General features: G+C 33.6%; 1 long non-coding RNA gene and 1 pseudogene across 6 annotated transcripts; one reads left to right on the top strand and one right to left on the bottom strand.

The window, feature by feature from the left end:
* Positions 1–79,216: 79,216 nt before the first annotated feature.
* Positions 79,217–80,747, top strand: LOC100928362 (annotated as a pseudogene).
* A 35,866-nt stretch (positions 80,748–116,613) lies between these two features.
* LOC116422355 lies at positions 116,614–275,467 on the bottom strand. 6 transcript variants are annotated; one of them, XR_004232955.1, is made up of 7 exons: positions 275,392–275,467; positions 265,058–265,200; positions 262,035–262,042; positions 231,292–231,395; positions 211,474–211,579; positions 209,481–209,569; positions 116,614–117,059 (listed from the first exon to the last, which is right to left on the bottom strand). It is a non-coding gene; the product is annotated as an uncharacterized LOC116422355 (long non-coding RNA). The 6 variants fall into 6 exon arrangements; XR_004232958.1 differs by having other exon boundaries at positions 265,058–265,104; XR_004232954.1 differs by lacking the exon at positions 262,035–262,042.
* Between the last annotated feature and the right edge of the window lie 12,891 nt (positions 275,468–288,358).

The following is a 288,358-nucleotide window of genomic DNA, read 5'->3' as shown; positions in this document are numbered from 1 at the left end:
TAATTGAAGGTGATGGAATTTTAGCTGACTTTCTAGAATTTGTAATCGATTGATAAGCAGAGGAAAAAAGAGAGGAGGAACATCCCAAATTTGGAAAACTGAGAAGAGGCACATAGTTAGAAATGACTATTGCATGTTTCTGGATGAATGGAAAAGGTAAAATAAAAGTTGAAGAAATATATATGGTATGGCCCTTTTGTTAACCGAATGAGCCACAAATCAGATAGGTCCATAAGAAAAGGTCAGGAAATCACTAGTTGGCAAAACATTAAAGCAGTAGTAATTTAAGGACATGAAGGTAATCAGTTTTGAGAATCTCCAATCTAATGATTGTAGTGTATTGGAAATTTAGCAATGATATCTCAGATCCTAAATCTAGTTCTCAGAAACAAATGAGGAAATAAAATGAGAGTCTAGTTACAGAATTGAGTACTCATCAAGAAGCCAAAGTAGAGATGAAATTACTTGAAGTGGAATATTAATTGGAGATTTTGTCATGAGGAACAAAGAAAAAGCCCAGTTATTTGAAGTGGACTACAAGGTGAGCAACAAAGCTGCTTAGATGCTACACCTGATAGCAAATAACACCTACCTAAGAATGTAATTGTTTTGGAGTCTGATCGTGGGTATGAAACTGAAGAGTAGTGTTAAGGAATTTAAGTTTTATCACCTAGAAAGTAAAAGGAAAGGAGTGAAAGGTGAGTGGGTAAGAATATAATAAACCATTGTAAATAGAAGCAGAGCATGGAAATCATTCAAATGAAGGGTTTTGCTTTAATGAAATAAAAGAATGAGTTAACTTCAGAGTCATTAAAACATGAAGCATTAGAGGGATATCCTTGCATATCTCTACATCTTCTAGTATTACCTGTAATATCTGTAAACAAGAAGAGAAAAGAGATAGTGGGGATGATCCAGGGTCAAATAGGAACATGGCAAGGACAGATGAAGGTCAAATGGAAGGATAGGGAATATGATAATAGAAGCACTTTGTATTCATAATCTCATTTAAACCTCATAGTAACTTTATATTCCTATGGAGATTATATTCATTTTACAAAAGAGAAAATTAAGTTTTAGTGATGGTGTTTTTCCCGTGGTTAGTTACACAATTTGGAAGTATCAGAGGAAGGAGTTGGACCCCAGTTGTGAAGATGTCAAAACCATTATACGATTCACATGTTACTCTAAGTATGCAGTAATCTATCCATTTCATATTGCTTTCACTTTATTCTAATGTTCATAGCTTTCTCTTACCCTCAAATTCTGAAGTTGCCTCAAAGGTACAAAATGCCCTTTCTCGAAAGCAATGTTATATCTACATACTCATCAGTATACATGGGAAATTCAACCCATTTCCAGTGCAAAATTACAGGATTTTAGTCCTGAAAATATCCCATAAGGAAACAGCTGTTAAGAACTGATACCAACATGAGCCATCTAGTCTACTGTAAAACTTATACTGCATGTATTTTCCATGTTTTGTACATAAGCTATCTTTTTGTTCTCCTTGTGACTCCTTTCAGTAGCAATTAAGAGCTTGTGGTTTTGAATTTGTGAGGCTTTTTTATGTTAACAAAAAAGCTGATGGTATTGAAAGACTAGATTAATAGGCTCTATAAAGATGGCACAAATGGCAAAGATGGAACTTTCATTTCCATAACACATCCCAGAAACTCACTTTTATTACCAGCACAATCTGCCACTAGCTTTAAAAACTGCATATTTTTTCTTATTCCTATTCTTTTCTTTTTCCTCTCCCTACCTCCTCCTCTTTCCCCCAGTCCTCTGCAGGACTTTTCACTCATTTCCTGTCCCCTCCTTTCTTCTCATCTTTACTCTTATCCTCTTCTCTCCTCTCATCTCTACATCTACTTTTGAGGCTATTGGGTTTTTGTTTATTTGATTTTTGGCGAGGCAATTGGGATTAAGTGACTTGCCGAGGGTCCCACAGCCAGGAAGTGTTAAGTGTCTGAGGCTGGATTTAAACTCAAGTCATCCTGATTTTAGGGCTGGTGCCCTATCCACTGTGCCACCTAGCTGCCCCAAATCTATCACTTTAAAGAATTTATTAACCCCTTAGTCAATTAATAGAAGAAGAGATTATGCAATATATGTAATGTGGAACATAGATTGGGGATAAATGAACAAAGAAAAAGCTTGCATGATTAGAGGTCATTTCTAATTCTCCAGTTTAAAATAAAATTGAGTACACAATTCCCTAACTGGACTTTTAGATAATATTATAGATTCTTATAAATAAAGAAATAACTATGTAATTAAACCTTAAAAATCTTAGATATGGGAATCCCTGGACAAAGAAATCTATTCATGATTATGAGCATCTGTCTGACAATAGTTGATTTCCAAACTTTCTTTTTGAGTGTAACAATTTTAAAATCTAATAGCAGTCAGAACAAAAACAATAAAGCAAAAAAAATTGGAGGAAGGGATTGACTTCCAGTTAAAATTGTGATGCAAAATATCTCAAAGGAGCCCAATTATCCCACCAACATGCTAGCAAAGATCTAAAAAATGTTCCAAAAAGGGAAATAAAGAAATCTAAAAAAAAAAAAAAAAAATAGCAGTAATCTGTATTAGTCAAGATTGCACAAGAAGACTCCTGGAAGCCCGGCCATGTTGTAAATGGAGACAAGGTAGGAGAAGAGAAAGCCAGTACAATAAACTATGGCATAGAAGCAGTAAAATCTCAGCCCTGAATTGTTAAGAAAATCCAAAAATAAAGACAGTCCTGACTGCTCTCTTTGAAGGGAACTAGAGCAATGCAAGATGTGCTTACCTGGAGCTTTTCAAGAAGACTTAAATCTGTACCTCCAATGGCCTTTTTGAGAGAAAGAAATACTGCTGGGTCAAACAGCAATTAGTCAGTCTACTCTAGAGCCACAAAAAGACAAGTGATCAAAGAGTGGAAGTGATAAGGTATTTATTATCAAATACAACCTGGAAAAGTTTTAGAAAAGATGATTCAAGAATGAGAAGACTTTCTGAAAACAACCAAATTTTTAAATCATAAAAGAAAACTTCCTGACTTCCAGGGATAGGGCCAAGATGGTGAAGTAAAGCCAGGAACCTGCTCAAACTCTTCCAGTGTCCCTGGAAAACCACATGGAACCAAGCCTCTGAGCAGAGTGATGGGATGAAACTACTCTCTGGATCAAGATAGTCTGGAAAAACTTCAAGAAAGGATAGTGTCACTGGGGTGAAAAGAGTGTGCCATCTAGCTCAGACAGACTCTAAGAAAGCCAGTAAGAGAGAATCTTAATCACAGCAAATCAGCAACTAAAACCCTCAATCCTGGCTCAGTAGAGGAGCCAATCAGCAGAAAACTCTCAGACTGGCTAAGATGGCAGAAAAAGATAATAAATGTTGGAGGGGATGTGAGAAAAACAGAACAAAAATGCATTGTTGGTGGAGTTGTGCTTGCCATTCTGAAGAGCAATTTGGAACTATGCCCAAAAGGTTAACAAACTCTTCATACCTGTTGATCCAGCAGTGCCACTACTGGGTCTGTATCCCAAAGAAAACAGAGGAAATGACCCACATGTGTAAAAATGTTTATGGCAGTTCTTTTTCAGGTGGCAAAGAATTGGAAAGTGAGTAGATACTCATTAATTGGGGAATGACGGAATAAGTTATGGTATATGAAGACTATTGTTCTATAAGAAATGATGATTATAGAAAGGCCTGGAAAGATTTACACAAATTGATGTAGAGTAAAACAAGCAGAACTAGGAATACATTGTACACATTAACAGCAAGATTGTGTGATGATCAACTATGAAAGACTTTGCTTTTCTCAGCAGTTCAGTGAGCCAAGGCAATCCCAATAAATTTTGAATGGAAAATGCCATCTACATCCAAAGAAAGATTTATGGAAACTGAATGTAAATTAACACATACTATGTTCACTTTTTTCCCCTTTTTCTTCTGTTTTTTTAATCATGATTTTCCCCTTTTTTTCTGATTTTTTCTCCCAACATAATTCATAAGTAAATGTGCTTTAAACCAATGAATATACATGTGTAACCAAAAAAAAATTTTTTTAGAAATTGAAAAAAAGAAAAAGAAAAATTCCCTAAACTACTTGAATAAAAGGATAAAGTAAGAATAGAAAGACTTTGTCAACCACCTTCTAAAAGAAATCCCCAAATGAAAACATGAAGCTATGTCATTGTTAAAATCTACTTTCTAATTCAAAGAGAAAATATAAATCAGAAAAAATTACAATACAAAGGAACCACAATTAGGATCATACAAGACTATGCAGAAATGCCATAATGAAAGAGAGAAAAATCCTTGAACATAATATTTCAAAAAGGCAAAAAATGGGCAAAGGGAAGATTTACAAGCAAGAATAATTTACTCTGCAAAGCTGAATATATTCTTACTGGATTTATTTAAAAAGGAAAATTTGATAGAAAAGAGGACTTTGAAGTATTCAGATGAAAAGACCAAAACTGGAAAGAATTTTAAAGATGAAAACATACATGAGAAAAGGGAATACTAGAAAAGGGAATACATTTGGGCAAGGAGAAGGGAATAAACAATGACAACATGTTTACATATGAATAGAATGAAAAGAAACTGTCACTTCAGAATCCACATTAATAGCAAATACAATAAAATTACATGATTTGTTCAAGTTAAAACCAAAAATGAAAAAGCTTTTTTAAAATATCCATTTAAAACCAAGAGTTAGCCTAAGCAAAAATCAGTTGATGGCTTTCTCAGAGAACTAGGAAAGGTAAATTAAAATACTCATTAGAACAATTAAAGAAGGTAAATCATCAGAGGCAAGGCAATAAATTATGTTTAATTCTAAAAAAAGTAACCCTTTGGTAGTTATAGGACAAGTAACCATATCTGCAAATTAACATAAAATTGTAATTTTATGACATGAGGAAGACACAACCATTGTAAAATATTATCTCATTAATTGTTTTCTTGCATTGCTCTAAAGATGATTTTATTTAAACTTTTAGTGTTCTCTGAGAAAGCCTTCAAGTCATCTTCAAGGACTCTTGCTTTGCTATGTTTATTCCCTTAATTTCTTTTGTTTTCTTTTAATACAATTGCTAGTATTTCTAGAATTGTATCCTACAACAGTAGTGACAATGGACATTTTTGCTATTGTAAAGGACATTATTTTTTCCCTATTATGTAACTAGTGGAAAGAAATTCTTGTTAAAATTATTTGGTACTTTTTTAAATAAAAAAAATGATCAACAGAATATATTAGGTTCTATTTTACTTTTATCTGACTGGCAAAAAAAAAAAATAAGGGGGGAATGGAAAATATTAGAGATCTGTGGGGAAAACAAGACACATTAATGAAGGTATGATTTTGTCCAATCATTTGGGAAAGCAACTTGAAACAATGCCTCCAAAGTCACCAAACTATGTATAAACCTTAGCCCAGTTATGCTACTAGTAGACATATTCAAAAGAAAACAAAGGACCAAAAAAAATCTAGATGTACATATTTGTACATTCTCTTTATGGTAGCCAAAAATTAGAAACTAAAGGTGTGTCCTCCTATTAGGGAATAGATAAACAAATTATGATACATGAATATAATGCTATATCATTGTACCATTAAAATTGTTAAATGGATGATCTGAAAGAAAGTGGGAAGATCTCTATGAATTGATACAAAGTAAATTAAGCAGAACTAGGAGAACAATTTATACAATAAATTATAGAGAAAAAATAGCTTTCAAAGGTTCTAGAACCATGACCAGACCAATGATAAACTAAGAGTCTCAGAAAATGAAGATAAAATGTGCCACTCATCTCCTGTCAAACTTAAAATGCAATAAAAAAGGATATTTTTAGAAATGCCTAATGAACAAATGTCATAACAAACCATGTAGATATGTAATGAAGAATTTGTGGATTTTTGTTTTTGCTGCTTAATGAGGTAGAGGAGTGTTAATGAAAAGATAAAAAAGTTCTTTTTAAAATATTCATTTCTTTAAAAAAAATCAAAAACAATTAAAATAAAAAATAGAAGGATAGATACATGATCACTAAAGGTATTTGCCAGAGCCATGGCTGCAGAAAAGTACAACAGGACAGTTGTGAAAACCTCAAATTGAATTTATTATTAAACTTAAAAAGAAAGGTAAGATGTGGTGATCTACAGGTTCACTTATAATCCTTTTATTTTTTTATTCAGAATTTTAGAAAAGAAAGCAAAGAACATACTCTTTTATGATTTGAAACACGTGACAATAGATGTAGAAGGTAAAGAAAAAGAGACCATAGGTTCTTTACACTGATCTGATTTGGTATCAAACTAGTGAATAAAGTTTGAGCACAGAAGTACTTTGAATCCAAACATTCAGACTGTTTTAGGAACCAGGAATTTCAGGGAAGATCTAGAAGGCATACATATTTAAAAATTCACTAATCACATGAATTTGTTGTTAGTAGTTATGTTGAACTTTTTGTCATCCCATTTGGGATTTTCTTGGCAGAGATACTGAAGTGATTTGCCATTTACTTCTCCAACTCATTTTATAAATGAGGAAGCTTATCTAAACAGTGACTTGCCCAGGATCACACTTCTAATAAGTATCTGAGACTGGATTTCACTTTATGAATTTGAATTTTCCTGATTCCCAGCCTTGTGCTATATCCATTTGCAATCTAGCTGTCCAAACAAGAGAGTTTAGAAAGAAGTTAAAATCAAAAATTCTTAGGTCAATGCTAATCCAGGGAATTTTGCCTCTACTCCTAAGAACTTTTGCCTTTAATTTCTTTCTAAATTTCCCTGGTTACTGAATTTTCCACATTGAGTTGTAAATGCAAGAAAGGTTAAATAACAACCAAGACTAAGCATATAGAAAATGCCACAAATGGATTTCAAACCTATCCTTTTACTTAGGTCTGGTATTCTTTCCATAACCATATAATATAGAATGTATTCTATTTTAGGGGGGAAAACTATAAAGAAGGCATCATAATTGATATGCTATCAAATTTATTGTTCAACAATATTAAACTTTTGAACTCTCCTCTGGCCACCTAACCATGAAGCCACTTCAACATCCTTTTTTGTAAAATGAAGATCAAATTACCTACTATATCTGACTGCAAGGGCGGTTGAAAGGAATGTGTTTTGTAAATCATCAAGTTCTATAAAAACTTGAACAATTATAACACTGCAATGTAGAATACTGTTTCTGCATAGAAGTAGGAATACCCCAGTGGGCCTTTGGGGCACAGCTCATTAGAAAGTCAAATATGTCTAGTCCCTACATTTCATGATATCAAGGGCATTAAAATATTTTAAACAAATCAACCTAGGTAAATCTTCTAATCCTCATTTATTCTTTTGACTTGCTGGAAAAAGTGGAACAATTCTCTTTAATCATAATACCAGTGGCACTCTATATCTATAGAAATAACACATATAGAATGGTGCTTGGGGCCAAGTGTAAAAAGATAAGGAGAGAGATGGAACAGAGTCATTTAAATGCTTTTTCAATCAAAGCACATACAAGAAACCATTTATATACTTTTTATTATCTTAGAGTAGGCCATTTTATTCTAATCCTGTCCATCAAATTACATTTTGGAAAGGGTTCAGGGTACTTCAACCTGCCAAATCCAGGCTTTCTCTAACTATTATATATCCATTCAACCATCTTTCATACAAACAGAAGCAAACATTTTTATTATAAATTTTACATTATCATTATGCCAAAGCAGTTTTCTAGTCCTGTGGAAAGAAGGGATAGTCAATTTGGATGGTTGCCATTGATGAAAGTTTCATTAGGATAGTGTGATGAAAGGACCATTGGATTTGAAATAAGAAAACTGAGTTCAAATCTTAGTTTGGCTATTTTCTATGAGTATTACCATATGTAAGTTTCCAGGCCTCAGTTTCCTCATCTTTAAAATTAGTAGTTGGAGTAGATGATCTATAATAAGATATAAAATTTGGGGAGGGATCCCAATTAAATAAGAAGGAAAAAAGAGCTAAATAAGAATGCATTTGTAATGAAGAGGCATCCTGCATAAGTTTCTTTTATTTTCCTTTTTTTTCTTTTTTCTTTTTTTTCTTTATTAAAGCTTTTTATTTTTTCAAAACATATGCATGGACAATTCTTCAACATTATCCCTTGCAAAATCTCGTGTTCCAATAACCCCCTTCCCCCATGCCTTCCCTTAGATGGCAAGTAGTGCATGCAATACATGTTAAACATGGTAGAAATATATGTTAAATCCACTATATGCATACTTATTTATACTATTATGTGCCACACAAGAAAAATCAAATCAAACCAGTAAAAAAAAAAGAAGCAAGATAAAATGCAAGCAAACAACAAAAGGAGTGAAAATGCTATGTTGTGATCCATACTCAGTTCCCACAATCTTCTCTCTGTGTGTAAATGGCTCTCTTCATCACTGAACAATTGGAACTGTTTTGAATCATGAAATAAGTTTCAATCAATATATGGAAATGTAGATGGAAAAAGAAGGAAATTTGCCTCAATAATTCAATAAGATAGATTGGACATAGTCTATTAATTGCCTTAAACATCCACACTGCCTTCCTTGATTAATATTTCATGTCAGCATCTTGGTCCATAAATAAAAATACAAGATTTGTAACCAGGAAGCCATGAGTTTGAGTCCAGCCACTTAGTTGCTATGTGACCCTGGCCAACCTCTGAGAGCTTTAGTCTCTTTATCTTTAAAATAGGGACGATATGACAACAAGAAGATTATATGATGATCAATTCTGATCGATGTGGCTCTTTTCAACAATGAGATGATTCAGCTCAGTTCCAATGGTCTTGTGATGAATAGAGCCATCTACAACCAGAGGGAGAACTGTGGGAACTGAGTGTAGATCACAACATAGCATTTTCACTCTTTTTGTTAGCTTGCATTTTGTTTTCTTTCTCATTTTTTCCCTTTTAAATCTGTTTTTTCTTGTGCATCAAGATAATTATATAAATATGTATTCATATATTGGATTTAAAATGTATTTTAAGATGTTCAACATATATTGGATTACTTGCTGTCTGGGGAGGGGATGGGGGAAAGGGGGTGGGAAATTTAGAACACAAGGTTTTGCAAGAGTTGATGTTGAAAAGTTATCCATGCATATATTTTGAAAATAAAAAGCTTTAATAAAAATTAAATAAAATAGGGATGATAATAATAGCATCTACCTCACAGGGTTATGGTGGTGATCAAATCAGATAACCCATATTGGCAGGCACTATGACTACAAGCATAATTTGCTCCCTTTCATAGAGAGTCATAATCAACTGGAGCAGTTAGGTGGTGAAGTGGATAGAATGCTGGTTTTGGATTCAGAAAGATCTGAGTCCAAATCTCACTTCAGGCTAGTGATCCTAGACAAATTGGTTAACCCTTTTTGTCTCAGTTTCCTCATCTTAAAAAAAAAAGATCTAGAGAAGGAAAGAGCAAAGTATTCCACTAGTTCTATGAAGAAGAAACGCTGGCCATGACTAAAAACAATTAGATAGCAATACACAAATATATACATACAGACATTTATAAATATATACATAAAATATCACTGTATTTTATTTGCTAGCATTTTATTATCTATACATTGGTTGATTTTATATTAATATTCAGTAATTAATTGATTTATATAAATAATATAATCTAATTGATTTGTTTATTATTTTCTTTTTCTGCATTGCTTGCCACTTTGGGAAATCAGAAGCATTCATCTGTTCTGTATAAAGAATTAGACCAAATGACTTTACATAATATGGGAATTCTGTTTGATGCAATTTACTTGTGAATTGCTGTGCTTTTTTTACCCAGAAGATTATTATCAGATAATCTACATTCTTTAAAATTAGTCCATTAAAATTGTCTAATTTTCATTTTATCCTCTTTGATAGCTTATAAATTTATATACAAATGAGTTATTCATTCATTATGTTATGCCTTCAAGTATTTCTTTATAACTATATACATAATCTGATTATTTTTATTTCTTATAAATTCCCCTTTTCACTTCTGATTTTAACAATTTTATTTTTATCCCTACTTTATTATACAGAATTTGCTAATTGTTTATCAGTTTTATTGGTCTTTTCATATAACAAATTATTCCATTTCTTTAATAGCTCAATTGTTTTTTTAAATGCTAATGTATTTTTTTCTTTTTTAAAAAAAGAAAAGCAATATAGGGGAATAGAATCATTTTTTTTTTCTTTTCTTAAAATCATAGATTTTGAGATGGAATTGATTTTAGAGATCAGGAAGTCCAACTACCTTATTTTTATAGATAAAATGAAGTCCAAGTAGTAGGATATCTTGCCCAAAGTAGCACAAGTAATAATAATAATAATAATAATAACATTAATATAGCACTTTCTATGTGCTAAGTGGTACAGTGGAAAGAGTGCCAGACCTGGAGTCAGAAAGACTCATCTTTTTGAGTTCAAATCTGGCTTCAAACACACACTAGCAATACTAACACAACTGAAATAATGGTTGAACAACAATGATAGTGCTAGGATACTATGTTAAACACTTTATCTCATTTCATCTTCATAACAGCCCTAGGAGGTAAGCACTTTTATTCTTCCCATTTTTTCAGTTAAGGAAACTGAGACAAACAGATTAAATGGCATGTCCAGGGTTACATAGCCAGTAAATGTCTGAGATCAGACTCAGGTGTTCTTGACTCCTAGTTCATTCTGTCATGGATCTTTTTGATGATGTCTTTTATGGCTTTGGTATACAATTTATTGTTGGCAATATGTTGTTATAGGAACTATTTATGCCTTCTGTATATCACTCTGTAGTCCTTGGAGAAACTTGATATTTTAATTCCTTATTTACCTGATATGTAGTCATATTGCATTGTTGGGACAACTCTGAAGTTTAAAAGATGTGTATTTGTTCCAGGGAGAAGCTTGCACAAAATGCTGTGCAATTTCCCAAATGCCATCCAATTCATAATCTTCCTTTTATTGAATTCTAAAGCCATCCATTATCCATCTGCAAGAACCAAGATATGTTGAAGAGTTGCTTTAAATCATTATTAATCAGAGAAATGCAAATTAAGACAACTCTGAGATACCACTACACACCTCTCAGATTGGCTAGGATGACAGGAAAAGATAATGCTGAATATTGGAGGGGATGTGGGAAAACTGGGAAACTGATGCATTGTTGGCAGAATTGTGAATGAATCCAAACATTCTGGAGAGAAATTTGGAACTATGCTCAAAAAGTTATCAAACTGTATATACCCTTTGATCCAGTAGTGTTACTACTGGGCTTATATCCCAAAGAGAACTTTAAAAAAGAGAAAGGGATCTATATGTGCCAAAATGTTTGTGGCAGACCTTTTTGTAGTGGCCAGAAACTGAAAACAGAGTGGATGCCCATCAATTGGAGAATGGCTGAATAAGTTGTGGTATATGAATGTTATGGAATATTATTGTTGTGTAAGAAATGATCAGCAGGATGTTTTCAGAAAGACATGGAGAGACTTACATGAACTGATGCTGAGTGAAATGAGCAGGACCAGGAGATCATTATATACTTCAACAACAAAACTATATGATGATCAATTCTGATGGACATGGTTCTCTTCAACAATGAGATGAACCAAGTAAGTTCAATTGTTCAATAATGAAGAGAACCAGCTACACCCAGTGAAAGAATTATGGGAAATGAGTATGAACTACAGCATAGTATTTCCACTCCTTCTGTTTTTGTCTGCTTGCATTTTTTATTTCCTTCTCAGGTTTTTACCTTATATCTAAGTCCATTTTTTCTTGTACAGCAAAATAACTGTATGGATATGTATACATGTATTGTATTTAACATATACTTTAACATGTTTAACATGTATGGGTCTATCTGCCATCTAGGGGAGGGGATATGGGGAAGGAGGGGAAAAGTTGGAACAGAAGGTTTTGCAAGGGTCAGTGCTGAAAAATTACCCATGCATATATCTTGTAAATAAAAAGCTATTTAAAAAAAAAGAAAGAAAGAACCAGATATGTGATTTGAGGGAACAGCTCAATGGTCCAGTGAACTATTAGGTTGAATTCTTCAGTGATACTTATCACTATAAGTTATTCTGTATTTCTCACTATCTCTCACCACAACATCCCATTTACAAACAGTTATCTGCTGATTTTACTCTTGTAACTTTTCTCAAATGTGGCTCTTTCTCTGTTCTGACACTTCTACCACTTTAGTGCAAGCCCCCATTACTTTATGAATGCATGTCAGGCTATTCCTAACCAGATGGTATCTTTCCTTACCTAGTCACCTCTATGACTCTTCAGATGTCTACAGATACACGAGACAAGATAGTCACCACACCCAATGAAGGTTACAGTTACACCCACACACTTTATTTGGTACAGCTCATGATGTCTCTCTTTCTCCCTCATCCCTTATGCCTGTGACATTTCTCTTGCTAGAAGACTTAGTACACACCTGTACGTAGAATACATGCCCAGGTACCTCAACCACATCCTAGTTTGTACTGTTAGCCAAGGCATTGTGTTATAGGGAGCATGAAAAACAGGTGGGGTAGAAGTTTTCAGGGCCTAACAGCATCCCCTTTTTGTATATAAGGGGCTTGTCTTTCTTTGAGAGGGACTATCAGGTCAGCCTTAAGTTGCTATGCAAGCTTACGAAATATATTCAACAGCAAGTGTAAGAGACGGGGAATACAAAGCAAGATAACCAAAAAACAGAGCCCAGTAGATATCAATAATATGACCCATTGAGGCAACTGAAGTTGCTGATGCCACAGCCAATAAGTGGACAGTGGAGGGATGTGGGAAGAGAACCCATGTCCATGTTCTTGTCTCGTTGTTCAGCATCAGTAAGGGTTGTCCAGTTGAGGGCGGGTGCTGGAGGCAGCAACAACAGGGCAGCCAATGCTGTTACCAGCAATCTCAGCATCCTTGTCCTCTGACAGCTTCCTCAAGGGCGTCTCCTCCTTCTCCTCCTCCTTTGTTTGGCTCTCTTTTTTTTGCCCCAGTATTCACAAACACTAGGTTGGGACTACATACCAGCTCCAGGTTCTGTTGCTGCATATCCCAGTCCCCACACCACTATTCTACCTGGCCCTTCCCATGTTCCTTGAAAGGTTTTCCAGACCACATGTGTCCCTTCCATATTTATCTGTGCTCTTCTTTCACTGGGGAGCCCTTTAAAATAGTGGGAAAATTGCATGGTTGGGATGTTATGATTTTTTGAAAATTGCAGGAAATTGTGAGTGTAACAGGCCATATCAAGGTCAGTCTATGTGAGCCATAGCCTTTGTTTGCTTATTTCCCCATCTCTTTCTTTCTGTTTAATAAGAAGGGTTTTTAATGTCCTATTGACCCTTTCCACTATAGCTTGACCAGTGGGATTGTGAGGAATGCCAGTGATGTGGGAGATGGAGAACTCTTGAAAGAAGAGTGCAAATGTTTTAGAGGTATAAACAGGCTCATTATTTGCCCTTAGGCTCTTTGGGGGAGCCGGAAAGAGCAATACAATGGGTCACATGTGCTATGGAGTAGCAGGCAATTTCACCTGGATGAAAGGTAGCCCACAAGAACCCAGAATGTGTGTCCACTATGACATGTACGCACCAGGATTTCAGGTGTGTGATGTCCATCTGCCATAACTGAGTAGGAAAGGTGCCTTTTTTGTTAATAGCCATAAATGATGGGGGGGAGCGGGGGTGGAAGGGAGCACAGAGCACACACTGCTTAATGATCTCAGAGGCTTGTTGCTTTGTGAAACCATAAATCAAATGTAGGGTCCGTTCTGATAAATGAAAGCGCTGGTGGGCCAAGGCAGCTGTATCCATAGAATAAAGGAGTGAGTCTGTTATTTGATTTCCTTCAAATATAGGGCCGATACCATCAGTGTAGGACCAAACATGCATGATATATATTGGTTCAATTCAGTCCAACAGGACCCGCTGAGCCTTGAGCAAGAGAGAACATATAATAGTATGTCGGGGTTCATCATAAGCAGTGGGCAATCTCACAAGTGCTTGGGCTGCATATTGAGTATCAGTAATGATATTAACTAATTGGGGGAAGTAAGAAAGCACACAGATAATGGCATAGAGTTCATTCTTTCAGGTGGAGTCATATGTGGTCTCAAGGACCCACTGCTATTTAGTTTGGGGGCAATAAATGGATGCCTTGTTATGTTTGGTGGCATCGGTGAAAATTTGTGGACCTTCCACTGGGACTTTATAAATAGGTGAAAGGCATGCCTAAGGCAATTGTTTATACAGTGTGCCAAAGAATAGAGTTTCATAGGCTGCAAAGGTGTGTGGAGAAGTATTTTGGCCCATAGAAGGCTGTCCTGTGCTAGCATCTGTAATTCCTCTGGACGTAGGGAACAGCTTTAAAGGGATTATTTCCCAGAGAGCCAGATGGGTCTCTGACAACATTCCAAAATGAATAAAAGTAGCATTTCTAGCATCTGAGTTATAACCTTTTTGGGTCTTTGTGGGTAGAGCCACTCAATGGGTTTTTTCCCCTGATGAAGAACAGCAAACATTGGCTTGTCAGCTAAGACAGTAAGCTCTAGCTGAGCATTTGTCATAAGTGATGCAATCGAGGCAGTATTTGTGTAATAGTCTCTTTTGTCTCCGAGGTTCACTTGCTAGAGGAGATCAATGCTGGGTCACCTCTGAGGATTTCATAGAGGGGTTGCATAAGAGAAGGGGGAATGGGAGCTATAGTTTTGGCCCATTGCAATGTCCCAACCAATTTTTGGAAATCATTACAAGTAGACAGATTCTCAAGCTGCAACTGGGGAGGCTGAAGAGAAACTTGGGTATGGGTCATTATTCTTACCAGATATTAAAAAGGCAAATATGACTGGGTTTTTTTCTGGGGAGGGATAAAGATTTGCTACATTTAAAGCAGTTACTACAACTGTATGGAGGCAAGTCAGGCCTAATTCTTCATTGAGGAAATTCCTCCTGGCATGGAGTTATAACTTTTTCTATAAACCACAGGCACAAGGTGGGGCTATTTTGCGTTCCCTGGGGGAGCACCTTCCCCTGATAATGTTTTGTAGGAGCTACACAATTAATTGAAGGAACAGTAAATGCAAAGCAATGGTGATCATTTGGGTGGAGGGGCATAGAATAAAAGCAATCCTGAATATCCATAACTACTATATGCATATCTTTGGGTACCATGGCAGGGTTGGGAAGCCCAGGCTGAAGGTCCCCCATGGGGGTCATTGCATTTTTATTGCCTTGAGATCAATCAACATTTTGTACTCCCCACTTTTCCTTTTTATCACAAACGCTGGGGACCTGAAGAGGCTAAATGATTCTTCTATGTGTATGGCTGTCTGCTCATTTGGTTGTGGATTGTGTCTGACCCAGGTGGTTGCTTCCTTTTGAAATGAGGAATCCCAGATAATGTTTTGGCCAGGCCTTAAGCATGTTGTGGCTCTGGAGAGAAAGTCATTAGGAATAAAGGAAGTTCTTTTAGTTAAATGGTCTAACATTTGTATTACAAAAGGAGAATTTGGCTCATAGGAGGAGCAAGCACTTTTGAGTTCCTTTAGCATTTTGAATGGGACAGGAGTATACTTTACCTGCCCTGAAGGAAGGTCAGTGTCCAAAGGAGAGGCACTGAACTCTGACTCCCAGCCTTCCTTGTCTTCCCAGGGTTCCTGAGATTGAGCAATATTTAGGGACTTTTAGAGCACTGAAGTGCCTTTTGGAACATCTCTAGGGGCTGTCAAGGTTGGGTCTACAGGTGAAGTGTCATGGATGGCATATCTCCACACCCCCTTCCTCCAGAGTCCAAGGTGGGTTTTATTATGTACTCAGACAAACAGTCAGTAAACCATGTCACTGCCTCTTCCAGTGCTACAATTTGGGTGCTTTCATTTTCTCTATTACCCAAACGAATTATGAGCGATGGGACTGATAGTGAGGCAATTGTCACTGGTGCCAAGGGATGAGTGGGGGAACGGGGAATGGGAGAGTATGGGGGAAGGGTGGGATATAAGGGCGTACATGGGGCTAAGAGGGGATTAAAAGGTTTTTTCTTTAACTCAATGCAGCTTTCCTTTTCATTTAAAGAATCCCCTGTCTGAGCAGTGACTCGGCATTTAAGGGGGTTCTTTTCCGGCCCTGTAAAGGTCGCTTCACTATGCTATAAAGTAGGAAATCCTGATCTATCAACAGTCCGAGGGAAGTATCATCATAAGACGTCATCTGATGACCGACTGTCTCCTATTTTTCAGGATCTACCCCCGGTATGCTCTATCCACAGACACTGAAGAGATGGTTTTTACAAAGCACCTCATTTTTTCAAATATACCTTAACCCCCTTGGCCAACTTATATACCTGCCATGTATATACTTCTGTGGTGCTGAGTGTGATGACTGGGGGCTCTGATGTCCTCCCCTCCCCAGAGCTAATCAAACGCCCCTGGCTTCTAAGCCACCCCGCCCTAAGTTGTAGGGTGGCTATCCCATCCTTCCCTGCTAAGCCGAGGAGCGAGCCTCAACCTGCTGGTACCTGCCCACCCATTCAAGGTTCCTGTCCAGGGTACTACTTGTTAGACTATTCCTAACCCGGCCTGTACCTTTCCTTACCTAGTCACCTCTACTACTCTTTAGACGTCTTGTTATACACAAGATGAGATAGTCAATCACCACTGCCAATGAAGGTTGCAGCAGGCACTCTTTATTTAGTACAGCTCATGATGTCTCTCATGATGTCTATCTTTCTCCCTCATCCCTTGTCTCTTATATCTTTCCCCCAACCATCCTCCGTTTCCCCTGTCACATTCCTCAGCAACAGTTCTTCCAATGGAGGGGAGTGCTTACCCCGTTCTTGGCACATACTCGATGCATGACTGACTGTGACTTGTCTTGCTAGAACACATAGAGCATACCTGTCAGCAGAATACATGCCCAGGTGCCTCAATCCAATTCTGGTTTGTACTGTTAGCCAAGGCATTGTGTTACAGGGGTCATGGAAAACAGGTGGGGTAGAAGTTTTCAGGGCCCAACAAATGCACTCTTCATGGATCTGCCTGCTGAAGTCTTTCCCCACTCTCATATATCATCCCTTCAGCCACTAAATTGATTTTCATAAAATGAAGGTTCAACTATATCACTCCATATTCCCTACTCAATAAACTCCATTGGCTCCCTATTCCCTCCAGGAGCAAATACAAAATTCTCTTTTTAGTATTCAAAGCTCTTCATGACCTAATCTCCTTCTACCTCTCCAATTTTCTTATACCTTGCTTATCAATATATATTCTTTGATACAGTAATAATGACTTCTTGGTTTTTCCACAAGTTAATCTATTTCTCAGTTTCTCTGGCAATCCTCCTTGTCTGAAATGCTTTCCAACTTCTAATCCAAATATTGATCTTCCTGGTTTCTTTTGAGTCCCAAATAAAATTTTATCTTCTATAGAAAGCCTTACCCAACCTCTCAAGTCCTTGTTCTTTTTGTTGTTCAGTCATTTTAGTCATGCCCAGCTCTTTCAGATTCCATTTAGGTTTTCTTGGCAAAGATACTAAAGTGGCTGGTTATTTTCTTCTCCAGTTTATTTTACAAATGAGGAAATTGAAGCAAATAGGGTTAATTTACTTGCCCAGGGTCACATTAATGTCTCTGGTCATATTTGAACTCAACAAGATGAGTCTTCCTGACTTTAGGCCCAATACTCCATCTATTGTATCTCTTTCATTTAATAGGTAGGTAGATGATAGCAAGATAGCTAGGTAGATATTGCTACATATTGTTATAGAAATTTGTTTACATGTCTCCCCAAATTGATTGAAAATTTTTTTAAGGTAGGGAAAGTTTTCTGTCTCCCTGTTTTGTTTTGTTTTTATCTCAACCACTTATAGTGCCTAGTACATAATAAATGTTGATTGGCTCATTGATAAGGTTCTCATTGGACCCAACCAGCATAATGGCATCAAGAAACAAAGCATCTGAAGAAAGTCATCATCTTTTGTAAATCCCTCCTCCAGTTGAACTCTAAAAAAGATATTCTCCACAATGGTACCAAACAACTTTGTTGAGTTTCCTGTTTTATATCTCACTCGATTATTAATAATCAGATAATCATCCACTAAAGTTAGTTCTGTTTTGTTTATCAAAGAATATTGTCCAATTTTTTTCAAATACTAGTAGGACACCTTTTTGGAAGAGAGCTTCTAAGGTGGTAATTTGCTTCAGTGAATCAAATTATGAGATTTTTTCATATATATATTCTATATCTTGTAGTGAATTATGTAAGTGTAAGGATCTAGTCTACTATAGAATGTCATCTGGGGGAGTCTACCTGTTCCCATTTCTTTTTCTTTCATAAAATCAACTCTGGATTTGTCTCACATATATTTTATAGAAGTAAAAAGGTGGGTATATATTGGAATTATTGTTTCATTGAAAATAGCATGAAAAAGACAAAATTGTTCGGAGATAATTTTACAAACACGATTTGTTGATAGCTTGAGTATCAAGATGCTTTCTATGCTTGGTAATGGCTTGTATGCTACTGTATACTTTAGATGAATGAATGAATATTCATTGAAAATTCCAGAATTTTTTTTCTTTTTGCATTTAAACAGATATAGACTATTACACATGTTGTCAAGTCAACATGTCCTACAACATCATAGGGTAAGATTTGCCTTTGTACTTAGAAATCTGAAGTATTTTACTTTCTTTGCTAGTTTTCCAGTTGAGTCTACTTTTCCTGTCAGATGACTTTGCTATTCCATTTGGATTGCTCTTGAGTGATCCACTGGATGTATTTTGAAATACAAACTAAGAAAATCTGCCTAGAACTGTAAGAGAGTCATCTATGATACAGGGATATCTTGAGAAATTTTAGTGTGCCCTATGTAGAAAAGGATAGACTCACATTATCAATAGTGCATTAAAACACATTCTTGTTTAAAATCAGTAGTTGCTTATTCCCCTTAACTTACACTATCAATCATTTAAATGGAGGAGGGGTTAGTAATGTCCTCCAGATGCTCCTGTTCATGAATAATACTATGCTGATTGCATCAAATTCCAGAATATTATAGGATCTCCTTTTTGAAATTCATGCTTACTCAAAGGAAATTAGCCTAACAATTCATACAGGAAAAACTAAATATTTTTTAATGACTCATAGCTATATTATGATAGGCAACTGAATGGTCAATCCATTGAATTAGCACATGATTACATTTATCTTGGGACAGACACTATAGATGAACAGCTTGAACTCAGAATTGAATAGGAAGAAGTAAATCTGCTAGAAAAAAAACTGCACTGAAACTTGTTTCAGTACAGTTTTCAAATACATGTGTGTATGTACATAAATAATATGTATATATATTCATGCATTTTTGATACTAATGTAGTCCTGATAATTATTTACGGTTGCAAATATATAAATGCACAATCTTAAAAGAATAGAATTTGGACTTGACAACAATGGCAATGGAGAGTTGCACACAAGGTACAAATAGGACTCAATGGGAATATATTTATATGGTCCTATATGTGAATATATGGAAGTTCTGTGATTTTGCCTGTATAAAGTACTCCCAGAGTGGGGATTACTTTCACAAATGGAGATAAACAATGCATCTTTGGCTAGGCAGATAATTTTCAGATGCGTGGAGCGCATAAAATCAAGTAACTGGTCAATAGTCACAATGATGACAAATGTCAGCTGGAGAATCTGACCTTAGATTTTCTTTATTTTCTGGAGCAGTATGCTCTATTTTTAGTCCTGTCATTTCTGTCTTCAAAGCATATTTTTTATATTCCTCTTCTCTCCACTTAGTCATCACTGTGATACAACCCTTATCAACTCATACCTGGACAACATAATAGCCTACAGGTTAATTTCCCTACCTCAAGTCTCTCCCTACTCCAGGCCATCCTCCACGCAGTATGAAAAATGATCATTCAAAAATGTATAGCTAAGGCCATGTTCCTTCCCTATTACCTACACAATTTAATATAAAATCCTGTATGGTTGGTAAAGTTTTTCTGAACCAGACCATGACATACCAGCTCCTAATTTTGTTCTTTTTCACTTTTATATACCTGGTCTGGCCTTCCTTCTGAACTCTGACTCCTATATTCTTTTTTTGTTTTTTTTTAACCCAGCTCAAATCCTACTTTCTTCAAGAAATTTTTGTGGTGCCTTCCTGGTGCCACCCTTCTGAAATTACTTGCATTTGGAAGGTATGTAGCCTGTTTGGTCACACACAGTTGCTTATATGTGATCTCCCTCACTAGATAGAACGTGAACTTCCTGAGACTGTGTTTTGCTTTAGAGGTGGGACAATCACATATCCAGAACCCAGAATAACAGAGAGATAGCCCATGTTCTGCACTGATACCTATTTGAGTGAGAATGCTTATAGATGATATATAGAAAGGCTTAAACAATATAGCAAAATTGTAGAAATAATGGCTTGCAATCTGCCCCACTAGAGGTAATACTTAAAAGAGTAAGATCATTGATCTTGATGAGTTGAAGTATATATTAAAGATGGTATCAAGAACAGGTAAAGTTGCAGGGCGCATTCTTCCTATAAGAATTGTCTCAGGAGAAATAGTACTCAAAATAAGTTGTGATTGATGATAAATACTGAGCAAATTAAAATAATCTGTTTGTACACTGAAGACACCATTATGCAGGCTTCTGCAAGCAATTTTTCATAGTAGATGACATTTATCTTTGCATATGTTTTAATTGGGAAAAGGAGCAATATAAGATTGCAATGCATTTGATTTGGTAGAGGGAACTATCACCTTGAAATCTCTCTTATAACAAGGTGTCTTCCATCCATATATCAAAATTATTCAATTTCATAAAATACATGATTATATAGAGAACCTTGTTTGACCATCTTTTGATGATAAAAATCAGGTAAAGCTAAAAATAGAGAGATGCATTTGTTAGTCATTGTCATGGAGGACAAGAGTCCAAGCTGAATTCCCTAAGGATACCTATTTATGGTTAAAGGCTCCAGATTCTCCTGTTTTAAGATGATATCATACTAGTAGCATTAAATCTAGAGGCCTTTTAAAACAGCTCTATAAGAACACAGTAATGTGACCTAACTATCCACTTAGAAAACATCAAGTAGATAAAGAGTTAATCAATTAACAATCATCTATTAAATACATATGCACATCCCAGACACTATATTAGGAACTGGGAATATAAAGATAAGAATTATATAGTTCTTGCCCTCCAGGGCTTTGCATTCTGTTAGGAGAAATAACACTCAGATATTGTAATCATATGGATATATATCTTTTAAATATAAATTTAAAACATAATAAAATATAATTCCTAGAGAGGAAGCCCAGTGCCCAAGATTGTACTAAGTACTGAAGGAAAATAAAGATTCTAAGTAGAGATAAAATGATAGCACATGCCAGGCATAAGGTATGTAGGGGTAATACAAAGGCAAAGAGATGAGAGAGCTAATATTATAGCTCATTTTTATTACATACATAAATTACATATAATATTACATGCATACAATATAGATATTATGTAGTGCTTACTATGACAGGCACTATGCAAAGTGCTTTACAATTATCATTTCATTTGATCATCATAGCAACCATGAGAGTTGCTTTATTTTCCCCATTTTACAGATGAGGAAATAGGCAAACAGGTCACACAGCAAGTGTCTGAGACCAGATTTTAACTCAGATATTTGTGTCTGTAGGCCTAGAACTCTATTCACTATACTACCCAGCTTTACCTAAACATTATCTTATTTGATCCTTATACCAACCCTGTTAGAATAAGAGGGTCAGCTCCTTATTCTCATCCCATATATTTAATTTGTTGCCTAATCTTGTTTCTACCTTCACAACATATCTCATATAAGTCTCTTTCTCTCCACTCACAGTTATCAAACTGGTGTTGCCCTTTGTTACTTCAAACCTGGACTATTACAAAAATCTTTTGATCCCTCCCACAAGTTTTCCCCCACTCCAAACTATCCTCCACTCAGCTGCCAAAATTATCTTTCTAAAGATCAGATCTCATTATATTGTCACCAGCCCTCTCCACAAATGATAAACTACAGGTACTTCCTATGGCTTCCAGAACACAACATAAAATCCTGTGGCTCATAAAGTCCTTTTCTTTAAAAAAAAAAAAAATTGTCATATTTCAACAGTTCTTTAATGCAGAGCTTTCTAGAAGCCTGATAAATATTTAGTTACTTATACCAATTTGTACTCTAGAGTCTTCACTTTTTTTCATTGCTTCTCCTATATTTTTTTTTTCCAATTGAGTCATTTTTTGGTTTGTTTTTCTGTTTTGACTCTTCTGCCCTTCAGGAAAATAATTACATTTTCATTAAATCCACTAATGTGGATTCAAAGGACCATAAATAATAGGACTAAAATTAAAAAGAATTTCATAGGTCAAACAGTCTAGACACTTTATTTTATACATGTGGAAAATGTAGCCTAAGGTGTCTATGATTTAATTAATGTCACACAGATAATGATAGGTGGGATTTTACCCAGGTAATAATAATGATTATGATAGTAGTAATAATAATAATAGTAACTAAAATTTATATGGCCTACAATGTGTCAATTACTGTGTTAAGTGCTTGTAAAATATCTTATTTGGTCTTCACAACAACACTGGAAAGTAGGACTATTCTGAAGCAGAGATTGAGTGACATATACAAAGTCACAAAACGAGGTGAGTATCTAAAGCTATATTTGAATTCAGATCTTCCTGACCAGAAGTGGCAGTCTATTCTCTGTGCCTTCTAGATGCTCCATGTCACTGATTCCATGGCAAATATGCATGCTAAAATTCTGCATCCTGATAAAGTTTCCATACGAATTTCTAAACTATTGGATATCATCATCATTTTGTCCATATCTGTCTTTGTCATTATTCTGACATTTTTTCGGTTGTGGTTACTAATTACATTTTTTTTTTATTTTTAAACCATATTATTTATTTTATTTTGTTGATAATAGTATAATTCTGTTTCTGATGTTACTGTTGATAGTATTTAAGTATCTAGAACATTGTCCTAGTTAATTTCAAATAAATGTTGAAGGTTTAGAGTAGTTTTACTCCTTTGGAGGCATTTATATTATAATTTTTAAGGGTAATAATGAGAAATTTGGCTCCCTTTTAACCTTATAATCTTCCAGCTTGTTAAAAGGCTCCAATCACCTGTAAGGACAACATGCCTTTTCTAGTTCCCTAAATTTACCAACTGACACATATCAGAAGCAATGAGAGCTTCAATGTTTAACATATCTCTAGTAAATAGTAGAGTAGGGAGTCTTTAAGAGATTTAGTCTATTACCACAAGTTGATATAATTATAAGATGACAAAATATTAATGCTTCAAGCCATAATCACAAAAGATAAGATGTTAAAATTGTAGAAAGTATGAAACTTTGGGTTGAATAAAGGAGTAGTTGGTTCCCTATTGGCTGGCAGAAAATATCCATGTTCCAAGGTAGCCCTGAAAAAGTAGCTGAGATAGATCATCAAGGTCTGTTTCAGACCACAAATAGCTTGTGGAAGAGAATTCTTCAGATGGGGAAAAGGATGAATTTCTTTTTTCTCTTCACACAGAATTTGGCATCTTGTCCCAAGCTTGTTGCCAGAAGAAGACACAATATCCAAAAGTTAGAGAGTTGAGATGAGAAGAGCTTAAGACATAGTTGAGGGAATATAAACTATGATTCAGAGACAGTCACTTGAGGCCAAAAGTAGCTTCAAGGAGAATGATTCTTGATGAATGGCAGAAAAGTGAGTCAGCTAGGAACTCTAAGAGAGCACACTCTGACAGTTGAGAACTGCAAGTTTCATGAGGACTAAAAAAAAAAAAATTAGGCTATCTAGATCAGATAGTTTTTTAGATGCAAATTGCCCTGGTCATATGCATTCACTTCATGAGTATTCTACTGCATTTTATTCTGTTTAAACCCAGAGGTGCCATGTATATTTGTGGGAGAGTGTGCCATAGGTTTATGACATAACATTTTGTAGTTACTATTCTCATTGTCATGTTAATCAGTTCTCTCTCTTTTTTTAATAACTATTTTTAGTGACTCCCATCAGTGGGGACGTTTAAACTATTATTTGAAGGGGATACTGCAGGATAGCATGGACTTAAAGAGTAGTAGCTACTCTTGAGAAATAGCCTCAAGGCTGTGCTATGTTTTCAGCTCTTTTCCTTTTTGTACTTTATATTCCTAGTTGATTTTCCCCTTTAAAATAATCATTTGAAAAGGAGGCTACTCAAGTTCTACTTCATATGCTAAATTCTAAACTGTATCTTGGAGCAAGTGTGCTATATACTGGTTATAAGTTGATTTTGCTATTGGCAGAAAGTCAATTTTCTTTTCAAAAACAAATTAATAAAATAATATCATCACTCAGAAAAGACATACATATACTTTCAATCAATAAGTATTTTTATTTAGCACCTATTATGTTCCAGGAAATTTACTAGATGTCAGGGATATCACTACAAAGGTATGGCAGTCCTTAAACAATCTAAAAACGCTTACGAAATGAAACAGATTTACAAATAAATAAATATAAGATTTTTTTTATAAATACATAATTATCAAGGATCACTGCTAAAACATAGAAATCTACTTTAGGAAAGTAACACTGGAAAAAAGCAAATTAGAGGTTCCAAGAGACAGTGGGAGAGAAATCTAGTTATAGAGAAAGTTCATGCAAAGACAAAAAGATATGAAATGAATATTGTGTGTCAGGAATAGAAAATGTTAGTTTGACCAGAGCCTTTAGTGTCTATTATGCACTAATGCTATATACACATTAGGTATGTGGGTAGTTCATGCTACACAATTCATATGGCTAGAGACAGAGTAGTTATGTTGATGATGAGTCTAAATATTTCTAGGTGAAAAGTTTGTGAGTTCTCTGCTACATTTGCTAACAAAAAAGCTCACAAAATTGACCCAGATGAAGAGATGCGAACCAAAAATAAAGTAAAATTAAAGAAAAACAATTGTCAGATATTCTGTCCCAAATTTTGATTTAAAAATTATATGGTCCCAGAAGATTTACATGAACTGATGCTAAATAAAGTGAGCAAAACCAAGATAACATTGTACATTATAACAACAAGAATATGTGATCAACTATAAAAGATCTGACTCAACAATGTGATGATATAAGGCAATTCCAATAGACTTAAGATGGAAAATATCATACACGTTCAAAGAGAGAACTATGGAAACTGAATGTTGATCAAAGCATAGTATTTTCACTTTTTTGTTATCGTTTCCCTATTTGTTTTTCTTTCTTGGTCTGAGTTGGTCTGATTTTTCTTTCACAAGATGATAAATATGGAAATAGTTTTAAAAGAATTATGCATATCTAACCTATCAAATTGCTTGCTGTCTTGGAGAGGCAGAAAAGTTTGGAACACAAAATCTTACAAAAATGAATGTTGTAAAGTATCTTATATGTGTTTGGCAAAATAAAATATTATTGAGAAAAAAATTTTAAATTTAAAAATAAGATAGAAAATTCTAGGACAGCTCTCCACCATACTATTCAATTCTGGTCAAACAAAACTTTTAACAAACATTATTATTGTCTTTACAGCAAGCAAATATTTTGCCAACCAATACTATCAAGAAAAAATACAAAGGCAAAAACTAATAGTATTCTCGGCCAAAGGAAATAATACATGGTAATGATCAAGCGGTGTACATTCTAAAGAAACATCTGCAAAACTCTGGAATTTTCTCATGATATAAAAAGAAATGCTTCTTGTAAATCCCAATTATCTAAATAAATACTAACCAACAAAAGAAATCTTTTCACCTTTGAAATGTTTGCAGTGGCTGTTCAGACAACCTAATAAAACAAATTTCTTAATAGATGTTTTTTTTTTTAATTGAATTATAGCCTTAGAGGGGAAATTTTCACATTAGGTGTTCTCCACAATAATCAAAGCACATGTCCAACAAGAACAATGAACAATAACAAAAGCCACCTTTGTTAGCTGTTGGCTGCTGGCTGTAGCTGTTTATTTTGAATCACTAATGTTTAATTTATTTTGAATTCTAATGGAAAAGACAACACAGAAACAACTATATACAAACAAGATATACTATGGATAAATTAGGGGCAATATCAGAGGGAAGAATCTAACACTAAGAAGGACTAGGAAGGACTTCTTGCAGAAGATCACAGTTTAGTTCAACCTTTTTTAAAATGTGAAGAAAACTCGATAGTGAAAATGAGAAGGGAGAAAATTCAAGGAATGAGTTATTGTGGGCCAGAACTCTGAACTTGAAACAAGGATTCTTACAAGGTGCTAACTCAGTGGAATTGATAAAACAATGGTTATCTAGTTTAGAATGGTGATTAATAATTCTCTAAGTTCAGTATGATTGATTTTATCTACAACAATTAATGGTTTCCTAGTGATATAATGATTGGCTTATACTCAGTGTAGAACATATAAGTTGGGACACACTCAGCCAGGGTCAGAGCCAGGCAAGGGGGGGACTTAGAGACAGATTCATTCTATCGTCCACCTTTGGGGTTACTTGAGGCTGAAATACAAGCCCTCGGACTTAGAGAGATTCATTCATCCCATCTCACATCACCTGTGGTGGCAGGGCTCTCCTCTTTAGCTTCTCCACTGAAACCAAGATTTCGGAAGGCCTCTTAAGGAAGCTGGTCCAGGCTCCAGGCAAGGAAACTAGATTGTGAAGGAGATAATAAAGGATTTGGATTGTAACACCTGGCTTATATCGTAGTCATTACTCAACTGAAAAGAAGGCTTCCCCAAAACCTCCAGAAAACCTAACAGGAACATTACAGGTTATCACCAGCAAAAATGATAAGAGAAGGCTCTAATATGCAAAGATCAGTAAGGAGTCCAGAGTCATTGAACTGCTGAGTATGAGGGAATAAGGTGTAAAAAGACTAGGAAAGTAGTAAGGGGCCAGATAATGAAAGTCTTTGAAAGGCAAACAGGATTTTATATTTGCTTCTGGAAATAATAGTCACTGAAATTAATGAGTAGGGGAGCAATATAGGGAGAACTTTTGTTTAGGAAAAGCAATTTGATAGTTGAGTGGAGGGTGATTAGGAGAGGAGAGAGACTTGAGGAAAGGAAAACAACTCATAGGGTAGTATAATAGTAAAGACATGAAGTAGAAATGGCCTGAATTATGACAGTTGTGGTTTCATAGGAGAGAAGGGGGCATATGCAAGAGATGTTACTAAACTATTAATGACAATATTTAAATATTTATTGGGTATATAAGAGGTGAGAAGAAGAGGGAGAAGTTGAGTGGCATTTAGTTTGCAAGCCTGAGGACCTGGAAGGATGTTAGTATGATTGGCAGTAATGGATAAGTTAGAAAGAGAAGAGGATCTAAGGACAGTGAGAAGAAAATAAGTTCCCTTTGAAGCACAATGTGTTTAAGATGTCTTGAATATTCAGTTTAAGAACTTTAATAAGCAGTTGGAGATGTGAGAATGGAGCTTGGGAAAGAAGTTAGGGCTGGACAAGTAGTTCTAGATAATCTTCAAAGAGAGGTTAATTGAAACCATCATAGCTGATGAGATCGCCAAGTAAAATAATCCAGAGGGAAAAGAGAAGAAAAAATATTACTATGACTATCACTTTTTTTTTTCTTTTGAAAACAGTCCAGCTGAGTAGCTGGACTAAAAGAATTAGTGATTCAATGTTAAATGAGCAAATCTTCAGTAGGATGCCCCAGAAATCTGTTCTTGGCCCTGTAACTATTTACCATTTTTGCTTACACCTTAGATAAAAGCATAGATAAGCATTTGATTTGTAGGAAACACAAAATTAGAAGTGACAGCTAACTCAATGGAAAAGAGCATTAAAAACCATTTTGATGAACTAGAATATTGAGCTAAATCTAATAAGATAGAATTAATATGGATAAATATAAATGAGTATATTCAAATTTCAGTTTTATTGATATAGAAAAGAATGGTTAGACACCCGTTTCTATGGGAAAATATGGGAATTTCAGTGAGCTACAAGTTAAATAAAAGTTAACTCTTACAATGTCTGCAAAAAATAAATAAAAGTTAATGTTATCTTGACCAACATTAGCAAGAGGATAGCTTTTAAAATAAGAAGATGGCAGCTCTCTGCAGTCTACCCTGGTCAGACTATATTTGGAAAATATTAATCAGTTCTGGATACCATAATCTAAGATGAAAATGGTGATAATGGAAAGTATTCAAAGGAGAATAATTAAGATGATGCAAGGTCTTGAATATATGTCATGTGAGGATCCGTAGAAAGAACTGAGGATATTATGCTTGAAGAGAAGACTCTTTTCTCCTCTGTTTTCACTGCTCAAGAACCTTAACTCTAAACAACCCAACCTGACAGAGATCAAGAAAAAGCTCGGGGAGGAGGGGGTTTCAGCAGGGACAGCTGCATAAAACTCACATATATGCTTTCATCTATTAATTTGGCAAGTTTAAAAAGTATAAATTCCTAGTTCTGGCTATTAAAATAAGTATTATATAGCAAAAACTTATTGGAGTATTTAAAGGTCTGTCAAATGGAAATAGAATTTGATTTGTGTTCTTGGTTACAGAAGGCAGAATTAGAAGAAATTAGTGATATTTGTAAAGAGGCAAATTTAAGGCAGATGTCAGAAACAACTTTTTTAGCAATTAGAGCTGTTCTTTGGTAAGTTTGTGAGATGCCTTAGAAAGACATAGCAAACATTGAAATGAATCATGTTTGCTGTCTCAGAGGCTATGTCTACATAGATAATTTTCTGCTTCATTTTGGCTGTGTATTCATATTCAAGAGTCACTGAGTTAATTTAGGAGAAATGAAATATGCAAGAGTTTCTCTTCTAGTTGCACTTCTGGTTTTCCACAAAATGGCAATTTTATGGAATCGTGGCAGGGTATGCAGTGTGTGAGCAAATTTGAGGTCAACTAAAATTTCACAAGCATCTAGACTTCAGAAAAGGAAAATGTGGACCACAAAATAATTAAAACTTTTATTTTCAGGATTCCCCTTGGGAATGACACATGTAGGAAAAGTAAGTAGATTTAAGGTTATAAGAATGTTCTTTGAAATGAAACTACTGAACAATTCAACATTTATTCCATACAAACTAAGTACACTAGGCACTGGGGGAGAGATAAGTGCAACCTTTAGATGTTGCTGTAGAGAGTAGATTTGGTAAAATTAAATTGATTAAATGAAATTTACTTCATTTGGGAGAGCAAAAAAAAAAGGGAAGGGCCATTTCTTCCCAGATCATGTATATTTCTTTCTAAGGGGCTTATATAAGGATGGTGCCTTTTCCTCTGGTTTTCCCTTTATCTTTATTGATCAAGCAAACTAACTCCCAACAACCCAATCGGATAAAGATCAAGAAGAGAAGCCTGAGAATTTCACCAAAGGCAGTGGAACAAATCCACATAGATTTCTTTCCTCTGCTAATTTGGAGAGCTTAAAAATACAGATTCCTAATGCTGTTTTTTAAATTATTATTATCACATAGTCCCTGAGCTTCCAAGTTAGGAATATTTTTCCCCTGACATCTCTTCCCCACTTCCTTGCTCCCAGACACATACTACTGGTCAAAGACTAGGATCTCTGCCCTATCTCAATCTCCATATAAATTTCAATTAGGTATTTTCTTCCACTAGCACTCATTTTATAAGCAGGCCAAATAAAACATTTCATGACCCTTCATATAAATACACATATATATGATACATTCAGATATAAATTTATAAAGAATGAAACTAAAATTATAAAATAAAATAACAAACGAAAGCATAGCAAAGATACCCATTGGTCACAGACACCAGAGACATTCAGTCAAAAGGAAGGAAAGAAAGGAAAGTATTGGGGCGGGGGGGTATATTTTAGAGTTTTTCCACAGTTCTAAAAAGAAAAGGAAGGGTCCTTGGTCCAGCTTAGTCCAAATTATGTGATTCCTAGAGTGGAAATGACTTTGAGGATGGTCTGCTAAATTAAATCCCCATTCCTGGAATTAATGTTACAAGATGTTTTCAGGGATATGAACACCATCATGCTCCCACTCCTTGCATTACCACAATCTAATTTTCTTAAGCTTCTGATCAGTTCCACTTCTTTTTTTGTTTCCTCCCTACTCTACGACCTCATATGCTTTTACAGTCTTTCACTCAATCTCCCAGTAAGTTCAGCATCCCCAGCAAATGTCCAATGTTCTTCAGGGTCCTGGACTATATGGCCCAAGATACCTAACTAGTCCATAGATTCCTCATCCTTTTCTCTCAAAAGTATCAGATATTTTCAATAACATGTCACACAAAGTATAAATAGGACATAGTTTTTGCCCTCATGGAGCTTACAGTAGATTATAATTCATATTTTTAAAATAGAAATTCACTAGCATCTTTTTTTAAAATTTCTTACATCTCAAGGGGTTCTTCCTCACATCCCAGAATACAATTGTGGAACAATTAAACTATAAAATCTTGTAAGGATTCTTCTGCTTTAAAATTCTATAATTCTGAAATCAAATGTCTTCTACTCCTAAAAAATTTTCTAAATCTAACACACAAAAGAAGTAGAGACATTTAGAAAGTGAACTTTCCCTTCAGAAAATTGTTCCTGTATGACACTTTATGACAAATTTGTCAAAATGATATTTTTCACTTGACAAAATTTCAAATTGCCCAATCTACATATATTTGCTTTCAAGAATTTAGTTAAAAACAAACCCATTTAATGAAGTATGTAATAAAAGTACATATATTTCCTAGTATGGTCTTAATGGCACTCTTGGCACCAAATGACATTCTCCTCATATTCATAACAGCTTGAGAGCAGAGTTAGTGTGACTGTCTGTCAGACTTTGTAGAAAGTAGACTTCAGTGGCATCCATTAATTTTTTTAATGCATACTTTTACATACCCTGACACTGTATTTCATTCAAGCTGGTGTTTATGCAAAATTTCCCATTTAATTACTTTGCCTTGAAACTGAGTAAACCTTGTATTTAGTCCAAATTCAATAATCTCTTCACTTTGCAAATAAAGTAGGGTTAAAGTCACTATCAAAAAAAAAAGATGTCAGTAGGCTAGGTTTCTCCTTCCCTCCCTCCTTCTTTCCTTCCTTCTCTCCTTCCTTCTTTCTTTCCTTTTTTTCTTCCTTCCTTCCTTCTTCCTTCCTTCCTCTTTCTTTCTTCCTTCTTCCTTCCATCTTCCTTCCTTCCTCCTTCCCTCCCCTTCCTTCCTTCTTTCTTTCCTTTTTTTCTTCCTTCCTTCCTTCTTCCTTCCTTCCTCTTTCTTTCTTCCTTCTTCCTTCTATCTTCCTTCCTTCCTCCTTCCCTCCCCTTCCTTCCTTCTTTCTTTTTTTTTCTTTCTTTCCTCCCTCCTTCCTTCCTTTCTTCTTTTCTTCCTTCTTTTTTTCTTTCTTTCTTCCATCTTTCCTTTTTTCTTAACATGTCCCTCCCCTAAAAACAAAGTATAGCCAACTAGTCCAAAAAGGCAAAACCTCTCATCATTAACCACTCCTCATCTTTGACATTTTATTTCTGGTTTTGTGACTTAAAAAGTTGGAAGCTGTATAACATTGTTGTAAGAACCATAATGGCTCTAGATCCAGAGGACCTGCATTCTGGGTTTACATCTAGCCTATGATGCATACAATTGCTACTTATGAAACCTGGGGAAAGTCACCATTAGTGAGCCATAGTCTCAATTTTCACATCTATAAGATCATTGGAATAGAAAACATTGTTACTGAAGTCTTTTCAGGTGCTTGATCAATATTTTATATTGACTATACAGCTTATGAAAAGTTACTAATAACTAATTTATTTCCAACCTGAAATATGTGTTCCTTCAGGAAATTTGGGAAATTTCTTATGAGTGATTTTATGAATTGTTTTTTTGAATAAATTCATCACCCTGTTTCAACTAACATTCAATTTTATTTTTCATGTATGTGTGATAAGCAAATTTTAGTAATTATTTCCCTCAATATTCAATAGGCATATGAGACTTACTAAAAACCAAATATCATGAGGAACAAATACCATTAAGACTCTTAGACTAGGCCTACCACAAAAGAAAATTGTATTTGATCAAACTCCTCTATGAAATGTGGTGATAAAATGGATTTTCATGCAATCTACTTGTTTTCCTGAAAGGTCTTTCTAGGAATAACTAGACTGATCTCAGGAACCAGCCCTTGATGTCCTTGTTTCAGAAATGATAAAAGTAGATGAAATACTTTAAGAATATAGGAGCTTTCTTCAGGATTTGGGTTTGGGTTTTGGTGCCAGTAAAGTCATGTATTTTTTTTAAATAGATATTAATTTGTTGTTGTTGTTGAGTTGTGTCCAGTCTTCATGACCCCATCTGGAATTTCCTTGGCAAAGATACTGGAGTGGCTTACCATTTCCTTCTCTAGTTCATTTTACAAATGAGGAAAGTGAGGCAAACAAGGTTAAGTCACTTGCTACTTTCTGATAAATGCCTGAAGCCAGATATGGAATCAGAAGAATAAGTCTTGCTAATTTCAGATTCAGCACTCTCTTCCCTAGGTTATCTAGCCATCCTAAGGAAAACATCAGAGAATTTCTTTTGCAAAAGATAATAGTAGACTTAAGAGATTTTGATTTTAATGTACCTAATTTACTGCATTTTATAAATGAAATTTTGATCTAGTTGAGATATATAAGGCAGTTGGGTATAATTCAGCATTGTTAAACTCAAATTGAATTGGAGCCCTGCAAGCAGCATATTGCCTTAGGAAATCACATGTTATTATTACTTATGTTATATTGTATCTTTTGTTTATTTTGTTAAATATTTTTTGATTACATTTTAACTTGTTTTTCAGTGGCTTGAGATCCTTGAGCTTCAAATGGATGATACAGTTAGTCTAAGAGAAAGAATAACATAAATTCAAGTCCTGTCTTTAACATATATCAATTATATGACCTTTACACAAGTGCATGAGCTTGGACTATCCCAGACATCTCTCTAAGATTAAATTATATACACATTTCTCACAAGATGGAGTTGTTGGTCTAAATGAACTTTAATGTATTTTAAAATACTATCTTTCATCTGTTTTCATTTAATAAGCATGAAATAAATACTCACTATGTGTAATACACAGTGCTAGGCACTACTGGTGAGGCTGTGGCAGTTGTACAAAGAACAATACATGGTATCCATTTCCTGTTTTGGGGGGGGGGGTGGTTAAAAGTCTAACCTAGTTTTTACTTTTTCACTGAAACACATTTCATCTCAATTCTTTCCCTTCTAAAGGAACCTGAAAATATTGACCCAATTCCCCGGATAGTGGTAGATAAAAAGATCTAGATTATTAGAAGGTACCTTTAAACTGCTGTAATTCATCTCTTTATGATCTCATTTATTATCTCAGTTACATCTCTTTATGATCTCATTTGGGTCTTAGTTTTATTTTTTTTTTCTTTTTTGGAAAAAAATACTAGAATGATTTGCTTTTTCCTTCTCCAGCTCATTTTAGAAAAGAGGAAATTGAGGCATGTAAAGTTAAGTGACTTTTCCAGGATTAGACATCTAGTGCATATCTAAGACCAAAGTAGAACCCAAGAACATATTTTCCTGACTCTAGATCCAACATTACCTACTGCATCACTTATCCATCCAAATCAGATATACCTTATAGTAATATTAATATATATATATATATATATATATATATATTTATATATATATAAAACTTAAAAATTTTGAGAGGACTAAATTTCAGTAAATCAAATAATGTAAATTCTACAGGAGAATTTCTTGTCAAATCTTCTTATGGGTTCTTTCTTAACTGGAAAAAATATTTATAGGATAGGAAATTTCTTCATTTGCTTTTTCTTTCATGTATATATGTCTGAATTCCTTAAAGCAGGGCACACTAATATTTTCATTTTATAATCCTTTTTCCCATTTTCATTATTCAAATTTTATGCTTTTGAGAGTTGTCACAGTTATGGGAGTAATATAAATAATTAATAGGGGAATTTAAAAGGTAAGCTTGAACACAAATTGGGAGCAAGATGAAATGCAATCTATTTGAAGGCAGCCATATTGAGTGCCATTATTTCTAAATCTTTAGTCAAAATTACAAGTCATTAAAATATATAGTCTGTCTCAATAAAGAGTAGTATTTCTAAAAAGATAAATAATAAACAATGTTTATCAAGGTGATATAATTGATACCTATATATAAAACTTATTTCCAAATATAGCATCATTAAGACAAAGGTAAGAACTATTGTAATTAGAATTCCAAGAAATACTCAGTATGGAAAAAAATACATCTTTGTGCACCAGATACACAATATGCTGTGACCTCAAAATCAGGTGCAAATTTATAACGGGACTCTGTGTGATACAATGGAAATCATTCTGGATTTTACCCATATCCTGTGTCACTTAATTAATTTGGGCAAATCATTTAAGTTCTCCAAACGTTACTTTACCCATTTTTAAAATGGGTAAGTTGGACTAGATCTCTCAGTTCTTTTCTATGTCTATGAAGCCAATAGGTTCTAGAATACATACATACATACATACATATGTGTGTGTGTGTGTATACATATATATGCCTTTGTGTATGGAACAAGACCCCACCACCTACCTCCCAGTTTTCATATTTGCTCTTCATTCAATGGAGCCCAAATGGTCCACCATGAACTAGAACCTATTATTTACCTTCTAGCTTCTTTCTTTGCTTTCAGAGAAGGGCAGCAAGGCTATCTTCATGGTACCAATTCCTGTTTCCTGATTAGGACTCAAGACTCCCAGGGCCTTACCTCCACATATGCCTGCCTATTATAAGAGTACTTTTTCCTAGGCTTTACAGTATGTAGTATTATCATCTATCTTAGGGTTAGGTGCTGGGGGAAGACCTTCAACAATCTATTCACCTACTTTCCCTGAAAGACTTTTTTCCAAATACTGGTACTGTTAATCTGACTATTTTCATTCTTCAATGGTTAGTATACTTTCTCTGAATTATACCTGGTTCTCATCCTCAACCATCCATTCACTCTATCTACCTCAAACATTCCCTTTTCCCAAATGTCCTGCCATAGATCTGTCTTCCTCTCTGGAAGAATCTTACATAATTAACAAATTTTCTTTCATCTTAAATTTCTTACTTTGATCACTTTCTATAGTCTGGCACTGACTGTAACTTAATCTCTCTCCTTCTGATTCTCCTTACCTTATCATCCTTTTCTAGAACCAACTATATACTTTCTTTCATATTCATCTACTTAGTGATCAAATATCACAAATTGAACACAGGAGAAAAAGAATCTGGGCACATCCAGATCATCATCCACACATGATAAAAATTAGGATAATAGCACCCCTGTTATATGGAAAATCTGTAAAATTTTTGACCCTCTTTTCATACCAAAAAAGAAGTTTGAATTTTTTTTCTTTTTTTTATGGAATATAGTCCTTTATTACAAAATTTGAGTTAAATATTTGGACCTGTAATATATATAGGTTAATGTAAAGTAAAAGTAAAAAAAAAAAAAAAGACTTGTGAAAATTTAAAAATACAAAATAAATATAAAAAGTAAAAGGGTACTGAAGGTTGGGAAAGAGTGGAACATTCAAAGTAGGAGGTAGGAATAATGGAAGTACAGTCTCTCATAGGTTGGTGGTCTTATGCCAATCTGTGACATAGTGAGATCAAAATGGAGAAAGTCAAGGTATAAAAAGATAACTATACTTTTATCCTCCCTTTACCAATTCCAGAGTATCCCTCAAGTTATCTTGCACATATATTACCAGTATACAGTTCTTTTCATATTGTTGTTCCTCCATTATATAGTGAATTATTTGAGGACAGAGACTGTTCTGGGGTTACTTTGTAACTCCAATGCTCAGCATAGTTCCTGGTACATAGGAAGCACTTAATAAATGCTTATTGATTGACAGATCAAATAGCTCACATAAAATTCAGTTGTACAAATTTCTTCCTCTTTTTCTTTTAGTGATTACTACTGTCATTTCTCTCCAGAGGTTTAAACCCAAATGAGCATTTTTTGTTTGCTAACAATAATATTCTTTCAGTTACTTCAGAAGTTACTTCAAATTAGTGTTGTCTAATAATGTACTTCTAAGGTCATCTCTTGCTAATTATTCAATTACCCAGAATAGAAGACTGACCTCATACTAATTTGAAGACATATCCTTAAAGGAGGGTTTTGCTGTATCCTCTACTGCATTTCTCTTATAATCAACCAGAATTTTTTTTTCTGAATTGATAAATACAATTTGTAAATTATGTTACCTTGTATAGGGGTCTCACTCTGTGATATCTAAATGTTAGTTCAAGCATGCCTGGAAATTTCTTTGTAGGTATCCCAGATAACATAGACAGAATTGGAGAGTATTGCAGATGTATAGGCCAGGTTAAGTCAAGACATCCATGAGGATATGGCTCACAATTTCTAGTGTATCTAGTGAATCAGAAATGATATACACAAATGATATTTAAAATGTGTCTTGGGGAATTGGAGATATTTGGGGATAAATAGGGAAGGAGAAAAAGTAGTGTAAGAATGAAGGTAGAACTTAAGCTACCAATTAGAATAGCTTTTTCACTTTCCAAGGAAGTCTTTCTTTCAATTTTGTTCACCTAAGTGCAATTTTCAGAAGCTGATCTACCTTCTTTCACAAGATCATCCAGATTCAGAAGTCCAATTTCTTGTACTGCTCTTGTTTATGAAACATCAGAATCTTTGTTCCAAAGCCTTTAACAGAATTCATGATTTCTGTATTCAGAGATTAATAAATACATCTTTCCCTGGACGATTTTGAAGACAGCACTCTGGAGTCCTTAATTAATGTCTGTTGCTTCAAAGTACAGTATTCTTCTGGATATGATATAGTATCTCTAAAAATCTGTGACAATACAAACCTTTTTCTGTCCACCTCAACACTTTCCTAGATGGAAAACAAAAAGAAGATATATTTTAAATTTTAATTATTGATTGGGGGGTAGGGGGGAATGTCACTTAAATATGTACATGGAAATATGAAGATTGCTATTTAAGGAGCCCATGATTAAAAGCATTAGGGTTGTGTCTACTTATGCATTATGCAAAATCATGTACAAAATCAAAGCAATTATTATTATAATCCCAAACAAAACAAAACTATATTTGCATCTCAGCTGGCATTGACATTCAAAGGGATGAGGCATATTAAATGGAAAGATACATATTCATTTTGCATTTTGATGCCTTTTAGTTTTTATTTGTTTTTTTATTTTTATTTTATTTTCAATACGATGTATATTTTTCAATATATTCTTTTTCTCTCTTGTCACAAACCATATCTTATAATAAAAGGGCAAGGGTAGGAATCAGAAAAATCAATCAACATATTAAACAAGTCTAAATTTATTTGCATGTTTTCCACACTTGTGTGCAAAGAAAGAAAGGAGGTCATATTCTGAACTCAAGTTTAACTTCATAGCATTAAGTTTTAATTGTTTTGTTGCTTTTCCATTTGCTTTGTTGTAGGTATTATTTAACTTTTTCTGCTTACTTCACTTTGCATTAGTTCATGTTTCTCTATATTTTTCATATTAAGCATTTCTTACACTTTAATAATATTCCATTACACATACTAAAATTTGTTTAGCCATTCCTTAATTTTTGTCATTTGTAAGCCATTTGTAATCACTGGAGGTTTTCTGGAAAAATCTGGACTATCACTTCTCTATTCTTCTAGGGATGTTATAAACAAGATTAATCCTGCTAGAGTGAATCAGACTAGATGACTTTTAAAGATCCCTTTCAATTGTGAGATTGAATGATTCTATTAATTAATTTACACTGATTTCTTGATTCATTTTTTTTTACTAACATGACAACTATATCGCAGATACCACATTTGCTATGGAGAAAGGGATACAAAACATCTTAGCATCAAAATAAGTTATTACATAAGAAACCTGAATTATACTTGGATCATAAGTCCAAATACTATAATATTGACTTTAATAAATGTATGTTCCTTAGCTTGAAATGTTTTTGATGTTATCATGTCTCCAAAAAGTCTTTCAAAGAAGATTCTATGTCTAAAAATTACATTTCTTTTCAACACTAATTATAGAGCTATAAAAGTTACTCTTAAGAAAACCTTGGTAAGGTTATATAAGTGTTGGCTAAAAATGTTCAATGAGCTTTGTCTCACTTTCTAACTCATTTTTGTTCTGTTTTAAGAAAATAAAGGTAAGTATCTTGAAACCTTTTTAAACATCTTTACTTCCTACTTGGTATACCATTATGCCATTCACGATATTTTCATTACATTTCCAATGTTTTTATTACTCATGCACTTAGCCCCAAGCACTTTGGTAACAGGCATTTCATGAATAAAATGTACCAGTATCTTTAAAATTTGTAAGCAGGATTCCCCAGGTATTTTTGAAATATTGTATTCTCTTGATATTTCTCATTCAAAGAATAATTTATACTCTAGGGACCCCATTTCATTTACTATACATGCCACTATGATTGGAAAACCCACATTAAACAAGCTGGGAAAATTCTCATTATGCCAAGCTGACAAAGTTCCCAGGAGAGGTGGAATATGTTTGTTCAAGCCTTCATTTTATGGGAAATATACATTACTTCACAGTTCAATGGACAAATGATTGAGATAGTCCATCCCTATTTAGCAACTCTAAAATGAACTATGCTCCTATATCAGACATATATCATTCAATATGTGGCAAGTTATAAGGAAACTTTTTCTATCACTTTCTAATTATTTGTTAAGGGGTGAGTAATAGGAGTACCTATGTAGGTTACCTTTCTTTAAAAGATAATGAAAGCACCTTTTACCCTTAGTTGGCTCAAGAAACTAAAGTCTCAGACTGTTGACATCATTTCATGATCAACTGAATATAAAGCCATCACATTGTCTCTGTTGATTTGCTGGTAAATTATGATGGGCAACTCAGGCAAATTTCACTCCACTAAATTAACTTGGGTAGTCTTGTTAAAAGTCTTTCAGCTATGTCTAAGTGGCTTTTTGTAAGTTACTACATGACCTAAAAGTGGCTCATTTTGCTATAATGTCAATCTAGACTACCATGGGATTTTCCTGAGTCAAACCCAGTTCTACGCAGTTTTTTTGTTTGTTTGTTTTTTGTTATTGTTGTTTTGGCTATGCTTTCAATTTGGGGTTTTTTGATGAATAAGAAGACCAAACTGGATTGCTAAATTTCATGGTATTTTCTTACACAGTAAATCTGGGTAAAATTTTAGAGGGAATATTTATGACTGATTTCAGCAAAACAAATCTCTCAGGGTATTCATTTTCAGTTTTATGAAACAGAGATGGAAATCCTCTTTACATAACATATAAACTCTTTGAGTTCATAAAATTAATATTAGCAATGAGTACCAGGCATAACAGATAATTTCATAAAATATTCAGTTGTTTTGACTTAAAGGATATAACCAAGTACCCAACATTCAAATAATTCTGATAATATTTGGAAAAGCATGAAGTAGCCAACTCATTTGTCTTCTTGTACAGCCAGTTGGATGAATCTTTCCAAACATTATGCTGATGTGAGCAACATTGACTTTTCTTCACACTACATTTGGTTCCTGACACAAAGCACATACAAACCATTTAGTTAGAATTCATTATGCCTTAAACTCAAATGAACAAGCTATAGAAATAATGGTGAGAAAATTCAGGGCTATATTCATATAAATCCTTTCTCTAACCTCTGAAATTTTAAATATTACCTAATGGAATAATCATATTTGAGATTTTAAGCTAGATGAAAAGAACCCAACCTAATAATAATCAACCATTATCAATGTTTATACATGGGATATTAGAAAACACATATGATATTAATAGAACAGTATATGAAATCTTGCTTTTTATTAAAAAATGAATGACATCTTGATGGACTTTTTCCAGATAAAGGAAATATTTTTGTATTACAGTCAGTAAAATTCAGCTAATTAATTCCAAATCCTTTTTGGGTCACATGTTTTGAGCAGCCCCTAAAAACCTGTTATATTTAGATCATAAGTTAGAGTGAAGTATACTTTGATCTATATACACTTTGACCTCAAAGTTTAACATCATTAAAATGAATTTTTAAGTATCTCTAAATAAACCACATTAACTTTCCACTAGCTGCAAAAAGTGTAATGGTAACATAGGAATTTCATTATGCCTCTTATGATTGATGCTTTTATTGACATACTTTCTGAAATAAAATGAGTTCCTTATGGAGATCATTACTTTGCATATTTCTCTCACTTGAACATTCTTTTACTTTTGTAGAAACATATTTGTGAGAAAGGGAGAGAAGTTATATATGAAATGTTTTTATTCATTTCCAATTAGGATTACAACTTCACAAGAGTTGAACAGGGGCAGCTAGGTGGCCCAGTGGATAGGGCACCAGCCCTGAAGTCAGGAGGACCTGAGTTCAAATCTGGTCTCAGACACATGACATTCCTTGCTGTGTGATGTAAAGGGCTGAAACTCTGAATAGGTGCACTGGAATCGGACAACCAAGCACTTAAGGCTAATTACCTATTGGACAATAACTCTCTATTTAGCATGTTTGGAATTTCTCTTCTCACAAGTAATGCCAGCTCAATGCTTGGGGTTAAGAGATTTGAAAGGAGGGATTAGGGGGTAGAGTGAGATGAGCCAGAGTCACTTTGGAGGAGGACAATGAGAAGGAAGGTTAGTGGAGAGTTTGTGGCAGTTTTGTCCATCCCCTTCACTTCTCCCCATAAAGACCAAAGTTTTTGCTTATCCTGATAAGCTGATTCTGAAGCCTCCAGGGAGCTAATCCGGACTTCACAGTGTGACTCTGGACAAGTCACTTAACCCCAATACCTCAGCAAAAATACAAAAAAAAGAATTAAAAAATTAAGTATATCACTTGCTTTTTTTGTTAATTCATCTTCCAAAAAAGCTTCTAAATTTTATAAATTATTGGTTTGATTTCTAGACCTTTATGATTTCCCACATAAAGTCTATCTTTAATTGGTATTTAATACCATTTGGTATTCATTTGTATTTTATTTGGTATTCAGAATAAAGGCCATTAAATTGTTCTCATAGATATAAAGTATTAATGGTTTCATTCTATGCCATTATTATTGTATAGTCTTTCTAGTCTATTAGTTGAAAATTTTATGTTGAGAATCCAGTTGCCTGATAAGAGTCTTCTTTGTGGGGTCAAGTCCATTTGTTCACCTTATCCCTAAAAGAGTACACCTAAGAGAATTTATCTCTAATAAATAACTCTAAATGTGTGACTGACTCTAAAATACATATGAGATATATGTATCTTTATATATAAAGAAATAAATCTTTAAAACTTGTTAATCCCAAGAAAATAGTGATTTTGAATTGACATATTTCTAGTGAGATTACCTAGTATTCTGTAAAAGTTGGGTCTCACTAATCTCTGTTTAAAACAATTTAACAATTTAATGAAACTAATACATTCTCAGATAAGTATAATTATCCATACTTAATGTAGGGGGATATCTAAGAAACAATGAGTCTCAGACTCTGCTCAAGAACTGTATATAGCCAGTAATTTCTGTTTAAAAGTCTAGACAAAATTATTCAAGAAAATAGGGGTAAATCCGGGTCTGAATTTCCTAGAACCACAGAAAAATTTAGTTTTTAAAATTAGCACCCAATCTATAACATTTACATAACACTTACTCATTGTGTGATCCTGGGCAAGTACTTTAACTATGTTTGTCTTCATTTCCTCATTATAAAATGGGTTAGAGAAGGAAATGGCAAATCATTCTAGTATTTGCCAAGAAAACCCCAAATGTGGTCATGAAGAGTTAGATACAACTGAAAACAATAAAAACATAGGCTTTTCTCATTCCTCCTCCTTTTTACTTTTCTTGAACTTGACACTATTAATTATTGTTTCTTGGTTTTCCCCCTAATTCTATTACTGCATACTTAATTTTCACCTACTCTTATTTTATTGGTCATTTTATTGGCCATATTATATTCCGTAGGTATGTTCCCCAAGTTCCATTGTAATCCCTCTTCACTTGTCTTTCTACTTTCTTACTTGGTAATCTCATCAGTTTTCATGGCTTTCTCATCTCTATGCAGATGATTTTATATGTCTGTGTGTGGCTGTGTGGGTGTGGGTCTGTGGGTGTGTATTCTACTTACATATCTATCTATCTATTCACACATATGGAAAGAGATAGAGATTTTTAAACTTGTTCTCTCCCATGATTTCAGTAACATAATCACTCTTTATTCAGCATATTAAGCTGAATGTTTATCAGACATCTCAAATCCATCACATCCAAAAGTAAATTCATTATCTACATCTTGCCCCCAATCAAATTCTTCTAATTTCCAAACTTTGATAATTTTTTTTAACTATACTATTATCATTCTAATCTCCCAGGTCATCAACTTGATGTAACTCTCCCTTATCCTTATATATACAGTCTATTCCCCAAACTTTCCATTTCAGTCTCTACAACATCTTTCACATTCAGTATCTTCTCTCCATTCACACAGCTACCACCATAGTTCAGGCTTTAAATAACTCTAAAATACTAAAATAATCTTGTAATTTCTGAAATAAATTGCTGACATCAACAAGGCAATGGGCACCTGTTATGGGCTAGAACTCTGAACTTGACATAAAGGATTCTTATAAGGTACTAAGTCAGTGGAATTGATGGAGAGAATAGTTATCTAATTTAGCATGGTTCAATATGATTGATTTAATCCTACAAGGAGATGTTATGGGCCAGAACTTGAAACTTGTGCTAAGTGGAATTGAGGAGACAATAGTTAAATCTAGTTTAGCATTGATTTAATCCTGCAACAAATAATGGTTTCCTAGTGATATAATGAATGGTGTATACTCAGTGTGGAACATATAAGGAAGAAGCTCTCAGGGCCATAAAAGAACAAGAGCACTAGAAGCTCTAGGAGGCTGAGACAGATTCATTCCATTGTCCACCTTTGTAGTGGCTGGAGGCTGAAGCACAAACCTTTGGAGTCGGGGAGATTCAAAAGCCAGAGAAGGCAGGCGGGAGCTCAAGCTCTTGGAACCAAGGAAAGAGATAGGCCTCCAGAAAAACTAGCTGAGCCCGTGAAAGAGAAAACACTTTGAAGGAGACAATAAAGGATTTGGACTTTAACCCCTGACTGCACTTTTGGTGATTACTGAACTGAAATGAAGACTGCTCTCAGAGACTCCAAGAAAACTTCAACAGAGAACATTACATTTTAAAAAGAATAGTTCAGACACCCTAGCATTGGTATATTCAAACATACCTTGTGTAAAAGAGTGAAAGCAGTAATTATATTCAATTTTAGTCAATTTTTGTTATCAGCAGAATACTATAAATAGAAAGCTGGGTCCTAATACCCACATACTTTGAGGTGGCCTGTGAAGAGTTATACAAAGAGAACAGAGTTAAGTAGTAACAGTGAATATTACAAAATATTACATGTGTTCTCTAATCTCTGTGGCAAGTCAGTGAAATTTGACTTAGTGGATTCCCTAGTACTAGAAGAATATAAAGAGTGGATTAGACCAAAGCTGAGAAAGAAATAATACATATTATCACTGCATGAGTATGATATTGGATGTGCATATCTAGGCTCACTAGATATAGAGAGATCTATATCTCTAACTTCTAACTGTTCAGAGAAATCTAGGAAAATTCCTTTCTTTGAGATGAAAGCAGGATTCAAGAATCTGTTACTTGATGGCATCATCACAAAAATACAAGCATTTATATGAATCATCTATAGTAATGGGGGTAAAGAAGACCAAAAAGATAGATATGCATGTAGACTAGTGTACTTTGAGCAAAATAACCAAAGTAGATCAGTATACCATAAGAAGTCAAGAAGACCTGAATTTTCTGTTAGGTAGCCAATGAATCACATTGCTGGAGATACACAATGATTTGTCATATAGCAGAAGAAGACAAGATAAGAGCTTCCATCTGCCGAGATAGATTCAATAAATTCACATATATACTCCTTAGCATCTCAAGGGAACTTGCTATTTTCCAAAGACTGATGGAGAAAGTAGTTAGAAATACAAACTTCCTGTTGGTATTATCAAAGTGTTGGTGCCCTGTGATGATATTATTGTTTTTGGAAAGATTCTAAAAAAAATATGAGGAAAGACTGATGGAGATATTGAAGCTACTGGAGGGAAATGAGTTTCAATTGGTTATGATTTTTATAGAGACTTTATCAATTATGCAGGACTCATAGTATCTCAACAAGATGTGAGCACTGAACCAGAAAATACAGAAGTACTTCTAACTTTGTCATATCCAACATACTGTCATATTCAACATATTGAATGTTGAAGATATACAGATGAAAAGGTGTCTTAACAGTCATATTGTCCTTTGAAGACAGGTGAATAAACAAGTAGAATATGTCATGGAAAGAACTAAGATGAATTTGGACTTCGAGGCATAAAAGAAGACAGAAGATCCTGGTGTGCTATGTATGGTCTATGGGGTCATGAAAAGGCAGATCACAACTGACTGTATAAACAACAATACGATAGCAGAAAACAAAAACACTTTAAAATATTTTGTTGATGCTTCATACATAATGATATTGGCCTATGAAGGTTCTAGCAAACTTTTTGTCCTATATTCAAATGTCAGCTTGGGGTCCTTAGAAGCAGTCCTATCAAGATGGTGATGGCTACAAGAAACTAGTTGCATTTTCCAAAAAAGGTTTGTACAAGAATAATATTTATTTCTCCTTATATAGGGTAGAGCTTTTAACTCTATAAGATGATTGGACTGACAACAAGGCACTGACATTCTGACTAATGCTATCAGATTTCACTTGTCAGACATTTAACTGTCAGGCAGAAGCATTAGCCAACTACAAATTTAGCATATAGTATCAGTTAGAGAAGGCTAATATGTGCATAGATGTCCTGTCCCAAAGATTATGTAATACTGAAGCCATGTTAACTACTAAAGAGGGAGCGAAAAGGTATATGTAGTAGCCAAGAAGCTGGATTACAAACAGATTACAGTACTACAGCTGAAAGCTTGGAATTTCTATCAGACAGCATGCCTGCAACTTATTTGAACCTTCCTTAATTGGGCCAACATATTTTCCCCTCACAATTATCAGAGAAGGACTGATGAAGAGATCTAGAGATGTAGACTAATGTAGACTAATCACCTTCATCTCTTATGAAGGCTGATTGAGACCTGAGAGAAGTAAATCAAACTAAAAATGAGGAAGCAATGCAAAAGGACTCAAGTGTTACTCCCCTAAAAATTACTTAAAAGGATACAATACTATCCCTAAAATTGAGATGGGGAAGAAGTTAGATATGTACAATGGAATACTAAAGTAGATGGCTATTGATTATATACATGGTACGAGGAAGAAGTTGGTGTTACCCAGAATACATAGCTATCTGACCAGAAAAACATTTCATGTGAGATTTGATATCTCATTCAAGAAAAGACCCAAGCACTAATTAAAAATGGATTCTGGAAAGATAGTAGAATAGGTCAGAAAATTTCAATTTCTCCAAGTTTCCATCATAAAGAAAACAAAATTGCATCTCAGGATGAATGTAAATCATTGAAAAATAAATAAGCCTTGGAGCAGAACAGGAGTCCTCCTGGGACATATCCAACTTCTGCCACTATCACAATTAACTAGGAAAGGAGATTCAGACTCTTAAACAGAAAATGACACTTTGAAAATCGGGAATTTAGCAAGGGGAAGATAGTGAAGTTATGGAAATATGAAATAATAAAATTAAATATAAAGAATAAAAAAGATGAGAATGGGAAACATCTTAACAAGAAAAACAACAGATCTGAGGAATATATCAAAAATATATATAAGATCAAAACAAAAAAGAATCATGACACAATAATACAAGAAATAATTAAAGAAAATTGTCTTGAAGTTATAGAACAAAAGTGAACCAACACCACTAAACAAAAAAATAATTCAAATATGCTGGAGCTACAAGTAGAATCATCAGAAAAATTAAGCATAAAATTGAATGGGGAAAAAAACAGACATTTAAAGAACTGTCAGATTTTTAGGATTTTGTCTCAAATCTGGAATCAATAGAAAATTTAACATATAAGAGCCAACATCAAAGAGTAATTTCAAGGGATTTCAGTAAGGGCAAACTGTTTATGTTTTATACATGTAAATGTAAAACAATATGTCTAAGATTAATATTAGTAATTTGGTTATGCAAAAGAAAATAATTTGGTTATCCAAAATCTACCAAAAGAGTAGAACTGCGTATGATATGGCTCTAAAAATCAAAAGTATTTAGGAAAAGGTAAAAATAGTAATTACATTATACAAATAAAATGAGAGCAAGAAATTGACATAGAGCAATTAGATTGTCAAGGAAGACTGGTAGTTCTGACAAATCTACTCACATCAGGAATGGGTCAAAGAGGGAGCAATACATATTATGTGTGTGTGTGCGCGCATGTGTGCGAGTGTGTGTGCATACCAAGAAGGTTTTGGCACTGTCCAAAATCTATAAATAAATAAGTGGGGAAGGAATAGGATAAGGTGGGGTATAAAAATATGTACAGATTAACAGCAGTGGGATAAGATGTGTAGATTAATGGGAATGGGATAAAGAGGGAGGGAAAGGGAAGAAGAAAAGGGGGGTAACAGAGCTATTAAGTAATAGCAAGGCAAATTAACAGGCAGAAGTAAAGTAGAAGAGAGCAAGGATAGGAAATAGATATACAAACACAATAACAATGATCAAGACTAGAATTTATCAGAAAAAAAAGTAGGATAGCAATTATTGATCTCAAAGTCAAATTTTTAAAAGACTCAATTAAAAAGAGAAAACTATATTCTATGTTAGCCATATTAATATTAGTTTAGATATATGTGTATATATATACATACACAAGTATATACATATATATATATATATGCATGTGAGTTTATGGATGTGTGTATATACATATATATGTATTTGTATATATGTGGATGTGTACAGATATAGTGTGTATTCATACACATACATATGTAGATTGTGTTTATATGTATATATATACAAATATATCCATGCTTAATTCTAATTTTTTTGGAGGATCTAGGGAGGAGGAAAGGTGAAGAAATAGAATAAAGTAAAAAGTGCACAGCAGAAAACAAAAGAAAACCTACAAGGAAGCAAAGAAAATATGGACAGTTATGAAAAGAATGTTTTCTATTATTATATATGCTTTTTGAAATGGAAATTTATTGTTACATATTTTGAATCCTCCCTGATGTTCTGCTGGACACATGACAATTTTTTTCCTATCTTTCTTTTTCTATTTTCTTATTTTGCAATTAAGTTTTGAATAAATAAATACATTTTAAAAATTTAAGTAATTTGAAAACATGGATTTATTGATTCAAGATGATTTCAGATGTCACCAAGGTGTGTAAGCTTTTAACTCACGTGCAAAAAAAAAAAAGCACTATCAACTCTTGCTGCACATTTTGAGAACATAAGCATTTTAAAAGTTTTTGGCAACTGTTTGCATTGACTTCCTATCCCTGTAAGAAAATCGAAAGAATATAAGCCCTATTGCTGATGACTTACCATTTTACATAATGTATACAAGAATACCCAATGAGAAATCAGAAACATTTCATGGTTAATAAAGTGTTGTAGAATAAGTATTTCTATTAAATAAACTTTCTGTCAATATTCATTCATTCCAAAGCAGAGACTTTAAAAGTCCATTACTCAAGGAGACATAAAATTTGGCTGGTATTAAGATGTCTAAGAAAATACCTTGTCACCCTCAGGGGAATATACAACCTGAATGTTTCAATGACACATTGTTGAAGACATTAAAAACACTTAAACCAGTTTGAAATTCTCTGTGGAGCCAATATATTTTCTTTCCAGTACGTATATACAACTTCACCAAGTTTAACATCACTGGCTTTCAATCCTATCTGCTGAAGTTTGGGCATAAGCTATTCCTCTCTATTGATTTTTCTTTGGAGTCTCTGGGGATATAGAGACTGAAATCATATACAACATACACTTTTTGCTCAAAAAGGAACTCATCTACCAACAATTTCAACTCAGAAGAATTCTGACAGAAGCAATGGCATAACAACCGAGTCTGTTATCAAGTCCTTCAACAATATGACAGTTTTGTTGAGAAATATTGTTATTTGGGAGTTATACAAGCAATTTCATTTTTAAAAGTGGAAAAACTTTTATTTTATAAAATTGTCCTAAGGTCTGGCAGGGGCCTTGAAAAGATCAAGGGCCTTACATCAGCACTACTTATTGCCCATAGGTTAGTTAACTGGATTCCCTGACTAATAGGTAAGCACTGAAGGGACCCTCACTTCAGCAGTAGTGAGGCAAAAGAAGTATCAACAAGTCTCCCAAATACTTTCTGACAGTAAATTACTCAAAAACAGATATGAAATGATTGCACTTTAACAGCAATGTATTTCAAAAATGGTAGAGGACTACACTTTTAGGTAACACTTTTTTCTGCTTTGTGTTTTAGGTATATTGACTTTTAGGATTGAAATACATCCATTGGAGTGTAATAACATTATTACTAGTCTTGGTCCTGTACAAATTCAAATCTATGAAGACGTGACTACTTTTCAGTTGAGCATTATAATTCGCTTATTTCTAACAACTGGCTCAGATGAACTAATTAGCAATACAAGTCAGCAAGTTCCAGAAGACCTGGTATTCAGCTAATGAACAAAGTAAACATTTTTCCAATATCCCAATGAAAAACTAAAGAAATCGTTACTCATGTGACCATATGATAATGCTATAGTAATATTTATTTACATAATACACACATTATACATAACTGTATGTTCATTGATGTGGGTGTTTATTAATGTACATTTGAGTATGTTTCCACATTATTATTTTCTTGTATGTTAATTTTTGTGACTACAACATACCTATATTATAGTAGATACCTTTGCTATTTGTATATAAATTGCTCTTTCTACATATTATTTAGTAGACACTAATATTATTTCTTTTCTTTTCCTTACCATGTATATTTGCTTTTGTTATATAGTTATTTATATAGTGTTTTGACATGTACATATATTATACCCTGAATGTAATTTAGACCTATAGATATGGAAACAACTGGCAAGTTATGCTATGCACTATTGGATATGTTTATTCATGTATTGTTGATCCATATGGATGGCACCTTGGGTGATCCTGGAATACTCAATTAATCCTTCTCATTTTGTTAAGTAATTATTTTTATTTTGATACTGTAATATGCAATTTCAGATGTCAAGTGTACCAAAGCTTATTTTGTAATTCCAAACCCATGAAGGATTTTAAGAGAGTATTGAGATGATTTTTCAAAAAACAGTGAAAAGCTCTAAAACTTGGTTGTATGGGAATTGTGGTCCAAGCAAAGAGCTTAAGTTTCCCTCACTTGGAAGATAAGGATTTTGAAAATTTAGGAAGGAAAAGGTTGGCATGGAAAGTCTGAGCTTAGAATTTTCATTACAGGACATGGAGTGAGGATGGTAATAGCCGCATGATGGATGAATGTCAAGGTTCAGTCAGTGAGAGAGACAAACATAAATTGTAATAGGCATTTTGTTAAAAGAGTTTAAAGATTAAAGACTGAGCTTTTCAAAGCATCTGTTACCTTTGTTGGCTCCTATCTTTGCAATTCAAACTCCTGGGAATGGGGTATGCCAGATTAGACAAAAGCAGGTGACTATCAAACTCCAGGAGATCTGTGAAGCCAAAAAAATTTTTTTTGCTTAAAATCCTTCTGGCTTGTAAGTAGCAGGTATTAATGCCAAAAGTCTTCTTTGATACTTAAATTGCTCATATTTCCTGGTTTGTGTCATTTTTATATAGCAGTAAAGAACTAAAAACTAAATTGGGGAATGGATTGAGGATTATGATATTTAATTTTAATAGAACATTATTTTATAATGAGAAATTTTAAGAGACAGTTTCAGAGAAACCTTAAAACATTTTTACAAACTGATTCATTCATCAAGTTTTTCTTTTCTCTTTCCCCTGATCTTGAGGGACAAAAATAAATAATAAAACCTTTGTAACAAGTAAGCACAGTGGTGGGGGGTGTGGGGAGAGAAGAACCAAGATGGCGGAGAAGGCACACATGACTTTCTAAGCTTCTCTCATACCCTCATTACTAATTATTAAAATCAACCTCAAAAATAGTGTTTGATTGATAAAATTCATGAGGATTGGAAGTACAACAATTTACCAGCTGAAGATAATCTGGAAGACTGCCAGAAAAGGTTTGTCCTGAGTGGTCAGGAGCAGACCAGCACAAGCTAGAATAGAGCAAGAGGCTAGCATATTGAGCAGACCCCAGGTGGGAGTGATCTCTGTGGTTGGAAAATTTATAGAGAGCAGTCTCCCATAGATTGGGCTGTTCTGTTTTGGTTGCAAAGCAGTAGACTAGCAGAGAAATTAAAGCCAAAAGTAGAGGGTATTCTAAAAAACACCAGAACCTAACAGGATCTGACTATACCCACCCAAAACCAGAAGTGAGTGACTAAGCACAGACCACATTATAGCTGTACAGCAGCATTCTGCAGCAGGGACTTTCATGGGGGGGGAGGGGGGGAGAGCAGTCAAAAATCCGCATGGCAGGGGGTGTGCAGCCTGGGACAGCCTCTAATCTGCACAGTGGGGGGCTAAGCCTGGGGCAATAGAATTTCCACAGCAAGACTGTGATTCCCAGGCAGAATCACTTCTGGTGCCATGAAGGATAGGGCAACTGCTAATATCCAAAGTGGGCTTTTGGGGGTGGGGGACAGTGAAACTTTCACTGCTCAGCCTCTAGCCCCAAGGGAATTGCTAATCCTCACACTGGGGCTCCTCACAGGGCACTTCCATAACTTGGCCCATAGGACCCAGGCCTGAATCACTTCTGGTGTGGAGCTTTTCCCAGAGGACCCACGCAGCTCAGCCACACTTTGCAGCCCATTGGCTAGATAGCTTCTGCCTACCCTGCTGAAGAAGCTGGTAACCTCCTTGCGCTGAAGGCACATCCTACAGGCTTTAAAAAAAATGAGTAAAAAAAAAAATCAAAAGAACAATTAATAACTTCTATACAAAAAGAGAGCAGGTTTTCAATCCCAAGAAACTAATAACAGACACTCTCCAGACAATACCCCAAAGGGGGATGTAACCTGGTCCCCATCACATAAGGCTCTCCTAGAAGAAATTATAAAAAAAAATCTTAAAAGAGAGCTAAAAGAAAAATGGGAAATGGAAAGAGAAGCTATGCAAGAGAGTAACAACTTCCTGAAATGTAAATTGAAAAAGGTAAATAACTCCCAGGAAGTGCAGGGAAATAGAATTTGTGAAGTGGAAGAGGTATAGAACTCCCAGGAAGGTAGGATTTATGAACTGGAAAAGATAAAGAACTCCCAAGACAGTAGGATTTGTGAATTGGAAAAAGAAAATAACTCAGTAAAAAAAAAAAATTAGTGAAATGGAAAAAAATTCCATAGAGCAAAACAATTCATTTAAAACCTCAAATGGACATATATACAAAAAGAAGTAAAAAAAGCTAATGAAGAAAATAACTCATTAAAAATCAGAACTGAAAAAATAGAAATGAATGATTCATTGAGACATTAACAATCAGTCAAGCAAAACCAGAAAGAAAGAAAGAAAGAAAGAAAAAAAGAAAAATTAGAAAAAATGTTAAATATCTACTTGGAAAAACAAAAGACCTAGAAAATAGATCTAAGAGAGATAATCTGAGGATTATTGGACTTCTCAAAAATTATGTTGAAAAAAAAGAGCCAAGATACTATTTTACAGGAAATCATCAAAGAGAACTGCCCAGATGTAATAGAATCAGAAGGTAAAATAGACATTGAAAGAATTCATCAAACGCCTTCTAAAAAAGACCCTAAAATAAAAACTCCAAGGAATATTGTGGCCAATTTCGGAACGATCAGACTAAGGAAAAAATATTACAAGCAGCCAGAAAAAAATAATTCAAATACCGAGCTTTTACCATAAGGATCACTCAAGATCTAGCTGCTTCCACTTTAAAAGATTGAAGGGCCTGGAATCAGAGACTTTGAAAGGCAAAAGAACTTGGAATGCAGCCAAGAATAAACTACCCAACTAAGCTGAACATTTTCTTCCATGGAACAAGATGCACATTTAATGAAACAGATAAATTCTATTTGTTTCTAAGGAAAAAACCAGAAGTAAACAAAAAATTTGATCTCCAACCATAGGACACAAGGGATGCAGAAAAAGTAAAAAGAACACTTGAGAACTGTATTTCTGTTGTGGATACACATAAAGAATACATGTATAATTTGATTTTACTGATATAACATAAAAAAGGGAAGTAGAAATGGAAAGGGGATAATGTCAGAAAAAGGGAAAAGGGGAGATAAAAAGAGGGAAACTACATCCCACAAAAAGGCAAAGGAAACCTATCATGTCTGAGGGAATTTAGAGAGGGGGAGGAACATTGTGTGAATCTCTCACCAGAGTTGGCTCAGAGAGAAAGTAATTGACATATTTGGTTTAGAGAGAAACTTCTCTCACCTCATTAAAAAGTGGGAAAGGAAAAGGAAAAGAGTAATAAGGGAAGGGTACAAGAAAGGGGAAGGGATTCAAAGGGGATGGGAGGGATCCTAAAGAGGGAGAGCTGTGTGACACAAGTGGTGCCCATAAATTTAATACTGGGAAAGGGGGTAAGGATGGGCAAGAAAAAGAAAAGCATAATCTAAGGATATTAAGATAGCAGGAAAGACAGAATTAGTAATTTTAACCATAATTGTGAATGGGATGAACTCTCCCATAAATAGGAGGTGATAGCAGACTGGATCAAAAATCAGAACTCTACAATATGTTGTTGACAGGAAACACATTTAAAGCAGGGAGATACATACAGAGTAAAGGTAAAAGGCTGGAGCAGAATCTATTATGCTTCAGGTGAAGTCAAAAAAGCAGGGGTAGCCATCCTTATCTCACATCAAGCAAAAGCAAAAATTGATCTAATTAAAAGAGATAAGAAAGGAAACTATATCTTGCTAAAGGGTAGCATAGACAATGAAGCAATATCAATACTAAACATATATGCACCAAGTGGTAAAGAATCGAACTTCCTAAAGAAGTTAAGAGAGTTGCAAGAAGAAATAGACACCAAAACTATAATAGTGGGAGATCTCAATCTTGCACTGTCAGAATTAGATAAATCAAACCACAAAACAAATAAGAAAGAAATTAAAGAGGTAAATAGAATATTAGAAAAATTGGTATGATAGATCTTTGGAGAAAACCAAATGATGACAGAAAGAAGCATACATTCTTCTTAGCAGTTCATGGAACCTACACAAAAATTGACCATATATTAGGACATAAAGACCTCAAAATTAAATGCAGAAAGGCAGAAATAGTAAATGCTTTCTTTTCAGATCATGATGCAATAAAAACTACATTCAACAAAAAGTTAGTGGTAAATAGACCAAAAAGAAATAAGAAATTAAATAGTCTCATCTTAAAGAATGATTGGGTGAAATAGCAAATTAGACACTGTGAAGACCGCATATTTTAAAATCAGCTGGAGTCAGGAATTCAGGTTGGGGGAAAATCATCAATCTTTATTCTCAGTGAAGAAAGATTGGAGGTGGAAGAGAATGGGCGATAGCAATGTGTGCAGCAGAGTCAAGAAGCTAGCTAGACCAGCAGCCACACAACCAGCAGCTATGTGCATGGAACCCAGGCCCAATCTCTCCCCGCCTCTCTTCCTGTCTCTCGGCCTCCACTCACCAAAAGCGTCATTTCCTATACAACACATCAGGACTTGCACAGAGAGTGGGCGGGGGCCATTCTTTATCCAAGCATGTATATTAATAGAGTATAGTCCAATTACTATTTAGCCTCACGTGCTTGGGACCTCAGTGCATCAACTCAAGCCTCAGCCCATTACAAGACACAATTAATAATTTCACTCAAGATAATGACAATGATGAAACATCATACCAAAATTTGTGAGATGCAGCCAAAGCAGTAATAAGGGGAAATTTTATCTCTTTAGAGGCTTACTTGAATAAAATAGAGAAAGAGAACATCAACAAATTGGGCTTGCAACTTAAAAAGCTAGAAAAAGACCAAATAAAAAACCCCCAATGAAATACTAAAGTTGAAATTCTAAAATTAAAAGGAGAAATTAATAATATTGAAAGTAAAAAACTATTGAATTAATAAATAAAACTGAGTTCATTTTATGAAAAAAAATAATAAAATAGATAAATCTTTGGTAAATCTGATTAGAAAAAGGAGGAACTGTTAGTCTTAAAAATGAAAAGAAAGAACTTTCCACCAATGAAGAGGAAATTAAAGCAATAATAAGGAGTTACTTTGCCCAACATTATGCCAAAAAATTTGATAACCTAAGTGAAATGGATGACTACCTCTAAAAATATAGGCTTCCCAGGTAACAGAGGAGGAAATAAATTGCTTAAATTGTCCCATTTCAGAAAAAGAAATAGAACAAGCTATTAATCAGCTCCCTAACAATAAATCCCCAGGACCAGATGGATTCACATGTGAATTCTACCAAATACTGGAAAAAACAATTAGCCCCAGTGGTATATAAACTATTTGAAAAAATAGGGAATGAAGGAGTCCTACCAAATTCCTTTTATGACACAGACATGATATTGATACCTAAACCAGGTAGGTTGAAAACAGAGAAAGAAAATTATAGACCAGTCTCCCTAATGAATATTGATGCTAAAATCTTAAATAAGATATTAGCAAAAAGACTACAGAAAATCATCTACAGGATAATACACTATGATCAAGTAGGATTTATACCAGGAATGCTGGGCTGGTTCAATATTAGAAAAACTATTAGTATAATTGATCATATTAATAACCAAATTAACAAAAACCATATGATCATCTCAATAGATGCAGAAAAAGCATTTGATAAAATCCAAAATCCATTCCTATTAAAAAATACTTGAGAGTATAGGAATAAATGGACTTTTCCTTAAAATAATCAGTAGCATCTATTTAAGACCATCAGTAAGCATCATATGTAATGGGGATAAACTGCAACCATTCCCAATAAGATCAGGAGTGAAACAAGGTTGCCCACTATCACCATTACTATTCAATATTGTATTAGAAATGCTAGCTTTGGCAATAAGAGTTGAGAAAGAGATTAAAGGAATTAGAATAGGTAATGAGGAAACCAAATTATCACTCTTTGCTGATGATATAATGGTATACTTAGAGAACCCCAGAGATTCTACTAAAAAGCTATTAGAAATAATCCACACCTTGAGCAAAGTTGCAGGATACAAAATAAACCCACATAAATCATCGGCATTCTTATATATCACTAACAAAATCCAATAGTTACAGTTACAAAGAGAAATTCCATTTGAAGTAACTACCAATAGTATAAAATATTTAGGAATCTATCTGCCAAGAGAAAATCAGGAACTATATAAACAAAACTACAAAACACTTTCCACACAAATAAAGTCAGATCTAACCAAGTGGAAAAATATTAAATGCTCTTGGATAGGGTGAGCAAATATAATAAAGATGACAATACTACCTAAACTATTTATTTAGTGCTATACCAATTAGACTCCCAAAAAACTATTTTAATGACCTAGAAAAAATAACAACAAAGTCCATATGGAAAAACAAAAGGTCAAGAATTTCAAGGGAACTAATGGAAAAAAATCAAATGAAGGTCACCTAGCTGTACCAGATCTAAAATTATATTATAAAGAAGTGATTACCAAAACTATTTGGTATTGGCTAAGAAACAGAGTAGTTGATCAGTGGAATATGTTAGGTTCACAGGACAAAACAGTCAACAACTTTAATAATCTAGTGTTTGACAAACCCAAAGACCCCAATTTTGGGGGTAAGAACTCACTGTTTGAGAAAAACTTCTGGGAAAATTGGAAATTAGTATGGCAGAAACTAGGCATTGATCCATACTTAACACTGTACAACAAGATAAAGTCAAAATGGGTTCATGACCTTGGCATAAAGAATGAGATTATAACTTAGAAGAACATAGGATAGTTTACCTCTCAGACCTGTGGAAGAGGAAGGAATTTATGACCAAAGAATTAGAGATCATTATTGATCACAAAATAGAAAATTTTGACTATATCAAATTGAAAAGTTTTTGTACAAACAAAACTAATGCAGACAAGATTAAAAAGGAAGCAATAAACTGGGAAAACATTTTTACAGTCAAAGTTTCTGATAAAGGCATTATTTCCAAAATATATATAGATTTGACTCTACTTTATAAGAAATCAAGTCATTCTCCAATTCATAAATGGTCAAAGATGTGAAAAGACAATTCTGAGACGAAGAAATTGAAACTATTTCTAGCCATATGAAAAGATGCTCCAAGTCATTATTAATCAGAGAAATGCAAATTAAGACAACTCTGAGATACCACTACACACCTGTCAGATTGGCTAGAATGACAGGGAAAGATAATGTGGAATGTTGGAGGGGATGTGAGAAAACTAGGACACTGATGCATTGTGGTGGAATTGTGAATTCATCCAGCCATTTGGGAGAGTGATTTAGATCTATGTTCAAAAAGTTATCAAACTGTGCATACTCTTTGATCCAGCAGTGTTACTACTGGGCTTATATCCCAAAGAGATTTTAAAGAAGGGAAAGGAACCTGTATATGCAAGAATGTTTGTGGTAGCCCTCTTTGTAGTGGCCAGAAGCTGAAAACAGAGTGGATGCCCATCAATTGGAGAATGGCTGAATAAACTGTGGTATATCAATATTATGGAATATTATTTTTCTGTAAGAAATGACCAGCAGGATGATTTCAGAAAGGCCTGGAGAGACTTACACAAACTGATGCTGAGTGAAATGAGCAAGACTAAGAGATCATTATATACTTCAACAATAATACTATATAATGATCAATTCTGATGGACGTGGCCCTCTTCAACAAGGTGATGAACCAAATCAGTTCCAATAGAGCAGTAATGAATTGAACCAGCTACACTCAGTGAAAGAACTCTGGAGATGACTATGAATCACTACATAGAATTCCCAATCCCTCTATTTTTGTCCACCTGCATTTTTTATTTCCTTCACAGGTTAATTGTACACTATTTCAAAGTCCGATTCTTTTTGAACAGCTAAATAACTGTATGGACATGTATACATATATTGTATTCAACTTATACTTTAACATATTTTACATGTATTAATCAACCTACTATGTGGGAAAGGGGGTAGGGGAATGAGGGGAAAAAATGGAAAAAAAGGTTTTGCAATTATCAATGCTGAAAAATTACCCATACATATATCTTGTAAATAAAAAGCTATAATAAAAAAAGAAAAGAAAAACAAGTAAGCACAATCAAGCAAAGCACGTTCCCAAATTTGGCTATGTCCAAAATGAATGAGAACCAGGAAAATATTATACATATTATAAGATCAATTTTGTAAAATAATTCTGAAAGGCTTAAGAAAGATCAATACAATGAACAAATCAACTCTAATTATAGAAGACTGATAATGAAGACTGCTATGAATTTATTGACAGAGAGGTGATCAATTAATTTGTAGCATTAAGGGCATATTTTGGACATAAAATTATATTTCGCTTGTCTATGCTTATTTGATATAAATGTTTTATTATTTCTTTTTCTTTTCCCCAGGTCAGAGCGGAAAGGAGAAAGACTATAGGCTTCATAATTGGAAAAGATGTGCATTGGTTTTTAAAGAGAATTTAAAAATTTTGTACATTCATAAATGTTTGTGTTATTTGTGTATGTTCTCATTACACATGGAAAAGACAAGAGAAAGACCCAGTGAATGGGTTGTGGTATGGAGAAAAAAATATGATAAAGAAGACAATCTTTCTAATTTATGGTGCCAAATGAATTCTTTTCTGCCTCTTTCTCCAAATTAAGTCTCCTGCGCTAAAATGGCAAGAGATCATATTATTTAGATTTTTGATTTATTCATTTGTTTTGATAAAATTCTAAAAAAAATCAGAAATAAAATGGTTTTTTTTGCCCTTAAACTAAAGAACACTGTTGGTCACTGACAGTCTGCTGAGTAGAAATGGGAATTGTTGAGTCATATTATCTTCCCTATTGTTTCATTTCCTCATAAGTCTTCCATAGATCAAGTGTGATGACAATGGAATAGATTCAACTGATGGAAAAAGAATGGTATACTTTGGGAAGAATGAATTCTCCCATATTACATGGAGGGAAACAACAGGAAGAGATAAATAGCTCTTCCTTTTCCTTTTGCTATCAAACTTATGAAAAAAGTATTATTAGCTGGTAACATAAAAAAACTAGTTTTATCTCTTAAAGATTAATACCTAATTTAGGTATTTAGAAACTTTCTAATTTAGAAACCATGAAACTCAATATTATTTATATAAACTCTCAGGATTACTAATCTCTGACATGTGCTTTGAAAGGAAATAGAAAAAGCCAAAGAAAACCAAAAAGAAATGAAGGTCCAGAAACTCCCTCTTAAGTACTCCTCAGAAAACAAAGGCTACTTGCCATGTGGTTCTCCCTCAAATTTCCATTTTCTGCTTTTCTCTGAGAGGGAAGAAGAAAATCTCTCTCTTCTCCTTGCTACACTGGAAAATAAAAGGGGCAATGGATAATTAAGGAGAGGGGCTTCTTGTGCTAAAAGACTAACATTTTTGTTTGCAGTTGTAATCTGACCTCAAATACTTACTAACTTTATGATCCTGAGCAAGTTACTTAAAACTGTTTATCTCAATTTCTTTATCTATGAAATGATCTGGAAAAGGAAATGACAAATCATTCCAATACCTTTGCCAAGAAAATCTCAAAAGGGGTCACAAAGATTCTGAAACAAATAAACAACAAAGTCAACAAATATTATACTCACTCTATGCCAGGTATTATGCTAGGTTCTTTACAAATATTTCACTTGATCCTCACAACAACCCTGAGAGATAGGTGCTTTTATTATCCCCTTTCACACTTGGAAAAAATTACGGCAATCAGAGTTAGGTAACTTGCCCAGCATTACACAGTTACTGTCTGAGATTGCTATGAATTTAGGTTCCTGAGTTGGGCTCAGGGATCTGTCCAGCAAACCACCTGACTGCCTAGAAAAATATAGACAATTATCTTTCTCCTAGAATTCCTACAACACATACATCTCTACTGTGTGCTTTCTCTTTACCTTTTAGATACAGGTAAAAAGGAAAGGTTCAGAATTACAAACAGAACATTGAGCTTCCATTCTAATTCCCATAACCTCTGAATTGGAATGGAACTGCAGTATTTGTACCGATGTTATTCAGACCTAAGGACTCCGGCGCTAAGTGCTGAGGAAACAAATAAAAAAAGCAATATGAATCTTGCTTTATAAGAAGTTTTATAAGGGGCTTATATTCAAGTTAGAGGAGAAAACATATGCTTCAATGTTGATAGAATAGTTCAATCATCCTTGGGGTATTTTGGTAGAGCAGACAATAATGCCCAAGAGTCCTTAGAGTCAGATGACAATGTCTTAGAGTTTAGTTTTGAATTCCCTCATATCTGCAAGTATTTCTGCAATCAGAAGACTGAAAACAGCAATGGGCAATTCAGGAGGAAAAATTGGAATCCATATTAGTCAAGGGTCACTTTTCTATACTCAGCACATAAAATTATTTAGGAAGCAATTTTCTTTCAAGGAGATATGAGGAAAAGTTTATGAAAGGATTTTCAAGATGATGCTCAGTTATTGGCCAAGAGCCTGACCAAAGGAATTTCAAAAACTTCCAGGTGTTGTACTCCACAGGGCGGTATTTAAAGTAGGTCTGGGAAATATTCCTGGCAGTTGTCCTAGCAATATTTAATCATTTCACATATTCCTGCCGAATGAGGCAAAAAGAAATTTTCCTTTCTTGAGTGAACATGATAATTTTTTTATTACCTTTCCCCCTACAGCAAGAAATATTTTCTTTTGCAAAATGGTGATGACAAGAGTAAAGACTTTTCTCTTGGGAAAGTCAAGTATATTATATATGGGGGTCTTAGTCAGCCAGGAAGGGTGGGCACTTTTTTCAAGCCACTGGACCCTATTCTTTCCTTTCTGCACTGTAGCTCATTTTCTCTGCCCCCACTGATATGATTCTCAGGTAGTTAGCCAATATAATAGGTTATTTTTAATCAATCAACTTCTAGGAAACTTTTTAAGGTCCTAAAAAATTATACATTTACTACTGATCTGCACTTCTAGAAGTATTACCTCATCAGAAGTTCCTCTATACCACTGTAATCACAGTTCTGGGTAAAATAAAAATAGTAATAATAAATCAGCAGATAGATCAGTAACTTTCCTATGATGTATCCTGCATTGTTGAGTGAATGAAAGAAGGGCACCAATGACTATAGGAGTGTTGTAGTGTCAAGCTACCATGGCTCAAAATATTATTTTGCTTTGTGCATCCTCCTTTAGAAATTGTACTCACAAAATACTAAATGATTATGTATACTTTTCCAAGTCCTCATCTTCCTATATATGTTTACAAAATCCTTGCATTTCTATTTTCTGGCTGCAAACTCAGTATATAAAATGGAACCATAACTTTTAAATAGCATTCAAGACTATGTTAATCACATAGAATCTTCAGTCTATGTTAATTATATCTCACAATACCCTCTGTTGATGATTAAGATAATAAGATATAAGGACATTTACAACATTGTTATAGTTTGGTTTGCAAAAAATTACTTCCCAAATCTCTCGTTTTTTGCATAACATATGGCATTCTTGATTTTGTCAGCTTCTCTTGAACATCTGCCTATAAAATTGAATTTCTTTGGACATGAATGTACCCAAAGGCTTCAAATTGTTCAAAGAAATCAAATAATTTAATTTTTAGAATTACTTATTTTTTTTCTTAATGCTTAACTTGCTCAATGGGGGGGTTGGAGGGAAATCTTTCTTCAATTTATATGTATTCCTATTTGAATTACTACTGTGAAACTCAGCTCAAATTCTATACCCTCCAATATAATAGCTGATATTTCCATAACATTTTACAATTTGTAAAGTAGTTCATAATGCATTTCATCCTCAAAGAATTTCAGTGAAGTTGAAGCTAGAGATGTTATTGTCCCTATTACAGATGAAGAAATTCAGCTCTGGGAAATTCAGTGAGTTGTGTAAAGTTACACAGTTAGTAAATGTCAGGGTTGAGATTCAAAGCAGGTCTTTCTGAGTCTACATCAACTATGTAAACTAATACTAAACTATGATGATCATTCTATGACCTTCCCAATGAAAAATGATCTTTCTTTTATTAAACATCACATCACATTTTGTAATACTCTGCTTCTTATTATATTCAAAAGCACCATTATTCTATGATTATTAAAGAATCAGACATGATTGAAATGACTAAAGAACAACAACATTGTATAGCATTATATATTGAAGCAGAGAGGATGGGGGGAAGTTGTACATATGCATTATATCACCCAGGTTCAACTGTAAACTTCATGGACAGTATGGCAGAGTTTTTAAACCCTAGACTAAGAGTGAGGAGGACCTGAGTTTAAATTTCACCACAAAACCTTACTAATTAAAAAATCATGTGTAAGTCATTCAGCTCTCAAGACTTTAGTTTCCATATGTGTAAAATGGAGACAATAAAATAATACTCATATCACAATTATTGTGATTTTGAATGTAGCATTCTGAAAAAGCTATATAATGTCAACCATTTTTATTTATAAAGAAATGGGACATACTTTAATCATCTTTATTTCTCTCTTCATACTTAGGACAATTATCTGTACATAGCAGATATATAATATATGTATGAATGAATGAGCAAATTAAGCTGAATGCATTCTGTTTCAAAAAAAAAAATCAGTGACCTCTAATTCTAATGCTATGAAATAATTTGATAATTGCCTGATGGCTTTCTTTGTGTGTTTTCCTAATTTGTCTGGTTCCTTCACATTAGCAATTTCAAATAGATACTTCTTTGCATAATTCAGACTCAACACTTAATATTTCAGAAAAATGATTAGTACCATGTATCATCATGTAATCAGGCCCATTTTAGTAGACAATAGATCATGTGAAATGATGAGTCATAGAGATAGTATAGCTGAACAATTTACATATATATTCAAATGCATTGTATACTCAAAGGATCATAGGTCTAGGCCCCATGTTGATGTCAAGGGAATTTTAATCTAAACACAAGATATTACTCACAGCACTATTACTTACTTCTGCAGTCTACTGATACCCTTTCCAATTAGTAGTATAGTTATAGTTCAAGAGTATCAAAAAACTTGCACCCTCTAAGAGTATAAGTATATTTTGTAAAGTTTTATTGATTCATTAAGGGAAAGGAATGGCTCATAGTTCAACTCAACTCGATTTGACTTTAAGACCTAAAATCAAGTTCTCAAACATACAGATTTACTTTCTCATATATGACTCTGCCAATGACCAGTCTCTTATTTTCTTCTAAACAATTGTGATTAGTCATTAATTAATTCAAATTGGGGGGAGCATAGGCATCCCTCAGATTGAGAGACCTTAAATATTTGCCATTTATTGTCTCTGACAGCCTTTTCCCTTTATTTCCTTCCCTTTTAACCAAGCTAGCACCAAGTCAGATTCCATTCTCCTTCTTTTAACTTTGAGGTCCATATACTTTTTAAAAGTGAAATTGAAGTTTCAAAAGTGGAATAATAAAACTCTACAAAATATGCTTATGGTCTTAGAATGTGCAAGTTTCTGAACACTATGCTGGGAGCCACTGTGATGGAATAAGTCACGAATAGCTGTAAGCCTCCCATGTTCATCTCTAGGCAACCATAAAATACTGCCCCAAGACAAATCCTGTGGCAATCCAGCAAGGATACAGGGTAAATGTAGAGTACAGGCTAGCTCTCTGGAAGGCTTCAGGGTCAGCCAGAGTCAGGATAAATCAAAACCTTTGGTCTTTAGGAGGAGAAGTGAAAGAGGCAGCCAAGTAGAATCCTAGATTCAGGAGTCCAGAGTCACCTACTTCTCTCCTTGTCCTGCAGCCAAGTGACTCTGCCTATCTCCCTGCCCCTCCAATCCTTGCCTCTGATTATTTTAACACCAAACATTCAGCAAGCATCAACACTGAGAAGAACCATTTATCCAAACATATGCTAATAGAGTCATTGTCTCACATTGAATAGGTAATTAACCTTAAGTGCTCAGTTGTCTGATTCAAGCATACCTTTTTGGAGTTTCAACCCTCTACAAGTAAAACACTCTTTATTCCAGGAAACTTGGAAGATCAGCAGAAGGAATGCAGGCTACTGGGTTGAGGTGCAGTCCAAGACAAGAAGCTCCCCCGAGAGCCAGCAGCAAGCCCTACCTCAGGAAACCAGCAGCAGATTCTAAGTTTATTGTGATGGAGCAGGTGAATACCACATCAGGACCTTCCATGTGCCTGAGCAATACCAGAGGAGCCAGTGCACTTCAGCTCTGGAAATCACATGTGTTTCAGTGTAGCCCTATACAAACAGGCATCCTCCAAATGTCAGAACACCACATGCTTCACTGTAGCCCTGGGAAAACACAAAAATATCCTATAGGTCAGATTCCACCATTAGGATCCCAGCTCTGTACCAGACGAGCTGCCAGATACTTATAGCCTCCAACAGCACTTCCTCACCCAGAACTAGACATAAGGGTCCTCCATGGGATTCAGGATGACATCAGAGTAGCATCAGGTAAATAGTCAAGGCCTATAGCCATTGAGACAAGAAGCCTGAGACTATGTTCCTTCCACCTAAAAAGCAGAGCTCAAATTGAAAAGATAGAAAGTTATTGTGGTGACAGGGAAAAATAAGACAAACTCAAAAGAGGACAATAATGTCAAAACACTATAGGCAAAACCCAAAGATAAATAGGAAGTGGTCTCAAGCCCAGAAAGAATTCATAGAAAAGTTCAAAAAAAAGCTTTAAAATTATATGAGTGGTAGAAGAAGAATGGGGAAAAGAAAATGATACAAGGGAATTATGACAAAAAGCTAATGGCCTAGAAATTTGTTTAAGAAGTAGAATTAGTCAAATGAAAAAGGTAATATAAATATCTACTGATGAAAATAACTCGTTTAAAAGTTATATTGGCCAAATGGAAAATAAAGTACAAAAGTTATTCGAGGAAAACATCACATTAAAGGTTAGAATTAGGCAAATGGAAGCTAATAATTTTAGAATCAATTAAATTCAAAAAAATGAAAAAATAGAAGAAAATGTAAAATAACTCATGGGAAAATCAACTGACTTGGAAAATAAAAGCAGGAAAGACAATACGAAAATCATCAGAATACATTAAAGCCATAATCAAAAGGAAAACCTGGAAAGCATCTTTTTAAGAAATTATCAATGAAAACTTCCCTGATTTCCTGGAAACAGAGGGCAAAATAGACATTGAAAGAATCAATCAATGCCCAAATAAAAACTCCAAGGAACATTATAGTCAAATTTTAGAACTATCAGGTCAAGGAGAAAATACTAAAAGTACCCAAAAAGAAACATTTCTAATACTGGGGAGTCACAATTAAGATTACACATAACTTGGCAGCTATAATATTAAAGGATCAGAGGCCATGGAACATGATATTCTGGAAAGCAATGGAGCTAGAACTACAACCTGGGATCACCTACCCAGCAAAATTAAACATAACACTTCAAGGGAGAAAATAGAAATTCAATGAAATTGAAGGATTTCAAGCTTTCATAAGGAGACCAGAACTAAGCCCAAAAATTGATCTTCAATATCAAGATCCACAAGAAGCATAAACAGGTAAAAATGGAAAAGAAAACATAAGGGATTCAACTGAGCTAAAATGCTTACAGCCCTACACAGGAAAAATGATATTTGCAATTCTGAATTACTGTCTCACTAATAGTACAACTAGACATATACACACACACACACACACATCTATGCACAGAAGGTATGGCTGTGAAGTAAGATATTAAATGTGAGATTTTCAGGCAATCAATCAATTAGGTTTGTTTGTTTGTTTTTAATCCATGTTGTCCTTAAAATTCAATTTCTTGGCAAAGTTCTCGATCAGTATTGCCTTTAAATAGAAAACCAGGTATGTAGCCATTAAATCCATGTCCAAAGAATATGGTTAAAATAAGAAAAGATATAGCCATTTTGCTGACACATAAAATATTCTCCCACACCAGCAACTTTGAAGATGAACCCAGAGGAACATATTTATATACATATATACATACATACAAACATACTGAATGCATATACTGGCTAATATTTTATTGACAAAGAACTATGACGAAATTCACAGTATGTTGTTCTTCTTTTACTTATATGATGAAAGTAATTGTGTGTTAAAAGTAAATTGTTGAATGTATCAAATTTTAAAATTATTAGCTAAGTTTGGATTCTAGTCATGAAATATGACATTTTAACATATTTGTTGCAAATTCAAACCTATACATTATTTGGACATGAACAATTAAATATTAAGGGCATTATTTTTAAGAAAAACTATCATGGTTAAAATAAGTAAGTGATTAATCTTAAAAACAAGTGCATATATCAAATATTTGATAAGGATTCTACTCAAATTTTCCCTATAATTCATCTCTAGTGTGGCATACAAAGAAAAAAAAAAAACACTTGGTTTGGATGACTATGCATATGCACTTCGTTGTAATGTGAGGACTGTCTCTACCTTTCATTTATATCACCAGGACTTGACACAGTGCTTTGCATTCAGTAAGTACTTAATAAATGCTTTTTTAATTCCTGCATGAATCCGTTCATTCCAAATGCAAAAAATGTTAAGAAAGATTAGTCTCTATGATTGCTAGTTGCTTTACCTAAACAAGTATTTTTTAAAGGTAGAACAAAAAAACTTCATTGAAAAACACCTAAATAAACTTTTTTCAGAGTATGAGAGTATATAATGAGGATCTGTGTTAATTTTCAAGAGAAAAGCAAGAAAAATACATTCTAAAAAACTCCTTTGAAACACAATTTAAAAATATTTCCTAATGAAATTGAAATAAATATGGCAGTTGAGATGTGAAAAGCTTGCTTAATAATGTCTTGGAAATTTCCTTATAGCTCCAGTTCCAAGGATTTATAAAGCAATTTTTAGAGTAGTAGTAACTCCCAAGCTAGCATCACTGGTACTTTGTGCCCATAAGCTATTCTGATATTATAATTTCATTGAAACTTCCAGCAAACACATAAAATCAAAATTCACGGGATTTTGGGAAATCCTGCAAGTTAATTAAAATGCCATTTCCACTCAAAAGTATTTATTTTGAATCTTCAAATTGTCATTTTATATTCTCTACATGACCTCAAGGAACCACACAATTTTCATATGTACCTTTAAAAAACTGACATAGCAGATGTATCTACCCAAAATTTGGAAATTAATTCAATTCTATTCAAGACAAGTTTATTGATATGTTTTAAATTCATGGCAAAGGGAAAGATGGATATAAATCTGATAAAAAAAAAATTTTATTGGCTGAAGTCCAGGAATTATTTAAGCGATGACTCACTCCAGAATCAACTGTATTGTTTTAGCCTAGTTCCTTTCCTATAGAGAAAAAAACCCTCAGATTTTGTAAGGGTTCCATGTATTTTTATCTTTGTTATTTTGGATGCAGTTGAATTTAAAAATAGAAAAATGCTGATTCTAGGTATAAAATGAATTCTTCAAGAGAAATGTAGTTTTAATTAAGTATGATATATTTCTTCCCTTATGGAAAGATAAAAGTAAAGACAAAATAAATTTTTCTTTGTCCAGCCCTTCTCGTTACTCCTCTACCTCAAATCTTAAGATGAACTCATCAGAGGAGCTGTGAAATATTTCTCCTAAGTTTCTTTAAGTATTTATTGTGGACTTGTCTGATAGAGAGCTTCAGCAGCTTCTTCTTCTGAATGTAAGAAGATGGGGCAACTGTGGATCTGTCTCATGATTGTGATACTTTACTGAAAAACACTGAAGGGGGAAAAGTTAATACAATGTTCACTTATCAGAAACTATAGCCAGGAGGCAGATTCTTGCTAGATCATCATGGTGTCACGTAAAAGCAAAAGTTAGCTGACCTAAGAAAAATTCAGAAAATAGTAGCTAACTGAGAGACTAACAAATGCTCCAGGCTATAAAATAGCAATGTCAAAATGACTGGGGACCATGAGGACAAGGAATCATAATCAATTCCTCTCCTGTGGATAACTCCTTCGACTACTAAATGAAGAGAAGTAGTTCCAATGAAGGACCAACCTACAAACTACGTCCAAACACCTATCTCTGAGGCATCTAACAAAGAGAGAAGCTGAGTCAAGATGTTGCTGAGCATGGCACTGAATCTGGATTGAACATTAGGATATAGAGATTGCACTAAAGCTAAGTTAGAAAAATTAAATCCAGAAGCAGCAAATTTTCTGTTTAGCTCACTCTCATTAGAGTTCTCAAAGTGATAGAAGTCATTCAGAGCATCTATCAACCTGGGGATAGCAAGCACCTGCAATATCCCTAAGTGTTCCATGGGCAGAGAACCGAGGTCAATAAAAGCAAAGTACCTGAGAGCAAGTTTCTTCACTACAAACAATAAATTACCAAAAATAGCAGTCACATCAGAAATTCTGGGACTATCTGAACTAGGTTAATAAATGAAACATAGAGCATAATATGAGAAGATGCTATCTTACATAACACAGAGTTGCCTAATGTTCCTGGAGGGCATATTGCATTCTGAGGAATATGGAAAGCAAATTATGGTGCACTTGTGCAATTATATGGCATGTAAATTTAGTGTGTATGAACATTATATTCTATATATGTCAAAAGTTAATGTATTTAATATGGACATTTCACATACATATGCACATATATTTTGATTCAGACTGAGATTTTCTCATTTTTGTGGTTCTGACACTTATGGTGTTTATTATTCTAGAGAATATCTTGGTCCTTCAATTCCTCACACAATTATTATTTTCCTCTTTTATTAGCACTATTATTATTTAATGGGTGTAAGATAAGGTTGATCTGAATTGATTTGCTTTGCATTCCTCTTATTATTGATGCCTAGGAATAAATAAATATATATATAACCACTGTACCATCTAGCTGCTCCTGGAGTATTTTTTAAAATACTTTTTTTAAAAAATAGTTCGTGGTTTGCCATCTTTATTTGAAAAGTGCCTTTTCATAGCCTTTGACCATGTGTCTATAATAGCAGAGTTCTGATTCTTATATATTTTTATCAGTTTTTTATATATCTTATAAATCAAATATATTTGCTATGAATAATTTTTTCTAAATTAATTGATTTGAAGGTATAGTCAAAATGGTGGAGTAAAGTCAAGGACTCATTTAAACTCACCTCCAAAAACCTTTAAATAATTATTCTTAAAATACTAATAAATGCAATAAATAAACAAATACAAATAATGACTCTAAGCAAATTCTGGAGCAACAGAATCCAATAAAAGACAGAGTGAAATAGTTTTCCAGCCAAACAACTGAGAAATTCAGTCTATTTCATGATTTTCTTGCATTGCTCTCATTTTAACCAGGCTGAAGGTAGACTGCAGTAAGGCTCAGGGCCCACCAATACAACACTCACCCTAAATAACCAGGAACAGGCAGCAAAGCAATGGTAGTTTCCAGACCTCTCAGACCACAGACAACAGGTAAGGTTTGTTGCATAAGACTGAAAGTAAAGCACAGTCTGGCACAGGCCACACAGGCCACACCAGCACTGCCTTGGCACCACAAACCAATAGCAGGCATTGGAGGCTACTGAATTAGGAGCAGCAGCTTGTGACTTCCAAAGCTTTAAGGATATTAAACATTTGGTGAGAAGGAGATTATGGGGGTTTCTTTGCTAGCACTGATGCAGGACTCTGTTGCATTCCTCATATTCAGATCTAGGTCTCAGTTCTGTTGGCAGTCCCAAGGTAAGAAAGAGCACTAGTACACCAGAGCTTACAGCACAGTGGAACAGGAACCATCCTCACAATTCTAGGACAGAAAAAAATGCCTGTGGTCATTTACAGACCAGAGCACAGGTCAGAAGAGTAGTAAACACATTTCTTCTTAGATTATACCAGCTTGGAAGCACTGAAAACTTACAGGTACTTGGAAGTATCTCTGCTAACAGCTGCACAAAACCCCTGAACCTTAGAAGGGTGTACCCTCTATTCTGGAAGTAAATCCTTATTTTAACATTTAAAAGTGAAGTAATAGGCTGGGGAAATGAGCAAACAACAGGAAAAGATTCTGACCATAGAAACTTACTGTGGTGAAATGGAAAATCAAAACACATACTTGGGAGATAACAAGTCAAAAACCTCCCAAAAAAATATCAAATGTCCTCAGGCCAAGAAAGAGTTCAAAAAAGGTTTTTTTAAAATTAAGAGAAGTAGAGGAAAAATAGGAAGAAAAATGAGACCCATGCAAAAAAATCATAAAAAACAAATCTTCAGCTTGGTAAAGACAAAAAACACTGAAGAAAATAATACTTTAAACACAGACTAGTCCAAATGGTAAAGGAAGTACAAAAAGTCAGTGAGAAGAAGAAAGCCTTAACAGATAGAATTGGTCAAATGAAAAGAGAAGCCCAAAAATTCACTAAAGAAAAAGACTCTTTTAAAAGTAGAATTGAACAAATTGAAAAGGAAGAACAAAATCTCACTGAAGAAAATAATTAATGATTAGAATTGAATAAATGCAAGGGTAATAACTATGTAAATATTTGTTTAAATAAAAACAATATAATAAAACCAAAAAATGAAAAAATAAGACATTGTAAATAGCTGTCAGAAAAAAACAATTCATATAATAGATCCAGAAAAGATAATTTTAAAATTATTTGACTACATGAAATTCATGATAAAAAAAAATCTTTCAAGTTTTTTTTTCCATTTTCAGCTGCTACTAATTTACCTTTCAAGAAACAATCAATGAAAACTGCTTTGATATTCTAGAACCAGAGGGTAAAATAGAAATTGAAAGAATCCACTTATTACTTCCTGAAGGAGATGTTAAAATGAAAAATGTATGTGGCCAGAGAAAAAGAGAGGTAGAATGGGGTAAATTATCATAATCACAAGAAAAAACTTTACAATGGAAGGAAAGAGGGGAGAGGTAACAGGGATGAGTGAACCTAATTCTCATCAGAAATAGCTCAAAGAGAGAATAATATATTCACTCAATTGGGTATAAAATCTATCTTATCCTAGTAGAAAGAAAGAGGAGTGAGTTAGAAAGGAATACAAATTGGGGAGGGGGATAATCAAAAATCAAAACACTTTTGGGGAGGGACAGAATGAAAGGAGAGAATGGAACAAACAGGGGGAAATAAAGTTAGCAAGAGTAATTGGGGAAAAAATGAAACAACTTCTTATTTTTCAAACATATGGAAAACTGAGTGAAATTTATAAAAATAAGAGCCATTCCCCAACTGGCAAATCATCAAAAGATATGACCAGATTTCAGATGAAGTAATCATAGCTATCTATATTCATATGAAAAAAATGCTTTCACTATTGACTAGAGAAATGCAAATTAAAATAATTTTGACATGCTACCTTATTATTAGATTGCCTACTAGGACAGAAAAGGGAAATGAGAAACATTGAAAAATATGAAAAAATGAGACACTAATAATGCATTGTTAGTGGATTTGTGAACTGATTCAATCATTTTGTAAAGCAATTTGAAACTATGCCCCAAAAAATCTAAAACCAAGCATACCCTTTGACATAACAATACTACTACTAAATCTATATCTCAAAAGATATATTTTAAATCCAAATTAGTTAACATGTGCTGTCTTTTATATTAAGCATAAATCTAACTTTTTTTGAAACTACTTTCTAGTAGTGTGATTGGCATGGCACCAAATCTATAAATTAATTTAGACAATATCACTATTTCACTATATTGGCTTGGCCAAAACCACAAGAATTCATCTCTCTCCAATTATTTGTCTTTATTTCTATAGAAAGTGTTTTGTAGTTGCATATTTTTGAATACTGAGGTAACCTTAGTAATCCCAGATATTTAATATATTCTGATGTTAATGTGAATGGAATTTTTGTTTTCTAACTCTTTCTTTGGTCGTTAAGTAGTAACTAGAAAGTGTATTGGTTTCATAGGCTTGTTTTATATTCTGCTACTTTTAATCTCTAACATCTTTAACTGATTCTCTAGGCTTTATTATTTCTTATTCTGTTAATCTGAGTATTTTTATATTTACCTATTTGTTGGCATATAATTAAGAAAACAGTATCTATCCATTTATTTTATTTCTTCCTGATCTGGGATTTTGTGTGGGTGGGTGTGTATGTGTATTGAGATACAGATAGACTTGGTTCTCTCTTTATAGAATTCAATTAATGAATAACTATGCTTAGATTTGTCTAAGTCTGAAAAGGGCACATAAAAATTAACCCAATTTTTTTTTTGGATTTTGGTCTATTTCTCTCTGTAGTTAAACTGGATTTTCCTCTTAAAACTTTCTATACCATTCAGTGCATATATATTTGATGTTGATATAATTACATTACTTAATGATTTTTTAAAAGCACAATGTAATTTCTCCGCTTTTCTCTTTTTAATCAACTAATTTTACTGTTACCTTGTCTGAGATCATGATTGTAACAGCCTTTCTTTTTTTTTCCCTAAGGCAAAACAGATTCTATCTTATTCCTTTTGAGTGTATCTTTATGTTCAAATGATGTTTTCTATGAAAATATATTTTTACACTGCTTTCGAATCCATTCCATTATCTTCTTTTGTTTTATGGATAATTTCATTCCATTCAAATTCATAGTTATGATAATTAATTGTTCATGTCATACCTTTCAAATCCTTCCTTTCTTAAACCCTCACCCTTTCTTTTTAAAGGAAAATAGGAAAGAAAAATCCAAAAGAGCTTTGGATTAATGTTTGTTAATCTATAATTGGAGTAGTATGTTACCACACAGTTCTTTCTTTTCATTTAGCCCAGGTCTTTCATTTCTCTTTACAATCCCTACTTTATAATCAATTCCCTTTAGATTGTTTCAATTGTATCTATTCCTTCCTGATTTCTACTCTCCCTTTTTAAGTCCCTGTTCTCTCTTTCTATTCTCACTTCTGTCCCTATTGATTTTAATGTATTTCACATATTTCCATTCTATATTTTGTTGTGTTTCTATATATGATGAATCTTTCTTTTCTAGGGAGTATAAAGAATATGAGATGCTCTTTCTTCAAATGCATTACTCCATTTTTATATATTCTTCTGATGTTCCTCAATTATGGTGAATACTTTCTACTTCAATCCTCTTTATTTATCCATGAATGCATTCTTTTTAAACAAATCCTCTCAATTTCAAACAACTAGAAGGTAACTGGATATCAACTGATAACTTACAAAATTGACAAAGATTATTGAATTGACAAATTACTAACAGGATGGGAACTTGGAGCAAATAATTTCAATCGCAACATAAATTTGAACTCAGTTGAAGCCCATCATATCATTCTTGTTCTTAATTTGTTTTTTATGTGTGTTTGTATGTATATTTCTGTGTGTCAGTGTGTGTGTGTGTCTGTGTCTGTGTGTGAATCTGTGTCTGTGTGTGTATCATTTGGGTCAAGTTTGTTTACAACTTTACATTTTATTTTTGATTCTACTATTGATGCCATTGTAAAAATTATTGACCTTTTTAGTCTAGTTACTCAGCAAGCATTTATTAAACACTGTGTGCCAAGCTCTGGAAATACAAATACAAACATAAAGAGAGTTTGTGTTTCCAAGGCATTTATATTCCAATGGGGGAAAGAAAACAAAAAAAGAAGGTGAAAAGGATGGTGGGGGTAGGGGGGAGGTGGGAAGGGAGGTACTTTCACAGAACATGGTAACGAAAGTCCAGAGAGTCAGGAGTAGGGACTAGTGGGGATTTGAACATGGATATGCTGGGCATTATCCTTAGAATGGAGATTCTGGAAAGAACCAGTCATCAGAAAAAAGCTTCAGGACAACATATTCTCAAGGAGTAGACTGAACTTGAAGGCTGAGAAAACTTTTGTGTTAAGGTAGAGAAAATCCAGAGAATCAGGAATGAAACTGTATGAGGAAATAACTGATTATCTCTTTTGACCTTTCTAATAATAATTAAAATAATCTGCGAGGAATTTTATTCTGGCTTTCCTAAAGAATCCAGAATCCTGCCATTCCCAACTTCCACTAAACTGAAAGTCTCTTAATTGGCAATATAAAAACATCAAGCCATTAATACTTGTCATAGAAAGAATACTGGCTTGATTTCTAGGGGTGACACCCTAGGTGGTAGAATAAAGGAAGCAACTGATCTCTCTCAACATTTTCCTCCATACAACCTTAAAATAAAGATTCAAATTGAATTATTAAGTAGAAGAATAAACAAAAGATCAGATTGAGACATATTTCCAACCTCAGACAATTTAGGAAGTCAGAAGGAAGGGTCTGTCATACTAGAGGGGGAACTAATCTAGAGCTCACCTGGTATCCTTAGATGTGGACCTTAGAAGCAGCAATAGCAATAATGGCAATTTCAGGAGCTTGCAAGCCAGAGATGTTAAAAAGATTAGCACCTGGTCAGAAAAAAATTACAGGAACCCCTCTGCTACCACTTGACAAATGACAGGGTGTTATTAAGCAGCTCCATTATCTATACCTACTGCCAGGTCACAATTGCAGGACAGAGAACATTTGCAATCACAAAAGAAGCAGGTTTCCTAAGAAGCAGTATCATTTTCAGTACCAAAGGAGTAAGGCCCCTGAGGAACAGGATTGCTTTTTATTTCAAAGGATCAGGAGTTCTTCCTGAATAAAGACCAGAGCTCATAACAAGAGAACAGTTATTATAGCTCTCCCTTTCCAGATCCCCAAACTTGGAAACATTGAAAATTTCCAAAAATCCAAAACTAGCTCTGAAATCAACAGTATAAAAAGTCTGGAGTTTGGGGCAGTCTCCCCCTCCTCCTACACATTCCAGGAACATTTGGACTTTAACATAAAGTATACGATTAAGAAATAGGCTAGAAAAAATGAGCAAACAACAAAAAAGAACCTGACCACAAAAATCTATCATGGTGACATGGTAAATTATGAAAGATCATGATAAATCATGAAAGATCAATATGGATCAAGGATACTGAAAGGTCAAGATACAAATTAAACAGATGATGTCAAAACAGCTATAAGCAAAACCTCAAAGAAAAAATCCGTGAATTGAAATAAACACAGAAAGAATTCTTCAAAAAGCTAAAGAATAATTTTCAAAACCAAATAAGAAAGGTGGGGTATTAATTGAGAAAAGAAAATAAAAGAAATAAGAGCAATGGAAAAATTATTAAAAGATGAATAATAGTTTGTCAAAACTGGCACACAAATGCTGAAGAAAATAACATTTTAAAGACAGAATTGAAAAAAATGGAAAAAGAGATACATGCTCACTTAATTAGATGTGGAAGTAAAAGTTAACTACTCCATGGGAGAAAAAAATAATAAAGCAAAGTCAAAAGAATCAAAAAATAGAAGAAAATATGAAATATCTCATTGTAAAAACAACCAACTTGGAAAACAGCTTAATTAAAGCAAATTAAGAATTATTGAACTGCTTAATATAGACATTATATTTCAAGAAATCATAAGGAAAAACTGCCTAGATATCCTGGAATCAAAGGATAAAATAGAAATTCTTTCTATAACACTAATAACTACTTGAAAGAGATCCCAAAATGAGAACTTACAAGAATATTGTAACCAGATAATAGAAATCAAAAGTTAAAAAAAAAATACTTCCAGAAGCCAGAAAGAAAACATTTAAATATTGTGGAATTATAGTCAAGAACAGATAAGTAGATAGCAGTGACCATGTCAGTGCAGTGAAGCATTTAGAAGATGATATTTCAGAAGGAAAACCAGCTAAGATTTCTAGATAGAATAGTGTATGTAGCAAAACTGAATATAATCTTTCGGGGGTGGGAGGAGGGGCAGAATAGACATTGAAATAGAATAGTTTCAAGGATTCCTGATGAAAAGTTCAAAGCTGAATAGAAAATTTGACTTTCAAATACAAGACTTAATAGAGGTATAAAAAAGTAAATACAAAAGAGAAATCATAAGGGACTCAATAAGGTTAAACTGTTTATATTCTTGTATGAGAATATACTTGTAATTCCTAAGTACTATATCTTTATTACAACAGTTAGAAGAACTTTATACAGACAGAGGGCATGGAAGTAAGTTGGTAAGTCATCAAAGAGATGATATCCAAAAAAAATGGAGAAGAAGGGTGTACTGAAAGAAAAGGAGAAGGGAAAGGAAGAATAGGAAAATTCTTATATAAAAGAATTATGCAAGGAATAACTTTTACAGTGGACAAGAAAATGGAGGTGTTTACATTGGGTAATACCTGAACCTTACTTTAATTTGAATGAGTTCAAAGAGGGAAGAACATATTTGTGTCTATCTAAAAAGAGATAGATAGAAACACATACATATACATGTATGTGTACATATGCATATATATGTCTGTGTATATATGTATGTTTGCATGTTTACATATACATACACAATTACAATACAATTGGCTAATCTATCTTACCCAACAGGGATGTAACAGGGGAAGGAGAAAAGAGAAATGGGAATGATAAAAGGGAGGGCATATTAAGGGGGACAGTACTCCAAAGGAAAACAGATTTTTGATGACTTTTTTCACAACATGGCCAAAATGGAAATATGTTTTACATGACTTCACATATATAATTGATTTCATAATGCTTAACTTCTCAGTGGGTAGAAGAGGATAGGAGGAAGGAAGAGAATTTGGAATTCAATTTTAAAAATATTTAAAATAAAGTTTTTAAAGAAAAATAGACAATATGAATAATTTTGTCAAATTGTCAAAGAACATAGACTTGTGAAAATGGCATATAGGCCAATAGGCAAATGGCATTGATGATGGAGGAGGAAAAGAGCCTCATCTAGAACCCAGCTTCTTAAACTTTGGTTCATGACCCCATATGAAGTCTCTTAAGTGAATGTGGAGGCTATGAAATTATGATTTATTAACAATATTTATTTTGTATACCTTTATATTTGGAGTCATGTAAAAATTTCCCAGGGCAACAAGAGATTATGGATGGAAAAATCTTAAGAAGCCCTAGTGTAGAGCATGAGTTGGGAATGGCAGCTTACTAGAATATCATAATGGGGAATACTAGCTAACTAGAAAAAGAAGGAAAATAGTGCTGGTCTAGAAAGTGACATTTTTGCTCAGGGCCAATTCTGGTATTTTGTGTACAACTGGAATGATTTTACTCTGCTAGCATAAATGCTAGCTAACATTCCAAAATATTTTTAATATTACAAAGGAAATTAAAAAGAGAATAAATACATCATCTTGAAGAATACATTTCTCTATTGGTTTGCTTTTTCTACTACATACTCTCTTTTTAAAATTTGTGCCGCTTTGTTTTTCAACACAAGTAAAAATAAGATACTTAGGTTCTAGATTTGTGCTACATTTTTAATCAAATCATGTTTAATCAAATTGTGGCTGTAGGGAAGGGAGAAGAGGGCCTAAGAGGGAAAGAATAGTTGATTACTTACTTAGTAACCTAGAAATAATTGTCTTTTTCAGTCAGCTCTTATTTTATGGGGGAAATGTAATTCTAATTAAAACATGAACAGAGTGTTTTCAAGATTTTTCTTTGACCTCTTTAGCTTTTGGAATTTTTCTGCCAAGGGTGACAGATTGCAAATGGGATCTTGGAGTTGTTCCATATCCTTATAAAGAATTTTAACAATAGTTAATTTAATCTGCCCTCTACGGAAACATCATGTTCACCTGAGTCATTCATGTTGTAATACTGAATCAAATTTTATTTCTAACCCCATCTATAGGAGGAATACAAGATGTTCTAAGAGGAACCTTAGTGGAATTATTCCCTTTGGCAGCTCACAGCCATATACCAGGTTAGAACTACTAGAGTTAATTATAGATGATCCCAGAGATCAAGTTCATTTTCCCTTCCCAATGTAATTCCCCTCCTGATTCCATTTCAGAGTTTTCAGACTTTTGTCACCATTCCTTATCTGCAGTGTTACTCTGGAATTTCCTTCAATGTCTAAGGCCTCCTCAGTTTAGAATATCTATTTTTCTCTTACCCTGGCCTTCTTACCCTGAAATATCCCTTACCATCCCCATCTTCTCTTACTGATAAATTTCTCTAAGGGCCTCTCTTTTGGAGAGGGGCCCAGGCTAGTCAATATTTATTTTCTTCCTGGCTCTACTTCTGACTTTTTGGACCTTGTTCACAGTATGCCCCAATATAAAGAATTTCTTTGCTCTTTCCCCACTGTCTATCACATTTTCTGGATTGTCTCCATCTATCAGTATGAAAACTCCTTGAGAGGAGGGATTGTCTTTCTTTTTTGTTTGTATTTCTATTATCAGAACTTAGCAGAGTAAGTGGTAGATAGTAAGTTCCATTATTGTACTGCTTTAAATGCTATAAGTAATTTTTGTTGAGTTAAAACCTGTTTCTATACATTGATATTGGTTCCATTCATAGGAGTTGTATAAAAATAGGTCTATTCTTTTAAAATTATTTACTTAATTCATTTATTTTTAATATTCTTTTTTTAAATTTTGAGTTCTGCATTCTTCTCCCTCCAACTCCTGTCCTATCCATTGAGAAGCCAGGCAATATAATATCAATTTTACATGTTAAGTCATCCAAAACTTATTTCCATAAAAGCCATGTTGCCAAAAAAAGCATGGAAAATAAAGTGAAAAAAAATATGCTTCGATCTGTACTCAGAGTTCATCAATTCTCTCTTTGAAGATTGGTAGTATTTTTCATCCTGAGTCCTTTAGAGTTGTATTGGGTCATTTTATTGATCAGAGTAGTTAAGTCATTCACAATTGATCACTGTTACAATACTGCTGTAACTATATACAATGTTCCCAGATTTTTCTAAAACCATCCCCTTTATAATATTTTGCAATAATATAGTATTCTATCACAATCCTATACTATAACTTATTCAGCTATTACGCAACAGACAAGCAAAGAGTGAAAAGACCATACTTTTCAGAGTATAGTATATAACCCAAGACAATATTCCAAATGTGGTCTGATCAACACAGCTTAGAGTGAACTTTACTTTGATCTGAACACCATTCTTCTATTAATGAAATCTAAAGTTAGATTATTTTTTCAGAGGTTAAGTGTTAGTGCTAGCTGTTATTTAGTTTAATCCATTTAATCACAAGATCTTTTTTTTCCACATGAATCACTTTTAATCAGACCACAACCATTCACTTATACTGAAATAATTGGTTGCTTGAAAATCTAAATTCAGAACTTTACATCTATAGCTCTGTTAAAGTTCATAACCTCTAGTAAGCAGAACCAGGAACACATTTTACACAATAACAATAAGAATATGGGAAGATAGACTTAGTTCTTCTCAGCAATGCCATGATTCAAGACAATTACAACAGACTTGTGAAAAATGCCATCCACATCCAGAGAGAGAATTATGGAGACTGAATATGGATCACAGCATAGTATTTTCACCTTTTTTGTTTGTTTGCTTTTTCTCTCTTGTGTTTTTCCTCCTTTTGATATGATTTTTCTTGCACAACATGACAAATATGGAAATATGTTTAAAATGATTGTATATGCATAACCTAGATCAGACTGTCTGCTGTCTTGGGAAGGGGTGAGATGCAAAAGGAAGAAGGAAAAAAGTGTAATATAAAATCTTACAAAATGAATATTGAAAACTATCTTTACATGTATTTGAAAAAATAAGATACTATTGAGAAAAATAAGTAAATAAAGAGTCATATCCTCCCATAAGGTTCTCCACAAGCTTCATTATATGTTATGTACTCATCAATGTAAGAATTCCTTCCTTCCTCCAAGCAGGCTCCACTGTGCAGCTGCAGTTCTCAAAGCATTTCTGCCTCCCCACTGCACCAATATGAATACTGTTGATTTCATGGTCCTGCAGCCCCTTAATTACCAAGGCAGAAGCAGAGTACAGCCAGTTGACAGGGGCACTGAGAAGGTGGATGAGCCAGCCATGGGACAAGTAATAGTTACTTTCCATTGTTCTGGGGAGAAGGAAGTAGACTTGGCACTTCAGAGGGTAAAAGCTGTTTTTAAAATATGGAGGAAAAAATCAGGCATGGAGTGTTCCTGAATCATTCTGGAAGCTGCCAGGATAATTAGAGAATGGAAAGATAAAATAGCTATTGTGGAGACCATCAACAATGACAACTCTATCGTTAAGGCTCAATTAGATATTAATACTTCTTGGCAGTGCTTAGAGTATTATGGAGCCTTGGTTGTTTCCATGGCAGGTGAGCCATGTACAGCTGCCTGGTAGATCATTTGGATATACCAGACGGGAACCTTTAGGGATATATATTGGAATTGGAGCATGGAACAACCCTTTCCAGATTGCTAGTTGGACGTCTGCCCCAGTTTGGCTTATGGTAATGTCATGATCTTCAAGCTTTTGCCCTTCATGCCTGTGTCAATGTTGCTTTTGACTGAAATTCATACTAAGGGTGGAGTGTCTCCTGGGCTTTACATTATGGTGAGATGGGGTTGCCACAGGCCAGTTTCTATGCCAGCACAATGATGAAGCCAATTTTTTTTTCTACTAGTAGTGTGCCTACTGGCAAGAAGATTATGGAGATGTCCTCTAAAGTGTCAAATCTAAAGTGTCACTCTGGAGCTTGGCAGCAAATCTCCCCTCATCATCTTCTCAGATTGTGTTATAGAGAATGCTATGAAGGGAGAAATGATGGCCAGCCTTTTCAATCAAGTTGAAGTTTGCTGTAAGGACACGAGCATTTGTACAAAGAGAAATTCTAGATAAGTTTTCACAGAGAAAGTAGTTAAACAATCCTAAAAGATAATGATTGAAAATCTCTTTCTGGAAGACACAAGAATGGGCCTCCTTCATCAACCAATAACATCTGCAATGTCTTTGGTGTCATTGAAAAGGGAAAGAACCTGGGTGCTAAAGTGGTCTCTGATGGAGACATGCATATTACAGACGATCCCAGAGTAAAGGATGTATACTACAAGGAATTTTGTGTACTAGGAAATTGAAAAGATTCACCTGTGTGCAAAAAGCTATCTTTGGTCCAGTCATGTCCATTTTGCCCTTTAACACAGAGATTTTGAACTTGCCATTGGTGTCTTCACAAGTAATATCCAGGAGGCTCACTAAGTTTGTGGCCAAACTTCAAGCTGGAGCATATTATGTTAACAACTACAACATTGGCCTGGTGGAATTGCCCTTTGGTAGCTATAAGATGTCAGCAAATGGCAGACAGAATGGCTGTTTGACAACTGAGCATTCATTATCCATAACGAAAGATGGCTGTGAACTCAAAATGGGTAATATAGAGTTTGTATTCTGATGTGCTGAAGCAAAGATCTGTGAAGACAGCACCACATGATAGAGACACGAGATGTTTACTCTTTGTCCTCTCTAGGAGAGCAGAAATGCCTAAAACTTCAAATGACTAGATCCATCAGTGACATTTGTTGCTTCTGTTTTAAAATTAGTAAGATTATTATTTTTATTAAATATCCTAGTCTCTCTGTGTTGTTGGAGGCAGATAGCTTAATAAAAAGTAGACAGTCAACTCTCCTGCTTAATACAATTTTTCATCTATAGTACTGAACATAATTTTTTAACAGTAGTCATGTTAAGGATTTCTTATTTTCAGAGCCATTATGGAAGTCTCTTTGACTTTATTCTTGAGATATCCTCTTCTGGCAAATCCTTAAAAGAAAGTTTTCGTATGTTAACATAAGAATGAAAAATTCATATTAAACTGAAGCAAATAAACCACAGTGGAATTCCATTATATGAATATCTAGGTTTTCTGAATTTAACCGTGTGTGTGTATATGTGTGTGTGTGAGAGAGAGAGACAGAGAGAGAGAGAGAGAGAGAGAGAGAGAGAGAGAGAGAGAGAGAGAAGAGAGAGAAATAACAATTTCTTACTAGTTCAGGACCTCAAAGAATCTATTCCTTGGAAGAGAGTGTGCAATGGGAGTTGTAAATTTGCTATTCTCTGTCTCAGTTCCCACATTCCTCCCTCTCAATTTGATGCTACAATAACATCTCCCCCCTGTCCAGTGTGATTCTAGAAGGTCCTCTTCACTAGATATGCAGAGTCTGTATCTTCTGCTTGGGCTGGTTAAACTAACAGGACAGATGGCCCTATTTGGCTCTCCTGACATTCCTCGTCTCTGAGGAGTTTTCTTTGTTTTCCTTTTGTAATGGTGACATAGAAAGAAGAAATCGTTATGTCATGGAGTAATCACTTTCTAATGGAATTCCACTTTGTGAAACCTGTTCAAGAATATTTTTTCACAATCTTTAACTTTCCGGTTTTTGTTTTTCTTCTATTTATATAAAAGTCTCAGTTTGGGGGCAGCTAGGTAGCAAACTGGATAGCACACCAGCACTGAAATCAAGAGGAACTGAGTTCAAATGCAGTCTCAGATATTTAACACTTGCTAGCTCTGTGATCCCAGGCAAGTCACTTAACCCCAATTCCCTCTCTCTCTGTCTCTTTCTCTCCTGTCTCTGTCACATACACACACAACAACAACAACAACAATAAAACACAAAAGTCCCAGTTCAGCTTCTGTCCTAATCAGTAATCTGACTAGTCAGCATGAAAAATAAAATTTACAAGCAAATCTAAGATCAGAAACAACAAACAAACAAACAAACAAAAACCTTCCTTTCTACCACTGAAGGTTTCACTCTGTCTGTGACTACTCATTCTGTTATTTCTCCAAAATCCACAAAAGGAGCAGAAGCAATATTTCAACCCCTAGTTAAATACTTTTGTTTTATTTTATTTTTTGTTAAAATGCACTGAAAATACCCTTATGACTTACCAACAAAAGAAACCAAATACAGAGACTCTTTGTATAACTTCTGAGTTATCTGAAGACAAAAGAACTATGAGTAACTCCAGATACACTTTGATGATTGACTGGTGGACTATGATAGCCAATGCAAGCTGGGGACCTTCACTTTCCTGAATGAGCTTGGTGTTATCTTCAATGAATTTCCTTGTTCAATATACTTCTATTGCTATGGTTAACCAAACCTTTGGTTAAACCAGTGAACAATCGACACAAGTATCTCATTTCATTACAATATTAAATAAAAAGTACCACAGAATTGGCCCAAGTAAGGCTCAGGCCAGAAAAGCAAAATATCCACCTAATAGTCTGGGAAACAGTTTTGTTTCCCATCCAGCACTGGATGCCAAAGGGGCATGGAGGCAGGGCTTATATTTTTCTAATGAGATTCTTTATATTTCTTCTCTTAATTTCTCATTTACTGATGTTAAGTGAAGTTAGCAGAACAGGAGAACACTATACACAGTATCAGCAAGGTTGTAATGAACAACTATGATAGACTTAGTTCTTCTCAACAATACATTGATCTAAGACAATTCCAATACACTTGGGAAGAAAAATGCCATCTGCATGCACAGAGAGAGATATGTGTAGACTGAATGCAGACTGAAGCAAACTATTTTCACTTTTCTGTATTTGTTTCCTTTTTCTTTCTTGTGGTTTTTCACTTTTGTTATGATTTTTCTTTTACAATATGACTAAAATAGAAATATGTTTAAAATGATTGTACATGTATAGCTATACCAGATTGCTTGCTATCTTGGGGAGAGGGGCAAGGGCAGAGAGGGGAAAAGAAAATTTGGAATTCAAAGTCTTAAAAAGATGAATGTTGAAAGTTATCTTTACATGTAGTTGGAAAATAACACACTATTGATTTTTTAAAAAAAATTCTCATTTGCCATATTACAATTTGAGTATATCCATCACTCCCCTTCCTCTTTCCATTGAAATTTGAGCATTCTTCAATTTCAATTTTTCATAAAGGATGGGTCCTGATAAGTCCTTGAAGTACCAATATAAAATACATGTAAAGGAGCCTGAAAAGAAGATGTATGTCTGCTACATTTAATAGGATAAAGATGATGGGTGTGGCTGATAGCAGTCCCTCCCCCCTCCACCAAGACTGTAAAATCCTCACCCATTGGTAAAGAATTCAAAAAAGATACTTGCATAGTACAAAGGGAAATATATCCTCTGTCTCAGATTCTGTTTGGTTGACAGAATTTATTCTATAATGTCTAGGTCTTGACTCAATTTGGGTTATTAATCTCTCTCTATTTATGCTCTCTCCTATAAATCATGTTTGAGCTGGCTAAGTAATTCTGTTTCAGAATATAAACAAAAGTACTGTGAAATTGGAGAGTGAGAGTGAAATGCATTTATCTGTCACCAATATATGCTTTGCAAAGATTATACTCAGATAAATCTTCTAGTTCTATCAGATTTTCCATTACCCCCAAATCTCTGTCTTTGTGGCTAATATGAAACACATACAAACTTTTTTTTAACAACAGTTTTATATAACAAAGATAAGTGTAATGAAAAAAAAAAAAGAACCAAAAGATCAAAGGAGAGAAGAGACACCATTTTTGAATATACACAGTTAGCACTTGGAACTTGGGGAAAATAGATGTTATATCATATACCAGATATTTTAAAGTCTGTCTTTTCTTTTACCTCCTCTGGAAGTATGGAACAATTAAATGTAGTCACTTCCTTTCCTTAACTTGAAGTCATGGAGAAGGAAATTGTTTCTGAAGGGGGACCTGAGACATCTCACCAACATGATCTTCTAAACATAGCATAGCACAAAACTTGTTAGCATCTCTTTCATGTGGGAGTAGCTAAAAGGTATAAATCAACCCCTGAACCCCTGATCAGCTTCTTTCCTTTCAGGTTCTTCCAGAAATCGCATCAAAACAATTTCACAATCTGAACTTTCCACAATATCACTAGTTGGTGGGTCCTGGGCAAATATCTCTCTCATTTCCATGCTTGATTAAGGTCACGCAAATACTGTCATCTAATTAACTTTTTCCCCTTTCATGAGAATTTTGATGCTGATTGTGGCATCCAATAGATTAGTTATGTCTACCAGCTTTGTGTCTTCTTAAAATTTGAGAAGTATCATTTTATTTCTTTATCAAATATAGCATAAAAGTTTTACCCTGGACAATGGAGAGTTTTTATACTATTTATAAAGATGCTACTCAAGTAAATGTGTACTTCACAGTGAACTTAACAGCCAGAGGGTAAAGTGAATACAATGCTAGACACTTAACAGTTGTATAACTCTGCACAAGTTACTTAACCTCTATATGCCTCAACTACTAAATTGTAAAATGGAGATAATAATATCTACAGTCCAGCATTGTTGCAATATAAAATGAGATATTTCTAAAGTATTTAGAACATTGCCTGACACATTAGGTGCTTAGTAAATGCTTTTTTTGTCCTTCATTGATGTGAATGTTACAAATAAAAGAGATATTGGATAAGTGGGGGAAGAAGCACTCAAAATACTCTGAGAAAGAATACACAAATTCATGCAGAGAGAAGAAAGAATGAACCAGATTCATTCATATAGCTGAAATTAGCACTCATTAACTGACACATATGCCTGTCCTTAAGGCACAGTTTTCTATAAAGACAAACAGGAATGGCCTAGGATTGATGATCTGACTCAGTTACTGGTTTAATTATTACCAAAAGAAATTGTTGGATTCCTCAACAGTAATGCTCTAAGTATTTTTGAACCAGAGACTTCTTTGTCCACATTTCTTGGACTCTATTAGCTGATATAAATCATCATGGCTCCCTAGAAACTTGCCTATTCAGATCTGTATTCACGGAATATTGTCTCATCTCTGTTTTCCAAGAGAACATGAATCCTTGGTAGAGGATCTATTTTCTCTACTTGTGATTGAAAAAGTGAATAACAAAAAAGAATCAGTATGAGTTGGTTATTATTTCATTTCTAAGTATCCACAAATCATTTTAAAATCACTTATTCTGAAATTTTGCAGGGAATCAATGTAAAACTCATCATTCTTTTTTTTTTACTTTTTGAAAATCATAGCCACTGAACATAAAAATATAAAGCTGCAATCCCTGTCATTGGGAACTTGAAAGCTGATGATTCACTTGAACTCTGGATTTCCAGGCTAACTCAATGCTAAACTGACTAGATAATCCTACTATGTCCAGCATCAATATGATGAATCCCTAAAGGCAGGAGTGACCAGCAGGTTGCCCTTAGAGGGTAAATCAACTTAGATTAAAAAAAAAAACAGAGCCAGTAAACTGAGTGGATGCCCATCAATTGGAGAATGGCTGAATAAATTGTCATATATGAATATTATGGAATATTATTGTTTGGTAAGAAATGACCAGCAAGATGATTTCAGAAAGGATGGAGAGACTTACATGAACTGATGCTGAGTGAATGAGCAGGACCAGAAGATCATTATATACTTCAACAACACTACTATATGATGATCAATTCTGATGGACTTGGTCCTCTTCAACAATGAGATGAACCAAATCAGTTCTAATAGAGCAGTAATGAACTGAACCAGCTACACCCGGCAAAAGAACTCTGGGAGATAACTATGAATCATTACATTGAATTCCCAATCCCTCTATTTTTGTCTGCCTGCATTTTTGATTTCCTTTACAGGCTAAAATAGTACACTATTTCAAAGTCTTATTCTTTCTGTACAGCAAAATAACTGTTAAGACATGTATATTTATATTGTATTTAATTTATACTTTAACATATTTAACATGTAGTGGTCAACCTGCCATCGGGGGTGGGGGGGGGGCAGAAGAATGGGGTGAATGAGGGGAAAAAGTGGAACAAAAGGTTTGGCAATTGTCAAGGCTGTAAAATTACCCATGCATATAACTTGTAAATAAAAAGCTATAAAAAAAAAAAACAGAGCCAATCACAGCTTCTATGGGACCTATGAGAATATTCATATTAATTCTTTGTAAGATAAAGTAAACACAAATGGGAAAACAATATATATAATGTGTATAACAAAATGGAAACAATAACAGCTGTAGAAATTGAAGATGATATAATTTAAAATGACCAATTTTGGTAAGTTATTAAAAATCCTATTGATTTTTAATAATAATCATTAGAAGAACTATTTTGTAGCAATTGAGCAATTCTGGGAACTAAATGTTAGTCATTCTTTGTGAATTAATATTCAAGTAAACATATTGAACACCTACTATATGTAAGGCAATATGATCCTATTGCAACCAAAAGACATTCCTACAGTTCCTAAACAATTCTCCTTCTAAAACTAAAAATATATTTCTCAAAATTTATTGTCCTTCAGTGAAGAAAGTCTTTCAGGACCACTGGAAGTAAAAATTCTCTAAAATGAGTTGCCTAAAGAAGTTGCCCAAACTAATTTGAACTTAACAAAATCCCACAAAATTTTGGAAAAAAAATCAATGAAACATTTTTGTGTGGCACAAAATCCAACACTTGCTTGTCAAAAAACTTGCTAACTGTTGGGAAACCAATTTAATCAATTTTATCAGGTCAAGATAAGACTTCTGAGTTAGCCTGATATAAGTGGAAACACAAATGTATAATTGCTAAAAACACAAAAACGTATCAAAATAATTTTTTCACATAATTGGAACACAACATAAAAAGGGTGGTAATTTTCATTGTTTTTGGCAATAATGATAAAGATGATGAATTTAATATTTACTAATCTCTAGGCTCTTTATAATTTAAATGATGAATTACCTAATTCACAGGAATCTTTGGCAGAATATGTGATAGAAAGGGTTAATCCTATATTTGCTTCCTACTTAAATCCTATTTTTAAATGAAAGAACAATTTTAGGAGGAATCTGGAGTATGCTTTTATAGTCCTGGGAATTTTCCCATCTCCCTTCCTCCATTCTTACCCCACTTTCAAGAATCTCCTCTTTCCCAAATTCCAGGCTGCAGTAGTGTACCAAATAAGCCTCATATAGGCAGTCACCCATAACCAATCAGATCAATCAAGTTGTTCTACTAACAGTATTTCAATTTAATTAAGTCTGAAGCAAATATTATCCTTGCAACCTGGCACTGATTTCCTCCCTTCAACCCAGGTGCCATTTCACTTTGAAGCCTGACACTGTTTTTTTTAATATGTAGACTGGAAGGCACATTTTAAACACAGAAGAAAAAAATATGCAACAAAGCCTTTATAATTGTTGATTGATCCAAAATTTGAGGTTTCTTATAAGGTTCTTTTGTGTAGAATAAAGAATTACCAAGATCTCTACTATTCCTTAAGAATGCACAATCCCATTAAATACCTCCCATATGGAATGATTATCCTGAAAACAATCATGTTAGATATTAGTAAAAATGGAAAATATTAGCCAATAAGTCATAGAGTCATCTTTACCCTTCATTTCACATGTTCCAACTTAGAATATTTTTCTTTACTTTATCATAGAAAAGGAGGGAGGGTGTTCCTTTTATTCCTAAGGTATACTGAGTCTTGAGCTATTTACATAGCACCAGGAATTAAGCATCTCTATTCACAAGGCTATAAAGAAAAGTCAATCGATTATATTCAATTGATCAATTTTACTAGGAAGATGCTAAAATTTTTAAAAGGGTCTCAGAGGTCAGAGGGACAATGTAAAGAGACTGAGAGACTGAAAAACTAATGCAAGGAAGGTAATGAAGGAGACCTAGGAGGAATATTAATTAGCAAACAGCTACACTCTTTTTAAAACTACAAACTGGGAAATACAGATATTCTTTTTTTGTGATAATGAAATCCTATGATTCTATTGGGCTTCAGCACAAAACCCTATTTTCCAGGGATTCCAACTTTCAAAAAAGTTCTAATAGCTAATCAGCTTTGTGTTCACAGCCTTTGCCCAATATTAACCCTTACTAAGCAGGCAACTCTACATCCTCTCCATCATCATCCCTGTCTCTTAGGGCAGAGTTGGATGGAGAGGTTAGAGGGGGGTAAAGGAGACAGAATAATTTCATTGACCTGAAACTGAGAATTCTAATTCAGCCTGTCATTGCAAAAATGGTTTGAGGCAATCTAGATTCACTCAAGGCTCAAATTGGAATAATGTACAGCTCTGCTTGTCATCACTGCTTACCAAGGACTTGCTGCCTCCACTGGAGTCATTGACAATTATAGCACTATCACAGCCACAGTCTTCTGGAGACAGATTCCCTGAGGCAGAGACTGTCAGTTCAGACTGGAGACAGTTTAGTCTTTCTTGTGTACTCAGGCAACATTCAGTAGATAACTGAGGACAAGTCATGAAGGAAATGCTAGTGAATTTGTACATCATCCTGACACTTCAAAGACTTGCATCATTTGGACCCTCCCAGGAATTCATAGCAAATATTGATTGCCCTGTTAAAAGAAAAGAAAGTAGCTTTCATATATATATATATATATATATATATATATATATATATATATATTAATGTGCTTATCTTCATAGTATTCCTGAGAGCTAGGTGTGACCAGTTTTCTTATGCCCATTTTACGGATGAGAAGACAGATTCAAAGTAAAAGAAGAGATAATATTCAAATATATATCATAGGCTCATAGATTGGAGCTGGAAGGAGCTTAAGTATTGATCTAGTTAAGTCTGTATTTTGTAGATGAAAATTGACATACAAAGTAGTTATAAGTGGCTTATCCTATGGATAATAGTGGACTTTATAAGTACTTACTCTGTGCCAAGCATTGCATGTTAGGGATGCAAATATAAAATCAAACAAGACACTCTCTACTCTCAAGGAGTTTACAATCTAATGAAGAAAGAGAAAACATAAAGGAGATTTGGGAAAAGGGAGGGAAGACAGAAATATTTAGGAAGCAGCAATTAGGCCTAATTCCAGGCAAGAAAAAATGAAAGTTCACTTATAGGGGAAGGAATGGACCTAGGGCTGGAGTCCAAGGTTGGAGAGTTGAGAACTAATGGAATTCTTTTCTTCTCTTTCTATATTACCTCATTTGGTGATTTCATCAGCTTTCATGGATCTAATTATCATATCTATGCTGATGATTCTTAAATCTGCCTATCCTTTAGCCTCCAATCTCTAATTGCTTTTTAGACATCTCAAACTGAATTCAACATGTCCAAAATTAAACTCATTCTTTCTCATTAAACCCCGCCCCAATCCCTCCTAACATTTTTTTCACCTTATTCTCCACTATTCACTCTCTAATCCAGTAACATTAGTCACCTGGCTGTTCCACCTAAGACCTTCCATCTTTTAACTCTAGGCATCTTTTCTCGCTGTTCTTCATGTCTGAAATGCTCTCCTTTGTCATCTCTGTCTTCCCTGATTTTCCTCATGTCGCAGCCCAGTGCCTTTTCTTTCTTATTTATTTCCTATTTATCCTATACAGTATTGCTTGTATATATTTGTATTCTTGTCTACCTCTATTATTGTGAGCTTCCTGAAGACAATAATCTTTTGCTTCTTTTTAGGTCCCCAGCACTCAAGTACAATACTTGGCAAATAGTGGATGCTGATAAATGTTTACTATTTAACTGAGGTAAGGATAATAGCTGATTATTGGCAGCATGGTGAAGAATAAGGTCCCAAGCAGAGATTTCACTGTACAGGTAGCAAGTGGAGGAACAAAGATTTTAGCTGAAGTGACTTGACTGGAAATCTGGAATTTTTCATCTACACCACACTACTTTCTGATTCTAAATTCAATGTTCTTCCCTCTCCCTCGCCATAGTCATATCTAACTGTAAAAGGACAAGATGTTTCCACTCCCTGCTCTCTTTTACCCCACTACCTTGAAAAGCAAAAAAGGAAGTAGAAACAATCAGTGAAATGAATGAAATCACAGGTTGCCACAAAGTAACAATTATGATAATAATAGCAATATAAATAATAATAATTAGCATCTAGAAAGTGCTTTATAACTTGAAAAGTGCTTTACAGGTATTATTTTTTTTATTCTCACAGTAATCTTAGGAGATATGTTACAGTTATACCCATCTTACAGATAACAAAATTAAAGTAGCCAAAGGTTAAATAACCGATCCAGCCCAGGTGCTAGAAAGCATCTACTAGCAAGTTCATCTTGACACTAGGTCCAATTTTATCTACTGTGCTATCTAGCTGCTTCAGATTGCTTAATAATCCCAGTGTTCATGTTTATTTTATTTTTGCTGATAGTTCCATAAATATATAGGGTTTTCTCACACTAGATTATGTTGCTAAAAACTGGTCTAGTGTTTATTCTCAATATTGGGGAAAAACAGGAGTGGATGTGGCTGAAGAGAGAGTAGACCCCCACTAACAAGTTCTCTGTAATTCTGAAGGAACTGAAAAAGATGTCATAGGAAGTTTAAATGTCCTTAATCTATCAAAAATAAGTAGATACAGAGAGAGACAGAGAGAGAGAGAGAGAGACAGAGAGACAGAGAGAGAGAGAGAGATCTATATACTCTCAATATATCTATAATATAAAATTATATATATATATATAATATTTATTTAACTATTTATATATGTAAATATAAAATATTTATTTCTATCTCTATATGGATTTTATAGCACAGAGATAGAGCTGTTGTTGAATCAACTCAGTCATTTAATGTTCTATTACCTTATTTGGGATTTTTTTTTTGGCAAAGATACTGGAATAATTTGCCATTTCCTTCTTCAGCTCATTTTATGGATGAAAAAACTGAAGCAAAGACGGTTACATGACTTACCTAGGGTTACACAACAAGTAAGTATCTGAAACTGAATTTGAACTCAGGAAGATTACTTTATGCCAAGTACTCTATTCATTGTGCTACCTAGATGTCCACATAGAACTAGAAAAATAAAGAGATATCTATCTTTATCTACACTCAAATAGATCTAAATAGATAGATGGGGAAGATAGATGCCCATATGTGTATATATATATATATATATATATATATATATATATATATACATACTTATTTATATATGCACACATAGAAAGAGATAGAGAGACAAATACAGATAGAAACTCACAATGTAATGGGGCAGAAAATGAGTATACCAATAACTCTGACATAGGAATGAGATAAATGCAAATAGGTCTGTGCAAAATCTTACTACCTGTATGAAAGTTGGTGAGTCATTCCTCAGTTTCCTAAACTGTAAAATGAATAGGTTGGACTATATGGCCTTTGAGTTCTCTTTTTACTCTAGAGGAGTTATTAACTCAAAATTCATGATGTTTGAAAAAATATTTTGATAACAATACTAATATAATTGGTTTTCTTTCTAATTTTACATATTTTGTTGTTCTGAGAGGAGATACATAGATTTCACTAGATTGCCAAAGCAATCCATGACCCATAAAAAAAGGTAAGAACCCTTGCCGTAGAGCTACAAATGCTATGAAATTAAGTACCATGAGAAATTTTATAATGGAGAAAAATATTTGCTCATGATTAAAAAGGATTAAGCCTTGGATTTAGGAATATCTTCAAAAAAAGTAATACCTGGAGTACTTCCCCATTTCTAATTCAGTGGCCTTCTCACTCTGGCAATGCTTCCACTAACTCTATGGCTCTCTCTCCTTTTCTGATTAGAGAGTTACTCCCAAGAATTTTTATTTGAAGAAATACCCATTCCAGCCACATAGACATATTCACTTCTAAACTGGTTCAGCTTCTCAACTTTTCAGACCATGCTTTTCATCTCTCATTTATAAGTATTGTCTTTCTCTATTAGAATGTATGTAATATGGCACCTGACATAAAATACTTGATAATGCTCTATATAGCTATTATCTATCTCTATCTATGTATCTATCTATCTGTCTTTCTATCAATCTATTTAGGATGAAATCAATTCTCAATGCTATTTCACCATATTATTTCACCAAATCAAAGTTATGACTTTGCAGAACTTTGTTGTCTTCAGGCAAAAATAATTACTCTTTAGATTATAGATACTATATTTTGCTTAACTAGGACTGTCCTTTTCTTGTTATAATCACTATACAATGTGAAGCCAAATTTGAACTCAGGAAGATGAGTCTTGACTCTGGGCCCAACTGTTGTGGCTTTCAGAGTATCATGAATTATGTAGGATTCAAGCTCAATGCAATAGGCAAACAGGAACTATTGGACAAATCACTTTTGACCAACTAGCTAGTGAAGGTCAGTATGCAGAGAATTCAGAACAGATTTATTATCCCATAACAGTGTATGAGCAAATTTCTAAGGCTACAATAAAAGCTTGGAATTCTCTCCCTGTACAGAAAGATGGAAGTAAAGCTTTCACAAAAATAGACCAAGGTCCCAATGAACCTTTTACAGATTTTGTGGGAATCTAGTAACATCTAAACACCTAACACTAGCCACTTCGTCATCTACCTGTCTGAAAATATAACTACAATTACAAACAAGTACCAACCCTCATCAGTAGGGAAAAGTGCTCACCTGGGTCCTCCTTATCATTGAATTTACAGGTTCAGTCATTATATATTTGAATTTTTAAAGTAAGAATGCAATATTACCCATATATTTAGATTGTAAACTCCCTGAGGGTAGGAACAGCTATAGTATTCATCTTTGTGTCCTTAGAAATTCATAGTACTTTTCAGGTAGCAGATATTTAATGTTTTATTTAATAATTGAATTGAATAACGTATCTAAGAAATATATATTATTAGGTGTTATCTGTATATAATAGACTTCAATTCCAAGGAAATCATAGTACTTTAGTAATTATCAATGTTTTGTCTTCAACTTTAGCAGAGTTGCTCAAGAAAAGAAGAACAAACCTATTTTCAATAATGTACCCAGCTGAAGTAGGTTTAACATATAGTTCTTCACACATGGAGATGATCACAGGGGATAATTCTTAAGAATCCATTAGTGGTCTAAAGTGGCTATCTTTTTTGCTCAGTGCTGAAACTGTCAAAATATGAAAAATTCTGCCACTTGCTTCAGTTTCATAAATATAGCTTGGAGACTTTTTAAACAGCTCTTTAGCTTCAGCAACATGGGGAAAAAAAGATAAGCACTAACTACCTACTTAATCAAGGCAGTAGCTCAGACTTCTAATTCAGAAGCAAGATTAAATTCAAATTTAAAACATGCCATAAAAACTATGTATTTGGTAATAAGTTTAAAACATATTTCTTTTATTAGATCTTCTAAATTAGCCTCCAAAGGAATACAGAAATACTTAAATATTGTTTTGATGGAATTAAAAAAAACAAATTTGCTTTTAAATTACTTTTTAAATATATGAAAAATTATTTGTGACAAAGGAAAAGAAATGTGGCGGAGTCTGACATTCTCACAAAATTTTCAGAGAATATATATTTCAAAGAGTTCAGATGAAGGATCCCATGATCTAAAATGTTATAACAGACATTAACCCAGAAGGTTAATGGGATATTTTCAAAAATGAAATCCTGAAGACACAAAGAAAAAAGAAAGGACAATGCAAGGGAGTCTAAAAAGAATAGTGTGGAAACTCAGAGGACTCATGAGCCAAGTTAGTTTTAAAAGGCTTGTGCAAAAGATAAAAAAAAAAAAACAGGAAATGGAGGATCAATACAAAAGATAGATATGGTCTTACAAAATGTGTCATGAGAGCAAAACTGAAGAACAAGATGTTGTTGAGGAATACTAAGGATAACAAAAAAAGGTATGTTGTTTTGTTTGTTTTAAGGTATGTTGAGAGAGAGAGGAGAATCAAATAAGATATGGGACTGTTTCTCAGGATAGGTAGTACCATAACAGATAATGGAAGAAAGACAAAACTCAACTTTTGTTTTGATACTGAAAGCCAAAATAAAATGCATCATAGAAAGGTGAAACTTAAACTAAGTGGAGGAGAGAGAGAGAACAGAATAACATTCTAGGCACTAAATCAACTCATAAATTTGAACACTACATACTATTTGAATAAAAAATTGAAGAGTGGGACAGCTAGTGGCACAGTGAATAGAGCACCACCCCTGAAGTAAGGAGGACCTGAGTTCAAATCTATTTTCAGACACTTAATATGCTTTAGCTGTGTGACCCCAGGCAAGTCACTTAACCCCAATTGCCTCAGCCAAAAAAAAAAAAAAAATGAATTGAAGAGGTATCACCGGACTAGAAAATGGCAAATACTGTCCCAATTTTTAAAGCAGGGTAGGGGGCAATCTATAAAAAATTGTTATTGAACTTGACTGGTGTCCCTTTTTTGTGTTTCTATACTGGTAGTTACAGCAAATGCTATAGATGTGGATTGATTAGATATCATCAAAACATGTGCCAAATTCTCTTGTTCTATTTTTACAAAAAATCTGGCAAGTACAGTTAGATGGAACCAGAAATGGCTGTATGTCCCAAACTAAAAAATAAATGGTTCATTGTCAATATAGAGCAGACTATAGGTCATTCTTTGGCTTTGTGTGACTTAGCATTTTTACACAGGAGCAAGTATGTATTAAGTGTTTATTATGTTTCAGGTACTATGATAAGAACTGGGGATGCAAAAAGAAAAGAAAAAAATTCTTTGTTTCAAAAATCTAACAGTCCTGTGGTAAAGACAACAAACAAACCATTATGTGCAAACAAAATGATTTGGAGATACCAACAGAGAGAAGAAAGGATTTTAGCTGGGATGTGAAGGAAAAAAAGGTAGCCAGTAGGCAAAGATGAAGAGGAAAAGAATTTTAAGCCTGTGTGGTGGCAGCAAAAGTGCCCAGAGTAGAGAAATGAAGGGCCTCATATTGAAACAAGAAGAAAACTTGTTAGCAGAGTATGGGGGGGAATAGGAGGGTGATGAGCAACATTTAAGAAGACTGGAAAAATAGGAGGGAAAGAGGTTATGAAAGACAATGAATGTCGGACAAAGGATTTTATATTTGATCTTGTAAGGGATAGGGAACCACTGGAATTTATTGATGAGGGAGGGGGTTGTGACATGGTCATGCCTGGGACTTAGGAACATCATTTTGAAAACTGAGAAGACAATGAACTAGATTAGAAATAGAGATATTTGAGGCATGGAACCCAACTGAAAGGATATAACAGTGGTTCTCAAAGTATGGTCTAGAGAATCCTGGGGATCCAGGTCCAGAAATGAAGTGAGAGAAGGGCCTAAAGGGGTTATGTATGAGAGATTTTGCAAAGGGTAGATTAAAAGGAGTTGGCAAGAGATTGGCTCTTGGGTGTAAGAGAGTTGAAAATATCTATGGCATTGAGTTTGAGATGTGTAGCAGGAGAAGCAAGATGGAGGTCAGAAGAGGGAGATTAGTACTAGACAAGTAGATTTCTGGAGTTTTCAACAGAGATAATAATGAAATAATAATATAATAAAAGGGCTCAAGACAGTTCCAGGAGATACTCATGATTAGTAGATCTGACCTGGAAGAATTGCAGCAAAAGAGAATGGAAAGGGTTGCAAAGCTATGGGGAAATTTGAAGAGAGCAATGTCATGGAAATGTTGATAAATGAGAATATCAAAAAGAATAAGGTGATAGATCAATAGTTCCAAAAGCTACAGTAAGCAAAATAAGGATAAAGATTGAGAAAATACATGGGTAAACTTTAGAGAAAATGGTTTTGGTCAAATGATAAAATATGAAATCAGACTGTGAAGAGTTAATAACAAAGTGAGAGGAAAAAAGTGGAGGCACTTATTTTATTGACTTTCTCAAGGAGATTCACCACAAATAGTAAAGAGAGTTATGGAATGAGAGTTAATAAGGATGGAAAGATCAAGTACACAATTTTTGAGGACAAGGGAGACATGAGCATGTTTATAGGCAATAGAAAAGCAACTATAAGCAGAGAGAAATTAAGTGCCATTTGACAAGAAGTGCTACCTCCCCATGTGAGATGAGTGAAAAAGCAAATAGTGGAATAAGGTATCTGAGTAGATAAATGAGAAAAGAAAAGGGAACTCTTGGCAAATAGCCTCAATTTTTTCATACATGAAGCAAGATTGTCAACTTAGAAGATAGGAAAGAGGAGCCACTAGAGATATGAGAAGGAATTTTAAAAGTTTGAAAGAGTCACTGTGACGAGTGGGTTAGTGAATTGACTAAGAGCTCAGGTAAGATTATATAACATAAATTTGTACTGGATCCAGTTATCACAGTTTAATGATTTTTCCAGCTTTGTTCAATAACACATGAATAGGAGTGAAAGCAGTGTATGGTGAAAGTAATAAAAAGTAGAGGCTTGATTGGGCAAGATCAGTGATAAGATTAGAGAACAAGAGATTCAAGAGAAGAGAAGAGATGAACTGGTTTATCAAGATGTCATGGTAGATATATCGAGTGATGACTTGGGAAAGAACTGAAAGATTAAAAGCATTAGAATTTATGGTGAGAGCAAAGAACAGGGTTTGGGGTTATAAAGCAGAGGAAGAAGACTAATAATGTGAGTAGATTAGGCAATTTCAGCATTTGTGAATATGAAAGTGGTAAGTTTAGGAGTGACAGCAAGATCAAAGTCGTAATCTTCACTGTGTGAATGAAGAGTGGAGAAGTCATGGAAATGCATAAATTGAGGCTCTACAATATTACAGTGTTTGAAGGAGTATACATATGTATAAGTATACATGTAAGTAGCCCTCTAATATGAGGGTAGCATCTGGAGAGGAGAAAAAGACTATAAGCTAGGTACTAACCTCATCGAAAAAAGGAAGGAGGGTGTCCTGGAGGTCAGGAAACAAAATCTGCCAGGATTTTGACTGAGATGAAGGCATAGATGACCTGATGACCTTTTTCTCAGGTAACAAAGCTGTAAGTGATAGTTAACAAATTTAATAATTGAATTAGAATCCAAATAGAATCAAGATCCATCTTAATCTTGAAACATTTTGGGGGTAAAAGTAGAAGACTATTGTTAAGGATTTTCAGGTGATGAAACTTTCATGCAAATTAGCAACCCTATAGTTTAAAATAGTTGTGAAGGAGAATATCAGAGAGAGACAGGTCTTGTTCAACAGGTTCTGGGCAGTTCCCTTTCAAATCCAAGATCCTATGAAATCTGTTAAAGATAATGTATGGCAATGAATCCCTTTCCCTGTTTCATGAGTAATACTCATGGAAGTCCCTTTATAGTAGATTTTAATTGTACTTTCTATGTCCTTTGAAAGGGGTTATACTTTAAAATAGACACAACTTTAGAATTCCTTATCCTGAGCAGATTTTCTAAGTAGTCCTGTAATAAATAGAAAATTGAAAAATCTCATTCTCTACTATTCAGACCATTATTCCAATGAGTTGTGGTATTGTGAATGAACTTTTGATTGTGTCTTCTATGAGAATCATGGTTACATTAATTAGAAGATGATTATAGAATAAATGACAATAAGTATTTGAAAACATCAGAATTGGTGGCACATAAAAAATCCATGTAAAAAAGTAAGCAAAGAAGCATTGAAAGTAAAAGGAATTAGACATCTAATATAGACTAAATTGCCATACATTTGGACCAAAGTTCTATCTGCATAGGACAACCAGAGAAGAACTAACATAGTTCTTTGCATTAAATTCGGATGTTGATGATGATGATGACAATAATGATGATGATGATGATGATGATGCTAACTAGTATTCAGATAGTACTTTAAGATTTGCAAATCACTTTACTCATATTATCTAATTTTATCATCATAACCACCCTGGAAGAGAAACCAAGTTTAAATTGCTTACCTAACATAACTATTAAGTATTTGATCTTCCTGATTCCATATCCAATACAATATCTACTTGTCAATAATTCCTCCATGATTTCTCACCCTAGAACTGATCCTCTTAAGCCAGTAAAGTAGTTTATCATTCAAATTCTGCAGGACTGATTTTAGTAATTAAAAGAGCTAAAACATACTGGGGATAGAAAAATATATAGTCTTGTTACTATATTGACAACTTTGCATTTGTTGATTCCTTGAGTTTCTAGAAACCAATACTTGGCTGAATCTTATGCAAATATTGATTTTGACTAATTTGAGAGTCATAATGTGGAGTATAAATTAATAGAATGCTGTTGCTTAGTTGAGAAAAGTTCATTTTTTTAATCTTTACACTTAAACAGACCTAGACTGATAGACTTTTTGTGAGTAATTTTCCCTGCAACTTCATAAAGGAATATTTACTTGTGTGCCCAGACTCCTAAGTATTTTATTTTCTTTGCTATTTTAATAACTGAACCTACTTGTCCTATCTAATGAGCTGGCACTTTCATTTAGATTACCCTTGCAGTGTCAGGGCTCCAGTGAGGAAAATTTCAGGTGCCCTTTGAAATAAGGATCTAGAGGAAATTTGCCTGAAACATTAATGGGATTACCAATGGCACAAAAGTCTCTAGAGACATTTCACTGTGCCCTTTGTAGAAAGGAAGAGATATATAGAAAATTTTGCTACCCCTCAAGTTGGATGTCCTTGGATGCTAAAATAATCATGAAAGAGTTTCTATCTTGGGGAATTTTATTGTCTGAGGATTACTGAATTACTCTTAATCAGTCCCATATCCTAAATCCCCTTAAGCAGAGCTATATATGGTCAGGAATACTCTATATGGATCAAGTTTCTATACAGGACAAGTAGCTGATATTTGTTGTTTTGTTATTTTTGCTTTTTCTTTGTGCCTGTTAGTTGAAGTAGGATTTCAAGTAAGGCATTTATAATCTTTGGTAAACTTTGTGAAATAATGTTGAGTCTGAAGAACTTTTTATTTGGGGGAAACTGTGATTTTTACCCATATTTGTGGGACAGTGTGTGCCAAATTGACTGTTTTGAGATTTTTCCATATGGCATTAGGGAAGCACCTAAAAGGATTATGTCTATATCTTCCCACAGATTCCAGAGGTTTCCAAATTTGAGGACATGGACAATGCATTCAAAATGAATTTCTATCTATTTTCCAAGGATGGCAAGTGTTTGAAGCAGGGGAGAGTGTAATGGATTTTGTTGTATGACGGTACTACCTAAATGTTGTCATATAGGTGAAAGATGTTGCAGGCTCTATCTAAGAGACTGAACTGGTGCATACTTTAATTCTGTATTGGTGTACTATATGGTTGGAAATAGCCTTTTCCCACTGGCTTCAGAGCTAGAACTGTCAGAATCATTTAAAAAGCCTTACTGAGAAGATTATGTGTACGTCTACACACATTCAATGCGTATGTGTGTGTATATATATATAGTATATATACACACACATACGCATTGAATAAAACTAAGTCTACTGACAGCTGATGACACCATGTGTTAGAAAGGTTTTAACATGCTTATTCCTTCTCTTTCTCACCCTTTGGACACATGAGTCTAAAAAATGGGCGTAGGTCTTATTGGCTTTTTCATTCATTCTTTTTTGATTTTTAGATACAGTGAATAGATTCTTGAATCTGGTATAAGAACATGAACAATGGGGATCCAATCATCCAGGAATCCAAGCCAGATGTTTCATTGATTCCATTACCAGCACCATGAAGAACATGAGTCTGGCATCATTAGCCTACCAGAAGCTGACTCTGTAAGTTTTAGATTTTGGTGGGAAGAATGCTATGAAGGAATTGAGATAAAAGTGGGTTATACTATGCTCTTACTATGTCATTGAAGCAAAAATCCCTTGGTAAATGCTAATTCAAATGCTAAGCATAATGAGATTACTAGTCATCAGGTCCCTAAAAATTAGTGGGATGAACACAGCTGAGGAGGCTCAAGTCAGGAATAAAGATTCTCTAACCCCCTCAGGATACCAGAGAATAGTGAATAAGATAAAATGTAACAGTTCTAGCCCTGTGGGGCCAGAGCTAAACTATGTTACACATAAAATTGATTCCAACTATTTGAATTTTTCAATCACAATTATAATGAAATTCTATTTAAACTTTTGAGGGCTTATGACATATTCAATACAATTGATCAACATATTCATATATCATGATGTAACTTAGAAAATAGTATAAAAACTAGAGTAACTGACCATTCCAATTAATGTGCCCTAATACATCCTGCCTAGTGCAATGGAATTTTCTATTCTCTAATGGTTACAGAAGTCTTTATGGCCAAGATGTCTGTTATCTAGACTTGCTATTTGAGATCAGCTCCCAAGACAAAATGGTTCACAATTTCCCCTTTCCTCTATCAGCAGGATCAGAGTATATACTTGCCTTTTTATATTATCTTATTTGCTACTGAAACTTCTCTTACCAATGATTTCCATTTATTATCAGAATTACCAAAAAAGTACATAGCACAGTGAGAAGGTACTAGCAGGTAAGGGGCATCCTGAAAGATTTTATGTTAGTAATGTCATTTGAATTTCTCTTTAAAGTATAATGGGAATTCTAAGAGGTAGAAGTAATGAAAAGTTATATTCTATACTTGAAGGCAGTTTGCAGTCCCAGAAGCAGGAGATGGAGTGTCATCTGTCAAGAATAAAAGGTTTCATTTCATAAATCATAGAGTGCATGGAGAAAAGTAATGCATAATAAGAGTAGAAAAGGAATTTGGACTTGAATTGTTAAAAAATAAATAAATAAAAGAATAAATTACAAAGAAACTCATGTATGATTCTAGAAAAAATGGGGATCCCATTAGAATTTTTGAGAAGGGGATTAGTGAAATGGTCAAAATTGTGCTGTGATATGTAGTGATATGTAGTGTTTATATTATAGTATATATAGTGTTTATAATAGTTTACTATAATTATTACTAATTACTATAATAGTTTACTATAATATATATTATAGTATAGTATATATAGTGTTTATATTCAAGATGAACTGAAGAAGAGAGAGATTTGAAGAAATGAGATCAATTTAGGGGTGATTATAACAATCTAGGCAAGAGAAATAGGCCCAGTTCTGAAGTATGTTAGCAGAATTGTAAATGGCTAGAAGGGGATGGATATAACTGATTGGATATGGAAAATGGAATTTGAAGTAAAGAGTGAAGAATTATTCTGAAATTTCTAACCTTGGTGACTAGAGTAATGGTGGTACTCTGTGCTAAAATAGGAAAATTCAGAAAATAAGTAGACATGGGGAAAAAGATATGAATTGTGTTTTGGACATATTGAGTTTAATTGGCTCTTATCATGCTGTTTCACGTTAGATTATGCTTTTGCAGGAATAATTAATGATACTGAGAGAATATATATGTCTTTCTACCTATGCATATATCATTTGTAAACTCCTAAAAAATATACTGAATTCATTATGGAGGAAAAAAGATGTCTCCTCAATTTCTTCTCCTAAATTTATAGTACTAAAGATTTAACTTTAAATAATCTAAGAAAAGGCTATTGCTGTTTTACAATTGTAAAATATTTTATAGGAAAAGACAACTGTTTCAGTTAGTGTTTTGAGGTAGTTTTCTTTTCTTTTTTAAAGAAGCCTTGAGAAAAATTTGTCACTCAATATATATATTGTCTTATGAAAATGATGCTATTAAACCAACTTGAAAATGGCATATACTTTGTATTTTTTATTGGATGGTGATGATAGTTTTTTCAGATCTAGTCATACTTTCTCTTCTATATCCTTTACAACCAAGAGCTGGTTCTGAAAGGAGAAGTATTTAATTTCTTTATTTTACTGTAAAATCCATACACCACTGAGAAGATAATTGTGAGTAGGTTGAAGAAAGACTATTGCACATTTATGTAATTTCAAGGATTCATACAATCTGATTATTCTAGAACCTGTAATTAATAACACATACTGTATTAAATTTCCAGAGAAAATAATGTAAGATGGAAAGGAAAATGTGGTTTATTCAGTTTTGTCCGATTCCTCATAGGCTGACATGGAGTGGAGAATTCTAATATATCCAGCTATATTTAAAGCTCCAGTTCTACTTAAATTAAGAAACGTTTTATCCTTCCTTTAAAAAGATCACTAAAGCAATAGTCAGAAAAAGAGAAGAACATAGTAAAGTTCTGATGATTTAATCCACTATTCCCAAACACTTAGGAAAAAAATAATTTTTTGGCAGTACATGAATATTTCATAGAATGTACATATAAATATATTTTGTTGTAGAGTTGTTTTTCAGTAATATCAAACTTTTAAAGACTCCATTTGAGATTTTCTTAGCAAGTAAGTATCTGAGGCTGAATTTGAACTCAGAAAGAGGAGTCTTCTTAGGTAGACTGCCCTGGATAGATAGATACACACATATAAATGTAGGTGTAAATTTTTCGTGTAGATGTCAACTATATGTATATATTTTTGTATCTGTGTATCTTCATAACCACATACACACACTAACATATATATATATGTATATATATATATAGTATATACATACATAGTATGTATGGGAAATATTAAAATCCAAATGCTATCTGTCATAAATAGAAATCTTTTAACCATAAAATAATGTCTATGCATCAAAGAGTTTTAGGATTCAGAAACACTAGACATAAGGAGCACACAATGACATAAATATAGGCCTCCCTTTATACCTTGACTCTTTATGGACTAGGATCATTGAGCTGTAATCATCATAATTCCTAGGTGCTCATTTTTATTCTTGAACCACAAAGGAATAAAAGCCTGACTAATCATTGGAAGTACAGTGGTATATTGATCTCTAATCCCCAAAATTATTCAGCATTCCACAAAATATGTAGAATGCTGCTATACTTTTCCAATATTTCTGAATTACTGCATTTCCGAGAAGAAACAATTAGTACTTAGTAATGAAAGTTTGATGCCCTTCAAAATGTGCTGCCATTAAACTATTTACTCTCTACATCTGGATGATAGCATGCTAGAAAGAATACAGGGCTTGAAATTATACAGAGACTAAAATCTCAGCTCTGGAACTTATTGTGTTGCTATACTTGTGTGACTTTAGCAAGTCAATGTACCTCTGAACCTCAGTTCTTTCATCTATAAAATAAGATGCTTGTAATAGATGATCTCCAGGATTCCTCCCAACTTCAAAATATGATTCCAAGAGATTTAAGCACATCTTTCAAATGCTTTCTTTAAAAATATAATCTGAAATATAAAAACTAAAAGGAATTGTGTGTACTGCATATTTGGACTAAGCAACAGAACTACAATAAGAAAAATAGTTTAGATTTTAAGCTACTCCAAAATTTTTAAAACCTTTTCCTTATAATAATCTTTAGGTATAAATTATACAGATATTTTATTCCCATTTTTCAGATAAGGGATATAAAGATCGGAGAGATATAGTAACTTGCCAATATCTAAATGGTTATTAAATAATTATTTCACTGAACTCAGAAAAAACTTTAAAGAAACTTCTGTATGTAAGGCACTCTGCCACCTGCTGGGAATATAGCAAAAACAACAAAATAGTCTTAGGCTGCTGAATCAACCCTGCAGCCCATCCTTGAGAGGTCTGTGGCACCTGTAAAGAAAGCAGATGGAAAATGAATAATGATAATTATGAGGAGGTAAAGTAGCAATATCAAAGGATATCAAAGGGAAAAAGTCCAATTAATAAAAGTCCAATAATGAAATAACCTGATAAAAAATATCCTAAAAAGAGGGGAGGGATGGGCAGAGGGGAAAGCAAAGAGTGGAGGAAGAAGACAAGGGAGGGATCCATGGGTGGGGAGAGGTTAAGTAACAGCAAGACAAGGAACATAATTAAAGCAGAAGAGTTATTAGAAATAGGAAAGGAGATAAACACAAACACTGCGACAAAGATCAAGAGCAGAATTCATTAGAAAAAAAAGTATGGCTAGTAGTCACTGATCTTAGGCAAAGTCAAACAAAAGATTCAATCATGAGAGAAATCTACATTATATCTCAGTGATACCAATATTGTTTTAGATGCATATTTACATATGGGCAAATGTGTGTGTGTGTGTGTGTGTGTGTGTGTATCTGAGAATATGTTTCTTTTTGTTTTTCTTTTTTCTATTTTTAAAAATAAATTTAAATGAAATTTTAAAAGACAAAAATAAATAAAAAAGAATATCCTACCAAAAAAAGAAAAATTAGTAAAAATATAACAAGAAAACAAAATATGATTAGTAAATCTTATAAAGGAAGGAAAATGAACCAGTGTTATCTATTATAAGGCAAAACACTGTGGATACTCCAAGGATATGGAACAAGAAGAAGAAAATAATGACTTAAAAGAAAAATAAAACTCACAAATGCAAAAAATGGAAATTAATTAGATCAGAAATTAGAGCTCTGAATTCAAAAGTAAAAGGAAACATTACCTTTTCTGTTACTTCCTCAATTATTACTTTTTCCTCTTTTTATTACTGATAACCAAGAAGAAATTACTATCAATGAGACATCCAAAGTGAATATCAGGCAATCAGATGCAATCATTTTCAACCCTGTTATGTCAATTGGTAAAATAAATTTAACAAATATGGGAAAAAAATAAAATAAAAACAGTGCAAAAGTGCTAAACTGAATGGTTCAGATCATATTTGCTTCTAAGAATTTAGAAGATCAATGAGGTCTTAAGTGATCAAAAAGGGGATGACACAGTAGGAATAGAACTTGATCTAGTCCTTTAAAACTTAATTTTATTAAAAAAAAAAAAAAAAAAAAAAAAAAAAAAAAAAAAAAGCTCCCTCAATTCCCCATTTCTAGTAACCCAAGTTCTATGGTAGAAAATGATTTGAACATGTCAGCTTACCCATAGGATGCTAAGATCCCTTAACCTTTCTGGACTTTCATCTATAAAATGACAACGTTGTCTATGATCAAGTGATCTATGTCTAGCTGTTAGGTCTATAAAGTTTAAAAAAAAAAAAAAGGTCACATAGTCCAACCCTCTAACTTTACAAATGACTTAACTGTGGATCAGAGATATTATATTACTTGTCTAACACTGTACCACACAGGGATCAGATGGAAAAGTCAGATTTTTAATCACAATTCTTTGATTTCAAATCCAGAATCTATTCCTATTGTGCCATATCATTACATATACCTATTAAGTCAATACAATGCCCTCTTATTTTTAATTTTAGTATAGTGGTAATGTGTTTTACACCTTAGATTTTACCTGTGGCAATTTTTCAAAATGTAACTCATCAATGTCAGCTAAGAAAAACTCCAGCAGTAAATCCAAGAGCATTATAAACAAAATGTTAAATGAATATGCTCACAAGAGCAACTTTAAAAAAAATTTTTTTTTTCTGGACAAGGTAGCTACCTAGTCTACATATTTCATTGATTTCTGCAGGTAGTCAAGCTGCCAAGACAGCTGGAGAAAACCAAAAAAGCTTATTGGATCTCATATTCAAGCTTTGTCTTTACCTAGGGAAAACAGCTGAGCACTTCAAGTACCTATTTACATAATAACAACAAACTTGCATTTCAAAGGCACACTTAGTTCAGGCATACCATCTTCATGGGCTCATAACAATATGGAATAATAGTTCATCCAAATGATTTTCTCAATATTTATGCTGGATTTGAATTTCTCTTGCATAGAAAGGCAGTCACCATCCAGAGTTAGAATTAGTTTCAAATGCTCCAGCGAACTAAGCTATCTTCCCCCTCCTATTATTTCAAAAGACCATCATTCCCATTGTAATGATCTGGCATCTGCTGAACTATGGTGTTAACTCAAAGGGTAAACTAGCCAGCATATTTCCCTCCTCCCCAAATATATAAGTAAGCTACTACAATCCTTCTGGTCAACCAGGTTTGCAACTTTGGTTATCCTTGACATTTTTAACTCTCCTTTACCCTTGATAGCACATTGAGCACCAGGCCTTGCCAAATCCTCTTTCTGTTCCCTTTTCTTCACTTACAGGGCCACCAAAGGTAGCCTCAATACCCGAGTCCCATAAAATGATTTCAATTTATTTTCCATTTGTACTGTTCACATTATGTACACAATGTGTAATGCTGTTTTCCCCCAATAAAATCTTTCTTGATATCAAGAGCTATTTCTAAAAGGAATAACAATACATTTTCTTTATATCCCTTATATTTAGAATAGTTCCTGGAATATATTATGAAAAAGTATAAGGGAATGAGAGCATTGAGGGAGGGAACAAGCATTTATATAGGCCTACTATAGGTCAAGCACTGTGTTGAGTGCTTTTTTAATGTTGTTTTGGGTTTTTTTTTTTTTTTAAAGAAATATTATCTCACTTGATAGTGTCCCTTAATCAACCATTTTTGAATGATTATTTCTTCTTACCTTTTGTCTCCTCCATTCCTATCTATATTCCTGCTAAATTGATAATACTAAAGCAGGTCTAACTTTACATGGTCTAAAGAGGTCTAACTATGTCACTCCTTTGCCCAAGAAGCTTCAGGGGTTCCCACTTGCCCTTAGGGTAACATAGAAATTCTGTTTAGCATTTCAAATCCTTTACAATCTGGTTCTGGCTGATTATTTCTAGGTCTAATACATGTACATTACTCTCCTTTATGTACTCATGTCCTAGTCTAATTGACCTACTGAACTTGTTTATTTTACTGGAGAAGGAAATGACAAGCCTCTGTAGTTACTTTGTCAAGGCAACCCCATGGGTGGTAAGGTCCAGAAGGGATATCTTCTCTCCTAGTCTTAGATACCAACAGCCTGCTTTCAAGGTTCAGCTCAAGTGCCTCTTCCAATAATTAGTCAATTAATAAACTCCCTCTCAAATTTCTTTTACTTAGTGTCTATTTCTTACTTCTCTATGTACATAAATTTTCTACCCAAAGAATCTGAGTTCCCTGAAGGGAAGAACTATAGTTCCATTAACGTCTCTGTATCCCAGCTCCTAATAAAGCAGCTGGCCCGTTTTGGGCCCTTAATAAAAATTTCCTGATTGAATGAATGAATGTAAATTTTATCTGTAATTAAATAAAAGAAAACAAACCAATATCATCATCCAACATCTTCTAGATTTTTCAGCACAATCTCTTTGTGTGGCTGATGTATGTATATATCTGCATTGCAGCACATTCATGACTTTGGTTTCTGTTTGACACTATTTTTATTTCCTCTCTTTTTTAAAAAACCTTTGGTTAATTTTGCTTTTCCTTTCTAACTGAAGCTGTCATCTCCTTTGTCTGAGGAAATTTGTTGGCATCTCATCAATTGTGTTACTCCAAATTGCAGTCTCCATTTAAAGGTGAATGACTCCCTATACAAGTATACTTAAAGTTCCCAGAAGAGGGAAAAATACTGTTATATCAGCAGTTCCTCCTAGGCTGGAATCCTAGTGCCCAGGCGCTGCTTCAAATAAGTCAATTGAAACAAAAATAGGATAGCCAGGGGAATTAATTTATGAAGACTTTTACTGAAAAAATGCTTTAAATTCTCTCACTGCCTCCTAGTAAGGGAATGATTTGGTTATATTTTATCATATCTTCATTTCGTGTAACCTCTTTTGAAAGTCATTCCCACTCACCTCTGGTGACAGATAAAGACCCTTTAAGTGATCATTAGTCCTTTATCTGCAAACTACCACACCTTAAAAAAAAGTCAAAAACTAATTTCTAAAAATCTCTTCATGAATATTTTTAAATAATAAAAACAGGAAATGACTTGCATTATAAATCCTGATAGTATTTCTATATCTGCTGTAATTTTAAAGGAAGCCTACAATTTCAGAGTCAGAAAAATCCTGAAAATAATCACTTAATCTATCTCCCTTTGACATTAAAGATAGGTGAATGAGTGACTTGCCTAAGATCTTGCAGCAGTCAAGTTCCAAAGCCAGAAATAGAATCTGGGATCTCAGGATCCTAAATCACTTCTTCATGCAAACTCGATGTTATTTCATGATAGTTTTTACAAGTCTTATAAAGACTTTAATCCATTAAATCAAAAGGATGGATATTCAGGTCCTACCTTGTCCAAAAGCAAAAATAGATATGGAAGTTCCCTATTTTCTTTTATATTCTACCTTCTCAAAAATGTGTACTTTGAAATTACTCAGAAAATAAATTCTTTGATTGGTCAGATAATGTCAACAGAGAAAAACAAAGGCTGTAGAAACATCAGTGGTAGGGATCAGAAATAAGGGAGATGATTGAAATAAATGGAATAAAAGTTTTCAGAGAAGGAGAAAGAAACTAAGTTGAAATATGAATGGAAAGTTGTTTAGAGAAGTAAAATTAATATGGAAAAAGCATATATTATAAGCAAATATTTTAAGTACTATTCTAAGTAAATGGAAAATCAAGAGAATCCCTGCTCTTAAGGAACTTACCTTCTCATTATATATATAACACATATAGGAGTTCAGCTGTATGTAAGATAGAAGGGCTCAAAGTTTTTAAGATACATTAACAAGTAAGATTATAATGCCTGGGAATCTGGAGGGTACAGTGGCAGGGTAGGTGGTAAAACCTAGTAGTCTTACATCTTAGAATTTTAGGATAATGTTTGGTGATTTCCAGATCATCTAAGCAATATAATCATATCCTACAGGCAATGGAATGATGTGATGGGGCAGGAACTTTGGAGAATTCTGGTCAATCACTGTTTGAAAAGGGGGTATCTGATGACTATAATAGAGTGGTAATTCTAGAGAGATAGGTTTAGAAATAATGTACTGCTAGTAGAGGAGAATAAAAAGGGGATACTTGAATGAAGGTTGGAAGGTGAGGACTTCCTGAAATTCCAACTACTACTAGATCCTTCCAATAGAATGTGATTTAAGATGGAAGGGAAAGGAACGGAGAAAACCACAGGTTCCTGAAGTGCATCCTCTGGATGAAAGGGAGATCATATGGGAATACATTTTCTGAAATTATCCAAGCTAAGTTCCTGAAACAGGAAAAAAAAATATCAAGGATTCTGTGTTCTACTATTCTCTTATTTTACTTAGTTTATAAAATCTTTATTACTTTACTTTTATTGAGAGTTTTTAATTTTACATTACTTTAATTTTCAAATATGGCCCTCTCTCCTTCCCTGCTCAATGAGTCACCCCTTGTAATGAAAAAATTCATTTAAAAAGAGAAGAAAGATGCTAACCATGGCCAGCATTTCATCTTATTTTCCCCATGGCATTAAGCACAGAAGAAATTTATGCTAACATGACTTTAAAGATGGTAAGGGATCAAATTTCAAGAAACATGAAAAAAAGATAGAAAATAGTACAAATGAGTTTTTGCAGAAATAACAACCAAGAAAATGCTAGCATATTTATGACAGGCATGTGTGCACATATGCCTCCCTCATCTCCCCATAGAGTATATTTTTCTTCTTTATCCCCAACATGTAGACTAGTTCCTCAAATATAGTAGACTTTTAATAAATTCTTCTTGAATTCAATTGAACTCAATTCTTATGAGAATGGTTCATGCATACTCTGTCCTTGATGAAAAATTAAGAATGGAACACATTTAGAGACAGTTTTCTTCAGCAAAAGACATCTTTACAGTCATAAAAACTGATAAAATTACAGAAAATGTAATATTTTGTTCTATTAAATTTTAAAAGAATTTTCTCATTATAACAAGATGCAACATTGAAAACTCTTCAAAAAAGTATCTCACAAAATAATTAGTTATGCAAAAATCTCTGAAGATGTAGAAAACTTCATTCAATGATCCACTGAGTTTTGAGATAAAATACATACACACAAAGCCATATGCGTCACATCTATATAATATGTGGATCACACTAAGCTGGGTCCAGCATTGAATAAGAAGAGGAGAGCTAGCTTTTTTAAAATTTTGAAATGCATTTAATAGTACTAAAGCTATTTTCTAGCACAAAAGTTCATCTCATTAATATGAACAGTTTTTTTGTTGATGTCATCCATCTTAGAAGCTGTAATAATGCCATGGGAAAATGTATTTTTGGTATAAGTAGGATGCAGCATATATCAATGATACCCTCTCTATACAATATAGCACAAAACTCATGACCAAGAACACATGATGAAAAAAGGAATTGGGCCAGTTATATTGCAAGAATAGAGGACAATAGAAATATAGTTCAAGTGATCTAAAAAGTGATTTTAAAAGAACCAGATCCTCTATGAACAACTGATATAAAATCATAAACAAAAATCACAAATGATGAAAAGTATTTGGATCTATACCAGTAAATGTTCATGCTGATGAAATTACTAATGCAAAAATATTTATTTCAACAATATCAATAATAAAGCAAATAAAACAAAATATATGGCCTTATCTTAAAAGTGAACTTAAGTGAAGATTGGACACAATTTTTTTAAAAAGCTACCTTTCTTACAAGAAGTCAATCAAAACCTTCAGATAAAAAGATGTCATTGCATCTATTAGAAAAGAAGCTCCCTGAGAGCACAGGTTACCTTGGTTTTCTATTTAAATCCCTGATGGTTAGGAGAAAGCTTTGCATATAATAAGCAAATGTTCTTTTCTTTTTTTCTCCCTTTCATTTACTTTTTCCTTAACAGGGAAGAGTTGTATTCAAGTCTTCACTTGACAAGTGTTTGCTTTGTGACCATGCACAAGCTAATTAAACTCTTAGTGCTCTGCCTCACTCTCTAAAACTATAAATTGAGTAGAAAGTGAAAACCTGAATTAGTAGAAGGAATTTATTCATCTGAGAGTTCCCTAAACAAATAAAATCTCACGTTCAATTGTTGTCTGCTTCCCAAAGAGAAATACTAAATATAGTTAAAATTAACATAGAAATATGTACTTCTATTTTGAAAATTAAATTGTATCCTTTCTTTATAATATATTAAGATAAATTTACATTGGTTCATCTACATAAATAAGAGTATACTCATTAAAATTTGCCAACATGGCAATAATATGCTATTCTTTTGTGATACAGAAAATAAAATTCTAATATTCTAAAACAATCACGCCTATCCTTTTACATACTTGAGTCCCACCATAACCTAAACTCTAGGCAACAATGAACCTCTTTAAGTGTAAATCATAATTTGACTGTCCAACAAAGAATACTAAACATATTCATCTCTCCTCTTAGACAATGACCAAGACAATCTATTTCCTTTAGTTACTGCCTATTTGCTGCCTCTTATGACAATATAAAACAAATGGGCACACAATTTAAAAAGTGGCAGCATCACAGTGAAGAGGGTTAAGAGAACTCATACTTTATGACCCTATTCCCTACCAACAGAGTACGCCATTTTGATATGTAAGCTACTAAAGTATGTCCTTCCCATCTTGCTTATCCCACTCTTAAATTTTCCCCTTTTTGTATGATTCTCAGAAGCTAGTATCAAAATTAAAACTGGTACATATTTTAAAATTTCACTGAAAGCACAGCTAGTCTTAAGAATTAAGAGCTATGGCATCAGAATTATCTTTAATAAGCAAAATTCATTTTAAATGTTTCAGAAATAGCATTTTTACATGAATCATACATGGATATGTGTATTTAATCATATATGTTTACATATATTCATCTGTATATCATGGCTATCAAAATTAACATAAATACATAGACACATCAAACTGCTAAGAATACAAGTCTGATTTATCACCAAAAAAATGAAAAACTTAAACACAAAGATAATACCTTATATTTCTTTTGTATCATACCCCCAATAAAGTTAGCTTAGTGCTGACTGTTGAATAGCAAGAATGCAATAAATACTTGTCAATTAATTTATCTTGCTACTAAAAGACATAACAAAGAGAAAAAATTATCTATAGATTTTCCTATTTTCTTACTGGAAAGCTAGACAGATTAAAGTGCACAGTTAAGCCCTAGGCCAAATAACAGCTCTGCTTTTCCAAGGGATTAAGTTCTGGGGGAAAAAAATCAGTAGGAAAGGTTATGTTTGGTAGTGTCTTTGAATTTAGCCTATTGCAAAAACTAAAATAATAATTTAAGGTGGGACTGAATATAAGATGAAATTTTACAAAAAGTTCCATCATGGAAAGATAGCGCCTATCCAAGACATAAGTGTTCTTTACCAGAGTAACCATAGGTTGTGCTCACAAGAGTTAAATGAAAGAGGGTAGGAGGACAAGATAATCTTCATTATTCTTATTTTATAATAAAAGTTTAGTCTGAATATATCAAGTACCTTGTGATTAAATCTTAATTGTTTTCATGATTACAAGCTCCAGTTTTCCAAGTTTTACTAGTTATACTGCATTATTTTGCTAGTTTCAAACTAGGAAAGAAACTTAAAGAACATTACTTACTGTAAGGGAGAAGAAAGAAATAAAAAAAGGCTAATTAAGGCTTTAGTGCTTTGCTTTTCATCAGAGTATTCTCAACTGAGCTGTAAGAACCCAGCACATTTTCATCCAGTTACAGTTTAAAAAAAAAAAAGGCTAATGGTGATCCATTTGGATTCCTGTCCATTGAAGAATTCTGTACTAACATTAATAATAGAAGTTTCTGTACTTGCGAATATAAGGTATTCGTTTAAAGAATCTGCTCCAAAAGATGTATCTTCTTTAAAAGCACTAACATTAGGTGACTAAAAATTAAGCCATAAAGATACCTTTTAGAATCATATCCAAAATACAATCATAATTCTCACTGCTGAACCAAATTAAAAGGCAATTCCAATATCATTATGCCCTACAAATATTACCAGCCACATTAAATACACTGCAGAACTTTTCACTAAAGACTTGTTAAAGGAATTAATGCATGAAAAGGATAAATCTAGACTTCCACAAAGTCTCAGTATCAGTATTACTCTTACTCAAGAAAAAGTTAACTATAATAACATCAATTTCAAATGACCAAAATATCAACTTTATATTCATAGAGCTTTATTCTGTGTTGATTATGATGTGAAAGCATTTTTCTGTCATGTCCAACACTATGATCCCTTTTGGGGTTTTCTTGGCAAAGATTCTGGAGTATTAGTCATCCCCTTCTACAGCTCATTTTTACAGATAAAGAAACTGAAACAATAGAGTTAAGTAATTTTCCCAGAATCACATAGCTAGTAAGTCACAGAAACCAGATTTGAACTCTCTCCACTGTGCCAACCAGCTGTCCTCTGTGTATAGAGTCATATGTAAATATATGATAAATATGTATTCTATAAAATGAGCTGTAAATATATACTTAGTATTTATACAAGGTATACTCAAAGTCTTACAGATAGTTAATGGCACAGTACTAGGCTTGGAGCCAGAAAGACCTGATTTCAAATCTTCTGATTCCCATAATGCCTGGTACTATCTAATGCTCATTATTTTCTACTTAGAAGAATTTTAAATTTCTTAAAACCACACTATAACTTTGAGGATACCCTGTATCTTGTTTTATATATTTAATAGTGTTTACATGTGTTTGTTCAATAGAATGTATGTTCATTAAGACTCACTTGTGTATACCTAGCACAATGTCTGCCACAAAGATGGAGCTTATGAAATGCTTGTTGATTGAGTTATTGATTAATTTGTCCAATATAATGCTGAGGATAAACATGAATTGAGAAATTCAGAAGTGTTCACTAACATCATGGAAGAGGTTCTGCTTGCCAAGAACTCAAAGTAGAGAGAGATTTCCTCTCTGTTGAGTTTTTCCAAATGCTATTATTTAAAGACTGCATCTTACTAGGACCACCAAGATCCTGAAAGCTTAAAGAAGGTGTGTATTAAAATCAGTTTGAACCAGAGGAAACCAATTATTAAATTTTCAGTTAAATTTTCAGAAAATTTTCTCTTCAAAAAAAAAAGACAAATGTTACAAATTGGGACTTAATTTATTGTTATGTTAATTGTTTAGACATCAAAAGGTAATTCAGAAAATGTTATTGAAGTAGAACAAACTTAAAATTATCCTGTGCATACATACATTTTCCAGATAGCTAGTTATTAAACATTTACCAACATACACAAGACTGTAAGCCACCAAAGTGTCAAGCCTCTAAATCTACCATTACAACTTTATAAAATCAATTCTGTAAATCATTTTAGAATACTTGGTGGGGAAATATCCAAATAAGATGCTCCGTGATAGCCTCATTTGATGGAGTGAAGTGAGTTTTCTGCTTCAAATGTAACCCTTTGATATTTTGGATTTGTTTGTTGATGCAAAGAATATTTCTGAAGCTTCTAGCCAAGTTTGATACTTGGCACTCCACTGAAGGGTATTACCTTTAACTTGATTCAGCTGGACTTTATAAAACTAAAGTTTTCAAAGAAATCTCAGTTGATAAATGTTAATCAATTTCCATAAAAATTCATGTATGAATAAAAGGTAAGAGTGGAATTAAATAGGTTCATTAAGAAAGTTCATAAACAAGTTTTCTTTTTCTTTCTTTCTTTCTTCCTTCCTTCCTTCCTTTTATGTTTTTCTTTCTTTCTTCTTATATTTCAACTGTCTATGGCAGATATCTACCTGTTCCTCCAGAAACTCAAACATAACTGAATTTCATCATCTTTATCTCAAGCCAACTACCTATTGTGCATTCTGTTAATAGTACCTATTTACCTCAAGTCCAATTACCTATTTTCCATTTCTGTTAATAGTACCACCATTACTCTAGGCTTCCAGGTTCATCTTCAAAAATAATTTTTGTCTCCTCTTTTTCCTTCATCCCACAGGTTCAATTAGTTGTCAAATTATATAGTTTCTACTTCTCTAATATCACTTGCATTAAACCTCCCTCTCTTACTCCTCCTTCACCAAGTTAATCTAGTCTCTCAGTTATTCTTGCTCAGGTCTCCAAACTCTGTCTACTCTAATCTGTCTTCTACACAGCTATTTGAATGATCTTCTGAATAACCCCAAAATGACCATGGCAGTCTTCAACTAAAAGTTATTACCTACCAAATTGTCTAAAATTCCTCATTCTAGCATTCAAAACCTACACTATCAGATTCCAACCTACCTGTTTAGATTCATTTCAAATTTCTCTTCATCACAGAGTCTGCATTTCATGAAAACCAGACTATTCTCTATACCTCATCTCTGGACCTAGAATTGACTACCCCAAAGCTCTGTCTTATAACTAAAATACTACCTTTTCCTGGCAACCTACCCTGACTACACCTTTTAAAACTGCTACATTGCTAGGATCTGTCCTTTGTAATTATATCAAATTTCATAATTATTTTCATACTTTCCCTTTCTGCCAATCAAATCTATGCTCCTTGTAGGACATAGACTGTTATTCTTTATCACTGTATCCTCATTTCAGAGGCTGACTTGGGGCTGACTCAGAGTTGGTGCATATTAGAGTTTTATTAAATTGAACTTTACAAGCTATATTTTACATAAATTCAAATTAATCATTGATATCATTGATTTTCATGTTTTCTCAAACAGTAAAGAGTATAGCCTATCTATGACTTTCAATCTTATGTGACTTTTGTTGATGTCCTCCCATAAGTATACAGAATATACCAGAGATTTTCTTTCTTTTCTCCTAATATTATAAGGATATCAGTAGATCAAACTATGCTTCAATCTGTACCCTGAGACCATCAATTCCCTATGAACCCATAAAAAAAGCTTCAAATGGGGTCATGAAGAGTGGGACATAAATGAACAAAAACAATAGTAGCAACAATCGATATATTTCAAAAAATTAAGAGTTTACTATGCTCCAAATACTGTTCTATGTATTGATGACACAAAATAAAGAAAGTTCTTGCTCCCATAGTTTATATTCTAATAAGGAGAGTTAATACATAGAACTTATGAGTTCAAGAAAGGTGAAATCACAGGGATAGTGAGTAAAGATATAGTGCAATCAATTGACAAATCCTTTCAGAAATAAAGGTAATGTACACATGTCTTACAAACATGAATAGTAACACAATAGACACTATGGTCATATGGTTAGGACTGATCTCTTGTAGTGGACTCTACTGATCTTTTTTTTTATTTTTCCTGTCCACTACATAAAGGTCTTGTCTTTTTTTAGATCACAAAAGCTAATAGTTAGATAGATTTTTGCATATCTTTTCTCATTTGATCCTCTTAATTAGACTATAATGTAGAATTTACATACTTTATTATACCATTTTGCACATAAGAAAACTGAGGGTTAGCAGATTATGATGATACCAATATTCAATTGGAGAAAGAAGATTTGAACTCAAATATCTCTTATCTCAATCATCTTTCCATTACAGCACTTTACCTTTCACTTTCTCCTGCTGCTACTATATAAACTATAAAGAGCACAATATTGAACATAATTCAATTTCTGTTTCTGCCTTTGCTGAAGAGAGAGAGAGAGAGAGAGAGAGAGAGAGAGAGAGAGAGAGAGAGAGAGAGAGAGAGAGAGAGAGAGAAAATTTCAATATAGATTCATGGTTAAACTGAAGTGTCCAGTCCAGGTATATCCCTTCCATTTTTCCAATAGTGTGATCCACTCATTTATAGCAAACACTTATTCAGAGCACAATTAAAATCAGGACATTTTTATCTGGAGACAAAAGCCATTATAAAAGAATAAAGAGCAAATAAGCAAGATTTAAAAAGAGCAAGAAATAACTGGGGAATGGCAATTCTAGTCCACAAGGTAATAGTGGTGATGCAAAGTAGAGAGAAGAATAGAAGTGATGAATTTCCCAAGTCCCAATGCTACAGCAATACTGTCTAAGACAACATTTTAAATAGATTAATGAGCCAAACAGGGCTCCAATTGCTCATGATTTTATTCAGTAAGGGTTAGTAGTACCTTTCCCTTTCATTCTGCTAGCTGCTAGCCTAGCAAACATTTTCCCTCTCCAAAAGTTTCCCTAGTGGTGTCAGGCTTCTCCTTCACTATCTCCAGGTGGAAAAAACTATACTTTCCATCAATCCCTTGTGCTCATATAAATGCAACCTTATGTAAATGATTTCACTAACCTTTTTTTTTTTACTTTGTTAGGGAAAATGAAGAAAGGAGGTGAGCCACTTGGAATAGGATCTTAATTCACTTTCTGCTTGGATAGGTCTTTCTTCTCGGTTTGCTGAAATAATACAAGCAAGTTATTCATTGTTAAAACACTTGTAATTCAGTAAAACATTGAAATCAGATCCCTTAATTGCTGAGGAAAGCTTTAATTCCATCAAAAGATTCTGGAGATAAATTACAGACTTTGTTTTTATCACCATGGCTCCAATTCCTAATTACCTGATATATACAAGTTTTCTGTAATTAAATTGTTAGTAGGTGAAGTATCTTTTTGACTCTACTAAAATAAAAATGGGATTTATTCATCCTGATGATAATAGCCTTGACCATATTACTCCCTGAAACTTCATTTTTATATGATGCCTCTTAAGGGATAAAAAAATCTCATGAAGGATTATGATTAGTAGCATTATAAAAATGTGTTCATGATCAAGAAAGACATAGATATTAATTATTCCACAAATGACACTAATTTAAAAATTTTAAGCAGGCAAGATGAAATCACCCTAATACAACTATTTTAGCTCAATGTAGAAAATAATTTTCTGTTTGCTTTAGCTGTCCATAGGTAAAGAGGATTGCTTTGTAATATATCAAGCTGAAAGTATTCTGTTTGTCAGAATATTTGCCAAGATTATTATAGAGGGAATGCTTGCCTTGATGGATTGAACTGACTAGAGTCTGAGGATTCTTTTAACTATAATGCCCGTTGATCCAAAATATGACCTTGACTTTTTTGAACTAATATTCTCCATCATTCCAACACAAGATCTTTATTCAAAAGTTTAAAATCATCCTCCCAATCATCAACAAGAGAAGCAGGGAAGAACATCTGTATGAAAGAGCTCTGCTATCCCCTTGTTCAGCAAATAGAAGGTCAGGGGAAGGCAAAAAAAAAGTATTATGTGCATATAATTACTAAAAGCAAGCACATTCAACTTGATAGAGTTAGATAAGAATATGGGACATTAAAATCACCTAATCAGTCTCTGATTTGCAAGAGGGGTAACAAAAGTTGGAATTCTAGACCCAGCCTACTAGACATGACAAATTCAGTTTGATTCATGATGAGCTATCTCAATAGTCCTAAAAGTAATAGAAAACCTAGAATACTCTGGCTGCTTACAAATCTATCTTGACAAAGCAATGCAAACAGAGCCAAGGGAATCTTGCAGTCACAACTAATTCTGCTGCACTCATATAAATAGCTATTTCTTGTTCCTAACCTCCAATCTTTATTTAGACTGAAAGTGAATACTCAGCAAAACCAAAATGTCTGGATTCGTTCATGGTCTTTAAAATTTGAATGAATTTTATACAAATTTCTTTTGTCCCTAATGAAAAGTTATTAATCAAAGTATGTCTGTAGTCCTGAGGGGAATGTTTAGAATTTTAATAAATGTCATCTAAAAAATTAACAAAAAAAGTAATTAGGAAGATTTATTACATGATTTCCCATCACCTCCATGGTCAAAACTAAAAGACAATCTTATTAAAGGATAAAAATTACTAAGAAATCCATATTTGATAAATAAATCCTTGTATCAATCCTAAGGTTGTGAAATGTCTATAAGGAAATACTAGATAAATATGATTTTTTGTATCCTTTTAAAAAGTGAAAGTATCCTTCCACTTTTTGTAACTTAAAGTTTATTAAAATCTTTAATAAAATTCTGTCTCTGCCTCCCCTTATTTAATAAATGAAAAAAGTTGTTCAGAAGACACTAATTCAATTTATTTTTAAGTATTTCAGCTTTCTGGAGAGAGAGAAAGGCTAGATTGTAGGGGAAAGTGATTGACCTCTTGAAAATCTATGAAGAGATTGATATAGTAGCTCAAATACATGGTAATAAGAATCTATAAAGGGATATAGTAATGAGATTGAAGAGAAGATATATGCTAGAGATACTAATAGGTAGTATGAATAGGAATTGCTAATTCATTGGATGTGGGAAGTAAGGAAGTAAGAAATATCACATATGACACCCAGGTTTTTAGACATGGAACAATGAGTCAATGTTGATGTCATCTACCAAAAAAAAAAAGCAAATAGAAAAGTAATATCTTTAAAGAGTAAGATAGTAAGCTGAGTTTTTAATGTGCTAAATTTATGGTACTGGTCAACTATTTAGATGGAAATGTCCTCTAGGTAGTGTCCTCTATCAAAGGAAAGGTCAGAATTGATGAGATTTTAGAGTCATTTGCATGGCTTCATCTGCAGAAAGCCAAGGGAATGAATAAGATTTCCAAAGGAGACCATGTCAAGAGACAAGAAAAGAAAAGTTCCTCCTGGTGAGGAGGAACAGGGTGAAAAGAGAGAGAAAAGTATACACCAGAGAGAAAACTGGATCTCATAGACAGTATTTTGGAATTTCAGCAAGGCATTTATCAAAGTTGCTGATGCTATATCTGAGCAAAAGAAGGAAAGAAGGAAGAAAGGGAGGAAGAAAAAAAGGAAGCAAAGGAAAGAGAAAGCATGTGTTTAATGTCTACTACATGCCAAACACTGTGCTAGGTTACTTATATGTTATCTCATTTGATCTTTACAACAATCCTTGTGAAGTAGATGGTATTATTTGCCCTGTTTTACAGATAAGGAATCTGAGGCTGAGAGACCAAGTTAGACTTGCCCAGGGTCTTATAGTTATCCTAGGTAGGATTTGAACTAAGATCATCCTGACTCCACTTCCAATACTCTATCTAGCCAAATGCACTATCTAGCCAAAACCCAGAATGTTAAGTCTTTAGATATAATCTAAAACAACCCTCTTGCTTTTCAGAAAGAATCAGAGACACAGAGAAAAGAAATGATTTTTTCAATATCAAACAATAAGTCAGCATTCAAGACATATCTAGAATCTAGCCACATCTAGAATGGCAGCAAGGGGGTATAATAATAAGAATACTTAGAGTAAGGAAAATCTAAGTTGAAATTCTTCCTTGGACATTTAGTAGATGTCAGATCCTGGGGGAGATTACTTTTTTTTCTATAAGATTTAACTATTGGATTTCATGATCTCTAAGATCTATTCTAGATATTGTTCTATAATCCTGATTGAACCTCCCATTAATCTAATTCTTCTATTAATTGAAATAGAGATATAGAAAAATTACAAGGTAATTTTGTGTAAATAAATGTATTGTCCCCTTTAAGAGAAAATAGCATGAGAAGAAACACATTTTTTTAATTTAAATGTTGAAAGACACAGTTTTTCTGAGAAACCAAAAGATAACTAACCCCCTTAGAAAAAAATGTATTCAGGGACTCTGAAAACAGAGCAATGACAGACATAACAGTGGCTACAGAATACTATAATCTCTTAGCTAATTCACATGTGACAATTTTCAGTTTTACGTTAGAAACGAGAAATTATAAAAAAAAAAAACAATTTGGTGACTGTAAAAGATTTAATAAAGTCATGATCCACATCACATTAAAGATGGTCTCTGCTTATGAATGATCCTAATTTGAGGCATTAGATGATGTAAAAAGTAATAAAGAATGGAAAAGTCAAATAAAAGTGACCCAACAAAAATAGTAGAAGGAAAAAAAGCTAGGAATATAAGGAGCAAGAGACAAATGACACAGGAAGTGATGAGAGGAACTGCTTGTAGAAGGTAAAATAAAATAAACTACCAAGCACTGAGTCATCTGAGGTGGGGAGGAGGGGATGGAAGGGAAGATCTGACTGAATCCTGATTGTCTATGAAGTTTTTGAAAACTCATTAGAAATAAGCCTGATGATGCCATCATGGGTAGGGTTGTTTGGGTTTATTGTTTTCTAGGATCATAAAAAACCTAAAAGGGAGAAATTTCTTTGGGTTGCCTATGTGGTCTCATCATTCCCTCATATGAAGGTAGAAGGGTCATAAAGAGGGGGAAAGATGGGTTTTGTATTAGATTTGTTGTAAGCAAAAGTATGGCTTCACTAAAAGTTACTTAGATAAAAATATAGGGTTAAATTTGAAGTTGGCCTCCAATACTGAAAACTAGATTATTAGAGGTAAGTTATTTAATTTCTTTGGATCTTATTTTCCATATCAACAAAATGGATACAATAGTTCTTCATAAGGTTATTGAAAGTCTTATGTCTTATAATGTATTTCTAAAGTCTTGCTACCCTTTAAGTTCTATATACTTGCATTGGCTAGGATCTCTACATTACAAGGGTCACCAGGGAGGTGCTCAGCAATCACATGTGTAAAGTTCAGACCTGATGACCTTTACTCTTAAAAATTGTTTTCTTATCACTAACCTTGAGATTCAGTTACCTGGTGAAGCTTTGTTCTTTGCTAATAATTTTTCTCTATATAGTTTCTAGACTCAAGACTTTTCTTCCCATTAGAGAAAATAAAAAGCAAAATAGTATTTGAATATAGCTCTGTCCTCTTTTCATATTCTGTCCCTGAGATATCTATTCCAAGGCTTTGATCTATCTCTGGGCCTCATCATAGCTTAGTTGTTCCATGTGTATTTGTATTTGCCTTCATTTACCTGACCTTCCTTCTAGCTTCTAAATATGTCTTTTAAAAATCCAAGTTGTTTGATTAATCCTTTCTTGAATCACATTCATCTCTTTGCTCTATCACATTCATCCTCTGCTCTATCTCATCAGAATAATTTGTATTTTAGTTTTTTTTTTCTCTTGAGTATCCTATCCCCTTTATATTTGTAAAACACTTAATACTGTGCCTATACATAGAAAGCACAATGTATATACTTAGTATCCCTTCCTTTCTTTGGCTTAATTCCATGTAGAAGCTTAATCTATGACTTCCTGTTTATCCCTTTCTTCATTTTTTTGGAATCCACTGTCATAATCTTCAGTACATGTATCCACCCATGCCCTTATTTGTTCTTTATGAACTTTATAAAGTCACGATAACAAGGGAGATCATTGTACTCTCTCTCTCTAAAATCTACCTTTCCTTCTAATGCCCTCACCAACATCCTTCCAGTGGAATCATCATGTTAGAATAATCTTCAACTCTTCTTTGCCCAATCCAGACAGCCGTAGAATCTTGTCAATTCTTTCTCCATCATGTGTCATGTGTCTCTATAAACCTTTCTCTCTACTTATGTGACCACTACCAATGTTCAGGTCTTCATCTCTTTATCTATTGATTAGTCTAAATTGGACTGCCTCCCTCTAGTTTCTCCTCTCTGTAGTTTATTGTTCATATCAGTGACAATTGATTCCTGAAATACAAATCTGACCACATCACTTTCCTATAGAGGGATTTTTTTTAGTTCTAAGATAAACAATACAAACTCCTTTATTTGCCTTTTAAGTCCCTTTACAACCACACGCTAACTTACTCTTTCATACTGGTTTCCCCATTACTACAACAAGTTCTCTATGTACTACTCAGATTGTCTAATTTGTATATTCTTATAGATGACATTCCATTTCTTGCTTCCTTGCATGTTTACAAGCTGCTGCTCATGCCATCAATGGGCTATCTCTTGCATTTATTAAAATCCCTACTATAAGTTATTTCTCCGTTAAATTCCACTTCTTATATAAAGTTTTCTTGATTCCCACAGTTGTTAGTGCTCACCCCTCAAATTACTTTGTGGAGAATATTATATCTATGCTCTGCAATGATTGCTTTCCTCCAGTAGATTATAACCTCCTAAGGGTAAAATATGTTTTTGACTTTATATATCATTGGTGTCTAGTCTGATACCCTGTACATATTATATAATAAGAAATGCTTAAATAGATAATTTTAATTATATTAAATTAAAAATTTTCATACAGAAACCAATGCAGCCAAGATTAGAAGGAAAACAGAAAACTGGAGAAAAAATTTACATCCAAAAATTCTGATAAAGGCTTCATTTCTAAAATATAGAGAAAATTGACTCAAATTTATAAGAATATAATCTATTCTTTAATTGATAAATGGTCAAAAATATGAACAATTTTCAGACAAAGAAATTAAAACCATTTCTTGTCACATGAAAAAATGTTCTAAATCACTATTGACTAGAAAAATATAAATTGAGACAACTCTGAGGTACCACCATTTACCTCTCAGATTGCCTAAGATGACAGGAAGATATAGTGATAAATGTTGGAAGGGATCTGGAAAAACTGGGATACCAATACATTGTTGGTGGACTTATGAACTGATCCAACCACACTGGAGAGCAAGTTGGAACTATGCCCAAAAGGGCAATCTAACTGTGCATACCTTACAGTCTAGCAATGTCTCTACTGGTCTGTATTCCAAAGAGATCATAAAGGAAGAAAAAGGATCCACATGTGCAAAAATATTTGTATCAGCCCTTTTTGTAGTGGCAAGCAACTGGAAGCTAAGGGGATGTCCATCAATTAAGGATGGGCTGAATAAGTTATGGTTTATGAACGTTATGGAATATTATTGATCTATAAGAAACAGTCAGGTGGATGAGTTCAAAGAGGCCTAGAGAGATTTACATGAACTGATACTAAGTGAAGTGAGTAGAATCAAAAGAACATTGTTCACAGCAACAAGATTATGTGATGATCAACTCTGGTGTACATGGCTCTTTTCAACAATGAGATGATTCAGGCCAATTCCAACAGACTTGTGATGGAGAGAGCCATCTGCATCCCCCTTTGTGGGGACTTAATGAGGATCACAACATAGCATTTTTGCCATTTTTGTTGTTGTATGTTTGCTTTTTTCCTCTTTTCATTTTTTTTCCTTTTTGATGTGATTTTTCTTTTGCTGAATGATAAATGTGGAAATATGTATAGTAAAAAAAAATGCTCATTGTACAGATAAATAAGTCATTTATTTTCAAGGTTTCCAATATATCTCTTTGCCATTTGTCAAAAGGTTCTATTTCTCCAGCTCTATATTCAGTTTAAAAACCTTTTGATCATATTCATAAATCTGCAGACAAACATGTTCATTTTAATTTGATGGATTCCATTTCTGATCAGTATAATATAATTCTTCTGCCTTGAAAATCTGTACAAGAAAGTCAAATTCCCCTTCTGATACCATCTTAAGTTGTCTTTTACATCATCCTATGTTATCTTTCTATTATAAAATAACTAAAACAAAACAACAATAATTTATTTATAAAGTACTTAAAGATTTACAAAATGCCTTCTTCAATCAGTAGCAATTTTTTTAAATTGCCTTTAAATTAAGATCCTCAAATTTCCTGCCCCTAAATTCTTAGTCATTAGAGATGCTTCCTAAATTCTATCTAGCAATATCATTTGTCCCCACGTTAACTATAAGATACAGATAGTATTTGACAGATTTTAATTCTCCATCAAATCCTAAAAACATAATCCCAAAAGATTTTATGCCACTCAGTTGCTTATAATCATCTTGCTTTCTGCCCCTTGTCAGGGGATTTCCAACCACTTGGTATTCATCTTTTCTTTTCATAATCAGTATTACTATTTGTATCTGTCCTAGGGAATATTGTGAATCCTTATTCTCTAGAGCATCAGAAGATGTTTTCTGCTTAGAAGGATAAAACTTTATTCTTTCTTGAAAGAATTTCAAATCTATGACATAAGAACAATAGTTCAAAAGCTTCCAGAAAAGGGGTTAAATTCTCCTTTGGCTTCTTAGATCACTTTTTGGTGTGGGTTTTTATCTTGAAACACTATTTGAAGACATTTCTTTTTCCTAGATAAGCTGAAGAGTAAAAGAGCATTTCCTCAGTCCTTCCACCTGATGTACACACATCATCATCATTAATTGACTTAGGAAAAAAAAAACAAACAGCACAATTACTGCAAGTCACTGAAATATTTCCTTTGCTTTTTATAACATGTTGAAACTGAGCTCTTTACTTTTCTTTGGCTTTGCTAATTCATGCTGCTAACTACTGCATCCAGCTGTTTGTTTACCACACCTGTCTACTCCACTGGGTGCTCCAGGGCCTAAAGAGTTTGTGCAAGTGTTTAAAGCAAAGGTAGAAATATTTCCTGACCTTTCTCAGCTTGTCCAGATGGTTTTGATCTATAGTTAACATATCCTTGCCAATATCCTGTTGCAAACAGGAATCATATCTTAAAACTCCTTTCTTTTTATGATTAAGGAAACTGAGGCACAAAGATATGAAGAGTCTTGCTGAAGTTCATAGAGTTAGTGGCAGAACATAACTAAAACCCAAGTCTCCTAATATCTACTACTTTAGTTGGGAATTGGACAGATTATGAATACATCTAAACCCTGAAGACTCTTTCCTCAACTCTTTTAATTTCTAACTAAGAAACTCAACTCTTGTTTCTCATGTAAAGAATAATTAAAAGACATATAAGGCAAGTAGGTGAAAATTCTTTGGCTTCTTTGAATGAGCTCTTAGGGTCATTCATTTTCTGCACCTGGTTGGAAGGATTTGAGTAGAATCTTGATCACTGGAGTTATCTTAATCCCCAGTGTTTAATATTTCTTGCTCATCCTGAACATCCAACAACTCTCTTCTGAGCACTGGTCAAGTATAAGTTAATCCAAAATTCAGAGATTTTCTGTTGTGCATTTCCTAGGGCATTTAAAGTTTAAAGTAAAGGCCAAACATAGATTTGAGATAAGCTCCTGAAATGTCCCTGGGATCACATGTCTGCAGGAAAAAAATTATTAAAAAAAATAAACAACCCTGGAATCTTTCAGTTCCGAGATTACCCATTTACTGTTACAACTTGTACCAGGTGGTAGACACTGACTGAGAATCTGGCATCCACAATCTGAATTTATTGCAAAGGAAGAAATCCATGTTGGATGTTCATGGAATAGGTAATTTGAACATCCTTCTTTGCAAGATTCACTCACTGTTCACCGATTTTTTTTTCTTAATAGAATTAAAGAAAATTATTTAAATGACAATTCTTTATTAGTTAACAAGTAGCTATTAAAGAATATTACAATATGATCACTATTTTATCTTTATACTATTTGGTATTAAAATCTATATACATATATACACATATACAATATATACACATTATGTATATGTGTATATAACATATGAATATGTACATGTATGTACACATATATGTATTTCAACTACATACATAGAAACAGGCATATTAAATTACAATTTATCTTCCATCCCCTGGCTTTTGATATTTAGTACATGACTATTCATTTCTCAACTCACCCTTTGCAATATGGAAAGAACAGGGTATATAGAAAATTTTAAATGACCAAAATACTTTCTTTTTCTTAAAAAACTAATATAAATGATTTTGTATTCTTCAGCAGGATGCTGAATTAGAAATAGTTTCTGTCCATAAATAAGTGTCACATAACACCACATGAAGCATAAAGTTTGAAACTGCATTCTCATGGATTGAGTGGTGATTTTTTTTTTTGCAAGATATAAAATACTGGTAGTCAGCTTTGCCTCAGGGAGCCATCATTCAAAAACAGTCTTGTAGGAGATGACAATTCCTTAAGGTATTGCATGATATGAAATCCCTCCTTTTAATAATGCTTAGCTAAACTACAGCATATCATTCCAGTGCTAACTGCATTCAGAAATGTGGCATGTGGGCACTGGGAGAAAGCTTTGTAAATAAGCCAGTATTTTCATTTAGTTATGATTTATACCCCACTTGTCATCTTGAATCCAAAAGGATTGGAGGCAACATGCAAATAAGCTAGATAAATCTTTTTAATGCATTCAATAGTATCTCCTAATATAGAGCCTTCTCCCTCTTGTTGTAATAAAACTGCTTTTGGTGTATTTTTCTTAAATTATGATGCCACATTTTCTTAAGTGATGCAGCCAGTATTTTGCCAAACTTTCATTGTAATCATTGATGTGCTGCTTTGTTTTCTTTGCTTTGGTTCATAAAGCTTTTTATTTTTCTCCTTGCTCCCACTTACTACTACCCATGTTCAAAAATCCTTTGCAATATAATTTTAATTTGCAGATATATTGTTGACATATTTATGTACATTCTTTGTTTATCAGTCATATCCTATTTCCCTCCCCCTTCAGCACCACTATTTTCTCATTTTCTACCATAGTTTATCATTCTCTTCTGTGTTCAAATTTCCATATGTCATATGTGTGACACAAAGCTGAAGTAGCTTAGTTTATAGGCCATGAAATTTTGATGACACTTAGGTTAATTTTGCATGAAGATCAAGGAACCAGTGCTACAGAAAGCATTCATAGAAACTACTTAGCCAGTGGAAGATAACTGTCTCATTGAACTGCATCCAGCACTGTGCCTGAGATTATTTCCAATTATATTAGGCACCATGCATTTCCCTCAAATCATTGTTTCTCTTCCCTGAAGCTTCAGTGTGATTTTTAAGTGGCAAACTCTATGGAATTGATTGATTGATTCATTGAAAATATAAAACTCAGCCTAATGGATCTGGAAGATTCTAGCTGAACTAAAGAAGCTTAACTATTGAAACACATATTTTTCCTCTTTATGATTATTTGTCAGAATTCATTTGTCAAATGCTTACAAAAACTAGAGGTTTTCTGAAGGTCATTATATAAGTAAGACAAGCATGCCCAATTCTAAAGACATTTTAGAGAGTGAACTACAGATGTCTTGAGTATTATCATGAAGAAACAGGGAAAATATCTTTTATAAGTACAATATATGTGTGTACCCATGTGTACCCATGACCTGAAGTCTGACCTTCCACTGTGAAAAGGAGAATCAGGTTTGAGCATACATCTCCAACACACTGAGGGAGGACAAGGTCTTAGGACAGGTAGGGCTAAACAATCTCTCCTCCAAAGTCCAAAAAGGATATCAGTCTAGAACAGGGGTCCTCAAACTACGGCCCGCAGACCAGATGCTGCAGCTGAGGATGTTTAACCCCTTCACTCAGGGCTATGAAGTTTCTTTGTTTGAAGGCCCACAAAACAAAGTTTTTGTTTTTACTATAGTCCGGCCCTCCAACAGTCTGAGGGACAGTGAACTGGCCCCCTATTTAAAAAGTTTGAGGACCCCTGGTCTAAAATGATATTTATCTGCACTCCTCCAATATTTCTTATCTAGGGACATAAGTCCAGATTCAGAGGAAAGTCACTTCTCTGGTCCTCTTAAGGAAAAGGATCCCCTCACCAGATTAGCGCCTTCTTACCAAATGCTGCTTACACAAAAGACTGTCATAATAGCAAATAGCTAGCAAACCCATTTATTGAAGCTAAGAGAAACTAGAGAAGTTATACAAATTAGGATATACTAAATCAATAACATGAAGAAATGAGCTCTTTGACTTTGAACAGAATGGATATTATCTCAAAATGGGAGAGAAAGAACAAGATAACTGGCTTCTAAACTACATGGAAGGGAGCAGATGAATATTATAAAGGCAGTTTATTATAAATGTATTTATAATCATTATCATCATTTTGAATTATGAGACAATTTTCAGATATAGTTCCCTATTCACTCAATCAGCACGTTCTTAGGCAATTCTATTAACCTGTCCCAATGTAGTATACATTACCATAACAATTCCATTTTGGTCTTTAATCTTCCATTACATCTGTAATCCCAACCCAGGGTTTAATCAAAATATCATAACTCATTACGAATTTTAACTTTCATATAGCAACCAGTATTTTTCAAGTATCATGTTAATATTTTCATAATATTTATCTTTAATGTGACTATTTGACCAAACATCAAGTTGCAAATCACTAACTGTAAAAAAAAGTTCCAAATCAGCAAATATGCATCAAGTAATAGCAACAGATCAAATATCAACAATAAATAACATTGTATTGCACAATGATTGGAAGTGAAATAATACTGGCATATTATCATCATTAATTAACAAGTAATGCTATATAGGTATTCAAGAAATCATAAAAGTTCATATGCAGAAAGGAAAAACGAGAATAATCCAAATGAAAAGAAATACAGAAATAAAGATACAGATATAAAATCTAGCAGACAAATTCAGTGAGAAAGTCGCATAATTAGAAAATAAGTATACTTCAAAAAACTATGCATCCATCCAGCAAATGCTATATAAAAATTGAAAAAAATAAACAATTTTTTTCTCAAAGAGCATGTGTAGAGTTATAGAGAACAAAGTATGAATTAACAAAAAGCACAAAATGAAAAATTAGAATAAAAAATTTGAAATTAAGTATCTTCAATGAATATAGCAACAACATAAATTCTCTCTGAGCATAATTTCTTACATTATCACTGAATGCACTGAAGATAGCTAGATAGATGCATGTATCTATGTCTATAAATAGAGGAATCTAGATGACTCAAGTGGATAGATCACTAAGCCTGGAGTCAGGAAGTCTGAGTTCAGATAAGAATTCAAATTTGTTGTATGACTCGGAAAAGTCATTTTCCCTGTTTGCTTCAATCCATTGAAGAAGGAAATAGCAAATCATACCAGTATCTTTTCCATAATAAACTCATGGATAGTATGGCCTGAATCATACTATAAATGACCAAACAACATAAATCTACATGTGTATGTCTCTTCGGATGACTGAGTTCAGAAAAGTTTGCCTATATAAGTTAAAGGCTTTTCTCTTGCATGGCTTTCCATCTTCGGAATGAAGATAGGTTTGCTTTTTCCACACTTCTCCTTTAGCTATAAAAGGATATCACTTTATCTTAGTGATATCAACTCCACTCTGCCATTCACCAGGGACAGATAGCTTAAGAGAATAAAAAAAAGAGTATGAAAATGAGAAGGAATTTGCCTAAGTCTTCTTCCCTCAAAGAAAAATGTATATCCATAGGTCCCCTAGATTATTTTTTTCATGATTGAATAACCTAGAAGGAAGGTCCAGAGTAATCTGGTTTAAAAAAAATTTCTATTGAAAAGGCTTAAGAATTATCAATATAATCTATTAATACCAAAAATAAAAACCCCAAAGGATTTTCAGATAGATATATGTATATAGACCCCAATTAAGTGTCAGAAGAATCATTATGGCCTTTTATGCAAAGAAATCTGGGCAATCCAGATTGTTCTATCTCTCTGTTTCTGTTTGTGTCTGATTTTTTAATACTCTTTCCCTTTTCTTTCCAGAACAAATGAAATTATGCTTTATGTTTTAATACAATCTAAGAGTTCATATAACCAGGTCTCAGGGCCTTTCCTTGATACAAGAAAATCAGTGTCAATACCTGTTTATAATAACCAGGTATTAAATGAATATGTGTCAAATTCAAATGTAAGGTTAGCTACATGAGACCATATAGATGCAAAGCTGTGACTCAAGTTTCTCTAAAATAACAAAACAAAACCAAAAGGGTCTACTTGTTGTTCAAGTTGATGGAGAAAATTCAAACCTCCAAATGCATAAAATAGAAAGGTAGAATAGAGCCTAAGAAATTAGGTATAGAAAATTAAAATCACATAATAGTAAATTCCTAAGAGTGTAGAATTCAGGGATCCTCAAACTTTTTAAACAGGGAGCCAGTTCACCGTCCCTCAGACTATTGGAGGGCCAGACTGTGGTAAAAACTTTGTTTTGTGGGCCTTTAAATAAAGAAACTTCATAGCCCTGGGTGAGGGGGATAATCGTCCTTAGCTGCTGCATCTGGTCCGCGGGCAGTAGTTTGAGGACCCCTGCATAGCAAAAGTAAGATGGAAGTCAGCAGAGAATTGTAGCAGCCTACATTTTGGGAGAATCAACCTCACCAAGTCCCTTCATAGGTGAAGTTTTTTTCTCCTTGTTATATGAGGGGAACCTAAGAAATGATCAGTGTGTGTAGAAAATTTCAAGTTGCCCATGGTAACTGTGTATGGGACCTATGAAAATATTTTCAGGCCATGAGTGGACAAAAGGAAAAGGCAAGAGTTTTATCAAAATAAATAAATAGATGAATGAATGAATAAATAAATATGTATTTTTAAAATATTTATTTTAACCCACATCTACAACTATTCCATGAAGTTCAGAGTTGTACTTCGTAATTCTGTTTTATTTGATGAAATATGAAGACCTAGAGTATCTGTGGTTCATTAAATCAGATGATTAAAAATAATAAATATGTATATAACAATTAATGTTTGCCAGTCAGAAACAGAAAAACATTGGTTGATGTGAAGAGGTATATATGATAGTAACATTTATGTAGCTCTTACCATGTGCCAGACTATTTACAAATCTATCTTATTTGTTTCTCACAACAATCTTGGAAGGTCAATGCTATTATTAACCTCATTTTACAGATAAGAAAACTGAGGCATAAAAGGTTATATGACTTGCCCAAAGTCTAGGCCAGAATTCATAATTTTCCTGTTTCTAGGCCCTATGACTCTACCTGCTGCCTCCCCTCTCTGCCCCAATTAGTAAAAGTGTCAATGAGGGTGAAGCTATAGATATAATTTCCACAGGAGTAAGGGCCTTATTCTCTCTTTCAAAGCATTCTCAGAATGTCTTGAAAATATTTATCCAGGATGATAAGTGGATTGTGGGGGAAAACTGAGCGGAAAGTGATAGAATGGATCAATGCAAATATATCTCATTATTGGAGAGAACAAACCTTTCTGACGGTAGGTCAATGGCATTAGTTTTGTTAGTTAAGGCAACATTTCACCCATTATTGAACACGGGGGTAAAGGAAGGTGGAATTACTAAAACAATTCCCATTTCTTGCTAAGCTTTGTTTTAATTACAAGAGAGAATAAATAGCTCAACAATATTCTCAGATTAGATGTCTGCTCAGCATTTGCAAAAATACTAAGACTAGCAAGGATGAATTAGCCTAATTCAGAGACTAATAACATTACATAGTGAACTGTCATCACAATGTTTACATGTAATGTGTCTCAGAAAAGCAAATGTGGATTAATTGTACTTAAGGTTCTTACTTCCATTTGAAAAACAGCTGAAGTGGTTGTAATGGTTTGTACTCTGAGTCTCAGAATTTGTTAACTTTAGCTATCAAGTATGGCTAAAGAATATTAAAAGCACACTAGTCAGAAGCTCTCTTCTGTGATATATACACAGAGCTGTCAATTCCTAAAATCAATGCTCAAGTTTCTTCTTCCAGAATGGCAAGCCAAAGGAAAAGATAGAATAAAATTACAGTTTTCATATTAAGCATTTACTCTGTACTAAATAATATAGTATCTGAAGATGTGATATTCTTTTATAAAAAAGAAAATACTATTATATAATCCTTCAATTCTAACATAGAATGCAATATAAAAGTCATGGACTAGCATGCACAAAAACAATATTTTCCTTCTCTGCTGCTTTCCTCAAAGAGTATTTCAAAAACTCACTTCTTAGAAACAATTTTAAAAGTGGGTTTACTGCAGAGAAAAAATATTTCCAATTTGACCTCTCTTGTCAAGGGAAAAAGGACAATATGATAAACACACTAAGGTTTTAGGATCTCTGCTGATATATGGCTTCAGTAGTTTTCAAAGTTTATGACCTGAGGCCCCCTTAAAAATAAAATGTAATAAAAATTTTTTAAATCTATACTTTTAAAAATTTCTGAATATGCCCTAAGAAGATTTTGCTTGTGTGACTTATATATATGTTGATTTTTGCCACATTAGAAATTAAATCTTAATATTATTACAAAAATAATATTGAAATTTCAGACTCCCTGTAAGAGCTTGGGGAAGTCCCAGGAACCATGAATAACACTTTGGGAACCATTATACTAGTTGACTATTTTAGTCAAGTGCATAGACCTAAAGATATCTAGTTTTATTGAACTTAGAATCATGTAATGCATGAAGAAAACAAAGTGTAATTGTACTGGAAAGTAGGTCAGGAACAAATTGTAAAGAAATTTAAATGCTAAGTAAAGGATATACTTGAGCCTATAAGTCATCATAGGAAGCCACTAGAATTTAGTGAGAAGTAATATGATCAGAACTGTGGTTATGATATATATATAAATTAGAACACATATAACATCTTTTGTTTAGAAATGTTTATTGGGGATGCTATATACCCAGGGTGACAGATATTATTTGAGAGTCACCAGTAGAAGATCAAGAATATTCATATGACTGAAGCCTTCTATTCCTCACCAGAGAAAAGTTGCATAATAGGTTTGAAGTAACTACCTATTTTCAGATGTGACCAATGCATTGAATTTTTACTTTAGTACAAGCATCTTAGTGATGTAGTGGATAGTAGTGGCCTTAGAGTCAGGAAGACTCCTCTTCCGGAGGTCAAATCCAGTCTCAGACACTTACTTAGCTATGTAACCCTGGACAAGTCACTTAATCCTGTTTGCCTCAGTTTTCTCATCTGTAAAATAAACTGGAGAAGGAAATGACAAATCATTCGAATATTTTTGCCCCAAAGGAGGTCATTAAGACCCAAATGAAAACTGACTGAACAAATTAAGTATTTGTTATAGGGGAAAGAGCTATTGAATTCAGTTCATGAAAACACCACATGCCCTCCAAATATCTTTCCTTTTTATACTATTATATTCCTTGCATTTCTGTGATTTAAGCTATTCTGTCACCAAAAAACATTTGTCTAAAATGCAAATGTCGCTGAATAGAAAGCAGAATAAAACCTCCAATTTAATCCAAACAATATTTATGAAATGCTTATTATGTTTAAAACTAGTACCAGGCACTGCGGATACAATGGAAAAATGAAAAAGAGTCCTTGCCCTCCATGATCTTATAGTCTATTCTGAGTATACAAATAGGAAAATAAAAGTTCAAAAACTACCTGCGGGAAACCACACATCAACAAAGCCTAAAAGATGCCAAGGATTCTAAGAGTTGAAGGTGAAGAGAGAATAAATCATAGTTCTGAGGCAGGCCAAAAATAAACCAATTTAGGGGAATAGCAAGTGAACTTATTTAGTTAGAAAAAGAGCTTGCTTTAAGATGGGAAATAAACCTAGCTTTATATATATAAATATAACCTAGGTTAAGGTGTTTTCATATTATCCTAGAGATAAGAAAATAGTGGACAAGGATGGTAGCTGAATGAATGGGGAGAGAGGGACAGATACGAGATACATTGCAGAACTAAAATTGATAAGGTTTGGTAACTAATTGAATTTGGAGGATAAAGGAAATTGAAAAGTCAAGGATGAAGCCAAGGTTTTGTATACAGGTAACTAGAGAAGGAATATGGAAGTAGGGAAGGGAAATGACACCAGAGAGAACATGCAAAGTATAATTTCAAAAATAATCAGTGTCATGAAACCCCAAGGAGATAAGAGAAATATTCATGATCAGTAATGTCAAATGTTACAGAGAGTATAGGAAAGATGAGAATTGAGAAACAACCATCAAATTTACCACTTATTTTTAAGACCTTAGTAGAAATAATTTTATCAGGGTTTTTAATAGGAATTATTTCTTGCTTAATGAGCACTTAATAAATATTTTTTGGAATGAATATATTAATAAATCAAAGTAAGAAAATCAGCTGAGATAATGAATTTGAGAATAAACAACATTACATAAGCATATGCTTTGAGACTAAGCATAATAATACAAATGCTGAAGAGTTAATGAATGACTCTAGAAACCAAAAGAATAGATCATAGAAGGGACCTTAGAGATTACTGAATGGAACTCCCTCATTTTATAGATGAGAAAATTAAAGCTCAGAAAGGTTATGTTAAATAATTATTCCAAGGTTATATGACTAATTTTTCCAGGGTTATATGACTAATAAGCCTCTGAGATAGGATTTGAACTCAGGTCTTCCTGAATGTAAACTTAGATGAGTTTCTAGAAGATGAGACTGTGAAAATTTAGTGAATGACCTGATAATCAGAGAGAAACTGAGACTATTGAGAATACAGAGTAAGAAAAAAAAAAAGAAGGTAATCTAGGGTCACCTAATTTCAAATAAGAAAATTAATGAGGGCAACTTCCATTTACTTCATAATTTAATAGGAAAAGGTCTTGACACTTATAATAATCAAGCAAAATTGAAAAAAAACACCCTATTGGAGTAATCTCCATTATCCTTCTCTTGCTATACAATTAGAGTCAGACAGAGAGAATTTGTCCACCAGAATTTGCTGCACATACTTTTAGTGTCTGACCTAGAATAGTCCTGTGTTCCTTTCATCAGCTTAGGCCATGCATCTTAAGAGTTCATTTCGCACAGAGTACATTTTCTTATCATTAATAAGAAAGAAAGAAAGAAAATATGTTACAAAAAATAAGTCACCTTAGTTTCACCGCAATGATTTGAGTGACCAATTATTCATCCATCCTGGAGAAGAGATCCATTTTAGTAAATTAATTATTGAATCTGTAAAGTACTTTCATGCTTGGAATCTATAATGTGAATTGGCTTTATCATAATTAATGCTCTTGAAATGGACCCTTATAAAGGCGCCCTCGAAGATCAGATTTGACAGCCTAGTTGCCCTATTTGGCTCTTATGTACTCAAGATCTTATTTAACAAGCTAGAAATGAACTTGAGAGTTATTCTAAATAAGAAGATCTAATTAGCTATAATGGTTCTTGGCCAACATTTGTATTTATCTCAGAATAGTTATCATGGGAAGAAAACATCCTTTACTACTCTAGAAGATAATATTTCTGAAAATCTTCCTACCCTAAAAAACTGTTTAATCTACTTTTAATCAAACTGCCAAATTATTAGATCATTTCTGTCACCACTCCTGCACTGAAATTATTGTCTCAAAGGTCACCAATGACCTCCCAATTACCCAATACAATGGCTCTTTTTTAGTCTTCATGCTCCTTGAACTTTCTGAAACTATTAACCTTTTCCTCCTACTCTTTCCTTGCTTAAATACTATACTCTCATGATTCTCCTCTTAGCCTGCTAATCATTCCTTATCTTCTTCATTGACATCTTATACTTTTTCCAGCCAATTAATGCATGTTTTAACTAATACTCTGACCTTGTACCTCCTTCCTTCTCTCTGTACAAACTTTCCTATGGTGATTTCATTAACTCCTATGGTCTCCACCTCTCTACACAAATGTCCTTAAATCTGTATCTTCATTCCTGATTTACCTCCTGAACTAAAGACATAGAATGACAAAGGATTTCAATTGGTGAAAGACTTGGATGAGGAAGTGCTAGGCAGAGGATGTTTCAGGCTCAAGGGCATAAATTAGACAGCTTCTCAATGGCACTTGCAACAATTTTATTACCTTTAAGATTATACTTTTAGAAGCACATTATCTCAAGGAAATAGGAAGGATACACTAGCTGTGGCTGATTAAATAACACAACTAATGGCTGTGAAGAGAAGGAAGAAAACCTAAGAAGCTCTGATTATTTTGGTCAACAAGGTAAACAGATACATTAATGTATACTATTGATATTATAACTAGATCTAAGATCATAAGCTGCAGGACAACTATCAGTCTGCTTGGTAAAGGGATTCCTTCAACAAAAACCCCTTAAATTGATGAAGACACAAATCTAGACCAAAATAGCAATAACAGCAACAAAGAAAGACACTGTGATCTGAAGACTGAATAATATTTGGGGGGTATGGTAGGGAAAGAATAATGAATCAGGAAAGAGGATGTAACAATAAATATAATTCCTCTATTCAGATAGCAGGGAAGGCTTCATCTGCAGCAACCTCATTCTCCAAAATTTTTAGCTAAAGCTATGTAGGATTACAAAATAACTAGGGATTTCCAGGAATACTCATATGAGTTTCTAATTTTTGGCAATAAGGGAAGGATAGTCCAAGAAATGTATAGAGAGATCTTGCTAAAAGTGCTAGACCTAAAATCAGGAAGACATCTTCCTAAGTCTAAATTTGGCTTTAGACACTTATATAGCTGTGACTTTTAGCAAATCACTTAATCCTATTTGCCTTAGTTTCCTCATCTGTAAAATGAGCTGGAGAATGAAATATCAAACACTCCAGTATCTCTGCCAAGAAAACCTCAAATGGAGTCATGAAAAGTTAGACATGACTGAAAACAACTGAACAACAAAATAATTCAGAACATCTCCACCTAGTTTCCCTGTTAGTACCTTAAATTCAACAAATACACTAAATTCAAAAACCAAGTTTATTATCTTTCCTCTTTAACTTGATTTTCCTTTGGATTTGGAATTATATAATCCTAGACCATAGATCTAGATCTGAAAAGGACTTTGATCGTCATCTAATTGAACTTCCTTTTTTATAGAGGAAGAAACGGAGATTAGAGATATTGGCTGATTTTCCCAAAGTCAGATAGGTAGCAAGGGGAAGACATAATAACTAAATTCAAATATATAGGTACTAAAACTCTAAGTTAAGCACCAATGATGAAGATGGTGGTAGTAATGATAATAGCTTAAATATATATAACATATTTGTGTTTACAAAGCTTTATAAATATTATCTAGACTTTTCATCTATTATTATTTAAGCTTTAAAATATCCCTTTAATCTTTATAATCTCGGGAAGTTTTTATCATCTCCATTTTATAGATGAAAAAACTGAGGCAAACCAAGGTGAGGTAATATACCCAAGTTCACAAAGCTAATATGTATCTGAACCAGATTTGAATTCAGGTCTTTTTAATTCTAGGTCCAGTGGCACCACTGTGCCACCTACTTTTAATCAAACTACCTTCAAATTTGTGCCACCTACCTTCAAATTTAGTGTTCTTTTTTACTTTTCATTTTCATTTCATTATTTCTGTCATTGGAATGAGCAGGTTCCCATGTTCAAAGTTTAGTTATTATCTGTGATTTCCCAAGGATAGACAATAATCTTCACACCATAGACTACTAAGGGCATAGATTTAGAATCAGATGGAACTTTAGTGATCAACCAATCTTACTCCCTCATTTTAGAAATGAATAAAGATTGCCTTAGATGCATAATTAAATGATCACAAAATGCTAAGTGCCTACTATGGACTTTGGTAAGTAGGTGATGGGTATACAAAGATAAATATGTATCTGGAAGATATATCCATACATGGGCATGTATAAAATGGAATCTAGATAACTTGAGGGGAAAGCTCTAAAAGTTGAGAGTGTCATGAAAGGATGCATGAAAAAGGTCACTATTGAGCTAAATCCTAAAGGAGCCTGGGGATTCCAAGAGAAATATGTGAAGAAGGAGTGAATTAGAGTACAAAAGACAATTGAAGCAAAGTTATAGAGATGGCTCCATGGACTAGACAATGGAACAAAGGAAGGGAAATAAAATATAATAAAGCTGAAAAGGTTGGTGACAGGTGTTGACGAGGTTTAAATATCAAGCAAAGGTGTTTATTCTTGATCCTGAAGATCATAAGGAATCATTTGAGTTTATTCAGAAGAAGAGTGATATGATATGATCTGTGAAAATCACTTTAGAAGTGTGGAAGATGAATTACAAAGAGTGGGAAACACAATTAGGATACTATTGCAACAGTTCAAGTGAGAGTTCATAACAACTTGAAATATGTGAAGGCTATATGGTGGAGAGAAGAATATGAATACAAGAGATTTTGTGGAAGTAGAAATGACAAGATTTCACAATTAATTGCATGTATGAAATGAAAAAAAGTAATGACCCAATAGTTAAAGCAAGGTACAAATCTGGATGAAAAAAATGGCAGGAGGGGGTAGAAGACAGGGGAGGGTTCACTGGGGCCGAGCAATGATAACAAAGGAAACTAGAAGATAAAAATAAAATAGAAGAACTAACAGGGCTATAAAACAAAATATAATATGTATACTGTGTATATGCATATGTGTACACATGTACATATATGTATACATACATATAAACATAAATTTATTTGTGCTTAGTTATAAACTGCTTGAGGGATGTGGGGGGAAGGGAAGAAAGGAGGAAGAAAGAATAAAATAAAAAGTGCATAGCAGAGAACAAAAGAAAACCTACAAAGAAGCAAAGATTACAGTTCTGAATACAATGTATTCCACTATTCTATATGCTTTTCCCACTATTATATATGCTTTCTTGAAATGGAAATTTATTGTTACATTTTTTGCATCTCCCCAATGTTCTGCTATGCTCATGGAATTTTTTTTCTTTTTCTGTTTTTTTTTTCTAGTTTCTATTTGTTTAATTTTTTTTTTAAGCATGGTGGTAAGAAGTAATCAAAGAAAATTGTCCAGGAATGATAGAAATGAAAGAAATTAGAAATATAAAAATATCCACCAACAATTGACCTGAAACAGATCTCAGACAAAGCAGACAAATTTAATCAAGAGAGAAATCTACATTATATGTCAGTCATAATAATATTGTATTAGATGCATTCTATGTGTGTAGAAATGCATATGTATATATGTGTGTATATCTGTGTATGTGTGCATGAAAGTATGTGTGTATGTGTGTCCATGTTTATCTGTGGCCTACTGGGGGGGGGGGTGAGGATTATAGAGGGGAAAAAAGAATAAAGTAAAAAGTGCACAGGAGAGACTAAAAGAAGACCCTACAAGAAAGCAAGGATGGATAGTCATGAAGTCTTTTATATTCATTCTTGAAAAGGGAATTGATTATTACATATTTCAAATCCTCCCTGATTTTCTGCTGAGCACATGACAATGTTTTGATCTTTTCCCCCTTTTTCTGTCTTTTTTTTCTTATTTTGTATTTAGTTTTAATTAAATAAAATTTTTTAAGTATGGTGGTTGGTTCCACAGATTTGAGGAAGTTTGGAAGAGGTATGCATTTAGAAATAAAGACAAATGGATTCTCTTCCTGGTGTGGGCTCTTGAACTTTAACAATTACAATAGTTTGCTGGTTACTCTCTCCACCTTCAAGTCTCTCCCCACTCCAGTTCGTTCTCCACTCATCTATGAAAATTATCTCCCCAAATGTTGACTTCCAATTCAACAGATTCTAGTGGCTCCCAATTATCTTCAGAATCGGTATTTTTTTTTAAAAATCCTCTCTTTGGCAACCAGTCATCCTGACTTGTCCATCCACACTTCAGTCTTATACCTTACCCCGCCATACACATACTGCCCCGTACTTTTCAATTTGGTGACATTGGTCTCCCTGCTGTTCTTTGAACAAAATAATTAATTCCTGGCTATACTCATTTTTACCAGCTGTCTTCCCATGAGTGGAATTCTCTTCCTCATTTCTACTTATTAGTTTTCCTGGATTCCTTCAAGTTAAAATCCTACCTTCTAAAATAGTATTTTTTTCTAGATTTTAATTCAGAAGCCTTCTTTCTGTTGATTTTCCCCCCTTTTATCCTACATATATAATTTGTTAGTACATTCTTATTTCCATGTTTTCTCTTTAATTAAATCATAAGTTCATTGGGAATGAGGACTGATTTTTATAGTGGCTATGTGACTATAGTAGAAAAAGTTTTGGTCTCATCTGGGGGCTAGTCAGAATGAAGAATCAAGGATAACAGCAACTCTGAGAACCTGATTGGAGTGAGTGATGGACTTAACAGGTGAATTCAAAGGAAGGGCAGGTCTGGAGAAAATGATAATGAGTTTTATATCGATTATGTTAAAGATGTCTATAGGATATTGAGTTCAAAAAGTTTAATAGGCAGGGTAATTAGGATATACAGCTCAACATTTGAATAATTACCACAGAGATAATAATTGAATTCACAGGAGCTAATAAGTAACAGATGGCTCAGGTAGAACCTTAGGTCTAGAAACTAGAAGACCTGAATTCAAATCTGGCTTCAGATAATTACTACCTGTGTGACCTTGGACAAACTTTTTAAACTATATTTATATCAAATCCTTTAACTGTAAAATAGTAATAACAATAACACTTACCTCCCAGGGTTGTCCTGAGGATAAAATGGACTAATATTTGTGAAGTACTTAATCCAGTACCTAATACTTATAGACCTTTCCTTCTTCCCTCCCTGCTTCCCTTCCTTCTTTCCTCCCTCCTTCCTCCTTCTCCCCCTCCCTCCATTCCTTCATTTCTTCATTCCTTCTTTCCTTTCTTTATTCCTTCTTACTTAATACAGTACTTAGTACTTAATCCAGTACTAGTATTTATAGACATTCCTTTCTTCCTTCCTGCTTCCCTTCCTTCCTCCTTTCCTCCTCCCTCCTTCTCTCCTTTTCTTCCTTCTTTTCTTCCTTCCTTCCTACCTTCCTTCTTTCCCTTCCTTCATTCCATCCTAATGAGATAATTAAATGAGAAAGTATTGAGAAAAAAAGGAAGAGGAGCCAAGATAGAATTTTTGGGAACATTCAGTTAATGAGCACCATGTGCATTCAAATCCAACTAAGAAGATTAAGAAGGAGCAGTCAGGAAGGTAAAAGAAGAAACAAAAAGGAGAAAAAGAGACGCAAGACTATCCACAAGAAGGTACCAGCAGTGTTAGATTCTGTGTAGGAGATAAGTATTGAGAAGGGAGAATGAAATTCTGTAAATAAGAGATTGTAACTTTGGAGAGAGCTATTTGAGGTGAATGGTGAATTCAGAAGCCAAATTGAAAAGCATTAGAAGAAAATGGGAGGAATGGAATGGGGACACTTAAGTATATATGTCTTTTTCAAGAAGTCTAGCTGAGAAGGGAAGAACATATACAAGAGACTATAGTATGTAGAGGAGAATATTAAAAAACTGTATTAAAAAATAATGAAAAAGTAAGGGATTGTAAGGCTAGGAAGAACTTTAAACAGAAGAGTTTATATCTAATAGGAATGGTAGGATCTAGTGAGGGTGTTTTTAAGGATGGTGGAAATATGGAACATTTAGAAGATTGTTACAATAATCTAGGCAAAAGGTGATATGAGCCTGAACTAAGATAATGACTGTAATTAGTAGAGAAAAAAGATCTTCCTTCTATTAATTATTTCTAATTTGAACATTATACAGCTTGTTTTTACATAGATATTTACATGTTTTCTCTTTTATTATATAGTGAACTACTTGAGAATAGGGAATTTTTTTAATCTCCTGCAATTAACACAGCACCTGGCACATGTGTTTCAGAATGATGCCATGGACTACAGCATGATAATATTGTCCATGAGGATTTTGGCAAAGATTCTGGAATAGTTTGTTATTTTCTTCTACAGTGGATTAAGGAATATACAGGTTAAGGGACTTGCCTAGGTCAATACAGTAACTATCTGAGACTGGATTTAAACTCAGGTCTTCCTGACTCCAAGCCCAGCATCTTATCCACTAAGCCACCTAGCTGCCTCTACCTGAGATACAATAGAGAAAATTTTACATTGCTGAGAATTAAATTTTTTCTGGAAATGCAAAACTTCCCAAATGGAGATAGAAAATTGTGATGCAGTATTGCATCATACTTCATCATGAAAAGGTAAAAAATTTACATATCAGATAGAGATAATTAGCTTCAATGGCCTGGCATCTCATCATTATAAACTAATGGGCTGTAATCAAAGCTACATATGGAAAAAGGGACTTCTTGTCAAAATTACCTTTAACATTCATTGTGATAAAAGTATAATTTCATGATTAAGAATTCATCAAAATCCTGTAAACTCAGTGCCAAATCAAGCACAATAAGTGACTGAAGAAAAAGGAGAAATTGCATATTAAAGGTATTTTTCTAAATGTGAATAAATATAGCTTATTATAAAAATCAACTTTAATTAATTTACTTCATATCACTAAATTTGAACACAATTCTTTAAGCCACTTTGATTATTATAAATACCCAGATTAACTATAACGGACATATAAAAAAATTGTTATCTGCATTCATAGACCACTCTTTCTAGAAGTTTGACAATGAAGTTTTATCTTGCCATTATCCACAAAAGTTCACTTCTATCTTTATGAACTCTGAAATGCCTTTCTCTTTATCTTACAATACATGTACTAGATCTCATTTCCCTCCTGTCCAATCAAGGAGATTGCATCTTTCATCATTTCCCAAACTGCTCCCCTCCAACATTCTTCAGCTTTTCTCACCTAGTTCTTCTTAAACATGGCCAAGTCTCCTCTATTCTTTTTTAAAAATATATTTTATTAGATTCTACTATCTTCTCAAGCCATCACTCTATATTTTTCCTCCTCCTGTTTTCAACTAAATTTTCTGAAAAAAAAATTGTTTTCATTTAATGCTTTCACTTTTTCTCTTCTTATTTAATCTTAAAACCTTTGCAGTTTGACTTTCTATCTTACCATTCAACTGAAACTGCCCTTTCAAAACTTATTAATGATCTTTCAATTACTATATCTTATGACCTTTTCTCAGAACTTATCCTTCCTGGCCTATCAGTTGCTTTTGATAATATCGTGATCCATTCCTCATGGACACTCTCCTCTTTGTGTCTTTTTTTTTTTTTTTTTTTTTTTTTGGTGATGCTATTTTCTTTTGGTTTACCTCCTACCAGTCTGACCACTCATCATTCATAGCATGACCCTTAATAGTGGTTATTTCCTTAGGTTTGTCCAAGACCCTTGTCTCTTCTCTTTTCATACTCTTTCTCTCGATAGCCTCTTCAGTTCTCATGTGTGTCAACATCCTCTCTGTGCAAATAACTTCCTTCTCCAGGTCTAATCTCTCCCTGAGCTTAAGTCTACTAACTTATACCATCTATTGAACATTTCAAACTGGATGTTCCAAAGACATCTTAAACTCAACATGTACTAAATAGAATTCATTTTCTTTTCTTCCTTCCCCTTTCTCTGAGTTTCCATATTTCTGTTGAAGGCATCACCATACTTCTTGCATCTTAGGTTTATAATATTGGTTATTATGAGGTTGCCTAATAATCTGGCTATTTAGGAAGTTTTTACTTTTTTTCCTCACCCTATCCCACATCCAATCGATTTCAAAATCAAATTCTATTTTCAAATATTTCATATATGCTTCCTTTTCTCCTCTGACACTGCCACTAGCCTAGAGCGGACCCTCATCAATTCACAATGGAACTATTTGTAATAGTTTATTGGTTGATTTACCTTCCTCAAGTCTTAGTAAAGTCCTCAAATTTTAGTAAACCTCAGTGGTACCTTATTATCTTCAAAATCAAATACAAATTCATCTGTCTTTTTGAGTTGACAATCTGGGTCCTTCTTATCTTATACTTTATTTCTCTCCAGAAATTCTACACAATATTTCTTTCTGTTCCACAAATAGTACATCTCATTTCCCAACTCTGTCTATTGTCACTGGCTGTGTTTTGAATGTGCTCCGAAGTAATCATTGCCTCCTGTATTTCCTGTCTTCTTTCAAAACTCAGCTAAACTTTTGCTTTCTGCAAGAAGTCTAAATACATTCCTCTTAATGCTAGTACCTTTGCTCTTAGATGACAATCAGTTCAACCTGTAATATCTTGTTTGAACAGTTGTTTGCATGCCATCTTTCTTTCTTAGATTGTGAGCTCTTAAAAGAAGGCTCTGTTTGTATCTCTAACATTTAGCCTGGAGTTTAGAACAAACTTGTTTCCTTGAATTTTTTACCAAAATTCTTTTAATCATGTGGTGATGAGATCTTCTTTGGCTAGAACTATGTGATTTATTGATTTAAGCACTTTACTCAAAACAACCTGACTTCCAACTCCAACACTATACTGAAACAATTACAAAAGTTTTGAATGATCTGTTTTTTGTTTTTGTTTTTGTTTTGCTTTGTTTTTTCTAATCCTCATCTTCCTTGTTCCTAGAGGAATTCATCATTTTTGATCACTTCTCCATATATTCTTTTCTCCCTTGACTTTGTTGATATTGTTCTTTTCTGTAAATCTCTACTTGAGTAGTTATGTGACACTGAACAGGACACCTAAACTAACAGTCATAGTTAACTCACCTATAAAATTGGGAAGATAATAATAGAACCTATCTTGCCAGGTTGTGTGAGAATCAAATAAGGAAATACACAGAGTATCCCAGGAGTCTTTCAAAGTTTAAAATAGTGCTAAGACCTGTGAAAACACTTGTGTATATATAAAAGTACTTTACAAACCCCAAAGTATTATATAAATTATACATACACGTATGTATATAAACCAGTTTATATAAGAACCAGTGTACACAATCAGTACAAACACATATATTTATGTATTTACAAATATATGTATATATGTGCATATATTATTATAGACATATGTGCATGTATATACACACATATTCATTGCTCAACATTCAAAACTCATATCCTCTTCCTCAAAAAATCTAAATGCTAAAAAAAAATCTACCTGTTCCTCCAAATTTCCCTACTTCTCTTGTCACCTGGGTTTGCAAACTCAAAAATTACTGTTAGTATTTCCCTCTCCCTCCTTCAACCCTCACTTCCAATTAAATATTAGGTCTTCTTAATTCTACCTCTTTGATATCTCTTGTACAAATCTTTTTACTGCTCAGCTGCCACACATTATTTCAGATCCTCATTACCCCTCACTTAGACTATTATTATAATGTCTGCATGAGAATCCCTACTTTCAGTCTCTCCTCTTCATAAAATGGCAAAAAAATATATATATTCTGAAATATCCTTAAGTCTAATATTTAAAGCCCTCCACATTGTCTCCAACCTACCTTTCCAGTCTCACTTCAGAGTGTTCTCCTTCCAGTTCTATTTAACTCATAAGCTATTCACTTGAACTCTGCTTTCCATGACCACCTCCAAGCATTAGTAAAAACTGTCCTCCCATACCTAGAATGCACAATCTCTTCAATCCTACTTTTTAGAAATCTTATCCTGCAAGATCCCAACAGCCTTGGTACTCCACTTCATCATTACTCTTTGCCTTTCTGATTGGAGGTGAGGCTGTGAACTCTACAACCTCCATTTAAGGAAAGAATTTGCTTCTTTATTTCTCACGTACTTGTACTACTTTGGGTCTTTTTCTGACTTTTCCACTATTCCCTCCTTCTCCTAATCCTTTTCAGCTTCTTTTTGTATGTTGTCTTTCTTCCTCAAACGTAAGTCCTTTAAAGTCAATGACTGCCTTTTTTTCATATATATGTATTTCTCTTTGCTTAGCACAGTGCCTGGCATATGGTGGATGCTTAATAAATATTTACTTAACTTCAAGGGTACCTTCTCTTCTCTATAGCCTTTTCTGATGCTACCTGCTAAAATGCCTTTTCCTTTCTCAGTTATTCCCAGAACACTTTATCAGCATCTTCTATTTACCTCTAAAATTTTCTACCAAGTATCAATTATACTTCTCTACTCTTGCTATGGAATGAATTTCCAGAAGAAAACTTCCAGAGAGATTTCATTTTTGTCCCTGAATTCTTATTACTTAAAACAGTGCCTAATAATAATAATAATTAATAAAAAATATTATTCAAATTATAACTGACTACTAACATAGCACTTTGTGGTTTACAAAATATATTATACATTAATTCATTTTATCTTTGCAACATCTTCAAGAAGGTAGTACAGCAATTATCACAATTTTTAAAATGATGAAATTGAGGTTAATAAGTGATTCATCCACAGTCACACAGTGTTAATGAATTTCATAGCTGGGAATCAGACCTAGAGTTTTCATAACTTCAAATATAGGTCTCTTTCTACTAACCCATGCTATATTTATGCACATGTAACCATTTGATATATGTTTATGGACTTGAATTGTCTCTATCCATACATAAAGTGCCAAGCATAAAGTGTTAAGATCTAATCTATGCTTAAATAAGACTCTTCAAACAGCAATGTGAAGAATAACATTGGAAGTATTAGGTATTTACATTGACCATCAAAGTAGGAGTTAATGAGGAATTTTACTAGAGTTATATCAGTGAGTTAGAAAGAATAGGATCAAAACAAAATATGTTATGTATCTGGAAGGGAGAAGTCTCTATAATAGCTTTTAAGAGGTAAATAAGAAAGAAAAATCACAGATAACACCAGGGATTTAAATGTGGGAGACTGGGTCACATCACTGATAGAAATCAAGGCTAAAAAGAGGACTAGATTAAAGAAATAATGCAGAATGACCCAAAAGTCTCTGGACAGTTTTAATTATTAAGTAAGAAATGTCAGTTCTTAACCAAAATATAAGTAGGTATGTGTAATGAATAGCAGGACAAAGAGAAAGGATAATTGAGCTCACTAAGTTGCACCCTAAAACAAACCTTCATCATTGCTCACTTGAACTATCATAATAATCTCCTAATTGCTCACCCTGTTTCAGGTCTCTTGTCTTTCCAATTTATACTTCATTTTGCTGCAAAAAATATTTTTTTCTATAATGTGAATGGAAAGACAAAAGAGATCTAAAGAAAGAGAGAGATTCAGAGTAAATTCCCATTTCTTCTCTATGAATGGTTTAGCACCACATTATTTTTACCCTGAATATATTACCATATTGAAGAAAAGGAAGAACTTTTTGAACTTAGTTACTTAGGCAGTGCAACCAAAATTGTTGGGTAGAGTAGGATCCCTGCATCTGAGAAACTTGTAGTAGATTCAGAAAAGCTTTCAAGTTTGGCCTTTTTATCAGAACTGCACTCTTTAATCCATGGAATTTTTAGGAGTACTTTCATACTCATGCTAAATTGAATATTATTAAACCAAAATATTCTTTAGTCCAAGCAAAAGAAGGAACCAGATGACATTCATACATATGATAATTGAGGAATGTAAGTGCAAAGAGCCAGGAATTTGAAAAGAAGCATAATTTTCCATTATAAATACAATAGATATGATGTCTATGCCTTATGGTTAAACATCAAATTCCTCCTACTTGAATTCCTTGAATTTCCAAATGTTCCTCTGCAAATATCCTGAGGGGGGTGTGTGTGTGTGTGTGTGTGTATTAAAGCCACTCAAAATGCCCTGACTCAAGTTAAGATGGGAATATAGCCTACATTCACCAGCACCACTAAAGTAGAGATTGTGAAAGTCAGTTCTGCCTTCCTGAAAGGTAGCAGGCAAATTAGCCCACAAAGGGAAAAGAGAGAAAATAGTTATAAATCACCACTACATCAAATCTAGGAACTGAACATGTAAATCGCTGAGCGGCGAAAAAATATTCTTCCCAAAGACTGAGCTGAGAATGTTTGCTTATACCTTTATAAATGCAATTCTGTCAAGCTGTGAAATAAATACACTCCCATCCTCATCCATGGTAGTGCTTTGGGATAGGCAAGAAGCCAGCCTGAAGAGTCTCCAGTGCAATCTCTTTCCACATGAAGGATAATCTCCAAGCTTCCTCCTGGGATTGTAAATAATCTCTAATCATCCCAGATGGTGTGAATCTAGACTTATCAGTGACAGATAATAAATCAGAGCATTCTGATGTGTGCTGCGCTATTAAAGTTCCAATGACTTCACACCAATGGGACATTCAAACTGCTAAATAGCATAATTAGTTACAGATAATTCCAAAACATTAATCATGTTTGGGATAAATCCTTAAAATGCATATTAGAAAATGGTCCTCTTCTGTGTTGGGGGGGTGAGCCTCAAGGGGGCTAATCCTATGTCAGGGTAATAAATTAGCATTTTAGCATCCAAGGTGAACAGCATTATTATGAGCCAAGAGAGAACTGATGGTCCACAAAAATATTTGTAACACAGCCACCATTTCAGTTTCTCAATATGTTTTTTTTCAAAAACCAGCCTTTTGTTATTACATTCATACATGCATACAAGAGACTTTTAAATTGAACTTAAGTCAATTCAGCCACTTTGGGAATGTGATTTTACCCTCATCACATAACAATGCAGTTCCAATACTTAGTAAAAGATTGCTGGGGTTATTCGTTTTTATTTGGGGTAAGAAGAGGCAAAGGTTGGAAATATCTTTCTTTGAGATTTCCATTATTCCCTTTTGGTCTTTTTTGGCACACATCTTCAGGATTCTCAATTTGCTACATATCTGACAAGTCTCCCATAAGAATGCTGGACTTAGTTCTATCTCTTTGGCAAAATTTCTTACCTTGGAATTTCCCTCTCTCTTTTTTTTTCCCATCACAATTTACCTGGCCCATGTCTCAGAGGTTGAGGAAGGCATGTTGGACAGACATAATAAAGATACAGAGTTAGGAGGTAGAATATCATGTGCAAAGGACAAATAAGGCAAAATGTTACAAGATCATCAAGTATGAGAAGGGAAATAAAATGCAAGAAGACTGGAAAAGAGAGAGTGTGTAATTGGTAAAGAGTTTTAAAGTCAAATAGAGGATTTTCTATTTTATCCTAGAAGTAATAGGCAGTTTGGGTCCTTTCTTAAATAGAGGTGGATGATATAATCAGGAATGCTTTAGGATAATTATATGGATAACTAAGGTGGGAATGTGAAGAAACTTGGCTATCACACTTGGCTAGCAGCTACAATGCTATCATAATGGTCCAGACATGAGGTAATAAGAAGCTGCATCAAGGTAGGGGCTGTATTGGTAAAATAAGGGGACATAATAGAGAAATACTATAAAATTAGAAACAATAAGATAGCAAAAACTGCATATATGAAGATGACACAAGTTGTGAACCTGGGTGACACAGAAGATAGTGATGTTCTTGACATTGGTAGGGAAGTTCAGAAGAAAAAAAGGTTTGGGAGAAAAGTATGATTTATACTTTAGGCATTTTTAAATTGCTTTCCGTACATCCAGTTCTAGATTCCAAAAAGCAGTAGATGATACAAGAAGCAGAAGAATCATTATGGAAGTCACCACTCCCAAGAAGTATTCACTACCAAAATTCAATATACATATAAACAATACACTCCACATGATTAGCCAACATAACTAAGCCCCAAACAAGGAGTCTTGCACTCCATCTGAAAAAGAGTGCTCCTCTACTTGATAGTTTTTCTCCAAAAGACCTTCAACATGAACTGAACTAGAGAAATTTATAGAACCATTGAGGCTTTTTAAAATAATTGTAACCTGGCTGCTAGTATCAAGAAGACCTTTGTATATATGGCATCCTACTTCTTTCCGATTCATAGTGTTTGAGACATATGGTTTCTCATCACTTGTAGCACAACATTTAGAACTACCTGAGCTTCAAGGGAACTTGGTCCTTAATCTACTGACACTCATTCTAACAGTTTCTGAGAAATGGATACAGAATTAAAATGATTCCAAAAGACCAGGTAGGGAGTGAGGAAATTCACACATGGAGTAGAGGAATGACCAGATAGAGTAGGGGCTTTCAAAAGTAAATATTCACCACCGTGGTTGCAAATGTCCAAAGTAAAATTTTACCAAATTTACCAAACTGTCCATTCATATTTTAAAAACCAGACAAAAGTTCTTTAAAGGAAGAAACATCATCATCCTTCTCCCATGATGCTTCTGTTCCTATTATCCCTGAAACACTTAATTGTGTAGCTCATTGCCGTTGAATGTCCAACAGCCCTGTCAGCTATACTTCATTGTAATCTGAACTAGAATAAAATATAATTGGGAAAAACGGAACAAAATTATGAAAAATATAGTAGAACATAGAGGACATAAAGTTTACTGATAAGAGATTACAAGAATAAAATTTCTAATGTTAAAAACAATACTAACTGCAATCAATGTCATCCCCATCAAATTATCAAAGGAATAATTTATAGAAATAAATAAAATATATTTGGAGAAATAAAATCTTTCAAGGAAGCTGTATCAAGAGAAACAATGAAAAGAATTATAGAGCAAAGGAGAACATTTATAAATCTAAAACTGTATTATAGGGAAGCAATCATTAAAACTATTTGGTATAGGTTTTAAAAAATAAAGAGGTAAATCAATGGAACAGACTACCCAAGAAAGAATCAAAAACAATGGGACTAAATTATTCAGTACACACACAAAAAAAAAATATAAATTTTTTTCAGAAAAAAATTCCTGAAATAAATTACTTACATAGTCCCAATTTAGAAGAAGCAACTGATCAATTACCTTAGAAACAATCTCCAGAGCCAGATGGATTTACAAGTGAATTCTACTAAACCTTTAAAAAACAATTAATTGCAATACTATGCAAACTATTTGGAAAAATAGGGAAAGAAGGAATCCTACCACATTCCTTTTATGACACAGATAAGGTGCTAAAACCTAAATCAGCTAGGGTCAAAACAGAGAAAGAAAAGTATAGCCAGATTTCCCCAATGAATATTGATGCAAAAATCTTAAATAAAATATTAACAAAAAATATTACCAGGATAATACACCATGACCAAATAGAATTTATACCAGAAATGCAGAGCTAGTTCAATATTAGGAAAACTATTAGCATAATTGACTATATCAGTAACCAAACTAACAGAAATTATATGATTGTCTCAATAGATGCAGAAAAAGCATTTGAAAATATCCGACACCCATTATTATTAAAAACACTTGACAGTCTAATAATAAATGAACTTTTCCTTAAAATGATCAGTAGTATCTATCTAAAACCATCAGCAAGCATCATATGTAATTGGGACAAACTAGAACTATTCCCAAAAAGATCAGGGGTGAAACAATGTTGCCCACTATAACAATTGCTATTAATATTGTACGGAAATATTAGCAATAAAAGAAGAAAAGGAATTAAAGAAATGGGTAATGGGAACACCAAATTACCACTCTTTAAAAAAGATATGATGGTATATTTAAGGAATCATAAAGAATCAGCTGAAAAACTACTAGAAATAATTCACAACTTTAGCAAAGCTACAAGATACAAAATAAATCCACATATACCATCAACATGTTTATATGTTACCAACAAAATCCAGCAGCAAAAGATAAGATAAGATAAGATACACTACTAGTGTTTTCTTATCTAGTGTCTACACTATTTGACAAAAAATAATGGGAAAATTGGAAAGTAGAATAGCAGAAACTAGGCACTAACCAACACCTAACACCCTATACCAAAATAAGGTTGAAATGGGTTCATGATGTAGACATAAAGCGTAATATTATAAGCAAATTAGAAGAACAAAGGATAGTTTATCTCTTACAGAATAAAAGTCATTCTCCAGTTGATAAATGGTCAAATGATAAAAAGACAATTTTCAAAAAAATTAAAAGCATTTCTATTTTATATGAAAAAATGCTCCAAATCACTGTTGATTAGAGAAATGGAAATTCTGAGGTACCACTACATATCTCTCAGATTGGCTAAGATGACAGTAAAAGATAATGATAAATGTTGGAGGGGTTATGGGAAAATTTACCAATACATTGTTGGTACAGTTGGGAACTGATTCAACCATTCTGGAGAACAATATGGAACTATGCCCAAAGGCATATCATATGTCTTTCATATCATATGATATGTCCCAAAGGACTATCAGGGACTTCCAGCCAAGATGGAGGCAAGGAGGCACACAGCTGTGTAAGCTCCGCATTTTCTCTCAGAATCCATCTCATTACAAGCCTCTGAATTAATGTCTGACTGAAAAAGAACCCGCAAATAGTTACCAAGAGAAGACATTGTTGAGATTCACCAGGAAAGGTCTGTTTTTGCTCTAAGGGAGGGACGGTTTTAGATCGAGCACAGGCTGAGGGCAGGCAGCAGCAAGAGCTCGGCAGGGAGCTCACAGCAGAGCAGACCGGAGAGAGTTGGGGTGTGATCTCAGCCGTCTCTGTGGGGAGAGCTTCGCTACAGGCTTGGATACTTTGGCCTGGCAGCAAGTTAGTAGCCCAGCAGAGAAGATAAAAACACCGGGGCTGAAGAATACAACCCCAAACAACTGGAGTTTCCCGGGACCTGGCCACCCCTCCCCCACAGCATCTCAGTACGCTCTCAGAGTCTCAGAGCATGGGCACAGCACAGTCCTGCTAATGCCTCACTGCTGCCCCCACAGTCTGTAGAGGAGGCTCAGTAACACGACCCAGCCCCTCCCCCAAAAAAAGCAGATTCCATTTGGGTTTTTTTTCTTTTTTTCTTTGCTAATTTGTCTCTGATTCTTCTCTGACAAAATGAGCAAAAAATTGAAAAGGACCTTAACGATTGACAGCTTTTATATGGACAGAGAGCAGACTCTAAACCCTGAGGAGACTAAAAACAGACTGTCTCCAGGTGAATCTCCACAGGAGGAGATCATCTGTTCCTCAGCACAGATGAATCTCAAAGAAGAAATTAAAAAGGCTCTCACAAGAGAGCTAGAAGAAAAATGGGAAAAGGAGAGGGAGGCTTGGCAAGAGAGTCTGGAGAAAGTGTCCCATTCATTTAAAGACAGAATGGATAAAGAAAACAAATCCTTGAAAAATAGGATTAGTGAACTGGAAACAGAAAATAGCCCTCTAAAAAACAAAATTGGCAAAATGGAAAAACATTCCATAGAACAAATTAGACAATTAGAAAAAGATATTAAAAAAGTGAATGAAGAAAATACTTCATTGAAAATCAGAATCGAACCTTTGACTGTAAAAATATTTTCCCAGTTTATTGCTTCCCTTCTAATCTTTTCTGCATTAATTTTGTTTGTGCAAAAACTTTTCAGTTTGGTATAGTCGAAATTTTCTATTTTGTGCTCAGTAATGATCTCTAGGTCTTCTTTGGTCATAAAGTCCTGTCCCTTCCACAGGTCTGAGAGGTAAACTATCCTGTGTTCCTCTAATTTATTAATAATTTCATTCTTTATGCCTAGGTCATGAACCCATTTTGACCTTATCTTGGTGTACGGTGTTAAATGTGGATCAATGCCTAGTTTCTGCCATATTAGTTTCCAATTTTCCCAGCAATTTTTATCAAACAGTAAGTTCTTATCCCAAAAGCTGGGGTCTTTTGTCAAAGACTAGGTTGCTATAGTTGTTGACTATTTTGTCCCTTGAACCTAACCTATCACTGATCAACTAATCTATTCCTTAGCCAATACCAAATGGTTTTGGTAACTGCTGCTCTATAATATAATTTTAGATCTGGTACAGCTAAGCCACCTTCATTTGATTTTTTTTTCATTAAATTCCCTTGAAATTCTTGACCTTTTGTTTTTCCATATGAATTTTGTTGTTATTTTTTCTAGGTCATTAAAATAGTTTTTTGGGAGTCTGATTGGTATAGCGCTAAATAAATTGATTAGTTTAGGTAATATTGTCATCTTTATTATATTTGTTCGCCCTATCCAAGAGCATTTAATATTTTTCCAATTGGTTAGATCAGACTTAATTTGTGTGAAAAGTGGTCTGTAATTTTGCTCATAAAGTTTCTGATTTTCCCTTGGAAGATAGATTACTAAATATTTTATATTATCAGTAGTTACTTTAAATGGAATTTCTCTTTGTAACTCTGACTGTTGGATTTTGTTAGTGATATAGAAGAATGCTGATGACTTATGTGGGTTTATTTTATAACCAGCAACTTTGCTAAAGTTGTGGATTATTTCTAATAACTTTTTAGTAGAATCTCTGGGGTTCCAGGAGCATATATTTAAAACCATCAGTAAGCAGCATATGCAATGGGGAAAAACTGGAACCTTTCCCAGTAAGATCTGGAGTGAAGCAAGGTTGCCCACTGTCACCATTATTATTCAATATTGTATTAGAAACACTAGCCTTGGCAATAAGAGTCGAGAAAGAGATTAAAAGTGTAGGCAATGAGGAAACCAAACTATCACTCTTTGCAGATGATATGATGGTATACTTAGAGGACCCCAGAGATTCTACTAAAAAGCTATTAGAAATAATTCCTAACTTCAGCAAAGTTGCAGGATACAAAATAAATCCCCATAAATCTTTAGCATTTTTATACATCACCAACAAAATCCACCAGCAAGAGATATAAAGAGAAATTCCATTCAGAATAACTGTCGACAGCATAAAATATTTGGGAATCTATCTATCAAAGGAAAGTCAGGAATTATATGAGGAAAATTACAAAAAACTTTCCACACAAATAAAGTCAGATTTAAGCAATTGGAAAAATATTAAGTGCTCCTGGATAGGCCGAGCAAATATAATAAAGATGACAATACTCCCTAATCTATTTATTTAGTGCTATACCAATCAGACTTCCAAGAAAATATTTTAATGATCTAGAAAAAATAACAATAAAATTCATATGGAATAATAAAAGGTCAAGAATCTCAAAAGAATTAATGAAAAAAAAATCAAATGAAGGTGGCCTAGCCGTATCTGACCTAAAACTATATTATAAAGCAGCAGTCACCAAAACCATTTGGTATTGGCTAAGAAATAGATTAGTTGAGCAGTGGAACAGGTTAGGTTCACAAGACAGAATAGTCAACTATAGCAATCTAGTGTTTGACAAACCCAAAGATCCTAACTTTTGGAATAAGAATTCATTATTTGACAAAAACTGCCGGGATAACTGGAAATTAATATGGCAGAAATTAGGCATGGACCGACACTTAACACCGTATACCAAGATAAGATCAAAATGGGTCCATGGTTTAGACATAAAGAACAAGATTATAAATAAATAGGAGGAACATAGGATAGTTTATCTCTCAAACTTGTGGAGAAGGAAGAAATTTGTGACTAAAGACGAACTAGAGACCATTATTGATCACAAAATAGAAAATTTTGATTACATCAAATTAAAAAGCTTCTGTACAAACAAAACTAATGCAAACAAGATTAGAAGGGAAGCAACAAACTGGGAAAACATCTTCACAGTTAAAGGTTCTGATAAAGGCCTCATTTCCAAAATATATAGAGAACTGACTCTAATTTATAAGAAACCAAGCCATTCTCCAATTGACAAATGGTCAAAGGATATGAACAGACAATTTTCAGGTGATGAAATTGAAATTATTACCACTCATAGTAAAGAGTATTCCAAATCATTATTAATCAGAGAAATGCAAATTAAGACAATTCTGAGATACCACTACACACCTGTCAGATTGGCTAAGATGACAGGAAAAAATAATGATGATTGTTGGAGGGGATGAGGGAAAACTGGGACACTGATACATTGTTGGTGGAGTTGTGAACGAATCCAACCATTCTGGAGAGCAATCTGGAATTATGTCAAAAAGTTATCAAACTGTGCATACCCTTTGATCCATCAGTGTTTCTACTGGGCTTATATCCCAAGGAGATACTAAAGAAAGGAAAGGGACCAGTATGTGCCAAAGTGTTTGTGGCAGCCCTGTTTGTAGTGGCTAGAAACTGGAAAATGAATGGATGCCCATCAATTGGAGAATGATTGGGTAAATTGTGGTATATGAATATTATGGAATATTATTTTTCTGTAAGAAATGATCAGCAGGATGAATACAGAGAGGCTTGGAGAGAATTACATGAACTGATGCTAAGTGAAATGAGAAGAACCAAGAGATCATTATATACGTCAACAACAATACTGTATGAAGATGTAATCTGATGGAAGTAGATTTCTTTGACAAAGAGACCTAATTCAGTTTGAATTGATCAATGATGAACAGAAGCAGCTACACCCAAAGAAAAAAACACTGGGAAATGAATGTAAACTGTTTGCATTTTTGTTTTTCTTCCCGGGTTATTTTTACCTTCTGAATCCAATTCTCCCTGTTCAACAAGAAAACTGTTTGGATCTGCACATATACATTGTATCTAGGATATACTGTGACATATTCAAAATATATAGGACTGCTTGCCATCTAGGGGAGGGGGTGGAGGGTGGGAGGGAAAAATCGGAACAGAAGTGAGTGTAAGGGATAATGTAAAAAAAAATTACCCTGGCATGGGTTCTGTCAATAAAAAGTTACTATAATAAAAAAAAGGACTATCAAATTGTGCATACTCTTTGATCTACAGGGCCTGTATTGCAAAGAGATCATAAAAAAGGGAAAAGGAACCATATGTTCAAAAATTTTTGTAGCAGCCCTTTTTATAGTGGCAAGAACTAAAAACTGAGTGGATGCCCATCAGTTGGAGAATGGCTGAATAATTATGGTTTATAAATGTTATTATTATTGTTGTTGTACTATTAGAAATGATAATCAGGATGATTTCAGAAAAGCCTGAAGAGACTTATATGAAATGATGCTAAGTGAAGTGAGCAGAACCAACAGAACATTGAACACAGCAACAAGATAATGATGATCCACTGTGATGGACTTGGCTATTTTAAACAATGAGGTGATTCAGTCCAATTCCAATAGACTTGTGATGAAGAGAGCCATCTGCATTCAGAAAAAGGACTGTGGGAACTAAATGTGGATTACAACATAGTATTTTCACCTTTTTGTTGTTGTTTGTTTGCTTCTGGTTTGCTTTCTCATCTTTTTTTTTCCTTTTTGATCTGATTTTTCTTTTGCAGAATGACAAATGTAGAAATATGTATAGCAGAATTGTACATGCTTAACATATATTAGATTATTTGATGTCTAGGGGAGGGGGGAAGGGAAAGGAAGGGGAAAAATTGAAACACAAGGTTTTTCAAAGATGAATATTGAAAATGATCTTTGCATATATTTTGAAAATAAAAATAAAAAAAAGAAAAGAATTCCTTATTTGATTAAAAAAACCCTGGGGGAAAAACTGGAAAATCACCTAACAGAAATTAAGTTTAGATCAATACCCTGCACCATATTGCACAATAGATTCTAAAATGATACATGACCACAATATTAAAGCTTATTATTATTTTTTCAATTAGAAAAGAAATAAATTAGATGCCTCTCACCGGTATGGGTATTCTTTGTGAAACAAAATATACAGGCAATTAGAAAAGCAAAAATAGTAAATTTTCATTACAGAAAACTGAAGACTTTCTGCTCAAACAAAATTTAACATTTAGGATAAGAAAAAAAGCAGGCAACTGAGAAAAGAAAATGTTGTGCCAAAAATTTCTTAATGGTTTGATATATTTGGTATATAAATTGGGGCAGCTAGGTGGCATAGTGGATAGAGCATCAACCCTCAAATAGGAGGACCTGAGTCTCAGACACTTAGTAGTTCCTAGCTGTATGACTCTGGGCAAGTCACTTAACCCTAATTGCCTCAGGAAAAAAAAAAAAAGAGAAGGGAAGGGAAAGAAAGCTCTGAATTATTAAATCCAAACAAACTTAAAGTTTCAATTCACCCTTCAAATTGACAAAGAAAAAGACAAAACTGGTCAATTTTGGAGGAATCTGGGCAAGGTAAGCATGTTAGTTCATTATTGAGAGAGGTATGTGTGAAGATCGTGTATTTTTAAATCAGCAGGAGACAGGAATTCAGGTTAGGGGAAAATCGTCAGTCTTTATTCTCAGTGAAGAAAGATCAGAGGTGGAAGAGAATCGGCGATAGCAATGTGTGCAGCTGAGTCAAGAAGCTAGCTCAACCAGCAGCCACACAACCAGCAGCTCGGAGTCTCCAACCCAGGCCCAATCTCTCCCAGCTTCTCTTCCTGTCTCTCTCTCTGCCTCCACCCACCAAAATCATCATTTCCTATACAACACATCAGGACTTGCACAGAGAGTGGGCAGTGACCATTCTTTATCCAATCATGTATATTAATAGAGTATAGCCCAATTACTAGTTAGCCTCACTTACTTGGGACCTCAGTGCATCAACTCAAGCCTCAGCCCATTACAGGTATGAATCCTTGCATTCATTTTTTAAAGCAATTTGTAAGATCATTTTCTGGAACCAAAATGACTGAGTAAGCAGTAAATAGGAGTGACTTTCTAATATTTACTTCCAGGCAGCCAAAAACCAGGCACCCCAAGACATGTACTGGAACAATAAGATGGAATGAAAGAATCTTTTAGCCCAGGAAACTTGCACAATCAATAGGAAGGGTCCTTCTCACTCAGATAGAGGCAGGAAAGATTGCAGGACAGGAAGCTTCCCAGCAAACTAGCAGTAAGTACCACCTCAGCAAGCCAGCAGGAGATCCTATGACTCAGAGGGATGGAGCAGGCTAATGCAACATGCTTCGGTGTAGTTCTGGGTAAACAACCATCAGCCAAAGGTCAGACCACCCTGTGCTTCAGGGCAGCACTGAGGAAACATTCAAATACCCAGAAAGACTCAGTATATGCCAAATACCACCACTATGACCCCAGCTCAGCACCCAGTAAGCTGCCAGCATCTACAATCTCTATCACCAGCCATCAACCCATCCCACATGCTTAGTGCAACACCAGATACATAGGTTCCCCATAAGCCTCTGGGCAATATGAGTATAAGACCAGGTAAATAGCCTGGATCTGGAGCTACTGGCAAAAGAAGCCAGTAGGAAGTAACTGGGAAGTAACTGGTAACTGAGAGAAGACCAAGACAAAAACTCAGAAGAGGACAACAGTATTTAAACCCCAAAGAAAAACAAGAAGTAGTCTGAAGCCCAGGAAAAAAAAACTTTTAGAGGAAGACAATAATCATAGGAGAGGTCAAAGAAAATTTAAGAAAAAAAATGGGACTCCTGGGGGCGGGGCCAAGATGGCAGAGATGAAACACATTTCTCTCTGACAGCACAGAGACTTGGGTCATTGCTAACAACTCTATGTGGCAGAGCCAACACCAGGAATGAATCAGCACTGAGACAGTACAGCTGCCATTGCTTGGAAAACTCCTGCCCTAAAGGCAGACCTTAACTTAATTTTTAAAAAATGAGTAAAAAAGTAAAGAGGACTCTAACAATTGACAGCTATAATAAAAAAAAAAAAAGAAAGGAAATGAAAGTGATGCAAAAGAATTATGATAAAACAACCAACAGCTTGGAAAATTGCTTTAAAAGAAGTATTGGACAAATGGGATAGGAGATACAAAAATCTACTGAATATAATAACTCTTTAAAAGAGTACAATTGACCAAATGAAAATGTATAAAAGCTAACTGAGGAAAACAGCACCTTAAAACTTACAACTGAAAATATGAAAGCTAATGATTTTGAGACATCAAGAATCAATCAAACAATTTTTAAATGGAAAAAAAAATGTAAAGCACTTTATGGGAAAAACAAGTAATCTGGATTAGATTACAGACTGAGGAGAGAATATCAAGATCACTAGTCTACCTAAAAGCTATAATCCAAGGGAAGACCTGGATAGTATCTTTCAAGAAATTATAAAGAAAAACTGTCCTGATATCCTGGCAACAGAAAACAAAATAGACATTGAAAGAATTCACCAATCACCTTAGGAAAAAGATCCCAAAATAAAAACTCCAAAGAACATTATGGACAAATTTTAGAACTATTTGTTCAGAGATAAAAAAAAGTGCTACAAGTGACCAAAATAGTTTTTTATTATAGCTTTTTATTGACAAAACATATGCATGGGTAATTTTTCAACACTGACTCTTGCAAAAACATCTTTTCCAACTTTTCCCCTCCTTCCCTCCACTCCCTCCCCTAGGTGGCAGGTAGTCTCATACATACTAAATATGTTAAAGTATATGTTAGCTACAATATATGTATATATATTTATACAGTTGTCTTGCTACACAAGGAAAATCAGATTTATAAAGAAGGTAAAAATAACCTGGGATGAAAAACAAAAATGCAAGCAAACAATAACAGAAAGTATAAATTCTATGTTGTGGTCCACACTCATTTCCCTGTGTTCTTTCACTGAGTGTAGCTGGCTCTGTTCATTATGGATCAATTGGAACTGATTTGGATCCTCTCATTGCCGAAGATAGCCACTTCCATCAATTCCATCAGAATTGATCCTCATATTGTATTGTTGTTGAAGTATATAATGATCTCCTAGTTCTGTTCATTTCACTTAGCATCAGTTCATATAAGTCTCTCCCAGCTTTTCTATATTCATCCTGCTGGTCATTTCTTACAGAACAATAATATTTCATAGCATTCATATACCACAATTTCCCCAGTCATTCTCCAATTGATGGGTATCCATTCAATTTCCAGTTTCTAGCCACTACAAAAAGGGCTGCCACAAATATTTTTGCACATACAGGTCCCTTTCCCTTCTTTAATATCTCTTTGGGATATAAGCCCAGTAGTAACACTGCTGGATCAAAGGGTTTGTATGCACAGTTTAAAAAACTTTTTGAGCATAATTCCAAATTGCTTTCCAGAATGGTTGGATCCATTCACCACACCAGCAACAATACATCAATGTCCCAGTTTCCCCACATCCTCTCCAACATTCATCACTATCTTTTCCTGTCATCTTAGCAAATCTGATAGGTGTGTAGTGATATCTCAGAGTTGTCTTAATTTGCATTTCTCTGATCAATAATGATTTGGAATACCTTTTCATATGGGTAGAAATAATTCTGATTTCATTATCTGAAAATTGTTCATATCCTTTGACCATTTATCAATTGGAGAATGGCTTGATTTCTTATAAATTTGAGTCAATTCTCCATATATTTTAGAAATGAGGCCTTTATCAGAACCTTTGACTGTAAAGATGTTTTCCCAATTTATTGCTTCCCTTCTAATTTTGTCTGCTTTAGTTTTGCTTATACAAAAGCTTTTTAACTTGATATAATCAAAATTTTCTATTTTGTGATCAATAATGATCTCTAGTTCTTCTTCAGCCACAAATCCCTTCCTCCTTCACAATTCTGAGAGGTAAACTAGCCTATGTTCTGATTTATTTATAATTTCATTCTTTATGTCCAAATCATGAACCCATTTTGATCTTATCGTGGTGTAAGGTGTTAAGTATGGATCAATGCCTATTTTCTGCCATGTTAGTTTCCAATTCTCACAACAGTTTTTATCAAATAGTGTATTCTTATCTCAAAAGTTGAGATCTTTGGGTTTGTCAAACACTAGATTGCTCTAGTTATTGACTACTTTCTCCTGTGAACCTAACCTTTTCCACTGATCATCTAGTTTATTTCTTAGCCAATACCAAATGGTTTTGGTGACTGCTATTTTATAATACAGTTTTAGATGAGGTACAGCTAGGCCACCTTCATTTGATTTCTTTTTCATTAGTTCCCTTGAAATTCCTGACCTTTTGTTCTTCCATATGAATTCTGTTGTTATTTTTTATATATCATTAAAATAGTTTCTTGGAAGTCTGATTGGTATGGCACTAAATAAATAAATTAATTTAGGGAGTATTGTCATCTTTATTATATTTGCTCAACCTATCCAACAGCACTTAATATTTTTCCAGTTGTTTAGATCTGAGTTTATTTGTGTAGAAAGTATTTTGTAGTTTTGCTCATATAGTTCCTGACTTTCCTTTGGCATATAGATTTCCAAATATTTTATACTATCGACAGTTATTTTAAATGAAATTTCTCTTTGTATCTTTTGCTGTTAGATTTTGTTAGTGATGCATAAATATTCTGAGAATAAATGTGGATTTATTTTGTATCCTGCAACTTTCCTAAAGTTGTGGATTATTTCTAATAGCTTTTTAATAGATTCTCTGCAGGTTTTCTAAGTATGCCATCATATCATCTGCAAAGAATGATATTATTGACCAAAACTTTGAACTTGAAACAAAGGATTCTTACAAGGTACTTAGTCAGTGGAACTGATAGTTATCTAATTTAGCATGGTTCAGTATGATTGATTAAATCCTACAAAGAGATGTTATGGGCCAGAACTTGAAACAAGGTACTAAGTGGAATTGAAGAGACAATGGTTAAATCTAGTTTAGCATTGATTTAATCCTACAACAAATAATGGTTTCCTAGTGATATAATGATTAGTTTGTACTCAGTGTGGAGAATATAAGCTGGGAGCCTCAGCCAGAGAGAAGCCAGAGGGAGATTCAGAGACATTTGGAGCGAAGGGAAAAGACTGGTGGCAGGAGCTTAAGTTCTCAGAACCAAGGGGAGAAATTCAATTCAATCTTCGATCTTCCTGGTGACTGGCCTGGACTCTTGCACATCCCCCACTAAGAATAAGGCCAGACTGAAAGGCTCTCCAGAAAGCTGCCCAGCCCCAGGAAGGAGATAATAAAAGATCTGGACTATAAGAAAGCTAACCGGGCCCCAGGAAAGGAGACAAGACTTTGAAGGAGACAATAAAGGATTTGGACTTTAACACCTGACTGCATTTGTGGTGATTACTGAACTGAAATGAAATCTGCTCCCAGAGACCCCAAGAAAACCTCAACAGAGAACATTCCATTTTAGAGAGAACATTACAGAGAGATAATTTGGTTTCTTTATTACCTATACTAATTTCTTTAATCTCTTTTTCATCTCTTATTGACAAAGTTAGCATTTCTAACACAATATTGAATAGTAATGGTGATAGTGAGCAAAATTGTTTCATTCCTAATTTTATTGGGAATGGATACAGTTTCTCACCATTACATATGATGCTTACTGGTGGTTTTAAATAGATGCCACTGACTATTTTAAGGAAAAGTCCATTTATTCCTATACTTTCTAGTGTTTTTCATAGGAAATAGTGTTAGATTTTATCAAATGCTTTTTCTGCATTTATTGAGATGATCATATGTTTTATTTTGATATAGTCAATTATGTTAATAGTTTTCCTAATATTGAACCAGTCCTTCAATCATTGGTGTAAATCCTACTTGGTCATGGTGTATTATGCTGGGGATAATTTTCTCTAATCTTTTTGCTAATATTTTATTTAAGATTTTTGTATCAATGTTCATTAGGGAGATTGGGCTATAATTTTCTTTTTCTGTTTTTGTCCTAGCTGGTTTAGGTATCAGTACCATGTGTGTCATAAAAGGAATTTGGTAGGACTTCTTCATTCCCTATTTTTTCAAATAGTTTATATAGCATTAGAGTTAATTGTTCTTTAAATGTTTGGTAGAATTCACATGTAAATCCATCTGGTCCTGGGGATTTTCTCTTATGGAGTTGATTAATAGCTTGTTCCATTTCTTTTTCTAAAATGGGACTATTTAGCCAATTTACTTCTTCCTCTGTTAATCTGGGCAAGCTATATTTTTGAAGGTATTCATCCATTTCATTTAAGTTATTGAATTTATTGACATAAAGTTGGGCAAAGTAACTCCTAATTATTGCTATAATTTCTTCTTCGTTGATGGCAAGTTCTCCCTTTTCATTTTTAAGACTAACAATTTGATTTTCCTTTTTCTAATCAAATTTACCAAGGATTTATCTATATTGTTGGTTTTTTCATAGATCCAACTTTTAGTTTTATTTATTAATTCAATAGGTTTTTTTTTACTTTCAATTTTATTAATCTCTCCTTTTATTTTTAGAATTTTACATTTAGTGTTTGACTGGGGTTTTTTTAATTTGTTCTTTTTCCAGCTTTTTTAGTTGCAAGCCTAATTGATTGATTTTCTCTTTCTCTATTTTATGCATGTAGGCCTCTGGAGATATAAAAATTTCCTCTTATTACTGCTTTGGCTGCATCCCACACATTTTGGTATGTCTTTTCTTTGGAATGTCACCCATTCTCTTGGGTGAAATTATTAATTGTGTCTGATTTGCTGTTTCACCCATTCATTCTTTAGAATGAGATCATTTAGTTTCCAATTACTTTTTAGTCTATTTTCCCCTGGCTTTTTACTGAATGTAATTTTTATTGCATCATGATCTGAAAAGGATGCATTTACTATTTCTGCCTTTCTGCATTTGAATTTGAGGTCTTTATGTCCTAATATATGATCAATTTTTGTATAGGTTCTATGGACTGCTAAGAAGAAAGTGTACTCCTTTCTGTCTCCATTTAGTTTTCTCCAAATATCTATCATAACTAACTTTTCTAGTGCTCTAATTACCTCTTTAACTTCTTTCTTATTTATTTTGTGATTTGATTTATCTAGTTCTGAGAGTGCAAGGTTGAGATCTCCCACTATTATAATTTTGCTGTCTATTTCTTCTTGCAGCTCTTTTAACTTCTCCTTTAGGAATTTAGATATTATACCACTTGGTGCATATATATTTAGTATTGATATTGCTTCATTATCTATGCTACCCTTTAGCAAGATATAGTGCCCTCCCTTATCTCTTTTAATTAGATCAATTTTTGCTTTTGCTTGATCTGAGATAAGGATGGCTACCCCTTTTTTTTACTTTACCTGAAGCATAGTAGATTCTGCTCTAGCCTTTTACCTTTACTCTGTATGCATCACCCTGCTTCAAGTGTGTTTCCTGTAAACAACATATTGTAGGATTCAGTCTTTTAATGCAGTCTTCTATCTGTCTCCACTTTATTGGGGAGTTTACCCCTTTCACATTTATGGTTAAGATTACTAATTCTGTATTTCCTGCCATCTTCTTAACCCCAGATTATGCTTTTCTCTTTCCTTTTTCCCTTACTCCCCTCCCCAATATTACACTGTACAAGCACCATTTGCCTCACATAGCCCTCCCACTTTAGGATCCCTCCATTCCCCTTAGAGTCCCTCCCCTTTTCTTAAACTTTTCCCTTTCAGTTTCTGTATTCCCTATTTATCCTACCCCTTCCCTTTTCACTTTTCCCCCTCCCACTTTTCAATGAGATAGAAGTCTCTCTGTAAACTAAATGTCTGATATTTTCTCTTTGAGCCAATTCTGAAAAGAGTTAGATTCACACTATGATTATCCCCCTCCCTTCTTTCCCTCAGATATAATAGGTCTCCTTTGCCTCTTCATGAGATGTGGTCTCCCTCTTTTTACCTCCACTTTTCCCTTTTTCCTGATACAATGTCTTTTCTACCTTTAGATCCTTTTTTATATTATAATAGTAAATCATATTATACATGTACTCTTTATGCATACCATAACAGAAATACAGTTTTCAAGAGTTCTTTTTTACCTTTTTATGCTTCTCTTGAGTCCTATACTTGGAGGTCAAACTTTTTGTTTAGCTCTGGTTTTTTTGTCAGAAATATATGGAATTCACCTATTTCATTATATGTCTATCTTCTTCCCTGGAAGAAAATGCTCAGTTTGCCTGGGTAATTTATTTTTGGCTGCATACCAAATTCCTTTGCCTTTCAGAATATCAGATTCCAGGCCCTTCGATCCTTTAATGTGGAAGCTGTTAGATCCTGAGTGATCCTTATTGTGGCTCCTCAGTATTTGAATTGTTTTTTTTTTTTTTCTGGCTGCTTGTAATATTTTTTCCTTAGTCTGATAGTTCTGGAATTTAGCCAGAATATTGCTTGGAGTTTTAATTTTGGGATCTCTTTCTGTAGGTGATCGATGAATTCTTTCAATGTCTATTTTACTTTCTGTTTCTATGACATCTGAGCAGTTCTCTGATGATTTCCTGAAAAATTGTGTCTAGACTCTTTTTCATCATATATTTCAGGGAGTCCAATAATCCTTAGATTGTCTTTCCTAGATCTATTTTTCAGGTCCATTTTTTTCTCTATTAGGTATTTTACATTTTTTCTGTTTTTTCATTTTTTTGGTTTTGTTTGACTGATTTTTGTTGCCTTGTTGAATCATTGCTTCCATTTGTTCAGTTCTGACTTTTAGTGTGTTATTTTCTTCATTTACTTTGTTTTTTACTTCTTTTTATATTTGTCCAATTGGATTTCTGAATGAGTTGTTTTGTTCTATGGAATTTTTTCTTTACATTTCACAAATTCTGTTTTTTAAGAAGTTTTTTTTTTCTGTTTCACAAATTCTGTTTTTCTGGGAGTTGCTTTCTTTTTCCACTTTATCAAATCTATCTTTTAATGAGTTATATGCTTTTTCTATTTCACTATGTCTATTTTGTGTTGCCTTTTCCAGACTTTCTTGCAAGGCTTTCATTTCCTTTCCCCATTTTTCCTCTAGCTCTCTTTTAAGATTCTTTCTAAGTTCTACCAAGAGAGCCTTGTGTGATGGGAACTAGGTTATTTCACCTCTTGGAGCTTTATCTGGAGACGATCTGTCTTTGGTCCCCTCAGGGTTTGAAATCTGTTCTCTTTCACCATAGAAGCTGTCAATTGTTAGAGTCCTCTTTACTTTTTTATTCATTTTTTTTAAGTTAAGTTAAGGTCTGCTTTTAGGGTGGGAGAGATTTTCCAAGCAATGGCAGCTTTGCTGAGTTAGTGCTGATTCACTCCTGGTGCTGGCTATACCATGTGGAGTCATTAGCAATACCCCAGGGCTCTGTGCTGTCTGCCCTGGTGTTTATGGTTGGAGTCTGCTCCGGCACCCTGAGATTGCACTGCTCCCAGACTCTGAGCTGTCTGTGCTGTCATTTGTGGTCAGCTGTCAAGGACTCGTTTTTCTCTCCTGCTTCTGATTGAAACAGACCTTCTCTGAGTCTGCTTCTTCCCGCAAATTCTCCACCCCAGAAGTCACACTGCCACACTTAGATTGTTCTGCCCCTGGGCTCTGCTCAATCTGTGCTGGTGTTTGTGGTCAGCTGTTTGTGCTTTGCTGCCTCTTTCCTGTTTCTGATTGAAACAGATGTTTTCTGGTCTGTTTCCTACTGCAAATTCTCTACCCCAGGACACTGAGTTATCTGCACTGGCATTTGTATTGGTTGTCCTAGCTGCTCCCCTCCCATTTCCAATTGAAACAGACCTTTTTTGGCAATCTTTAAAATTGTCTTCTGCTGATCATTTGTTGCATTCCCAATATTTGTGGGTTCTGCCCATCCAGAGATAATTCAGAGGCTGGATTTTGTAATTATTGTAAGGGTTATAAAGAAGGTCAGAGAGAAATGTGTGTTATCTCTGCCATCTTGGCTCCTCTGACAAAATAATTTAATGTTAGAATTAGGATTACACAGGACTTGGTAGGTGCAATATTTAAAAAAAAAGAGGTCATGGAATATGATACTCTGGAAAGCAAGTGAACTAGCACTACAGCCAAGAATCACTTACCTAGCAAAATTAAGTATAATATATCAAGGTGGAAAAAGATCATTCAATGAAGCAGAAGGATTTCAAGCTTTCAGAAGAAGACCAGAATTGAATCAAAAATTTGACCTATAGTATCAAAATCCAAGATAAACACAAGCAGGTAAAAAAAGGAAAAGAAAATGTAAGGGACTCAATAGAGCTCAACTGTTTATATCCCACACAGGAATATAATACTTGTAATTCTTTAAAACTGTATCACCAATAATACAGTTAGAAAGAATTGAATAATAGATAAATTAGATAGGTGGCAGATAAAGAGATAGATAGATAAAAAGACATATTATATAAAGTAGATTTGAGGGAATGATATGAAAAAATTAAAGAATGAAAAAGATCATGAGAGTAGAAGGATGATAGTACAGTAATGTAAATTATTTCACATGAAGAGGTAAGAAAGACCTATTACATTTTAGAGGAAGATGGGAAGGTGAGTGATGAGCATCATTTGAAATTTACTCTCATCCATATTTGTTCAAAGAGGGAATGAAATACAGAATCAATTAAATACAAAAATCTATCTTACCTGATAGAAAAGTAGGAGGGGAAGAGATTAAATAAAAGAGGGCTGGGGCCTGACAGAAGTGATGGTAGATGGGGGCGGGGGGGGGGGTGGAAGACATAAACAAAACACTAGTGATGAGAGAAGAGACAAATGAGGAAAGAATAGGATGGAGGGAAATACACAGGTAGTAATTATAACTGTAAATGTGAATGGGATGAACTCTCTCATAAAATGGAAGCAGATAGCAGAGTCGAACAAAAAAGAGAATCCTATAATGTGTTGTTTACAAGAATTACACACTTGAAACACAGACACAACAGAGTAAAGATAAAAGGCTGGGGTAGAATCTATCTTGCTTCAAGTGAAGTAAAAAAACAAAAGCAGGTGTAGCAATCCTGCTTTCAGACAAAGTAAAGGAAAAAATAGATTTAACTAAAAGAAATAAGAAAGAAAACTACATTTTAAAAGTACCATAGAAAATGAAGCAGTATCAATACTAAACATATATATATATATATATATATATATATATATATATATATATATACGTACATACATATATGTGTATGTGTGTGTGCATTAAGTAGTTTTGTATCCAAATTCTTAAAGGATAAGTTAAGTGAGTTATAGGAAGATATAGTAAAAACATACTAGTAAGGGACTTCAAATGTCCTCAGCTTGATAAATCCAACCAAAAAAATAAACAAGAAAGAAACTAAGGCAGTAAATAGAATATCAGAAAAGTTAAATATGACAACTCTCTGGAGAAAACTGATGGTAACAGAAAAGAAGATTTTTTTTTCATTAGCACATGGTACCTACATAAAAACAGACCATGTAATAGGCTTCAAATATAAACTTCAAAGTCAAATTAAAAAGCACTATATATTAAATGTATTCTTTTTGGACCATGATACAATAAAAATCACAATTAGCAAAGGACAGTGAAAAGATAGACTAAAAATTAATTGGAAACTAAATACTATATTTCTAAAGAATAAATGGTCAAAGTACAAATAAAAAATCAATAATTTCATGAAAGACAATAACAATGAGAACACATACCAAAATTTGTGTGTCCAAACAAAGCAGTACTTAGGGGAAATTTTACTTACATCAACAAAATAGAAAAAGAATAGATCAATGAATTTGGCATACAAATAAAAATAAACTTGAAAAAGAATAAATCAAAATCAAATTGTTTATCAAATTAGAAATCCTAAAAATGAAGTAAGATTAATAAAACTGAAAGTTAAAAAAAATGAACAAACATACAAACTATTGTGCTAATAAATAAATCTAGGAAATAGTTTTATGGAAAAAAACCCAATATGACAGAGAAGTCATTAATTTGATTAATTAATTTGATTTTTATAAAAGAAAGAAGAAAACCAGATATACAGTATCAAAAATAAAGAAGAAACTAAAATAATTATTAGGAAATGTTTTGACCAATTACATATCAATAAATCTGACTACAGGAGGGAAATCAATGAATATTTACCAAAAGATAAATTACCAATATTAAGAGATCAGGAAATAGAAATTAACTTCAACTTAGGGGAAAAAAAATTGAACAAGCTTTTATGAAAACTCTAAGAAAAAATACCCAAGACCAGATGGCTTCACAAATGAATTCTGACCAACATTTAAACATTTAATCCCAATAGTATATGAATATTTGGAAAAAATAGGCAAAGAAGGAATCCTATCAAACTCCTTGTATGACACAAATCTGATGCTGATGTCTAAACTAGGAAAACCTAAAACAGAGAGATAAAATTATAGATCAATTTCCCTAATGAATGAGGCAAAAAATTTTAATAAAATACCAGAAAGGTGATTACAGCAATATATTACAAGGATTAAACACTATGGAATTTATATCTGGAATGCAGGGTTGGTTCAATATTAGAAAAACTATCAGCATAACTGATATATTAATAAAAGAACCAATAGAAATCATATGATTAGCTCAATAAATGCTGAAAAAGCTTTTGACAAAATGCAGGACCCATTCCTATTAAAAACCAGGAGAACACAGGAATAAAGGGAGCATTATTAAAATGACAAACAATATCTATATAAAACTATAATCAAGCATTTTACTTAATGGGATATACTAAAAGTCTTTCCAATAAGATCAGGGAAGCAACAAGGATATCAATTATCCCCAATATTATTCAATATAGAACTAGAAATGTTATTTATAGCAATAAGAAAAGAAAAAGAAATCAAAGAGATTAAAATAGGAAATGAGGATACAAAATTATTTTCAGAAGATATGACAATACACTTAGTGAACTCTAGAGCATCAAAATTGTAGGATATGAGATAAATCTATATAAATCATCACTATTTCTCTATATGACAACCAAAGTGCAGCAACAGGAGGAAAAAAAAGATAATTTCCATTTAAATAACCATAAACAACATAAAATACTTAGGGGTCTACCTGATAAGACAAACCCAAGAACTACATAATTATAAAACACTTTTCATGCAAATAAAGTTAAATCTAAATAATTTGAAAAGTGTCCATTATTCATAAGTAGGTTGAGCTAATATAATAAAAATGACAATTCTGTCTAAAACAATTTACTCCTTCATTATCATAACAATCAAACTATTAAAAAATATTCTAAATCATAAATTCTTCTGAAAGCTAAAAAGGTCATTAGTATCATGGCAACAACAAGACTATACAATGATTAATTCTAATGGACGTGGCTCTCTTCAACATTGAGATGATTCAAACCAGTTCTACTTGCTCAGTAATGAAGAGAGCCATCTACACCCAGAGAGACAACCATAGGAACAGAGTGTGGAACACAACATAGCATGCTCACTCTCTCTGTTGTTATTTGCTTGCATTTTATTTTCTTTCTTGGTTTTTCTTTTTCTTCCTTCTTGATCTGATTTTTCTTGTGCAACAAGATAACTGTATAAATATGCGTACATATATTGACTCTAACATGTATTTCAACATATTTAACATGTATTGGACTACCTGCCAGCTAAGGGAGGGTGTGGAGGTAAGGAGGAGAAAATTTGGAACAAAAGGTTATGCAAGAGTCAATGTTGGAAAAATTACCCATGCATATGCTTTGTAACTAAAAAGTTGTAATTAAAAAAAAAAGGTCAGGAGTATCAAGGATATTAATTTTTTTAAAAATATTAAATTGGCCTAGCAATTCCAGATCTTGAACTATATTATTAAGCGGTAATCATCAAAACTATCTGGCGCTATCTAAGAAATAGAATGCTAAATCAGTAAAAATAGATTATGTACACCAGACAGAGTGGTCAATAAATATATTAACTCAGTGTTTGATTCCAAAAGATCCCAATTTTGGTCATAAGAACTCATTATTTGATAATAGGATACAAAGTAGATATAGAGAATTACATCACATCTGTATGATAAACTCAAAATATGTGCATGATTTAGACATAAATGATGAATATTCTATCTATCAGGTCTATAGTGAAGAGAATTCATAACCCAAAAGAGATAGAGAATATTATGAAGTACAAAATAAATAATATTAATTGTATCAAACAGAAAAGCTTTTGCACAAACAAAACCAATGCAATCAGGGTTATAAGAAAAGCAGAGAGCTGAGAAACAATTTTTACAGCAAGTGTATCTGATAAATTTCTAATTTCTCAAATATATAAACAACTGATTCATATTTATATTAAGACAAGTCATTCCCCAATTGACAAATAGTCAAAAAACATGAACAGGCAGTTTTCAGATGAAGGAATCAAATTTATCTATAGATATATGAAGAAGTGCTCTAAATCACTAATAATTAGAGGAATACAAATTAAGACAACTCTGAGCTACTACCTCACACCTACTCAATTGACTAATGTGACAGAAAAGAAAGGGAAGTGATAAATGTTGGAGAGGATGTGGGAAAACTGGAATACTATGATGGAGTTCTGAAGTGATCCAAACGTTCTGTAGAACAATTTGAACTATATCCAAAGGGCAACCAAACTATGCATACCTTTTGATCCAGCAATACCACTACCAAATCTGTATCCTGAAGAGATGATTTTTAAAAAGAGGAAATACAGTGGAGCCTGCCCCAGCATAGTCCCAGCCCCAGCCTGAGCAGCAGCAAAGCAGTTACTTTAGCACACTAAATCTTTCAGCTGTGGTGAACAATTGTTAAGACAATCCTAAAATTCCAGGGCAGAAAAGAATGCTTGTGATCAGATTCCTAAAAGTATCTCTGAAAACAGCTGCACAAAACCCCTGAAGCTTGGGACAGTCCACCCTCCACCCTGGAACCCAAGCCCTACTTTAACAAAGAGTTAAAAGTCAGCTAATAGGCTGGAAAATGAGCAGAGAACAAAAATAGTTTCTGACCATAGAAAGTTACTATGGTGACAATGAGATCAAAACACATACTCAGAAGAAGATAACAAACTCAAAGTTCCTACATCCAAAGCCTTCAAGAAAAATAAGAATTGGGCTCAGGCCATGGAAGGATTTTGAAAACCAAGAAAAACCAATGGAGGAAAAATTAGGAAAAGAATTAAAGTGATGCAAAAGGAAATAATAAAGGATAATGAGGAAAATGCCTTAAAAAGTAAAATTGATCAATTGGGAAAGGAGGTACAAAAGCTCACTGAATAAAATAATTTATTAAAAATTAGAATTGAGTAAATGGAAGTTAATGACTTTAAGATAAATCAAGATACACTAAAGCAAAACCAAAAACTAAAAAAAAGTTAGGAAAAATGTGAAATATCTCATTGGACAAACAGCTGACCTGGAAAATAGAAGTAAGAGAGATAACTTAAAATTTATTTGTCTACTTGAAATTCAGGATTAAAAAAAGATCCTGGACATCATCTTTCAAGAAATTATCAAGAAAAACTGTCCTAATATTCTAGAATCAGAAGGTAAAATAGAAATTGAAAATATCCATAGATCACCTCCTGAAAAGAGATCTGAAAATGAAAACTCCCAAGAATATTACAGCCAAATTGTGAAACTCCCAGGTTAAGAAGAAAATATTGCAAGTATTCAGAAAGAAACAACTCAAGTATAGTGGAGCAACAATCAAGATAACACAAGATTCAGCAGTTTCTACATTAAAGTAGATTAAAGTATATTAAAGGAGGGCTTAGAATATAATATTTTAGAGAGCAATGGAGATAGGATTAAAACCAAGAATCACCTACCCAGCAAAATAGTATAATCCTTCAAAGAAAAATATGAATATTCAATGAAATAGAGGATTTTCAAAATTCTTAATGAAAAGATCAGAATTGAATGTTTGGTTTTCAAATATAGGACTCAAGAGAAGCAAGAGGAGTCAAGAGGTAATCAAAAAAAGTGATATAAGAATCTTGATTATGTTTATTTGTTTACATTTGTTTACATTCCTACAGAATGAAACTGTAACTTACTAAATTTTTCTCAATATTAGAGCAGTTTGAAGGAATATTAATATAGACAGAGGACACAGGTGTGAGTTGAATATAAAGGAATAATATCTTTTAAAAAGATTAAATTAAGGGGGAGACAGAGGAATTTACAGAAAGGGAAAGGGAGAAGTGGAATGAGAAAATTATCTGCTATAAAAAAAGGAAAGTAAAAGCTTTTACACCGGAAGAGGAGAAGGGGATGAGTCAACCTTACTCTCATCAGAATTATCTGAAACAGGAAATAACATACATACTCAGTATAGGTAATTATTGCAGGAAAATAGGAGGGAATGAGATATGGGAAGAGAGGATCCTGATAAAAGGGCATGTTGGGAGAGGGAGTGGCCAATAGTAAAACACTTTTGAGAATGGGCAAAGTAGAAGATGGTGGAGAGCAGACCAACTTTCAGTGACCTCTTCTGATCTTCTCTCAAACCAATAGTAGATTAAGCCTCTTAAGAAGAAAAAGAGTTCAAAGGAATGAGAGTAAGTAATGAGGAAACCAAATTATCACTTTTTGCAAATGATATGATGGTATACTTAGAGAACCTTAGAGAATTAACTAAAAAACTACTTGAAAAATTCACAACTTTAGCAAAGTAAATCCACATAAATCATTAGCATTTTTATATATTGCCAACAAAGTCCAGCAGCAAAAGATACAAAAAGAAATTCCATTCAAAATAACTATCAAAAGTATAAAATCTGGGAATCTATCTGCCAAGGGAAAGTCAGGAACTATACAAACAAAACCACAAAACACTTTCCACACACATAAAATCAGATCTAATAAAAAAATATCAAGTGCTCATGGATAGGTTAAGCAAATATAATAAAATTAACAATTCCTTCTAAATCAATCCACTTATTCAGTGTCATACCAATCAAACTCCCAAGAAATTATTTTACAGACCTAGAAAAAATAACAACAAAGTTCATCTGGAAGAACAAAAGGTCAGGAATTTCAAGAGAAATAATGAAAAAAAAAAAAAAAAAGCCAGTGAAGGTAGCCTATCTATGCCAGACCTAAAACTATATTATGAAGCAGTGATCATCAAAACCATTTGGAACTGGCTAAGAAATAGATAGCATAGTCAATCAGTGGAATAGGTTAGGATCACAGGACAAAATAGTTAATAATTATAGCAATCTAGTGTTTGACAAACCCAAAGACCCCAGCTTTTGGGATAAGAACTCACTATTTGAGAAAATTTCTGGGAAAATTGGAAACTAGTATGGAAGAAACCCACACCTAATATCACATACCAAGATGGGATCAAAATGTATTCATGATTTAGATATATAGAGTGATATTATAAACAAATTAGAAAATAGGATAGTTTATTTACCTCTCAGATCTGTGAAGAAGGAAGGAAATGAAGACCAAATAGATAAGTTTGATTATATTAAGTTAAAAAGTTTTTATACAAACAAAACTAATGCAGACAAGATTAGAAGGAAAGCAATAAAGTGGGAAAACATTTTTACATTTAAGGGTTTTGATAAAGGCCTTATTTCTAAAATATATAGAATTAACTCAAATTTATAAGAATTTAAGTCATTCTCCAATTGATAAATTGTCAAAGGATATGAACAGACAAGTTTCAGATGAAGAAATTAAAATCATTTCTAAACATATGAAAAAGTGCTCTAAATCACTATTGATCAGAGAAATGCAAATTAAGACAACTCTAAGATACCACTATACATATCTCAGATTGGCTAAGATGACAGGAAAAGATAATGACAAATGTTGGAGGGGATGTGAGAAAACTGGAACACTAATACATTGTTGGTGGAACTGTGAATGGATTCAGCCATTCTGGAGAGCAGTTTGGAACTATGATCAAAGGGCTATAAAACTGTGCATACTCTTTGACCCAGCAATGTTTTTACTGGGTCTGTATCCCAAGGAAATCATAAAGGAGAGCAAAAGATCCATATGTGCAAAAATGTTTGTAGCAGCCCTTTCTGTAGTGGCAAGAAACTGGAAACTGAGTGAATAGCCCATTAATTGGAGAATGGCTAAATACATTATGATATATGAATGTTATGGAATATTATTGTTCGATAAGAAACAATCAGGAGAATGATTTTATAGAGGCCTGGAGAGACTTAACATGAACTGATGTGAAGTGAAATGAGCAGAACCAGGAGATCACTGTACATGGCAACATCAATATTATATAGGACAAACAATTCTGATGAACATGGCTCTTTCTAACAATGAGATGATTGATGCCAGTTCCAAAGATCTTGTGATGAAGAAAGCCATCTATGCCCAGTGTAAGGATTGTGGAAACTGACTGCGGATCACAACATAATATTCTCACTTTGTTTGTTGTTTGCTTGAATTTTGTTTTCTTCCTCATTTTCTTTCCTTTTTGATCTGACTTTTCTTGTGCAGCAAGATAATTGTATAAATATATTTACATATATTGGATTTAACATGTATTTTATCATGTGTAACACATATTGGATTGCTTGCCATTTAGGGGAGGAGGAAGGAAGGGAAAATTTGGAACACAAGGATATGCAAGGGTCAATGTTGAAAAATTATCCATGCATATGTTTTGAAAATAAAAAGCTTTAAAAAAGGGAGAGAATGGGCAGAATGAAAAGAGAAAGAAAATAGAATAAATAGGGGGAAATAGCGCTAGCAATAATAATTTTAAAAAGAATTTTGAAGCAAGTTTCTCTGATAAGGCCATATTTCTCAAATATAGAAGGAATGGAATCAAATTTATTTTTAAAAAATGGCCCAATTGATAAATAATCAAAAGATAATTTTATGCTCAAAGGACTATAAATTCATAAATATCCTTTGACCTAACAATACTATTATTAGGCATGAATAACAAAAGAAATTTTTAAAAGGGAAAAAAAACAAGAAAAAGTAGCTATTTGTACTAAAATGTTTGTAGCAGCTCTCTTCTCTGAACAAAGAATTGGAAATTGAAGGGATGGCCATCAATAGGGGAATGGATAAATAAATTGTGGTGTATGGTTGTTATGGAATATTGTTTTTCTATGGGAAGTGATGAGCAGAATGCTCTTGAAATAAAAAGTCTGTAAAGTCCTCCATGAACTCAAGCAATACTTTATACAAAGTAATAGCAATGTTGTGGGATGACCAGCTGTAAATGACTTTGCTATTCTCAGCAGTACAATCACCCAAGACTATTCTAAAGGACTTATGGTGAAAAATCTTCTCCATACCCAGAGAAGAAACTGTGTCTGAATTCATATTGAATCATACATTCACTTTCACTTTCTCTCTCTCTCTCTCTCTCTCTCTCTCTCTCTCTCTCTCTCTCTCTCCTCTCTCTCTCTCTCTCTCTTTCCTAACTTTATTTTTCTTGAGAATTTTTTTTTATTAGGGTAGGATATCTATGTTTTCTTTCACAACATAACTTTTATGGAAATGTTTTACATAATTTCACATGTGTTTTCTAACTGGGGGCTGGAGCTGGAGATAAGGGAGAGAATCTGGAACTCAAAAGATTTTTTTAATGTAAAAATGTTTTAAATGTAACAGGGAAATACAAAATAAATAAATAAGATTAAAAGTTTAAAAATAAATAATAATGACACAAAAAGTAAAAAATGGGAAATGATGTACATAAAAATATTTACAGCAGTCCTTTTCAAGATGGCAAAATATTGGAAAATGAGGGGATTCCCATGAAGTGGAGAATGCTGGAAAAGTATATGAATTTAATAAAATACTATTGTGTGTAAGGTTCTGGTTGGTTTTTTGAAGGTCTTGGGACCAACCTTCATTTTAGCAGAGTAATAACCAGGAGAATAGTCAGGGATAAAGTCCATAAGTCTTTACTGTCTCCTTCACAGTCTGTTTCTTTCACCTGGAGCTCAGCTAGCTTTCTGGAGGCCCTCTGGAATGGGTCTTGGTTTCCGTGCAGAAATGCAGGAGAGCCACCACAAGGCTGACAAAGATGGAATGTCTCTCTTCCAGTCCTTCTTGGCTCTTATATATGCTTTTATAAGTACATCATCATAGGTGTCAATCTTGTATACTAAGTACTAAGTACATGTAAACTAGAGAATTATTATCTTAATTCCACTGAGTTAACACCATGTTGTAGGATTAAATCAATCATACTGAACTAGAGAACTATTAATCACCATGCTAAACTAGATAACCATTGTCTCATCAATTCCACTGAGTTAACACACCTTCTTTCAAGTATACTTCTCTAAAGTTCTGCCCTTTACCATTGTGCAGTGAAAAATGACGAATACCAATCTTTTAGAAAAACCTGGAAAGACTTGTATGAATTGATACAAAATGAAATAAGCCAGAATTAGGAAAACACTGTACACAGTATTAGCAACATTATGTGATAATTAGCTATAAATGACTCAACTCTTCTCAACAACAAAATGATCCAAGACAGATGCAAAAGACCCATGAAGGAAAATGCTATTTCATATAAAGAATTGATTGACTCTGACAAAGCATGTTTTTTTCACTTAATTTATTATTTCTTGTGCTTTTTTTCCTTTGGATCTATTTCTTCTTTCAAAACTTTGACTAATATAAAAATAAGTTTTATATGATAATGATGAGATCTAGATTTTGGGGTTCACAGTTAGGGAATCAAATGATGAGATTAGATTCAGGGAAACAAAATGATGAGATTATGGTTCCTGATAGTCAGGGAGTTAGATGATGAGGTTAGTGGCAGGTTCGGGGTTCAGGGAACCAAATGAAGAGGTTTGGCTCCCCTAAATTCCCTTTAGGATTCAATGCAGGGTAGGGAGTTGTGAGAACCCTCTTTTGGCAGCATAGAGAGTCTTTGTAAATGAATTTAAGAACCCGAAAAGCTAGACTGATAAAAAGAAGTTTATTATTGGCATTGGGAAGTCAGCCTTTGCTAGGCATGAATAGAAAGGCTGAGTCCTTAGGGGCAAGGTCCCAACAGAGAGAGATAAAGTCTTGTTAGGGAAATAGGTGATGGAGATAAAGAGGATAATGCTGAAGGAGAATATTATTTCAGAGGGCAGCACTTTCCTTGGTATAGCAGGGCATGGCATGGCATGGCATATTAGGTCTTCTGCAAGGACTGAGTTTAAAATTGGCTCTTTTTATAATAGAAGCCTTGGCTACAAGCTGGGTTTTGCTCTTGATGGAGGCTGGTGGATGGAGTTTGAGCTGGACTCGGAATAGACAATCTTGGAATTGAATGGGTGTTTCTTCAATTCAATAGGGAGTCTCCAACTCCAGACTCAACCAGCCCCACCTAGATAAACCACTTTATTTGATTCCTGGGGCGGTCTCTCGAAGAGGCAGGGTTCAAGGAGAATCTCTCCTTCAAGGAGCTTCAAGTGCTTAACCTCATGACTAATTCCCAAAGTCAGAGAGAGAGAAAGAGAAAGAGTTTCTGGGCTCCCCTCATCAATAGCATATGTATAAACTTTATCAAACTGCCCACTGTCTTTGGAAAGAGAAAGGGGAGAAAGGAAAGGGACAGAAATTTGGAACTCAAAATCTTCAAAAATGAACCCTGAAAATTTTCTTGACATATAATTAGGGGAAATATAAAATACTACTTTTTTTTAAATCCCAAAAGATTAAAAAAAAAATAGCAATTTGCAATTGTGCAAATAAAGTAACTAAAATGCTGATACCATTTAATCTAGAGATTCCATAATAGTCCAAGGGAATATTGATAAGAAGAAAGTTTCCATATGGTCTAAAATATTTTTAGAAGCACTTTTTATGAACAATTTTTTCTCTGTGTTTACATAGGTTATAAACTCTTACAGATGAGTTTGATGTGTTTTCAGAAGACATTTGAGCTTTGAGCTTAAATTTACCGAGTCATATTTTTTTTGTTATTATTCTTGTTTTTAAAGTCAACAGACTACAAGCTCCCTCTGGTTTTAGACACATAATGAAATCATCTCTTTCAACTCATTTATCAGCCTCTTGGGGGAGACTATGTGCATTCTCTCTCCATTTAGCTCCAACTTCTTTGTGTCTTCTCATTTACTTTATTGTGGGAAGGCCAATATGGATATGTTTTTGTTCCTTCTGTACCAATAATCTGTTTGTTGGGCAAAGTTCTAACACTTATAATGACAACAATTAGTATTTGTAGATAGGCAAGAATTATGATTCTTAGCAACCCATGGCTGTGATACATAGCTTCATTCTTTCTAAGCCAAGGCCTTAAATCATGCTTCCCATGGCCATTTTCTTACCATTTCACCATGGGGATCCACCTTCCTTCCTCTTGCTTTGGGAATAGTAATAAATTTAATATTACTATTGTTTCTGGAAATGGTATAATCAATTACCTATGGCTCCACTCTTCATTCTGGTGACTTTTCAAAATCAATACATTTTATAATCCACCATCATCTTTTATGCTTTTGTGATACACACACACACACACCTTCATTATAGTGTAAGCTCCTTCAGAACAGGGACTATCTCTCTTTTGGATTTGAATCTCTAATACTTAGCATTTAATAATTATTTTTCATTCATTAGTTCATTTTGATATCATCACTATGGAATGAGAGCAATTGAAACTATTTTGTGTATTTATGGGCTACTATAATAAAAAAAAAAATTATTACTGAGCAATTTACTGACTGGGGATAAATCCCTCAACATTTAGTTACATTAATCCTCAGAGTGACCTAGTTTTAAAGTTTTTCAAACCTGAAGCCTAGGACAATGGAGTACAAATTTGTACTCCATTGTCCTAGGCTTCAGGTCCTAAACTCACAACTAAGATTCAGTGAAAGATCAGTATATGATTTTGGGGAATAGTCACTTTACAAGATAGGAACATAACTTATCCAAAGCCACAAAGTAAGTCCATGGCAAGGTAACAGCAAGAATGAAGCTCTCTTCAGTCTTGCTCTAGTGTAAAGTTCTTTCTACAATACCTAAATAATTCATTCTAATTGAAAACCTTATTGTCCCATTGACTGAAAGTGCTTATTTGTCAGAAAGAGTCAGTAAGTGGGTTCCTGGTTTGCTTTTTCTATTAAAGCCTGTTTACTCACTTTAAGGATGCCATCTACTGAAAGAGATCATCCATATTGACCTTCAGAAAATTGATGTCTTTACTTTATTTTCAACTATTGCTTTTAAAACCAAGTGGTGAAATAAAGTGGTTTCAATTACCTGAGAAAGCATTGCCCTCTTTTAAATGTAGAATGAATTCAAGATGCTAAAAAAAGATTGAATTACTGTTTTCTCCTTGATTTCAAAAAATCTAACAATGTGCAAAAATAAATTTTCTTGCTCATTTCTATATATTTTATATTCAAAAATCACAAATTGTTGATAAATATTAATTCACCAAATAAATATATTCTTTCTTTGTCTGTTGTTTGTACAGTTGAGTAATACAGGAATGGTAAAGGAAGGAATTCTACAAAGATTAGTGGATTCTTATCTTTTTGTGTTTGACCAGATGGAATTTGACTTATAAATTAAAGACTATGATGATGACTTGAAATCATACCCTCCCCCAAATTCCAGATTAACATCTATTTCCATAGACTCTTAAGAGAGAATGACATTTTTTAAATTTTAAAATACAGAATAAAAATAATCCTCCAAAGCAGAGAAAGTATAAGTTCCTTTCATATCCCCTACAATGCCTTGCATAGTCTTGAGCATGTATTTGATACCTGCCAAAATACATATCTTTTCATTTCAATTCAGTTCAACATCTGGAGCTCCATAGTAGCAATATATAATGCAGGAATAGATAATAAGAAGGGCTGAGAAACTTGACTATCTAATCTGTTAAAATACAGAGAATCAGAAATTTTTTTTAGTAGAAAGATTACTTAGACAAGAGAAGCATTCTTTCACTCTCATACTCTCCACCACCATCTCTCCTTTCACAGAGAATTGATGCTTATTGCAACAGGAATATAACCCTATTTCTTTTGTATTCCATTTTTAAATTGAGATGCCTTGTAAGAGACCCACATAGCTGCCACTCACTCTATTTCAGTCTCTTCATATGTAAAGATGAGAAGATCCTTCTATCAAACAGCAGCAGGCCTTCCTTGCCAATTGTCAGGTTTTCTGCTCTATTTTTAAAACTCAGCACTTGGTAGTAGAACTAAACTGTTCTTTTGGGAAAGAGTCCAGGATATAAAATTAGATGATGGACAGCCACCCAGTTTAGTGAGTTTAAAGTATCTTTTTTTCCTAAGGCTGTGTTACTGAGGAATAGAAAATAAGACATTAAAAAGTAGCACTCTGAATAAACTCTAAAATAATGAAAGGATATGATGTCAAGGAATCTTTATGAGAAAAGGTTTTTTTTCAATAAATCATGCATTTTTGGTAAATAGTAATTCAATAACAAATTTCATTTTGCTAGGAATGGTCTTCTTTGTGATGCAAATTTGCACAAATTCATTAAGGAAATGGGATTCTTTGAAAGTTAATGATTATCTTAAAGGGGTTTTTTGCACCTTAGATTTTCCTCAGTCATATAGTTTGTTTTATGCCACTCTGTTAAAGCCTGAGATAGGTTTTTAAGGGTATCATAAAAAAACTGTGTATTTTTGTAAGGGGACATGACTCCTTATTGTGCCTTATTGGCACAAATTGCTAAGCTTTGTGAGGAAAAAATAGATTATTTTAGTTTACTAGATTGTTTAAGAGAAGACCTTGTGAAGAAACAGAAATACAAGCTGCTAATTTTTGAATGGTTATACTTTCTTAGACTTCGTGGGTAGAGAAGCTGAGAGACTGAAATGTAGAAAGGTAGGAAACAAAAAGTCTTGTTCTTCACAATGTAATTCTGTTCTTTTCCCAGTACACCCTACCTCTTGTTCTTTAGAAGAATTGTGCATTTAAACTCAGACATATAGAGAAAACATGATACTTCTAGTAGGATAAGTATTTGCATATGAAATATCTACATTAAATGATTATATAGGAAATTTGTAGTCCACAGAAAAGCTTTGACTATTGAAAAAGTTTTTCAGACATTCATGTCTGTTAAATGTAGCAAGTTTGCTAGCTCCTGGACTAGATATAACTTCTTCCATAAAAAATGAATTCCCTTTCTCTGGGATTCTCCTTGCACCCACTGATCTGGTCTTTATTCTATCACTGATTCAAAAATACAACTTCAGAGATGTAGCAGGACTGAAGAACAAGGAAGTAATAGCTCAGGAATGATAAAATCTTTATACCTGAGCTGACCTTGGACTCAAAAAACAAATCCAGAGGCAGAATTCAGATTCAGCAGTAGTAAGCTTCATAAAGAGGCATAAGCACAGACAGAGACACAAGGATACTTGTAGATCTGGTGAGAAACTGCACATCCATATAGCATTTACAGGTAACCATGAAGTCAGTGACAGATGAAGTCCAGAATAAGTAATAGCGTTTTGAGAGACAGAAAGAAGTAAACTCTTGAAGGCCTTGATGAAAGGAGAAGGCACAGAGATTCAGTGTCATTTAGACCTGTAGTAGGGCAATGAGCTATATGTCTTTAAAAGGGAAGAAGAATAAATATAGCAAGAAATTTCCCATATGGAGAAGCAACCAAGATTTAACCTTATGTTGGCTTCATAAATCATGGAGACTATAGTTCCAGAAGGGAAAAGTAATCCAACATAGGAGAAGGTTCCTTGTTACTGGCTAGAAAAGGGAGGAAAGTTATCCTAATTATTGAGATTCTCACGTAAAAATCATTCTGGGTTTTATCAGATTGCATATAATCAATCCTATATCCAGTGTCTTGTTAGTCTATATGTTTGGAGGACATGAAAAACTTCACAAAGAAATAATTATTCTTTTATGGTCCCAGGAGAATTCCTGAGTTGAGGAAGAGGTAAGAATGACATTTGGGACTCTAAATCAAATTCTGAATTTTTTTTTCAAAGGAGAACCTAAGTTGGAACAAAATTAATCATATAGATTCTGATTTCTGGGAGAGAACCTCCAAGGTGAATCTACTCTCTTGCACCAGAGCCCTGAGCCTTACTGATGCACACATTACATAAGATCACTTAATATATGCTAGATAAAACTTTGATGAAAAGCAATATTATTTGAAAAGTATTTTCAATTAGCTGTTCAAGGCCATTAGCAAAGAGTGAATTATAAAAAGCAAGGAAAAAGGAGGTGGGGTGGGGAGCAGAGACAAAGACAGACACAGACAGAGAGAAACAGAGATAGACCCAGAGAGAGAAATGAAAGGCATGTCAAACTATATAGTTACCAAATGATGAAGGAGACACCTCTAAATTACATTTCATCTTAGTATTTCTACTAAACAAATCACTTAAAATCTTTGCCTCAGTTTTCTCCTCTGTGAAATGTAAATATCTATAGCTCAACTGCTTGGCAGGTTATTTAAAGCTCTTGCTAATATAAGTGTAGTGTTTTTTTCTTTTTTTTTTTTTTTTTAAGAAGCAGCTAGGTGGTGAAGTGGATAGAATTCAGGGCTTGGAGTCAGGAAGGCTTATATTCCTGATTTCAAATCGGTTTCAAACACTTACTAGCTGTGTGATCCTGGGAAAGTCACTTAACCATCTTTGCCTCAGTTCTTCATCTGTAAAATCAACTGGGAGAAGGCAAAAGCAACCTGTTATATCTTTGGGAAGAAAACCCTAAATAGGGTTCCAAAGAGTTGGTCATGACTGAACCAAAAAGAAGTGATTTGGGGGGAATTCTAGAATTGTTAAGATAAGTTATTTGTTATCTATTGCAACATCCCTTCAAAAACAAATCATTAGTTCTGTCCTTGTCAGTAAAGAGACTTCTGTATCATAACTCTGTTCTATGCAATTTATAAATCATCCAGAAACTCCCTGCTGGCTACAATTCTGCCCTTTCAGCCATAGGGTTCAGTAACACAAAATGCCATCATGTTTCCAGCTCATCAGACCATATTATTAGAGCTATTACTGCTTTATAGCCCCTTTGGCCCAAAGCACAAATGTATCTGAACTCAAGTTTGGAACCTCCAACCAAGCTTATCTCTTGTATTCTTTAACTTTACTTTGTTTTCATAGTGAGGTTTGGAAGGGAATTGGTGGCAGAACTTTATCATAAATAGAAGATTGAGTTCATCTTCTTTTTAAAAATTCATACAGGGATTCTTCAGAAGAACTGGCCCAAGCCACAATGCATGCTAGGAAAAGGTTGAAAATTATGCCCACTTGTATGGTCCATTTACCAGAGGCTTTAAATACATACAGCAACACATGTGGCTTGATGTAACATGATAAATGCCTAAGTGATCCATGGAGCAGTTTTCTCATATTAAAACATGTGCATCATAAAACATAATATTAAAAACTATAGGAGCAGATAAGTGGTGCAGTAGATAAAGGCCTGTGATGTCGGAAGAACCTGAGTTCAAATCCAATTTTACACAATAACTAGCTAACCTCATTGCCTCAAAAAAAATAACATTATATATTTCCTTGATAAGAATCATGAATCTTGAACCCAAGTAATCAACCGACCTTACCTCCTACCTTACCTCCCTATTGTATAAACTCTATCCTCCAGAACATAGATATAGTGTCTTTCATATTGTTGTATAATAACTAGGAACCTGATTGATTTAAAATGTTCTATCTGTACCCTAGAATTAGAGTTTTCAACTATTCTGAAATCTCATAAAAATGAGATGCCTTATATGGAATTTTTTTCCATATAAGTTGCTTTTCTTCTAGTTTCATTTCATCAATTACTTTTACACCATGATAGTATTACAAAGTGAAAATGGTTCTCAAGGGACCAATTATATACATTCATCTGCTCACCCTACACTCTTTATGGCGATTACTTTAAGACAAATAGAACAAAATTCCAATTATTATAAAGTCCCATTCATTTCATTTCTTAAAATCATTCACCTTTCAGATGTATGATTTTATAATCACGTTTGTATAATAGAAGTGATACATGGGGCTGGGTTTTGTCAAATAGACATTTAAAACACACACATAAACAGAGCATAGTTTGGATCAAGATACAGAGTTTATTAAATAGACATGTTCTGCATTGTCTATGACTATGTTAAAACACATAAATATGTAGAAAAAGAGACAAGCAATCATATGAACTTGGCACAAATTCATATTAATATTCAACAATATTTATTGTGTCTACTGTGTTTAAGGCATGATACTAAGTATTAGAGATAAGCAGATAAATAAATCACTGTCCCTGCTTTTCCTGTCTAATACATGAGAGGAGATAAGTATGCAAATAACTGTCTCAAGATGTGCTTATCTTGTCCCTTACTAGGAATGATAGCATGTACTTTTTAGAAAGTATAATTTTTAGAATGGTTGCAATGGTTGTTTAGAAATGGGTTTTCCCCAGCCCCACCACACACACACACACACACACACACATGCACACTCCACATTTCTTCCTACTGGGGTCCTTTACTCAAATGGATTATTTACCCAAAGCAGAAATTAATCCATTCCACCCCTGGAGGAACAATAGAAAATCAAGGAGACTAAGATCAGGGGTTATGCAATGAATCCATGTGGTGCCAGTTGCAAAAGAGAGACCAGATTCCCATTAACTGTCTGTAGCAGTAGTTCTCAAACCCTTTAGAAGGTTACCATGATGATCTAAAGGATTCATCCTAAAAACTCTTTAATGGAGACACACATAGTAAATTATTGCCCAAAAGCTTATTGTGAATAACATATCAAATTACTTTAAGGATTAATAATGTTTTTTTTTAAGTATTCAAGAAGCAAAAATAAAATTGGGAACTACTCATCTATAGTATTTAGAATACTCTAAAAGTAGCAGAATATTTATAAATTATCTTCCAAAAGAGACTGCTTTGTGTTGGAGACACCAAATAGTAGGAAAGAAGTAAATTAACATAAATAGTAAACACTATCTCATCACCAAAAATCTTCTTTATAACGTCTATAGGATCCTAGTCTATTTCAGAATGAAGGGTCACTGTCTGCATCCCTCAATTTTCATGCTACAAAGGGAGTATAGGAGCCTGAACTCTCAAACCAAAGGAAAGAGAATTTGGAGGAGTTGTGTGAAAAGCTTATGCTACTTTCCTGTTATTCTCCTGGCATTTCTCTTTTAAGTGAATTGTTTTCTCTTTCCCTCCCCTCCCCTTTGTCCTGAGTCCTCATTACCTTCATGGATCTGGCCTTCACTCTCCCACTGACTGAAGGACACTTCAAAATTGTAGCAGGATTAAAGATTCATCCTTTTTTCCCCATCACTCCTTTATCAACACACACACACACACACACACACACACACACACACACACACACAAAACATGTTGTGTGTTTAGTGGGAACTGATAAGATACTGGATGAAAATTCAGCCTTGTAAACAATAAAATTAAAAATCAAAACAGGTTTTAAGAAGCTGTATGGCAACTTTAGGAATATCACATTATGATAAATAAACTGAAATATGTTTGCTGTATTTTGAATACAAAGATATATGAGTTCTAAGGATGAAGCGGCAACTGAGATGGGCTTTGAGAAGGGGACAGAATATCCAAAATAACAAGGGGTCAAAATAAATATTATGCATTCCACAAATGGGAGACCATATAAACAATAATGGAAAGGTGGGGTAGTTAAGGTAAAATATCTGTGAAGGGATATCAAATGAAAAAAGACTGAAAAGAATATTAAACTCAGATGATAGAAGACCTTGACTGTCAAGCTCAGAAATTCTGGGTTTATGCTACAGACAATATGGTTAATATTGTTGTTGTTATTAAGTCATTTTTCAATCATGTACAAAACTCTATGACCCATTTTGGGGTTTTCTTGGGAAAGAAACAGGTGTGGTTTGCCATTTCCTTCTCCAACTCATTTTCCAAATGGGGAAACTGAGGCAAGCAGAACTAAGTGACCTGTCCATGGTCACACAGCTAGTACCTGAGTTCAGATTTGAACCTTGGAAGATAAGTCTTGATGACCCCAAGCAACATTGTATCCACTGTACCATTTAGTTGCCCACTTTATAGGCCATGAGGAACCATTAAAAGCTGTGGCCCAAGGATACAGTAAATTAAAAAATTTACATCATGAAGATTACTCTGCTAGTGATAGGAAAGGAAATGCAGAAATATCCAGTGATGTCTTATTAATAAGGAACAGAGAACTTAGATTGACTGCAAAGACTAAGAGGTATGGACTGTATCAGAAGAAGCACCCCTCCCCCTGTTATATATTCTCTTACATTTCAGGACTTCCTTTTCACTTTGTCTTTGTACCTTCTTCCAGAGTACAGCAAGGTTGGGGGAAGGGAAGGGCAATTTGTACCCCCAGAGTTGATGATGACTTGTGGCAGAAGCATATGGTAGTGGTAGACATGTGCTTGCACACTGTCTGAAAAGAGAGATCTTGAGAGTAGATTTTTTTTCAGCTCAACAGATGGTATAAATCAAAGCACTGATAAATTTCCTGCAGGAGTATGACAGAGGCAGACATGAACATGCTCACAACCCAAAAGGAGAGGACAGTATACATAAATCCCAAGTGGTAGAAAGGTAAATTTAGAATTCTATAAGCAGTGTGATCTCAGCATATAGCCCCCTGGCCAGAGAAGGGAAATCAATTGGATAACACCTCATGGATAACAGCAAGTTTGAGAATTTGGAGATCAAAATTTCTAGAGAATGAATTCCTGTTGCACTGTGTTCCCTAGAGAGTATCTTAATGGTATGCTAGTTGGAGAGCAAAGCCTCTGTGAGTTATGTGAATATTGTAAATTGGGGTAGGAGCAATATCCTAACCCCTACTTTCATGCAAGTTAGGCAAGTTTTTGTTTTTGTTTTATTCCTTAAAAAGTATTATGGAGAAGCAGAGCCAAGAAAGTGTAGTAAAGGCAGGAATTCTCCCCCAAGCCCTTCCAAATACTTTTAAATAAAGATTCTGAACATATTTTAGAGAATTAGAACCCCCCAAAAAAGACAGAATCAAATAATTTTCCAGCCAGACAACTTAGAAGGTCAGTAAGAAAGTTCTAGGACACACCAGCATAGCCTCAGTCCCAATAAAAAAGGAGCAGCTAGATGATGCAATCAATAGACCAACCCTGGAGTCAAGAAGACTTGAGTTCAAATGAGTGTCAGACACTTATACTTACTAGCTGTGTGACCCTAGGCAAGTCATTTAATCTTAATTGCTTTGTAAAAACAAACAAACAAACAAACAAAAAACAGAAACATTCCCTGGGGCCAGGGGCAGCACTAAGCAATTTCCAGCTCATTCAGGAACACCAGAGACACCTTAAAAGGTTCCCAGGAAAAGTTTGTCTCCCTAGGGTAAAAAGTCTTGGAGAACCTGCAAACTAGGAACAGACCTTGGGAGCCATAGATGCAAGATACAATCCTGGTTCCCAGTCCCAGGGTAAAAAGGAGAACTAACACATTAGAATTTATAGTCAGAATGGATGGGGGACCCTCCTCTGAGTTTCAGGGCAGAAAAGAGTGCTTGTGCTCACTCATGAACTAGAGCATAGTTCAGGAGAGTACAAATATTTCTCCTTGGCCCACACCACTTTGGAAGAACTGAAAGCTTATGGGTTCCTAAAGGGACCTCTGAAAACAGCTTCACAAAACCCCTGAAGCTTTGAATGTCATACCCTCTACCCTAGAAAGAGAGCCCTCCTTTAACAAAGAGTTAAAAGCTAAGTAATAGGTTGGGAAAATGAACAAACAACAGAAAAAGATTCTGACCCTATAAAGTTACTGTAGTGACAAGGAAGATTAAAGCACACACACTCAAAAGAAGATAACAAAATCAAAGTTCCTATACCCAAGAAAAATAAGAATTGGCTTCAGGCCATGGAAGAGCTCAAAGGGGATTTTGAAAATCAATTAAGAGGAGTTATAAGCAAGATGGTAGAATAAAAGCAGGAACTCTTTGACCTCTCCTCCAAATAAATCTAAATTTCTTTAAATAATGGCTCTAAACAAATTTTAGAGCATCAGAACACACAAAAAGATGGAGTAGAACATTTTCCAGCTGAAGACAACTTCGAAGGTCAGCAGAAAATGAATGACACCAGGTTGGGAGGTCAGCCTGCAGACCCAATGCAGACCATACTAACAGCTCTAGTCCCAGCCCTGGCTCCAGGGTCAGCAAAATAGGAACAGGTTGAGAGACCTCTGAATCAGCAGCAGCACTTCTAAACCTCTCAACCCAGAGACACCAAGGATGACTTGCAGGTTGATAGGAAAGATTTGTCGGTAGGATAAGAGATCCTTGGGAAACCAGCACAACAGGAGTGGGAATAGGCAGCAGTGGCCAGCTCCTGGAGGTCTTAGCTCACAGGGAGTTCCTTTACTAGCAGTGTTTTAGCACACTAGAGCTTAAGAGCTACAGAGGAGCAGGGACACTCTTTTTATGTATTTTTTTTAATCTTAGTGACTTTATTTTTTAATTAAAGCTTTTTATTTTCAAAACACATACATGGATAATTTTTCAACATTGACCCTTGAAAAACCTTGTGTTCCAATTTTTCCCTCCTTCCCTTCACCCCCTCCCCAGATGGCAAGTAATCCAATATATGTTAAACATGGTAAAAATATATGTTAATTCAATAAATGCATGCCTATTTATACAATTATCTTGCCACACAAGAAAAATCAGATTAAAAAAGAAAAAAATGAGAAAGAAAATAAAATGCAAGCAAGCAACAACAAAAAAGAGTGAAAATGCTATGTTGTGATCCACATTCAGTTCCTACAGTCCTCTCTCTGGATGTAGATAGTTTTCTTCATCACAAGGTCTTTGGAACTGGCCTCAATAGTCTCATTGTTGAGAAGAGCCATGGCAGGATCACTTAACAGCTACAGGACAGAAAAAAGTGCTTATGGTTAGATACCTGGAAGAATCTTTGAAAACAGCTGCACAAAACCCCTGAATCTTGGGACAATGCACACTCTACCCAGAAATAGAGCCCTACTTTAACAAAGAGTTGAAAGCCAAGCAATAGGCTAGGGAAATAAGCAAAAAACAAAAAAGGTTTCTGATCATAGAAAGTTACTGTTGTGACAAGAAAGATCAAAACACAGAGGTAGAAGGACATAACAAAGTCAAAGTTCCTACATTGAAAGCCTCCAAGAAAAATAAAAATTTATCTCAGACTACAGAAGAGCTCAAAAGGATTTTAGAAAATTAAGAGAAACAGAGGAAAAATTAGGAAAAGACTTTAGAGTGGTACATAAGGAAATACAAAAAGTTAATGAGAAGAAAACTGCCTTAAAAAGCAAAATTCGCCAAAAGAGAAAGGAGGTAGAAGAGGTCACTGAGGAAAATAATTCCTTAAAAGTTAGATTTGAGCAAATGGAAGCTAATTGGTCTATCTGAATGCTATGGAGGGAAAAGAGCCTAGAAATCATCTTTCAAGAAGTTATCAAGGAAAGCTGTCCTGATATGATAAAATGAGAGGATAAAGTAGAAATTGAAAAAAAAAAAAAATCCACTGATCATCTTCTGAAAGAAATCCCAAGATGAAAACTCCAAGGAATAGTATAGTCAAAGTTCAGAATTCCTAATTCAAGGAGAAAATATTGCAAACATCCAGAAAGAAATAATTCAAGTACAGAGGAGTCACAGTAAGGATAACACAAGATTAAGCAGCTTCCACATTAAAGGATGAGAGCACTTGGAATATGATATTATGTAAAGCAATGGAACTAGGATTATCACCAAGAATCATCTACCCAGCAAAACTGAGTATAATCCTAAAGAGAAAAAAAAAAGGTGAATATTTAATGAAATAGAAGACTTTAAAGAATTCATGTGAAAAGACTAGCATTGAACAGAAAATTTGACTTTCAAATACAGATCTCAGGAGAAGAAGAGGATGTAATCAGGAAGGAGAAATCATAAGAAATTTAATGAGGTTAATCTGTTTATTTTCTTACAATGGGAGGATGATATTTGTAATTCATAAAAATTTTCTATTAGGGCATTTTGAAAAAGTACATATAGACAGAAGGCATAGGTCTGAGTTGAATATAAAAGGATAATATTTTTTAAAAATAATATTAAGGGGTGAGAGAGGAATGTACTGAGAGAAAGGGAAAAGGAAGGGTAGAATGATGTAAATTATCTACCATAAAAGAGGCAAGACAAAACTTTTATAGTGGAAGGGAAGAAAGGGAGGGGCACAGGAGTAAGAGAATCTTATTCTCATCAGAACTGGCTCAAAGAAGAAATAAAATACACACTCAATGTGGGTATAAAAATCTATCGGAGCCTACATGAAAGTAGGAGAAAGGGGGCTGCACTTGTGGTTATTACTCTGACTGAAACAAAGACTGCTCCCAAGACTCCCAGAGACCCCAAGAAAACTGAACCAAAAGAGAACATTACATTTTGGCAAGAACATTACTAGTACCCTTCCAATGGAAGCTGATGAATATTTGAAAGGCTTATTTATTTCTGTATCTGTTCAGGATCCCCTGAAAGTCCTTTCTGTCATAGAAATTTTCTCTGGGAGTGAAATGAAACTAACCTATGCCTGAAACGTAACTGATGCTTTGCTTTTTTAAGAATTGAAGATGATTTTTAACTCATATTTGGGGGAAATAACACATGAAATGGATTCAAATTTTATTAGGAAAATTCCCTAGAGTAATGCCAGGAATAGTTATTATATAAGGAGATGGAACATGACACTTTTGAAGGTATAAAGCAAACATTTTGTCCTGTTTAGCATTGTTGGGAGCAAGGATCAGAGGTGGAAGTAACTTGAATTTCTGGTTATAGGTAGAATATTGAATGAAAACACAAATCAGGAAAACTATTTAGGAAGCTATTCGTGGGTTATTAACTTGAGATCTGTGAATTTTGGGTTTTTTAATGCAGTATTTCAAATAATTGGATTCCTTTGCAATTGTATGCATTAAAAACATTATTATTAGAAAGGTCCAAAGGCTTCACTAGACTGCCATCTATGACACAAAATAGGTTAAGAACCTCTGGGTAGGAGTTAATGAGAGTTTGAATGGGAATGATAAGGACTGAGTGAATATTAAAAGATTTTAGGGACTGAAATCAAATAAGATAAAACAATTAATTAGATATGGAAGCTGAAAATGAAGTAAAGAATGATAATACCTTTAAAAGAAAAATAGGAAAGTTAGTAAGAGAAGATTTTCCAGGCACATATTGAGGAACTACTGAGCTTAGTTAGGAACATGTTAAGATTGGAATGATGGTAGCAGGAGTTAAACAGAAATATCTAGCAGGCAGTTGAAATATAAGTTTGGAGATAAAAATTTCAAATGATAGAACTTTAGAAGTTATTTTCATAAATGTAATACCTAAAGCCCTAAGAATAAATGAGATTCCCAAGTGAAGAAGTGAAAGAAGAGAAGAGTAAAACCCTGAAAATTAATATGTTTTCAGATTATGTACAAATATTATAGAAATACTTAAAAGAAATATTTACATTATTTGGCATAGGATTATTTCAAGTGAATCTTACCTTTCTTTCCAATGTTAGAAGTAATTAAGAAAACACAAAGAAACATTCAAGTCAAGCATAATTTGAATTCAGCAAGTTAATGTATAATAAACACCCAAATTAATTACAAAAGACTCATGAAAGAAAATGCTATTTGCATACAGAGTTCTTTATCATCAGTTCTTTAACTGATAAATAGAAGAATGTATAGACTGATTTTAGATATATATATGGTATAAGTTATATCATATATATGTATACATATACATTTGTGTCTAACAGTAGGTAAAAACATCTTTGAGGCAAAAAAGGGAGAATTACATGGTAACTTTATTTATATATTTAAAAGGAATAGCAAGTTGTACATAATAAATTTGTGATTTCATATGCAATCATCTTTTTTTCATTTTACTGTTATAGAAATGATTGTTTTTACTTCCTAAGTTGAGAATAAAATAAAATGTTAAAATAAAATAAATACTAATTATAACTATAAAAAGTTTATGTACCTTGTACTTTCTCCTGGGAGAAATTAGGGTATTTAAAAGTAATAAACACCCTATCTCTATAGATACCCAGAACTAATAAATGGTTGTGATGAGATATAGCAATAACATTATTCAAAGATTAAATTTTGGAGGCTAGAGGAATAGGGGAATTAACATTTATTAAGTACCTACTGTAGATTGGATATTATGCAAAGTATTTTATAAATATTGCTTCATTTGATATTCACAACAACCCTCTAAAGTAGGTACGATTATTATTTCCATTTTACAGTTGAAGATAATGAGGCAGATTGAGGTCAAATGGCTTTCTCAGTCACATAGTTAAGTGTCTGAGGCTGAACTTGGACTTAGTTTTTCCTAACTCCACACTCTATCCACTTGGTCTACCTTGATGATTTTTAATCTACATTATAAAATATCAATTTGAAGAATGAAGGCCAGTTAAACCATTTCACCAGGGAAAGTTCAAATTTTTAATAATTTTTTCAAAGAAAAATCTCATGATCTTAAAGGCTTATCACAATTTTCCTCCTCCCAAATCCCTTTTCTGCTCTCAAGCTTTGAAATAAAACAAGGAATTTAGCTATTGTGAGTTGAGAGTAAGGAACCATATAAAATTCCTAGAATGACCATACATCCTAATAAACATGAAGTGCTTTCTTATGGATGTGGTAAATAGCACTATGAGATAGGCTTAGAAGCAGTCATCTCTGAAGGATAGACAAGTTCAACTGCAGGCACATTACTGAAAAGTTGTATCATGCTCCTAAATTTTTTTAGAATAAAGGATCTCTATTTAAAGGTTCAGTGAAATGCATTTAAGAAATCTCTGAATAATCTGTTTTTTTTTATGTTGGGGCTATTTGAAACATAGAATTAAACTCACTCTTCAAATAACTGTGTGTGTTTCTTTTCTCCTTCCTTTCAGGCTGTAGGCAGAACTAATTTACATGAGAGTGAAGAAAAAGAATAAAGTCTTCTAAAAAAAAAAATACCTTTAGGTCATCTCCAGACAGGGAACCCCAGCAGGAGTGTTCCTTTTTCCCGATTTTACAAACTGGAAACAAATAGGCCTACCTTGTCTGCAGAATTCAAAAGCTTATTTTTGAACTTTCCAATTTCCTTGTTTCATGAAAAATTGGAACTTTAGGGTTTGACTTCATTCTTTGCCTTCATGGTGTGACTGTTTGAGGCTAGTTAAATACAAGAGCTTTTTAAACAAGCATGAGATTATGAGTATGAAGTAATAAAGAAAAGTTTTTAATCAGTGATATATATTTAGTCATTGTGCAAATGTGAGCACTAACCAGGATTCTTTCTTAGACATTCTTGAAGGGCTTCTTGAGCCCTTTCATATATATGAAGCATATATATGCTCCATCTTTCATATGGAGCATATGGAGAGCATATATATGCTCTCCAAATAATTTTGTCATAATGAGTCAGCAGTTTGGGTTTTTTCTTCTCAAAACATCAAGGAAGTTTATTTTTAAAAAACATAATTTTCTAATCCAATCATTTGAAAATTATTTCTGGATGTAATTCAATAAACATTTTTAAGCAGTAAATCTAAAAGGCTGGAAACAATAAGGATACAACAGGCATCTAAGTGCCTTCTAGATATACAAACTACATATAGTACTAAGGGAAGGTGAGAGCAGGATAAGTCTTAAAGGCTTGTCACAATGTCTGATTCTTCTCCCAAATTCCTTTTCTGCTTGTAAGCTTTGGAACAAAACAAAATTTAATGGACCAGGTAGTATAGTAAAGAGTTAACAATATAGCTATAATGCTATAATATTACATGATTAGAGTATTAGAGAGATATATGAGGTTTGAGAAGAATGTGGTATATAATCCCTGAAGTCATGAAGATTCAAATTCATGTCCTGCCTATAATCTATATTAGCAATATGACAACAAGGAAACCTTATAACCTCTCAGTATACTTAGATGTTCTCTAAAACTACCAATAATTATTGATGTTCATTGGTGAAGGCAGTTTCCACACTGGAAGACCCCTGAAAATTAAACCACAACTCAAGAACATGTGAGGTTTAAAAGGGAAAAGACCAAGCAATCAGGGGAAATTTTCTAGATACTTGAGGTGGGTTTTAAAAACTGGATATGAATTTAATTAGCAGAGTATATTGAGGTGATGGGGAATACCAGGGAAAGGAAGATCAGTCTAGGAATATAGATCAGAATGTGGTCCTACAGTATTAAAAAGGCCAATTAGAGAGAAATGTAGAATATAAGGAGATGAATGATAAATATAATTCCAAAAGGAAGATGGAGCCAACTGGAAGAGGGCCTTGAATATCAGGCAAAGCCATTTGAAAGCAATAAGGAGTCACTGACAATTTCTAGATGGAGGAATAATATAACAGAAAAGAATGATAATTCAGGATATTATATGATATTATATACATGAAATACATATATATATGTATATATAGATATAGATATAGATAAAGACTAGATCCAATGATTTGCCTAAAGATTAACAATGTATCAGATAGGTGATAATGAAGCCCTGCAAGTGGAAAAAGGAAGATCCTAGAAGAGAGACAAATTTGAGAATTGTATAAAAAATAAATAGATAAAAAAAAATTGTGTAAGAAACAAACAAAAAAAAAAAAAATAGGACCTATTAGCTATTATATAGGGCAGCTTAAATGGCCCAGAATATAGAGTGTCAGGTAGGGAGTCCAAAATATAGAATATTAAGTGAACAATGAAACCACAAAATAAAATAAAATCCAAGAGAGTCCAGAATACTTCACACATTTAAAAAGAATCTCTGTCTAACCCTACTTCAGATAGATCCCCTTATTTAATAACAGTTCAATATGATGTCTGAACCAAGTCACCATACTAAGTTGCTGGGTTTTTTCCCTTCATTTTTAGAGCCAAGAGAATTCATGCACTGTTGTTCAGGTGCAGAATTTATGCATTGCCTTTCTGATTAATATTTAAGAAGACTGTTTGGCAGTAGAGGTTCTAAACATGTTTTGTGAGGACTTGGCAAAGAAGAAGTTGAGTAATCAACAATTCACCAAAGACTTGTGAGGAAAAATATTCACATTCAATATTAATCAGTGAAACTCTGGGTCATTTCTCCTACCCATCCTCTAAAGTAAAGTCTACCCAGGTTGCTGATAGAATGTTTTGATAGTCTCAGAAAAGTGATCATAATTGGGAAATTTAAAATGGGAGCAAATTGTTATTGTCCTGGGAGTTATGTCACCCACTGTTTCTGTGGAAAGCTACCTTTAGAAAATGAGCCAGGTACAGGCACTTTAAAAATCACTGGCATTTCAAGTAGAATGTTTGCATCAGTATTATCTGCATGGTCCACAGACATTGTGTCATCTTGTTTAGTCTTTGCTAAAAGATATTCCTTAAGTGGAGTTAGCATCATGACTGAGAACCCAATAGATGAACTGGTTCTATGAGTAATAATAAAGAAAGGCAATAGCACATTTTGATCCCTTCTTTGTCTAATCTCTATATAAGCTGTACTCAATAGAATTCTGGTGCAGCCTGTGTAGTTTCTCCACTAAGGGAGTCACTTCCTTCTAGTATAGGATTTTGGATTGCCAACCCTGTGCAAAATTATGAAGTGAAGTGTTTTGGGCATATTCCCCAGGCCAGCAGCCTTCAATGTTATTATGTCACTATCAAGTTTTTCATTTAATAGCTGGTAGACCCTGAATAAATCAACTTTCTGATCCTCTTTTTCCTTTGTATTTAAAATGAGGACAAAAATAGCACCTACAGATATGTTGCTCAGTCCAATTAAAAAAGCATCCAAATATTTATTAAGCAGTTGCTATTTACCAGACATTGTACTAAGCCCTAAGGCATAAAAAGACAAGTAAAAGTCTATCCTCAAAAAGCTTATGTTCTAATGGTAGAAATATAGGGAGTTCTAAAAATCTTTGTGCCCTCTTAAGCTTTAAAGACTGTGATTGCTTAAAGCTGCCCTAGGATTTGGGGTACACACTGTCTGCAAAATATACACAAAATTGGAAGAAAGAAGCAGAGAGAAGATCAGATAAGGCTTCACGTGGGAAATGAAAGTTTAGATCAAGATGAATAAAACCACAGGTTCCCAGGGAGGAGAGTTTTCTTAAAGTTATTGTAAGAGTCAAATGAAATAATATTTGTAATGTTTTGCAAACTTTAAGGACTTATATAAATGCCAGTTATTAATATGAACATTATCATCACGGATAATACTTTCAGAGACTCCAATGAGACATTCCATTAAGGCCTGTCTTCCCTGGATAATTAATTGAGTCCTTTTCTTTTCACTTCCTCCAAAAACTTGGGACCTATTTCTATATGCTGAGAATAAATAATATTCACATGCAACCAAGTAATGGTCAATGTATCTGAGATCCCAAATAATATAGTCAACAGCAATAGGCTTGAAATCAGAAGGACTGGACTACATTTTTTTCTTCTGTTGCAAAAAGAATCCCCAAACCCAAGAAATGTGTGGCAGCTTGGCAGTCATATATTCCATCCCCAACAAGAAAGCTAGGTACAAAGTGGATAGAGAACCAAACCTGGAGTCAAGAAGATTCATCTTGCTCTGTTCAAACCTGGCCTCAGAGACTTATTAGATGTGTGACCAGGGACAAGTCACTTAACCCTATTTGCCTCAATTTCATCATCTGTAAAAGGAGCTGAAGAAGGAAATGGCAACTCCAAACAAGTCCATGTAAATTGTACATTAACTGAAAAATAACTGAACAGCATGAATCCCATATATGGCATCCTTATGCCATCCTTATGCTAGAAGACCTTCAGTGATAGGGAACTCATTGCTTCCTTAGGCATCTCATCCCACTTCTTAATAACTTTAGTTCTCAAGAAGCTTCCCACACCTCTTGGAATATAACAAGTATTTGATAAATGCTTCCTTCCTTTTCTTTACATTAAGTTGAAATCTCCTTCCCTATTGCTTTTATCTACTGGTTCTCCTCCTACATTCTTAGCAAATCTAAATCAGCACATCTGATTTCCAGGATAAACATTTCTAAATCTTTATATTACATGTTTTTGTTTTTGATATGCCCTCTTTTGCATATACTCTACCTTATACTTAATCATTATGTAACAGTGAGCAAGTACTTTTAATCTTTCTGAAACTCAGTTTTCCCGTGAGAAACAGGGATAATATGTATACTCCCAACTTCACAGTTTTGTTAGGGTTACATAAAATATTGCACAAAAAGTACTAAGCATCATTATCATTTTATCAAATACCACAATATGAAGTAAATGAATCTATTAACATTTATCAAGAACCTACTATGTTCCAAGCATTGTGCTAAGTACTAGGGATACCAAAATAAAGGGGGAGGCTAAGACAATCAGTCCCTGATCTCTAAAGGAAAAAATAAGACAAAAATAAGGTAAATAGAAGGTAATCTCTGAAGGAATTTAAAATTAAAGAGAACTGGGAAATATTTATTGCAAAAAGTAGTTCTTTAGTTAAGATTTTTAGGAATCCAGGAAAGCCAGGAGGAGAGAAAGAATTCAAGGCATGGAGACATTCAGAGAAAATACTCAGACATGAGATAGAGTGTGGTGTGTAAGAAACAGCAAAGAGGTCAGTGTAAAATATGTATCTGGTAAAATATGTGGGAGTACGTAAGGCATGTTGTTGTTGTTATTGATGTTTGTCCTTCGTTCTTAAAGAGGATGACATTGAGGAGGAGGTGCCATGACATGCAGGTGAGGATTAAAGTGAGGGAGGCTGTGCAAGGTCATCAGTCTTACTTTCCGCTCCAGAGCCATCCAAAACCAAGATATAGATCAGGACGACTGGAGATGGCCTGGATGTGGCAGGAGATGTTGGTCCTTTAAAGTTAAGATCTTTAAAAGGTCTCAGTTTAACTGAGATAACCACCCATTCAGTGAAGAAAGTAAGAATTGAGGCAAAGAATAACCTCTTTTAGGAGGAGGAGAAGGAGGAAGAGGAAGAGATCATCATCATCATCATCATCAATCTGGGAAAAGGAGAACCTCAGGGTTTCTGGCCAATACAATAGAAACAGTTGCATTCACTGAGTCAATCAGAGCCCAAACAGTAACCAACTGGGGTTTGCTCTGGAACCTATTATTGTAAGGCATAAGAAAACTGGAAACGCAGAAAAAGGCCAAGTTAACAAAGGTTTTATGTTTGATCCTAGAAGCTAATAAGAAGCCATTGAAGTTGATTAAATGGAGGTGGAGGGTGAGGAATAGCATGAACAAATATGCAAAAAGCTTAGCCCAAAGCGTGGTAGGGGTATTAACCACTAAACCAAGAAATCAGCAGTTATGTTTTAATAAGTCATCTTCCTACCATACCTCAAATTTTCTCAAAAACCTTTATAAATTGATGAATTGTGGAGTGATCCTCCTTTATTTTATTTACTATTTTCCCCAAATACATTCAAAACAATTTTTTACCTTTATTTTTAAATTTTTTGAGTTCTATGTTCTCTCCCTTATCCCCACCCACAATTAAGAAACCACATTTTCATAGTCATCAAGTTGTGAAAGAAAGCATATATCTCTTACCCAAATGAAAATAAAAACCTTCAAGAAAAATTAATTTTAAAGAGAGAGAGAGAGAGAGAGAAGATTTTCCTTCAAAGTAGTTGTGGTTGATTCCACCACCAAGAAAAGCAAAATCATTTACAACTGGTCATCCCAGAGCATTGCTATTATTTTGTATACAGTACATTACACTTTGCTTGAGTTCATGGATGACTCTCCAGATGTTTGTTTGTTTTTCTGAAAGCATCCTGATCATCATTTTCCCATAGCACAATAATATTCCATTATAAACACATACCACCCTTTATTGAGCCATTTCCCAACTGATGGGCATCCCCTAAATTTCCATTTTTTTTTCTGTAAGAAGAGAGTTGCTATGAATATTTTTTGTACATATAGTTCATTTTCCTTTTTTAAATCTCTTTTGGCATTCATGCTAGTAGTAATGTTATTAGGTCAAAGGATATGCATGAATTTATAGCCTTTTGGGCACAGATCCCATCTTTTGATCATTTATCAATTGGGGCATAGCTCTTATTTTTTAAAAATTTGACTCAGTTCTCCATATGTTTGAGAAATGAGGTCTTATAAGAGGAATTTGCTGCATTTTACTATTACTATTGCTAACTCTATTTCCCCCTGTTTATTTTCAACCTCATTTCACACCTTTTCCTCATCAAAAGTGTTTAGGTGTTGACCACTCCCCTAATAGGCATTCTATTTTGTCACTTCTCCCCTTCCCAAATCCTATTCCCCTCCTATTTTCCTGCAGGTTAAGATAAATTTCTATACTCTTATTGAGTGTGTATGTTATTTCTTCTTTGAGCCAATTCTGATGAGAGTGAGGTTCACTCACTCACCTTCTCCTCTCCCTCTTCCACTACTGTAAAAGCTTTTTCTTGCCTCTTTTTATGTCAGATAATTTGCACCATTCCACGTCTCTCTTTCTCACAGTTCATTCTGCTCTCACCACTTAATTTCAAGGGTGATCCTTCTTTGGAAAGAAATCGAGATTTCATTGATGCTCATTTTGAAGAAGGTTAAAATTAAGTTCACCAGAACTATGGAAATCCTTTGGCAGAGGTATAGAAATGAAAGCAGTCATCAAACTTAATATCATCCCATAATGTTCTGACAAAGTAAAACAAAAAACAAGCACACCAATGCTATCCATGAGATTTTCTTGGCAAATATAGTGGAGTAGTTCACTATTTTGTTCTTCAGTGGATAAAGTCAATCAGAGGTAAGTGACTTGCCTAAGAGTCAAACAGCTATTTAAGTTTCTGAGGCCAAATCTGAACTCAGGTCCCTGACTCTAGGCCCAGAACTTTATCAAGTGATCCAACTAGCTGACATCAATCTAACATCTAGAAACTTACCATTTAAAATTAAGGATGGCTTGGGGGTGACTACTCCAAAATGCAGTTATGATGATGTCTGTTTTAGGTCTGTTTTTAAAATTATGCAGAATGCTGATATATGAGGGTTACATAGACCTTGTTTCACTTCAGTAACATCACTATAAATTTATGGTCATGTGAAGGATTTCCCTAGTACTGATGACATTTATTTTTAGCCTTCTTCAAAACAACCACCAATGAGGTCCAGATTTCTTTCCAAAGAGGGATAATTATACAATTTATCAGTTTATAGAGGTTTGTAAAGGACTTTGAGATATGGTAGGAAGATGATTTATCAAAAGATAACTTCTTCATTCTTCTGGCTTGATGCTTAAAATCCTCACCATTCTTTGGGTTAAGATACAGACCTAAAACAGACATCACATCTGTCCTCTGAACAGTCACCTTCAATTCATTCTTAACATCAAATGGTAAATTTCTAGATACTTAGGGAACCCTGAAGCTCATTACAAATGCTTTAAAGAGTAATTAGCCTCTAGAGGATACATCTCTTGCTTGCCTCTAGTCACCAAGGAGCCTAGTAAAGCACATGAGGCACTGGACTGAGATGGAAATGTACTAACTTGATCAAGCATATCTGATTTGTTGTAATACGCTTTATAATTTCAGCTCAACAAAATTAGCCACAAGCCACATTTAAATCATCTCAAAAGATTAAATCTTTTCAAACCAAATACTGCATTTCAGGGAGAAGCAATTTTCAGCAGATGGAGAAAGGGAAGAGAAGAAAAAGAATCTCAAATAAAAATAATAGTTCACAAGTCTAGCCCAAAAGGCCATTTGGTTCCCCATAAATTAAGTTACAAGAGACAATAAGGAGAGACACATGGAATGTAAAATTCAGGTGATATGTCCTTCCAGCAAAGGAGGGCATGGCCCAGAACTATTTTATTTATAAGGACTAGCTTGAAATTGATAAATTGTCGCTAAGATGCTAGAGAAAAGGCAGCAACTTGACTGAGTTCTATTCCAAACTCCCTTAAATTCCTCCAATGCCTTTAAATAATGAAATAAAAACAATTTCTGGAACAGCAGAACCCACAAATGGATGGGGTGAAATAATGTTCCAACCAAAGAGTACTTGGAAGACCATTAGAAAAGGTCTGCCATATCTGGAGCACAGTGGAGTACACCCTGGCACAGATCATACCAGCACAGACCCTCCCACAAACCAAAAATAGAACTTGGAAGCCATCAAATTAACAAGGTCAGCAGCTACTTGGTGGGTATAGCCCACAATCAGTAAGGGGATTGAATGACTAGTAAGAAGGGGATTACAGGGATCTCTTTGCTAGCACTGATTCAAAACTCTGTTGCTTTGCCCATATCAGATCTGAGTCAGAGTCTTGAGCAAGGAAGAATACTAGCAGACCAGAGCTTGTAATCACAATGCAGCAGAGAGCCATCTCATGATTCCATGTGTTTATGGTCACTCACACAGCTCAAAAAAGTAATAAACTCTGCTTAGATCATGCCACCTTAGGAGAACTGAAAATGTATAGGTCCCTAGCAATATATCTGAAAACAGCTGCACAAAACCCCTGAAGATTGTGACATTACACCCTCCACTCTGGAGCAAAAACCTACTTTAACAGAGAGTTAAAAGGCAAGAAACAGGCTTGGGAAATGAGCAACAGAAGAAAAATTCTGACTATGAAAAGTTATTATAGTGACAAGAAAGATAAAAATACACATTCAGAAGAAGATAACAAAATCAAATCTCCTCCATCCAAAACCTCCAAGAAAAAAATATGAATTGGTCTCAGATCATGGAAGAAATTTAAAAAAAAATTTTTTGGAAATCAAATAAGAAAAATAAAGGAAAAATTGGGAAGAGATATGAGAGTAAAGCAAACAAATCATTAAAAATGAATCAACAGATTGGTAAAGGAAATACACACAGACACACACTGAAGAAAATAACATCTTAAAAACGCATGAGGCTAAATGGTTAAAGAGGTACAAAAATCCATTGAGGAGAAGAATGCCTTAAAAAGTAGAATTGGTCAGATGGAAAAGGAGGTACAAAAGTTCACTGAAGAGAATAATTACTTAAAATTTAGAAATGAGCAAATGAAATCTAATAACTTTATGAGAAATCAATAAATAATAAAAAACTAAAAGAATGAAGAAATAGAGGACAATGTGAAACAGTTCACTAAAAAAAAACTGACCTTGAAAATAGTTTCACAAAACATAATTTAAAGATGATTAGACTATCTGAAAGCCACAAATAAAAAAAAACAAAAAACTAGACATCATCTCTGAAAGAAATTTGATATTCTAGAACCAAAGGGTAAAATAGAAATAGAAATAATCCACTCATCCCGTCCTGAAAGATATTCCAAAATGAACATTCCAAGGAAAATTATAGCCAAATTTCATAGAGCCTAGATACAGGAGAATACTGGAATACAGCAAGCAGCCAGAAACAATTCACATATCATGGAACCACAGTCACCATAACATTGAAGGGAATGACATTTTTAAAAATTAAGGGATGAGAAACAAGAGTACATTGGATTCAGAAGGAAGTAAGAGATAGAATAGTATAAATTATTACACATGAAAAGCAAATAATGTACAAAATCAGAAATATATAGAAATATATCTTACCTGACAGGGAAGTAGGAGGGGAGGAGATTAACTGAAATGAGTGAGACTCGGAATGAAAAAAGGAAGGGCAGGGCAGGAGAGATAGTAGACAGAAGCAAAACAGTGGTGAGCTGGGAAAGAGTGAAAAGAAAGAGGGGACAAATTGAGGGAAGAATAGGAAGAAGGGAAATATGTAGTAATCATAACTGTGAATGTGAATGGAATGGATCATAAAATAGAAGCAGATAGCAGAATGGATCAAAAACCAGAATACTATAATTTTTGTTTGCAAGAATTAAACACTTAAAACAAAGAGACATAAAAAGAGTAAAGGTATAGCAATTCTGATCTCAAAGTAAAAGAAAAAGTAGATTTAATTAAAAGAAATAGGGAAGAAATACATCTGAAAGATACCATAGGGAATGAAACAACATCAATGCTAAATATATATGCACCAAGTGGGATAATACGCAAATTCTTAAAGAATAAATTAGGTATATTACAGGATGAAATAGCAAAACTGTACAAATGGAGACCATAAATGTCCCTCTCAGAACTTAATAAATCCAACCAAAAAAATAAATAAATAAACAGGATGTAAATAAAATATTAGACACCAGAAACAGATTTGAAGAGCAAAAAACAGTCAGATATATGAAAAGGGGGGAAATTCATGAAAAAAAAACACAAAATAAATAATTTTGATTATATCAAATTACAAAGTTTTTGTACAAACATAACTAGTGCAACTAAGATTAGAAAGTAAGCAGAAGGCTGGGAAACCATACATATAACAAGTATCTCTGATAAAGGCCTAATTTCTCAAATATATAGAGAAATAAGTCAAATTTATACAAATGCACACCATTTTCAAATTGATAAGTGGTCAAAGGATATGAATAGGCAGTTTTCAGATAGAGAAACCAAAGTTATCTATAGGCACATTAAGAAGTGCGCTATGTCTAAGTTACTATAGATCAGAAAAAATGCAAATTAAAACAACTCTGAGATACCACCTTATACCTATGAGATTGTCAAATAGATTTTTAAAAGGGACAGGTATAAATGTTGGAGGGGATTTAGGAAAAAATGATATATTAATGCAATGTTGGTGGAGTTGTGAACTGATTCAACCATTCTATAGAATAATTAGAAACTATGCCCAAAGGGTTATGAAATCATATATACATACCCTTTGACCTAGCAATACCACTACTAGGACTGTATCTCCAAAGAGATAAAAAAAATAAAAATAAAAAAGGCCTAAATAGGCAAAAACATTATAGCCTCTCTTTTCTGGGAGCAAAGAATTGGAAATTAAGGGGATACTCATCAATTGGGGAATCACTAAATAAATTGTGACAAGTGATGATGATAGAATACTATTGTATTATAAGAAATGACAGTTCACTTCTCTACCCACTAGGTTACTTAGCAATACTCTGAAAATGCAGGGATTAGAATGGAAGTTTGAACTCAGATCACCTTTTTTTGTTTTGTTTTTGTTTTTTACAAAAACTTGATAGATATCTCATGAAAAGGGTACTCTGAAACCTAATGCAGAAAGCCAACATAATGTAGTAGATAGGAGCTGAAATTAATCCAAAAGAATTGAGTTCAAATCCTGCCTCAGATACTTATCAGTCATGTAATGCTTCATTTCATTTGACCTCTAAGGACTTCAGTTTCCTCACCTGTCAAATGTGGAGTTTGAACTTAATAGCCACTAAGATCCCTTTGGGGTCTAAATCTTCATTATACTCTTGTGACCCAAATTTTTTATTAGACCCTGTTGATAAGTAACTCAACTTTTTTTCTAGCACTGGAAGCTGTTGCCATTATCCTAGAATCTAGTCCTTAAATAAAAATTAATAAATAATAAAAAATTCTGCTTTTAATGACACTCTGCCATTAACTATTAGCAATAACTTAGATAAGTCATCTAATCTCTCTCAGACTCAACAGTCTCATATTCAAAATGAGAATTTAAGACTAAATTATCCCAAAGTTCTTTTTTGGTTCTCAAAATCTCAAATATCTTTTAAATTGAGATGACTTTTTTTCTTTTTTTATTTAATTGTTCTTTTTTACTAGTTTATAATTATTAATAAATATGGATATTTGGCATGCAAGAAAAAAAGATTTATACATGAAATTGTGAACTTTTGTTATATACTTTTTAAAAAGTGAATATTTAGTTTAATATGGTAATGAGCAAATTACCCAATTTATTTGTCACATCTTCTGAACTTTTTGGTTTTTTCTGTATATATTTTTAAATTTTAATATTCTTTTTTTTACACCTCTATCATTATCCATTAAATTATCCCCTCCAACAGAAGTTTTCCATTTTAAGAAATATAGTTAAGCAAAGTAATTCAATATACTAGCCATGTCTAAAAATGTATATCTCTTTGGTATCCTGGTCCATTGCTTTTTTGCCAAGATTTAATTTGCCTACTTAATCATTAGTCTTCTGAAATCATGACTAGTCATGACATGGATCAAATTTATGAAGACTTTCAGAATTGTTTCCTTTTTTACTATTATGATCTTCATAAAAATGTTCTCTTGGCTCTGCTTATTTAACTATCAGTTTATGAAAGCCTTCCCCACCCTCTCTGAACTGGACATATATACCATAGTTTTCCAACTGTAGAAAGCACAAGTTTGTTTGTTTTTTAAGAATTCTTCTTTCAGAAGTCACATTTTACTAGAAGCTTCTAAATACCATGACATCTCCAAAAATAACCTTATGTATAATGTTCTCAGGATGACTCAGGGACCAGAGCACCCCATGGTCTTTAGACTAAGAAATACTCCTCCCAGTCTCCTTCAGAGTCAACTCTATAATACCAAGCTTCTAAGATTTTTGGACACAGAATTCCCCCAAAAAATTCCTATCTACCAATAGCTCCCAATGTATTGAACAAATGCAAAGAAAAGATTAAATTACAGTGCAGAAAAACAAAATTTTCTGACTAGCTTCTATAGATGAGGATGTATTAGAATATTAAACCCTAAAAAAATTTCCACATACATAGTGATAATAATCACTAGGAATATTATCTTGTACTCTCTCTTCTTATAATCCAAAAATTAATCTCTGAATTAGAGATTCTGTTCTTCCAGGGTACTGAAAGACTGCAATAAAGTTTGTTTGCAAAGCAACATGACCTATAAGAGAACAGAAAAATGCCACCAGCAAGGTAAAAATAAAAATCTCTGTTTTTGTATTTAAGGTTATGATTAGTTTTGTATTTTTACTTCTGTCTGTATCTAAAGGTCATGACACTTCATAAAAGACATTCATCCAGGGTTACCTTTAAACTTGCTTCCATATACACACTCCTTAATATTTCTCCTTTCTAGCCTTAGGGTCAGCCATTCTTGGCCAGCTGCTCTTGTCCATCTCCTGGTTCAGGTGTGACCTGCCACTTTCCTTAGTTCCTTGGATCCAAATAAAGCCAGATGTACACCTAACAATTAATTCTTAGAGCATACAAAAGAAAAATCAGAGGACTCTATCTTGAAAGGCTTTTTTAAAAAAATCTAATCATCTTCCCTATAAGTATTCTATTTATCTATTTTGGAGAAGCTGAAAAGATAGTCACATGGAGATAGATGCTACCCTCTTTGTTATGTCCTCCCAAACTATGAAATATAATGATGTATAAATCACTAATTCCAATGCTGATATACTCCATATATTCCAAATAACATACCTTAAATCTCTACAAATAATGCTTTTGAGTAAAACATGAGAAAAGACCTGCCAAAACAAAAACTTCAAAAATTAAAATGGAGAAAAAGAAAGGCATGATTTTGAAAAATAGAACTGTTAATTATACAGGTGTAGATCTCTAAAGGAATTTAGAAGTTGGCAATCTGCCTACTTCCCTTATTCCCAGATAGATCTATACTTATCATATGCTAGAAAAAAACTAGTACACTATCTTAGAAAAAGAAAAAGTCACTTATATTTGAAAGCAGTACTGTAACAATGCTTTTAAAAAAAATCACAAATACCTAAAATTCACTCTTAATAACTATTAAATGATCCCTTCTTTTCCACAATCCAAGCCATAACATTGCAATTGAAGGAAAAGTTTAATCCCATTGGCACATACTTATTCAGCATTTGCATAAACAATCTTTACAGAAATAAAAAAAAAAGCTTCTATCCTTTCTCCGTCAGAATTCTTCTCTCTCTTTGCAATGGTAGAAAATGCATATTTCTTTGAATGATTTTTTTTTAAAGAGTAAATAAGCCACCTTTAACATAGGGACTCTTGAACCTCACATCTCCCTTACAGGACAACACAGCAGGGTTAATGGAAAAAGAAGAAAGGCCTTATATCTGACAGTGATTGAACCTCAAAGTCACTTTTAAATTCCTTGAGAAAAATGTCATTTCTAAGCAGAGCAAAGAACTGTGGAGGCACAATGACTTGTTGGGATATGTAAATGTAGCCTTGGAAGTCCATGTAAAGTAATTATGTTAAGCACTTAGTGAAATGCTGAGGTCATGTTGAGGGTTTTAAAATGAAAAGGCTCTTAAAGGAAGGGAAAGATCCCTAGGGAATGATTTTCTATTCCTGTGGTGATGGGTTCAAATTTTTCATAACCTTTATAGGTAGAAATTAATGCTCTTCTTGGCTAACCCAAACTTTTATAATTGTAACTACCCTATAATTCTTTTGAGTTAGCAAAATAAAATATAAATAATATATTATGTCACTCTACATAACCTGCTGAGCTAGCAGTCAAGACAGAAAATGTATCACATATTCGCCAAAATTTCTAGTTTTAAGGGCTCATTATAAAGAAATTGTTGTGCTGCAGATTGTAACCTCCTTGGAGGCAAGGACTAAGCCTTGGTAATTCTTTTGTAATAGACCTAGAATTGTGACACATAAGGGGTGTGTATATGTGTGTGAGTGTGGGTGCACATGCATGCATGTGTGTATGCATTTGTGTGGTTTAATCTAAACCCATGATTTCAATGATGTGAAAATTTCCCTGGTATAAAAATTTTTTTTCCTCTTTTGTAGATCATGTCTATAACATGATTTTAGTGAGATCCTCAAGCCTTGAGTCTCAGGTTAAGTGACCCAGGTTTATCCAACATTATATTTCAGAAGCAAAACATGAATTCAGGTTTTACTCCAAATCTGCTTCTCTGCCCACTAAATCACAATACCTTCCATTTTGTGATGAGCTTAACAAATGTTTTCATTGTGACTGATGGCCTAAGTATTGATCCCAGTATGATTTCAATTTCCAATTTCTTTATCATCAAACCAATATTATAGGCAATATAGAGAAAAAAATGTTTTTGGAAGAACAATATGAGAGTCTTTCAATTAAAATGGCTACTTTTCAATTGAGTTTTCTTAAAAGTTCAGTATTATAGTCAATCTGCAAGCAGGTTAGGTTAGTTGATAACTTCCAATCTACTTTGTCAAAAAGAGGGGAAAACCATTGGCTACTTCTCATTAAATTTATTTAGATGAGCTAAACAGAGAATTCTCTTTGACACTCCTACTATTCTGTTCTAGATTATCAACAAATCTGCTACTCTACCTTATTTCACACTGGAAAAAGGCTTCCCTTTAACTGTGTTCTGGTACAAATGTATCACCAAATTGATTTCTCTTCCAGGTCCTCAATACCTTAGTAAGAGAAAAGAGAAAAGAATAGAACATAAACGGGTCAAACTAATCTGTGGGAAAAACCCCTTTTGGGAATTTAGAGACTTTCCTACTTAAAAATTCATTTGGCATAGCATATCTGACTTGTTTCAAGGATTTCTGAACAATGGTCAAGAGATAGTCTAATAAAAGGTCAAAACATTTCTATTTGAGTTCTATGCCACTAAATCAGGGTTTCTTACATTTTTTCCACTCAGGATCCCTTTTCGTCCAAGAAATTGGTATATAAAACCAAGTATGTAGGCATATAAAATAGGTATGCAAATCAAGCATTTATTGACAATAAATTATTTAAAAAATTATTTAAAAACAATTCTTTGGTATACATATAATTTTATCATTTATTAAAGAAAAAACCATTTTGCATAATAATGAGGTGGATGTGCCTGTTTATTTTTATATAAAGAATTAAATCTTGTAAAATATTTGATATTTTTTACTGTTGTCAAATTTTCATGACTCTCTCTCCTCCCCCCGGGTGATTATGACCCACAGTTTAAGAAACATGAGTCTAAATTACTTCTAAGGTCATTTCTAACTCTGTGGTGTTTGCCTCTGATTGGCACTAATTCTCCAGTTTTGTCATTTACAAACTGATCTTTCAAAAGCGTTCACAGAAATATATCCCCTGCTGCTCATGCTTTTAAAAATAATCCACCTCCATTCCATTCCACTTTCATCCTTTGTGCAGGTCCTGAGAGTTTTGTTCCCTAGCCTGAGGGTGAAGCCACTTGAATTTTAAGGGATCTGTCCTTAAACTTACTTCCAACATAATAAGTTTATTTAAAATTTTAGGCAGACACTACTACATTTGGGGAAAGATTTGGAGACAGTAGTTTGTATCCCCTTAGAGCTAACATGAAACTATCTCTACCAAGTAGGCTGGGAAATTTTTCATAATACCAGGATTATTGTTCTTCAAGGAAATAATTAATGAGAACTAGTGAAGAATCAAGCCAAGTCAGTAAAATTTAATGGAAAAAGAAGTATTAAAAGCATAAAAAGAATCTTGATTTTACTAACTGTGTGACTTTAGGCAAGTCTTAGGCAAGACTTAAAATCCCATGATCTATCTCAAGAATACATATTTTTAAATTGTATCTGTAGGCAAAGGTGCTTGTCTTCAGCCTCCCTGTCTGTTATTTGCTTTCAATCTCCTGTCCTCATCTCTACTTATCAATTGCCCAAAGCAGTAGCCTCATAGTTCTCAGACCTTATCTCTTTTTTTATCTCACTTTCATTAAAATTTAGCTGAATTATATCCCATTTCTCCTAAATTCTACTATAGATATCAGTTTGTCAATCATATGCCAAACATGTTGTCATTATTGTTCAGGATTTTTTTTTCAATCAAATCCAATTCTTTGTAATCCCATTTGAGGTTTTCCTGATAAAGACATTGGTATGGTTTCCTATTTCCTTCTCCAGCTCATTTTACAAGTGAGGAAACTGAGGCAGGGTTAAGTAGCTTGCTCAGGGTCACACAGCTAATGTCTGAGGCCAGATTTGGAGATGGGAAGATGAATTTTCTGACTCCAGACCCTGCACTCTATCCATTGTACCATTTAGCAATCCTGTTGTAGTAGCTTTCTATACCCAAATGAAATGGGAATCCAGTTCTCAAATATAGACCATTGATTTATATCTGCTGTAAAGAAAACTGATCATTGTTAAACAGGACAATCTCAAATTCATTTTTTACATTATCACAAAATTATAGAAATTGACAAGACTTTATGGATCACTTAGTCAAACCAATAACCAATCAAAACCAATGCTAATCAGTGATAATCCCCATAGACCCTGTATCCAGCCAAGCATCTATGAGATTGCATTTATTTATTAGATTTATGAGGTTATCTTACCTATTTCAGAACTTGTTCTTGGCCAACAGTAGTGATTTTTCTCCCTTTAAATAGTCTTTGAAGAGTTTCAATCTATTTATTAGCTGCTACTTTTTTTTCTTTAGTACTGGAGAATAGAGAGAGTAGAAAGAAAGGAAAATTAGCAATTTTGACATCATCACATTTTGAGTCATATCAACTTGTCAATTCCTGTAACACTGATAAACAGTTCCCAAGATCAAGGTAAATATGGGATAGAAGATGATGTAAGAAATGCATAGAAATCCAGTGACTACACTTTCTTTTCTCTTTATCCTTTTTCAGGAAATGATGTCATCTTTGAAGTACATAACAATGTCAATTAAAAAAACACTGGTATAATTATTTATGAGCTAAGAAAAGAAAAGAAGAAAAAGATAGGAGAACCTAAAAACATTCTGGTACCATTTACATGCCATAAATCTTTCTGGAGGCTTATCTCTAGGCAGTAGTTTTCCTCACATTATTTCTAAAGCAAATATACACCTGTCAATCTTCAGACTTCATTATAATTAGGCAAAACTTAAAAGGGCAGCTCTGTTAATCACTTTCATGTACATATTCATAATTCATCGATTCAACAATTTAACCCAGCTTTACCATCATCAGTCATGTCACTGTATATAGGATAATACAGAAATCAAAGCCTGAAATATTAAACACCATAACTATATTTATTGACTTACAATCTGTGGCAATAATTTAAGTCAGGGGCCAGTATTCTAAGTATTTAACATTTGGCCAATTCATCATGATTATTGTCAAGGTTTTCTAATCAGCTAAAGTCAAGGTGACCGGTGTTATCAAAGAAATAAATTTGTTCCCATCTAATGGGGAAAACAAATTTCACCCCACTTAAAGTAAATCAATTTCCTCAAGGAGACTTTCACAATCGCCAATAGACCAGACCAATTGCAGTATAAGCCAAACCAGGTCTGCTTTGACATTTTTCTCCAGGATATGGAACCTAAAGCAACAAAGATTTTTTTTTTAAGCCTAGAATTCTTTCCAAGTTATGCAGTGGAAAGAGCAATGGTTTGGGACTTAAAAGGCATGGGTTCAAATTCCAGCTCTATTATAAACAATCCTATGACTTTGATGAAATAACTTAATTTCTCTGGACCTTAGGTTTTCATCTGAAAAATCAGGGATTTGAAGGCCTATTAGGTCCCTTAAAGATCTATTCCCCAAGAATCAGATGTTTTGGCAAGTATAAGTGAGGGGTAGATCACAAATTTGCTTTCTATATCCATGCTTCTGCATTAAAGATTCAAAAATTAGTCTTTAAAGAAAAATAAATTCTTGTTATTGTTGCTGCTGTAACTATTAGTTTTATGAATAATCCATGCAATGCTCCATACCTGCAGTCTTTCATCTCTACAAAGAAAGGATGGAGTTACATTTACTCATCTCTTATCTCCAGAACCCATCTAGATCATAATAATGGTAAAGACTTTAGTTTTATTGTTTTCTTGGTTCTTCTAACTTTATTCTCCATTAACTTGTATAACTCTTCCTATGAGAACCCATGGGTCATAGTAGAAAAAAATCTGCACTTAGAATCAGCAAATGAAGGTGCAAATCTGACCTCTGATACTTATTGGCTAGATGACTATGGGCAAATCACTTATACTTGGAGCCTCAGTATCTCTTCTCTAAAATGAGGATAATAATACTTAATACTGATTACTTGGGAAAGAAGAGCTCTGTAAAGGTTAAAGTTTATATGCTTTTACTATACACAATGGCAGTAAGAGTTTAAGGGTTTTAAAATGTTACTAATGAAACTAAACTAATTTATTTGCCCTCAAATTTCTCACCTTTGATTGAACTAATAGAATATAGCCTTTGATGTCAGGGACTTTTGTTTTGATCTTTGTGTCCTCAGCACCTAGTAAATACCTGGCACTTAGTGGAAATTTGATAAATGCCTTCTGAATGCAAATGAACTTTTCCCAAAGTGAACTTCTTCTGTCCATTTTTAATAGTGACATAATGTAGAGCTCCTTCTTTTTTTCTCTACACTTCTCTTTAATAAAATTTAATCACTTAGTCAATAAGCATTTATTAAGCTCTTATTATGTACCAGGCACTGTATGAAGTTCAAACATGACTGTAGCTCCACAATATCACCATCCTCTCAATCACAATTTTATATATCTAAGAAGTTGTTAAATCTGACCAATTAACTTTTCATATAATGTCTTTCACAGTAGCATTTTCACAATATTGTCAAACCTTCTCTCTTCATCTATCAATTTTACAGATGATGCTATTGTCATAAAAAAATGATTTCTGCCTTTCAGGGGAGAGAAGGGAGGAGTGTGAAAGGAAAAGTGGAAAGAGGAAAGGGGTAGGGGAGAAAAATAATCAGATCATTACATAGGAAGAAATTGAGTAGACAAAGGAAAAAGACAGAGCATTCTAAAAAAGAATAAATACTATGAATAAAGAGTTAGAATTGAGAATTATTGGGTATATATGAGAGATAGTTGTCTAGTAGCTGGAGCATAAAATATGTGTAATGAACAGAGAAAAGTATGATAGTATTTTATTGTGAGGAGCCCGAAATATCAAACCAAAGAAGGGGTTTGAACTTTGCTTAGTAAGCAATAGGGAATTTTGAAGGATTTTAAATAGAGACGTGACATGACTTAGATCGTAGGAAAATGTCAGCTATTTTGTAGCTTAGAAAGTGGAAAGAGAGGATGAAGGAAAAGCTCTTGTTTAAGGAATAGTAAAGAGAACAATGTCATTGAATATAGGGATGAGTAAGATATAAGATAAAAAAAAAAAAAAAAGGAGGAGACTAGGTTATGAAAAAATCTTAGCAAATACCTGGTACATAGTAGGTATGAAATGCTTGTTTCTCATTATACTTCTCTTTTTTTTTCTTTTCTGAAGCAATTGGGGTTAAGTTACTTGACCAGGGTCACATAGCTAGGAAGTGTTAAGTGTCAGATTTGAACTCAAAAGCCCTCCTGACTTCAGGGCTGGTGCTCTATATACTGTACCACTCACCTGCCACCCAGCTACCCCCTCTTGTTTCTCATTATAAAGAATTTTTGGGGAATACCTTGAAATTCCTAGTCTACTAGGATCTTCAAGTAAAAATTTTCTCTGCTCAGCTGAACATCCCCCTGAATCTCAGGAGAAAGGGTCAAGTTGGATATGTAGACTTAGGAGTCATCTGCATAATTATACATGCCATGGATGTGAATGAGACTGTGAAGGTAGAGAATACATGGTAAGAAAAAAAAGTAGCCAAGACCAAACACTGCAATCTACCTTTATGGGATGGGAAAACGATGAAGAGGGAACAAAAGAAAGAGTATTGAAATATTTAGCAAGAAAGAAAAAAAAACAGAAGTTTATAGTATCTCTGAAGTTAAAGAGGCTAAGATTTAATAAGAAAGGGCATCAGTATCAAATGATGGAAAAATATCAAGGAAAACTAATACTAAGAAACAGCCAGTGGACTTAGATTTAAAGGATCAGTGGAGAACAATGGAAGAAGAATTTTAGTACAGTGGTAAAGAGAGAAACAGATTGAAAAGGGTAAGGAAGTAGTGAAAGGATTGGGAACATAAAGCACTTTGTTATTATAAAGCCCTATATAAATGTAAGATGTAACAACCTGAGAACAAACACTGTTTGCTAAGATAGGAATCAGTTTGAACTTCATGATTTTTAAGTTTACCAATGTAATAAATTCTTTGCTGTTCAATTTCACTTCCAGCTAGCAAAAATCTTTCTCCTGGATTTTAGAATAAGGTTGGAAAAAGCTTTTTTTTTTTTTTTTTTAATGGCAATAGCTTACATAAAACAATATACTAATGAAGAATAAAAATGTAAATGAATCAGAAAGGTTTAAAATAAATTTCCCCTCACAAATCCACTTATATTTAGACAAGTGGGGGAAGGGATGCATCTGACAAGATATTTTGAGTTTTAATGAATATGAAAATTTTATGAAAAGATGTATATTTTTCTAAATCCAAATATCCTCATATTCTTTTACTGCCATCAAATAGACAGCTTAAGAGTGATAAATATCTCAAACATAAGGACATCAATCTTTATTTAGCTATAGGTTTTATTTAGTTTGTAGCTTCCTTTTTATTTTCTATTAATCAAGCAAGAATTTTAATGCCAAGATTAAAGAGTATGCCAGAGGCATTGTAGTCTGCCAGAGGCTTAGACAGAGAATTAGGAAATTTAAGCCTCTTTCTGGCTTTTCCAATGACTGCATATGTGATATTAAAGAAATAACTCCCTCTCTTTACCTCAGTTTCCTCCTTAGTAAATGTCATTTAAAAAGAAAATTTCAGAACAGTGATTTCATTGGCATAAAGAATTCTCAAAGATACTCTCTTCCAATGCAGAGAGAGTTATTATTTTCATAAGGCAAACATAGTAAGGATTTTTATGATTTTTCATTAAGGATAATAGTATTTTTAACATCTTTTCTACTATTAAAAATAATTTCCTATTATAAACATAAATAAGTGAATCAATATACAACTATATTCTATTTAATCAAATATAGCAAAAAAACTCGCTTTAAGAGATAGGAATAGAAAATATTACACTTTCTCAAGACTATTTTGACAGCATGATAAGGCCACTAAATTCAGAATCAGAATGTATTTAAGACAAATTAATTATATGACCATAGACAAGTCTCAACCTCTCCAAAGCCATTTCCTTTTCTGTAAAATGATGATAATAATTCTTGTATTATCTACATCATCAATTATTATCAGATAAATGCTTTGTAAACCTTAAAACCATATATAAATCATTATTATTTGGAATAGAAAAATCTGATTTCAAAAGAGTATTGGCTCTGGAATTAGAAGAGGTGAATTCAAATCTCATCACTGACACAACCTGTAGGATGGTGGGCAAATCACATCACATTTTTAGGATTGTTTCCTCATCTGTAAAAGGAAAAGTTGAATAAGATAAGAGGAGCAGGAGGATGTGGAAAAAGAGGAGCAGGAGGAGGTGGAGGAGGAAGAGGAGCAGGAGGAAAAGGAAGAATAATGATAATGCTGATGACAACCTTGATAACAACAATGAGAAGGTAAAAGAGGGTGAGGGAAAAGGGGGAAATTAGATTAGATCTCTAAATCTCCTTTCACCCCTAAATCCCATGGTCCAATGACTTCAAATAGCTTAGACAAGTATCTTGGCATTAGTCCTTTTTACCCCTCCTCCTCACAATTCATATTCATCTAAAACACTCTTTATTTAGTTATGTCTCCCATTAATTTTTCAGAAAGAACAAAGTAGGGGGAAAAACCTTAGGGAGAAAAAGGGATCCACATACAGTGGGGCAAGGACAAGTCCTCAATGTTCCCAATTTTACCCCTGCCTGGTTTTTGTTCCTGTGACCAAATCATTTAGCCTTTCTGCTTTTTTGTTTTCAATCTGTACTCCAGAGAAAACAATCATTCCATAAGTGCATACTAAAACCATAAATGCTAAATAGTAATTTTTATAGAACTCAATGGACTTCATTATCTTCATTATCTACTGAAAAATACTGTCAGTGGGGGAAAGGACCTGGAGTAGAAGAAACTTTCCAAGATCTTCCAGCTCTCGTCATTGGCAAAAGTTTTAGTTTGTTTAGCAATAATATAATTCATTAATTCATTTGACAAATATTTATTGAGCACCTGCTGGGTCCTAGAATAAATTTCATTTTCCTCTATTGTTTATAACACTGTCATCCAACAGCTTCTAATTTGTATAGTTTCACTCCCTAGCCATTTTTAAAACTCCTAAATAAAGCAGAATCCCTGCAATTCATTCAGAGAAAGTAAATAGTAACATGAGGTAATCTTTATTTAGTCTTTTATAGTTCCCTTTTCATAGAGGGCTAAGTAAGACTAAAAATAACCATGTTGATCATTTTTGAAATAATGTCAGTAATCTGGGTTCCTTATGTGATGGAGAGTTAGGTGTTTTCTCCAATCTTCACAAACTATAAAACTCCTCAAAAGAATAATTACACACAAAAGGTAAACTAATTTCAGCTATTTCTTCTAATAACTGAGGAACTAAATGCTAATTCTTAATAAGTTCATTCATCTACCCCATACCCATAAGGCCCCTTCCTTTAGCAGGATGGCACTGGCTCATACTCTGTAATTCTTTGTTGTCAGTGAAGTATTGGACAATATATCCACTGCCTTTGCCCTTATTCATCATTCTGTGACAACAAGCAACAGAACTCTGCTCTACTCCTACCCTGTGCTTGATCTGATTGCAAGAATACCATGTATGATACTCAATGCTCAACTAGAGTGCTATGGAACAAAAGGAAATGGAGGAGGTGACAGTGTGGTTTGTGGTTTGTGGTTTGTGGGACTCCACCAGATCTGAAAAAAAGAGGAGTGGGATCCAGCTGAGGTGAATCCTATCCCCCAAGAGGTCATTTGAGGCAGCACCTGAGGACTATGAAAAGTAGAAAGAGGCTAACACAACTTGAAGGTTCAACTCTAAGGAGATTTGGAGCCATAATAGAAGGAATCAGCAAGTTAAAAGGGGAAATATATAAATAGAAGATGAGAATTTTAAAAGCTTAGTTAAAAATTTTGATAAATTAAATGGGAATATAGTAATAATAGTAGCGAAAATGGCTTCAGGAAAATCTAAACTAGTCCAAACATCTCTGAACAAAAATTTCAAGAAGACAAAGGGAAATAAATCAATTTATGATTAGGCAGCTACCCAAGAAACATAGAATAAGAATAGATGTTTCTGAATTATTTGAGAAAAAAATAAAAATCATTAGTGAAGAATTATGACCTTTACAGAAGAAATAATTGGTAGAATAAAAAAAACTTGATTCACAATTATGTCTCTTCCAAAAAATGAAAGAGACAAGTGATTGAGAAAACAAATCTACATAATGAAAGACAATCTGGAAAAAGAGAAGATAATAACAATAACAATAATGATGATGTTTTTAAATCATGATCTTTATGCCAGAGAAATCAAAAGATATTGAAAATAGGATAAATAGAGACAATTTAATAATTATAGGTTCCCAGGAGAATATGACAAATCAAGAAATCTAAACACTATAATGCAAAAAAATAATACAAGAATATGACCCAGAATTTCTGAACACAGAAAACAAAATGCCAATTGAGAGAATCCACAAATTACTTCAAGAAGGGGAAAAACTATAATGCTACAAATTCTAAGACAAATAGAGGTTAAATTTTAAAATCCAAGTGACAAACAACAAATTCTGCAAGTGACCAGGAGAAAGACCTTCAAAAATAAAGTGAAGGAAATTTGTATAACAAAAGACCATTTCGTACCCTCAAGAAACTGTAGAATGAAATGGAATGTCTTCCAAAGAGCAAAGAAACTCAAACTGAAACCCAAGGTAACATATTCTGAAAAGCTAAGACTATTCATCCATAAAAAAAAAAAAGGACATTAAATAAAAGAGACATTTAAAACATTCCTTCCCCCCCCCCAAAAAAAAAGAAAGATATGAATTGATTTGCTTTTCATATATTCCAAACAAGCTACAAACATTAAAAAAGGTAAACAAATATTAATAACCAAGGAAGGCACATTATGAAATAAATTACCTTAGTCAAGGTTGGGGGAGAGTATAAAGAGAAAAACATCTATGGAATTAAAAACAGCAGCAGCAGCAACATCAATAACAACAGCAAAAGGACTATATCACAATATTCTTTCTAAAATTTCACACAGACACAAGAATGAAAGCAAAGCTTAGAGATGACTGTGGAAAAACAGACTTGAAACACCAGAGGCTAAAACTTTACAAGTGAATCAAAGCATTTTGTGGGGACTAAACTGCAGAATTGGAGGACACATTAAAAACTGTAGGCACAATGGAAGACTAAGTTGAAAGAGAATGTATACATAATCAAATCAAATTGATGGTAAACAATAAAGGGAATATTTCTATAATCTCTTAGAAAGGCCTTCTTGAGAATGTGCTAAATGACTAAGTGCATAAACCTAAATGCAGGAAGATTCAACTTCCTGAATTCAAATCTGGTCTCAGACAATTACTAGCTGTGTAATCCTAGGTAAGTCATTTGACCCTGTTCACTTCAGTTTTCACATCTGTAAAATGAACTGGAGAACCAAGAAAACCCCAAATGAGGTCACAAGGAGTTGAACACAATTGAAAAGACTAAGCAAAGACAGAAGAATGGATGTGGCCACTGAAGAAGACTTGAAATATAATTAAAGAAAACAGAAGTCTTAATTCAGTGGTAGGATGAAATCCCATTGAAGGACATTCCCATAGAGATCATCTATAATGAGAAATGGGAACTTTATAATGTGTATAATCTGTAGGCATTTAATAAGTATATAGACACACCATTACTCAATGAGAAAATGTTGATAGATAGCATCCTATCTCAAAACAAGGGGAATCAGAATTCCTGAAAGCAATTGACATCTAAAAGAGTGGGAGAACATGGATTCAGAGAGAAGATTTCATGAAAGGTGAGGATAAATTTTATCACGAGGAAAGCAGTTGGTGGATAGCAGGCACAATGGGTAGTGCCAGTCCTAGAGTCAGAAAGCCCTGAATTTTTGGACCCATTTACTTACCGTATGACTCTGAGCAAGTCATTTAACCACTATTAGTCTAAGTTTTCTCAACTGTGAAATGGGGGTAAGAGTAGCATATACTTCTTAGGGTTGTTGTGAAAATCAAATGAGATAATAATTTGAAAGTATTTACCTGGCACTCTGTGCCTGGAACAGAGTAAGGACTATATAAATATTACCTATCATCATCATCATGAGAGGATAATAATGAACTACAAAAATAGGGCAAAGGAAAATTTCTGCCCTAAAACAATAATTCTTTCCTCTCTATTTCTGTGCAGGAACTTAGTCTTAGTCAAGCAAAATAGAAAAAAAAAAAAAAAAAAAAAAAAAGGGGGGGGGGGGGAAGGGGGGAATGGACAAAAAGGAAAAGGGGAAAAGATACAAAAATTTTGAGGAGAAGAAGAAAGATTGAAGGAGCGATTTCTTTTTTACTGGACTGCTAAGCCAAGAGAAGAAAAAAACAGGGGAAGAAATAGATAAACGGACTAAAGGGACTTTAAAAAAAAAAAAAAAAAAAAAAAAAGGAATTACTCATGTAAGTAAAACTCCAAAACTAGGGAAAGAAGTGGAAACTGGGGGTAAGTAAGATTGAGAGTAAAGAAATGAAAGCCTCTAGTAATAGAGTTGCCTTAAAGTAGATTAAATTTAAAAATATATAGAGACAAAGTACTTTACTGGGAAAGAGGAACAATACTAAAGTAAAATTCAAATTCATAAAAAAATATTTAGGAAAAATGGAGAAAAATAAAAACCTAATTTTCATATCTGTAAATGTTAATGAGAGGCCTACTTGCATAAAATAGAGGAAGATAAGGTCAATGAATTGGGCTTGCAACTAAAAATGCTAGAAAAGGAACAAATTAAAAATCTGTCAAACACTAAATTTGGAATTATAAAAATAAAAGGAGAGATCAATAAAATTGAAAGTAAAAAAACTATTGAATTAATTAATAAAACTAAGAGTTGGTTCTATGAAAAAAACCAACAAAATAGACAAACCCTTAGTAAATCTGATTTTAAAAAGGAAAGAGAAAAATCAAATTGTTGGTCTTAAGAATGAAAAGGGAGAACCTGCCACTAATGAGGAGGAAATTAGAGCAATAATTAGGAGTTACTTTGCCCAACTTTATGCCAATAAATTCGACAACTTAAATGAAATGGAAGAATACCTTCAAAAATATAGCTTGCCCAGATTAACAGAGGAAGAAGTAAATATCCTAAACAGTCCCATTTTAGAAAAAAAAAAAAAATAGAACAAGCTATTAACCAACTCCCTAAGAAAAAATCCCCAGGACCAGATGGATTTACATGTGAATTCTACCAATCATTTAAAGAACAATTAACTCCAATGCTATATAAACTATTTGAAAAAATAGGGATTGAAGGAGTCCTACCAAATTCCTTTTACGACACAGACATGGTACTGATACCTAAACCAGGTAGGCTGAAAACAGAGAAAGAAAATTATAGACCAATCTATAATCAATATTGATTACTAATCAATATCGATGCTAAAATCTTAAATAAAATATTAGCAAAAAGATTACAGAAAATCATTCCCAGGATAATACACTATGACCAAGTAGGATTTATACCAGGAATGCAGGGCTGGTTCAATATTAGGAAAACTATTAGCATAATCAACTATATCAATAACCAAACTAACAAAAACCATATGATCATCTCAATAGATGTAAAAAAGCATTTGATAAAATCCAACATCCATTCCTAATAAAAATACTTGAGAAGATAGGAATAAATGGATTTTTCCTTAAAATAGTCAGGAGCATATATTTAAAACCATCAGTAAGCATCATATGCAATGAGAAAAACTGGAACCTTTCCCAGTAAGATCTGGAGTGAAGCAAGGTTGCCCACTATCACCATTATTATTCAATATTGTATTAGAAATACTAGCCTCGGCAATAAGAGTCGAGAAAGAGATTAAAAGAATAGGCAATGAGGAAACCAAACTATCACTCTTTGCAGATAATATGATGGTATAGTTAGAGGACCCCAGAGATTCTACTAAAAAGCTATTAGAAATAATTCCTAACTTTAGCAAAGTTGCAGGATACAAAATAAATCCCCATAAATCTTCAGCATTTTTATACATCACTGTTGACAGCATAAAATATTTGGGAATCTATCTACCAAAGCAAAGTTAGGAATTATATGAGCTAAATTACAAAAAACTTTCCACACAAATAAAGTCAGACTTAAACAATTGGAAAAATATCAAGTGCTCCTGGATAGGTCGAGCGAATAAAACAAAGATGACAATACTCCCTAAACTAATCTATTTATTTAGTGCTATACCAATCAGACTTCCAAGAAAATATTTTAATGATCTAGAAAAAATAACAACAAAATTCATATAGAATAATAAAAGGTCAAGAATCTCAAAAGAATTAATGAAAAAAAAATCAAATGAAGGTATCCTAGCTGTACCTGATCTAAAATTATATTATAAAGCAGCAGTCACCAAAACCATTTGGTATTGGCTAAGAAAAAGATTAGTTGATCAGTGGAATAGGCTAGGTTCACAAGACAAAATAGTCAACTATAGCAATCTAGTGTTTGACAAACCCAGAGATCCTAACTTTTGGGATAAGAATTCATTATTTGACAAAAACTGCTGGGATAACTAGAAATTAGTATGGCAGAAATTAGGCATGGACCCACACTTAACACCGTATACAAAGATAAGATCAAAATGGGTCCATGATTTAGGCATAAATTAGAGGAACATAGGATAGTTTATTTCTCAGACTTGTGGAAGAGGAAGAAATTTGTGACCAAAGATGAACTAGAGACCATTATTGATCACAAAATAGAAAATTTTGATTACATCAAATTAAAAGGCCTTTGTACAAACAAAACTAATGCAAACAAGATTAGAAGGGAAGCAACAAACTGAGAAAACATCTTCACAGTTAAAGGTTCTGATAAAGGCCTCATTTCCAAAATATATAGAGAATTGACTCTAATTTATAAGAAATCAAGCCATTCTCCAATTGATAAATGGTCAAAGGATATGAACAGACAATTTTCAGATGATGAAATTGAAACTATTTCCATTCATATAAAAGAGCGTTCCAAATCACTATTGATCAGAGAAATGCGAATTAAGACATCTCAGAGATACCACTACACACCTGTCAGATTGGCTAAGATAACAGGAAAAGATAGTGACGAAAGTTGGAGGGAAAACTGGGACACTGATGCATTGTTGGTGGAGTTGTAAATGAATCTAACCATTCTGGAGAGCAATCTGGAATTATGCCCAAAAAGTTACACCCTTTGATCCAGCAGTGCTACTACTGGGCACTATTGTATTGGAATTATATTATACTAGAGATACTAAAGAAGGGAAAGGGACCTATATGTGCCAAAATGTTTGTGGCAGCCCTGTTTGTAGTGGCTAGAAACTGGAAAAGGAATGGATGCCCATCAATTGGAGAATGGTTGGGTAAATTGTGGTATATGAATGTTATGGAATATTATTGTTCTGTAAGAAATGACCAGCAGGATGAATACAGAGAGGCTTGGAGAGACTTACATGAACTGATGCTAAATGAAATGAGCAGAACCAGGAGATCATTATATACTTCAACAACGATACTGTATGAAGATATATTCTGATGGAAGTGGATTTCTTTGACAAAGAGACCTAATTCAGTTTCAATTGATCAATGATGGACAGAAGCAGCTACACCCAAAGAAAGAACACTGGGAAATGAATGTAAACTGTTTGCATTTTTGTTTTTCTTCTTGGGTTATTTTTACCTTCTGAATCCAATTCTTCTTGTGCAATAAGAGAACTGTACAGTTCTCCACACATATATTTTATCTAGGATATACTGTGACATATTTAATATGTATAGGACTGTTTGCCATCTGAGGGAGGGGGGTGGAGGGAGGGCGGGGAAAAAAATCAGAACAGAAGTGGGTGCAAGGATAATATTGTAAAAAATTACCCTGGCATGGGTTCTGTCAATAAAAAGTTATAATTATTTAAAAAATTAAAAAATTAAAAATTTTTAAAAATAAAATTTAAATTAAAAAAAAAAAAAAAAAAAAAAACATGACCAATGGGGGGAGGAAATGTTAATGGAGTAAATATTCCAAGAAAATGAAAATGAGTGAGATTGAATTAGAAAACAAAATTCTACATTTGTAGCTTGTTAACAACAAGGTTTAAAATGATATGAACAGAATAAAAATAAAAGGTTTTAACAAAGTTAACTATGCATCAGGTAATTTTTTTTTTATTTCAGTAGTATTTTATTTTTCCAAATAAATATATGTAAAGATAGTTTTTGACATTGATTTTTGTAAGACTTTGTATTTCAAAATTTTCTCCCTCCAAACTGTCTGGTTCAGACAGCATTTAATAAAAAAAAGCTGGAGAAATATCTAGAAGCAAAGCAAAGTTTATTATATGATCTCGAGAATGGGATGTCCCACCCATCGAGCAGACAAAGAAGGGAGGAAGCGCCTTAGGGGGCAGGGTCAACACTTTTTATCCCAAAGGCAAATACCCCCTCCCACCACTGACTCTCATCCTTATTGGCTGAGGATCTTACATTCTAAACTCGGGAACTACCCAAGAAATTGAACTTGACCAATAAGTACATAGTTGCCCATAACAAGGGGACTTAAGTATGTCCTTAGGGGATAACAGGGAGGGGACTTAAGTATGCCCTTGACTTGATGCTTAAAGTCCTTCAGGCCTACTCCAACTCTGAAATAGATGAAGCCTTAATCAATTTTCACAACTGTCTTGAAAGATCTCACCTCATCTCGTTCATTACCTTCCCTGCACTCTCTCCAAGACAGCAAGCAATCTAATATAGGTTAAATATGTGCAACTATCTTTGCATGTATTTGAGAAAATAAAATATTAAAAAATAAAAAATGCATTTGTTTTAATTGTGATAAAGAAAGTAAATCCACAAAAGCCGAAAAAAACTGTGTTTCATCCATATTTAGCTCCACAGTTTTCTCTCTGGATATGGATAGCATTTTCCAACCCAAGCCTAATGGAAGTGCTTTGTTGAAAAGATCCAAGTCCATCACAATGATCATCACATAATCATGTTATTGTGGTTAATGTTCTCTTGGTTCTGCTCACTTCAATTATCATCAATTCATTTAAGTTTTTCCAGGCTTTTCTGAAATCAGCCTCATCATCATTTCTTATAGAACAATAACTTTCCATTACATTCATATGCTAGGAATTATTCAGCCATTCCCCAATTGATGTGCACCTATTCAATTTCCAGTTTCTTGCCACTACAAAAAGGGCCACCAGATAAATTTTTTTAAGAAAAACATAAGATTTTTAATCATTTCAGCAAAGTAAAAACAAAATTCATAATGTAAAAAGAGATTAAAAAAAGGAAACTACATTATACTGAAATGAATCCCAAACTAATATCAATAATAAATTTATATGATGCATATGCCTTCAGCAGCTAAATCTGAAAAGAAAGAATTAATTAAATTATCAGACATAATAATTACACAATAGCAGAAGAGTTTAATGTCCACCTACAAATTTTGGATAAAAATAGCAGAAAGATAAACAAAAGGAAAAATATAGAATTTAACATATTCCTGGAAATTTTGAAGTAATGCATATTTTTAAATGGGACTGCTAAAGAGTATATAGATGTAGATAGAGATATATATTTTTCAACACCACATTAAACTTTTACAAAAATTAATCATGTATTAGAGTATAGAAATATCACCAAATAAGCATAAAAAAAGCAAAAGTAGTGAAAAGAAAAAAATATTTTATAAGCCATAATATAATAAACATAGTAATCAGTTCAAGGAACACAAATGAAACAGAGATCCAAAAAAAATGAACAATTCATAATGCGTACATTGAAGAACAAGCCATAGAAATAATTGATAATTATCTTAAAGAAAATTATGATGATGTCCCTAAAACATGTTAACAAAATAAGAAAAAATTATTGAACTTAGTATGCAATTTAAAAAATTTAATAGATTAACAAACAGAAGGTGAGATGTTAAAATTAAAGAAACTATAGGTAAATTAAAAATTGAAAAATTGAACATTAAAAATACTCTAGAAAAATAAATACTAAAATCTACCCTTGAAAAGATTACCAAAACTGAAAAACTTTTAGCCAACGTGATTTTTTAAAACAGAAAAAGGACTTAACAAAATAGCAAAGTGAAATCACAAAAAAAATTAGGATGAAGATAATTATCAGAAAGTACCATCACAATGACATGTAAACAAAACTAATCATACAAAAGAAATAGAGGAATATCTCCCAAAGTATAACATCCAAACTAACAGAAGACCAAGCAGATATCATCAATGATGCATATAAAATTGAAAAATTGAAGAAAAAAAGCTCCCCACCAGATTCCTTTAAAGAGACAAATATAGTCCTAATAACTAAGTTACAGAAAAAGAAAAAAGAAAACTATCAACCAATATTATTAATGAATATCAGATCAAATTTTTTAAATAAAATCATGTCAAATAAACTACAGAAATGCACTTAAGAAAAAGTTTCTTACAAACAAGCTGGAGAGATTGTGGGAAGATAAACCCACTAGCAAAATTCTTGATAAAGCTTTGAGTCACCATTTCCATTTTTGAAAAATTTAGAATAATACAAATAATGGGACTAAAATATTCATACTCTGTGACAGAGATCATTATTGGGCTTATCAATAAAATGTTGTTGATAAGAATAAAATCCCTAATATATGCCATATTTATAGCAGCACTTTCTACTATAGCAAAAGATTACCAAGTAGATGTCCAAGGATTAGATAATGATTAAACATATTTTGAATATAATGAATGTAAGAGAGAGAATACCACAATTACATCCTAAAAAATGAAAAAGGGTAGAATTCCTTTCTATTTGATTAAAGCTCCTTATTACACAAATATGTGATATACTATTTTAATATCCAGAAGACATTAAGACCAAGGCTGGCCTTAGGATTAAGCAGAAAAAGTGGTTTATTTCATAGTGTAGTAGAAGGACATTGTGTTACAGGGATAACCCAAAGCTTCAGGGTTTCAGTAAGGAATGTCCTAAGGTAGCCACTGCTAAACATAACCTTTCTCACTGATTCTTCTGCCAAGTTTCTGAGAAACAAGAAAATTCTAGGCAATGTGGTACAGGAGATGAAGTCAGGTCCAAATTCTCTCATCTACTACCTTTGTAATCTTGGACATGTAATGAGGTAGTTAGACTGAATGACTTTCATTATTTCTTCCAGTTCGAGATCTATAAAGAAGAATCTCTTCCCTCTGAGGTCTAGAAGGCAACAGAAATGCCATGTTATACCATTAACTATAATCCATGCTTTAAATACTTATTTCAAGTGTTTTAGAAATATAGCTCATGGCAGAGAATCCAGAATTGACTGCTAGGCAAAAAAATTAAATAAATAGTCAACAAAGCTATTACTTTGATCCACTGACTTAGTAAATTAAAGGGGGATGCAGACACCATACACATTAATTTGGGATTTGTTTGTTTCTTTAAAAGAGAGCATTAAAGAAGTGCTAAATTAGTTCCTCAGATTATTCCCTCTCAAGAAAAATTAAGGCAGCTGCCATGAATAATATTTAAATTTTTTTCTAAAAGAAAATCTTTAATAATTCAAATATTCTGGTAGCTTAGCAGAAAAACTTTACAAAGATTTAGTTAGTTAAGAATTTTATCTATTTAAACACAAAAGTGATTTTTTTTTTGCAATAACCATTTTGAATGGGCATTTTTCTAAAATATATCACATACTTCCCTGTCCTCCTAAACAGAATATGCCAAACAGAATTTTATCTATTCTTCATGATCTAGATAATCATTAGGAACATTAGTAATTATATTACAATATGAGCAGCTAGATGATATTATATTAGTGAGCAGAGTATTTTTCTCAAAGTCTTGGAGATGAGTCAGGAAAGGTCCTTTATATAAAATAGAATTTGAGCTAAATGTTAAATGAAACCCAGGAAGCCAAAGTTCAAGGTGAAGAGAAAAAAGCATTTTAGGTATGGAAGACAGCCAGGGAAAATGGGTAGAGTTGAACAGATGGAATATTGTATATGAGATTAGTGTTAATTGATTTCAACACATAGAGTAAAGTACTTCCAATATAAAAATACTAGAAAGATAAAAAGGGACCAGGAATGAAGGAGTTTTAAATGCTAAGCAAAGCAGTTTATATTTGACCTTGGAAAAACAGAAAAATCACTGGACTTCATTAAGTAGAGGGGGGTGACATGATTAGACTTGTGATTTGGAAAATCAATTTGGCAATATAAATTGGAGTATAGAAAATAAGAGACAAGCACATCAAATAAAAAGCTATCATAACAGTCTAAATGAGAAGTGATGGGATTTGAATTAGGGTGGTAGCTATGCAAGTGGAGAAAAAAGGATTTATGGGAGAAATGTGAAGTTTAGAGTTGTTAAGGACCCTGGAAGTCATTTAGTATGAAAGCATGAATCAAAAATACTATATTCTACACCAATGGTCATTAAGATTCTGCTTTCATATCTTTCCAATGAGTAGCACAAGATAATCAGCATTATAACCTATATCAATCCCCCCCACACCCTTCTAATAGACTGTTTCTATTATGTAGGGTACTAGGATACCACATAATAAAGCAAGTTAGAATGAGATTCAAGTAAGTCTTAAGTGAAGGTCTAAAGTATTTTTTCTCCAAGTCTTGTAGATAAGCTTTGCATGTACAAACTCTTTGACATCTATTTTGATTACTCAGAGGACTTTTACATTTCCTTTCCTGGTTCTTCACTATATTACAGATAAATGAGCTTTTCAAATAATCAAACTTTGGAGAGGTGAGGTATTAGCATATTGTATTCATAATTGTATTTTTGTTAAGGGAAATTTATATATTTTTATGAAGGGAAATTTAAGTGAATAAAGCTAAAATGAAATTAGTTTGTGAATTTTTTGTATAGAAATTACTATATGACAACAGGTTCTAACCAATTTATGATTTATCATAAGAATCACAACCCCCTAAATTTCTGTGACCATGTTCAGAAGAAGAAGAAAGCTAAAATTTTGAGGAAAATTAGAAAACTATAATTTTTAGGCCCACCAATACCCTTCTCTAACTTCAGATCCTGATTGAGAAAGATTGAAATCTTACAAGACAAAGAACTTCATTACAAAATGGATATACTTCTGAAAATGGCATAAACTATCTAAAGTCTCAGCAGAAGCATGGTCCTAGGTAATAAGAAACAAAACACACACTCACACATGCACACACATACATGCAACATGTATATATTATATATGTGTACATATTTATATATACACACATGCATATGTACGTGTAAATATATACACACATATTGTATGTGTGGAAATACATATATATTATATGTATATATATATGTATGTATGTATCGAGATAGATAGATATTCTAAGATACAACCTCTTACTCTCCTACCCTAATTTCAGCAATGGCTTCTTTGTTGCATCTTCAACTCTACTTTCCAACAATTGAGATGCCAAAATCCCTGGGCCTAGAGCCAGGTCATCTTTACAACATGGACAAAGTAGGCAACGGCCCACACAGTTTGATTTGAGAATATTATGCCCGCCTGCAACTTCCCACACAAAACTGTCATTCTACTACCTTCAGACAAGTATTCTTTTGTGTCTCCAAGGTTTTTCATCTTCAAGTCCCTTATTAAAATGCAAATATTCTTGAAAGATGTTCCATTTTAAGTCTTTATAAGTTAATTCCTTAGAACAATAGATTGTTAGAGCTGGAAGGGACCTTAGAAATTCTAGTTCCCTTAATTCATAGAGGGGAAAACTGAGTTCCAGAGAGGTTAATTTGGTAGGCCAAAATTAGTTAACAAGCATTTAAGTACCTTCTATGCTGTAGGCACCATACTAAGAGTTTAGGACTAAAAGGGAAGGAAGGAAAGGGGAGAAGAAAGGAGGACAGGGTAGGGGATGGGAGGGGAGGAAAGAAATAGTTCCCATTCTCAAGAACCTCATAGTCTAATGGGAAAGACAATTTGTAAACTATGTATTAACAAGACATATCCAGGATGAATTGAAATTAATCTTGGAGAAAAAACACTAAGATTAAAAAGGGCTGGGAAAAGCTTCTTGCAGAAAGTAAGACTTTAGATGAAAGATAAACCAGAAAAGGCAGAAGGTGGATGAAAAGAAGTCTACTAGGCACAAGGAAGTCATAATGGGATGAATGATCATTTGTACCTGCCTTTAATTTCAAACTGCCTAGCTTCCTTTACTACTTCATCATTGCATTGTAGTCATGGATTTGATTTCAATATCTTTGAAACTTGCATTTCAGATTAGAAATAAAGTATATAAATTTATCATAATAATAAATTATTCAAAACTGATTTCTACAGAATGTGCAGACCAGTTCAATTCATTTGAATAGACATATATTTAATATTCATTGTATAATCAGCATTGTGTTAGATACTCTCAAATATGCAAAGTTCAGAAAAGTCACAATACTTGGTCCAATTGATCACATATTCTATCTAGAAAATAGATATATACATAATAGGCCCTCTTATAAGAGGGGAAAATAACTCCATGGCAAGAATTTGTAGGTTAAGTCCAATTACCTCTCTCATGTAATTCTATGTAGGCAACTACATACTTATTGCAAAGGACCAACTTTGTCTTTCTAATTATATTATAATTTTGTCATGACATAGTCTTGAGAGCTGGTCCTTTATCTCCCTCAGACTATGGACTGCAACCTTCTCAAGCGCCTGGCCATTCATATAACAGAACAAGTCTTTTTTTTTTTTTTTTTTGCTCTCTTTTAGGTACTAAATGAAGAATTCTTTTCTGAGCGAATGTCTGAAACCCAAGGAAGTTATATTGCATAGTCTGGAGGAAACCAAGAACTATCTCTCAAGAAGTAAGTCTATATTGCATGAGAGATTGTGTATAGAACTATTTCTAAGATCTTTTTTTTATGATAGCAGGAAAACTGGAAACTAACAGAAAAATCTAGGAATAAAGATATGGCTGAATAAGTTGTGGCATGTGAATGTGATAGAGTGCTATTGTGCTGTAGAAAACAGGTGATTTCAAAAAGATATGGCAAGATTTACCTGAAATGAAGGTCTGGAAAAGTCCTCTTGAAGAAGGTGGGATTTTTGCTGACACATGAAAAAAGGCAGAGAAGCCAAGAAGTTGGGATGAAGAGGGAAGAGAGCTACAAGGCAAAGTGACATAGACAGAACCAGTAAAATAATCTGTATAAAACAATACCAATTCTAAAAACAATTTTGAAAGCTATGAAAACTATGATCAATACAATGAATATTCATGATTCCAGAGGACATGCCATCCACTATAGAAAAAATGACCATTTTATGGTGCAGAATCTTTCTTACATACAAATAGCCATTGAGGATTTTTTTTTTTTTGCTTGAATATGCATATTTTTATAAGAAGTTTATTTTTATTTTTTTTCCAATGGAGTGATGATGGGAGGAAAATAACATTTCTATTCATTGAAAAAACAGATCGAGTGAGTGATAGATATATAAAATTGTATAGTTTTTCAAATAACATCACAATATTATATTTAGTTAACACTTTTACTTCTTTGCAAGAAATATCTGACAAAGGAGTAATATGCATCTGTTTGTAATCTAGAAATAAAAACAGAAATAAAACTTTTTTTTAAAGTCCCTGTAATGCTTCATAAATTCCATCAAAATGTACATAGCCCATAAAATCGTCTATGCTGAATATTAAAGTTATGTAACCAGTAGAGGGCACTGCTAACCACCAGTCTGAGCCTATTTACCATTAAGCGCAGTAACTAAGTGGCTTTTTTGCTCCCCCTTATGACTATATATTCTACTTAATGCTAAACAGCTCTGAAGAAATGCAAACATCTCTATGTCTCCAGAGAACTGATAACCTCTTTCTCCCAGTTCTTCCTTTTGCTGGGTGACAGCCACTTATCTCATTAGTTTAAGGGTCACAGTCAGTAAAGATTTGTCACATCAGACTGGCTCTATATCTCCCATATTACAAGGAAAAATTCTTCCATTCTCATTCAATTGCATTTCATTAAGACCTAGTGACAGTAGCAAGGCATAATGGAGTCAAATGTTTTAAAATCCCATATCACAAGATTCTTTTTATAATAGAGGGAAAAAAACTGAATGAAACAAAGTAAATCTTATAGAACTATATCCTAAGGCAAATGAAATAGATTTCATGATAAAGATTAAATGAAAAATTATATAAAATACTGATGACATTTAAAGCAGTCAAACAAATGAATTTGTATTTAACAAAATCACAAATCCTCTTGGATTAAACACACTAATTAAATGAGCGTTCACTATTTTTATTTCAGATACTTTTGTCCTAATATTTAAAAATTATACAGAAAACCATGCTAATATACATAACCTTTGTTTTATTTACCATAGAGATAATATCAATAAAATGAAATAAAATCATTATTTGTTTTAAAAATATCAGGTAACTGTGCCCACAGTTTCTTCCACTCTCAGATCTCCCACAACCAGGTTATAGAAACACCTTGAACTCTAAGTTTTAGAGTAGATACAGTTAAATTGTTTAACCCTATTAGCTTTTCTCTCCTCTCTTCCCCCAAAGAACAGAGGAGGTATGGAATAAAACATGCTTCTCAAATACTATTTAAATTTTGATACCTAGGAGGGTCACAGTCAAGCTAGCTGAAGGACTAATAAACTTAGAATAATATGATTCTTCCTTGAAGTATAAGAACATAGATTTGGGACCACCTGTAGTACAGAAAGAAGTTCCTTGTAATATCTATCAGCAGTTTGGAGCCAATGGTCGCTAAGGTCTTTTTCACCTCCAAATCTATAATCCTATAATCTATGACTTCTTTCTACCTACTTTTTCATTTATGTGATTCTTCCAGGTTTTCCTGCCTCTCTATTTGAATTATAAATCTATTCCTATTCAAAGGAGCTGCAGTTTCATAACAGAAGATTGTTGGCAGAATCAGAGCAAACTCTCTCCTCTATCCATTCATACTGGCAGCAGAATATTAAGCAATCATTCCCACCCCCAAGTAACTCTATGATCCATAAATCTATTTCAGTTTCAAGTTGGAAGAGACATGAGAGTTTAGCTACTCCAATTTCCTTATTTAACAAATAAGGAAACTGAGTCCAAAAGGGTTAAGGTAAGTTTAAGGTCATGGAGGTAATAAATAGCAAAACTAGGATCTCTTTGGCACTTTTTTATAGCAGATCAGCTTTATGGGCCTACCTTCCAGATGCTTTATCAAATACTTGATAAGTGGACATCCTGAGACATGAGCCCATGATGATCAAATGAGACAAGCATTACCTATGCAAATTACCTGTACTGCAAAACACAATCAGTAATTTATTATAACATGTTACCTACAGTTAGACTGTTCTAAATGTCTCTATTGTCAGAGCTGCAGCAGGAATTTTGCACTAATGGGACAACAGAAATAATGATGGGGAAACAGATTGCTCCCCTCAGTCCCCAGTTGACTAAATGACCTGTCAATCATCATGAATCATCCAATCATTATTTTAATGGATTGTCTTATTGTGACTAGTTGAACTTCTGTTGAATGGCAAGACAGATATCCAATGACTTGAAGTAGAAGAATATGTGATTTACTATCCTTCCCATTCCCCCCACTAGTCACCAAAAGAAGATTGTAAATAGAACTCTGAAGATGCAAAAAGGCATTTACAAAATAACAGTAGACATTTTGTTGTTGTTTAGTCATGTCAGACTCTTCATTATCCCATTTGGGGTTTTCTTGGCAAAGATATTGGACTGATTTGTCATTTCATTCTCCAGATCATCTTATAGATTATTTGAATTCAGGTCTCCCTGACTCCAGGCCTACTACTCTATCTACTATGTCATCTCTCTGCCCAGCAACAGATATTACCATCTGATTAATATAGAGATAAGAAGGGAGGGAGTTAAAATAAAGGTGGGGGGAAGAAAATTCTGGGGGAGGGCCAAATATCCATAATGGAGCAACAACTTCAAAGTAGCAAAACAATTTTCTTAAAGTGCAAGTCTGATTAAATCAAATCTCCCAAAATTCCCTTAGTTTCTATGGACACTAAAATCAAATATAAAAACCTATTTAGCACTTAAAGCTTTTTAGTTTGTCCTCTTCTTACCTTTCTAAGCCTTTTAGATAATTTTTCTTTCCATGAATTCTACCATCCTACCATATTGTCTTACTTATTGTTCAGCATACATAATGATAATCTATTTCCCATCTCTCTTGTCTTGTCAAGGGATAGATACCCTATCCCACCTCCATTCCCCTCAACCTGTAATTCACTGTTGCCTCACCTTCCCTTCTTTCAAGACTCAGCTCATCTTTTACATAAAGCTTTTCCTGATCCCTACTCTGGTTGTCCTCCCATTGTCTGTACACTGTCTAATAAAAGTAACTTGAATGTTTGTGTATATATTTATGTTGTACATATATACCTATCTCTATTTTGGAATGTAAGCTCTTCAAGAGCATGAACTTTTTCATTCACTATATTGTATTACCATAACTTAGTATAGTGTCTGGCACATAGCAGGCATTTAATAAATGCTTTTCAATTAATAGATGGATTGATTCATTCATTACAGCTTTGTCCATCTCCAAATAATTAACTCAAATTTTCAATTAAATCAGCCCATGGTAAGAAACCTATCATTTGCATTGTAAATAATACCAGGTCCACTTTGTATTTTGATCAAGTTTGGCTAGTTTGATTAGAGTATAAAATCACCATCCATAGAAAATTGCTCTTTAATCCAAGGAACATTTCCTCTCCTTCACAAAGAGTCTGCTATGTGATGGTAAATCCTCTTTGATGAAAAGATGAAATTCTGATTACCATCACTACTTAGAGCATAGGAACTACCTAAATTGCAGGGAGAAAAATGGCAGTACATGTCTATTGTACTCTTAGTTAAGACTCAGGAAGAAGCAATTGTTCATTTTTCTCATAAGTTTCAAACTTGTGCCAGAAAGCCAAAACCTCAATGACCTTCACATCTGATCTTTTTACCAGAAGCAGTTCTGTTACCATAGCTACTGCCCCAAAATTGTTAACACATTGCTTGACTGGTATCAACTTAAACTTTTTACACCTCTGGTGCCTGATGTTCCCAGAGTCCATATAAATGCTAAGTAGTGCCAGTTTCCTTCAGAATGGAATATGCAGTCACCTCTGAAGTATAATTTGAGGGCTGTCCAAAAATTCTCCCTCTGATGATGCAAAGGCAAATCTTAACAAAGTGCTCCAGGTCATCATAGTGCCCATCTACTTCATGGTAGACTCTAGTATATTTTGCATAATTTTACCCAAATTTATAGAAATGTGTTTCATTCTTCAAGTTCATGAAAGACAAAGTTGAAGGGATTTTAGAGGTCTTCTAACCTAACCCCAGATTTTTACAATTGAGAGAATTCTTAGAGTGGCAAAAATGCCTTCTTCAAAAACCATACAGAAATTAAATAAATAATTTATTTTGAACCAAAAGTCCTCTGACTGCAAATGCAGCATTCTTCCCACAGTGCCACACATCCTCTCTGAATAATTTGAAGGTTATGTAATGAAACAATACCATTTATCAGTTGTGGAGCTCAGTACACTTCTCCAACTTCTTGAGTTTGACCTGGAGAGCTTGGTCTTAGGTTTTTCAAATAAGGGAAGGACACACTTATTATGATCTGGCACCCTAATCTCCCTCTTATAATTCTCCCACCCTTTCCCTCTTACTTACCTTAAAAGCTGAAAAAAAAAATGATTCTGAATTCTAAAAGTGAATTAGATTGTAGATCCAAAGCAGGAATTCCCCTGGCCTAAAGGGTCAATATGTCAGAACTGAGGAAAATGATAATGAAAAGAGAGACAGAACACCAAAGATGAATTTCATTTATTTATCGATTTTACATAGGCCCTCAGATCTGCCCCGAGGCAAAAGCATGAAAAGAAATTAGGATCATCTGTCTATATTCCTATTTCAGTTTAGAAATATTACAACCAATTTCTATAAATTCCTGCCATTAAGAAGTTTATATTTGAAAAGCTAAACAAATAGAAGTGAAAGTAATGGAATATCACTGTCCTGTAACAAATGATGGCATAATGACCATAAAGAAGCAGACTTTCCTGAATTTAAGGAATCAGAAAAACAACATACACAATGTTAATGGAAAGAACCACCACAAAACAATGGAAATTGAATTTGCAATGCCACAAAGAATAAATCTGGCTTCAATGAAAAAATATGAGGATACACCTTCATTTTCCACTCCTCTCCCACCACAATCCAATGCATTGGAGAGTGTGGGGTGCAAGGATGTTTCACATTGCTTATAATGTGAGAGTGGATAATAGAGAGTTTTTCCCAGATCCTCCATCTCTTCATTTGCCATCCAGCTGTACTCTTCATAACTTTGTCACATCATGGGCAAGTACACTCCCAGAACATTTTTCAGGTTTTTTTATCTTTCTTTTTATCAGTGCTTAACACAGTGCCTAGAACATAACAAATATTTAAACTGACTGACTGAAATTTATTCAATGTGTTGGGCTGGTTTTTATTAAATATTTCTCTTCCTCTTTTACTTTTTTTAAAAACCTTTTTTATAAGGGATAAATCTTTGAGACAGAGGAGAAAGAGGGATATGGGGAAACACAGCTGATATAAAAACAAAAGATATCAATAAAATCTATGTTTTAAAGCTTACATTCTGCTAAGGAAAAACATGAACAGTTAAGTATATACAAACATACATATAACGTAAATAAAAAGTAATTTGGAGTTGAAGAAGGGAGAATACTTGATGATGCAGAAATAGTGGGTGTTCTCCATATGTAGAATTTCTTTCTCCCCTTATGTTTCATGAAGAGCATATGCCATGCTATTAACCAACTTGTAGTCATTTTTATAAGTTCCTCATGAAAAGAAAAAAATTATTAATAGCAAATTGAAAATTTCCTAACATATAAATTTGTACTTCAAAATAGAATTCAAATCTCAAAATCTAAATGCAAGACCAAATATTCTTAGAGTAAGAAAAGACTCATGTTCTGTTTCACCATAGTTTTGCTCTACAATATTCCCTTCAAGTTTATGTCAACAAGCAATATATTTATATGATTACTTATGTAGCATGAGATTGAAACATGAGTTTACAAGGAGCATCCCATGAACATGTGCTACCCTGGCAACTTCCAGAGTCATGTGCAGTTAACTAATGAAGGCCTTGATTTTTTTTTTTTTTTTTGTGTGTGTGTGTGTGTGTGTGTGTGTGTGTGTATGTGTGTGTGCTGAGGGAAGCAGATTGCTTGTCAAAGAGTGCTGGGCACAGTATCAAGAGTTGCCTGATCAGTAGAACTTAAAAGAAGTAACTCCCCACTCTGGCTCTTTCTTTTTCTTTCTATCTCCAGATTGTTTAAAACAGAAATGTCAAATACATGGGTCCCAACACTCCTGAGTGCAGCCCAAACCAAATTAAAATGTAATTGGGAAATATTTAACAAAATAAATAAGAATACAAAAAATAGATATAACATTTTAAAACTAAGTCAATATGTGGCCTACAGAGATCCTTATATACAGATATGTAGTCCCATTTCTATTTGAGCTTGATTCTGCTGCTATAGAATGGCAGATTTCTTCTCCCTGTGAGGAATGGGTACTTGCTCTCCCCAACAGAAATGTCCATTCTGGACACATGGCAACAGATCATGTTCTTCCTGTCCTGTAGCTGTTCTGTCTTGTACATTGAATACCTTTGCACTCCTCTGTTTGGGGGAGATATTAGACATAATCCAAACTTAAATTTTAAGTGATTATCCCAGGGACTCTAAAATAAGGACATAATATCCCAAAGGGTTTAAGAATCTGACTTTTCTCTTCAGAGGCCAGGCTCCTCCAAGACTGGATCTAGTCTGGATCTAGAACTGAGAGAGACTCGTTAATGAGAGATGGACAAGATGAGTTTTCGCTCTCCCTAGGCTCTGCAGAGGTTCCATGGTGTTACATTTATACAATATTTTTGTACGTATTACTTCATTTGATGTTTACAACCTGAAAGGAAGATAGCACAAAATTTATTATTCCAATTTTATAGAAGCAGGAATTAAGACTCAGAGTTAAACTGACTTACACAAAATTATACAATTAATAAATGAAAAAGTCAGCACTTAAGTGCAATTCTTCTGACCTCAAATTCCAATGCTCCCTACCTCTAGGCCACGATGTTTCAAGAAAAAAAAAATATAAAATTAAAACGAAGTTCAAAGGGCTAAAAGAAAGTTTAAAGAAAACACTAAAAACTAAGCCAATATATGATAAAGCACTTAGTTCAAGGGTAGCAATCAAAGAAAACTGACTTTAGAATCAAAAAGCTCTTGGTCCAAGTTCTGATGATAACATTTATATAGCACCTACTGTGTGTCAGGCACTATGAAGCACTTTATAATTATTATCTTATTTGATCCTTAGAGAAACCCTGGAACATAGGTGCTATTAGCAGAGCACCTTCATTTCATAAAGGAAACTGAGGCAAACAGAGACTAAGTGCTGAGGATCACATATCTAGTAACTATCTGAAGTTGTAATTAGAACTCATGTTTTCCTTACTCCAGGCCCAGCCTTCTACCCGTGGGGTCACCTCACTGTCCCATCTTTGATAGTCATTGTTACATTGAGCAAATTATTGAACTTCTCAGTTGTCTAAATGATTCTTTAAGACTATAAATTGCAGAACAAGTTGTCTATTTCCATTGATAGAAGGAGTACCAACAACTCCTCATACCAGTAAAATCACAGTTATGTTTTTTGTTTTGTTTTGTTTTGCGGGGGGAGATTTTGTTTTTTCTTTTTTTTAACTTATTAAACAATCAGGTTTGGGGCAGCTAGGTGGTTCGATGAGATAGAATGTTGGACCTGAAGTTAAGAAGACTCATATTCCTGAATTCAAATCCACTCACAGATACTCGCTAGCTGTATGACTCTGGGAAAGCCACTTAACCCATTTGCCTTAGTTTCCCCATTTGTAAAATGAGCTAGAGAATGAAATAGAAAACCACTTCAGTATCTTTGCCAAGAAAAATCCAAATAGGGTCATAAATAGATACAACTGAAACCAGGACTAAATTAAACAATAGGAGACAACCAGGCTTACAGCAAGTAGCAAAAATTTTCCTCTCTGAGGGCAGTGGTTCAACTAGAGAGAACTAAAGGTAAGGTCTCCTGGCATGTGTCTGCAGAGGAAATTAGGACTTCCTTTAGCTTACCCTCTACAGTGTGAGTCCAATCTACTTTTCTAAGCTAGTCTTGTCTTCCACTGTTGACGGAAACATTCCCTAAATTCCAATTAGGGAAAACTATTTGCTATCCTATTTTCCACAGGATTCCACACTATATCATTTCTTGCTGTTCCTATCAATTTCTGCATGTCAAAATCCTTCCTTTCAAGTCCCCACTCAGATATCTCAACCTCCAGGAAGACTTCCTTGATCTTTCCTTCTCTGAATTCCTCTAACACGTCATTGTAACTCTTACATATCATTTGCTACATTTTGTGATTATTTGAACATGTTTCATCTTCCCTACTAAATTATAAACCTTTAGTGAGCTGGGACCTGTTTTGTTGTATGATTGTCTAGCATTATGAATTATACATAATAGGTATTCAATAAATACTTAAACACTGAATGAAGTCTAATCTAGTTTCCAGCACAAGTCACATATTGCTAACATTGCCACTTGATTACTGTTCCTAAACAAATACTAAAACCCTGAGGGATGTTTTATGGGAGTCATTGTAGATGTGGAAATCTGCATGGCTGCGTGATGTGTCTGGCTTCAGAGTGTTCCTGCTGCAATATCACAGCATGCCATGGACCTCATTATGATGAAATACTTGAAGCAGTTTAAGCTGTACCTCTTTTGTGCAAACAGACAGTTTCATTAAGCATCCAGGCTTAAAAATGCAGGTGCACTCATCACAGATTTCAAAGCATCAGGAATGCAGCTTTCAAATATCTATTAATCACTCAGTCTACAAAAAAATAGACTCTCCCAGGTAACTTATTTGTTTACATATTTGTTTACTCTCTAGATTGGCATATTTAAAATAACTAAGATATTTTCATACGAACAGAAAAATTTAATGACTAAAACAACATTTGGGGAAAACTGTACTTACTGCTGAGAGCTGAGCAGGAGGCTGTGAGTAAATGTGTTCTCTGCATTATAGTTGCATTGTTTAAAATTACTGAAGCCAGAATTTAAGTGTCATCACCTAGCTGGAACAATAGGTGATGATTTTTCAGTGTAGAAAGACCATGTTATTTCTTTCCCTCAAAAAAAATGTAATTCAAATTTGACATCTTGCACTATTTCTGCAGAAAATATCTCCATTAACAGCATTCTAATCCAATTTGCAAGAGCAAAGTCTTCTAGTTTTGAATCAATTCCAAGGAAAAGACAAAGATAAGGGAAATAATTTCCTGTTACTGTCCCAGGGTTTAAGAAGGAAGAGGAATTTTTGTCTACTAAATAGTTCTTAGGACAAAGGAGGATATTTAAAGGGAGAGATAATCATTAAAGAAAGGCTATGTTGTGGTTTAGTTGTTTTCAGCTGTGTGCCATTCTGTGTCCCAGATTTGTGTCCCCCAAAGATACTGGAGTGGTTTAACCATTTCTTTCTTGAGCTAATTTTACAGATGAGAAAACTAAGGCAAACAGGTTAAGTGATTTTTTTCCCAGGGTCACACAGCTAGTAATATCTGAGGCTGGATTTGAACTGAGGAAAATGAGTCCTGACTTTGTCAGCACTTTCTTCACTATGGCACCACCCAATTTCCCATAAAGAGAGGCTATAAAGGTTAAATGGAACAAATACAACACATTAACAGAATGTAAGATTAGAAATGCTAGTGAAATATGTGAATTGACCCTACAGAGCTGTTTATATTTTATATTCTATATTTTATCAAGGAGGTAGGCTTGTATTTCAAAAACTAAGTAATATCTATAAACCATATTATACTATACCATACACAAATATTCTTTGTTTAAAAAAAAACTAATATAATATATGAAAATGTGTACTTTTCAATATACTTTGGGAGATGGTTATCTACTCTATCCAATTTTTTTTTTTTACTTCATGGAAGGATTAACTGCAAGGCCTTGCTTTAAATAGCTCATTCTCTTGAAAAGGGTTCAATTTTCAGAAATGTGCTTTGCACAATTTTTCTAAATGTGTGAAAAAGTCCTGGATTTATTGTCAGAGACCCTGTGTTCGAATCTTAGCTACTTATCTTACTTATTAACTAACTATGAAATCTTAGAGAAATTACATTCGGTCTCGTGTTCTATTGTAAAATGAAGATGGGGAGGGGCTGAGGAGGGGGGGGAGGAGAGAGGAGTAATTAAATGGCCTCCATGATCTCTCTCAATTCTACATCCATGATCCCATTAACCCAGACTATTGCATAAACTTATTGACCTCAATTCCTTCAAATAAAAAATAGTTTGAGCAAAATGGCTTCTAAAGCTCCTTCTAGCTTGAACTTTCTATAAATATAACTTTTCAGGAATATAGTTGTTAGATAAAGTGAAGCATGACCATATAACTTTACCAAGCTGAGGAATAAGTTAATATGTACCTCTCTGAGAACTAATGTACAATGGATTGTTCCATAACAGCACCAGTTTCTTTTTTTTTTTAGATTAAATGACTGCGAAATAATTTGTTCCACTTAGCAATGTCATTCTATAGTGGAGCAGACAGAATATTTTATTTCCTATACATAGTGCCATTAAATAGGCTATCATTTGCTGATCTAGATTCCCACAGGATTGGGATTCCTGTTGAACTAGGTGATACACCACTTAAAACAGCTGCTCAAACCACCAGAGTGTACCCAATCACTCTCCAAATAGAAAATTCGGGAGAATTACTATCATGTATTACATCTCCAAGGATAAAAAAACTCCCACAGGTCTTAGATTACCATAGAGTCCATGGCATGTTTGGCACAAAGACTCTAGACACTCATGAAAGACGTGTTGTCATTGTCATCATCAATCAAATATATTAAGGTTCCATGGGATGCATACTTGATAAATTCTATAGCTCAACAGTTTTAGTAACTGCATCTTACAAATCCCTGTTTACTCAGAGAAGGTAATGATTTGTGCCAATTGAATAAATAATGCATTATTATTCTGATATTTTCAATACATCTGGGAGCCTTTCTTTGAGAGACAAAATAGCAATAAAGAAAGAGCTAGTTTTGTCAATAGAAAGCACTGGGTTCAAGTCTTATATCTGATGCATATTAACTAATTTTTCTTTATTCTCAGCACTTAGCAAAATGTCTAACATGTCACTGCTTAATAAATGTTTGTTATCAATGATGATAATGGGATTATAGACAAATACTGTATCTTTCAATGCTAAGACTTTAAATTACAAATGAGTTGTCCCTGTTTTACATTGATAAATGAAATTCCCACACTAAGAATTTCTCATAATTTTTAAATCACTGCTCAGGGAAAAATGAAAGAAAAAGAAATACAAATATGGATAAGTATATTTACATATATATTGACATATAGATAGATAAAGATTTCAGTAGTTCTCCAATTCCTTATAAAGTTAAATACCAACCTCTCTGACATTAAAACCCTTTATAACTTGGCTCCAATTATGTATTACCTTCATTCCCTCTGTCTTCTATTCAAATTGGACCTCTTGCTATTGTTCACATGTGACAATCTACCTCTCTTCTCTATGTATTTGTATAGGCTGTCCCCTAGAACTGGAATATAATTTTCCCTTAATTCTACCTAATTTCCTTCAAGGCTTGTTTCAAGTTTTGCCCTCTATATAAAATCTTTCCTGATTTCCCTCACCTGATTGTGTTCCAATATGGCTCTCCCTCAGGAAAAAAAGTAAAATAAAAAACCACCTAGTATTTCTTTGGTATATATTTATATATGCACAGATTGATTGAAAGGAGAGTAGCAAGGAAAAAAGGAAGGATTCATACTTCCTTACCACCATTAATACCTTTCACTAATTACTGACAGATTTCTTTTCAACTCATTACTGTTTTCTTTAGTTTATTCTATTATGATCTTATTTGAGTCTTCCTCTCAATTTTTGGATTTTATACAAAATAGTGATAAGGTACCTACAACACAATCCATTTTTAAAAAAGAAAAGCCAAATTCTTCATTTTATAGTTATGGAATCTTGAACCTAGAGACCAATCCTTCCCTTATTTTATCTGATGCCTAGGGGGAAATGATCTGGTCCTTATACTACAAAGGAAAATTTCTACTATAACTAGCTGTCCTCCCCTCCCCTGTAACTCCATTCAAAGTAGAATGGATAGACTACCCATCTCCTGATAGAGAGGTGATGGATTCAGAATGCAAATTGAAAATCTTTTTTTTTTTTTTTTTAACATGAGCAATGAGGGAAACTTGTTTGCCTTGATTGTACATAAGAGGGGTTTTGTTTTTCTTACTTTCTTCAATTTGGGAGTAGGCAGAGATGAAAGGGAAAGAATGTGAACCTAAAAATATTTTTAATGTAAAAAAGAAAATAGAGTAAAGGGTTAAGGATTGGAGCAGTTGTCGATCTATACATACTGACTAAAAACAATTTATAATGAATGGCAATACCCCAAAAGATACGGATAACCAAATAACCAAAAGATACAGCCACCAAATAACACTAATTGGTAAAAAGCTATTCCATCTCTCATTAAAACTCCTTTTTAACCTGTCCTCTCATTGTCTGTCTGGTTTACTGTTTGTGAGTCAATTTTTTGGCTATTTCTTTTCTTACCACTTGTTTCTCTCTCTCTCTCTCTCTCTCTCTCTCTCTCTCTCTCTCTCTCTCTCTCTCTCTCTCTCTCTCTCTCTTTCTCCACTCCTGTATCTGTCTTTCTTCTCTCTACTACTCTCTTTTTCTTTCCTTTCCCTATTCCTCCATATGTGTCTATTTTCATTCTCTCTTTCATTCTCCCTCTTTTTTTCACCCCTTCTGTTAATCTTTATCTCTCTATTGCCTCTCCTCATTTTCCCTACATATCTCCATATATAATAAAGAAATTCAGAAGAGATAAGGGTAGGAAGAGAATTTTACAGAGAAAGGGAAAGAGACTTCATAGGTCTTAGAATGAAGGTTATAGCAAATTGGCTATGGAACTGAAGCATACTCTCAAGTGTCTTTTATACTGATTAAATAAAGGCAAATAATATTCCATGTTGTCACTTTTCATAAATTATAATAGATATAAAGTATATATGTAGCTTCAGGAAAATCCCTTTACCATTTTTGAGCTTCCGTTTCTCCATCTAAAAAAATGAAGGAGTCAGATAAAATGACTCGAGGTTTCTTCTAGCTTTAGAACTAATTTCCTATAATCTTATATATAGATGATTTGAACGCCTTCTAGTGCTTGGAGAAAAAAAGCATTATTGTTTATATAGGTCTTTATTTTATTAATATTTTCCCCAGGATCAGTGGATTTCAATAGAAAGAAAAAAAGTGTTTCTATCTCTTCCTTTATTAATCATGTATTTTATAAGTATGTGTAAATCTAAGTCCTTAAATTATAAAAAATAGATATCTCCTTTTGTAAATTTCCCAAAAGATACTAGATCACCTTGAATTAAGAACAACAAATAGGCAGTGGGAACATCAATTCCCACAAATCTCTTGTGAATACAGTGTTTGAAATAAGACAATTTATAGCTGTAGCTGTAAGGCAGATAAATTGATATGTAATTATGCTGGGGAGGAGGGGAGACTATAACTACAAATAAGAGATTGTCAAACTAATAGAGAGATCTACATGTGAAAGCACATCTATAAGACTGAAACTTTTTCTCTCAAAAACTTCACTGTGCCTCAACCCATTTCATACCATTTGACCCTTGAGTAGAATTAAAAAGTAAAAATAGATATGAATGTAGATATGGCATACACACACACACACACACACACACACACACACACATATATATATATGCATATACATATACACAAGCAGTGTTATCAATGTTGTCCTTTTCCATTTCCAACTAATACTAGTATTTCTACCTTGTTACTGAAAAAAAAATAAATAAAATATTAAAGCATACAACCAGGTAGATTTTTCAATATTTGAGTATAATTTGCAGAGGTAGGCTTGAGGCAGAGGTGGAAATCATAGAAAAATAGCCACAATTTGAAGCATAACATACAATCACATTTGGGAAACAAAATGGCCATTTCCTATTGAAATAATATCACACAATCTAGTCTAGAGAGTCCGAAAGCAAATTACAAGAGACAGAATATGACAGTGTCCAAAGCAAATTAAAGAAATCAGAATATGAGAATATATATATATATATATCTTTGAGTTTTCTGGAACTTCATGTTACAATATGCAAAATTTTCACAAATACATTTTCCTTAAATAAAAAATGGGCACAATGAATGAGTTGGCTGCAAGGAGGAGATTATTCTTCCATAAGCCTATCAAAATTTTGAAACTCCATTGCATTTTTGTCATGATAAATCAGTTTAATATACTTCACTTTGCTAACAAGATATCCAATTAGTATACTTTAAGCCACATCTGTGAAAGGCGCAGGCTGCAGTTTCAATTTAAATCTACTGAAAGTTTGCATGTAACTACTTTTCCATATTTTAAGATCATGATCTTAAAGCTATAAGAAATTTTAGAAGCTACTTGATTCAACCTTTTACTTTTATAGATGAGGAAACTGAGTCCTAGAGAAGTTATATGAATTTCCAAAGTTACATATTAAATAAATTTAAAAGGTAGAATTTGAACTCAGGTTCTCAGAATCCAAATCCTGTGATCTCTCCTTTGTGTAATCCCCTCTGCTATCGACCCTCAGGTAAACATATCAACATTATAAGCATTTCCTAAATGTTATCGTCTAATTTAACATAGTATCTTTCTGTTGTCATATTTAGAGTATAATCCCAGCACTGAAATCCTTAGGGCCAGAGTTTGGGATATTTTAATCACTTTTTTTAGTATAATTCCAATATACAATTCCAGTTGCTCGGTCCAATTCACAGACCTATTTAGTGAAATAATGTGTATTTTCCAACATGTCTTGCATGTTAATTATTCCCATCTTTTCTTATCCTTGTCAGTTTTTTTGGATGTGAAGTGAAACCTCAGAATTATTTTTATTTGCTTTAGTTATTGGTAATATGAATCAATAGTTCTTATAGTTATTAATAATTTGCTATTCTTTTGAGAACTGTTTATATTTTTGGCTACTTATATATCTGTCAGCTCTTTGTGTGTGTGTGTGTGTGTGTGTGTGTGTGTCTGTGTGTGTGTGTGTCTGTGTCTGTGTCTATGTGTCTATATATAATATATATATATATATATATATATACACATCTTGGATTTCAGATCATTATTACATATTTTTCTCCAGTTTACTCATTATTATTACAATTGATTAATTAGTAGTAGATTAAAAAGTAAACTTTTCTATTTAATAAAATCAAAATTAATTATCATCTTTTGTGAGACCATCTATCCATTATTTGATTAGGAACTCTCCTCTTATTATATCATTAAAAGCTGCCCTCTCTAATCTTTTCTATTTTTTTAATAATGTTATTTTTAATACTCAAGTCATGTATCTATTTTGAGCTTATTGGGATATATGGTATAAGATCTTCATCTAAATTTAATTTTTGCTAAACTATTTTCCAGTTTTCCACACAATTCTTGTGAAATAGGGAATCCTTTCCCCAAGTAATTTAGGTACTCAGATCTATCAAAAACTAAATTATTGAATTTCATTGTTTCTGATTCTTCCTTATTTAGTCTGCTCCATTGATCTAGTCTTCTATTTTTTTAACCAATACAAAATAGCTTCAATGATTTCTGCTTTATAATATAAATTAAGGTCTGGAGGTGCTATTCCTGCTTCATTATTATTTGCTTTTAACATTTCCCTTTTCTGTCTGGCACTTAAAGCTTTTCACAGTCCCTTCCTATCTTTCCAGTTATTTTATATTTTAGATATAAATATCTAATTTATTTATTAGATATAATAATAACTTATTTTTGCAATAGATTTTTATCCCATTTTTCCCAGGTACTAGTGGCTACTTCCCCCAAAATTACCTTCTATCTACTCTTTGTATATTCAGTAAATGCTTAAGCTTTTTTGTACACATATTATCTTTTCTATCAAAATGTGAACTCATTGAAGGTAAAGGCTTTTTGCTTTTTCTTTGTTTCCCCAGTTACATCTTAATAAATGCTTATTGATTGACTGAGATTCTAGACCTTTTGTTCTTACAAATAAATGTTATTATTTAGTTAACTCTGTAGTCAGCCACAAGCAATGATTATCTCATATTATTTAATTTGCTTTTCATTTCTTTGAGGGATATTTTATAATTATATAAATATCAAGTATACTTTGCTAAAATGAATCTTTGCCATGTTATGCATTGTGCAGTTATTTCAAAGGAGATTTCATCATCCTGTTCCTATTATAGTTGTGCACTATATAAATGCTGGGGCATTTGTGGATTTACTTTTTAATTTTGTTATCTTACTGAAGGCACAAGGAAAGAAAATGGCAAAAGATGGGATATATAAATATTATCATAGAAACAATGAACATGAACTTGAACAAACTTTGAGAGATAGTGGTAGATAGAAGGACCTGACTTACTATGGTCCATAGGATCACAGAGTCAGATACCACTGAATGATTAGACAACAACCTTAATGAAGCTATTAATTGCCATAATTCATCTCTCTGATGTTTTCTAAATAGATCATCATTAATCAACATGTTTTTGTTAAAGTGCCTACTATGACCAGACATTTTCCTATGTGAGACTATAGGGACAAAAATCAAACAATCATAACTCTAAAGAAGCTACCATTTAGTAAGAGCAACAACTTGTTAGTTTTCTATCCTTCTGATCTTTCATACTATAATATCTTTCACCCAACAACACCTGTGAATCTATTTCCTCTTTCCTTGGAGAAAAACAGGTGCTTCTTCTTTAGATTATCCAGATCCCACCTGTTCAGGAAAAAGTTCAACTCTACTACCATTCTCCCAAGAGTAACCTCATTGGAGCTACAGTATACAGTACAAATATCATCCTGTTTATTTTACAGATGAGAAAGCTAATGCTCAAAATATTCATTGTCACATAGTCATGTATTCTTTGTAGTCAAGATAAAAATCAAGGTTTGAACTCAGGTCTTTCAATTCAACATTTAATTCACTTGCCAAACTACCTGAATTTTATTTATTTATTTATCACCCTCCTATATCACCCATTTTTATTGATTTCTAATGATGGTGGTAATTCTAAAAAAGCAATTTTGTTTTTCACTTTAGAAAATTAAGCAACAAAAAAATATATCAGGCCAATATGAATAATAAAAATGCAGATTTAAAGGCAACATAAGGAAAAGAACTTATAAATTTTCTAACAGACAAAAGATAAAGTGAATTAATTCAATATATCAGAAAAAAAGAGAATAGGAAGAAAGGAATGGAAAGAAGTTGGTAAAAGTGTTTTAAAGAAAATTAATAATTGCTTTCTTTTTTTACTTTGTGGGGACAGAGGCAATGTTTTTATCTTTATGCCGATAGGCTTTCATGTGTTATTCAATTAACAGACATTTATTGTCTTGAGTTGAATATGATTTTATAATCTCTGAATTAGGTTCCTTCATCTCATTTCTGTTCTTCAATTCAATAAGCATTTCAAAGAATAATAGATTGTCAAGAGTTGGTAAAGTTCTCAGACATCATCTAGTCCCATCTATATGAGAACTTTAACTTCTCTTCTATGGGTTAAACCTCCCTAGTTCCATTAACTGCTCTTCAAAATCAGGATATTTTGACTTCTCAGCATTCTGGTCAACCTTGGCTAGGGGAATGCCAAACTTGTTAATAAGAGATTTTCAATTGTGTCATAAATGCTTACTCCTTGGATAACATGACATTTCTATCAATATTAGGTGGACAAAGAACTGCTTTGGAAGTCATCAATTCCCACTTCCAGTCTTCTCTTCCTCTGATCCTATAATACTACAGTATGTTTCATCCAACAGCACCTGTAAGCCTACTTTCTCCTTCAGTGGAAAATAAATAAATGCTTCTTCCTTAGACCATCCAATTTCTACTCTTTTGGAAGAAATTCTGCTGATTTTCCCCCTTAGAGAGTTAAAGGGTCTTTCTTTTGCCTGTTCTCATTGGTATGACATTATTCCATTATCCCACATCAGGATACAAGTCAGATCTTCTCTCTGCCACTACAGATTATTTTTTTAACGAAGACAACAAACTTGAAGTGTAGTGAGTCATTTTGAAAAATGTTTATCCCAGAAAAATAGCAGGACATGTCTATTGTTACTGGGTAAAGAAAGAGGGAGGAAACTCACAGCATCTTATCATGGAGTCACCAACCACTAGTGTTTATTTCATCTTTTTCTAACTATTAACTTATAAACTCTTATCTGTTGATCCATATCTCAGGTCTCTGAAAGACAAGTAACTTCTTCCTCAAGGGTCTGGCTCTTATCTCATATTTCTTGCTTATAGCTTGAGATACCCCATGATCCTTCTTTTTCATTTTTGCCTCTGTATTTTACTTTTTCACATATAACCCTCCATAAGTGTGATTCATACTAGGACTCTTGTATACAGATATCTGATGCTATAGGGTGACATGGGGCTATATTGTTTTTTCCTTTGTATTGACATGTGTGCTGTACCTTTCTTAGATTATATATCTCCTAAGATTTACTAAGTATGTCTAGTGCTATTATTCTTAAGATATTAGTAACATTCTAGTGGTACTCAGCTTAATGAATATACTGAAATAGTATTTTTTCCTATAATTTCTCTTTTGGCTATGTACACAAGACTTAGGGCAAGATTCTTACCATTCTAATTCATAGAAGGCAGATATGTGATTGGTTGATTGGTTGTTGTCCTTCATTCTCAAAGAGGACCAACATGACATCATTGTGTTAGAGTCAAATTATAGTGTATCTGACTGTGGCTGATCAGACTCATAAGCTCAAAGTGCTCTGCCACAGGTTGGACCCAAAAATTCCCTATGAACATTTGGAGTGGACTCACTACCTTGGCACTTCTCCTGTTTCTTCTGAAGTAATTCAATTTTGTCCTGCTCATAGAGCACAGTACCTTATCTGATGAGGGCACATCATTCTGGGTGGACCTATGCCATTGTCTCCCATAGAGTAGATAGCATGCTAGATATAGAATCAGGAAGAATTGAGTTCAAATCCTGTTGGAGGCACATGACACTGAGTCACTTAATTTCTCCCACTTTTAGTTTCATTATCTATAAAATGACAATAGGAGCAGCATCTTCCCTCACAGAATAGTTTTGGGGGATAATATAATGTAATGTAATGAGATTATATCATATACATATATATATATATATATATACATGTAATGAGATAATATATAAGGAATATCACAGAACTTAAAGTTCTATATAAATGCTAGCTATAATTATTATTATTATCAGTCCTTAGTAATTATACTCTATCTGTGACCAAGAGACCATCATGTCTATAGTTTAGAATATGTTACAATAATACAAACCATGTTTATATCAGGAATGCAAGACTGGTTCAGTATTAGGAGAATTATCAGCATAATTGACTGTATCAATAACAATAATAACAAAAAATAACAAAAATTATATGATAATGTCAATAGATGCAGAAACAGCCTTTGACAATATATGATTCCCATTAAAATATAGTTCCCATTAAAAACACTTTCGAAGTATAGGAATAAATGGAACCTCTCTTAAAATGATAAGCAGTATCTATCTAAAAATAAGACCAAGTCTAATATGTAAGGGAGATAAACTTGAAAATGTCCCATAAGATCAAAAGCAAAGCAAGGACATCCATTATCGTCACTATTGTTCAATTTTGTATCAAAAATGTAGCTACTGAAACAAGACAAGAAAAAGAAATTAAAGGGATAAAAATAGCCAATAAGATAACAAAATTATCACTTTTTGAAGATGATATGATGGTATACTTAGAGAACTTTAGAAACAAAATTAGTTGGAATAATAATAGCTTCAGGAAAAGTGTAGAATATTAAAAAAAAAAATTAGCATCTCTATATACTCATCAGAAAGTCCAGCAGAAGGAGATAAAAAGAGAATTCCATTTAAAATAACTGCAAATAATATAAAATATTTGGGTGTCCACCTGCCGAGATAAACCTAGAAACTATGTGAACACAATTACAAAACAATTTTATACAAATAAAGACAAATCTAAAGAATGCTAGAACTATTCATTGTTTCTGGGGAGGAGGGGTAAGTATAATAAAAATGACAATTCTACCTAAGTTAATTACTTCTCAGTGCCATACCAATCAAATTACCAAAGAATTTTTTATACAGCTTGGAAATAGTAACAAAATTCATCTGGAAGAATAAAAAGTCAAGAATATCAAGGGTTTCAAAAGGAAGTAAGATGGCCCAGCAGTTCCAGATTCCAAACTATATTATAGATCAGAAATCAATAAAGCAATCTGGAAGTGGCTAAGCAAAAGAAGTGGATTCATGAAATAGATTAGATATACAATACTCGCAACAAATGACCACGGTAATCTAGTGTCTTACAAATTCAAAAATTCAAATTTTTAGGGGTAAATACTCAACATTTACCAAAAATTGCTGGGAAAACTAGAAAGCAGTTTGGCAGAAACTAGGTATAGATCATATACCATATACCAAGATAAGGTCAAAATGGATAAATGATTTAGAAATAGTGGTGTCAAGAGGGAAGCACGGGAAAAAATGGACTTCTCAGATGTATGAATAGAAGAAGAGTTAACGACCAAACAAGAGAAAGAAAAGATCATTAGAATAATTTTGATTACATACAATTAAAAAGCTTTTTCACAAACAAAACTCAACATAGCCAAAATTAGAAGGAAAACAGAAATCTGAGGAGGAAATTTTAGTGTTTTTTCCAATAAAGGCCTCATTTCTCAACTATATATGAAACTGAGTCAAATGCATAAAAATAAGAACTACTTCACAATAGAGAAATGGTCATAGGATATGAACAGATTGTTTTCAAAAGAAATCAAAGCTATCAATCGTCACAATTCTGCAGTCTCTGAATTACTATTGATTAGGGAAACACAAATTAAAACAACTCTGAGATACTACTCCATACTGTTAGATTAGCTAATATGACAGAAAAGGGAAATGACAAATGCTGAAGGGAATATGGAAAATTTGGGACATTAATGTACTGTTTGGTGGAGTTTCTACCATTCTAGAATACAAATGGGAATTATGCCTAAACAACCATAAAACTGGACATACCTTTTGACTCAGAGATACCACTAGTAGTCTCTATCCCAAAGAGATCATATAAAAGAAGAAAGGACCAATGTGTACAAAAATATTTATAACAGTCCTTTTGCGGGTAGCAAAGAATTGGAAACCAAGAGGATACCTATCAATGGCTGAACAAGTTCTGTTATTTGATTGCAATGGAATATCATTATGCTATGAGAAAGGATGAACAAGATGGCTTCAGAAAAACCTGGGAAGACTTAAATGAATTCATGCAAAGTGAAGTGAGCAGAACTAGATGAACATTATACACAGAATATTGTAAGTTTAAGCAACTACGGATGACTTAGCTATTACAATCAATACAAGGATCCAAGACTTTTCCAAAGGAATTATTATGAAAAATGCAACCTTCAGAAAGAAAACTGACAAACTCTGAATGGAGATTGAAACATACTTTTTTTAACTTTATTATTTTTTTGTTTGTGTTTCCTTTTGTAACATGGTTAAAGTGAAAATATGTTTTGCATGAGTTCATATGCATAATTGATATCAAATGACTTGCCTTCTCAAGAAGAGAGGGAAAGAATTTGGAACTCAAAAAATTTAATAACCGTTGAAATTTTTACATGTAATTAGTAAATATTTAATGAATTAAAGTTGTAATGAAAATTATTATTATGCAAGTCTTCAGTTCCAATTCAATTCAACAAATACGTATTAAGCAACTACACTGTGTCATGGAGAGACTGGAAGAATAAATCAGTAAACAAACAACAATTTGAGGAGGAAGAGATCAGTAATAACCACAGGCATCATTTTGTCCTTGAGGTCTCACATCTGAGTTGAATCTTAAAGAAAGCTAGAGTTTCTAAAAAGCAGATGTAGGACAGGAATGAATTCTTAGATTGGGAGACATCTTGTGTTAAGGGACAGAAGTGGCAGAGGGAAAAGTCAGTTTCAGGAAAGAGCAAAGTTGGCCAATTTACTTCAAAGGCAAAGTGAAAGGGAATACTATGAATGTCTTGAAAAGCCAAAGAAGTTTAAATTGTGAAGGTATTTCTATGCCAGGCTATCTAACTTGTATTTCATCCTAAAGACAATATGGAGTTGTTGAATTGTTCTGAGTAGAAGACTGACAGGGTTAGACCTTTCTTACCTTTGACTTCATAAGCCTTATCTATGCTTCCTAGATTGTTTCTGGCAGCATCATTTGTACCCATATGAATCACCAGAAGTGTAAAGTAGTCATCGGGTTTGACAAGTCTGGAGATTTTCCACCATACCCTGGATACATGCCCTAGAAAAACAGCTGATCTTGCTACTGTTATTATCAGATCAACAAATAGCTGCTTCACTACCTCTCAGAAGGGCTTCAACAAGCATCTCTACTGATCTCTTCTGCTGACCATTAATGGATAATCTTCTACTTAATGGTAGCTGTGAAGTCACATCATAAGCGTCATTTTCCTTCTCAGATTATTATTTCTTCTTTTACATGAGGTCCTATATTAGTTACCTCAAAGGGTCCAGTGATCATTCTTACTTTTCTCTGATGGATTTTTCTAACTTCCATCTCTCCTTACATGGGTCAAGATTTTCCTCTCTTTAGACCTTTCTTCTTTTTTCCAATTTATACTCTTTTAATTTATTTATTTGTTTGTTCTGAGGGAATACCTTGACTAAAAAAAAAAAAAAGACTGACATTTCTATAGCATAAGGACAGATATCATTAATTGGTTTCTAGTATCCATTCTTACTGAAAATGAGATCCTTAGAATTTATTGTGATTGAGGATAGCACCTCTAATTGACTTCTCTAAAGTTTTATCTCATTAACACTTTCTCATTTTCCTAACATTTCAACAGTCACTTGTAGTTTCTTCTTTAATTTTACCTCTCCCTCAGGAAGTCATCTACTATGACAGAAATCTACAAGACAGTCTTTGTCATTTAGGAGCTCACAATATAATCACAGAAGACAATGCAAAAGAATAATAAAAATGGGGAGTGGGAAGAGTGTACCTTGTGTAGGAGGCAGACCATGATAAAATTCAGAGAAGTGAAGCTAGGTGAGAAGTGATGAAATGGCTAGCCTAGGCACCCCTTCTTAGATGGAGGATCCAGGAAGAGCTCAACGCTGTCTTCCCTTCCCCCCATCCAAGCCAGGAAAAGAAGGGATACCAACAGGGGGAAATACTGAGAAATAGTTTCAGAGTTAATGTGATTTTGCAAAATATAGTCTTCAGCTTTAATCTGTTATCTTCCTCAACTTTTACCTTGATTCTTCAACATTTCTCTTCCCCGCTTGTCTCTATGCATTTCCAAATTTCCTAAATATCCTTATTCTCAATCACTTTTCTTTCCTTATGATCTTTCTCTTATCCAATCTTTTCTCATCTAATAATGTTGCAATGGATTTCTCTTCTTGTTCATGACTCTCTGACTAATTATCACAGAAATATTCAAAGTGGCTTTCCAGAAGCTGCTGATGAAGGTTGTTTTTTTAAATTTATTGATAGATTTTTAAATATTTATAGATTTAGTTGTAGATCATTCCCTTCCCCCATCTCCTCCCTCTAGCAATATGATACTAGCCTACTTGACTGTCTTCTAAATGATTACCACTTACTATGTTTTGAGGGCTTATGTTAACTACTGGGTTAATGAAAATAATATAAACAAAAATAAAATGATTCCTGACCTCAAGGAAATATTTTAAGAAATATAAGCCAGATGCATAAATAAATTGAACATAAAACAGACTGAAATATATGTGATACGTAAATTCTGCAGGTTCTGGACAAGGAAGAATGATTCCTTACATTAAAAAATCAGGGAAAGCTTCAGCAGGAGCAGAAATTGAAATAGATATTGAAGGATAAGTAATATTTCAAAACATTAAGGTATAAAGGTAGGCATTCTGGCCAGAGGAACAAGCACAAGCCAAGTCAAGAAAGTGGTTAAATATAGAACATGTTGTTGGTTGTGGTTGTTCTTTGGGAATGGGGAGGTAGAGACCTGTGAATCTGATAGTATAGAAAATTATTAATACCACTGCAGATTGGTAACCATTGGAAAACAGTTATTAAAGAACTTCCCAGGGGCAGAGGGACATCGAAATATTGAATGACCATGAAGAATGTATGTTAAAGGTGAAACCAGATCTTTCTAACCTCAATGCTGGCTCTCTATCCACTATGCCCTTTCTTCTTGGCTATGCTGTGGGTAGAGGAGAGCAGGGAGAGAGTAATACAGCAATATTTATGTTTATAAAATGTTAATAGATTTTGGTTGGACTGCTATGTTAATATTTCCCCAAAATCTAACAAAGAGGGTTTTTTTCAGCCTGTCTCCTCCATTAGATATAAAATTGTAATAACAAGGCAAGCAGTTTTAAATCTAATCTAGAAGGTAAACCAATTTTTAAAAATAAGTTTAGTGTTATTAACTACCCATCAACCTCATCAAGTGTAGATCATTTCAATTCTAGAAAAACAAATTTCTTTCTCCAGAAAACTTAAAAAGAAACCAGCCAATATCTCAGAATAAATTGAATCTAGCTAATTAGAAGGACACAAGCAACCTTTATGTACAGCAATTAGTTTTGCATCATCTAATGGGACAGAAGGCTTCTCCAATTCTCAGGTGTCCTCTTAATTGCATTTGAATAGCTATTAACAGTTAAACCAGCTCCAGCTAACTATGGGCTGGAGGGTAAAAGGGCTAGGGGGTCGTGGGTGGAAGGACTGCCAAATAGAAGAACAGAGGGTAACAGCTGTGATCTACAGTGAGCAACTAGGCTCCCAGTTTGCCATAACATAATAAATGAATTGTCATTTGAACAACAACACAAAAAAGCCCACCTTCAGGATTTATGCAAGATGGAAAGATGCTTTCTATATGCTAGAAAACACTGTAACAAGGTAATTACAATCATGGGAGGCTGAGTGGAAATTTTCTCTTTTCTAAGGATGATTCTGACATTCAAGGCCATATTTGCAAAGACATGTTTTGAGGCTTGAAAAAACTATGAAAATGGCAATTATTAAGAATCCATAGGATTATCCATCTAGATCCTTCATATAGGTGAGAAAATGAAATCCATAGAGGCTAATTCAATTGTGCAAAGTTACTAATGGTGACCCTTTATAAATTCTGATACTTTGATGGATCCATGATTTCACTGATGGAAGTACTCTCTGTCAATATATATCCAAGTTCAACCATGCTTTCCCATCCTGTGCAATTCTTCTCCATGTTTTTCCTCTAATTCTAAAGAACAGAGGTCTGTAACTTGGATTCCATGAATTTTTATTTTAAAAATAAAAATTTGATAACTATTAAAGAACTTAGCTTTAAAAAGACCAAGGTTTCCTACTACATCCAGAGCCAAATCCAGTGATCCTGATCTGTATCTGACCATTGAACCCAGATGATTCTGGAGAAGAATGTGAGGCAGGTGACCTTTCACAGCCCTCCTACAGTCAAATCCAATTCACTTGCATGTCATGGCATCACCTCCCCAATGTCATGGCCATCTTTGAGAACAAAAGATGAAAAACAACTATATTTTTAGAAAAAAAATTAATAATTATTCAATATAGTTATTTTAATCATTTCACTTATTCTTAAATTAAAATTTCAAAAAAAAACTTTCGGGACACTTTGTATAATTTTGCTTTGATTTGTAATTCTCTTTGTATTTTTATCTATGATTATTCTTGGGGAGATTTGACTTAATTCACACAAAGATTTCCACAAGCTACTTTTACCACCACCATTTTTTGTTGTTTTTTTATTATTCTGTGAAGCAGTATCATTTATAACATTCTATGATTCTCTTAGAAATGAGCCTAGACTCAAAACTATTGTTCTTTTTTGCTATCATGTCCCTGGCAAGGAACACATATTTGTTGGCTGAAGTCCGCTGAAGTAATTTGGGTATCCTTTTGGTCATTATTATGGTAATTCTTATAATAATTAATTATATCTAAGAAATAGTAAAAATCTGATATCCTTAATTTTATTCATTTTTCAAAGTCATCATATTGTTTAAATAGATCTGTTTGGAGGTATCATAATTGCATACAGTATATGCATCTTCATTGTGTCTTCTAATTTGGTATTTATATTGGCAGTTTAAATAGTCAATAATCAGACGACACAGAGACAGCTAATTCTTAAATGACTGCTAGAAATGTAATTAGTCATTTCCTGTTTGTTGAGGTACTGTCAAATTAATTGTTTTGTGATGTTCTATGCCTATCATGTCCATAATCTTTAGTTCCTATTCATGAACAACGCATTAGTAATTAACAGAAATAAAATTATGGAGTAATCAATAAGGTCATTTCTTTTCCCAGAATCCTCTATGTCTGAAGTAACAAGCAGCATGATATGTGTCCTTGATTTAGAGGATAAGATCAAGACCTTTGTGGAATTTCCCTATTTCTTTATTTTCTACAGCTGGTAAATAATGGCACATAAGCTATAATTACCATGAACACAACAAAACAAGATGACTATTTCATGAAATAATGTTTCTTGTTGTTTTGGGGCACAAAGAGAAAATCAGTTTCACCAAACTGCTTATTCATGACTCCAAAGTAAATGTGTAAGCAACACATTTCCAGTAGCAGGAAGTTCATTATGACTTCTGCCTTCACTTCTAGGAAATAACAATAATAATGTGATCTAGATCATTCTCAACTATTTGGGCCCTAGGAAAAAAGAGTTAATATTTAGAGTACAAAAAGTTAAATCAGCACACAAAATTCTCATGGATTTACTATTAATTTCAATGTTCTTTGACCTAGCAATATCATTACTACATCTCTTTTCAAAGATGATTAGGAAGAAAGGAAAAGAACCTAGATGTTCTAAAATGTATATAGTAGTCCTCTTTGTGGTGGCAAAGAACTGGACATTTCAGGGATCTCCATCAACTGAGAAATGGCTGAACAAGTTGTGGCATATGGTTGCTGTAGCGACCATGCTAGCACCTAGGAGACCCCAGAATCAGCCAGAGGCAGGATAAGCAAAAGTCCTTAATCGTTATTCTTGGTCCCCAGACGTGGGATTGAACAGGATGGAAGCAAAATCTCTGAGACCGCCTTCTCCCTCGTCTACTGCAGAGAGTGTGTCCCTGGCTAGCTTTTTCCACCCCCTATTCCCTCTTACAATCCTCTATACACCAATCATTGAGCCAGTATGGATAATGGAAAGGACCATTTTCCAAGCATATGTCCATAGAGTATTATCCAATCAGTAGTTAGCCTCAAGCGCTCACCAGTCCTGACCTCAGTGCATTGACTCAATAGTTTCAGCCCTCTACAAGTTGCAATGGAATACTATTGTGCTATAATAAATGTTGAGCTCAAGATCTTAGAAAAACATGGAAACACTTAAATGAAATAATGAAGAGAGAAATTAATAAAACCAAGACAGTATTGTATACAGTAATAGTAATATTATTTTAAGAACTCCTCTGAGTGAATAAGTTATTTTGACTATTACAAATACCCAAATTAACTCTAAAGGACATATGAAAAAAAACTCATTTGCATCCAGAAAAAGAACTAATAAATGAAAGTATATATAGAATAATTTTACATATATATATTTATGTGTGTATATCTTTTTATATACATGTATGTATGTATATACATATGTAGGGTAAGAAAGGAAAAAATTACATGATAAATTTGTTGTATATTAGAAAGGAACCGCAAGTTGTACATAGTGAATTTGAATTTTCATATGTAATCATCCTTTTTATTGTACTATGTTATGGAGATGCCTGTTTTATTCTATAAATTAAAAATAAATTTTAAATTTTTATAACATTCATTTCTATGAGGATGATTTAGATTTATATTTTCATACAATCTCCCTCTTGAATTCTAGTCTCACATTACCAACTACATATTAGATATTATGTTCCATAGACATTCCAAATGTGATGTATCAAAAAATAGAACTCATTATCTTTCTTTCATAATTTAATCCTTTCTAAACTTTAATATTTCTGTCGAGATCACTGTAATTCTTCTAGTGTATAATCCTGTAGTCACTGTAATTCTATCTAGTTCTCAGTTTTGGCCCTATCTTTAACACCTCAACTTTCCCTTACTCAATAGTAAACCATCCAGTTAGAATCTACATAATAGGAACTCCTATGTCCCAGCATGTTAACTTGACTCTGGGAATACAGAGACAAAAATGAAATAGTCTTTTTGCTTAAAAAATTTATATTCCACTTATGCTAAGCATTATGTAATTTTAGATCATATATTAAGAACAATTATTTGTTCACATAATTTTAAACCATATGTCATTGAATAATAATTTTTCATATAATAGACTAAATAATGAATCAATCAAAAAAATAAATTAATACATTTGCAATAATTGTTCACACAATTAGACCATATTAATTAATGTAAAATTTGTAACAATAATTCAACAATAATTTTTCATTTATTGATATGTGGCCTAAAAATTGTAGGAGGTATAACACTTTCTGTTCCTTTTACTGACACACATTATTTATATGTATGGGATTATATATATGGGATTTCCAGTCAGTGTAAAATAGTTTCCCATGTATACTCCAGCAAATATCTAAAAAAGAGTGCCACATCCAAAAATGATCACAAAATTCAAAAAAGCAATAAACTGCTTCAGACACTGAGAACAGTCCTGCCAGGGAAGCAAGTGTACACTCAAAGGTAAATATTTAAAAAGCCTTCCAGTCCTCTAACCAGCAACTCATAAAGAATGTGTATACCTTGCCTTGCTGTTTTCAGGAATTGAGAAACTTGAAATCTTTGGGCAAGGGAATTCCGGGAGTTTGGAAATCCATTACACTCTAATTGAAGATGCTCCCTAGAGAAACAGAATCCAAAAGTGCTCTGCCCCACCTGCTCCAATAAGGTTAGAATTCCTTAATAATTACTTGGGTGTATAGTGGGACATCAAGTTTGTGGCTCTGGATTATGATAAATTAGGATGATCCAGAAAACCTAAAACCTACTAATATTCTGAATGCGAACATCTGAGGAAAGGTTGAATCCAGTGGCAGGGACCAAAGAAATAGAGACCAAATCGAACCTGACCTGAAAATGTGGAAAGCAATTGAATTTGACTCTGATTCAAAATCTCAAATCAATAACTAAAGCTGCTGATAGGAGTAAAGAAAAGACATTAAATACATTGTAGAAAGAGATGACCAAAAGATAAAACCAGAAAAAGAGAGGAACCTTTCAACAAATATATATATATATATATATATATATATATATATATATATATTTGCAAATAAATAGCCCAAAACAGAAAATGTTGTCTCCCCCATGTAGCAGATTCTGAAAATTGGAATGCAGAAAAAGAAACTCAGTAATTATAGAAAATAAGATATGTTAGGGGAAAAGTATTGGGAAAAAATGGAAAAATGTAGTATCTACTATAGAAAAAGACTAACCTAAAAAACAAATTAAAGAGAGATCATGTGAGAATCATTGATTTTTTTTTAATCAACAAACAAAAAAGTCTGGATACTTCATTTGAAAAGGAAAATGATAAAACTAAAATTGCTCCGATCTATTAAAATCATAAAACAAAGTGAAAGCATAAAGAACCCATTGATTATTTCCAAAAAGAAATTTTAAATTGAAAATTCTCAATAATTACATAGCCAAAATCTAGAAGTGGTAAAGTGATTTAAAAAAAAATAAAATAAAATATCACTGCAACTAGGCAAAAAAGAATTCAAGTAACCATGTACCATAATAATCATCTAAGACTTGGCTACAACATCTATGCAAAAGAAAAAAAAATTGGAATGAGATTTTCAAAAAAGTAAAAAATAAATACTCCAATATAATACTATGGATAATCCTACAAGGGGCAAAAAGGTATCTCTAATGATAAAGAATTCAGCAAAAATATTCAGATCCAGTCATAGGGATTTTAAAGGAATCTGCAAAGTCAAAATAATTTCAGAAGGGGCTAAATGATGATGAAGGGTTAGGGTTTTTACCTACATTTTAATATAGGAAGAGGAGACAAGAAAGTCATCTGAATCAAAATGTCTTTAACAGTCACAGTGAGAGTTAAGAAAAATAAAATGTCTAAATGATTTTTGCCTCTTTTGATTTTCTTAGGAGAGAAAAGAGAAAGGAAAAAAAAATATGTCAGGAAGAAATAAGAAAAAAGGAAGTTAATATTTCTCTTTGGGTATGTGACAAGAAGAAAATATAAAAATGAAAAAAACAGTTGAAAGATAATTATAAACAGTTGAAAGATAAGTATCAAATGAGCATTGTACTTATCTGACTGGACTTAGAAATGCACACACACACACACACACGCTGAAGCATATACTTACTTTAAACTCTGTAGGAAAAGAAGTGAATCCAGTGAGAAGGAGGAGCCTAAGCAAAGAGACAATACTCAAAAGCAAAACAGATTTCAACTTTGGAAGGTCAATGAAAAAGAGGGGATTAAACAGAGAAAATGAAAGTTTAAGAAGTAGTGATTGCTGTCTGGGTAATTTAAAAATAAACAGTGGAGTGGAAACACAATTTCAGTTTAGATTACTAGTCAATTGCATTCCTTCATTTTTGCCATCTTTATAAAAATTGGACTGGATGAAAAGAAAGGGAAAAGAATAAGATGGAATGATATTGGGAAAAAAACACAATTGATGAAAAAAAACAGAACATGAATGGAATGAGCTCATCTCTAAACTAAAAGAGGGTAGGAGAATGGATTAGAAGGAAAGATACAACAATATAAAATATAAAAATTCTAAGAGTTAGTATGAGAGTGGAATAGAAATTATTATGCTTTAATAGGCTTGTAAAAAAAAAAAACAGGAGTTATGAGTTCATCTTGAAAACCAATCAATTCTCTTTTTTAAAAGTTTGAAATGCCTTAACTTTTCATCCTGATATCTTGAATTCTCTTACAAGAATGTGTAAAAAACTTCAGGAATATTTGTAATGAGTTATTTGTAATTTCTTCTAATTCAATAAGAAAGTATTCTCAGTTCAAAAAATAGCTATAGAAAAGTTACTCTAATGTTTCCTACCCCTTTTACTTAGTCATAAAAATATAAGTATGACTAACATCAGCTTAAAATGTGAAATCCTAACTAAAGTCTAAATTCAAATTAGAATTAATGACATTTGAATGATCCAAATCTTAAATCTTATTTGTATTGTTTATCTATCTTTAAAATGTTAACTCCTAACTTTGTTTTGCCTTAGAATGGGTATGATATTGATAATGTATCAGATGAGTTAAATTTCACAATTAACAAGAATAAGTTTAATGCACATCCACTTGAAAAACACTTTATATGTAAAGAGCAATATGGCATATTGAAAAGTGTTGGATAAGAGTTGGGACACCTGGGGGGATTAAATAATATTTCTGATACTTAATAACTCTATGACCACAAGCAAACAAGTAACTTAATTACTCCAAATCTCAATTTCTGCCTCTGTAAAATAGAAACACTTTTCTCATAGAGTTACTGTGAAGATCAAATGCTTTATGAAGTTTGATAGTATGACAGAAATATAAGTTCATAATATTATAAATATTTAATCACTGATTATTCCATATTTCTCTTCTAAACTTCTAAATTACTAGGCTTACAATTTTTCTATTCATAAGTCACCATAAAATAAAGGTTCTCTTAAATGGATTTTTTTAAAAAGAAACACTAAATTTGTTGCTAGACATATTTTTTATAAGTTCAAAATACTGCCTGTTGTTTTATTGACAAAAATTGAAAGTCTGAATTTTTTAGCTGCTTGAATAGATACCCTTCCATTACCATATGCCCTGTTTGGATCATTTTCAATTTATATAATGAACACATGTGAAATCACTAAGATTTATTTGGGTAGACTTGGCAGCCTTTCCATGTATATGTACTTGAGCAATGAGAAACACTTTGGATTTAGGGCTTGCTCTCTAAAAATAAATGATTGCTTTAATCTGGGTAAGTGTGTATGAGTAGAGGAAACATGAATAGGGTGTGACTCTTTCAGTCAGAAATCTGATTTATACAATGTTGTACTATAGGCAAAGGTCTAGTCAGAAATAATCTCTTCTCCAAAATTTCATTTGGTGTCCATGAGAAGAGAAACTTAGAAATTGTCTTCGTTTAATTAAGAGGAGACAGAAGTCAAGTAGAACACATACTCTTACTTCTTTAAGTTCATAGGATATCAAAACCATTTCCAAAATAAGTAGCTCCTCTTTAAGCAACTTAAACAGCTACCCAAAGCATGTGGTGAATATAAAGCAATATCCTTAAGAAGTAGAAAAATGCTATGGGAAATATTTAGCAATTTATGTAATCTCCAGGAATAAAATTCAAAACAAAGATAATTTTGGAACAACCTGCACTAGAGTTTACAGGACCTTAGATTTAGGGTTGTAGGACCTTAGAGGCCACTTAACCCCACCTCCTCACTTGATAGATGAGAAAACTGAGACCTGAGAAAGTTTAAGTGACTTGTGCAAAGCTATTCAAGTATTCAGTAATTGAACTCTCCTCATTCCAAATCCACACTATCTTTACAACTGCCTCACTATGGTGACAATCACATCTCTGACTGTGAGAACACTATATATTTTTTTAATTCACTGATAAAATGTTTGGTTTTGTTGGAAAAAATAAACTCACCTTAAACTAACAAAAAATCTAGGGTTCCTTGAGGGCAACCTAGCAAAATGAGCTAGGCCAATAGCCTAGGCTCATTGGCTCTCAAACTTTTGTTTTCAGTATCTTTATCCTATTAAAAATTATTGAGGATTTCTCCAAAGCGTTTTTGTTTATCTGGATTATATTTATAGACATTTACCATATTGGAAATAAAAACTATTTTTGAATTTGTAGACCCTCTAAAAGGGTTTCAGAGATCCCCAGGATTCTCTAGACCATACTTTGAGAACCAGACAGCAATAGCCAAGGCTCTCTCTAGCCACCAGGTGTTGAGCTTTAGTGAGTCTTTCCTCATAGAGTATAATGTTGAACAAAACACTATGTTATCTAATTGAAAAATAACATTTTAACAATATGACAATTATAAAATATAAAGTAGATTTGTTTTATTATTTTATAGCTGAGTTGTTTTAACTTTTAATTTATATTTTATGACTAAAATTTTTAAAAAAAAATTTTCTTAATCCACTTCACTTTTATTTTTAGACTATAACAAAGAAATATGATGCATTTTAAAAGAGAAAAAACTAACTTCCGAAAATATAAACATTATGTCAATTGTATTTAATTGAATTAAAATACAGGCATAACCTGCCTGACATTTTTTGCTCTACAGCTTTACAAGAAACAACATTATGGGAACACTTAATTGGCCCTCTGGAACTTACCTTGACGTGGCAAAACACATCACTTCTCTGGATGCCAGTTTCTCCATCTGGAAAATTAGTATGCAAGACTAAGTGATATTATCCCTTCCAGGTCAAATTCAATGACGGTAGGGCAACCTTATGATGGGGGTCTGCCCATTTAACTATAAAAGCAAAGAAAAGAAATTTGAAGAAAAATGATAATTGTTCAATTGAATTTTAATGACTTGGCAAAATAAGACATTCTCTCCTCACTATACCAAATAACATGCAAATTACATAGAGTAATAAGAGACCACAACTTACAGAAAAAGAATAGATACATCAGAAAGAATGAAATAGCCAGGGATAGATACAAAGCCCAAGATTAAGACCTGTACAAGTGATCATAGAATCAAAATGCAGGAAGTAAAAGTACTAAATAGCATGAAGTAAGGAACAGGTATGAATGTCACTGGGATATAGATGCCTTGCAAGGAGAACAATAAAATTCAAACCCTTAACTCAGTTAATTAGGGTAAAGTGATTTGCCCAGGATCACACCCAGGTCCTCCTGACTTCGGCTTTGGTACTGTATTTACTGTATCACTTAGCCACCCTTCAGTATTATTTCAAGTTATATTATTGTATATTATATTGTATTATTATTTTATATTATGTTTCATCATGTCATATTATGCCATGTAATACTAGAGGATGTTTTATTATTAAAAGTTATATTTTAATGATAATCCTTACTACATAAATATAATGAATGATAGTCAACTCCAAAATATGTTCCACTCAATCAAAAAATTATAAAACAGAAAAAAAAGGGTGCTTTAAAGATTACTATAAGATTCTGAAAGTACTTTGAATTGATAAGAGGAATAAACCGCAAAGGTTTTATATTAGTTACTGCAGATGCAGACAAAAAGAAGTAATGGTCCCTGCCTTCACAGAATTTATGTTCTATTGGGTAATAATAATATGGAAATGACTTTAAGTACATTCTGAATAATGCTGCTTCAACCAACATAATTTCTCTGTGATGTCACAAAGACATATCTATATTTTATGATAATATCTCCTTGAGTTTGATGGCTACTGGGGAGAGCACAGAAGCCATAGCTATGTTTACTAGTTAGAAAGTATCTTTTGCTTTTAGATATTATAGCACAGTTGGGAACAGCAGCAACTTCAACTCCAATGTTAGAGTGAAACAATAGTAAGAGAAATTTATATTTACAGAGGACTCTAAAGTTTACAGGATACTCTAGTAACCACTACCCTGTGAGGTGGGTAGTACAAATATTATTCTCCATTTTTCAGATGAGGAAACTAGGATTCAGTGAAATGATGTCTTTTGGCCATGGTCATAAAGGCAATAAATCCTAGAGATGAAATTTGAATCTAGGTGTTCTGACTTCAAAACTAGACTTCTTTCCATTAATACAATGGTCAGCAGAAATCATTGCCAAAATCTTTTTTTTTAAATTTGGAAACTTCCAAGCAATAATAAGAAGCCAATATGACTTCAGGTTGCTAACTCCTTCACTTTTGGTGGGGGGTCCCTAAAATGGGTCAGTTCAGCAATCTGGCATTTAAGAAAATTATTATGTATAGATCAGTTACCCACATTCAACCAGAAAGAGAGAAGAGGAGGTCAAGAAAATCACATGTTTCTACTACATGGAGGATTAATATACAATTACAACTCTTAAAGGCAAAGTAAGGGCAACCAGGTAGACAGAGTACACAACCTGAATTCTTCCTGAGTTCAAATCTGGCTTCAGACATTTAATTAGCTGTGTGAGACATTCTGCAAGTCATTTGACCCTGTTTGTCTCAGTTTCCTTATCTGTAAAATGAACTGGAAAAGGAAATGGCAAATCTAGTATCTCTACCAAATATATATATAATTTCATCAATTGATCAATTCTATAAAAATTCAATAAAATTCAAAATTCAATAAAAATTTTCATCAAACATTCTACTAAATTAATTAACCTCTGTGTAGAAGAAGGTGTAAAATATTAGGTATGAAAAAGCAAAAAAGCAAATATTGGCAGTCTCTGCCCTTGAGAAACTTGTATTCATCTGGCAGAATACAGCAATAAATGGATTGTCTTGATAGGATCAGGAGTCAAGCAGTCTAGAAAATTTCAAATTTCATGAGAGTTGTGTTTCAGAAAGAGTGAATTCTAGTCACAGGGTCAGTCTATGTAAGCAGGCCGATTTAAGTAAGGACATAAAGGACTAAAAGGTACTGATATTTAACAAGCCTGGAAAGGTAAGCTGAAATCAGATTTTGGAGTGTTTTAAATACCCAGTTGAGAAGTTTGTATTTCATGCTAAGGACAATTGGGAGCCACTGAAGTTTCTTGAGCAGAGGATCATATGATTCATGACCACATTTGCTTTAGGGAAAAAAAATAGTTATTTGGAATATCTATTAAAGAAAGGGGAAAACTAAATGCCAGGCATTTTTAAATCTCTTCCATATTTCTTAACAGGAAAATTACAGTTATACATGCATGAGTGGGACAGAAGAAAAAATTTTAAGAAAGGTATTTACAGAAATGATGCTATAATTTGAAGTACTCAGAGACAGTATAAAGAATAAGCAGTCCTTTGACACCAAGCAGACAGCCTGGAAAGCCAAGTAGCAGTCTAAGATTTTGTCATCAGGTTATGATTCAGAATGATTGACAAAGACAAATCATTTTAACCAGGGTCTGTGTAGGATATTAGAATAAGCTTTTAAAAAGAATAAAGAGTAAAGAAAAGAGTTAATGAAATATTTATAGAATACATAGGGGTGAAAAAGCAGAAGGAAGCTCCAAAAGATACAAATGATCAGGACAGTGTTGGAATTACAATGCTGAATTTATTATATGCTTTAAAAAAAATGCTATACATAATTAAGATTCAAGGTTTCATATGCAATTTTTTCCTATTCTTTGTATATTGAACTGATCATATTTGTTGATGACTATCAACTTCATAATAAAAAATGGGGGATTAATTCTCTTTTGGGGGGGTTGGTTTTCATATTTGCCCTAAAAAACATTTTCTTTAATGTTCTCTTAATTTAATTTAATTCAACAAACATTTATTAACTAATTATTCTGAAACAAGCCCCATATCCTAGAATAATAATAAATATATAAATAAATAAGTCCGCCTCTCAGAGATTCACATTTTCCTTAAGCTTATCTGTTTTTAATAAAACGACAGATACATTGTAGGTATTCAATAAATACATGTTAACTTTATTAAAAGGCATATTTTATATAAATGAAGTATTGAATATCAGACAGAGCATACATTTTACAATTACAGCAGTGTGACTACATCACCACTATCCAGAAACAATGTATCTAAATTTCAGGGGCAACATTTTGAATGAATGAACCACTCATAGATCAACACTTCAAAAACTGAAAGAAAGAAAGAAAAAAAACCAAGAATGACAATCAAAAAATATATATATATTACAATCCCTAACAACAACAAAAAAGCAGTTCTTTTTTAAAAGAGAGAGAGAGAGAGAGAGAGAGAGAGAGAGAGAGAGAGAGAGAGAGAATATGGATTTGAATTTAAATTAAAAAAGCCTTGAGTTTAGAGTTGGAAAATCTGGATTCAAATTTCGGTTCTGCTATTTAATTCTTGTGTGACACTGAACATATGAACTGGGCCTTGGTTTTCTTATATATATAAAATGTAGGGTTAAACCAGATGAACTCAGTTCTCTTCTAGTTCTAAATCCTACTTCCTTTGAGTTTATTAACTGATTATTTAATTGAATGTAAATCAACAGACCTTTAAATGCTCACAATAGTGAAAGTTACATTATGAGCCACTAGATGGCACCATGGTGAACAGAGTGCTGAGTATGGAATCAGAAAACATGTTAGTGGGTTCAAATCTTACCTGAGACACTCACTAGCTGTATGACCCTGAGTAAATCACTTAACCCTGTCTTCCTCAGTTTCCTCATCTGTAAAATGAGCTGCAAAAGGAAATGGCAAACCACTCCAGTATCTTTGTCAAGAAAACCCCAAAAGGGATCACATATGGAAAATGACTTAATAGCAATGCATGTGGAGGCCCATATTTTAATGACTTCATGTGCTTAAAAATACTCTTCTTAGCGATGTGATTGCAATTTTCTTGATCTACAAAGAAGAGCTATATTACCTTACATGCTTCAAAGCAAAGAAATGGGACAGATAATCTATTAACATAGTCTTTCATTCATTCAATAAATATCTCTTTACTGTCTACTGCATTCCAAGAGTTTTGCTAAACTCTGGGGATATAAACAAGCAAGCAAACAAAAAAACAAAAAAGCCTTGGCCCTTAAAGAACTTAAATTCTATTGGGGGGGAGGGGAACAGCATAAACACAGAAAATACATAAAAAGTAATTTCAAGAGGAAGAGTCCTTACAAGTAGAGGAACTAGTATATGTCTGGTGTGGTTTGCAAAGGCACTTCAGCTAAGCCATGAAAGAAGCTGTAGGAGTGAAAGAATCAAAGGTAAGAGTACTGGCCAGGAATGAGAAGTGACCTTTGCCAGTGCATAGAGATGAAATATAGGAGACTATATGGGGAACAGCAAGTAAGCTATAACTTCCTATAATCCTAGAAAAGTAAGTTGGAATCAGATTGTGAAGGATTTTCATGACAAAGAGTTTATAATTTATTTTAGAGTTTCTTAGCAGTGAAGTAACACAGTCAGATTTGTGTTATCTACTTGATAGCTCTATAATGGATAGATTGGAGAAGCAAGAAACTGGAGCCAGAGAAACCAAAAAGGAAGCTATTGCAATAATCCAATGTGATGAAGACAGGAATTAGGATGGTTATAGAGCAAGGAGAAAGAAAGAGATGAATGTAAGAGACATTGTAAAGGTAGCATTGATACATGTTGTCAACTAGTTGGGGATTATATTTCTAAGCTCTATATCTGCATAATTCTATTTAAGCAAATTATCTGTTTTCAAATTTTTGGTCTTTATACTCACTCCCATACATTCCTAAAAGAGCATTTGTTTATGTTGGTTATATCTCCTGGTATTTGAAATTAAAACTGATAAATTTTTAAACATTATTTTTCATTGAAAATAAACATATTACATGATAATAATATGTTCTGATGAAAAATAACCAAGTTCCAAAATGAAAAATAATTAGCGAGGAAAATGATATTGATTTATCTATTTTTTTAAATCACTTTCATGACTGACTTAAGAGAAAACACTGGATTGTCATATCTGCTTCTGCATTCAATATGTTGTAATATAGTGTTTCAATTGAAGTATATGAAGGAGATATGATCATACATAGATATGAAGTTAGAAAAGGTAGAACAATTTTAATTGGAAAATAATGTATTTGCTTATTAGGAAAATAGTTTTGACCTTGTAAGCCATAAAAGGATCTTGGGAACATGAGGGACCTGTGAACCACACTTAAGAACCACTAATCTAAACAAACATGAAGTAGAATCACATGAATTAAACACCCTTTTATTTAACTTCCTTTATTGGTGTTCTGTTATCAAGAGGATTTTCAAGTATTTAAGGGGGGAATTGGCTTAGAAGTATTAAAATGGCTTGGACAAGAGGTTATGAAGGATTAGCAAGGGCTAAATTATAAAAGTGAAATTAAACTCTAAATTGAAGAAAGACCATCATGGGGATATCTTGCTACAAATACAAAAACTCATCTCTCCAATCCAATTCAACTATTATTTATTAAGCACAATGGTGCCATCATAGTGTTTATTTAGGGTGAGCTACAAGGAAGATAACATAACATAAAAGGAGATGAAACAAAATGCCTTTTGCTGGCAAAAATTAAGATCAGTTTCTACATGGCAGCTAGAAATGGAAAAGAACCTTTGGCAGCTTTCTTTTCTCTCCCATGGGTGAGAGGGGAAAAGGTTAAATTAAACCCTATTTGAGAACAGTGATGTTTTGTGATGAGATTAAAAGACTTCTAGAATATCATAGGTGTTCCCTGAAAATATGAGCAATCTCAGAAGATCAATATTTTTAAGACAATGCAGAAACTTCCATTATTGTCCAGTAGCCCCTAGACTGATAGAATTTGTGCCAAGTATTATATTATTTTGAATTTTGCTCTAATGTGTACAGCATGTAATGTTTTAAGAACCATTTAGAGATTAATCAAAGTACATGCTGTTAAAGCAATAGAGGTAGAATCTGATTTTTTTATTAATAAGTTCATCTTCAATATATTTATAAATAAGTTCAGGTCAGATTTGCTTATAAAACTGAGTCACACTTTTTAAAAAGGGTAATACCTTTCTAATGAGAAAAATCTATCCATTTTGTTCTATGATCCAAAAACTACATCATCTAGTGGCCTTTGGGTTTCATAAGAATTCAAAGGAAACTTAATCCTAGTAGGTTTACTACAAGGAACACATGGCTCAGACTTTACTCCTAGCTCTACTACTTTGACCTTAACTTCTCTTGATCTCAGTTTCTTCATCTGCAAAATGAAAAGATTATATTAGATGATCTCTCAAATATCCTTCAGCTCTAATATATGATAGGATTCTCTGTGAAGTCAACAGTAATAAAGCTAAAGGGAACTCAGCTCAGTTCTTTTGTTGCCATTATGTTCCAATCCAAAGAATTCTTGGTTCTCTCCTGAATTCTACCTGGACCCAATGTGTAGCAGTATCAAGAAAAAAGACATAAGAATATCCTGTATTCTTCTTTCAAGAAACTTGAAATGCTCTTTGAATATGCCCATACTCTCATGTCCTGTTCGACTTTACTTATCTTATTCTTTCTTTTTTTTTTCATTATTTTTTACATCAGACGGCCTAACAGAACTAGTACAGCTTCATAAGAATCAGTTCTGTAGACAAGTCATATCAGTAAATACTCTTTGGTCATACAAAATGTCTATTGTGAAAGCCTATTTTCCCATATATTTCCCATATGTCTTAGATTTTTGGAGGAAAGTTTTGTACCAATTTTGTTTAATATACCACCTTAATAAATATCCTTTGCTTTAAAAAAAAAAAAGCTAATTGATATCTAGTGGCTGGTTGAAATGGGAAATACACTGTCGCAGGTTTGTGAGCAACAGTACTATCCCAAATATGAGCTAAGATGTTTCTGGCAGTTAATTCATGTATGCAAAGCATGTATGTTGTGTGTTCAGAACCAAGACTTCCACATTCAGTTATACATCACATAGGGGATTATGACCCACATTTTAAAAAGCTTTGGTCTAGATGAGGTACCTTGACAAGGCATAATGAATGCAGAATCAGAAAGTAGCATATGGAATATGCAGAAGAGTATGTAATTGTTCTTTAGGATTCAACAAGTGTCTACTACTATAATTATTAGTAGTATTGTTGTTGATTATAAGTACAGCCCATTTTACATTGTTTATATCACTAATAATTCACTAATGCAATGATCAGCTTATGTTTAAGATGTTCTTTTCCTGAACTTAGTACTAGCCTCCTTAAACTGGAGGACATATAACTTGATAGGTAGATTGTTGATATTCAATAATTACTTGATTTTCTTAATGAAATAAATTGAAGGGGGTGTTACATTAGTGATAACCACATTTCTCTTGAAATACATTCTCTCTGCTTCCTATATATTTCTTACCATCCCTTCTCCCAGGAATTTTCTTTCTTTTCTTCATCTTCTTCCTCCTACCACCATTCCACATCCCCCTCTCTCTTTCCCCACAATGTTATTAATAAAAATGGATCTTTTCACATACAGTCCTCCAGAGGTATGTTGTTCCTGTCTGCTGAAATGCTACAGAGACAAGCACTACATGAATAATTAGGGATGGTAGACCATGTGTGTAGGGTATCATCAATATGCTAATGAAACTTAACTTCTACCTTTTCTTAGCTTTCTGACAAATTGTCATCTTTTACTTTCCTAAAACTGTGATAACAGAGTGGATAAAAACTAAGTCTCAAGTTTAACTCTCATAAAACAGAGCTCTCTATAGTGTCTGCACCAACAAGACATCTGCTTCAAGTTAGTTCTATCATCCAATTCAGCAAACATCAATTAAATGCCTCCTGTGTGTAGAACATTGTTTATTAGTACTGGGGAAGATGTAAAGCTTATTCAGGATATAGATGACACCTTCAATGGATAGGAAACTATGTTACACATACAGATAACTCTAACACAAAATGAGTGACAGTTGAGAGTAAGGGAAAAAAGGTAATTAGTGACAAAGAGGGAGAGATGAGAACAAAGGAAGATTTCATAGAAGTGGCAGAATTTGAATTTAGCTTTAAAAAATGGGTAAGAGTCAGGAATGGGCAGCTAGGTAGTGCAGCAGATGGAGCATCAAGACTAGAGTCAGAAAAACCTAAGTTCAAATCCAGCCTAAGACATTCACTAACTCTCTGATTTTGGGCAAGTCACTTAATCTTGCTTCCCTCAGTTCTTCACCTATAAAATGAGCTGGAGAAAGAAACAGCAAACTACTCCAGTATCTTTGCCAAGAAAAATCCATGAAGAGTCAAACATGACTGAATGACAAGAATCAAGGGGGGAAAAGACAAGAATCAATTCAATTAAATAATTAAGATTCTAGACAAAGGAAATATCATGATAAAAGACACAAAGACAGAAGGTGGCAAAGTACCATGAGTTGTGCTGGAATATAGACTGTGGAAGAAGTATGAGTAAGACCAAATGATACCAGATTGTGAAAAGCCCTATCTAAACACCAGGCAAAAGAATTTTAACTTTATTTGTAAATAGTACAGAGTCATTCAAAGATTTTGAGCAGAGAAGAAACATGACCAGATCTAGAAATACAAAAGCAATGCCTGATAGAGTGAAAATAGTTTGGAGGAGGAGAGAATAGAAAGGGAGATACTTTTTTAGTCCATAGTTGAGAGAAATGGTAAGGAGAATCTATGCTAGAATCATGGCAACTGGAACAAAGGAGGATGTTTCTTGCCCATCTCTGTGAATTTTTATGAAGTCTACATAATATATCCATTAGACATGAGATCAGGAAAACCTTGGTTTGAATATTGCCTCTGGTACCTATATCTATGTAACCCATGAAAAATTACCCTCAAAGTTTCACTTTCTTTTTTTTCTATACAATGGGGAAAATAATAATTGAAGTACTTATTTTGCAGGATTGCTAGGAGGTTCAAACTAGATGATGTAAGTAAAGCATTTTGCAAACTTTAAAGTCCTCTATAAATGTCAGTAATAACCATTATTATTTTCTTTCTTGGGGATAGGTGCTAAAGCAGCTTAAATATCACAAAAAATAAGATAATTTAGTTATAGATCATTCATCTTCCAAATATGTAAGATTGGCTGAATAGAGGCAAAACCATAGTAAAGATAGGAACAGCTGTGCAGAATAATGAGTGAAGGAAAACTGGAATAGTACTAGGGTAATACAGAATTGTCTCTCCCTTTCTTCCTTCCAATTCCTATATAAGAGACTCCTAAGGGCAAAAATTTTATGTTCAGTTAGATACATGTTTCACCAAGCATAGAAAGGAGACAGCATGGAAAAAACATTTGACATCTGGCTTCCACTGCTGACTCAACATTAAACCTACTGTATGACATTGAACAAGTCATTCCATCTCTGTGAACTTCCCTTCCCAGCTTTTAAGATGAAAGGGTTAGGCTCAATAATCTAAGATTTTCTCTCTTGGATGGGTACAGAGTCATCCAGAGGTAAATTCTTAAAAGCAGTAACTAATCTTTGGCATCCTGCTCATTCCCTTTCCCTCACATTCTCCTCCATGTCAGTCTCAATATTAAAACTGGTTTAAATCTTACACTGTAGCATCCCTCAAAAAATGGCTCATACTCCAAAATGGCTCCATGCTTGACATCATCATTTGGTTGACTTGAGTTACTTTTCTTAGGGGTAGGGGAAAGCATTCTGTCTTCCACTTACAAATTGCTAATTGCTTTATCACCGTCCTTATTGTATTTTCATTTTTAAAAAGAGGATTCCTATTAACTCAAATGTATTTCTCATGGGAACAGTGTAAGAATATTTATAGTGTGGGATATAGGATAGAGAAGCCACCATAAGTCAGAGTCCAATATCAGTTTCCGTAACCTGTTTTTTTTTTTTCCTTCATGGTTTATTTTCTCACTATTTTTCTGACCCCACAGATTCTCTAAGATTTCCTATTTTTCTTTCATCATAGTTCTGATAATAACAAATGGAATTTATTTTAGGGACTATGATGTAGAAGAGCAGATGCTATTTTTTCTATATGAGTCATTTGTAAACAGGGTGCATGACTACCAAGGACTACCTTGGATGGGAGAGGGTTCCTCCTACTCACCAGGTTGAACAAAGTCTCAGATAGCCAGGAACCAAGGAAGCACTTCCAGGTAGGACAATTTAGAACAGTTTCCTTTTCTGCAGAAAAAAAAAAAAGTCTTAATCCTTAAGACACAAAGCAAATAACCACTTCTCTCTTCAAGTAGTCCATGCCAAAAATACAGTTAAGAAGTTTCTACATCATGCAAATTTTAAATAAATTTAAAAGTAATTAGATAAATGGAAGAAAACAAAAGTATCTGAATATCTTAAACATATTACCAGTCTTGAGTATGTCTTTCTCAATTCCATTTTTCCCATTACTTTATTCATGAGGTAGCATGTTTTTATCACTCTAGACTCAGTATTAATGTCCTTCCTATCTCTGCTCTAAAAACTTTCCATTCTCATTGTAATATATGATAATTCTCTTTTTTAATTTATAGTATACCATGTATTATTCATTGATGAACCTTGGCTCATACTACAATTCTATATAATTTTCCACGTCATAAGTGGCCATTTAAATTGAAGCAAAAATAAAATTCAACTAATTCAAATTCACTATATCTGGTTTTTCTCTCATTTCAAAATAATTTTCTGACCATTTAACATTATCATTTATGGGAGAGGGGAAGTAGTTCTTCAGGACCCTTAGAAGTAACAACTCCACATGATAGCTTGGTGATGATAATGATCAGGAAGAGTTTTGAAGAGTCCGTATTATTTACAAAATGGTTCATTAAGAAGCCACTCTATAATATATACAATATATAGTAAGAAAGTATATATTCTGCCCTCTTTTGTTTTCAGCACAAAATCTTTTGTTGAAATAATGAACAGGCTAAGCTTTCCATTCAAAATAGGATTCATCTTACAGGCATGTAGCTTTTCCTGAAATTCTCTTTTGATTTTTCTTCATCATGGATACCCACTTCATCTGAATAACAGATTCCACACTAAATTCTCTGACCTTTCCAGGGAACTTTCCTCCTTTAGAAGCAAACACATACCTCCCACTGAGGGCAATGAGATCCGAATGTCAATAATGAAGGGCATCATTTAGCCTGAAAGTAGCTTGGGGGCATTTAAATACAGATTTCATCTACAGGAGGGTGATTGCTCTCTGAAAGAAGACAGGTAAGCATCAATTTACTCAACTCCAAATTCAGAGGCATAACCATTTAGTAAACACCAGAGGATGCTTTGAAATTCTGTAACCATGTTACTGATCTCCTTTGGATTTAGAAGAAGGGGAGTATATTATTCTATAAGTCATTGTGCTGCATTTGACTTGTGTTGCTTATTGATAGTGAAGTTAACTCATTGCAGTTGTGTCTGACTCTTCATGACAGCATTTAGAGTTTTCCTGGCAAAAATATTAGAGTAGTTTTATATTTCCTTCTCCAGCTCATTTTACAGGTGAAGAAACCAACACAAGCAGAAAAAAAGTAACTATGACAGAGTCATCCAGCTAGATATTCTCTGAGGCTGGATTTGAACTGAGGTCTTCCTTCCTGATTCTAGAAACTGCTCTCTATCCACTTCTCCACCTAGCTGCCTAGTTGTGTTGCTTTTAGTTTATAAATGAAAGAAACACATGAATATTTATGTATAAATATACTTTTATGTACAAATAATATGAGATAGTTATCTACTGTTAGACTAATTGGGAGAGTCATGTGCTCCAACCTTCATTCCTAGTTCAACACTTAGCCTATGTTCCCTCAAACCTACCCCAGCTGAAAGCCACTGAGTACAAAAAGAATCCAGTTTTAATCCTTCTGCTACAACCAAAAGTTATCATCAATTTTCTGATGCACTAAACCAAAGCACAGATTTTGCCTATAAAAAGCCAACTGCTATCTTGTTTCTAAGCCATCTCTTTTTTTCTTAGATAAACATTCTCTTTTAATAATTTATTTTTTTAAGTGATCATCCCCATGATTCTCATCAGTTGTGAGTCACATGATAGAAAGAGCAAAAGATGAGGAATCAGACACCTCAATTCTGGTGTTCAGAATTACCTCAAATTGGCTCTGTGACTCATGTAGCCAAGTAATTCAATGGAAGGGCCTTAGTTTCCCAATCAATGTGGTTATCTCCAACATAGGTTATATGTTTAAAAAAAAAAAAAGATTATGATTCTCTTCCACATATGAAGGCACCTATATCTGTCAAGATTCAAGGTTTTCATAAGCCTTAGTCTGGAACAGTGTTTCCCAAACTTTTGACATATATGTACCCCTTCTATAATTTTCATAATGCTGAGTACCCCTCGTCAAAAAAAATGGATGTATTTTAATAAAAATCAAAATATATTTATTTTTTCTTTTTTTGTTACATACACAAAATCATAATAAAAGAAAAATAAAATTATTCATAATAAAATATAAATCCATGCCAGAAGGTTTGTCCCATGTGGAAGAAGAGCAATTGTTGGAATTGGCTTCAGACAGATTCTTGAAAAATAAACATAAGGAGTGTACTTTAATATCATTCTGGTTACAAATGCAACATGTGTATCCTGTTTTAACAGAAAAATTCTGAAATACATCTTGCCTTTTCAAACTTCATATTTATGTGAAGTTGCTTTTTCAGCATTTGTAGACATTAAGTCGAAAAAAAGGAACAGACATGGAGTCGCATCTCAGATTAAAATTAACAACCAAAGAACCAAATTATGATGATCTGTTATCTCAGCACAAACAATTTCATCCTTCTATATAAAAATAATCAAAATCAGTGGGAAATCAAAATCAGTGGGATTTACTAAAGCACATAACAAACCTTTCCTATAAGAAAAATTGCACAAAAGCTAAAAATATACAGGCGCCTGGAGAAGCCACTAACTATTAATGAAGTAAGTTGTCTCTATAACAAAGTGTGGTATATTCACGTCGTGTCACACCTGACCATCTCACACCTCACGAGATTGTCTTGACTTGAGTTATGAGAACATAGAATTAGGCACAGCTAAGCATGGTGCAGTGGATATCCCCACCAAACTCCGTTGCAACATGTACCCCCACCAAACTCTTCCCATACTCCTAGGGGTATATGTATCACACTTTGGGAAACACTGGTCTAGAGGACTAATGGAGATATAAAGAGGTATATGATATGATATGGTAATTTTATTCAATTATTTTACAATGTATTACATGCAATAGAGATTAGATTTGTTTAGTTTGGGTCTAGAAGATAATATTTGGAATAATGGATAGAAAATGCAGAGAGAAAGAGTATGGGCCAATGTAAGTATATTGTGCAAGTAAGGGAACATTATGTGTACCTCACAGATGATTTTAGTATCAATGATGACTGAGGCAAATGAAGTACTGTTAGAATCCTTTGAGACTTGTATTGCAAGGATAGTATCAGGACAGATGACCCTGAAAAGATGTTATAAGTGAATAGTGGAGAAGGCTTATGGACAGAGAAATCCGAATTCCAGAGCTGACACGGACAGAAAACTATCTTAAAACATTCTAATACTTATAGGTGTGATTTTCTGTGCCTATAGTTCTGGATGCAGGAAACTTGAGCACAAGAGTTCTGAATTGGATCAGATTAAAGTGACTGGGTCTGTGCTAAATCTGACACCAGTTTGGTGAACCTCAAGAACCACTTGGTTACCAGGCTTCCTACCAAGGGATGATGAATCAACTCCCGCAAGAAATGGAGCAGGTTAAAGCTGCACTGCCAATCAGTAGTGGGATTGAGACTGTAACTAATCTCTGCATATCTACCCTGGATGAGATAGAAGACCTGGTCTCAAGAAACAAATCAACAAAAAAAATTTTGATGTGACAGCTACTTGATAGATGATCCTGATACAACAGCCTATCTGTTAAAAATAGAAACTTAAGAGATAAGACTCCAATATGAAGGAACTGATAATCTAGTGTCAAATCTCAGAAATATTTAGCCTTAATGAGCTACAGCTCATTAATTAATTGATTAATTAAGGGATCTTCTTAGATCCCTGCCCTAACAATTTAGAACTTGCAGAGAAGAAATAGGAGAATGACTGAAAGTTTCTATACTTTTTCCAAAGACACTCTGAGAAATAGTTTCCCCATCCCCTTCTAATTTTTTTTTCTATGAGACTTCTTCCACATCTATCATCTTAGGAAGTATAGAAGAGTGTATCTACTCCTATATGAAGATAGGAGAAAAATTCCCTCTACTTGATTACCTTTTCTAATTTGCTTTGCTTTTGTTATCTCAATTATATATTCAGCTTTAGAATTTACGGGCAATTGGGTGTCACAGTGAAAAAATTGTCAGGCCTAGAATCAGGAAGACCTGAATTCAATTCCAGCCTCAGACATTTACTAGCTGTGTGACCCTGAACAAATCATTTAATCCTGTTTGTCTCGGTTTCTTCACCTATAAAATGAATTGGAGAAGGAAATGGCAAACCATTCTAGTATCTTTGCCAAGAAAATCCCAAATGGAATCACAAAGAGTTGGGAAATAAATAACCAAAAGGATTGAGCAACATCAAATTGGACCTATAACTTTTGTGTGTTTTACAGTGAAGAGAGTGGCAATGGTTGGGATTTGGGCCATGACATGTTTACTGAAAACACCACAGGAAAATTTGAAAGCATTAAAAAGGCATTCCAGAGTCAGAATTCTCAAAGGATTTCAGAAATACAGCTGTCACATTTTTTAAAATCCCAACAATTAGAATCTAAAAATGAATTAGACTGCCTTGGTAAATAGAGTCTCAACTGAGGTCTTCAAAAAGAAATGAGATGATCATTTATTGATTGTGTTGTAGAAAAAAAAAATTCACTTCAGATATGGGTTGGACTAGATGGCTTCTGGTATTTATTCAATAATATTAGTTATTAATTCCCCTTACTTATTCTGTATTTTAGAAAAATTAAAATGTTCTCCAGATTTTTGCTTTAATCCTGCCTTGACTTTTATTTCAGAGCCTTTGTTCACACTATTCCCTATGCCTAAAATGAACCTTCCTGTCTTTGCTCATTGAAATCCTCTACTTTCAAAGCTCAATTCACTTGCCACTGCTTCCATATAATCTTTCCTGAGTACCCATCTATGGCTTGGGGAAGAAAGAGAAGAAGGGAGAATTCAGTTCTCAAATATCACACAGCATTTTGCCTAAAGTTTGCCTATGGACTTATTTTTCATTCTCCCAGGAATCATAGTTATTTATGTACTTATTCTCCCCTTCTAAAATATAGTCTGTATGACATTCATCTTCATGTCCTCTTCATATGTTTGATTTCTTTTTTCATCTGATTAACCCAAAGCTATTTGATACAGTACTTTCTAATTAATGAAAATTTAAAATAATTTAGTAATAGCTGAGAATTTTCTGATATACCTTGAAATAACTGAAAACAGAAGTGTGTCCCAAAACTATGACTCAAAATCACTACTCTATAATATATATAAACACATATATATGTATATGTACATTTCCTATATAATTTAGCATATTCATATATGTTATCATATGTGATATATCATCATACATCTACCATTTTCCTATATTATATAACATCATAGACTAAATACATATAATATATATCATATATTATTTGGTAACTTTTTTGTGAGAAGCAAGAGTACTTTCAATAACTAAATGGGATAAGATTAATAAATTATAAAACAAAAGATGCTTAGGATGTTATTATGAAGTTGATTGTGTGATTTGGGGAGCAGCGAGTAGGAGGCACAAGAGACTCATAATTACAAGTCTAGGCCACATTTCTCCAAATTACATTTGAATCTGAGATGGGCTTTCTGGATGTGCAACTATGTGTTTTATCTTATCTATACTTTCAAACATCTGGAGTTACCAGAAACAAAATGGAAAAAGCCTGTGGTAAACTATTTTCCCTGAAAACTGCTTCTTGGTCTGGCATCATGGTTTTATTTTTCTCCATCTGGTTTTATAAATCAAGCTTGTGTTGTTATGGAAAGAGCCCTGAATTGGGAATTAGAAACCTGGGTTGGAAATCTAACTTTTTTATTTATTTCTTCAGAAAACTTGAACAAGTCATCAGTTTCTTACTTTGTAAAATAAGATTAGGCTAGAAGATCTCTAAATTTCTTTTCAATCCTAATTAATATTATCCAAATATTTATTTTGTCCATTAGGATGCTGATGCCTATGTACACATCCTAAAACTTTTAACTTCTTTTTAAAATAAGAACATTTTAAAGTAGCAAATGAACATTTCTGAGAAAGAGATCTTTTAAGTCACACAGGCTGGTTATGGTGACTAATTACTAAGAACTTTCCAATATCTTAAGCAACTAAGTAAGTGTTCCAATATTCCTCTCTAAGTAAGATGGATACTCAGATGGATGTGGTATATTGACCCATGGAATTAGTTGAAAGTTCTATAATACAGATTATCAATGTTAACCTTGAAATTCAAAGTCAGTGTGAAAAAAAATCATGGTAATGTTTAGGCCAATGTTCTTCTTTAAATGTACGATAATATTTTTTATGGTACCCTGGATCTCATAGATCCCAAGTTTACCTTGGGTTTGGATTCTGATGGCTCAGAGTGAATGTGAATAGCAATTATTTCTGTTTGGGCCAATAATTCTGAGGGTTTACACTTCCCAGATTGATTGGTCTTTGGTATTTTGTTTTCATTTTGTTTTTGTTTTTGACTAGGAAAAAGAGGCCATTCTTTGCTTCATTTCTTACCTAGCCTTAGGTTGACTGGGCACTAGGTCTCAAATAAATTGAGACCTGGGAAAAAAAAACTTTAGCTTAAAAAGACCTCTCCAGTCATCCTGATAGATTTTTTGCCACTGGACCCAGATGGCTCCAGAGAAGAGAGTGAGGTTGGTGACTTTGCACAGCTCTGTCTCACTTAAATCCAGTTCACTTGTAAATCAGAATATCACCTTCTTGATGCCATTGGTCCATTTGGGGAACAAAGGAAAAACAACAACAACAACAACAAAGCTTTAGTGTCTATATAATAGATCCATCACAAAGAATGAGTTGAAGTTGAGGTAGTGGTATGTCAGGTTGTAGTCAACCAGGAGTATGCTGGAGCCAGCTAATACCAGTTACTGAAAGTCAGTTTTTAAATTTTCATTGTGAGCATTTTATACCTTAGTTATCAACAAGCATTACAAATCAGGACTTGATTTAATGTTTTGTTGACTGGATGACTTAAGAAAGTGATACAGAAAAATGTTAATAAAGCCAATTAAACTTTAAAAATATGTTATGTTGCATTCTTTTTTTCTAAAGAGACAGCAATTCATTATTTACCAGTATAATCCTGTTACCCACGGGCACAAATTTAGCATAAAGATAATGTTTTACTTCTGTGATAAGTAATTTTCTTGTCATTTCATGTGTGTGTGTGTGTGTGTGTGTGTGTGCACATGAGTATGTACCCTCTCCACATATTTATACATATACATATAGTATACATACACACACAGGCAAAATTTAGATAATAGCACAAAAAATAGTTACATGTACTTTATTAAAAAGTCAATTACCTTCTTTATAATCTCTTTGGGATATAATCCCAGTAGTAACACTGCTGGATCAAAGGGTATGCACAGTTTGATAACTTTTTGAGCATAGTTCCAAACTACTCTCCAAAATGGTTGGATTCGTTCACAACTCCACCAACAATGCATCAATGTCCCAGTTTTCCGCATCCCCTCAACAATCATCATTATTTTTTCCTGTCATCTTAGCCAATCTGACAGGTGTGTAGTATGTATCTTAGAGTTGTCTTAATTTGCATTTCTCTGATTAATAATGACTTGGAGCATCTTTTCATATGACTAGAAATAGTTTCAATTTCCTCATCTGAGAATTGTCTGTTCATATCCTTTGACCATTTTTCAATTGGAGAATGGCTTGATTTTTTATAAATTAGAGTTAATTCTCTATATATTTTGGAAATGAGGCCTTTATCAGAACCTTTGACTGTAAAATATTTTCCCAGTTGATTGCTTCCCTTCTAATCTTGTCTGCATTAGTTTTGTTTGTACAAAAACCTGTATGTGCACGAATGTTTGTGGCAGCCCTTTTTGTAGTGGCTAAAAACTGGAAACTGAATGGATGTCCATCAGTTGGAGAATGGCTGAATAAATTGTGGTATATGAATATTATGGAATATTACTGTTCTGTAAGAAATGACCAACAGGATGATTTCAGAAAGGCCTGGAGACTTACACGAACTGATGCTGAGTGAAATAGGCAGGACCAGGAGATCATATATACTTCAACAATAATACTATATGATGACCAGTTCTGATGGACCAGGCCATCCTCAGCAATGAGATCAGCAAATCATTTCCAATGGAGCAGCAATGAACTGAACCAGCTATGCCCAGAAAAGAACTCTGGGAGATGACTAAAACCATTACATTGAATTCCCAATCCCTATATTTATGCACACCTGCATTTTTGATTTCCTTCACAAGCTAATTGTACAATATTTCAGAGTCTGATTCTTTTTGTACAGCAAAATAACGTTTTGGTCATGTATACTTATTGTGTATCTAATTTACATTTTAATATATTTAACATCTACTGGTCATCCTGCCATCTAGGGAGGGGTGGGGTAAGAGGTGAAAAATTGGAACAAGAGGTTTGGCAATTGTTAATGCTGTAAAGTTACCCATGCATATATCCTGTAAATAAAAAGCTATTAAATAAAAAATAAATAAATAAATAAATAAATAAAGTCAATTACCCCAAATGGAGCAAGACTTTAAAAAATACAAAAGCCTAAATACCAATAAAATAACTTGTCATTCATTTCAACATAATAAATATTTCCTTGTCTTTTAAATTTGGCATTCCCTGACCTTTTTCATTTGTTTTGTTTGTTTAAACTGATTGGCAAATTTTGTTTTGAAACAACAGATAATTCCAAACAAGCTCCCAAACCCTCTTTACAAAATACATTCTCTGAATAATAATTAGGCTATTGATTTTTCACAGAAAGAAGGAATATGCCCTTTGTCTTTAAAGGTATGGTACTAACACTGTTATTGCTGTTGATTAGAATTTTAGTATCTTCTCTTGTTAACAGCATTTTAATTATTGCAACCACTGTATATGGTAGGGGTGGAGAGGTGTGGGCTTTGTATTCTTAATTCAATATTATTTTATCTATCTTTAAGTTTTTTTTTTTCTGAACTCTTCACCATTTGTCATTCCTTATGGCACAGTAACAGTCTATTCTAATAACATACTATATTTTTTGACCTTCCCATAATTACTCTGTGATTTTAGTTACAACTTTTGGTTATTACAATTTTTTTTAATGGATATCAGTTTTGTTCATATAGGCATACTTGTTCATACAAGTAAGGAACTTCCTTTTCCCATTTAGGTAAACAACTGTTTTCTAACTCAGTTTCAGAGAGCTACATGGGCCATTGAGAAGTTAAATGACTTATTCAAAATAGTATATGGTAGAGGTAAAGCCCACTATGTCATCCCATCACAAATAATGTTATTATGAATATGTTTGTTCATTTTTTTATTGTCAGAAATATCCTTTAACAGTGGAATCCCTAGTTCCAAGACCATCAACAATCAATAATATTCTTTACATAATTCCAAACTATTTTACCAAATGGTTGAACATATCCATAAGTCAATCAGCAACAGATTAACAAGACTAATTTCCCCAAATGCCTGCAATATGACATTTTCCAACATTTTATAGCTTCCAACATTTGATGGCTTGATGAGTGTGAGGTACCTTTAATTTGATTTTCTCTGATCTTAATGACTTTGAATTTTTTTCAAATTGTGATTCATTGTATTTTTAAATTATTTTTTTTTTCCTTTTGACCATCTGTCTAGAGGAAGAGGTTCAATTTGCTTTGACACAATAGATTAATTTGGTCCATCAGTCAACTAGCATTTATTAAGCACCTACTATGCATCAGGTATTGTGTTCAACACATTGCTGATGCAAGAAAAAAACAGAAATTGTCTTGTTCTCAAGAATTTCATAGTATAATGGGGAAAACACCATGCAAACAATTATATTATAGTCAGGATAAACTGAGTATAATCTCAAAGGAAAGGCACAAAGATCAAAGAGAACTGGGAAAGACTTCTTGCAGACTTTAGCTGAAGCTCAAAGGAAAACCAATGCAAATGAAAGGAGAATTTCAGGTAAGACAAAACCCAGTGAAAAGGCCTGAGATGGGAGAGAAGGTAGCTTGCATAAGAAAGAATCACTATGATGACTAGAACAGTGAATCAATTAGGGAGGTATAAAAAGCCCCACTTCCCCTTCCACTAAGATTATATAATATAAACTTGCAGTGAACTCAACACCATTTCATGATTTTTCTCCAGCGTTGTTCAGCAGTTTCAATCAAACAATCATTTATTAAGCACTCACTACATGTGCAGTACTAGGTTATAGAAATAAAATACAAAGATGAAACAGTCCTTCCCTCAATCAATTTCAGGGATGGAAAAGGGAAGGAGGGGGAGAAATATTCCCCTAAAAGTCCTCACTTTTGATACTATACATCCTATTATGAGACAACAAGGAGGAAAAAGCAATGAATGCTGTTACCTAGTTTTAATTGCAATGCTTTGGTGACCAGTCATCTCACTGATGTAAGAATGTCCTTCAACTATGCAAGCCAAAACTTATCCATGCCCTCATCTCTGTGTGATTTATGGCCATATCTTCCTACAAATCCTCTACTGAGGTAGTATTCAATCGTCTAGATTTCTTGAAATTAAGTGGGTACCAATGGGACATATGTGCAGTCCATCTGTTAATGGCCATTCTTGTTACATGACTAATTCACCCTCCTTTTCTGATGAAATATTTTGTTACTTTCTGAGTGCAATTTATCATTGGCAATACATATATGATATGTTTATATACAGAAAGATACAAACACATACTCTTCTATAGAGGCAACCTGAAATTCCATAACCCAGATCATCATTTGCATCTCTTTACTGCTCAAAATCTCAAGCATTAAAGAATATTTCTGTGAAATATTCTGGGTTTTCTTTATGGACAAAAAAATCTAATGACTTCCCTCATTCCCTAGGGAAGACAACATACTGTCTTTGCTCAAGGAGTTAGTCATTCTCTCCCTCTACCCTTCAAATCCTGTTTTCATACAATGAAATCAAAGATGATATCTGTAAGTTACTTAACACAGTGCCAAAGACATAGTAGATCTTTAATAATACTTTTTCCTATCCCTTCCCTACATACTGATAACTCTCAAACACTACAAATTCCTAGTTCCTTAATCTACTCAATTCCCATGACCTAATCCTTTATTCAGAGATAGTCTTAGCCTTGATGTCAACATTAACTGCACATTAACTTTTGTGCTTGTAAACTCTAAAATTCCCCTATTGTTTTTATCATTCCATTCTCCCCTATTCCTTATGATCTCTAAACCTATTCTTTTTCTTCACCATAATCTCTATTCCCTTCGATCCTCATTTCTTTTCCAGGATACCAATTGTACACTGGCTACAATTTTCTCCTTTCTCTATCTCTAACCCATGATGAACTGATTCTAGCCTAGTCTATATTATTATTATTTAATCATTTCATTAGTGTCCAATTTTTCATTACCTCATTTGGGGTTTTCTTCTCCAGTTCATTTTACAGGTGAGGAAACTGAGGCAAGCAGGATTAAGAGATTTGCCCAGGATCACACAACTAGTGTCAGAGATCAGATTTGAATTTCGTGAAATGAGTCTTCCTGACTCCAGGACTACTATTCTGTCTACTGCACCCCCTAGCTTCCCTAGCCTATTCTGCACTGGTACTCCAATCTATCTCCCACTCAGCTGCTTAAAAGATTTTCTCAAAGTGTACTTACAACCCTCCCCCTACTTACAATAAACTCCAATGACTTCCTGTTACTTCCAGGATCAAACAAATTGTGCTCTGTTTGACTTTAAAGCTCTTTATAAGCTGGCCTCCTTCTACCTTTCCAGGATTCTTATACATTACTTTTCCTGCACATACTCTATGATCTAAGTATTTTCTGTTCTCTAAACACAATTCTCTCTGCCTCCTGTGCCTTTATACAAATTATTCTCCATGCTTAAATGTTCTCTCTCCTATTCTTAGCCTATTCTTGTGTTCTTTTAATACAGAGCTGCAAACCCCACCTTCTTTGAATGATTTTCCTTCAATGCCCTCCCCACCCAAATCTTTACCTCTGAGATGAACTTCCATCTATTTATCTTATATAAATTCATTATTTAAATGTTGGCTTCTCCATTAGAAAGTCAGCTCCAAGAAGGTGGTGATTGGTTTGTTCATTTGTTTGCCAATTCTTTTATCAACAGTGCTTAACTTGGGATCAGATCACTTTTTCTTTCTTTTCTTTTCTTTTTTCTTTTTTTTTTAGGCTTGCTGAGGCTGAAAATGTAGCTACTCATGGGCCCAAAGTCACTGCTAAAAATAATGCAAGTTTTGACCTGCTCCATTTCATCCATAGTTAGGCATCTTATTGTCCTTTCTCTGACAGGGTATCCCCATATTGAAGCCAAACACTAAGATACCCAATTAGTTTCATGCCTACTACAACTCAGAACTTCTGAACTCAAGTGATCCACTAGCTTTAGCTTCTTCAGAAGCAAGGATTATAGATATGAACCACCATGCCAAAAAATACTTTGTGACTGTCAGACAAAAGGGCCACCAGCAAATAGCCCCAAATAAGAAAAGTATTAATTACATTCATTTTAATACTGACATTTGTGAAATGTTTCTTTTCCTTTCATTAAAGCTTTGCTCAATCTAAGGTGTGTTCCTTTTTATAAATACAAATATCTAACCAATAATTATGAAATTTTCCAAAGCATTTCTTATACACATATAAGAACTGTATCTGCAACTTCATAGATGTTCAATAAATACTTGTTTACTAGAGTGTTAGTACTTAACTCTCCTTTTTCTTATTTGAATTTATGATATATAGCAATTCAC

The sequence above is a fragment of the Sarcophilus harrisii genome, chromosome 3 (assembly GCF_902635505.1).
Source record: "Sarcophilus harrisii chromosome 3, mSarHar1.11, whole genome shotgun sequence".
Classification (NCBI taxonomy): Eukaryota; Metazoa; Chordata; class Mammalia; order Dasyuromorphia; family Dasyuridae; genus Sarcophilus; species Sarcophilus harrisii.
Note: the sequence above shows the minus strand (reverse complement) of the source record. Positions and strands in the feature narration are given on the sequence as shown.